This window comes from Schistosoma haematobium, chromosome 5, assembly GCF_000699445.3.
Source record: "Schistosoma haematobium chromosome 5, whole genome shotgun sequence".
NCBI lineage: Eukaryota > Metazoa > Platyhelminthes > Trematoda > Strigeidida > Schistosomatidae > Schistosoma > Schistosoma haematobium.
In genome coordinates, this window is record NC_067200.1 from 15,612,460 (window position 1) to 15,857,130 (window position 244,671).

The 244,671-nt window shown below is 36.9% G+C and overlaps 2 protein-coding genes across 4 annotated transcripts; one reads left to right on the plus strand and one right to left on the minus strand.

Moving 5' to 3' along the window:
- Positions 1-53,751: 53,751 nt before the first annotated feature.
- Positions 53,752-180,182, minus strand: RAPGEF2_2 (Rap guanine nucleotide exchange factor 2). Of its 3 annotated transcripts, XM_051217570.1 has the most exons (30): positions 180,098-180,182; positions 176,067-176,135; positions 172,473-172,702; positions 170,208-170,283; positions 168,400-168,480; positions 166,441-166,935; positions 165,358-165,456; positions 147,737-147,880; positions 146,800-147,120; positions 145,063-145,345; positions 141,122-141,375; positions 139,112-139,580; positions 137,181-137,379; positions 130,877-130,975; positions 128,033-128,336; positions 126,755-127,279; positions 119,580-119,762; positions 115,324-115,623; positions 106,061-106,204; positions 95,930-96,118; positions 90,283-90,700; positions 85,982-86,416; positions 81,576-82,471; positions 78,176-78,548; positions 74,979-75,185; positions 71,681-71,988; positions 67,652-67,883; positions 66,077-66,095; positions 59,306-61,538; positions 53,752-55,511 (listed from the first exon to the last, which is right to left on the minus strand). In XM_051217570.1, exons 2-29 carry the CDS (start codon positions 176,127-176,129, stop codon positions 61,511-61,513), a joined length of 7,374 nt encoding a protein of 2,457 aa, XP_051064986.1. In that variant the 5' UTR covers positions 176,130-176,135; positions 180,098-180,182; the 3' UTR covers positions 53,752-55,511; positions 59,306-61,510. The 3 variants fall into 3 exon arrangements, with proteins under 3 accessions (XP_051064986.1, XP_051064988.1, XP_051064987.1); XM_051217572.1 differs by lacking the exons at positions 53,752-55,511; positions 59,306-61,538; positions 74,979-75,185; ... (10 more) ...; positions 176,067-176,135; positions 180,098-180,182 and adding an exon at positions 138,491-138,593 and having other exon boundaries at positions 61,657-67,883; positions 139,112-140,941; XM_051217571.1 differs by lacking the exons at positions 53,752-55,511; positions 59,306-61,538; positions 74,979-75,185; ... (11 more) ...; positions 176,067-176,135; positions 180,098-180,182 and having other exon boundaries at positions 61,657-66,095; positions 119,580-121,464; positions 128,033-132,668.
- Positions 152,231-158,987, plus strand: ABCA3_15 (ATP-binding cassette sub- A member 3). Its single transcript, XM_051217573.1, has 2 exons — positions 152,231-153,503; positions 157,220-158,987. Exon 2 carries the CDS (start codon positions 157,771-157,773, stop codon positions 158,212-158,214), a length of 444 nt encoding a protein of 147 aa, XP_051064989.1. The 5' UTR covers positions 152,231-153,503; positions 157,220-157,770; the 3' UTR covers positions 158,215-158,987.
- Positions 180,183-244,671: the final 64,489 nt, after the last annotated feature.

Genomic DNA, 244,671 nt, shown 5'->3' on the forward strand with positions numbered 1-244,671 from the left:
AAATTCGACATTGACGTTTTCAGTTTGCAGGAGATTTGCTCGACTGCTTATACTGATTATTTGCATGCATGATTGTGTCGCTAAACCACCAATTAGACTGACAAGGTTTTGAGATATTTACTGGATGAGCAACTGAGAGAGAAACATACTGTAATCATCTGTGATGGATGAAGATACCAAGAAAACAACACAATTTAATGGTAATTATAAGTCAATTTGTTGACCGATTTTGTTAATAGTTTCATTAATTTTATCAGTCATATTACGTGATTGTCAAGTTATGACAATGCTTTATGACGATATCTTGAAACTATTAAATTTAACTAGTTATAGTGTTGATTGAGGATTAGTCAGTGGAAAAATAGGTATTGTTGCTTTAGGTGATTCGAAATTATCAGAAATTTGTAACGTTAAAGAATCCGAGACGCCTAATTTAATTACAAATTTTAATTCAGAAAGATTCGTTTAGTGTTAATTTTAGTAGGCTACGGAGTTTTGATTTTAAACGTTTGTTTAGCCAACAACTACCTGGGGATTTAGTTATTTTACTAGTGCAGTTGATAGTACCTGAATTTTTAATCTTATTATCTAAACTATGTTTGCATTTTAGGCTGCTAATATGATAAACCAATCCATAAACCCAAATACGATTAGCAACAACGACTATGATGGGTTTATTGATAAATGTTAAAGGCGATTCAGATGATTTTTAAATTTAGAAGACATGAAGATATAGTGTGACGTATGTACGGGCCAGGTTAACAAGCGGGTTGTTGACGTATATGACGATTTAAAAATAATGAACATGACCAGAAAATAATTTTAAAGTTTAGACTGCTTGTGAAACTTCAGGCAGGAATATGATGCGTTATAAACATTCCATAAGAAGTTACTGCATTTAGCCTAGGGACACTTACAAATATACAGCAAAAGGAACCGGAAAACATATACATGTTAAGTAAAAAAAATCATTAAGTAAAATAGTTGAACTCGCCTGGATTATTTTTGCGTATTAGATTATTCAGTGGACGACATATATAACGCCATTCGTGAGTTGTAATGACCCAAAAGCATCCAGAATAAAAAGGGCAGTATGGCAATCACTTCCAGGGTGCTTGATGCTGTTGAGGTTTTTGGGACTCGCTCTGATCAGAACAACTGGATGAATCCAGATAACTGTGTGTGCCATCGAATGAGCCATCTAAAATGAACTTATGATTGGAGAAAACTTATAGCTGGAACTCACCGTATTTTTTTTAAAGAAATGTCATCCTTGTTGTTTGGCAATGGAACTCGAAAATATGAAATTAGGCAGGCAGTGGTCGGAAGAAAAGATATTACAGGATAGTGCATAGTTTAAAACAGGATGGTGTTAAGCGAAGGAACACTAAGAATTAGATCCAGATAACTATTTAATCCTTGATTGCATTGTTAGTCAATGTATATTTACGCTATTTACAGGTCATATTTGTTAGAGCTTGATCTTTAAACAAGTCTATGTCGCTGAAGCAGGTAAATGCTATTAAAGCTTGTTAACGGACCATCAAAGCTAACTAGTTGATATAATGATCAACTTTTATTATCGATTGAGCTAGTAAGTTATGTGAACTAATAGATATAACATTACGATAATATATGTGACCATTAATTAAAGGACTAATAGAATACTGGGTTACCAAAAATAAAAAACCGATTGAGAAGGTTAAGGTGGAAATAAGGATTAACAATAATAGGTCGCGTTTCTTTAGTTGGGCTCACCAATGTGGAATTATGGTCTACTATGATATTAGTACTGCTCTAATAATAGACCTAATCCTAAATTTGTAGATTTGTCATGATATAACTGCCTAATCTATAAGATCTTACGTGGAAGTCACACCATCGACTACACCAACTCACTGTATCGTATCAATTACCAATACATGATGTAGAACAAGGTTAGGCTAGAGAAAGAACAATATATTTAATATGAATAGAAGATATAAGGTAACATTCAGCAGAGACCACGCCTGCATGGCCGAGCCATGCCACTCGATCAACTCCAATCCATTCAATTCATTGTTCGCGCCTTCTCATTGTTAGGTATTTCTCCGCGTTAAATATTGAATATCTATTTTCTAAGTAGTCTCGTGTTCACAGCTTTGTGGATTGTGTGGCTATTGTCCAATGCCACTACAACCTTCCAAATGTATCTTCGAACGACTTCATTTTGGACTTTTGATTGGACTGTTTTCGTATGCTTTTAATAAAAAGGTGGTGCGTGTGACATCTTTAATATTATCGGATATAATCCTTCTCATCATGCCTCTTGTTCCGCCACATACCAAGGAAGCTTCGTTAATCAAGTGGAGTAGTTTGTGTTTGTTGACTCTGAAGGAGCTCAAAAGTCAAATTCATTTCATAACAACTGTTAACGTTTTCATCTAATATTCAATTTTGCTTTGTGTTATTTTGTTACCATTTTGCTTTACTCAGAAACACTCTGTGGTTTGTAGTGTTATACTTTTTGCACATTATTAGTGATTGTGAGTATAGTTATATCTTGAGTCCACCACAAGTCTGGTGAACCCAACGTGAGCTCCTTCTGAAATAGCAACCACATATTAGTTCACTTGATCAACAAAAATTTTCCCTGTATTTGGTGGCACCAATGGTGATGAAAAGAAATAAATCCGATAGTATTATTCAGTAACATTCCTGTTCAAAACTCCAACGTAGTGTAGAAAGTCTTAAAAGGGTGATATAACACTACTATAACTTTCAATCACGGGCCATGGCCAATAAAGTAGAACAGACTACTGAGATAGCGGTTCTTTTTAATGTCAGAGGTAGTGTGTGTGTCAGTGCAGCCAAGCAAATATGTCCGTCTTTTACAGTTGATACAAAGAAATAATAGATATTGAATATACATGTGATTACATCTAAAATGTCAAGAATAAAGAAAAATGATGTCGTCATTTTATTATTACAAAAATAATTTAATATACCTGTCACTATTGATGTACTGTAAATATTCATTTTTTGTTCTATAGTGAACTTTATAAACAATCTAACGTTGTCGCTATAGTACACCGTTTGTATCAATCGTATCAGATTTCTCCCTGGAAAATTAGTAACGGTCCTCCAAAGATGTAATAGGCAAGTTATAATTTCATTGTAGCTGTAAGAATGATACATTGATAGTCACAAAAAACAATAGCGAAGTTCAGAGCTTACTAGAAACGTTCAGTAGGTTTGATGATGTAACAAGTATTCAGTGTTTGACAACGCTTCTACCAGCAACACCTAATATATTTCGTTCCCACCCAGAGAAATCAAAAGACAGAGTCGAGGAGATCGGAAGAGTATATTTGGCGATAACCAATATATCGGAATTCTCTGATCTAATCTGGCTAGCGATTGCGGTTGATGTTGAGCACGGCGTTACCACACGTGATCTGGTGCGGATGCATGACCGAGCGCCTTCAGCTAGATGAGTCCACTAAAACATATGGTCAGCATCTAATGTCGAAAACTTAGAGCTATTTATTTTGGGGATTTATTTACCGCTACAGATCACTCCCCCCCCTAGTGTGGCAGTGACGACCCTAAGACGTGGCCAGCCAGAAGTTTAAACCCAACGAGTTTGTCGTTGGTAAACACTCTTCTGATAGCTTACTAAGTTTAGCAGCGTCTGGTCGTCTTTCCTTACTATATGGGACCGAGGTACAACATAGTAACAAAAGAAAAAGTTACAACGAAAATTTCGACTCCTCGTAAACTGCATCGTTCTTTTCCAGTCGTCCTGGAAAAGAAAAAAGAAAGTGTAAGTGCATGTCGAAATACACTCGTATGTGCGTAAAAACACAATGTCGGCGAAAAAATGGAAAATATACTCAAGCACACGTAATATCGTTAAAAAAATGTTTTTTATGTTTTGTTTTGTTTTTTTAAATAAAAATATAAATATATAGGCATATTAAAATTGTTTTACTTTTAAATATTATATATCGTAAAAAGAAAAATCGAGATAATATAATATGTCGAGTAGTGCCTTACGTGCAATAGTCATTTAAATGTTCTGGAAATCTTACTCTTCTTCCAGAGCGCGTCGTTTTAGGTATATTTTCAGATAGATTCGGAGTATCATCGCTAGTGTTGGTTGTCGGTTGATGAATTATGAGTGTAGGAGTCGTGTTGTGCGATTGTACCGAAGGAAAGTCGTCGTGAATAGGATTTCCTTCTAAATACGCTGCTTTGAGGCGATCGATGCTGATGCTATCGTTTGTTCCGTTCTTGTCGACTATATAGTACTTAGATTCACGTTGAAGAACTTTGGAGAGTCCTTCGTATGCTGATTCGAATGGTCGTCGATGCGAGTCTCGACGAACGAAAACGTGTGTACTATATCGTAAGTCAGGTTGAACGAAAACATCAGTTGATTGAGGTCGAGTGGAAGCAGGTTTAACTGAACGAATTGCGTTTGTAAGCCTGTTCGTGTAGGAGGTTAGATCCATGTTCATTGAAGAGGACGAAGGATCCACGAATTCTCCTGGAAGTTGAAGTGTCGTTCCATAAACGAGTTGAGACGCAGTGTATCCAATGTCAGCTTTCACTGCATTGCGGATACCCAGTAAGACGAGTGGAAGAGCGTCGGTCCACTGTGAAACGTTTGCAGCTGATAGTGAAGCTTTTAGTTGTCGGTGAAAGCGTTCTACCAACCCGTTTGCTTGTGGGTGGTAGGCAGTCGTTCGGAAGCGAGTGGTTCCTAAAAGTGTGGTCAGACGACGGAAAAGATCAGATTCAAACTGACGTCCGCGATCTGTAGTGATGGTTGAAGGGCAGCCGAAGTTTGCTACCCATCGCTCGACGAAGGCGCGAGCCACTGTTTCAGCAGTGATGTCCTTGATATGTAATGCTTCTGGCCATCGAGTGAAACGGTCTACGCAGGTTAAGAGGTAAGGGTATCCATTTGAATCTGGTAAAGGTCCTACCAAATCCAGATGAACATGGTCGAAACGAGCATCGGGAGATTTAAATGAGCCTAAGGGACATTTATTGTGTCTGATAACCTTAGATTTTTGGCAGCTTACACAGGAGTGTGCCCACTCCCTCACGTCTTTATTCATACCAGGCCAGCAAAATCGTTCTGCTATAAGCTTCATGGTTGCACGAACACCTGGATGAGAAGGCTTGTGCAACGTATTGAGGACGCTGTCTCGATAATGTTTCGGCATGATTGGGCGAACCTAACCTGTAGATGTGTCACACAGTAAGGTTCCCTTACTCGTTCCCATCTGTTTGATTCGTAGTTTAAGGGTTGTAAACGATAACTCGTGCTGAAGATCAGTGTCTGCTTTTTGAAGCTGGGCGAGTTTAAGAAGGTCGATTCCTTGGAAACTGTTCAAGGAAGTTATTCGAGACAAGGCGTCTGCGACTACATTGTGTGCTCCAGAAATGTTCTGAATTTCTGAAGTAAACTGCGAAATGTAGTCCAGTTGTCGAGACTCACGGGGAGAGTACTTGTCTGAAGGAGAGCTTAACGAGAGTGAGCGGTTTATGGTCCGTGAAAGGAGTGAATTCACGACCTTCGATATAGAGTTGGAAATGCCGTACAGTACAATACATAGCGAGGAGTTCCCTAAAGAATGTGCTGTACCTCGATTCGGTGTCTAGCAACCTTCTAGAAAAAAATGCCAAGGGTTGCCAGGAGTTGTTAACCCATTGTTGTAAGACTCCTCCGATTGCCGAGTCGGATGCGTCTACTGCGATACTAATGGGTGCTCCGGCGTCCTGATGTGCGAGCATTGCCGCTTTAGCAATCAGTTCCTTAACTGTGGAGAATGATTTTCGTGTGGTGTCGTCCAAATTAATGGATTTCGCATTTCCACGAAGTTGGTCGGTCAGCGGTTTCATGAGTAATGCGCATTTCGGTATGAAACGTCTATAGAAACTTACGAGGCCGTTAAACGTGCGTAATTGCTTGACGGTGGTCGGTTCTGGGTAATCCAGAATGGCCGCCACTTTGGCTCTGAGGTGTCGGATACCTTGAGCATCGATAGTGTGTCCCAGAAAGTCTAATGAGTCGGTTCTAATTTGGCATTTCTGAACGTTTACAGTAATGCCATGTTTTTGTAGCCGTTCGAAAACAAGATCCAGATGCTTGAGATGTGTTTCTCTGTCCGGACTTGCGATTAGACAGTCGCCAACATACGCGTGTACGAAATTGAGACCTCGAAAAACGTCGTCTATGAATCTTTGGAATGTTTGAGCAGCATTTCTTAGACCGAAAGGCGTTCGCAAAAATTCATAGAGTCCGAAGGGAGTTATGATAGCTGTTTTCGGAATGTCGTCAGTAGCCATAGGGATTTGGTTATACGCTTTAACCAAGTCGATTTTCGAAAAGACAGTTGTACCTTCCAAGGTAGCTGTCAAATCGTGAATGTGAGGCAACGGGTAACGATCGGGAATGGTTTTCGCGTTCAATCGCCGATAGTCACCAGTTGGACGCCAATCGTTGCTGTCCTTTTTAGGGACCATGTGCAACGGAGATGCATATGGGCTACTTGACGGTCGTATGATTCCTAAGTCTATCATATGGTCGAACTCGTTTTTCGCTAACCTTAGCTTTTCGGGAGCTAGTCGTCGTGCTTTCGAGAATACAGGTGGTCCTGTAGTCGTGATGTGATGTGTAACGTTTCTGGTTACACACGGTAATCTCGGTTGCGTTTGCTGTATCCCAGGGTACTTGTCGAGAAGTGGCTGATAAAGTGGGTCTATCATATGTTTAATCGTGACTGGGGATAATTTGCAACCAGAAAAGGAAGTTACGCAAACGGACAAATTAGTGTTTCCGTCTACTAGCCTCCGTTTGCGCGTATCGGTGATCAGATTATGGTGTTGTAGAAGGTCCATACCAATAATTGGCATAGAAACATCTGCAACAACGAAGATCCAGTGGATGGGTTTGCGTAAACCCACGTTAAGGTAAACGTACCTTTTGCCATACGTAGCGATCGGTTTTCCGTTTGTCGCCTGTAAGTTTAGGGTCGATTCGTGAAGTCGGTCGTTAGGATTTGCTGGGAGAGCGCTAACTTCTGCGCCAGTGTCGACGAGGTAGCGAACTCTCGTTGTCACATCTGTGACGTATAACAGACGGCTATGTTCGCCGGCTACGGTTGCCGTTAACGCGTGCCGGCTTGGAAGTTTCTCGAATTGTTTTTCGAATCAGTCAGTTTCGTGTTGGGAAAATTGCAGGGTTTTCTGCAATTTCTGGAAAACTTTCCATACTGGTTATGATACCAGCACCGGTCGGGGTTATCTGTCTCTCGTGGTCTAGAGACAGATCGCTTACGTGAAATGCTTCTACGTGGGGTGCGCGATCTCTTACGGTCGGTACGAAGACTAAGATAACGCGTGAGTGTATGACATAACTCGGTTATGTCATTCTGAGTCGTTTGAGGTTTTTCGTTGACTGAAAATACCTCAGTAGTAGAAGGTTTCGTAATTTCTAAAATGCGGTCGGCAGATGCAGCTAGCTCGTCTAAGGCGTTGTTCTGAAACGAGACCAGAACTGCTTGCACCTGTTGGGGAAGTTTTGACAAGAGAAGTTGTTTGAATAGACCTTCGTCGAAAGTTCTTGGGCCTATTACCTCTCTCATCCGTTGCAACATGTCCGTCGCAGAACCGTGTTGCAGGTCGATGTTATTAAAGAGTTGATCTAACCTTTGTCGATCGGTTAGGTCTCCTTGTTTAAGAATCGAGCGTTTTAAGATTTCGTAAGGATCGGAAACATCACTAGTAAACATACTAGGTGTTACGTACCTGCTGAATTAGCGCGGTAGTCCCTTGACTACTGCGAGGAATTGTGCACGTGTGTCGATTACGTCGTGCTCGGAGAAGTCGGCTTCCGCGTAGCAGAACCAGGCTTCGATGTCGTCGGGCCAGAAAGGCATCAGTTGAAACGAAGGCGGGGACAAAGTCTTAAGCTTGAGTACTTTAGGTGTCTGTTCAGTCATGATGAAGTATGAAGTACGATAATGAACGAGGGGAAAATATATATATATCCAAGAAAAAACACGAAAAAAAATCACAATGTTTAAAAAAAAATAAAAAAATAAGGCAATGATATGTAAAAACCCCAAAAAGGAACAGACTCACAGTTGCAGTTAGGTGTACCAGATCACGTCGGTCTCACCAATGAGGATGTCACAGGTATTCAGTTTTTGACAACGCTTCTACCAGCAACACCTAATATATTTCGTTCCCACCCAGAGAAATCAAAAGACAGAGTCGAGGAGATCGGAAGAGTATATTTGGCGATAACCAATATATCGGAATTCTCTGATCTAATCTGGCTAGCGATTGCGGTTGATGTTGAGCACGGCGTTACCACACGTGATCTGGTGCGGATGCATGACCGAGCGCCTTCAGCTAGATGAGTCCACTAAAACATATGGTCAGCATCCAATGTCGAAAACTTAGAGCTATTTATTTTGGGGATTTATTTACCGCTACAGGTTCAACCAAGCAGTCACTTTCACAATAAAAGAAGAAAAGGACGACGCCATCTCCTTTCTAGATGTCTTGTAGACGAAGAAACTGACGGTTCAGTAAGAAGTTATGGTTATAGTAGAGCGAATACCCAAAACCAATGTACACGCTTTTCTAGTTTTGTCCCACTACAATATAGGAGAAACTTATTCAAGTCTTTGGCTCACAGAGCTAAAATTATATATTCTGAAGACCGTCTTAAACAGGAACCAAAACTCATTCAAGATTTTCCAAGTAAGCATGGATACTCATCAAAGTTTCTAACAAAACATATGTTTGCAACTTAACCTAAAGTAAAATAAGTGCCCATACTAAAACAGCCTATATTTTTGAAATTACATTTCAAAGGGGATATATACAGCCAGTCAATAATGAGTTCACGAAATAAGGAAAAACTACCTAGTTCCTCTGCCCCTATATCTATTGGCCATTCCAACTGCTCTTGCTGAGCTAATTATAATAGGAACATAACTAGACAAATGCATCATTGTATTTCTGAATATCAATCCCCATGGTTGACCAAAGGGCAAGAAAAAGTAATAATGATCTCTATTCTAGCGCATCTAGTTGATACTGCTCATCACACAGAAAAAGTCTCAGCGTTTAAAGTTATTCACAAAATCCCACTGAATTTACCGTACGGCTCCAGAAACCAACTTTTACATACAACAGAAGCCATAGGAATACATAGAAAAAAATAACATTCTCGCACAGAAAAAGTTTATATACCCTCCAAATCTACCCAGGCCTTCGACCTAGACACTATTACATGTTTACAATTTTTCTTTCCCTCCTCTTAAAATTTTTCGAGCTCTGATTATGTTAGAATTTCATTTTATAATTACAATCTTACGTAACATGTTTAGTAATCTCATTACCTAATTCTCATAGCACCCGTTCTACTGATTACTGATCATTAATTTCACAGATAACGATCCCTCTTGAATTCGTATGCCTACTCCTATATGACTGGTTTTGATAATTAACCGAATGTAGAAACTTACCTTGGTTCTAATTTAAATTTTCCAAACGTTGTTACTAAGTGATTAATACATTTTCAATTTGACTCACCACCACCCCCACAGTATCGACTTTCCTATATATTAGTGTAGAGCCCTGGTAAATAATTAATTGTAAAGAAATATTTCTTGGCTCAACTTGTCTCTTTAATATCCTAATGCAAATCTTTGGTGAAGTGGAACATCCAATACCCATAATAAAGAGGAATTTTTTATTTCTGATAAATCACTTTATCTAACTTGACTGATTATCGAGTATGGGGTAATACCATGTTCGTCTCGACCTTAGTCCTGGCTGGATTCTTTTAATCAAGTTGCAATTTGCACACTAGTCTAAGTGGCTCACTGTCGCATGTGCTGTTTTTGATAGCAGGTGGTCGAATCAGGATTCCAGGTACTTATTGCTGGTGACTATCAGCTATCATGAAACATAGATCCAGATTTTCCTCCTAATTACAACTTAATTTCTAAATAAAATCTATTTGTCTAGAGAATACTGTTAACACTGACCACCATGTTGTAATCACCTATTTGCTTTGTCCTTAATTTATTTGAGGACAGGCATACGGAGTTCACTGAACCTTCTTCACTTTCACTTTAGTAAAAATGATTGTGCAAAACCAATCCCAACACCACCTGACAGCATGAACTGCTTAACACCTTTAATTAAACCATCCAGCTTAGAGAATTAGACACTAAAAAAGCCTGTAGCGTGGTGTCGAGTCGCAGTTGACTATGAACACCGCTACAGATAAACACGTGCCAAATAAATCCATAAGATCCCCTGGAAGCGAAATATCAGAAGGCAGCTAATGGACCAAGTCGAAATATATTTGCTGGCGATCTCGTGGTATCGAAAGAATACCGAGATCGTGCCAGGATACAAGCTTGGTTACAGAACGTAACCGAATTCGCGCGAAGTCACAATCAAAGTGTATGTATAAGAATGGAAGCACAATATAGCTGTCATTAGCACAGTCAAACAAAAGCACATTAAAACAAACACTGGTACAGTTGGTTATAATAATAATTGTTTTTATTAAACCAATCGTGTTCTCGTGATAAAAGTAAATCTCTACAAGCCCATCTGAAATAAAAATATTTCTATTGCCTTTCAAAAACTTTGATTTCCTGAGATCAATCATAAATATTCAATATTCTGTTCAACAAAGATTTATTTAAAAATGACTACAGCCATATTAACAAGGTATTTTGAAAAAAATCTCCAAGATTATCGATATTATTTTAATGTAAGACAGTCATATCTTACACTACTATTAAAAGTAGAGGAATAAGAATGATTAACTAGAAATATTTACTAATAAATTTGTAACCTTCCTTTTTTACAAATATTATGTGAATTTATTAAGAGTTATCAGAAAACATATTGACACATTATAACAAAAATATAAAGTTGTCTATTTATTCACTCATATATAACAGTTATTAAAATAAATTCTTAACATTCGGTTAGTTAACTTATTAGAATATCGTGTTTGTAATAAAGTGGAACATTATTCGCGTCAGTATTTTTCATTCGGGGAGAATTTCTTAGATGAATATTAACCAAAGACTGAATCAAATGTGAAAACCTCAATAAAAAATACGATAATTGAGTAGATATACACTGATAGTTTGCAAACCCAACATTTCGGTTCGTCTGTACTTTATCCCAAGAAATAGGAAAGTAATCACAGAGTTTCATATCCACCAGAAAACAACATACATCTGTATCATATTTGAGTACTAGCGAGCAATCAAGCTAAATAAAACTCTATTATTCAGAAGTAGGGAAATTTTCAGATGTGAGTAGATTAGTAAAGATTTCCAAGCGCCATAAAACAGAAGTAGAGAGTACTAAGTATGTATATGGGCAGAACAATGAATCAATAAAACAATACGGGAAAACAAATGGAATAAAGTGTCTCACATTGCAATAATGACTAATGTATTCTTGACTACCGATTATTACCAAGTAGTATGATATAAAACGCATAAAAACGTTATGAGATGAGAAGCAAAAAACAACTGCACTATACAACACATAATCATTTTCAGTTCCGTAGATTTATTTACCCTAAAAACTTTCGTGTAAATTATCGTTCTACTGACTCTTATTGTGAATCAAAGAACTAACAATAACTAAAAGACCCGTCTTAATCGAAGGAAAACTACATTTCATGCTGAAAAGAAGCATATTTTTGTTTTGATATTCACCGATTAAATGAAAAGTACTCAATATATACCAGTTATTTCTATTGCAGGAATCAGTATGTTTGTAAATGCCTTTTTCGGAGATCGTTTTTCCCAGTGAGAGAAAACCACAGTTAGTATGTATTTATTTATTAAAAAAACTTTGAGCTTCAATCGAACAGAAAATCTTATATAACTAGCAGTTTAATTATTATTTAAATTTAATGGATTAATTTTGGGAAATTTCAAAGGTCAACTATTTTTATAAGGTAATTTAAATCAATGATTAAAATATACGTTGCTTAGAAATAAATCGGATATTTTTTAAACAAATGAACTATCTTCTTGTAAATTTGGAAGACCCAAGAAATACGACTAGAAATAGTAGGTAAGTCAATAAATGTACTGATAGCAGTAGATATTGCTTCACGATACTTTTTTCAGTTCTGTTTATACGAATATATGGTAGGACTATCAAAAAACTTTAAGAAAACAAAGTCTCATACTATTACGTTGTATTCACTTAAAAATACTCCAAACAGTTGAAATGAAATGAATGAGACAAGACAAATATAGAATACGAAAGTAGTTTCTTCAAATCCCGTTTGGTTTGTTGTAAAATGTACTAGAAATGTGTTTTAAAGTGGTTTGGAAATTCTTATTATTGCGTTTCTATGGCCTTCACATGTGATAATGATAGTTATGGATTATTTATGAATGAAGAGTCACAATTTCCATCTATATTTATACCTGCTGTTGTTCAGTTTTTAGTGATTATTTGACTGATATTACTTCATAATGAGAATTAACTCCTAATAGAACCAAAATGTGGTCTACTGTTCACCGGTTATAAATGCCAGCAAAACAAGCTACTGAAATCACCAATAACGCGAAACAAATCATTCCTACGTTAGGATAGAAATGTAATTAAATTACTATCCCCAAAAATAATAAATCATCTAGCCTGTAATGATGATCGATCAATCAATATATAAGATATTTTATATAAGATATTTTAATACAAGAACATAATACAAGGCATAACCAATTTATTGGGAAATTGGTATAATCGGTGCAATATTTTTTTCACAAGAACGAATCCACATATACTATGCATATTATCCTCGAACAGATGAATAAAAACAATGTTTCTTTCTATTTTTCTATATCACCTATATCCATTCAGCCAAAAGAAATTAAAATAAAATATTTATGCACCATGATAATTTTGACAAGTTATCCTTCTATACAAAAAGCTGGCGAATTCCAAGATACGGATTTTTTGGTAGCTTCATTAAAATTCATCTTCTGTCAAACTTTGTGCACGCTTTATTCACAGTCTGATATAAGCATACTCAAACAGTGCTAGAAAATTTCGCTACTGAAAGAGAGTTAAATAAAGCCTCACTACTTGTTTGTATCAACATATAGGCACGAAAATATATTAAAACGAATAAGTGTTTGGTAAGAAACATGGTTCGATAAACTGGTAACAAATATGAAGAAATCCACAGAAGTATAGACATAAACGAGAAGTATTAAATAAGAGAAACTACTCAGCTCTTAAGCAAGACTACTAGTATCAAACAAATTGTTAGTTAAAACAAATGAAACTAGACTATCGTCCTTCGAATCTTACCTTCAACTCTTTTCAAGAGGTCCGTCGGTCGCGGCCCCGACAGCTCAGTGGTAACATCTCTGACTGTGAAGCTGGGTGACACGGGATCGAATCCGTCAGGGAGCACCAGTTCCCTCAAGATTACACGTACACCTTGCTGACGAGTGCCAAGTAGCACGAAACCCGGGTCCAGGGTTTCCCGTTGACTACGTCCAATCACCATCTAATCTCAAAAATAACACTAATTAGACCAAAGGGAAATAGTGGTTTTATTCGCCTTCCCAAGAACATGAGTTACATTGAGAACTGACTGACGTTCAAAAAGTATGCCTCTAGACTCCAACTCAGCTATCAAAAGTAATCCACTGAAGAAAGGCTTAAAACACTTAGGTTCAGCCCCTGGTGGGATAATGGGTGTACTTCTTGTGAGGAATCGCATACTGAAAGAGCAGCTATCCGCAACTCCCTGATTTCTAAATGGGACCACATCACAAATGATGTGGACTTATAATCACGTAAACGTATGCATAATGTAGTGTAACAACAATCTCTTCTTGAATATAAGTTCAAGTTAAATATTGACAATTTAATAAAGTATAGTGTCATTATAACTCTTTTGGTCAGTAAATAACACCATTGTTTTATGCTACAAATAATGTGCTTGATTTCAAACGTAAATTATAACATGAAGGAATATGTAAATAGAATTGGAAATTGATGAAATCCCTGAAATAACTTGATCCACAAGTCACAAATATGAAATTATATAATTCGTTCAAATTGAATCCTATTTAATTCTCTTAAATATTACATTATAAGGAGTAGGTATACTAGTTCACTCTATATGCTCAGGTCCCTATTATATTATCAAAAATATCGTGAAAACATTAATTTCATGCAGTAGAAACCGTAGCTAAAAAATCCTTAGGTTGTATATAGGGCAATTGGTTAATGAAACTATAAATCTTTATCTACTATGATGACTTGATGCGCGTCATACATGCTCTAGCCACCGTATATCTCCGAATACACTGATGGCTGGAATGTGGGTTTTGGAAGAATGGTGGCGAACAAACTAACAATTCATTAACTGTTAGACTGCACCATGTTAGTATGTGTAAACTACGTATTTAGTGTGTGTAATCTAAGTATTAATAATGAGAGTTACAGGAACTAAATATGAACTCATGTAGTCGGTTGTCAGTCACAAACTAATGTTAGTGTTAATGATACCATCCGGTTTCTATAACCAGAATCAATGAAGCACTTTTCTATCTTGGGACTCGAAAGTCCACTATGTCACCACTTCGAAAAACTCCTTGCTTAAATTAGTTGAAAATGCTAAGAAGGAGTAATGAAATGTGAGTAGTGAAAAGTATTTTTTTGCGAATCTCAACAAAAGCATAAAAGTAGCCCAAAACACCACCATTCACAAAACTTATTCATAAAATCCGGAAGGATTACATAACAAACTTCTCATGACTCTGTTCGAGACATTTTTACGTCACGCATTCACATTTATTTTCAAATCTTCCAGAATGTTTTTGTAATCCAGTATAAACCCACTTGATTTGTGCACATATACTAACAGTGAACATTAAAGATCTCATTGTGGTTAGCTTACTGAAGGTTCGTAACAATTCGTAACTTTCCGCAACAATACGTTGCGGAAAGTTACGAATTGTTAGTCAGAAAGTCGGTATCATACTCAATTGTAAGTCGAGAAAAAACGACGGATTAAAGTGGAAATGTATATTATTTAATTTTTTAAAATATTTATCAGTGTTCAATGCATAAATCCAGATAAGAATTTTTACTTTTGACTAACACTCTGGTAAATGTCACCAATTAATAAATAAATAAACGATGGATTACGTAACGCATGAATCGATTATATTAGTCTGGTCGAACATCACATTAAAGTGAAAAAATGAAAAGAGAAACTGAGGGGGGAATGGAAAGATAAATAGTAAATCTTAACAATAATATGTTCAAGCACAGAAAAATTATTTCAGCAGTAAAAGAAACTAGTATCACTATTTAATTTATAAGAATGAGGTTGTCGAAAAACGGAATGAGATATCCCTTACGTTCTAGTATACGGCTTCTTCTCAAAGACTGGACATTAGAACTTCATCTGCAAAAATCGAGATGATTAGGCAAAACAATAAAAATTACGATTGCCTAGACCACTGATAAAATTAATTTCTCAACAAAAAACAGTTGACTGGTTTTAAAAATAAGTGATTCTATATGAATCTAAAGACAATCCAGTCCGCTAGCACTCCATACTGAACGGTGCCTCAGTGTACAACATATATTACATGACAAAATATTGAATAGTCATGCATCATTGAAGACTTATGTCACTGCCAACTGGTTAGTGAGATTGTCATTAGTTAACCGCGAAATAGTGAGGTTCAATCAAATTTGCATAACTAATTGGTATTCTGGAAAACGATTTAAGACTGCGTGATTCCCATATTTCTGATGAAATTTCTTAGAAATCTGAGGAAAGTATGTTGAGTGAATCAAATCAAAAACGAAAACCTGATGCAGTTTTGATAGACGCTGATTTTTCTAATGACCCATTATTCTTTGATGAAATTCTTAATAGTATTTCAGAAAAATCAAATTTTGTCGTATCAAATGTCATGTCCTTACAATGGATTTATCTCTAGTAATATCTCTAATGAATGTGACAAATATGTTCCGAATGAGTAGAGTTCCAGTCACATTCCTGATGTTAGTGTATCAGATGTTGGATATTCTCACAACCAACGTATGTTGACTAGAATCTTTAGTCAGTGGTATTATGAATAAGAGGAAATAGCAAGTTTCCTCGAAGTAGTCAGAGAACCAGTTTCTTCAGATATGCACAGGCAGAATATCCAAATCGAGCACAAGATTATCCAAATAAGTAAGAAGCAGATGCTTATTTTCCATTTGATTGTTTTGCAGATGAATCAAGCCTAGATTAATCATGTGTGAATTACACATATCGATGCATATTTATCTGTGTATTCTAATATGACAAGTAAAAAGAAATATGTATCACGTTTTATGCAAGTCGAATTCACTTGATGGAATGCCTCAAATTATATGTTAGTGTGTATCCCTAAAAACTCACATATAAAAATAGAAGCACGAGATATCAAAAGGTCAAATTGGTCATAAAATTGCAACGTAAGGACCCTGCATTACTTCGTAGGGGAGGATAGTGATGGAAAATCTAATACAAATTCTTGATAACAGTGGTTTCACTAACAACCGACATGGTGAATGTATACAATTCTAGGACCAGGTAAGTCCGTTTCCATTTCAATTAATTATAATACTAATGAGCACATTCCAAATCATACGGAGTCTTCATACAATACACAATCAAACAGACACATGATGAACCTAAGAGGTACGACTGAACGCAGAAATTTGGATTCTTATTTAAGCTGTGGTGTTCATATGAAATAATCATTACTTTGTAATTGATGATTGTTTGATTTCGAATTCCAAATACAAAACGTTGGTTCGTAATCATCTAGTACTTCTCGATTTAATTATTATTGGGATTCCTAGTTTTTACTATAATTCAAATAGTTCACACTAGCACAGGCTGGCAGTTCATAAAAAAATTAAGTTAGTATAAACAACCAATTCTCCACTTCGTTTCCATATTAAGGATATATTTCGCCAAATGGATAGTAGGATTGTTCAGATTAAACGTGATGTCTAAATTCCCGTAATTCCAGCTGCATTGGTCGAGGGGCAACACCACGAGTGCATCCCCATATTAACAGACAAAATCAGGATAGTCCAAGGATTACAATAATCAAATAACCACGAACTAATTACATACTATACTACACCAGCATTTTACTAAACTTACCGAAATGTTATCATCAGACAAGTGCGTGCAATGTAGGACGAAAACGCAGCTACTTGCATGTTATAAGCCATTACAAAAGTCGTTTACGGTTTTGACGAAGCCCTTAAGCACGGCTGTGATATGATTTTATTTTCGAACACATCACAGTCGTACAAGGGTTGCGCCAGCAACCTGGTTTGCGAAGGTTAACCAACGAAATTCGTCACCTAAGCAGGACTGTGATATTCTACTCATAAAGCTTTATTTCGGAAAATCACAATCCAATGATGACGAACTGGTCGCGGGTATATCTTAGAAGTCAAGTGCGCAACGCCGGGTATCAATATTGGCTGTGACAGGCAACAACTGTTTATCATCCTGCCGCAATCTCAGCCAGAATCAACACCAGGTATCGTGCAGCATTACAAATCTATCTCAGACGGTTAGGCCAGTGAGCCGGGAAAGACTCAGTATGAGGCGCCGAAGGGAAAACCATGCTATAAGCGTCTCACTACTCAAGTCTTTCACAGCAAACGGACTAGACACACTGCGTAACATAGCCCACTTAACTAGTCACGCCACCCTTTATTATGGCTATATACTAATCTGGTCAAAAATGATTAACCAATCCTACCTTATATTGTCAAGGTTTCTATACTTTGTATGAGTCAGGCTTCTATATAAAACCCTAGTGCAGGATTGGCCAATAGTTTCAGTGGTTTTGTCAAGGTTATAATTCCGTCCCCGTCACATTCGAGATGCAATTTAATATGTAGTAGAATTCATGTGACCATTATTTGGCCTATACGGTTTAGTAAGCGTATTAGTCTATTATTGATTTTTTTCTGATTGGTTTACAAGCTGAGGTCAAAGTAAACCACTGACATGAACTTCTATTCTTACCCATTATAGAAATTTTATAATTGACCAATAGGCTTTATCAGAACATTTTAATTGTCTTAATTCGAAATAGAAAGATGTTGATTCTGAACACAGAATAGGTAATCCGTAATCTGCCCTGGTATTTTAACCGCATATCAGTTTTGAATGAATAGTTTTGAGCAATTTAGCAGTACAACTTGTATGGACATTAAGCTAATAAAGAAGACTCGTGATTGCATAAAATGGACTTTCAAATATGCCTGTTATCAAGTGTGGAGAGCTTGTCTTCATTGTAATCATGCATGAGTTTTGCTCAGCTCGTAACTTCATACAACCGTTTCCACTAGGTTAATTAGATCTTATACCAATATTTTTTTCCTGTAGTGGTGGTCACACAACTAGAATACTTATTAACTTCGATATTTCCCTATCATAATAGTGGTTGTATGTCAGTCAGCGATCATGTGTTTGTATTGTATTACTCGTTGGTTGTTTCCCTCAAGCCATATTCAGCAGCCATTTTGTTTATGGTGCTTTTACTCCAGACTTTTAATATTTCTTTGTGCTACGAATCTCCAGGGTTATAAAGGATTTCTCTATAGAATATTAACTGACTAACAGACCATAAAATGTAAATATGTATTGAACAGTGACCGTCTACTGTATATTCGCTCAGAAATAGACATGCTACTGGTTAGCACTAATTACCGACACAGTCATCGCCGATGTGCTAACTAGCGTATATCATATTACGATCAGCTATCGTCAACGTGGTCTTGTAAAAATCTCCCGCTCCTTAAGAAGTACTTAACTGAGCTTGGGTCATTCCCTTATTTGTACTAATTTTACCTTATATTTCAGTGGCCTACAAATTCATCACCCTACACGGATCGATGTTCAGATATTTATTACAGCTTCTGCTGCAACAAGATATCAAACCGCAGTAGGTTCTAGGCTAGCTATTGACCCACCGAAAAGTGTGGATGAACATTGACTGGTTTTCGTTCTGGTCGTGAGTATATTGATTATATCTTACCTTCCGTCAAATGTTAGAACACCGTCATGCTTATTACAGGCCGACAATCGTGGTGTTTCTTGACATTAGGGCCGCCTTCGATTCGTCGAACAAGACAGTTCTCTAGGATCGTCTTCTGGAAAGTGGTGTGCCCGAAAAGTTTATTAACACCTTCAAGGCCCTATGTACAAACACTTGAGGCAGAGTGAGGGCATGCAGCCGCCTCTTCCGATTGGTCCATTCAAGAGGTGAGGTTTGACAGGGTTGCCCAGTCCCACCATTTCTTTACAACTTTGCTATCGAAACAGCTCTGATAGGTGGTGTGGATCTGTTGCCTTGGGAAAGACTTTTTGACACTGAGTATGCGGACTATGTTGTTTCACTGTGCGATGATACCCAAGCCATGTAGTCTGCACTTAATCATTTGGGAAACTGTCCGTAAGTATGGTATGTGCTTTGAACCTTCTAAGTGCAAAGTACTACTACCAGACTGGCAGGACTCTGAAATTGCACTCATTCTTTATAGTGAGTAAACAGAAGTAGTCGAGAAATCCGTGTATCTGGGTTGCAGAGTATGCGCTTGTGGTAGTGTGACTGATGAGACCATATTGCGTACATTAAAAGCCAGAGCGGCTTGTATCAACCTGAGCAATTATTGGTGCCTTTGTGATGTTAGTCTAGTTGTAAAAGGTCGGGTCTATAATGCGTCGATGAGAACAGTTTTGTTCTGTGCTTTTAAAACCTGACCACTCCGAATTGAGGATGTTAAATGGCTCTTTGTGTTTGATCATCGTTGTCTCCGAAGAATTACTGACATCCAGTGGCAACGCCCTATTATTAATTCAGAGGTTTGGCAACGTGTGTTCAGGTACGGTTATGACAATTGAACTGGTTTCACTATCCTTAAACACCAATTCGGTGGCTTGAACATATGCTTAGAATGTCGTCCCAACGAATTCCACATTGTGCATTATCTTCCGACGCTGGCACTGGTTGGAAAACACGGAGAGGTGGTCAGCGTATGACGTGGTGTCGTGACATTAAATAAAGCTGTACAGGAATTATTTCTGTTGGTCCTCCACAACTTCTTAGTTGGAGTTGTAACGATGGTGCAACTCAGTAGCTTGACACTTTATCAAACAAGACTCAAAATGGAAGCCTGTGGCAATTCCGCTGTAATTATCTTTCACTTTATTAATAAAAGTGAGGGTGACTTTCTAACTGAAATAATCTTTCTGGTTCTATTTTTCTTAACTGCATTTCTTCTCTCATTATTATTATTATTATTATTATTATTATTATTATTATTATTATTATTATCAACATATTATTTCACTCTCCTTCTCTAGTTTTTATTCATCTTTGTCATTTTCTTTGTTATACTCACTTTCCCTTCTCTATCTCCTCATAGCCTCATTTTTATTGTATGGTACAAATATCTTTTACTGCCCTATTGTACCAATGTTTGTGTTTAAATAATAATAATGATAGTCTGATCAATAAATTTCCCGACTTTCCTTAGTATTTTATCTATAACCGCACCAGTATTCAGTCGATTGTTCCACCATACCAGAACAATGCTTTTAAGGCACAAACACTTGTCGATATCTATTCTTTGATTTTAACACACCACTTGAAAACCAAACGGATATCGAAATTGTTGGATTTGTGTCAAGATTCCCAGTTCTTTAATACCTTCAGTATTTTTGATGATGAGACAAGTGAATATTTACTGCAATTAACTTATCTAATTAGTTTGTATTATACATACCACAACGCCTTTACACGTACCACCTTTATATTCAAAGCATACGAAAACAGTTAATTCAGAAATGAAGTGGTTTGAAGATATGTTTGGAAGGCTACCGATGTGTCGAAGAGCGTTTGGTTTAAGCTGGCTAACAATTGAAAAAGATGCGTGTTACTGTATACCCACTCGTGATCTAGTGTGGATGCGTGACAGAACTCCTTCAACTAGATGAGTCCAGTAAAATCAATGTGGTTAGTGTGAAATGTTGAAGACTTACAGAATCGTTTATTTTGGGGATTTATTTACTGCTACAGCTCACTCCCTACTTTGTGGAGTAATGATAACCCTAATACATGACCAGTCAGAAGTTTAAACCCAACGAGTTTGTCGTTGGTAAATACGCTTCTGATAGCTTCCTATATTCAGCAGCATCTGGTTGTCTTTCCCTTGTATTAGGGGCTATGTGGTACAATACAACAATGAAAAACAGGTACAATTAGATTTTCGATTCATCGCAATCTTCGTTGGTTTTTCATCTTTTCCAGCCGTCCTGGAAAAGAAAAATAAAGGATATGTCGAATTACACTTGTTCGTGCTTAAGGACAAAAAACGGGCGAAAAAAGTCAAATAAACTGATGTACATGAGTTTTGTAAACATGCATTAGCGTAGAAACGATTTTGCACAAAGATTTTTTGGAGAAAATTTTATATATATATTAGAAAAAATGTTCGTTTTTGGTTTTTTGACACATTAATAAAAAAAATCAAGATCAAACAAATTGATATGTAGTGTCCTATGTGCAGTAATCGTTTGTGTTCCTAAAATCTTACCTTTCTTCCAGAGTGTGTCGTTTTAGGCCTGTTATCGGATACCAGCGTAGTTCCTTTGCGATTGATGATTGTCATGTGGGGTATCGTAAGTGAGAGGCTCGTGTCCATTGATTGTATCGAAGGGAAATCAATATGATAGGGTTCCCTTCTAAATACGCAACTTTGGGAGGGTCAATACCGGTGTTACCATTAGTATCGTTTTTATCAATGATCTGTTATTTAGATTTACGATAAAGAACTTTGAAGGGTCCTTCGTATGCCATTTCGAGAGGTTGTCGTAATGAGTCGCGACGAACAAAATACGTGTACAGTGGGTAGTAAGGCTGGTTTGACTGAACGCATAGTGCTTGTAAGCCCGTTCGTGTAAGAGTTTAGATTTACGTTCACCGAAGAAATTTAAAATCCACGAATTCTCCTGGAAGTCGGAGTGTCGTTCCGTAAACAAGTTTGCTGCAGTGTACCCAATGTCACCTTTCACTATATTGCGAATACCTAGTAAAACTATTGGAAGAGTGTCGGACCACTATCAAACGTTTGCATCTGAGAGTGGAGCTTTAAGCTGTCGGTTTGCTTGTGGGCGGTCTTTCGGAATCGAGTGATTTCTAGTAGTGCAGTAAGACGACGGAAAAGTCTTGATTCAAAATGGCGTTCACTGTCTGTAGTGACAGTTGAAGGGAAGTAGAAGTTTGCCACTCATTGTTCGGCGAAGGCGCGGACCACTGCCTCAACAGTAATATCCTGGATGGATACTTCTTCTGGTCATCATGTTAAATGAAATACACACGTTAAGAAGTAAGAGTATCCATTTGAATTTAGTAAGGGTCCTACCAACTCATGATGAACATGGTCGAAACGAGCATCGGGAGATTTAAATGAACCTAAGGGACATTTATTGTGTCACCTTAGATTTCTGGCCGCTTACACAGGAGTGTGCCCACTCACTCACATCTTTATTCATACCAAGCCAGCAAAATCGTTCTGCTGTGAACTTGATGGTTGATCTAACACCTGGATGAGAAGGCTTGTGCAACGTATTGAAGACGCTGTCTCGATAATGCTTCGGCACGATTGGACGATCTCTACCTGTCGATGTGTCACATAGTAAAGTTTCTCTACCTGTTACCAACTGTTTAATGCGTAGTTTCAGGGTTGTCGAAGATAACTCCTGCTGAAGATTAGTGTCTTCTTTTCGAAGCTGAACGAGTTTGAGAAGGTCAGTCACTTAGAAACTGCTCAAGGAAGTTATATTAGACAAGGCGTCTGCAACTATATTGTTTGCCTCAGAAATGTGTTGTATATCTGAAATAAGCTGCTCTTGAGAGGAGTACTTGTCAGAAGACGAGCGAAGAGCGAAGGTGAGAGATTTTTGGCTGGTGAATAGAGTGAATTCTTGGTATCCTACAGAGCGTTAAAAGTGCCTCACAGCACATTACATAGCTAGGAGTTCCCTACCGAAAGTGTTATACCTCGATTCAGTATCTTGCAACCATCTCGAGAAAAATGCCAAAGGTTGCCAAATATGGGTTACTCATTGTTGTAAGACTTCTATTTCCCAGTCGGATGTGTCTACTGCTATACTAATGGGTGCTATACGTCCTCGTGTGTGAGCATAGATGCTTTTGCAATAATTTCCTTAACTATGGAGAATAACTGTGATTTTTTTCCTGAATCTGACGGACATCATATAACTACTAAATATAAGTTTCATATTATTTTTCAGTGTATTTGTGAAAATAGTGGATTAACATATAATCATTAGCAAAAATATTCAATTTCAAAGAAAGCTTTGATATCCTACATGTTACCATGACATTGAAATCCAATTAAACTATAATCGCGACCAAATTATCTTAATAATAGTGAAATAAATTACCAGCAACCAGTCTAACTTCATTTTCATAGAACACTACAAATTAACACCCTGAATGCGTTACTATATTTAAATAATGTTTAAGTGTTCAAGATACCGGAAGCCAATCACTTTTAAAACTATGGTTGTTGTCAACCCATTTGCAAATACTACATTCGGAGTGGAAAAAATGAATACTTAAGAAAGTAACTATGTAAGCACATATCATTAACTTTGAATGAAAAGGTGAAAACTACTCAGTAATTACAATTTATTGATTTTTTTCGGGAAAAAATGGCTCAGAACAAGGGTGGATACAATTACAAATGTTCATTATATTTTATTTACGATGGATCAATCGTAAACATAGCGTTTCATTTTGTTTCTTTATCATTACTCTGATGAGTAGCTTGTTCATTTAGAAAACAAAAAACAAACTTGGACATAAGACAGAAATATTATAAGGTTGAATATTCCCTGTATTCATAGCTGGATATTTTTGTCCTGCAAAACTCACGGCAGACTAGTTTATTTGTTAGGTCTATACAGTACAGCATTCACTTTCTCCAACTACTGGTAATTCCACAATCTAATAGCCCCAAGGACTAGGTGTTAATCTTTCAGGAAGTCATATTTCTCTGGAAACTGATGAAACGGGTTGAAGTGCATATAGGGTTACTTAAGCTCCTTAAACTGTTAATCACCATATCTTTGTGTTTATGCTTCAAACTGTTGTTAAACCAAATATTGCGATGAGGGACCGTATATTCAAGATTTGACAATACTACTGTTCGAGACTGTTTTTAATAAATGATCCCGAAGTTAGTGAGGATGATTGAATGGGTAGACATATTTAAGTGATAGTGAAAGACATCGTGTCGTGTAACTTTTAAGCTGACCAGCTATCAGAGGTGTAGTTCCACGGTGTATTGAAATGTGATGTGGTTCAGTGACTTAACGAAAAACCCCCAATAGTGGTGTATCCAGGATAACTACAATGATTAGCATCAATGTTAAATGCATACAAGCTATTTATTTTATGGACTTATTAACCGCTGCAAGTGTTACAGGATGACAGGAAAGCCTGAAATATTGTAAGCTTTGCCCTCGAAGTAAACTTTGAAATTCACTTTGAAAATAAACTAATAAAATAAGTATAGAATATAAGCAGACCGATGTAATTCCAAAGTACATGTCAGAAAAGATCTGTACAGCATTATGAATTATCGCACATCGTTCAGATCACAAAATGCCTAAAACACTATGTTGCTGTATTCATCAGTTTAAATTTAGGGTGTCGTTTCTGAGTTATTGTATAACACTAGATTAACTAAGCTAAATCGCTCCCTCACAAAGACAGGTGGATGTGAGGTTATTCAACTATAAATTCGTCTTCGACAGGTGTATATTTTTGCAGACGAGTATCTGGAACTACTAACTTGTCACTTAACCAAAAAAATTCCAGAGTAGCATAAACGACAGGTAGTTACTGTTTTAAAGTGTGATACCAGCTTCTTCTATATATATGTACGTAAAAAGTTATACCTTCATTTATAGGACTGACGACGACTCCACATGTCCTATTTGACATTGTAAATAGTTACGTGAAGTCGAATAAAATAAATGCTGAAACCAATATTGTTTGAATGTAACAAGCAGTTATCAAGAACTGTAAGTTAGATGTACTTATTATTTACACATTTAACTTGTATCAGTCATTTTTCAAATAGTCATTGAAATATCTGTGCTGCATGTAGTGTGTAGCTCAACTTCTCATTTGAAAATTATGCATTGATATTCATCGAAGTAAGTCATTCTGACTACATATTGATAATTAGCTAGTTTCTCCCTGTATTTTGATAATCTTTCCTTTATGAAACGAGAAACATGGTTACATTAACACTTTAGCAATTATCAAAATACTATAATTATGAGAATCAAGTTCATTTCAGTCAGAATATTCGACCAGACTGAAATGCAATCACGTCAGTGCTTTATGATCATGGGTTTTCGTATGAAGTATCTCTGGAGAGTCGTTTAGTAAAAGAGACACACTTCCTTGATAAGTTTTTGATGCTTTGTCAGTGAAACAAACACCTTACCTTTTTCCTTAAGTGATATCAATGAATGATTTGCAGAGAGTTATTTGACGTTTGTGTTTATCTGAATGGCTTTAACATGCCTGTTTTTCCTAAAAACTTTTGCCAAACTTATCATTACTTGAATGTGACAATCACGAATCATTGTATGAGAATCAAACGTATTAGTAAGTTTGGCCAAACTATATCATATAATTGACAGTCAATCACTAAGACGAATTAGACAAAAATATAGGTCTTATGCGGATTAACTAGAAATGTGACCTATTTGAATTGTTGTTGTTCTTGTTACTTTATGTGTTGACCTCAATGTAATCGTTGAAATGTGAACAGCTGTGTGATGATAATGATCACATCGTGTTATTTGAAAAGTAAAGCATTGAATTTATGTATTTAAGCAAACTCAGTTACAAATGCTTTAGCATGGGACTCTACAACATCTCGCATCCACGATTCCGCACGTAGAGCGTGAACCTAGAACCCTCGGTCTCGCGCCGTAACCTTCGGAGTTCAATTGTCGGGTGAGGCAGTTATCCACCGAAGTCAACGGAAGATGGTCGTACAATATCGTAAATTGTTTGGAGTTAGACATTAACATTGCCGGATGACGACTCAGTGGTCCAAAGTTTAAGCATTCATACGCGAGACCGAAAGTCATTGATCCGAATATCACATACGGGATCGTGGATACGCACTACTGAGGATTCTCATAATAGGACGAAACTGCCGTTTAGTGCTTCCAGGTTTTTAATGGTGGTTCAACATAGATCGTTCCACGATCTTAATACAAATGATCAATACTAGTTAGTCGCTAATCGGTATTTCGACACCGATACACTGAGAACTTTTGAAGTGAGACCACTTCTAGGTATGCTGATTGCAGAATTCACTACATTTTCGGCCTTCAGTCAAGGCAACACATAACTAAATTGACATATCTGAAGATTTCTATTGGCAACTGACTTAAACTCCAATAGTCGATGTGAATCAATGAACACTGAAAGATTGCTATTGATCAATGAGTGATTAGGATTTTACAGTAATTACTAAGATATGTTGTTCATTACTAGTTGGTCACTCTGAAGCTTTTGCAGCAGTCATGGTAGTTGAGTCAGTAAGTATCACCTGCTTAGCATTCAATAATTATGAAACCAATTTTGTGATATGTTTTCTCCTTCACCTGCATGGAATCAATGTCTAACATAAATATTGTGAATATGAACTCATTATATATTCATAAATGACAAATTATTCTATTTTTTCTGACTGGAATCTAAAAGAATATTCATTGAATATTGACATCTGTTTTGTTTGCCTGTATGTCTGTTTATGTACGATTCGTATGTGATTAAGAGGATAATCAATTTCCGCTTTGGATCATCATTGTCTGAGATTATTTTATCGTTCTATGTTCATTTCTATGGCCCGTAGGGGTTAGGAAAATATGGAGACTGATAATAGATTAAACTACAAAGTTCATAGTTTATTAACCTATTCAACGATCATTTTATTTAGGCTCAGTAAAAATATAAATCAATCAATAGACAGCTTCTACAACGATATATATACACACCTACATCTACAACAAGATTATACCTAAATGCATACAAATGATGAATTTAGTCAGAGTTCATTTAGTATCAGTGAGGTCAAAGGTCACAGTTGTTTTTAAATTTTACATATTAATGCATAGATTTAAAAGACTGATTTATTCAATATATAACCAAATCCCCCCCCCCCAAAAAAAATTATAAGGATTACCATCATTATTACTATTGCCGTCATTATTATTATAAGTATGATGGAGAAACTCACTTATCTAAAGTTCCCCTCCCTGCGATACAGAGTATTTAGAGATCATAATTTTATATACAACTGCTTTAGGAATATATGTTTATTTCAGCTAATTAAATTTGGAATGTTTGTGTCTGTAAATCTTCCAGTCTACTTAACTTTCCACTTATTCTCTGGCCATTATAGTAAGTACAGCGCACTCGTAATTGCTGGCAGTTTGAAATCAAACACTTAAACCGGAAGTGTTAGTTTACAAATGCTCTAAATGACCTTAATCTAACATTAGAAAGTTTAATTAAATTAGGAGTCATATTTGTGGATGGAGAGTTTAAAACTAGAACAGATGATTTCTACGGTACACTATATTTGTTCTCTAGTTATTGTTAACTGAATTTGACTATGTTGATCTAGTTTGGTTTATCCACTTCGTTTAAATAGCTTTCCGGAGATCTGCAAGGGTTTATATTATTACGTCGATTTTAAGGACTGTAATTATTCAGTTTACATAATCATAAATTCATTGACTAGATTTCAGTTTGGTCGAAAATTTAATACATTTTGATTACGACTAGTAATGGAATCCAATTAGTGCATTTCCTTTGTGACGCTTTAGTTGGCTATCTGAACTCAATTGCCTGATGAATAGTGTGCCTGCATTGTAAGCGAGAAGTAATGGAATCGAATCTCAGTGTAAATATAAGTACTTTCGAATGATGAGTCCTAAATATGATGAATTGAGCGTCCTGGATTTCACTATTAAGTATCATCTAACTTTCCTAAAACCTTCAAGGCAATTTTTTTAGAATACGTCTTTTTTTAATTGATTAACATAATGAGTCCAGTACTGAATCAATCAACACTGTGAAACGAATAATAAGCTGTCTCTTTTGTAAGAGATTTTTTGCTTGAGAATCGCTTCAACTTGTTTAGATCAAAACAACACAGATATAGTAACAACATCTTTTGATTGTTAATTCCCGGTAAAAATAACACAAATATATTCTTATTTATTGGCACGTATCCATAATCAAGTTTAAAACAGAAGCAGATAGGGTGTAATGTATCTGTTTAATGTTAAACAACACACAGATATCTTTGTGCACACACGAGCAAAAGATTTTCGTTGTAGTTGCGATTTTGGTATTAATAAAAGATAAACGATTGTTTGTATATTAGATCAGACAACAGAGTGACACTTGTTGATGGGGCTGACGAAGAAATCAACGATAATAATGAAACTAGATCATATTTCTTATCATTTGAATAAACAAAACAACTCGCTGAATTGTTGTTAAAAGACATTTATTTAGTTAAATATTTATGTACTGAGTATCTGTAGATTGATAAACAGAAAATTATTAATTCTGTGCAAACAACTGTTGTACACACCTCACGATTGGATAGAATATAATTAGTTATCGAGGTTATTTCAGTATGATAAACATGTGAAGTGCTCTGTCGTTCTGTTTTATATTACTTTACAAAAAAATATTCATTACTTTCTAGGCTCAACACAAGATCGGTATTCTTGATTGTTTGGATGGTACAAAAAACATTTTTTAGTCAGATCAAGGATCACAAACTTGCTCATCCATTTGTGACGTTATAACAGATTAATTGATGTTCTTCGTAATATAAGATTTGAGGAATTAAAAACGGCACTGCATCTTAATTTTTGTTACCACAATCATTTATTCATACTTGAAGTTATTTGAATAAATACATTCATAATCAGACTATGTGTAACAATCGGTTTATTGGTTAAAGGTTCAAGTTTAGTTGCTACCCCATAGACTAACCAATAATGGAATATGAAAAAACCATTTATTAATGTTTCAAAAAGCCTTAAGCGCCAGTGAAAAAAAGTAATTTACTAAATCCTGCGCTTGATTCCTTTTTGAGAAAGTCATATTTCGAGTTGACCTTTTCCGTATTTTTCCATATTTTCTATTTCTTGATATCATGATAAATGCCTTCTACATAATTCATACAATTGGACCGTTTGATGCAGTTACATGAAAGGCAGTCGCGCAATATGGTACATTGATTAGATTTAGACATTAACATCGCTGAATGACGACTCAGTGGTCCAAAGTTTAAGCATTCATACGCGAGACCGAAAGTCATTGATCCGAATATCACATACGGGATCGTGGATACGCACTACTGAGGATTCTCATAATAGGACGAAACTGCCGTTTAGTGCTTCCAGGTTTTTAATGGTGGTCTAACATCGATCGGCTCATGATTTCAATGAAATCTCCACAACCCCGAACTAAATATTTAAATAAAGCAAAAATGGAATAACATTTGCAAATTAAAAGGAATTCATTTTATTTCATTGGTTCTCGTCAACCACAACGACCTTAAGTTACAAGGAATGATGAATAATTACTAATATATTATTTACGTACCTTAGTAAGTGAAGTCGAAATGAATCTTCAGAACAATAACGAAAATCATAATAAGATTAATATGATACAAAATATATGGTTAGAAAATAGATATGACTGATTAGTATCCATATGTTGGAAGATAATGATGACGAGTGGAGGGGTGTTGTCATGGTTACTAGAATTCAAAATGGAGAAAAAACTAGGGCTGCAAACACTTTAATAAACTAAGAAATGACTGAGTAATTATTCAACGATATTAGGATTGAAATAAAACTTAATGTATTAACACTAACAAGGTTGTGTAAGAGTTGGAAAAGGCCAAAGCAACGAGAAAACGTTGACATTTGATTTTTAATAAGTTACCGTGATATAGAAAAGCTGGTCACCTCATCAAGAGACGAAAGAAAGATCTGAGCAAATGTGAGAACTACAGAGGCACAGCATTACTATATGTACCAGGAAAAGTTCTCAACAAAGTGTTGCTAAACCGGACGAAAGATTCAGTAGACTCCCAGCATCAAGGTCAACGGGTCGGATTCCGTAACCATCGGGCGTGCAAAGACTAAATCGCTAAAACACGGATCATCGTTGAAAAATTAAATGAATAGAACTCGTTTCCATACATCAACTCCCTTGGTTATAAGAAACCATTTAACAGTGTGGATAGAAGAACATTATAGAACCTTCTTCGACACCACGACGTACTTGGAAGGATCGTCAACGACACTCAGAATTCGTACGGTGGACTACACTGCAGAATAGTAGCACCAGACTCTGCATCAGTAGGCCTCGACATACACAAGGGATAAACCAAGGTCCTGAAGTACAACACGGAGAACACCTACCCATTCACACTTGATCGAGAATCTCTGGAAGAGGTGGAGACTTGCATGTACCTAATCAGCGTCATCAACGAACAAACAGGATCTGATTTAGACGTAAAGGCAAGGATTGGAAAAGTAAGTGCAGCAGTCCTACAACTGAAGAACATATGGAACTCAAAACAACTGTCAACCAACATCAAAGTCAGAGTCTTCAATACGGACATCAAGACAGTTGTACTGTACGGAGCTGAATTTTGAAGAACCACTACAAATATCATCAAAAAGTTCAAGTATTTATCGACAATTATCTACGCAAGATGCTCAGTGTCCGTTAGCAGGATGCCATCAGCATCAGCCTACTATGGCAGAGAACAAACCGGCTTCAGATGAAGAGGAAAATAGGGAAAGATGTTGGAGGTGGATAGGACATGCATTAAGGAAATCACCAAACTGCATCACGAGGCAAGCTCTGACTTGGAATCCTTAAGGGAAAAAGAAATGAAGAAGGCCAAATAACACACTGCGCCAAGAATTGGAAGCAGACACGAAAAGGATGAATGGCAACTGGAAACAACTGGAAATGATTACCCAAGATACAGTTGGATGGAGAATACTGGTGGGCGACCTATGCTTCTTTACGAGACGTAACATGCGTAACTAAGTAAGCATGATTGCTTACCTATCACCCCACACATGTGTGAGTTCTCAAATCTGAACTTATAAAAACACGACAATAACATTGGATTACTAAGTTGGATTTTACTTCTTTCAACTTATGGTGTAGTGGGATTATCATATATTGAGGTCATTGGCTATCTAATGAGTTTTAATGCTGTGCTAATCAATAAAGTAAAAGTTACTTATTTCAAATTCTTGTGATATTGTTGGTATTTACTACTATTGTGTTTTCGACCCTCTAATCTCACAAATCCATAATCTTTCCTTGCCTTGGTTACTAATATTCCTTCGCTGTATCTTAATATATTTTTCCTTTTTTTAAACTCTTTCTTGCATTCATTACATTATTGAGTTTTATTTCAACTGTCTTCCAAATTCATAATCTTATTTTATCAACTAAACTCTACTCATTTTATTCCTATCAATATTTATTCACTTGTTTCGAGTCCTTTGAACTGTTGTCACAATCAATGTTGTAGAATGTTCTTTCACATAAGGTATAAATTTACAATATTCAGTCTACTCAATTTATTTACACACTTGCTATACTATACGAATATGGCTTCAATATAACTTCCAACCAAACTCTTCCATGTACGTAATTTAAACCCATTATGTAATTATGATTTTAAATATCACAGGCTGTAAGCAGCTGACGAAAACCAACGAAATAAAAATGAATTCATGCTATTCTGTTAGAATGTTTGTTCTTGCTCTTTTCAAAATGATAAACGGAACTATGTGTATGAAAAATCCATAAGTTATGGTGAAATACATCTACGCATTATTTATTTCCAGGACTGTACTATTCGTTTTTAAATCTAGCCCACAGACTTGATGGAACATAGCAAACTTAATTTCCAATTAATACTAGTTTAAAGAAGCGGTCAACTTTTAACATCCTTGTTAAAATTCGTGGCCTATAATTCAAACGTATTTACATATAGTAAATAGAGTAAGTAAACCAGGACTAAAGGATTTGCCTTTGGGTAGTTTTTATTTACAGAATAGGTCACATAAAAGTACAGTTGACTTTGGTCTGACCTTAATATTTTATATAAAATGATCATAGACAGCCCACTTCAAATATATGCATCTCGGACTATGTATCAATGGGTTTGGAAATTTAGGGTAGACAATATTACTCATTCTGATATGCAATAAAAATTACTTTCTTTATACTGATTCGTTTCATTGGCCATCCATATTTGCAGAGTTTCTTCACATTCGAGTCATCTTTGTTAGCACTTTCGAATGTAATCAATAATCTAATAAATTTCTTGAAACTGATTACTGATTGATTAGGCATGTGGGGAAGTCTGTCTGAAAGAAATTAATAGGTGTTATTGAAGTAATCTAAATAGGTTAGGTGATTCGATATCGTTAGTGAATTTTACTTGATATTAGTTGATCTAAAGTAATCAGCACTGGGCAATAAATTTTCTAATCTCTATGAGATATTATTTTCATGTACGATGGCATATACACCCCACCAACGGGTACTACCTAGCTCGTAACATATATCGGAGTTTCAATTAGTGAATACTGAATGTTTAATTGGCCTATACGATAAATATGTTTAGATACCATAAAGTATCAGTTTGCATAAAGTTCTTTTTTTACTAGCCACTCAAAGCAATGGCTGTATATCGTTCAAAACATTCAGAACTATTAGTTCCCAAATTAAAGAAGCAAGAGTGATTTTATTGCTGCAACATATTATGCATTTTAAGTTTGATTGTGCTTAGGCACCAATAGGTAATCCGGTTCCAGGACTTGTCATTCACAGTGTCTTCTGCTTATGTAGTGAAAGTCAATCTATGATGTAATCTATATGATGGACACATTTGATGAGTCATTTGTTGTTCAATATAAATTCAAAGTTGAAATAAACTCTGCGACGAAGTCTTTAGTCTCAATGTCTTTCTTTCAAATCAAGACTAAATAAATGAAGTTGTTGAATTTTACTCTCCAATCAGACACGTATTCATGTAGTTGACTTTTAAATGTATCTAAGTTGTGAGAGAAACCCATGTTAAGTTGTTATTTGGACAGAAATAGATTAGAGCTTTCACTAAGCCGTTTTTCCACAATTAAACAAATAATGATTGTCGAATTTCTTTTGAACATTCATTTAATAATTTAAAATAAAGAATAGTTGATTTTGTGAAAATAAATACTTGTAATTCGTGCAATATTAAAAAATCATATCAAGTAACAACTTACCATTATAAAATCTGACAATCCAAATAGAAGCTTGTGATTGCCACTGTGTTTAGATGGTTTAGTGGTTAATTTTGAAACTAAATTATTGCATTTATTTCATAAACTCCAGAAAATCATTCATCTGAAACGTTAATGTGTAGTTCATGTCACAGATTAACATCAGTTGCTATACTAATGAAAAACAAAGGAGCACTGAGTAACTGTTTTGTTTCATTATTGGACTTATCAATAGTATGTACCAATAACTTTGACAGTGATGGAACACAAAACGTTCAGTTTTTATGGAGAGCGTTTTGGTTTTAAGCAATAGAATCACAATCAAACGATATGTATCTTCTTCATCGTTAAATCCGCGATACACTGCGTTTAATCCCTACCGTAGCTGCTACTTTGACGTGGTGGTCAGGCTAGCCTATTGTGTTGACCCAAGCGAGCTATATTGGCTGGAGCACTTGTTCCTGTAGGTTCTACCATGCCAGGCAGGTCTATTGGAGAACGGCAAAACTAAAAGCCGCAACTCAGGGTTTGAGGGCGAAGTCGTACTGCTGACTGTAGAGGGGAGTAACAGCAGTAAGGTGTTTCCCTCCAACAACCAGCATCTTCAGCGATGCTGCATTCTCACAAGGAAGGGAAGGGTTAGAAAAGGTTGACCCTAAAAATATCACACCTCACCTTACCTCACGGATTTCCGTCTCCGGCGGTAAGGCCCTTTGAAGAACGGAGCTAACACGTCAAAAACCTCCCACGAAGAGGCCGTGCACGATCAGCCTCAAGGAGTTGACCTTTGGGCCCCACGGTTACGCTGCCAGATCGTTAAGACCAACACTAATCCCATTTCCTTTTCAAGTTCCTCAAGAAATACCCTTCCACGGTGTGGGGAGCCGGGAGGTGACACCAGCCCTCATACCCGTGTAACAGCACACTGGACCAAGTTGGTCACATTCAAATACTTCTTACACCTCCTAATAACTCTCTTATCTCCACAACTAACCCTCCTCACGTCCTTTTTCACCTTGCATCGCTAGGGCAAACGATTCGAGTACGCGAAACGTTATTCCTGGTCTCCTGAAACCACGCTCTAAACTACACGTAGGAGGTTTTAACGTACGAACACTGTGCCAAATAGGACAACAGGCTTCCTTAGCTAGGACTTTATAATCTCGCGCCATCGGTGTGTGCTGCGTCTCCGAAACGCGCATGCAGGATCCGAGTAGCGTCATTCATTTGACATTACCATGTCAAAACAAAAAACCAACTCGATTCACACTTCGAGTATCTGAAAGCCCAGATGCTGCTTCTCGCGGAATCGTCGGCGTAGGCATAGCATTGAGTCCTAGGGCAGAACTAGCTCTCTTAAACTGGATCCCATTAGACAGTCGTTTGTGCACTGTCCGACTAAATGGAAGAGTAAGGACTCAGAAGGATAAGGACAATCGTCGTTGCCTCTTCGTCGTCTCTGCCTATTCTCCCACTGACTGCAGCTCAGATGATGCAAAAGATGAGTTTTACAGAAAGCTCTCCGACCTTCTCCGAAAAGCTAGGCGTTCTGATGTAGTAATAATGGCTGGTGACTTTAATGCTCAAGTAGGTAAACTAAGCGATAGGGAAAGACACCCAGGTGGATCTTATGGTGTCGTGGCTCAGAGAACAGATAATGGCGACCGTCTGTTGCACCTATGCTCAGATAACCGCCTGTTTCTTGCAAACACTAACTTTGAGTATAAGGAAAAACATCTTTTAACATGGCGACCCCCTAATTCGTCCCAACGTTGGACCCAAATAGATCACATCGTTGTCAGCCACCGATGGAGGGGCTCAATAGAAGACTGTCGCTCATTCTGGAGCACATGCTTAGATTTAGATCATGCTCTAGTGCGAGCGCGTATTTGTCTGCGTCTCACTGGACGTAGGGAACCACGATGCAAGGAAACCTCTTAGGGTCCTACTTAATGATAGCCAAGCTAAGAACATATTTCAGGAACAATTAGAAAAACAGTTAAGTAGCCATGTAAGTGATGCCCACTCCAAGGCAACATGGAATTATATCCGAAAAGCTGTGTAAACAGCATTGATATCTGCTAGTACGGTAAACCATAGGTTAGGGAGAAACACTGGATCTCAACAGCATCTACTGCACTGATAGATGCTCGAAAACTCATTCCATCTGGCTCTGAACATAATGAAGAGCGGAGTCAGCTTAAGCGCAAGCTGATAAGAAGTTTACGCAATCATCGTGAACAGTGGTGGGTGGCGAAAGCAAGAGAGATGAAAAAGGCAATAGGTAATAACAGACAATTGTTCAGACTTGTTAATGAAACCGGTATTAGGAATCCAACTGTTAGCAAAACAATTTCAGAGAAAGATGGACATATTATACATTCTCAATTCAGGAGATTGGATCGATGGGCAGAACACTTTAGGGATCAGTTCAACTGGCCTTCAGCCACACTTCGATTTCCCACGATCTCCAGTCAACCTGAATAGCAAGTTAATTTAGGTCCTCCGCCTCTTTACGAAGTTGAAAAAGCCATAGGAAATCTGAAGCGAGGGAGAGCAGCAGGCCCTGACAGGTTCACTCCTGAGATTTTTAAGGATGGTGGTTCAGTATTAGCAGTCAGATTAACTGAGGTCTTAGGTAGAATTTGGGAACTGGACGTAATCCCATCTGACTGGTCTCAATCACTGATTGTGCCAGTCTATAAGAAAGGACAAAAGTCCTCTTGTGACAATCACAGAGGAATCAGTTTGGCTTATATAGTGTCTAAAATATTAGCTTCAATAATACTTCGACGCCTAACTAAAGCTCGTGAAGATCAGACTAGAGAAAATCAGTCTGATTTTCGACCTGGACGTTGTTGTATAGACCACATATTCACACTACGTCAGGCTCTAGAACACAGACACACATTCAGACGCCCCACAATGGTAGTATTTCTCGACCTTAAGGCAGCATTCGACTCTGTCGATCGTAAGGTTCTACGGCAGTGTTTGTCATTGAAAGGAGTACCAAAGAAGTACATTAATTTTGTAAAGGCTCTCTACTCGAACACAACTGGTCGAGTGAGAGCTTATGGCGAACTGTCATCAGAATTGATTACCTCAAGTGGTGTTCGTCAGGGCTATCCACTCTCTCCATTCTTGTTTAACTTTGTCATTGACGTACTTTTAGAGATAACACTTTCCTCATCTAAATTTCCAGGGGTTGAACTTCTACCAGGAGATTCACTTGTTGACTTGGAATATGCTGATGATATAGTTCTATTTGGTGAAGACGCTGACAAAATGCAGAGTCTTCTGACCACTCTAAGCAACAATGTAAGCATGTTCGGCATGCGATTCTCCCCTTCGAAATGCAAAATGTTGCTTCAGGATTGGGTTGCATTGACACTCGAACTAATGATAGGGAGTGAAGTAATTGAGCGTGTCGATCGCTTCACTTATCTTGGAAGTCTCATCAGCCTTTGTGGTCTGGTGTGTGACGAAATCTCAGCACGGATACAGAAGGCTCGACTAGCTTTTGCCAACATGCGTCATTCATGGCGTAGGCGAGATATCCGTCTATCAACCAAAGGACGGGTTTACTGTGCAGCAGTTCGTTCTGTCCTACTCTATGGCAGTGAAACATGGCCGGTAAGAGTAGATGATATTCGTAGGTTACTAGTATTTGATCATAGATGTCTTCGAAGCATTGCTCGTATATCCTGGGACCACCGAGTAAGTAATACAGTTGTTAGGAAACGGGTACTAGGTAAGGATGGCAAATCGATTGATGACGTAGTGAAACTTCATCAGTTGAGATGGCTGGGACACGTGTTACGTATGCCCAACCATCAACTGCCCCGACATACGATATTTTATGGTGTAGTAGTAGGTTGGAAGAAATTTAGCGGCGGCCATACCAAAACACGTCACAAACCCATGAAGTCACTGACAAGTGGACTGAGTCATGTTGGTAGGTGTAGACTACCTGTTTGGGGTCCGCGAGATGATAGCAACCGATGGTTAGAGACCTTGAATGACATGTCTCAAAATCGCTTGCAATGGTGTGAGCAGGTGTATCCATTCTTTGTGTTCTCCCAAATTCTAGTCTTCTGGATTCTCGTTGTCTTTTTTTCTCTTTCCAAATTTATTTCACTGGATTATACTCTTTCGATAACATCTTCAAACCCTAATCTTTCCGATTACTGTACCTCTGTGCGAATGTGGTATGGCAACTCGAACTGATGTACGTATGTACGAAGTTCTACGTCGTTACTGACTGACTGACACTGCGTTTTCTATCTACTGTATTGCATTCAGATCTGAACTCACCTAGTGATGAATTCCCATCAGAAAACCGCAGTTCATCTAGAAGTTAATTATCATCAAGTATGTGATAAACAACAAATCAGCTAGAGAATTCATTTATATTAAGAACCCCATGAAATCATCCATTTGATAAGAGTTAAAAGTTAATTGAGAAAGAAAAGAACATCCTCACGATAAATATTCGTTACAAAGTTGAAGTTACATAATCTAATTAATATCATAGAAAAACGTTTATGTATGATGTATATAAAGAGATAAAAATCTAATCAAAACAATGGAAAAACTCATAAATTAAAGAAACATTGTGTATAGTCAAGAGATCGAAAATCATTTATCGTGATAATAGTGATGATAATCATCATCGACCAATCATTATAAGTCAGATAAAAATTTAGATCTGAAATATAATTATCATCAATAGTTAAGAAATGCTACAATGAATAGATAACTGTCTACTTTCAAATTTGCCATTTTACCAGTGTTTATTGATCTGAAAGCTTTCTTCTTATTTTGATCAATATCATCGCCAATCAATCATGGATTTCTATTTGGTCATGGTATTCAACTAGAATCTAGTTGAAAGGTTTTAGTGAGGAATGGACTTAGTCTTAGGTTTCATTAGTCACAGATTGCTTTCAGTTAGAATATTATTGAAAACTATACAGCTGTTTCGTTCTAGTCTGTGGCTTCTCAGAAGGGAGCACCTGCTTAAAGGTCCTGGTTTCGGTCGCTGAAGGGGCTAAGAGTGATCGTACTGGTGGACTCTCATTATACACTAGATATTTAATAACCTGTTCCCAATACTCTCCTGAAAAGATCTTTATTTTGGAAAACTTATTATTACTTGCCTTCAACGTTTTTTGTGTTGTAGGTTTTCATCTACAATATGAACGCAATAGGATTTACTACTGAAATCTTTTTAGTTTCGAGACATCAACAATTAATTTCGGTTGAGAAGCATTTTCGTCAAAATCTATGTTGAATTAAAGAACAATAATGTCGTCAGACTTTAAACTAAAATTTGTGCTAGTTAGTGGTTGCCATAAGGCGTATTTGAACGTATGCCGTAACGGATGTATTCAGTTTTAAGAATCGATTAGTAAAAAGTTTAGGTCCAAGATTTCTGAAAGATTGCAGCAATTAACATTATTTCATTATATAATTACTCAAGTTACGCCTCGTAAAGAAGCATAGGTCGCCCACCAGTATTCTCCATCCAACTGTATCTTGGGTAATCATTTCCAGTTGTTTCCAGTTGCCATTCATCCTTTTCGTGTCTGCTTCCAATTCTTGGCGCAGTGTGTTATTTGGCCTTCTTCATTTCTTTTTCCCTTAAGGATTCCAAGTCAGAGCTTGCCTCGTGATGCAGTTTGGTGATTTCCTTAATGCATGTCCTATCCACCTCCAACATCTTTCCCTATTTTCCTCTTCATCTGAAGCCGGTTTGTTCTCTGCCATAGTAGGCTGATGCTGATGGCATCCTGCTAACGGACACTGAGCATCTTGCGTAGATAATTGTCGATAAATACTTGAACTTTTTGATGATATTTGTAGTGGTTCTTCAAAATTCAGCTCCGTACAGTACAACTGTCTTGATGTCCGTATTGAAGACTCTGACTTTGATGTTGGTTGACAGTTGTTTTGAGTTCCATATGTTCTTCAGTTGTAGGACTGCTGCACTTACTTTTCCAATCCTTGCCTTTACGTCTAAATCAGATCCTGTTTGTTCGTTGATGACGCTGATTAGGTACATGCAAGTCTCCACCTCTTCCAGAGATTCTCGATCAAGTGTGAATGGGTAGGTGTTCTCCGTGTTGTACTTCAGGACCTTGGTTTATCCCTTGTGTATGTCGAGGCCTACTGATGCAGAGTCTGGTGCTACTATTCTGCAGTGTAGTCCACCGTACGAATTCTGAGTGTCGTTGACGATCCTTCCAAGTACGTCGTGGTGTCGAAGAAGGTTCTATAATGTTCTCCTACCACACTAAATATAACCACATCGTTCATATTTGCATAATGAAAAAATTCAAAAGGTCAAGTAGCAAGTACCAGGAAATCAGTTGACATAATTTCAGATCGCCATCTGGTGTTTGCGAATTTGAAATTGAAGCCAAAGAAACACCGGACAACTAACAAAGCAGGATTATATGTCAACATTTTGATTTCACATATCCTTTTCACAGGGATCTTGGTAGTTTGTCGAAACTTACTATTCTTTGCAAGTAGCAGTATCGTAAAAACTGAAAAAAATAAGAGTCCTGATAGCCACTTGCTTGTGCAATGGGGTGAAGTTTAATTCACTTGTTATTGTTTTACTTGAATTTTCCTATTGATGTTTTAGGACTGAAATTGATCAGTCTCTTATTGACACATGTGCATACTGTGCGTATGCCTTGATATTGCCTTAATTTACAAGCATTATAAGCAAAGATGGATAGTGGCTAGCAGTGTATTGTATTTGATTTTTGAACACTTGTTATCTTATTATTCCAGTGGTGCGGAATTTATTTTAGTCTATCTGAGGCTATTTAAAGCCTTTGTTACCTTGGGAGGATCAGATGTTTCCCAAGTAACCTGAATGAGTGTGAGTTGTGTTACATTCGGGTACCACACAACCAAGTAACTAGACCCCTGACTTTCATGTATGTCTTTTCAATATTCCCTTATACTGTTCAATGTCACGCTGTTTAGTTTAGAATTCTGATTGAGTTATACCAATCATGTTGTACTGCAATCACTAGTTTTAATGCTTGGCATTAAATAATGAAAACGAAATGCATATTAGACATTAAAGAGGAAGAATGTATTTGTAAAATCTCAGCGAATGAATTTGAAGTAAATCTAACGTTTGATTATATTTCCTTGAAAAAGATTGGACAAGATTGCCAGGCGAAACGTTAGATTTACTTCAAATTCATTCACTGAGATTTTACAAATACATTCTTCCTCTTTAATGTCTCACATTAACTCGGCGCCAAATACTGTGAAACTATTCGATCAAATTTAGACGAAAGTTCTTATTTAGATGCATATAAGTATCCTGTTAATGAAGTGTGTTTTATGTACATAGAACAAGATTTCACCCGAAATCAGTTAATGGGTTAGATGTCTGAACATTCGAGTAGTTAATAAATAATTTAGAAAGTCTGGAAAGGCCATTGAATCTAAGGTTTCTATTTTCCATATTTAAAATACTATAAAACTGAAATTACGTTTAGTTACATCTTTTTCCCACACAACTGTAAACCTCCTATTTTATAATTTGACTACTTATGAGTAACTCATAATCACTTTCAAAAGTGTTGTCAAGATCAAACATGAATAGACCCCCTAATCACTTATAGGGATATAGCAACCTATCCTCTACTTTGATTGTCAGTTATATTATCAAAACATCCTTTGCTTTTTTCAAATAATCTACCTAAATAACCTTTGAAAATGAAGATAGTGATAAAATGTAAATACAGGTATACTGACTATCAAAATCGATTTACTTTTGACTGACTAGATTTGCAATTAACTCAGTCGATAGTTTCCAAATATTAGAATGGACAGACGATCATAGGCCACTTTCTAACCAAGAGACACACTATCCTTAAGTATGTGAGACCATTAACGTGCATATGTGACTTTGGGAGAGAGAACATGAGTAAATGCCAACTATCAGCCCATTAAGACGAGCCTGCATTTATACATGAAAGTAATCCTAACAGCACGACATATCTAATACATTACATCTAAAAACCTATTATCATAGTTGTGAAATTATTTCTGGACCCTTTGAATGCTCATTCGTTTACTGTTAGAAATTCACTCTTGAAATCACTATTTTATATTTACCTTTTTATATCATCAATTAATTTTATGTTCGTTCATCTTTGAGTAACATTATCATTATCTGTGTGCTTATGCCTTTCAGTCCACCACAAGTTATCGTCCTCATAAACGGTAACTGACTTTGGATAATCATCTTTTTGTTTGGAAAATAAACCCGGGATCGTAGACTACTATATTCTGATTCGGTTTTGTAAATATATCGTACTTACCTGGGAACCCAGAGAACCTAATTTTACATTAATAAGACGTATTGCATGTGAATAGCACTCAAAACTTCAGGAAAATTCAATAAAGGTGGCAAATATAAGATTTTTTAATATGCCTCGCTGATATCAATAAACTCTAACCATTTTTATTTTGACTTGTGATGGTTTGGTATAAATGCTTATCTCAATATGACAGATGTAATGTGGCTTTTAGTAGATGTGCCTAGATCTCGTAGTTGATATCCACTCTGGAATAAAGTACTAGGTTCAAACTATCGGGTAAACATCAACTCCAGGATGCAGATACATTCAGTTGATGAGTCCTAAGTACGACGAAATGGTCTTCTTGGATTCCCATGCATTTCATCTATTCCAGAATGCTGTAACCATCTATTACAGATCCTTAGTTCACCAAAGAGTTCAAAAATAAAGTTTGAAATAGTATAAAAATAAACTTGAATAAAATTTACTTGATCAAGTGAACGGGAATTACACTGGTTGTACTTTTCCAATCAGTATGTAGCTCGGATTTTACCAGTTCACGTTTCATTATAAGTGATGTCCTATTTAATCTTCTATCATAATTTGTGCATGGGATTTCCGGCAAAGTCGATCCAGATGTTGATCCTTTACTAAAAATCAGAATGGAAAGTTGATACCTGAGCTTCAGCTCAGCGAAGTAAATTTACTTATAATAATCACAGATGAGTTAGTTTGAATAACATGGTTCAGCGATCCTGGCTTTCATGATCGTCCAATGCTTGACTTGAAACCTCGAGCAACAAATATGAGAAAATGGGACAAATTCCTTACTTGGCTATTGATTTTTTGATAAAATCCCAACATAGTTACAATTTTTGGAACATAGAAATATATACGGATATTTGTCCGTAGCCATAGGTATAGACCAGAAGGTGGTATTCAACTCTACCAATGGAGAGTTCATATAGCAAATATTGATTTATCTATGGACTGTTATAAACGTAAATGATAATACTATTCTTATTGACATGAAAAATCTCTCTGCTGATTCGCTTGACAATGATAGGACTTTCAGAATGGTTTTCATCTTCCATGGAGTCATTAACTATCATTCTGAGCTGTATCGGAAAAGGTAAGATTTTTCCACTCTTTTACCTTCTCGTTTCATAAATTTTCTCTTTCTATGCCAATATGAATGATCGTAATTCCACTTGAAATCAATTTGTGGCAGCTTTCATACTGTATATATCTGTTTATCTATAAACATAACAGTTATTTCGTACGGTTGTATTAAAAAATGCATGATGTCTTTTATGAAGGAACACCGTGGATCAGTGATTTTTATAAATGTGTTCACTGGATCTTTTCTGTAAACTCAGACATGATTTTCAAACTGAAGCTCGTATTATTTTAAAACACAAATATATGAATGAAGAATATTCGTTTCAACAAATTCACTTCAGGTTCTGCAATCATATATCCAAGTTAATAATCCCCAAAGTGGTCAGGTCTAAGGCATAATACACAATTTAAAATTCCCAGTCATATATAATTGTCTTCTTTATTTATATTCACATCTTTATTATTATTATTATTATTATTACTATTATTATTATTATTATCGTGGATGCGCACTGCCGAAGATTCTCACAGTAGGACGAAACAGCCGTCCAGCGCTTTCAGGTTTTCCATGATGGTCTAGCTTCAATTGACTCATGATCTCAACTATTAAAATTTTATTTTAATTTACTATTCTAATTTCACATGCTATGATTTTAAACGATGTATTTTGCCGGATAAATTCTCAAAAAGTTGGCAGTTGTTATAATAATAATAATAATAAAGTGTGAATAAGACTGACTTAAGCTATGAACATTAATCGAATTACGCCAATATATAATAAAAATGACTAACTAATTAGACCAGAAGCTCGCCAAGGTAAAAGGAGCGGTTAGATATATATTTCATCTGAACGAAAAGCTCCGGCTTTTTGATTTATCAGTATAGGATTGTGGAGACTGTTGAGTTTAGACTGATATGAATGGATCAATGTTGGACCACCATTTGATTTGTGTTCATTTTCACAGTTTAATCTTATTCAAATGTTATTATCATTGTTATACTTGCTAACCTTTTTGAGAAATTTATTCAGCATCCACTCAACTCATACCACGTGATTTCTGATGTGTAGTTACACTACTCTCTCTCTCTCTCTCTCACCCATTTTCACCATATTTATTCTGATTATTCATTTCACAATTTCATTTAGCTTATTCCAGTTAATACTTCATGTTAGTCATCCCAACATTATTTTATTTTATATCATAAACAATCTTAAATTTGTGGGGCCCTTTATTTCGTCGTCATTTAGATCGGACGATGTTTGTTGACGAGCCCTCCACTTTAGTGGCCCGAGATCTGACTCCAAGTTGATCGTATGAATGTTTGTTATCGCCTATCCTCGTATATAACCATCGACTTAAATCGCGTACGTCAGTAACGCAATTAAATAAGTCAAATAACGAGAATGAACTTTTGAATACATATATTTTGAATATAAAGCGAATGGAATAGAACGAAGCAAAACGACGCGCAGTGGAGATGGCGAGTAAGCCAACGCCCCTTTAACCAAACGTTAATCAATAATTATAGCTACACAAAAATAAGTTACAGACATGTGATGAACGGGATAAGAAATGTGCACACACCTACGCTCATATAAAAACAGTCAAGATTGATAAGCGAATAATTAACAAGGTCAGAATGTGACTCAAATAGAATGAATAGATTGGTTTGTCCGAAAGCTAGAATAAGGCATATGGGCTTAACATAGTTACTGACACTACATAGCCCCCTTGTAGAAAATAGCACATTTGAAAAAAATGTCTGTTTTCGAAAATAAACTGAAGTGATATGCGGACAGTGTTGACAATACGTAGAGAAAAAAAAGTACTACACCCAATAAAGTACCGTGTCACATGAGGGGTGTGTATTGTACGAAAGTGTCATACCTTTGTAAAAGAATAAATGAACATCGTAACGGCGCGGACAAAAATGGATGAGCGTACATAAAATTAACATGTACTAATGTTGTGACTATCTGAACGATAAAGTAACACGTTCCTATGAGCGATTCAAAATATCGTGAAAACAGTAATAAATCGTTTGTGGGTATGACAGAGAAATAAATCGTGAAAATAAGTAGAGTGGATGACAGAAATTGGTCTGTGATGCTGACAGAATAGTGAAATACGAACATGGTCTGATGAGCCGCAGTAGAGTAAATAGCATCGATTAACGATGAGTGGATTCGGATTTAAATGCGTAGAGTTCCCGATTGTAGGATAAGAATAGTCAAGCCGTGAAATAATAACTGCATCGACGGGTGATATTCGTTGCTGTACTGCAATTGATAATAATCATAAAATATGAAGTCAGTATACGTTGTCGTTTGCGTTATGACACATGCATTGAGTTATCGTTAAATATGTATTAATAGAATGACCAGAGGAACAGAATATTGACTGAAGAGACGAGATACGTAGAGTCGTATTCCTTTTTGGTCATGAGGCCTCGACTGGTTTGTGTGGTTTGAGGGAGATGCGCTCGACCTCGTTTGTTACAAAACCATACTAAGGCATGATGAAAATACCAATACATGTGGTTAGTGATGGAAGCGAGTGAGACTGACTTGGATGTGACGAACAAGAGTGTATCTTTGAGAGACCAGCTCTAGACTCTATGTTCTGGTATATACAGTGCGATGGGAATAGAATAGTAATTGCAGTACTCGAATAATGTTATTGGTTGATGAATGATGCAGCATGTGGTTTATGTTTAAGTTGTATTAAATCATATGTATGAATTTATTATTGCTGAATTCATTTACAATTATGATGTATTCGTTAGAGAAGAGTGAAGTTTTATAACTCAAAAATATATGAACTAATTTAACGTATATTATACTTGTATTGTTTCATAAATAATACTTTGGAAATTTTTTAAAAGTAAATAATCAACTGTGATCATATTTAACTAAAATGTTGAAATTTCTTTAAAAAAGAAGTTGGCTCGGATAAAAGAGAATAGATTACTTTAAATATAAACAAACTGAAATTGATTAATATTAAGTGACTGATCAATGAGATGTGGATATCGAATGGAAAAGCTTCGTGATGCTTATGATTGTGACACTATGTGGTACTTAGTTGAATCGCTTAGGGATCATAGATTCCATTAATACTGTAGATTACTTTGCTGATGAATACTAACCAGAATGAAACTTGCGTTAAAGGCCTCATACATATTACATCCGGTCACCCAACATAGAACAAAAAGGGCACCGCAATCTCAGATCAGTTGTGTTAGTAGTAGTATTATAAAGTGATGGGTGGAGTTTGATTAGCAGTTAGGACTAAAGTAATATACACTGCCATCTATTTAGTGATCGATCACTGTAAACATCTTACCTCCAATGGACATCATTCTCAGTCTAAATAACTCAGTAGTAAAGTCGTGAAGTGAATTGTCTCTTATTCTGAAGATGTGGAAACAATTACTAGTCGTTTAATGCAGTGGTTTATGAAGATTAGTTCAATCCGAAAACATCATCTTGTTTCAAGACTCCTCAGAAGTAGGCACTCACTATCTAACTCATGATAAAACTTGGGTTGCGTAGCAAGTATTTTACCTTCAAACCACTGAGTTAGAATATAGTGGTTAATACTTCTAACATTTTATGATCTTTTTTTCCCAAAATGCTATTGATTGCTCAAGTATGAATTCGCTTACTCGATTTGGAGTTATGATTTGAATTTATACGTGACGGTCAGTGATTCTGTCTGGTTAATGAAATCTAACCTGTAACCTATTAGCTGAAGGTCAGGTTTTTACTCTTTAGATAACCAGTAGACTTAAGTGATGTATATTTAAAAACATTTCATTATTTGGCAATCTTCGAATATTTCATTCCATTTATTCATATCTTAACTCCGCCTGTAGCTCTTCCAGAGTTACTGCCGGTCCCAAGCCCGAGTAAAGGAGGAGGGTTGGGCATGGGGTTAGCGTCCCCATCCCGTAGAAAACTAACTCGCTAAAAAACGCTTACCAGAAAAAAATAATTCAAATCATTTTAACTCTGCCCTGGGAGTTAAAAGGTCTTCATTTAGAAGAATTATGACGCTTCATGGTGAAAGCCGAATTCCTTCGGAAGCCACGAGGCCGATGCCCCTTCTAACAACCAGAGCAAAAATTTTTATAGGTACATGGAACGTTCGAACAATGTGGGAGACCGGGAAGACAAGTCAAATAGCAACGGAAATGAGGAGATACAACTTAGCAGTACTGGGAATCAGCGAAACCCACTGGACCCAAGCTGGACAACAAAGGCTAAATACGGGAGAGATGCTACTATACTCGGGTCATGAAAAGGAAAATGCTCCGCACACTCAGGGAGTTGCTCTAATGCTGTCCAAAGTAGCACGAAATGCACTTGTAGGATGAGAATCTCACGGACCAAGAATCATCAAAGCATCATTCAAAACAAAGTAGGAGGCGATCAGAATGAATATTATCCAATGTTATGCACCCACCGATGATAGCAACGACGACATTGGAGATCAATTCTACGAGCGGCTGCAGTCAATCATAGAGAAGTGCCCATTCTGATGGGAGATCTAAATGCCAATGTTGGGATAGACAACATCGGATATGAAAGTATCATGGGACGACATGGATTGGGTGAGAGAAACGAAAATGGAGAAAGATTTGCAAATCTGTGTGCATTCAACAAATCGGTCATAGGAGGCACAATATTTCCACATAAACATATACACAAAGCTACATGGATCTCACCGGACCACACTACAGAGAACCAGATAGATCATATCTGCATCAATAAAAAATTCGGAAGGACAATGGAAGATGTGAGAACCAGGAGAGGTGCTGACGTAGCTTCAGATCACCACCTAGTTGTAGCCAATTTAAAACTGAAGCTAAAGAAAAACTGGACAAACAGCACCACAAAGGTTCAATACAGCCTTCCTTCGAGATACTAAAAGACTCAACGAATTCAAGATAGCTCTCAACAACAGGTTCCAAGCCTCACAAGATCTACTGAAGGAAGAAGAAACCACTATAGAGGACAACTGGAAAGGTATCAAAGAAGCATTAACTTCAACGTGTCAGGAGGTTCTGGGCCTAAAGAAACACCATCATAAAGAATGGATTTCTATGGAAACCCTGGAAAAGATTCAAGAAAGGAAAAACAAGAAGACAGCAATTGACAACAGCCGAACACGAGCAGAGAAAGTCCAAGCACAAGCTGAATACATAGAAGCAAACAAACAAGTGAAGAGGAGCATTAGAGCCGACAAGAAGAAATACGTGGAAGAACTAGCAACGACGGCAGAAAAAGCTGCAAGGGAAGGAAATATGAAACAGCTTCACGATACAACGAAGAAACTAGCAGGGAAATACAGTAAACCAGAGAGGCCGTTCAAGGACAAAGAAGGCAGGCCAATCACTGAAATTCAACAACAGCGGAACAGATGGGTAGAATATTTCGAGGAACTCCTGAATAGGCCGGCTCCAATGAATCCACCGGACATCGAAGCAGCGCACACAGGTCTTCCTATAGATGTCAACCCATCAACGACGGAAGAAATTAGAATGGCCGTCAGACAAATCAAGAACGGGAAAGCAGCAGGACCCGACAACATACCAGCTGAAGCACTAAAATCAGATATCAAAGTAACTACAAACATGCTCCACCTTCTATTCAAAAAGATTTGGGAGGAGGAACAAGTGCCGATGGACTGGAAAGAAGGACACCTCGTCAAGATTCCAAAGAAAGGAGATCTGAGCAGATGTGAAAACTACAGAGGCATTACACTACTGTCAATACCAGGGAAAGTCGTCAACAGAGTGTTGCTGAACCGGATGAAGGATGCAGTAGACGCCCAACTTCGAGATCAACAAGCTGGATTCCGTAAGCATCGGTCGTACACAGACCGAATTGTGACACCACGGATCATCGCCGAACAATCAATTGAGTGGAACTCGTTACTGTACATCAACTTCATTGATTATGAAAAGGCATTTGACAGTGTAGATAGGAGGACATTATGGAAACTTCTTCGACACTACGGAGTTCCTGGGCAGATTTTCAATATTATACGGAACTCATACGACGGACTACAGTGCAAAGTAGTGCATGGAGGACAGCTGACAGATGCATTCCAAGTAAGGACCGGAGTCAGACAAGGCTGTTTACTCTCTCCCTTCCTCTTTCTTCTGGTGGTCGACTGGATTATGAAGACCTCGACATCTGAGGGAAAACACGAAATACAATGGACAGCTCAGAATCAATTAGACGATTTGGACTTCGCAGATGACCGGGCCCTCCTACCGCATACACATGAACAAATGCAGATAAAGACAGCCAATGTAGCAGCAGTATCTGCATCAGTAAGCCTCAGCATACCAAGGTCCTCAAATACAACGCGGAGAACAGCAATCCAACCACCCTTGATGGCGAAAATCTGGAAGATGTAGAGTCCTTCACATACCTAGGAAGCATCATCGATCAACAAGGAGGTTCAGATGCAGACGTAAAGGCGAGGATCGGCAAAGCAAGGGTCGCATTCCTACAATTGAAGAACATATGGAACTCAAAACAACTTTCAACCAATATCAAAGTGAGAATCCTCAATACGAATGTCAAGGCAGTTCTACTGTACGGAGCTGAAACTTGGAGAACTACAACAACCATCATCAAGAAGGTGCAAGTATTTATAAATAGTTGTCCATGCAAGATACTCAACATCCATTGGCCGGAGACCATCAGCAACAGCCTTTTGTAGGAGAGAACAAACCAGCTTCCAACTGAAGAGGAAATAAGGAAAAGACGATGGAAATGGATAGGACATACATTACGGAAATCGTCAAACTGCATCACGAGGCAAGCCATAACTTGGAATTCTGAAGGAAGGCGGAAAACAGGAAGGCCAAAGAACACATTACATCGGGAAATAAAAGCAGATATGGAAAGGATGAGTAAGAACTGGAAGGAGCTGGAAAGGATTGCCCAGGACAGGGTTGGATGGCAAATGCTGGTGAGCGGCCTATGTTCCTTCACGAGGAGTAACAGGCGTAAGTAAGTAAGTAATTCATATCTTACCTACTGTGTATCTAACCCCAATTTATATTTCCACAATAGGAGGTAAATAACCAGTGTTCACTGATTTAAATAGGTCATTGTGAAAAAATAATCGACAATATTATCATGATTTAACAGAGATATAGATTTACTTGACATTTAATGTTTGATCATAGAAATTGAATTATCCATAAGAACTCAGTAAAATGTTAACATTAATTTACAAGAGGACAATATCACATTGAATATATAGTCGTTTTTCTTTGTTTATCTAAAGATGCAGTAAATTTTTGTTGTTACGATTAAATTATTCATATATGGAGAGGTGATCATAATATATTACTAGTGACCAGTTTTATTGAAATAATAACAATCATTTGTTCATAGGTTTTCCAAGTACCTATAATATTTAAAAAGTTATTCCAAATTTCATATTTAATGTTTGACAGTTAAATATGGACAAGAAGCTTCAGATACCTAGATTTAATGCTTATTCAGGTTTATCTCGTTAAGAAGTGTTAGCAGTATTAAAGAAATTCATGTTAAAGTATATTAGGATTCAAGTGTTTAGGTCTAAGTCATCTGTATTCTCCTTGATTTGAGTGGACGAACACAAGGTAGTATAGTAAGTGATGCGTTAACTGACATAACCAACGCAAATAAGAGAATATTAGCAAGTTGTTTTCATTGAAGTGCACACCTATAGCAAAATAATCAGTAATATGAATAGTTGTTAGAGGACGAACGGTTTCCAAAGGACTAAGTGATAATCAGGTATTTTTAAAATTGAAAATGAATGCATAAATAACGTACCATTTAGTTAAACAGCGATTTTATATAATTATAAATAGTTAATAGTTAAATTAAATGTAAATGCATACAAATATCTTGTTTACTACTTATTAGCACGAAGTGACGAACCTTTGCAAATCAAGAAGCACTGGTTAGTTATTTCTTGTTAGTTTGACGATAGTGTATATTTACAAACTCCCTTATTTGAACGTCAGTTCATAGGACCTACATAATCCACAGCAAACACGCTAAGATTTAGTCACTTGGTCGAAAATCTGGTGGTTTACATGTTTCGATTTCAATCAATTCATGATATATAGTGTGACTATCATCCAACTTCGCTGTAGACTCTTCAAGTCACTTCTAATTAGACTGAATCCATGGACAATGAATTTTTATTGAAAAATTGTGAAATCCAGTTCGAAGTTATTCACAGGTACAGGCAGATATAATTAAGAATTATATTAGTTTGGTGTGTGAAGACTGTATAATTTGCGGTGTATTATTTTTTATGATCATGAACTGATGCTAACTAAGGAACTATTGACTACTAAGAAGCATGAGATAGTTATTTTATTCTAGTCTGTAAGTTTTAAAAAATCCAATCATTGATTCATTCATGTTTGTAATATATATATATATATATATATATATATATATATATATATATATATATATATATATATATATATATATATATATATATATATAATACTTATTTAATTGCTTATTTGAATACACAAATATTGGTACAAAGGGGCAACAAATACATATGCCACACAATAACAATGAGAATGTAAAGTGTGTATAAGAAAAAGGAGAACAATAACAAACATAAATTCGTGCATAATAGTGAAATAATAATAATAATAATAATAATAATAATAATAGTGGGAGAAGTAGATCAGTTGGCAAAGGTACGACCAGAAAGAATTCTTTCAGTTGAAGAAGTTACGTCCATTTTTCATGAAGTGAAATAAAGTTACAGCAGGATCGCCACTGGCTCCTATTCTGAGCCATATCTGATAACGCCTCTAGCCACTGTGTAGGACCATCTCTAGGATTCCAACCAGGGAGTCGTAAAGGACCAACAGAAGCCAGTCCCGTACAGCTTTATTTCATACCACGACACCATGTCATACATTGACCACCTCTCCGCTTTTTCTAAACGGTCCAAGCGTTGATGAATAATGCACAGCAAGGGATTCTTTGATATTCGTAGAACATGTTCAAGCCACCGAAGTCGATGTTTCAAAGTAGTGACACCAATTGAATTATCGTCTCGGTACTCGGACACACGATGCTGAACCTCTGCACTACTAACATGGTATTGCCACTGGATGTCAGTAATTCTTCGGAGACAACGATGGTCAAACACAAAGAATCGTCTAACATCCTCAACTTGGAGAGGCCATGTTTCGCAAGCATAAAGAAAAACTGCTCTCACCGACACGTTGTAGATCCGACCATTTACAGCCAGACTGACATCACGGAGGCGCCAAAGATGACCCAGATTGACATAAACCGCTCCAGCTTTCATTACACGTGAATAGATCTCATCACTCACGCCACCACCAGCACTTCTGAAGTGATAAATCTTGTCGATTGAAGGCTACTTGTTATATCTGGTCGTCGCTGATTGTTGTATGGGAATCACTTATCACTCATACTCAAAAAACGAGGAACCACAGCAATCCCCACGATGCGAATGTAAGAACACAAAAACTGATCCAATTGGAGATTCATAATCTTCAAAACACGACGACGACTACCCTAGTCGAAAATACACTCATTTATATATTGATTGTACATACATTTTGATTAATAATTAAGATGAAACCAAATATACGAAAAACACTTTAAATTCTAACAAATCATATGCAGAGTAAAGTTCATGTTAACTCAATACAAGAATAATGTATTTTATACAGAATAAAAGATCACACTAGAAAAGAAAACATATTACACTAAGTAATCATCACATTGAATTAAAACGGAAGTAACGTTCAGTAACAGTCATGATGAGTAAATCAATCAAATTTTGACTTTTATTCCCGTCATATAATGCAGCCACCCAGATACACGAAGTTCTCAACTACTTCTATCTGCTTACCATTCAGGGTGAGTACAGGGTTAGAATCCTGCCAGTCTTGTAGAAGTACTTTACACTTCGAAGGTACAAAGCACATACCGTACCTACGGACACTAATTGCCAACTGATTAAGTGCGGATTGCATGCCTTGGGTATTATCGCACAGTAAGACAATATCATCTGTATACTCAAGATCGAAAAGTCTTTCTCCAGGCAACAGATCCACGCCGCCATTACTTACATCCATCAGAGCTGTTTCCAGAACGCCGTCGATAGCAAAGTTGAAGAGGATTGATGAGATTGGACAACCCTGTCTAACCCCACTGCTTGAATGGAACAATGGAGAAAGGTGGTTGTGTGTCCTCACTTTGCCTAAGGCGTCTGTATATGGGGCTTTTAAGATTTTGATAAACTTCCCACGCACACACTTCTTCAACAGATAATCCCATAGAACAATCCCGTCCAACGAATCGAAGGCAGCCCTAATGTCAAGAAACATTACGATTGTTGGTCTGAGATAAGTATGACGGTGTTCTAACATTTGGTGGAGGGTGGAGATATGATCAATACATCCTCGATTAGAACGAAAGCCAGCCTGCTTCTTGTGAGTCAATCTTTCTCGGGTTTTGAACAACCTACGAAATATGACGGAACCCAATAGCTTGAATGCAATCGGAAGTAGACTTATCCCCGATAGTTGTTACAGGAACAACGTGAACCCTTTTAAAGATAGGGACAACTATCGACTCCCTCCATAATGCTGGAACACTCTCTAACTGCCAAACTTTTGTAAACAACTCAGTCAGTTCCTGAATGAGAAAGTCACCACAATCTCTAAATAGGGTCGGAGGTAAGTCATCTGGGTCTGGTGATTTGTAGCCATTCAAGAGTTGGAGTTCCTTGAGGACTTCTGCCTCGTTTGGTGGATGAGTCATCACAGCCCATGTAGGGTAGGATAGTCTGATTAATGTTGCTAGGGTACCAGACCAGTTGAACTGCCCCTCGAAAAATTTGCCCATCGTTCAAGACGTCTATAGATGCTATTGATTGGCATCCCTTCATCTTCACAGATTGTTTCGCTCAAACCAAACTTTTTGCAGCCTGTGAGTAGGAAGAGCTTACGCAGTGACCAGATGCAGCTGCTGCTTCCAACTCATCAGCACGCTCCGAACACCAGGCTTGTCGGTCCTTACACAAGCTTCGCCCAATTTCATCACGTAACAGTCTTCGTATATAGTCAAACTTACAATCACCCGGAGTAGACTAATGTGCTTCAATGAGTTATAAGGAGCCAGAAGAAACCTCGTGCTTATAAGCGGGACGTTTCGCGAAGCCGAATGCGATTTCACCCGCCATTTTCATGGCGTCATGCAATTGCAAACAATGCTCATCTATACTTTTCGGTGGAATGGTAACTAACATTGATCCTAGCGCGGTTTGATATCTAACTGTAACAGAAGCTGCAACCAATTTAATGAGGTCGATCCGTTTAGGACAATGAACTTGTTGATCACTGAAACGTAAGGTAAGATTAGCGCAAACATGGGCACGATCAGAACCCAGATAGGTACTCCAAAAGGAGCGACAGTCTTGTACACAACCACACCAGTAGTAGCTGATCACGGTGTGATCAATCTGAGTCCAGGCTTAAGATACAGAGTGAGAACGCCAGGTAACAAATAGGCGATTACTGTGCCGGTAGTTAGTGCTAGCCAGAAACACGTCGTAGTCTGCGCACAGTTGCAGTAGATGGTCCCCGTTATCTGACTGGCGACCAACAAGTCCAGATCGGCCACCTAAATAACTGTCTTCTGTGCCTAGACGCCCGAACTGAGCATTCTCCGGCTAGTACTTCAATACCTGTCGAGCGCACTTTCTGTAGAAGAACTGTCAACTGGTGGCAAAACTCACCCTTGATCGCATCCGAGCTGCAAAACATAGTGTACAATAGGCTTCCCGTCATTCCAAATGTTAAAGTAATTTCAGCATGAAATAATCGAACAAATTCAAATAACGGCAAATTTTGTAGTAATAAAACATATGATGGATTAGACGCAGGTGGTTTTCTTGATGTTATATAACGTATCTTTTTTGAAAAGCAGATGACAATTTACGCTAATTATTATGAACTCTTTATTTACATAATATATTTTTTATTACACCACGTGGTTAGTTGATATATGTTCGCCCAGATAAATCTTCCTTCCTATCCGTAAAAAGTGATGGGATGAGTTTTGATAAAAATTGGAAATATCATAAACAATAATAAACTATCAGGTAAACAGTAAAGTTTTGATGGAATGTTTTCTGACAAAAGTAATAATAAGCAACTGTTATGTTTTACTGATTAGCCGTAAAACGTAAAACGAATATCTATACTAGATTCCCTCCCAGTGTCTATTCTACAGGACTTCAACACAACTCAGATCAAGAACACGTGATTAGCCTGACTAGAACGTAAATATATTTCCACACCAAAAACCCGACACAATCCAACAACAATGAACATTCAATAATAATAATAATAATAATAATAATAATAATAATAATAATAATAATAATAATGATAATAATAATAATAATAGTGGGAGAAGTAGATCAGTTGGCAAAGGTACGACCAGAAAGAATTCTTTCAGTTGAAGAAGTTACGTCCATTTTTCATGAAGTGAAATAAAGTTACAGCAGGATCGCCACTGGCTCCTATTCTGAGCCATATCTGATAACGCCTCTAGCCACTGTGTAGGACCATCTCTAGGATTCCAACCAGGGAGTCGTAAAGGACCAACAGAAGCCAGTCCCGTACAGCTTTATTTCATACCACGACACCATGTCATACATTGACCACCTCTCCGCTTTTTCTAAACGGTCCAAGCGTTGATGAATAATGCACAGCAAGGGATTCTTTGATATTCGTAGAACATGTTCAAGCCACCGAAGTCGATGTTTCAAAGTAGTGACACCAATTGAATTATCGTCTCGGTACTCGGACACACGATGCTGAACCTCTGCACTACTAACATGGTATTGCCACTGGATGTCAGTAATTCTTCGGAGACAACGATGGTCAAACACAAAGAATCGTCTAACATCCTCAACTTGGAGAGGCCATGTTTCGCAAGCATAAAGAAAAACTGCTCTCACCGACACGTTGTAGATCCGACCATTTACAGCCAGACTGACATCACGGAGGCGCCAAAGATGACCCAGATTGACATAAACCGCTCCAGCTTTCATTACACGTGAATAGATCTCATCACTCACGCCACCACCAGCACTTCTGAAGTGATAAATCTTGTCGATTGAAGGCTACTTGTTATATCTGGTCGTCGCTGATTGTTGTATGGGAATCACTTATCACTCATACTCAAAAAACGAGGAACCACAGCAATCCCCACGATGCGAATGTAAGAACACAAAAACTGATCCAATTGGAGATTCATAATCTTCAAAACACGACGACGACTACCCTAGTCGAAAATACACTCATTTATATATTGATTGTACATACATTTTGATTAATAATTAAGATGAAACCAAATATACGAAAAACACTTTAAATTCTAACAAATCATATGCAGAGTAAAGTTCATGTTAACTCAATACAAGAATAATGTATTTTATACAGAATAAAAGATCACACTAGAAAAGAAAACATATTACACTAAGTAATCATCACATTGAATTAAAACGGAAGTAACGTTCAGTAACAGTCATGATGAGTAAATCAATCAAATTTTGACTTTTATTCCCGTCATATAATGCAGCCACCCAGATACACGAAGTTCTCAACTACTTCTATCTGCTTACCATTCAGGGTGAGTACAGGGTTAGAATCCTGCCAGTCTTGTAGAAGTACTTTACACTTCGAAGGTACAAAGCACATACCGTACCTACGGACACTAATTGCCAACTGATTAAGTGCGGATTGCATGCCTTGGGTATTATCGCACAGTAAGACAATATCATCTGTATACTCAAGATCGAAAAGTCTTTCTCCAGGCAACAGATCCACGCCGCCATTACTTACATCCATCAGAGCTGTTTCCAGAACGCCGTCGATAGCAAAGTTGAAGAGGATTGATGAGATTGGACAACCCTGTCTAACCCCACTGCTTGAATGGAACAATGGAGAAAGGTGGTTGTGTGTCCTCACTTTGCCTAAGGCGTCTGTATATGGGGCTTTTAAGATTTTGATAAACTTCCCACGCACACACTTCTTCAACAGATAATCCCATAGAACAATCCCGTCCAACGAATCGAAGGCAGCCCTAATGTCAAGAAACATTACGATTGTTGGTCTGAGATAAGTATGACGGTGTTCTAACATTTGGTGGAGGGTGGAGATATGATCAATACATCCTCGATTAGAACGAAAGCCAGCCTGCTTCTTGTGAGTCAATCTTTCTCGGGTTTTGAACAACCTACGAAATATGACGGAACCCAATAGCTTGAATGCAATCGGAAGTAGACTTATCCCCGATAGTTGTTACAGGAACAACGTGAACCCTTTTAAAGATAGGGACAACTATCGACTCCCTCCATAATGCTGGAACACTCTCTAACTGCCAAACTTTTGTAAACAACTCAGTCAGTTCCTGAATGAGAAAGTCACCACAATCTCTAAATAGGGTCGGAGGTAAGTCATCTGGGTCTGGTGATTTGTAGCCATTCAAGAGTTGGAGTTCCTTGAGGACTTCTGCCTCGTTTGGTGGATGAGTCATCACAGCCCATGTAGGGTAGGATAGTCTGATTAATGTTGCTAGGGTACCAGACCAGTTGAACTGCCCCTCGAAAAATTTGCCCATCGTTCAAGACGTCTATAGATGCTATTGATTGGCATCCCTTCATCTTCACAGATTGTTTCGCTCAAACCAAACTTTTGCAGCCTGTGAGTAGGAAGAGCTTACGCAGTGACCAGATGCAGCTGCTGCTTCCAACTCATCAGCACGCTCCGAACACCAGGCTTGTCGGTCCTTACACAAGCTTCGCCCAATTTCATCACGTAACAGTCTTCGTATATAGTCAAACTTACAATCACCCGGAGTAGACTAATGTGCTTCAATGAGTTATAAGGAGCCAGAAGAAACCTCGTGCTTATAAGCGGGACGTTTCGCGAAGCCGAATGCGATTTCACCCGCCATTTTCATGGCGTCATGCAATTGCAAACAATGCTCATCTATACTTTTCGGTGGAATGGTAACTAACATTGATCCTAGCGCGGTTTGATATCTAACTGTAACAGAAGCTGCAACCAATTTAATGAGGTCGATCCGTTTAGGACAATGAACTTGTTGATCACTGAAACGTAAGGTAAGATTAGCGCAAACATGGGCACGATCAGAACCCAGATAGGTACTCCAAAAGGAGCGACAGTCTTGTACACAACCACACCAGTAGTAGCTGATCACGGTGTGATCAATCTGAGTCCAGGCTTAAGATACAGAGTGAGAACGCCAGGTAACAAATAGGCGATTACTGTGCCGGTAGTTAGTGCTAGCCAGAAACACGTCGTAGTCTGCGCACAGTTGCAGTAGATGGTCCCCGTTATCTGACTGGCGACCAACAAGTCCAGATCGGCCACCTAAATAACTGTCTTCTGTGCCTAGACGCCCGAACTGAGCATTCTCCGGCTAGTACTTCAATACCTGTCGAGCGCACTTTCTGTAGAAGAACTGTCAACTGGTGGCAAAACTCACCCTTGATCGCATCCGAGCTGCAAAACATAGTGTACAATAGGCTTCCCGTCATTCCAAATGTTAAAGTAATTTCAGCATGAAATAATCGAACAAATTCAAATAACGGCAAATTTTGTAGTAATAAAACATATGATGGATTAGACGCAGGTGGTTTTCTTGATGTTATATAACGTATCTTTTTTGAAAAGCAGATGACAATTTACGCTAATTATTATGAACTCTTTATTTACATAATATATTTTTTATTACACCACGTGGTTAGTTGATATATGTTCGCCCAGATAAATCTTCCTTCCTATCCGTAAAAAGTGATGGGATGAGTTTTGATAAAAATTGGAAATATCATAAACAATAATAAACTATCAGGTAAACAGTAAAGTTTTGATGGAATGTTTTCTGACAAAAGTAATAATAAGCAACTGTTATGTTTTACTGATTAGCCGTAAAACGTAAAACGAATATCTATACTAGATTCCCTCCCAGTGTCTATTCTACAGGACTTCAACACAACTCAGATCAAGAACACGTGATTAGCCTGACTAGAACGTAAATATATTTCCACACCAAAAACCCGACACAATCCAACAACAATGAACATTCAATAATAATAATAATAATAATAATAATAATAATAATAATAATAATAATAATAATAATAATAATAATAATAATAATAATAAATAAATTGATTAATTAATTAATAATGATAGGGGAATATATAAGTCATCTAACACTTGTCGGACTATCTGCACATCTGACTAAGCAGACAACCGATCATTATCTTTCTCGCCCACACATCAGTAATTTAAACCGACATTAGGGGAATATAAAAGTTTATGTAAGCCAATATAATCCTTTAACTACTCAACTTCGAATGAATTGTGTGGAACTGACAACTATACATTAGCAAAATGAACAATTTGAAGACGACACTTTAAATGTTAGTGATAATACGTAACATATGCTTCAGTTTTGTGGTATTAATACTTTTGAAGAAGGTTAGATAATTTTAATAATCATACGTTTGTCCCATTGAAAATACGTACAATCGTAGGAAATACCAATCAATGAAATATGTCCAGGATTCTATCGTGAGAAAATTCACGAATAAATAGAATTGGTTTCAGAATATAGTGAAAAAATACTTCGTGATGCCCAATAACTTATCAGATTCAATAAGACACTTCATTACACTGGTATGGCGTTGAATCTCATATCATCTTCGTTAATAATTTCTAAGCGTGGTAGGATGCAGTGTTCAACGCAGAAAAACTGCCGGCACACAAATGTTTTGTAATTTCACGTTGACTACTCATGAGTAATCTGATTCAAGAGAAAAATACTGAAGTTACTGATATCTAGACTCGAAAAAGCTGGGCTAGTAAAAGCCCAAAATAATTGCATTTTCCAATATATGGTTGGGGAGATTGTTGACTTTTAATTGAGATCATGAACATTAACACCGTTGTATTCCCGCTCAGTTGTCTGGAGATTAGGCGTTCGTGGGCGAGACCGAAGGTCCTAGGTTCAATTTTCGCATGCGGGATCGTGGATGCATATTGCTGAGGGGTCCCATACTAAGACAAAACGGTCATCCAATGCTTCTAGGCTTTTGTTGGTCATTTAAAGACGATCGGTTCATGATCTTAATTGAAATTTTTTTCATGGAGAGATAAAATGAATAACTAAGTATATTCAAGTGTTTATTTATAAACAAAAATCAACCAAACACTAAGTAATTTATAGAAGTATACAAATCCGATATATATATATATAAAGGAAATACATAACTGGTAAACTAGGCACAATTACGATGAAGAAAGTTCTGAAAAACAAAAACAATACTAGTAACGAATACAAACAGTAACAAGTGAATTGTACGTATATACATAATGTGCTTCCATAATTTACAGTTAGGGTGTTTTTTACACAGATCGAAGAGTTGATCTGAAATCATTGTGAAGAAATGAACTAACACTGATTTTTCTAAATTTTTTAAAGAAGATATGCAGAACTAAATGAGAAAACAGGTGACTAAATGAAGTAGACTGAAGACAATTGTAATGGTTACAGAAGCTAATATCTTTGGGATATGGATATACAGCAACGATGAAAATAATAATAATAATCACTACAGTAATAATGAGTGGATATTTATCAGTCGGTCTTCTACAGAATTTTCAATATCATAGCAAATTAATAGGCCAGATCACATAGGTGAAACGAAAAATAACAAGATTGGATAAAACTATATAACGAACACTATCAGTTCTCTGTTGGTGTCTTCTTTTTTTGAACTCCCTGATGAAAAAAAACGGATCAACAGCAAAAATTGAGGGAGAGAGACCGGCAGGTAGATATGGCTTATCCAACGAAAATTGATGATTTCTTGACTGTTATCGAGAAACTTAACAATAACAACAACAAACAAGATAACAACAACAATAAATAATTACAAACCAATTTTCCAAACAATCAAACAGGAATTTCGTCGAATAAAAACAATAAAAAGGACTGTCAAGTGCGTGTAATGAAACCATTAATACATGGGTAATTATACTGGTAGAACTAAAGCTACACTACAAAGTAAAGATTGAAAATAATGATGTGTGTATAAGACATGAATTAACATTAAAAAACAAAACGAGTAAACTTGTGTACATTAATAAATATGTGTTTGAAAGAGAAACAGAAAAATATAAAACAGAGAGCACTATCAAACAAACAAGAGACAAACAACAGGACGAAAAAGAACGTGAACTGAATGACGATAAAATAAAGTGTGATGATGAAATAAGGATGGGTCACTTTCTTATTTGCCTGAATATATATATATATATATATATATATATTGTTTACAACCAACAACTAATGAAAGGTTGCCTTCTGGGTCGATCTGTAAAATAAAAGACAAAAAGAAGTACCATAACTGAGAAAATTGTGGAGATTAGTTACATATGAAAATGAGGGCCTTCTTCAAAAAAATCTCACCTAACGTTAGGACTCGTCATCAGTGGGAATCTATGACTTAATCAATCAGTCATCCGAAAAACAAAAGTTAGGGGACTCGAGGCGAGATCTTTACGTTTAGACTATTGGAGAGACGGAGCCGAACAGAAAACATTTCCGAATTCGGTTACTTGGTGTTATTGAGGCAACTGTCAATGTCATTGATGATTATGATAATAATAATAATAATAATAATAATAATAATAATAATAATAGGCGAAACCTATTAGATACAATATAGAGAAGAGTAACTTCGCGAGAGGTGCTGCTGTAATCTAGTCCAAAGACGAAAATAGTCCAATAGAAATTAATTATGTCTTTTCTATTACGTCTACTTTTTTTCCAACAGAGTATTATCAAGCTATTAACTCTTTAAATACGACACATACTGCTCAAACTTCGATGAGGCCGATCAGTGAAACAATAAATGCTTATCAAATTGTTGACGATGTAAAAACCACGTGAACAAATCTACACCATCATCAAACATCACATTGAATAATCACAATGGTAATAATGAAATTTGTCGACTAAAAATGCATAGTTTGTAAGTTGTGAATTTATTTATTGTATATGGTATTTTCTCCATTTACTTTTTGCTTCTTGTTACTGGTAGTTCTCTCTGAATTGTTGGGTTGGATCTATTGTATATATTAACTGTATTATGTGACAGTGGTTTCTTTCCCAAATAATTCCATTGCTACTTTTAACCACAAGCAAAATTTGTTTTATTTTGTAGACAATAAAGCAAACTTCATATTAGATTTGTAGTTCTTTAAGTTCATCTTACATATTCAAATTTAAGGATAACTTTTATTACAATGTAACTATGAGATGAAAAATTATTGGAAACCAAGAAGTTCTACATGTCTGATTTGCAATTTCGACTTTATCATCAAGTGACTGAAGTTAAAAATGTGGCTGAACCATTAAGTTTCAACCCAAAGTTTTGAAGTCAACACTTGTTACGAGACCTGAAGTTCATGTATTTTGAATCCCTATCAGAAGACTCACTTATTGACTTAAAATCTACAGGTATCAAACACGGTTGCCTACTTTGCCTTTTCGCTTTCTGCTGGTTGTAGACTCAATTATTGAGACCTCTACAACTCAGAAGCACAGAATACAGTGAACAACTTGAGTGGAGCTGGACAACTTGGACTTTGAAGATGACTTGACCCTCCTATCCCATCGACAGCAACAAATACAGGTGAAGATATTCAGTATGACAGTAACTTCCACAACAGTAGGCTTCAACATTCACAAGGGAAAAGCAAGATCCTGAAATACAACACAGCGAGCACCAATCAAATCACATTTGGTGGTAAGGCTCTGGAAGAAGCGGAAGCGTTTACGTGCCTGAACAGCATATTCGAAGAATATGGAGTATCTGATGCAGAACATGAGGGTATGAATTACCAAAACAGGTGAACGTTCCTATAATTGAATATCTGTCACACAACACCAAAGTCATAATTTCAACAACAACAACGTCTAAACAGTTCTACTGTGCGGAGTTGGATTGTGGAGAACTACTACCATCATTGCCAAAAGGTGCAGGTGACTATGCAAAATACTACAGATCCATTGGACAGAAACCGTTAGCAATAATCGACTGTGATAGAGAACAATTCGGATGTCTACTGAGAGGAAAATCAGGAAACAGTGTTGGAGGTGGGTAGGATACACATTGAGGAAACCATCAAAGGGCAAGGCTCAATATGGAATCCTCGAAGGAAAAGGAAAAGAAGCATACCAGAGGACATTTGCAGGTAGATATCAAGAGAGTGAATCGCGCTTAGGGACAACCTGAAAGAGGAGCCTGAAAAGAGTTGCTCCGAGATTCTTAGTCGGAGGCCTATAAGCTCACAACAGTAACAGGCATGAGTAAGTAAGTTATAATACACGGACGTCGAGAGGAAGGGTATTATATGCTCAGTATGGTTTGGCGACGTGTCCCTCTATTACTTCCTTTGTTCATGTGTGCATAGATCTTGTGATTTATGAACCGTATCCTCTGTTTTCTGTTGTCATCTCTCCGTTGTACTTATAGTTAGTATGTGTGTTTTTATCATTGTGAATGGCTGATGCAATGTTTAATTTTTCCATTTCTTATGAAACTTTTGACTTATGTTCTACACCTGGAAAATAGATGATTTGAAACAGAAAGAGTTGAATCATCTGATCTTCTGTGGATTGAGTGTGAATATGTCTCGTCCTTGTGTTTGTTTTAAACGTTTAGTTTGGTGCTTATTATTAAATTAATCCTTTCAGTGATGTTACACGATTTGATAAATTTACTAGAAGTTGGAAGTTGTTAATATTACATGTACCACTTTTTCACAGTACACACTTTGTGAAATACCATTGCAATCCTGTAAGTTTACCACAGTAAATAGGCATTGAAATACACGGAAAAACCATATAAATACAACTTTATTTGAATTGCGAAGGATGTTTAATGTTAATTATCGAATACGACGTTTCAATGATTTTGACCTTGGTATGCTAGATTCAACACTTAATCGACTAATGTAATGTAAAGATAAGGTCGAATAAATCATATTATTTGCCTAATTTCACAAGAGTCATGTATTTACTAATTTTGAAATGGATTACTGAATGCTCTAATGGTGGAAAGTAACCGTGGACTATGAAATCAATTATTTATAGAGAGTAAAGTAGTTACATCCGTGATGACATGGTATGATGGTCGAGAAATATCATAAATTGATTGGAAGTGAAAATAATAGTCACTGAGGTTTGTGTGGACATTATTTTTGGTGATTTATTATGACAAAATTTCTAAGTGTCATAAATAAGAAAAATGAGGGATTTCAACTCAATGACATAGCTTTCAATTTAATGGAAATATCGAAACAGATAAATGAGAATAAGTACATACACACACAAACACCATCGGTCTAATGGTGACGATAGCTGTTCAATGTGTCCATACAACAGTTTTACATTTTATTGATAAGTTGGAATTATCTTTAAATCGTGGAAATGTTTGTAAAAACATCGATGAGAAGGAGTACCCGTTAATCTGTTAGTGAAGAGGACAAAGAGAGGTCCCTATTATTGAACTTAATAGAACATCACTTGTCGCAGCAAACCAGTTTGACAAAACGGAGGAGACGCTAGTAGTTTTTGGTAATCTCTCAGTAAGGTAGTCGTGTAAGCAATTTCAGAAAGAAATCATGGATACATACAGGTCTTAATTTGTAGTGTTTCCCACTTAATCCTCTCTCTTTACGACCGACATATCTCTCTACGTACTAATTCTTTCTTCCTGTACTATATCCTTATATGCAATCTTTCTTTTATATATTACCATCATTGAATTAACTACTTCTATGAATCCGGTGTTCATCTTGTTGTGCTAATGCGGTATGGCAACTTGGACCGATGCATATATTTGCCTGGTCCTACGTTATAGCTGACTGGCTGATTTCGAGCACACAATTGGTGAATTAGTGAACAATAGGATCTCTAGTGTTGTTAGAGGTAGAATAGGGACAAACGAAGACATGGGATCAGTCCATGAAGACGTTGACTATTGAACTGAGCCATGTGGGTAGGTACAGACTACTTGATTAGCGTCCGCGTGATTATTGTAACCGATGGTTAGAGACTTTGGGTGACATGGATCAAAATGGTTTGTGATGGAACAGGCACATTCACTCTTCGTCTTCTCTTAAATTGTAACTTTCTAAATTACCTTATGAATTTTTTATCCCACTAGTCCATATTCTTTTCCCAAATCCTATCTAAAATGCTAAATCTTTTCAACCGCCGTCAATGCTGTTACTATATGTACTACTTTGGGATTTATCTTGACAATTTCGTCTCGCTGTGCTAATAGGGTGTAGCAACTTGGATCGATGTACACGTGTCAGGTTCGACATTACTTATGATTGACTGGTCGGTGAATTCGTCAACTTAGAAATTTGTTTACACAAACAATAAAACTCAGTGTCCACAAACAAAACACTATAAGAATGACAGTTAGAAGAATATTAAGCAATGAAGTCAATACCGCGGACACTTGAAATGACATGCAATTCAATTAATAAAAATTATTATTCCAAAGACTACCTCGAACATATATGGGTACAAGTGATGTGTACAGATCGTAGTTAGTAGGGGTAAGGGACAAACAAAGGAAAAAAACTTTATAACCACTGATACGTACACATATACAGGGTGAATAATTAAGTGTTGACATGAGAGTTGCCATATTATAAAAAGGAGCACAGTTACAGATAATGCTAGGTAACATACAACGCACATAAATCTATACAAGCAGAGAGAGGGAGATGATTAATGGTTAGTTTACAGGAGAGATGAGAAGAAGAAAAAATAGCCATAATGAGAACATTTATAACATTTGATTAGTTTCAAGTGGATCAATCAACTAACCTGCCAATATGTTTGCGATCTACAGAAATTTGAAAAAAATAATTTACGCAAAACAAATCAAACAAAAATGAAACTCAGTAGACCAATAAACACAAGAATATTATAAAAAATATCTATCAGATACGTGTGCTTTGATGAATACCGACCCTCTGAATACGATGATGATAACGAAAAAGATAGAGACAATGGATCATAAACTGAATATCAACTCTTTATTGGCCCAGATATTACAATGTCATGACTAATGCGGACAAATATTTGTTCCAAACCTTGTAAATTATTTGTACTCACTCAAATTTCTGTGTAATTATTGAACAGTTATCGACTGATTACAGCGATCATCATTGTAGGTCGCTTTCGATATTTTCATTAGAAATGTAATCTTACTTAATTTACGATTCATTAAATTATTTCGAGGAGAATTTAAACCAATGAAATAAATTAATAAACTATTGAAGAAAATGAGAGCGTAGTAGACAGATATTTGAGTTTTTTAAACACATTTGACACCTTTCAATGTAATCCATATCGAGAGGATTAAGTGCTTGTCTAGTTGAGTAGAATTTAAGTGGAGATCAACAAGAGATATAAATATGGGATCAGTTCAAGAAGTCAAGAAACTAGCCAAAGCTGCGTATTTAAATCACTTAACGAACTATAAACTACCACTTTTTTAGACTTCTTAACATACTAGCCATCATATTAGTTGAGGGATAGATTTAAAAAAGACAACTGATCTCACTGATTCAAACCCATTCATTCGGATTTTAAAACATTTCCTTACTTATGTGTTTCCATTGAACACATATTCTTATTATATGACTTGAAAAATTAGTCATAGTGACACATTCTTTTCAAGTATTCTAAGTAGGAACAATTATTTGGTTGAAGTTAGACATTAACACCGTTGGATGCCAACTCAGTGGTCTAGAGGTTAAGTGTTCGAGCGCGAGACCGAAGGTCCTCGGTCAGAATCCCGCGAACGGGATCGTGGATGCGCACTACTGTGGAGTCCCATACTAGGACGAAACGGCCGGCCAGTGCTTCCAGGTGGTCTAGTTTTAATCAACTCATGAATTCAACTATTGAATAATTGTTTACTAAATATTTTATTTCCCAACAATCCTTCTTATAATGCATGAGACTTAAGGCAATATCGAGGTAATCAGCACAGGATGCACATATGCCAATCAGAGATTGATTAATTGCAGTCATAAACGTCCATGGGGAGATTCAAACAACCAATACACAATGAAATAATCTTTCCTCACCACAAATTTTCTATCCTTTTTCTCACTCCTATTGGTGTTCATATTTACATTGTGTCTACCTCTCCTATCATTGTATTGTGGTATGTAACAATGTACGGTGATGTAAATTTATCGAGTTACCGACTTCTTAATTTGTGGGTCTATCGACCAAACAAACTAATGACTCATTGATTTGTTGACCCGAAACACCGGATCTGTCAATATGTGATAAATGGAGGACAAATATAGAATTTCATAACATAATGACAATTGTATTAAATGAACTAGTGTACACTGATTATAGTTTCACATAAACACAACTTACGTGGTTCAACAGTATTAAGATCATTTACGACTGGACGAACTATAGTCATACCAGGACTACATGAAGAGGCTCGATAGTTGTTATGATTACAATTAGAAGATAATGTAGCCATTGTTCGTTGTGGAGGTTGTGGGCGTCCATGTGATGAATAAATATTTGTACGTGGATGAGATTGAGCAGAGATAATTTTCAATGACCCTTGATTATTTCCTTGTCGTGACATGGATAAAACCTTGATAAAGTGATTTTGAATTATATGAAAGAAATTTACAATGAGAACAATTTTGCAATATGAATAATTAAAGACAAAACTTCAGAAACGGAAAAAAATTGTCTTGTAACGATCAATAATCTGGAAATGTTTATGATGAAGCATGTTGGCATAAATGTTTCATGACGAATAGTTATCGAATTTACACGAAAGGTGAATGGTTGCGGTTCTTTATATAGACAAGTTGAGGTCAAATGAATGACTACTTGTATCCTGGATGCACATTTCGATAGCGCGGGATTCTACAGTTCTAAATAAATAAATTTGTCCTATCTGACACAAGGTTTCAGAATTAAAAGCTCCAACATGTAGTTTAAGGAGTGGTTTCAGGAGACCAGAAATGACATTTCGTGAACTCAAATCATTAGTGTTGGTGGCGCGCAGTGATCAAGATAAGTGAGAAGGATTGGTCGTTGAAATGAAGGAATTATTAAGAGGTAAGTGAGGGATTGAATCATGAATATGATGATCTTGGGTACTGATAGAGGTGTAAGGGAGTTTGCTACTTCCCGGCTGTCCACTTTGTGGGAGGATATTTCTTTTTCAAGACCTGGAAATGAATATGAAATAGTGGTGGTCTTAGTGACCTAGGACTGTGACCACAGAGTCCCAGGGACAACTATCTGTGGCCCATCACGCATTACCTTTTTATGGGAAGTGTTCGATATGTTTGCTCTGCACTTCTATTGGCCTTACTGCCGGGACGTAAATCTGTTGTAACTTTGAGGTGCGACATTTTCATGGTACACTTTCTCGAACCCGTCCTATCAACAATGAGAAGGTAACATCGTTTCAGATGCTGGTTGTCTGAGGGAACCATTTTAACTACTTTTGATAAGATTACTATCACTACTAATTTGCTACTGGAATTATTCGTTTCGCTGTTATATAAAATATAGGAACGATACAGGCTTTACGTTGGTGATAATAACTGAATGGATTTCTAAAGGTTTAGTGAGACTTTGCACCTGGAGATGTTCAGTCATATTGGAAGAGAGTTATCCCTGAACTTAAATGGATGGATTAGCCCAAAAATCTTTAAAGAATGTGGTGCAGCTTTAGCAGTTACATTAGCTGATCGTCCCAGTTTATAAGAAAGAACCAAGGTCCTCTTGTGACAATCACAGGGCAATTAGTTTTACTACCAAAGTTTTTGGCGGAGTATGGTTCTCTGAGCTGGATGGTTTAGTCGTGGAGCTTTCACCGTTCTTCTGAACGACATCATTAGCACAAACTTCAGATAGAAGTGAAGTGTTCGAATTTCTCCATATGTGTTTCACAGCTTGTCCCGTACACCTCGATGATGATTGGTTCTTATTGATCTTAAATTTGTCATTGTTTGCTTTTTTGTTTTGGTTGTCTCCCATTGATTTGATTTTTGTTCCTATGTTTGTGCATAATTTTCCTGATTGGTTGACCAATTGGATCGATTTAAATGTGCTTGTCGAAGCCTGGCACTCAGGTCAATCAGCAATCAACGGTGAAAGCTCCACGACCAAACCATCCAGCTCCGAGAACAAAACTCCATCAAAATCATCCACCTGAACTGTAGTGAACAAGAACACGGGTGGGGACAATCGAATGTATTTAACACAACAATTACAGACCATCTCAATAAAATCTGAATACCATAAAGTCAATCGTCAATTTGCAAAATATCAATGCATCATATCAAACTGGACTGTTTCCGTTGCAAACACTAATCCACTGTCTTGAGATTTAGATGGTGGTTGGAGGTAGTCAACAGGAAACCCTGGACCCGGGTTTCGTGCTACTTGGCACTCGTCAGCAAGGTGTACCTGTAATCTTGAGGGAACTGATGCTCCCTGGCGGATTCGATCTCGTGTCACCCAGCTTCACAGTCAGAGACGTTACCACTGAGCTATCCGAGCCGTGACTAACCTCCTGTAGGACTGAGAGGTAATCACAATTGATTGATCACTGGGTGGTGATCAATGTCATGCGGGCAGTGTCGAGTCACCTAGACTGTTGGCCACATTGCAACATGATCGATAGCATTCGATCTGCACTAATAAGGACTAGACAAGCATGACATTGATCACCACCCAGTGATCAATCAATTGTGACTAATCCACTGTCTCCCATTCAATTGTGTATGCGTTTTCTTACAAATTCCATTGTGCTCTCGCTCTTCCTTTCTTAATCTTCACCTCATCTTCTGCTACCAGATATTACGTTTTAACTCGCGAAATATACTACTTATATCAATATAAGTAGCACACACCACAGAGCTACAAAACTTCACCATCTCAACTACCAAAGTGTTACAAATATTAGGTAGAGCTTGTGAAGAGAGAATCCGAGAAAATCAGACTGGTTTCATACCTGCACGTGGATGCATAGACCAAATATTCACCCTTCGGCAGGTTCCAGAACGTAGACATACTTTTTGAGGTCCGATTATAGTTGTATTCCTTGACATCAAGACAGCGTTCGGCTCTGTTGGTCGTAAGGTTCGACGGCAGTGTCAGTCATCAAAATGCATATCAAAAGAGTGTATTAACTCTGTACAGGCTCACCACTCGAACACTAGTGGACGAATCAAAACTTATAGACAACTTTCATCAGAATCGATTACTTCGAGTGTTCTTCAGGGTTGTCCGCTTTTCCCATTCTTATTTAGCTTTGTCATAGACATGCTTTTAGAGATAGCACTTTCATCGTCTAACTTTCCAGAGGTTGATTTTCTACCAGGAGATTCACTTGTTGACTTGGAATACGCAAATACACAGTTCTTTTTGGTGAAGACGCTGGCCACTTTAAGCAACAATCCAAGCATGTTCTGGATGCGGTCCTCTCAACCCAAATGCAAAATGTTACTATAGGACTGGTCTGTGTTGACGCCTGAACTAAGAATAGGGAGTGAAGTAGTTCAGCACATCGACCTCCGATTATTTTTACATCCTAATCAATCCTGACAGGTTGGTATCTGACAAAGTCTTGGCACAAATTCTAAAAGTTCAGTGGACTTCTAACTTATGACTGTGAAACCTGGCTATTAAAAGTAAAGAATATTTGTAAGTTACTACTGGTATTCAATCGTCAGTGTCTTCGAAGCATCGCTCGTGTATGTTTGACACACAGAGTAAGTGGTGCCTGGGTCAGGAATAGGGTACTAGGTAAGGATGGCAAACCGACTGATGAGGTAGTAAATCTTCATCAACCACCGCCTACCTCGATGAGAGATGTTATCTGTGTAAGACTAAGCTGGAAGAAAGCTAGAGGCGGCCAGACCAAAACATGACACCAGTCCATGAAGTTATCGACGACTGGACTGAACCACGTCAATCGAGTGTAGACTACTTGGTTGGCGTCTGCATGATTAACGTAACCAACGGTTGGAGACTTTCAGTGACATGGCTCAAAATCGTCTGCAATGGCGCAGGTGTATCTATTCTTTGTCTTCCTCCAAATTATGAGCTTCTAAATTCCTCATAACTTTTCTTGTGTTTCCATTTCAATGATTTAAATTTACTTGAATCACAATCTCCGATGCTTAACATTTTCAATCACCACTGATAATGCTACCACTTCTGTTATTCTGGGATTTGGCCTGACAATTTAATCTCGCCATTCTAATGGAGTATGGTAACTTGAGCCGATGTAAACACGTACCAGGTTCTAAGTTGTGATTGACTGACTGACTGACCTAACCAGCCATTTCACATGATGAAAAAAACTTTAGAAAGTAACACACTCAACTATACAACAAATAAATAAGATGAATTCCATCTTACCTGCTGATAAGATGGCGGAGAAGGTCGTTCTTGTATACGTTGCTGGAATGACTGACACACTGTAGAGGATTTATTCCGTTCAGATGGTCTATATTGCAGATTATTATTACTATTATTACTGTTGTTACTGAATTCTGAACGTGAAGACACAATCGTTGAAGTTGCTGTTGTCGATGTTGTTGTAGATGAGACATAATTTATAGGATTTTGTGAATTTTTATCCGGTAACTGCTTAACAGTAAACAATTGTTTATCTGACTTTGAATTTTGAATTTGTGTGTGAGTTTGTGCGAATGGAACATGACCAACTTGAAAGAGATGAGAGAAACGAACAAAAAACAAAAACCGAAAACCAGGAGAAATAACGAAGCATGCGTTACGTAATAAGCTGGATAAATCTAATCATTTATCAGAACGTGGACATATAATCCTGATCACACAGTGTAATCAAATCCAAAATAAAACATTTCACCATAAAACTAGAAGAAAAGTCATATTTACTTTGGAGTGATGCATGGTTTTTATGATTTGCAAATTATAATTTTATTGTGAGGTGTGTGTCCTGACAAAATAAGTAGATATAGGAGAGAAAGATGATAGTAAGAACGACGTAATACTGACAGTGTAGCCAGGAACCAAATGACAACTAGAACTTGGATTAAGTTTCAACCCTACATAGTATTTGGCAGGTCGTATGATTCTCAAGGTTTAATCAAATGTTCTAAAGAGCTGAATGAAAACAGTCCTATTCAGTTAGTAACAACAATATACACAAACAAAAAGCAGTTCAATGTGCCAAACTTAAAGAAGTTAAGTCATGGGAGTGCAAAGTAGAATCTTGCACATCGAAGTTATAAGGTTGGAAAAGATATGTGAATAGTTCAAAAACTCACTATGAAGATCTCAAAGTTATAGTAACCATAAAAGAGTGATTAAAGCACTAAGGGGATATTTCACTCATCTGTGACGTGTTCGAAAGAGTTAAGCTCAGAGAACTGAAACGTTCAAATTAAAAAGGTAGTGTGAATTCAGCCTTCTTTAGAAAAATTATTGATTACTGGAGTTTATAAAATACAATATATGTCAATTCCTGTTCAGTACCATTTTAGGTGTTCTTGTAGAATTATATACTTTCTACACACTAAGCTATATATATCGCCTTATTTTAAGTTACCTGAAATTATCAAGTATAAAATTATTTCAATAGCGTTACTGAAACAATAAGTCCACATTCGCCTAGTTTTGAGTCACATAGAACTGTATAACGCCCAAAGATATTTCATAGCTGCTCAGAATGAAGTAAGTGGGATAGCGTTCGGTAATTCTATTTGGTAGATTTAAAATTGAGTGTTTAATATGAAAGAATACAATAAGAAAAAAGTAAGTAAAATATCCGCATAACCAGACAAATTTGATTTTTAAGGCTTTAACTGAAAATGCTCTGAATGATGCAGAATGTCAGTAATTCACTAAGTAAAATGATATTTAAGAAAATAAATAAGGTATGATATCACATTTAAATTTATTACAGTTTGTCAAATTCAATGAATAAGACAGTTAAAGTTATTATAATAAACTAAAAATGATATAAGAAATGGGAAATAAGTGGGGCATTCAAAATTTACAGAAAGATCAAATATATTTCTATCATCCTATTATGTCACCTACAGTCAGTCAGACAGTTAAAAAAAACTATCAAATTTGAAACTATGTACATCATAGATGAAAATCCACTGTTTTTCATATGATTCCATGGTGGTCTAACTTAAATCGACTCATGAATCCAAATAGTAAATTACTACAGTCTCCACAGACCCCCCATTTTGATAATCATCATGTGCTCACTAGTGACTGCTTTCAAAATGTATTTCCTGGAGTTCTAGTGAGAAGCAGTGGCCAGTGGAGTTCAACCGGGTTTGTTGTGAGGCAATTATTCACTGGAGACAATGGTGGATGATCGCGCAATATCGTGAATTGGTTGAAGTTAGACATTAACACCGTTGGATGCCGGCTCAGTGGGTTAGAGGTTAAATGTTCGCATGCGAGGTCGAAGAGTCCCACGCTAGGATAGGACGGTCGTCTAATACTTCTAGTTTTCCATGGTGGTCTAGTTTAAATCGACTCATGAATTCAACTATTAAATTTAATCTAAGTCGTCAAAACAACAGCTAATGAGTGACTGGGTATCGTATCTGGCTATAATCAAGTTTAGAGTTGGAAGTCGAGGTAGGAGGAATAATAGGGGTACAGTGGTCTCGAGTGCTATTAGAGGTATGAGGGTGGTTATCACTTCCCGGTTGCCCACACCGTTGAAGGGTTCTTCCGGCGATGCCTGGAAAGGAAATTGGGTTAGGGGTGGTATTGGTGACCTGAGAGCATGACTGTAGTGCCTAAGGGACAACTGTTTGAGATCGGTCACACATGTCCTTTTTGTGGACAATTTTCGTGTTAGCTCCGTACTTTTTGAAACCTTACCGCCGGAGACGGAAATCCGTGAGATAAGGCGAGATGTGCACTTTTAAGGTCGACCTTTTCCAACCCCACCCCTCCTAATGGGAAGGCAGCATCGTTGCTATGCTGATTGTCTGAAGGAAACACCTTAATGCCGTCATACCTCTGTACAGTCAGCAGTAAAACTCCGCCCTCGGACCTAGGGTTTGCTGTTTTTAGTCTTACCGCTCTTCAACCGACCTGTCTGGCATGGTAGGACCTTGATCGACGTTTGTTCCAGACTGTATAGCCCGATCGGTTAAAGTAGCAGAAACTGTCGGGTACTACGTTGTAGATGACTGACTGACTCATCCAACTTACCTGAAATTGTACCCATAACAATATTTCACTCATCTGACACCATATTTATGTGTAAGGGACAAAAGATGTAGTATCTACTGAATACTTGAAGTCTCCTTTTGTCAAAAGTGACCTGTTCTGGACACCATTAAACTGAAACTCTACGATAAGTGTCATGTCGTTGATAGCCAGAGTAATGTAATCTATTAAACATTAAGTGAATTCTTTAGGTCAACGTGGAATTAATTGGATAACATCATCAATTCATTTACAAATTTTTATAAGCCGGATTTTAGTGAAGTGATCAGACACATACCAACTATGAAGATTTTTAATTTCTATAATAATCTGGCTACATATTGACGCATACATTGACCAACTAGCCAATCATCCAGTTTTAAAGCTTAACGTTGGTAATTTAAAGACAAGATAAGGAAATATGATTGGTAAGATTATCTACTTACACAAAAACTCGAAAACAATAATAATTTATAATTACAAAATTTACCTGTTCCATGTTTAATGCCAGATGATAAATTACTTGCTATGTGGTAATAATAATTATTATTAATACTATTGTTATTATTTTCATGTCGTGTATTAATCGTGTCATTTTCCAGTGATTGATATACTCGTTGTGAATTGGCATTTTGAGGATATTTTAAAGCCAAAGCTATTTCATATGGTGGTGGCCGAGTCGGCTTGCAATTTAAGTCTATTGAATTGTGAAAGAGCGATGAATGAAGGATAAGGTAATAAGGAAGAGAACAAGAAAAAAAGTAAAAACATTTTCAAATTTCTCGTCTTGAGTTACAGATATTCTCTATCGTCTTAAAAGTGTGAGCATTAGATAAAAATAAGGAAAGTATGATTTGATATTTGAAAGATTAGTTACAGAGATAATTTTTAGAGAGGACATAATTACATAGCAATCACTAATGTAAGTTACTCATCAGTAAATGATAGACTTCAGAGAAACTCGTATAATTTGGTTTGGGTAACTGGGGGTTGGTACCGTTATAGCGGTTTTATACACACATACTATTCTGACGGGACGGTTATTGCAAAAGGTAGGAATTTTGGAACTATTTTTTAGATTATTTTTCTTTTTTCTTATTGTGTAACTAGTAGGTAACTGTACCACTGTATTTCTACATTCTCCTAGTTTTAAGCTTTCAGTTAACTTATTAACTGTTGTCATACGTTTTGTTATTATTCTTCAATGATTGTTGCTTGATTATGTGCTGTTTACTTCACTCTCTGTCACTCGTGTCCTGTGCGGTTTGATGATTTATGTAAATGATGTAATGAGTGTTAGAGATAGTTGTTTGCTTTGCTTGCTCATTGGGCTGGGTGATTAGAACAGATAATAATAGATGCTTGGCTGAAAACGTCTCTTCAAATTCAAGGCTTGAGGAAAGGTGGATCAAAAAGAATGCAGCTTGCGATAGTTCAAGGTTAATTGTACCGACCAGGATGTATAATTGGTTACGCCTAGGGTGTTAGGCTTTGGGTAAGAGAGCAGACACGAAATAGAGAAATCCTAATCAGAGCTCTGAATGGCGAATTCATAAAGTGATATCAGTTATCATCTCAAGGTGCAATACACACATACACAGACACGAACAGTATATTGTTCAAATGCTAAGTGTATAAACCTGGTTAGTGATTTGCATACAGATGATCATCAAAGCAAATATTTACATTACTCTAAGAACTTTGGACTTTCTTATATAATGTGTATTAAGAGCTAAAGCTTTATGGTTTGTTACCTAATAATTAGAAAACGTAGAAAATTATAGAAAAAAATGATAGACAGTAATGTTATTGTAATCGAAGTAAACAAACAATAGTTATACATATTTTAAAAAATATAGCATCTAAACAGTTTTGTTATTTATGAAAACCAGTAATTTAGTTATCAGAACAAAAGATACAGTGACTTGTGTGTGACAAAAAGACTAAAAAGCCAAAAATTACTTGATTGGATTTAAATAATCCATCAATGTGCTTGGTTTATGATCACAGTCACGAACAAATAAACTTTAAGTTTAAATTCACTAGGTGTTGTTTGCTTGTATCTTCCCATTGTTGTCTAAGACTGCAATTGATCAGTCTATTGTTGGCATATGTGCATCCTGTGAGGATTGCAATCCTAGACAACAATGGGAAGATGTAAGCAAACAACACCTAGTGAATGTGAACTACACCCCATTGCACAAGCAGGTGGCTATTAGGACTCGATAGCTAAGTGGATAACGCGATGGCGTTTGAAGCGGACGGTAATGGGCTCGAGTCTCGGAGTGGACATCAATTCTAGGGTGCAGGCACCTTCGGCTGACGAGTCCCAAACGGGACGAAACGCGCGTCCTGAATCCCACTGCTAGCCACTATCCATCTTTGCTTATAAACTTTAAGTTTATAAAGCACGTCTTTGATATACATTCTTTTGAAACATTTTTCTGTCCCCTCCCCCCTATCTATCATAATATACGGCATTCTTCATCACTAGCAAAGTGTTTTTGCATGTTAGTAACCAACACTAACATGTACAATATACAAATTAAAAGTGAAGTGCGATTCAGACATTCAATGTGTATGTGTGCGCACATAACAACATTTAAAGTTATGCCTTATTCTTTAATTAGAACATTGTTATTATTCTCCTGCCCATAACAAATTAAACAAATTACCATTCGAAGTTGAATCTTTGTCTGAATTGTTGAAGCCATAACTATAACCTGTGAACATATGACAAACAAGTGGTAAAGAGTTAGAAGAACTTAAAAAACAGTTCAGTATTTTACAGAATTCCACACCCTAATATCACAGATATTAAATTCATCGGTAAACATTTACTGCACGACCATTTTTGTTTTTTTTCGAGTGAAATTTTTTTTTATCCCTTTTGAAAAAATTTTTCATCCCCATCTTCCAATAATTTTCATTGTTTCGTCCAATGAAATAACTAGTTTTGAGTTCGTTATAATTGGTCGTTTATTTCTTAAAATCGATATAAAATATGAGGACTTGACGACAGAGCACATTTTCTTACAATTATGGACGGTAGTAACATGCAAAGTACGAGCTCCGTCGTTCATCACGTTGTCACAGAAACCGATAACCTATTATTGAGCACATTGTATCTCGTAGTGTTCCAATCTCTTGAAGCGTTGAAGAGCGCCATTAGAACGTATGAAAGAGCCACGTACAGCCATTATGTGGTGAGGGATTCTCATTTACATAGAGATCGGAAGTCGTATATTAGATTCGTATGTTGGAGAAATGGCCGTAGAACATCTAGCGGTTCCTCACAGCCGAGTAGACGAACGAGGTAATTTGATTAGTGTTGTTATAATTTTTCATAAAGGACTTTCGTGAACACTCCATGTCCTTCCTCCATATAACGAACTCAAAACTAGTTATTTGATTGGACGAAACAGAATGAAAATTATTGGAAGATGGGGATGAAAAATTTTTTCAAAAGGGATGAAAAAAAATTTCACTCGAAAAAAAAACAAAAATGGCCGTGCAGTAAATGTTTACCATGAGCTCCAAAGACAGTGAAGCCTAGATGTAAAAATTCTAATAGCTGTTTATGACCATTTAAATGATATTTTAAACACCATTAACTGGCTCGTAATGGGACTGAATGATCTTCGTGTGAATCTGAAAACACCATCAAATCAAATATGGAAAACTTACATTGTGGAATTATTCTTTGTATTATAGACTGTCGATAATTACGAGGTATAGGCAGCATTGAACCACCAAGTGGAAGTGTATTTGCAGTAGGATATAAATAGTTCTCATCGAAATTGAATGAAACTGAATGCTGATGCTGTTGCAACGATGATTGTTCTCTAAAGCGACCTGATTGTACTGTTGCCTGTTGTTGTTGCTGATTTGAGGGATAGGCACCTCCACCAGATAAATTAGTAGACCGATGTGGGCAAGTCATCTGTTGCCGTAATGAAATACCGGGACAAGATGGATATAGCACTGTAGCAGTATTAGAATTCAGTGTTAGACGAGATCCAATGGAATTCGATAGAGACTGAGGGTTTGGCTGTTGCTGCTGTAAAACAAAATGAGATTTTATATATATATATATATATATATATATATATATATATATATATATATATATAAAGTACAAGGACTGAGGTCACAAAACGTTTAGTCTGCAAAATTTAAGGTGCACGAATCTTGCTCCTTTCAAGGTAATCCTTAATTGTGGTTATACGCTTGTCTCTTCCGTAAAAGTCATCACCGGCCTCCAGAAGTTAGACACGTCAGCTGCCTTGGCGTTTCACGTTTTATCTTTCATTTGTTGGTCTATGATTTCGAATAGATTTCGTACCTATAAAATCCTGATTCAGTTTTTGTTAGCTTTTTATTCAGGTGTCATCAGTTTCGGAACGATTTTTGCACGTGAGTAGTTTCTCAACCCCAAATGTTTTGTTAGAATTGTGTACACAAACGATTTTCAAGAACTCAGTTCATTAGTAATAATGAAGACAGTGAACTGAAGATTGGGAAGAACGAGACTGTACATGTTCAGTGTTTTCACCAATAAATAGGCGATAGCTCAGTTAGCGTGTATACTGGACAGACTATGTGTGACATAGCAGTTATGTATGTTTTATTTTAAAAAGTTAAAGATATATTTTTTTATTGTACTTAGGCTTTTACATGTTTAGTTGAATTGAGCACTCGAATGCTACTAGTACGACTTTCCAGGGTGATTGGAAACGAACTTAAATCTGAGATCTTATGATACACATATCATACAATATTAGTACTCCAACGACGGTGAGATTTGTGGTGTAACCACATTTACATGCGAAATGAAGATTATGATTGCAATGTAAACGCATGAACATTAACTACGACCTCAAATACAACAGTTTAATTCAACCTGTTGTTACTTACTTACTTACTTACTTACGCCTGTTACTCCCAATGGAGCATAGGCCGCTGACCAGCATTCTCCAACCCACTCTATCCTGGGCCTTCTTTTCTAGTTCCATCCAATTCTTGTTCATTTTTCTCATGTCTATCTCCATTTCCCGGCGTAATGTGTTCTTTGGTCTTCCTCTTTTCCTTTGACCTTGAGGATTCCATGTGAGGGCTTGTCTTGTGACGCAGTTGGGTGCTTTTCTCAATGTGTGTCCTATCCACTTCCAGCGCTTCTTCCTGATTTCCTCCTCCACTGGGATCTGGTTTGTTCTTTCCCACAGTACGTTGTTGCTAATAGTGTCCGGCCAATGGATCTGAAGTATTTTGCGTAGACAATTGTTAATAAACACCTGTATTTTCTGGATGATGGCTTTTGTAGTTCTCCAGGTTTCTGCCCCATACAGTAGAACTGTCTTGACATTTGTATTGAAAATCCTGACCTTGGTGTTGGTTGACAGTTGCTTTGAGTTCCAGATGTTCCTCAGTTGTAAATATGCTGCTCTTGCTTTGCCGATCCGCGCCTTCACATCTGCATCAGATCCACCCTGTTCATCAATGATGCTGCCCAAATACGTAAAGGTTTTTACATCTTCCAAATCTTCTCCGTCAATTTTGATTGGATTGGTGCATGCCGTGTTGTATCGGAGAACCTTGCTCTTCCCTTTGTGTATATTGAGACCTATTGCTGCTGAGGCTGCTGCCACACTGTTCGTCTTCTCCTGCATCTGTTGTTGCGTTTGGGATAGAAGGGCCAGATCGTCTGCGAAGTCTAGATCATCCAACTGCATCTTAGATGTCCATTGTATCCCGCGCTTTCCTTCGGACGTTGACGTTTTCATGATCCAGTCGATCACCAGGAGAAAGAGAAAGGGTGAGAGTAAGCAACCTTGCCTAACACCGGTCTTCACTTTGAACGACTTTGTCAACTGTCCTCCATGCACGATTTTGCAGTGTAATCCATCATATGAGTTCCGTATGATATTGACTATCTTCTGAGGCACGCCGTAGTGTCGAAGAAGTTTCCATAGTGTTGTTCTGTCCACGCTATCAAATGCCTTTTCGTAGTCAATGAAGTTGATGTAGAGTGATGAATTCCATTCAATTGATTGTTCCACAATGATCCGTAGAGTTGCGATTTGGTCTGTACACGATCTATCCTTACGGAATCCTGCCTGTTGGTCACGAAGTTGGGCGTCTACGCAGTCCTTCATCCTGTTTAACAATACCCTGTTGAAGACTTTTCCCGGTATTGAGAGAAGAGTGATGCCCCTGTAGTTATCACACTTGCTGAGATCGCCTTTCTTCGGTATTTTGATCAGTAGTCCTTCTTTCCAGTCTGTTGGTACTTGTTCCTCATCCCAAATCTTATTGAAGAGAATGTGGAGTATCCGTGCAGTTACCGCTACGTCTGCTTTTAGTGCCTTTGCTGGGATGTTGTCCGGTCCTGCTGCTTTGCCACTCTTGATTTGTCTGATGGCCATGCTGATTTCTTCAATTGTTGGTGGGCCAACATTGATTGGGAGGTCCGTGGGTGCTGCTTCGATGTTGGGTGGGTTCAGTGGAGCTGGTCGATTCAACAGTTCTTTGAAGTGTTCTACCCACCTGTTTTGTTGCTCTTCAATGTTGGTGATTACCTTGCCTTCCTTGCTTTTCACTGGTCGTTCTGGTTTGTGGCGATTTCCAGAGAGTTTCTTTGTCGTGTCATACAATTGTCTCATGTTTCCTTCTCTTGCAGCCTTTTCCACCGTCGTTGCTAAATCTTCCACATATTTACGTTTGTCGGTTCTGATGCTCCTCTTCACCTGTTTGTTTATTTCCGTGTATTCAGCTTGTGCCTTGGCTTTTTCTGCTCTTGTTCGGCTGGTATTGATCGCTGCCTTCTTGTTCCTCCTTTCTTGAATCTTATCCAGTGTACCAACAGTGATCCATTCCTTGTGGTGGTGCTTCTTGTGACCCAGGACCTCATGACATGTTGAAGTGATTGCCTCTTTGATCCCCTTCCAGTTGCTCTCCACAGTAGCAACCTGTTGTTAGCGACTAGTTAAAGTATACCTTGGCAAAATTTACTAATTGTCTTTACATGAGAATGATATAGGGATAAAACAGATAATTATGAAGGTGTAAAAACAACACTCAATCATACTTGGTATTGATAATTTGTATTCTGATGTGTTGCCTGACTAAAATATTGATGTTTCATAGTTGCTTGGCCTTGATTATGAGGTGGAGATGCTGATGCCTGTTGGTGATGAGTTAAAGAATGCTGGTGCTGATGCAAATGACAAGGATCTCTTTGATTTGGTAGCATAGCATACATTTGATTCGATGTAGAATTACTATTCCCACTATCGTTCATATTAGTAGCTATACGAGATGGTATTGGGATAAGATTATCCAACAGGAGACTTTTACTGCCTGTTGTACCGGTAGGAGTGGAATAACATCGAGTCGGTTGTGGGCATATAAGCTGAGTACTACTACTATAATGGTGATGATGGTGTAAATGATTAGAACATGTGGAAATGGTAGCATTAGAGGTGGATGATAATTTCGGTGTGCTGTTATTTGACATTTGTATGATAGTATTATTATTTACTTGATAAGATGATCCTATAGACGACGATACATTAGAATTGTTATAATGTTGCGATTTCAGGTGTCCAAATCCAATACCAGCATATGGTCGAACTGGTGATGTAATGAACAAAGACTGAGCGACATTATGAGTATTGTTGTAATGAAAGTGATTCGGGAAAGTGAACACTGGTAAACGTCTCTGGGAAGAACGTTTACCACCTACACTTAGGGCTAATAGTTTGCGAGCATCTTCAACAGATTGTGCGCCTAGTAATGGTCGGGTAAACATATCTTTTGGATCCGTAGACGTTGGATGAGATGTGATTGATGCTGCTACTGTTGCTGATGGTACATATGGAGATTCTGTCGATACGTTGATAACTTTAAGTGGAGACTTTTTGTTTGTATTCGACTCGACTATAACAGACTCTGCAGAAGTTTTTGTGAGAGACAGCTTTATGCCTACAATAAAAGAGTATAAAAAGTCCCAATAAATAAAAAGTTTACTAGAAAAGAAAAATAGACTGACTTTATTTTAGATGGTTCCTACTATGATAGTGGACAGCTAAAGAACCTCGAATTAAGATAATGGAACAGGTATCCAGTACTTATTTGTTTTCTTTTTAGTCACTTTTTGAAAATAAGATCTATCGGTGAAATTTCAGATATTTCTAGGGATATTCTTTTGGTGATAATTTAGTTGATGCCAGTCCACTACTAAAACTATGTTCGAACTAAACATTGTAAGTTTGTTTGTAAATGTTTGCATCTCCCACTTGTTGATATTAGGAGCTAAAATTGGTAAGTCACTGTAGGGATACATCCAACCTAAGAGGATGACTAGATATTCTCTTTTAATCACATGTTTTCTAGCATACCAGTATTATATCAGGCAGTGGAACACAAAACGTGCAAATTATCCTATCTGAGATGTGCCGCATCTCAGTGTTGGCGTTCCACGCTGAAACTTGAATCCAGATACTTATCAACTGAAACCCCAACGCGCTATCCACTAACCTACAAATCATTCATGCTTTTTTCTATCCATGTGAAACATTGAAGTTTTCACGGGGAACAACGACTGTACTTGAAATAAGATCTAAGTTACTCTTAGAACCATTGGGTTTTCACTCAAATCAACTAAGAAACCTAATTAGTAAGTGAGAAAATTGGATCTGGCGATCGCTTAACTGATAACCACAACAATCTAAGACGTAGTGAAATCGGACTTGAATACAATGTATAGTGCTTAAGTTAGGGATATTATTCAATTTTCCTAACCGAAATAGGTGGGGTGTGGTTGGAAACCGATGAAAGAGTAAGTCAAATATTTGACCATCAAATTTTCCATACAACTGGTGTGTGCAAACCTGGTGACCATGGAAACAACTGTTTGTTATGTTTTGTAAATACATACTAAATTTCACTCAGTTTTAGTCACTTATCTAATGTAATAACAATTTAGTTTACTTAATCAAGACTAATCTATACATAAGCCTGATTTGTTCGCATAAAAGTTTTATGTTGCTTGATAACTGATCCGGATAACAACAAAACCACATACAAAACATATCACAGGACGAAATTTCATCATTACAATACATATAGACTACATAAAATATGTTAATTACAGATTTGTCCATAGCTCGAAACTCATCAAAACACTCATGTTGTAGCTGAGTAGACATATTTGAGCAACAACTAATAGATATTCACATGATAAGTTAACCAACTGGATTGGACATTCAATGTATCGGAATCCAGAAGTTGAAGGGAATTTTTTACATAGCTTGTGTATAGTCAACAGTGGTCTTGAGTGCTGTTGGACCACGACGCGCAATGCTGACTAGTGTTAGGGATGGTTGGAAGAAAGTTAGGGGCGGCCAAACCAAAACGTGGCATCAGTGCTTGAAGTCACTAACTTCTGATCTGAGCCATGTTGGTAGATGCAGAATCAGTCAGTCAGTAACAACGTAGAACTTCGTACGTACGTACATCAGTTCGAGTTGCCATACCACATTAGCACAGAGATGCAGCTGTCGATTCCAATTCCGTAGTGGAAGAGGTAGTAAGAGTATAAGCAGTAATCAGAAAGATTAGGGTTTGATGCACACTACTTGGTTGGGGTCCGTGTGACTATCGTAACCAGTGATTGGAGACTGTGAGTGACATAGCTCAGAATCGATCATAATGGCTTCGGTGTATACACTCTTTGTCTTCCCTTAAACTATGAGATTAAAATCGCTTCATATTTTTCTTTCTTCCTGTACTATGTCCTTATATGCGATCTTTCTTTTATATATTACCAACACTGAATTAACTACTTCTATGAATCCAGTGTTTATCTTGTTGTGCTAATGAGGTATGTCAACTTGGACCGATGCACATATGTGCCTGGTCTTACGTTGTAGCTGACTGACTGTATATAGTCAACAAAAGGAAGGAAGGAGAAGAATGTAATAAACGATGATTTATAACTCATTCGAAAAAAACGACATGAACTTTAAGTTCTAGATTCAGTGTTATCCACCGACAACTGGATAGAATTTATTTCCTACTGTCCACACTGACTCAAGTATAATATTAAAAAAAGATGTGTTTATTTACACACACACTCCCATATATCATTTATTCACTTCACATACAAGTGATAAATGCGAAAAATGCCATTTCTATATAGTAAATAAATACGTAGCATATTTTTTGTGAAGATGATTATCAATTGCACGTATACATGGATAGAATAGAATCATAGTTAACAAATATGTGTTTGTGAAATCCATGTTCGAAAACTGGTGTTATTTGAAAAACACATAAATTGTCACAAGTCAATCAACTAGCTATCATCAACACAGGATTTAGTACAAATGTCTATCAGTTCAAATGACCAAATTAATAATGTAGCAATTCATTTACTGAATATACTGGTTAAAGTGTTAGTCACTACCTTTGACGGCCGCTTACCATTGTGAAAGAGCTGGTGATATTATTCGATTGGATAAATCAAGGTAGAAAGAGAATAGTTTTAATCTGCAATCTAATGATTAAGAGTCGGATGACCTAATCAACAAGCTACGATTGTTTTGCACTATCCTAGACAGCGGTGCTTGGAAATGCATATTCAAAAAATCTCTAGTTTGTGGGTGATATTCACAGTCGATTGATCACACTTAGGGTAATTTTTAAAACCAAGGAGCACTGAACAAATGTATCGCTCTATCACGAGACTTTTTGTAAGTGAGCACCCACAACCACATCAGAGATCAAACTCAGTACTTTTGGGTATCGTAGCAAAAAATAACTGTTCAGTGCTCTCTAGTTTTCAATGGTACGTTAAGTGATATTAATCCGTGACAGAAATCATCTAGAAATTAGAACAGTCTCGACAAAAGCCTTGGATCATCGGTTACAGATTTAGAGTGAACGGTTGATATTTCCGAATTTGGTTAACTTTTGACATGTTTTTTTTGGGGGGCAATTTAATGAACACCGATACTAGCGAAGGGTGCTGTCCATTTTTTAGAACTGAATTTTGGCTTGTTTATATGTAGAGTTCACACGTTTCGAGGTTTTGTGTCTCAACTGATAACTGAGTTTAATTTTGAGGTGAGGGCGTGTTTCATATATCACATTATTTCAATCTGATATCAATATAATTAAATATGCAGGTAGTTCAGTTCATTTTGGTCCAGCTTCATTCACTTTATTTCGAGAAGCCAGGTACTTTCAATAGCTCACACTCAAAAATTCTAACTCAAAGTCAACTATACGAAACAGTATTTGATACATTAATCACACTGCAGAATTTTCATAAAATCCTATACTTTCCCAAGTAAATTGTTCAGTAACCGTCACAAATATATTTTTTAAATACACAGGTTGCGAGAGAACAGGTAATCCATGAATTGAAAAGGACACAAAATAACAAATATTCACTAATACTTATCCATAGTTTTTCAAAAGAATCGCTACCTTTTAATTTTGTATTATTGTTGGAGGATGGGAGATTGGATGTATATAACTGCTGTGGATCATTTCCTTCATTAGCAGAACTGTTATTATTGTTGGTAGTAGTGGTACCAGCATTGCCTACTGAAGATACAACAGCGGGTTGGACAGTTCTTGAATCTTTACCACTAGGTTCAATGCGTGAGGATAATTGAGACAATAATTCCGGATCTTGGACAACTCTTAAATTAGCGAAATACGTACGAATCCGTAAAGTCATCAGCCAACTTTCATAAATCTTTTTTGGATTAATTGATGAAGAAATTAGACCAAGATTTGATCGCCGTCGAATACCACCACCGGGGACAATGAACGAGTTAGCTGTAGACAATTCCACATTGAAACTTCCACTGGAAGGAGTTGTAGGATTCCCATGTTGATGTAGACGCTTGTGTCCAACTAAACAAGAAATTTAATCAAGTTTACATGTAATAATAATAATGAATGCAACAGGATGACGAATTTTTACTTTTTAAATCCTGAAGTACCTATTGCAATGAAAATTAGATTTATCAAAATTTTTACTGACTTATACATCAAACAGTTAAACATTTAATCATATAGGTATTTAGCTTAACATATTACAAATTTTAATGTAAAATAAAATATACGAAGGAGTTGGTTGAAACAAAATCGAGCGAGATAGAGTATAAGCTGAAAGGAGATATCATTTCATGAAGTAATTGATTGTTAGTCCCAGCCATGGTGGTAGTTATAGAGTACCTGCTTGAGATCTGTGTGATAATCGAGACTAATAGTTGGAGGCTTTAAGTTATAATTTGAAATCGGTCTCATTGGCTTCAAAGCATTGATGCTTGTTTGTTCTGACCATTACTTTTGTAAAAGGTGTTCTGTATGCACAGTCTTTTCTTCTTTAAAAAATACTGTTGGTACTACAATTATTACGACGCATTAGCTATTCATACTATTATTTCAACTCGTTGTGCAAATTTGATATGGTGGGTTGGGTTGATGCATATTTGTGCTCCATTTTACATTGATTGTGGTTAACTGTCGAATAAGAACAATTCTGCGAAGTAATATAAAACAAATTAATTTTAATGATGAAATTAGTAAAGACTTCAAATAAAAGAAAGGACCATCGATATAACGGATAGTTTAAAATATTTTTCTCTCTCAGGTACACATCGATAATACGTCAATACAATAATAAGACTAGTCACGTAACATCAGAACCAGGATTAACAACCCGGAATAGGGAATGAGATTAACACTAGATGTTAATTGATTCAGTATAATCAGTCACATACAGTGAGTTAGGAGAGGTACGAAAATCAGTCAGTCAGTCAATAACAACGTAGAACTTCGTACGTACGTACATCAGTTCGAGTTGCCACACCACATTAGCACACAGATGCAGTGGTCGATTCAAATCCCGTAGTTGTAGAAATAGTAAGACTATAAGCAGTAATCGGGAAGATTAGTGCTTGGAAATGTTATTTAAAGAGTATAATACAGTGGAATAAATTTGGAAAGAGAAAAAAAGACAACGAGAATCCAGAAGATTAGAATTTGGGAGAACACAAAGAATGGATGCTCACACCATTGCAAGCGATTTTGAGCCATGCCATTCAGGGTCTCTAACCATCGGTTGCTATCATCTCGCGGACCCCAAACAGGTAGTCTACACCTACCAACATGACTCAGTCCACTTGTCAGTGACTTCATGGGTTTGTAACGTGTTTTGGTATGGCCGCCCCTAAATTTCTTCCAACCTACTACTACACCATAAAATATTGCATGTCGGGGCAGTTGGTGGTTGGGCATACGTAACACGTGTCCCAGCCATCTCAACTGACGAAGTTTCACTACGTCATCAATCGATTTGCCATCCTTACCTAGTACCCGTTTCCTAACAACTGTATTACTTACTCGGTGGTCCCAGGATATACGAGCAATGCTTCGAAGACATCTATGATCAAATACTAGTAACCTACGAATATCATCTACTCTTACCGGCCATGTTTCACTGCCATAAAGTAGGACGGAACAAACTGCTGCACAGTAAACCCGTCCTTTGGTTGATAGACGGATATCTCGCCTACGCCATGAATGACGCATGTTGGCAAAAGCTAGTCGAGCCTTCTGTATCCGTGCTGAGATTTCGTCACACACCAGACCACAAAGGCTGATGAGATTTCCAAGATAAGTGAAGCGATCGACACGCTCAATTACTTCACTCCCTATCATTAGTTCGAGTGTCGATGCAACCCAATCCTGAAGCAACATTTTGCATTTCGAGGGGGAGAATCGCATGCCGAACATGCTTGCATTGTTGCTTAGAGTGGTCAGAAGACTCTGCATTTTGTCAGCGTCTTCACCAAATAATCACATATTTAATAGCTGGTAAGCCAAGTGCTTGTTCGTCCACGCTCAGTTGCCAATCATATTTCAGTTTCACTATCACATATTAATTTCAATAGTTGAGATCATGAGTCAATTGAAGCTAGACCATCATGGAAAACCTAGAAGCACTGGACGGCCGTTTCGCCCTACGATGAGACTCTTCGGCAGTGCGCATCCACGATCCCGCCTCGTGAGATTCGAACCCAGAACCTATCAGTCTCGCGCGCGAGCGCTTAACCACTAGACCACTGAGCCGGTATCCAATTGTGTTAATGTCTAACTTCAACAAATCCACACGGTTGAGCGACGCATACACCATTGTCTCCAGAGCTCGAAGCGCAAAACTGATGGGTCCTGGGTTCGAATCCCGAGAGGCGAGATCGTGGATGCACACTGTTGAGGAGTCCCACAATAGGACGAAACGGCCGTCCAGTGCTTCCAGGTTTTCCATGGGGGTCTAGCTTCAATTGGCTCATGACCTCAACTATTGGAATTACTATAATATCCACAAAACCCCTTATCACATATTACTGAGAAAATCTATATTCAGATTGCAGGTGACCGTAGAATGTAGGACGAGAGTTTTATTTTGATTGAAACTCATCAACTAGATGTAAATTCCAGGGTTAATGTTCACGTTGAGATAACAACGCAGTACATTACTTTAAACACTATCAATATACTGAATAGTTGTAACTAAAAGGGAATATCGAGATAATCCACAAATGATGCATATATCCCAATAAGAACTGATCGATTGTAGTTCCTAGTATCAACAAGTATGGATGTGTCTAGACTAATTTGACTGATGTTTTGTAACATATCATAAAAACGTTGGATTTATTATATTTTGCAGATACTAACAAATAGCTTGCATTTCCCTACACAATCTAGAAAAAAAATCAATAAATTCTTGCCATATTCTGTGTCATCACACAGTAAATTTTCCAAAACTGTTTATGATTAATGTATTTTAAGGTAGGATGATGTATAGACTTGTGCAACACACACAGAAAAGGCGTAAACCGATAAAGGTTCAAAATCTTGCCTTCATTACGTAGAACACTTAGCAAGAACATTAGTCACTAGATCGTTTTATAATATGAAAACGATATCTCGAAGACAGTGATGGCTGAATATATGTGATTTTTAATGGTTACACTAAATCGGTTGTACAAGGGTAAGGCAAAGATAAACAAACCAAAAGATTCATTTTGATAGGTTACCGCGTAATAAACTTGAACGGAGGGAGAAGAACGTTTTTGGTTAGCTAAGGTTATCATATAAAATTAGAGAATTTTCCAATCATAACTTTTACAAACTCAGAACAAATTTTGAAAACTATTGAATAAGCTATAATTCCTCGAGAACTTTTCAAGTTTTGAGAAAGATAGAGGAAATGCTTACAGTATCCTGACTTGATGTGCATTAGTCTAAAGGTAATAATGGGATCTGACTGAAGAAAAGTTAAAATGTCAAATTCAACGACTATATATATACCACTCAATTCCATGGGAAAATATGAACAGGAAGTTAATAAGATTACATACGAGCTATACAAAAATAATCGATGTGAACAGAAGCTAATAAATTCTTGCTGAGGAGTCCCACAAAAGAACGAAACAGCCGTCCACTGATTCCAGGTTTTCCATGGTGGTCTAGCTTCAACTGACTCATGATCTTAACCATTTAAATTCTTAGTTGTTTAAACCTTCAAAAGTATTATAAAATAGATCTTGTATAAAGTTGGAGAGCAACTTTTTTTCTAAAATATTGTTATTTCTCAAAAGACTGGGGTAGATCAGCATTCACATCATTTTAGTTTTTGCTAACAAACCACTCACAAGCCTCTTAAGTAAAAATCATAGGAAGGAAAGAAAAGTAAAAACACTGCCCACCGTTAAAACCACTCGAAACATTAGTCGGATTCATAGGATTCGCATCAAAGTTAAGTGTGCTTTCACGTTGTTGTTGTTGTTCACTATCGTCAAGAGAATTTGAATGACTGAATTTCACTTCAACCATATCGTGTTCTGACCAATTAGAATCTGCACTAGCACTATTATTATTATTATTATTATTATTATTATTATTATTATTATTATTATTATTATGGTTTGTTTGATTGGAGTTATTCATCGATGTAAGATTTGAAAAGTACGATTTTGGATTTATAGATGAAACAGAAGCGACTGCTTTAAGCGCGCTTAAATTGGCACCAGCACGTGCACGTCCGACAGCACCACCAGTACGACCGCGATATGGAGTAGTGCATAAATCATAATCAACATTACACATCCGACAAATGGCACGAACCTAGGAAGTAAGAATAAAAGATGTTCGAAAACAACATGAGCAACAGCAGCCACAATGACAACGTAGGAATGAGAAATAGTTACATTTAAGGGAAAATTTCATGTAAACATAACTGTGAAACAGCAAAAACACTTAAGCAGAGAGAACTTATGAAGAATTTTCATGGTGACAAGTACAACGCAGATTTTTCAAATACACAAGATTCTCAAAGACAAGGTCCTGTTACATAGTCACACGATGATTTTTAGTGTTTTAGTTTGAGTTCGATAATTCTGCCGTAGAATTTATGCACAGAATCGGACTCAATGTAGTTGCATCTCGAAATGATATCAACTGAAAATTATCTTACCTTTAATAAACACCTGTATATTGACGTAAATGTAAACACTGAAAGTCAGTGCATGGGAGAATATGTCCGTGCAACATACAAAAACAAATATGCTGATTAATTGAAATAAAACAGCACGGAAGACATACTACAGCTTATGAAGTAGGTTCATTGAAAGTTGAAAGAAAACAATAAAATCTGAGAAAAATAATTCAGTCATTGTATTTAATTATGTCAGTATCTTTTTTTCTGTTTCCTTAAATACGCCATAATACAAGTCAGTCAGTCAGTCAATAACAACGTAGAACTTCGTACGTACGTACATCAGTTCGAGTTGCCACACCACATTAGCACACAGATGCAGTGGTCGATTCAAATCCCGTAGTTGTAGAAATAGTAAGACTATAAGCAGTAATCGGGAAGATTAGTGCTTGGAAATGTTATTTAAAGAGTATAATACAGTGGAATAAATTTGGAAAGAGAAAAAAAGACAACGAGAATCCAGAAGATTAGAATTTGGGAGAACACAAAGAATGGATGCACCTGCTCACACCATTGCAAGCGATTTTGAGCCATGCCATTCAGGGTCTCTAACCATCGGTTGCTATCATCTCGCGGACCCCAAACAGGTAGTCTACACCTACCAACATGACTCAGTCCACTTGTCAGTGACTTCATGGGTTTGTAACGTGTTTTGGTATGGCCGCCCCTAAATTTCTTCCAACCTACTACTACACCATAAAATATTGCATGTCGGGGCAGTTGGTGGTTGGGCATACGTAACACGTGTCCCAGCCATCTCAACTGATGAAGTTTCACTACGTCATCAATCGATTTGCCATCCTTACCTAGTACCCGTTTCCTAACAACTGTATTACTTACTCGGTGGTCCCAGGATATACGAGCAATGCTTCGAAGACATCTATGATCAAATACTAGTAACCTACGAATATCATCTACTCTTACCGGCCATGTTTCACTGCCATAAAGTAGGACGGAACAAACTGCTGCACAGTAAACCCGTCCTTTGGTTGATAGACGGATATCTCGCCTACGCCATGAATGACGCATGTTGGCAAAAGCTAGTCGAGCCTTCTGTATCCGTGCTGAGATTTCGTCACACACCAGACCACAAAGGCTGATGAGATTTCCAAGATAAGTGAAGCGATCGACACGCTCAATTACTTCACTCCCTATCATTAGTTCGAGTGTCGATGCAACCCAATCCTGAAGCAACATTTTGCATTTCGAGGGGGAGAATCGCATGCCGAACATGCTTGCATTGTTGCTTAGAGTGGTCAGAAGACTCTGCATTTTGTCAGCGTCTTCACCAAATAGAACTATATCATCAGCATATTCCAAGTCAACAAGTGAATCTCCTGGTAGAAGTTCAACCCTTGGAAATTTAGATGAGGAAAGTGTTATCTCTAAAAGTACGTCAATGACAAAGTTAAACAAGAATGGAGAGAGTGGATAGCCCTGACGAACACCACTTGAGGTAATCAATTCTGATGACAGTTCGCCATAAGCTCTCATTCGACCAGTTGTGTTCGAGTAGAGAGCCTTTACAAAATTAATGTACTTCTTTGGTACTCCTTTCAATGACAAACACTGCCGTAGAACCTTACGATCGACAGAGTCGAATGCTGCCTTAAGGTCGAGAAATACTACCATTGTGGGGCGTCTGAATGTGTGTCTGTGTTCTAGAGCCTGACGTAGTGTGAATATGTGGTCTATACAACAACGTCCAGGTCGAAAATCAGACTGATTTTCTCTAGTCTGATCTTCACGAGCTTTAGTTAGGCGTCGAAGTATTATTGAAGCTAATATTTTAGACACTATATAAGCCAAACTGATTCCCCTGTGATTGTCACAAGAGGACTTTTGTCCTTTCTTATAGACTGGCACAATCAGCGATTGGGACCAGTCAGTTGGGATTATGTCCAGTTCCCAGGTTATACCTAAGACCTCGGTCAATCTCACTGCTAATACTGAACCACCATCCTTAAAAATCTCAGGAGTGAACCTGTCAGAGTTGGTTTTTTGTTTTGACATGGTAATGTCAAATGAATGACGCTACTCGGATCCTGTATGCGCGTTTCGGAGACGCAGCCCACATCGATGGCGCGAGATTGTAAAGTCCTAGCTAAGGAAGGCTGTTGTCCTATTTGGCACAATGTTCGTACGTTAAAACCTCCTACGTGTAGTTTAGAGCGTGGTTTCAGGAGACCAGGAATAACGTTTCGCGTACTCGAATCGTTTGCCCTAGCGATGCAAGGTGAAAAAAGGACGTGAGGAGGGTTAGTTGTGGAGATAAGAGAGTTATTAGGAGGTGTAAGAAGTATTTGAATGTGACCAACTTGGTCCAGTGTGCTGTTACACGGGTATGAGGGCTGGTGTCACCTCCCGGCTGCCCACACCGTGGAAGGGTATTTCTTGAGGAACTTGAAAAGGAAATGGGATTAGTGTTGGTCTTAACGATCTGGCAGCGTAACCGTGGGGCCCAAAGGTCAACTCCTTGAGGCTGATCGTGCACGGCCTCTTCGTGGGAGGTTTTTGACGTGTTAGCTCCGTTCTTCAAAGGGCCTTACCGCCGGAGACGGAAATCCGTGAGGTAAGGTGAGGTGTGATATTTTTAGGGTCAACCTTTTCTAACCCTTCCCTTCCTTGTGAGAATGCAGCATCGCTGAAGATGCTGGTTGTTGGAGGGAAACACCTTACTGCTGTTACTCCCCTCTACAGTCAGCAGTACGACTTCGCCCTCAAACCTTGAGTTGCGGCTTTTAGTTTTGCCGTTCTCCAATAGACCTGCCTGGCATGGTAGAACCTACAGGAACAAGTGCTCCAGCCAACATAGCTCGGTTGGGTCATCACGATAGGCAAGCCTGACCACCACGTCAGCAGCTACGGTCGGGCCATAATACAAGTAGCTTAATAGCATTTTAGGAATAGAAAAAAACTGAACAAGCTTATTAATACGAAAAGTGGTTCTTTCTAGTAACAAATATGGAAAGAAATCAAGATTGGATAGAGATAAAGATAGGTGAATTGACACATGTCCACAATTGTTATATGTTTTTAAATAAGACACCATGTGTGGCTGGGACATAAACTGGTTCTAAAAACGACAAAGTATGAGTGGTCTGAAAATTAAGCATTCGCCGTGAGGCTTGAAGTTCGAGGGTTTTATTGCTGATGTGGTCGTGAATGCCCACTGTTGATAAGTCGTGTATTAGGATGAAACAACAGTCCAATGCTTTTTGGGTTTTATTAGTTGTTTACATAAAATCAGTTTGCGATATAAAAGTACAGATTTAACGATTTCCACAACCCGCTTATACTATGAAAGAATTGGGACAGTTGTTCCATTCCAATATGGAATTTCTCAATAATTTAGGTCTAGAAATCTAAATGAAATCAAAAACTTGAAATTTAGTGACTTATAGACTTTCAAACTTTGGTAAATTCATTATTATAACAAGACTATTTATTATCCAATGTAATTAATGTGTAGTTGTCTTATTTCTGATTCTGGTCGATTTTGTAGATCAATTGAAATTTGAGCCAGACTAATAAATACGTACAAAGATTTTTAAATGACCAAAAAGATTCCATTTTTCAACTAATAACACCAAGATGATTGTTCACTTGACTCTCAATATTTTACCAAATAAATTAAGTCAATCATCATATATATTAAAAATTGTTGTTGTTGTCTTGACTAAGATTCGTGCTTTGACTTTTCTAAATTCTTAAATTTATTCAACGGAATTAAATATCAATCTCTTGACTTTGTTCTGTTAAACGGGTCTGACAGTAAATTATAAGTTAATGTTTTATGGTACAATGATGGAAGTGACACTGGTATACAGTGATAGCTCGCAGGGAGTAGAAGTAAGGAATAATCAACAACCTTCTGAGAAGAAAATAGTTAAAGATATCATATATACATGGTTGTGAAAAGATACAAATTGACTTTGTAGAGTTGAAAGTGGATGGATAAAATGTGTAATCAGTCTAAATTTAAATGATAGGGGCAATGAAACAATTACGGTATTTATTGATCAATGGAAAAAACATTTCTGTGTTTATGAATATCGTGTTTTAATAAACAGTCATAATTTTACGCTTGAAAAATAACCATTGTAACCTGTCAAGTAGATTTGGTAGTTGTGGCAATAATACTAATGTTAATTATGTCAATAACAAATAACTTAACTTGCGCAACAAACTAAAATTGACTAGCTTATGCGACGTGACGTTGGTTTCGTTCAACTCGTTTCTTTATTTTATGTTATTTCAAGTGTATTTATTGTTTTCTTGGATATAAAATATACAGACATACACACACACAGACATTTAGAAGCACTATTTAAGTAAATACTTCACTTTTCTTTTTGTCAATACAGATATGCGATCGCAAACATACACACAAACGTATACCAACGCACAGCACTTACATTTCATTTGCGTTACGTATATATATTCATTTATAGTTAATCTTATTAAATCTTCTGTAATTTAAACAAAACTCAATCAACTTGTCAAGAGTGAAGTTTATTTTTAAACAGAAACATTTTGATCGTAGTTGAACAATGTTTTGTTGTTTAAAATATTTGTTCTTTTGATGTAAAACACAAAAGAGAGTACGTGTGAAACACATTTTGTTAAGATAAATCAATAGCTGACTAGTTGTTTATAAGAACACACATTTCAACAATAATTGATTTGTTATTAACAAGTTTCTAATCAAATAATTGTAATACAGAGAATACATTCCTGGTTAAATAAATACAACACATTAAAATAGCTGAAACTTATCACGATCAATCTCATAAGAGGTTGACTGTAGTGGTATAGGTGCTAAATTTTTAATTTAAAATAATAACTATTTAACTAACCTCTTTAGCAAGCATTCGTAATTTGACAAAATTTATCAATCCATCTGGAGTACAAGAAGGATTACCCAAATGGATAAATGTTAAATCTTTCAATACCAATGGTAGATAGGGTAACACTGGAACCGATACATTATTAGCTGATAGGAGAGTACGATAATGATGAAAATTTCTAGATGTATCCAATACCATCTGCAAATATGAAGCGATATGGATGGGAGGGTAATGTTGATAAAAACGTTTTTTAAAATACTATTTAGTAGAAAGATACAAAATATTATGTGCTATAAGCTACTGATTTATTCCGTATACAAATCACTGGGTAAATTTGATTTCGGATTACAAAATCACAATATCTCAACCTGAAATCAATTTTGTTCATTGATTAGCACCATACGAACGAATCTTTGACTGTTATTTCATTGTTGTGTAATAAACAGTAATTGGCACTTTGACATAATGATTAGACTTATCAATTACAACTGTAGGACTACATCGGTTTCAGTACTTCAGCCTCAATGTCTTAAGATATCAGGAAGGTCGGTTAGATAGCGTTAATATCAAAAGTAACTACTTTAGCTGATAGGTTGTACTACCAACTGTATTGAGATACCGTGCCGTTATAGTATTTTCGGCGATCCTGCTTTTGGTAAATAGAATTTAAAGGGTTAGAAAATATTGAAGCTACGAATTTCTGGTGCCAATAATAGGGTTGAAAATTTTCGGTAGTAATACTATAGAAACGATTCATAAAAATGATTATCTGCAACTGGGTTCAAACAGTTGTCGCTTAGGCACTGCCCCTATCCTCCTAGGTCCATCAGACAGTCAATCATTTTTAGGTTTCTCAAGAGGAAATAACATTCCTCGATGTAGGTAGTTGGGTAATGTTAACCACCAGTATACCTTGAACAGTACCCCTATACTATCTGCCGCAATTATAGATGTTTGACGATAAGCATCCAAACTATTTTTACATAAACTACAACAATGGCAAATAAATTAATTCTAGTCCTATGCCAATTACTTGAAGATAATATACACACATACACACACAGAATAAATGCTAATTGATATAATCAAATGACAGTTACTCAAGAAAAACTTAACATGCTTGAAACAAGAACATTGATCACACATTTGATATTGCTAGGTTAACGACTTCCAGATTTGAAGTTGTGAATTGTAAAACGGTAGTGATTATGCAAACCTGTGTCACATACTGCTTTCCCCTAAGACAAACAAAATCTCGTTCAAAAGTACGTTAGTCCATGCTGTCACACTTTGTTACATATCATGGAAACTAAGAAAAACCAGTAGAACACTCGGACGTTTTTTCACATCTAATTTTGTTTTGTTTTTCTGTACACATTTCTTTGATAATGAGATATGATCGAAAAACAACAGACAGAGGGAAAAGTATTAAAATATGCGTGGGGGATTACTGAAGATGTTTGAATATGAAAAGCGGTTCCAATGTAAATTAACTTCATTTAGACAACAGAATAAAAAGGCAAAATCACAATTGACTTGTGATTTTTGGTCAACATTACTTTCGTTATGTTGGGGACGTTAGATCCCCAGAACTCACTTGGGAAAGGACCGAATTTCGCGATTTTATTTAGAAAATTTAGATTTCTTTGTTTCCGCGCCAAAGGAGCTCTTGTCACCTTCATGTCGTATTTCCCACTGGGAAATATCGTAAACGCTATTGGTCCGTTGCGTCTTTCAGTATGCTATTTGGTAACTCTCCCCAAGGACGGTTTTACACTGTATATATACGTTTTGAATTATGTTTGTTGTTATCGCTCGTTTCTCGCTGTTTTGCGGAATATACTTCCCATTCCGAACTTGGACTTCTCCCTCTAGTTAGCGAGGCTGGGACGCGTCAAAAAGCTAGCTTACTGGTCTTCGGTCACTGAGTCTTTGTTCTCGTTCGCAGATTAAGTGAACTCGTGATAGTTTCAAACCTAGCACATTATTAATTCAATGTGATGACTGCTTAGTATAGTATTCTTGTTTTCCAGTATGATATTTTATTCGGTATAATATTAATTTATTTGATTGTGACGCTTATTCAAGATACGATATTCTTGTATTAAATTAACGTGAACTATGTTTAGCATGTGATTTTGTTATAATTTTGGATGTTTTCCATATATGTGATTTAATTATAATTAATAATCAAAATGGGTTTACAATCAATATATGAGTACATTTTCGGCTGTGTCGTCGTGATTTTGGGGTTAATAAATCTTCATTTGCATCAGTCTTGGTGTTCTTACTTCGCGTCGTGGAAATTATAGTGCTTTTTCGTTTTATCAAGTACAAGTAATAAGCAACGCAGATATAGCACAATCATTAGAAACCAGCAGGGATTTAATAGCTGTTTTGCCTTAGTATAAGGGTATTCTCAACAACGCACATATGATCTTTCCAAGGATTAAATAAAAAACTTTGAAGCCTTCAAGTGAGCATCTAACCTTTGAAGCAATGAGGTATGGCCAACGATTCATACTTCTAACGTCAGTATAATTTCAATATTGACTGACTATATATATGTAATCAACTTGTTCAATACAATGTCGTAATGAAGTATGAGGTCATGATGCTGTCTATCTCCTATACGATACTACTGATATCAATTAGAATCCGCAGAAATAATAAAACATCTCTTTGAAGTTTATTGCACATACGAGGGCTATGAAAATACAGTGAAAAAAATTAACCGAATAAAAACATAGCATCAATATTGGTGGGGCGTGACGTATAATCATGTTATTGTTTATTACGATTACTATGTTACGTAAGAATTCAGTCAAAACAAATAAACTAAAGAGGATTTCAGTTGGAATTTAGCACGTAAACTTATATGACTGATTTATGTTGGAAACAGTAGTTTTTCTCAGGGATTTTGAAGAAACAAAAAAAGTAGTTAACATCGCCAAATAATATTTTTTTTAGATTTAGTATATGAGAAGCAGGTAGTTAGTCACCTAAGTATGCGAATTCTGAAACCACATATGAACTTTAAGATAAAGAGCATTAATAAAAAGGAGCGGAAACAGTAAGTGATAGGAAACAAAGCTAAACAAAGAATATAGTTTACACGAAAAGGATTTTGCGGAAACTTTTGTTCTATGGACGATATATGTCACGGATTGATTTCAGTTCGGGTACCATGGAAAACCAGGGAACACTGGTAAATTTCGTCCTAAAACAGAACGCCTAGGTGGTGCACATTCATGACCCAAACAGGGCTTAAGTCTAGGAACTTTAAATGGGTGTGCATTGCTGAAGAGTCCCATAACAGGACAAAGCAGTCTAGTGCTTTCTGGTTTTCAATAACAAATAACTTCTACAAATAGAGAACATATTCAGAAATAAGTGAAACTGAGGAATCTAAGCAGATTCAAGAAAATACAACGATTTAAGTTCAACTGGGAGAGAAAGTTAAATAAATAAATATGAACCGCTACGAACAATTTAAAGTCATCTAAGATTTTTAATAGGTGATTACGATTATTCTGTAGGCTCCAAACCAAGAAGTTTGTAGCTTCTGTTGATTTACCATTTGTGTAATTTTAGAGAAAACTTTAAGCTGTCATGATATAATCAATAGATTTAACTTTTTTAGGTAGTTGCACATCAACTCAACCTGATATACGTTATTTTATTTAATACTGTGGAAAAATTGACGAAAAATTTTCAATCTGGATCACACTATCTCAATACTATTTTCTTAAAAATAAAAAAACTACAAGTAGAATCCTGCCGTGTGCAGGTGAACATCTAACTGATCGATGGAGAATTAGGAAGAAACAAACTATTCGCTATCATTCATTATGAGTTGAAGAATCATTGAAACTTAAGGTAAATACATGTGAGGTAAATTGTAGATGCTTTGGTGAATTATGACCGGTAGAGTTCAGACATTTCAGGAGTACGATAGATCTTATCGATGAGACTGGGTGATGGTCGTGAAGTCGTAAATACAAACCAGTGAATCCTAATACTGGTACAAAAATACCAATGTTTTCTGAAAGATCTGAACGAACTAGATTCAATGGCGAGACTATAATTTATACGGGAATCAATGAAATCAAAGATAGTGTAATAAACAGGAACTCAAGTGAGGGACAACCAATTTATTATTTAATACAAAATTATGAAATATCTTCGCAAAACATGAGAACTAAACATCAAATAGTTCATTTGTAAATCTTTCACCCATTGTCCTTCACATTTTGTATGATTCTTCCAGTTCACAGTTCCTTTCTATTAACCTTTCTGTTTACTTCAACTCGATCTTCTTAGATTTCGGCAGCCAGATTTTCCACACACGATTGGTGTTACATACTACTTACTTATGTCTGTCGATGCGAAGTTTTTTCATCTATATGGTAAGACAGCGTTTTTGCATTATATCTGATGTCAATTCGTGATGAAAACTCCAAATCTAATCCTAATTTATCACCCTCTTTTTATGCTAGTATGTAGTTGAGTTTCTTGAAGGTTGTCCATAAGTTATAGTCTCGCCGACTTGAACTTTTACAGTATTTGTAGCCGGCTCTATAAGACAGAGATTACTTAGTCTTAGAGAAATTGATTTGGTTATATACATATATAAAGACCAGATTCAGTCAAATATTTAGTGTAAATTGTTGTTCAAATGAATACAAGAAAACTTCTTTTGTCGCATGATATTTCATTCTGTATAATATAAGATAATCTTGTATTCCATCGACATGAACTATACTCAGTCTGTGATTTGTTATAACTGAGTATGTGATTTAATCCTAATTATTAATCAAAATGGGTGTAAAATCAATATATAAATCGGTGTATTTTAAACTATTTTGATGATCGTCGTTGTCGTGTTTTGAGGCTAATAAATCACCACTTATACCAGTCTTGTGTTCTTACTTTCGCATCGTGGGAATTGCCGAGGTCCCTCGTTCCGAGTATAAGTGATCAGAGCATTTTCCGGCACAACAATTGCAACGACCCAATATAACAACAACAAACTTGATGTGCTGAAGACATATTTTTTAGATATTGTACATATAAACAGTGGAAGAGGAGTAGATCTAAATATAGAATTTCAACTAAATGTTTCTAGAAGATAAGATAACACACAAGTGGTGGTTACTAGAATATTTATGCATAATATCACTAACTGGCCTTATTTAGTCAATCGTTAAAAAAAGCTGGAGAACTGTTTTGTTCAAATATAGGGACTGTTCAGTATTGCACATCCATCACCACGCCTATGCAGAGATTCTAGGATAACTAATCATTAGACACGCTAACTAACACAGTCAATAATGAGAAAAAATCCAATCCCTTATTTTGATTGCTTACTATCAAACAATTTATATTATACAAGAAATTCGATTATCGCATGAGGGAAATTTTTCGACGGAAATATCAAACTTAGTTGTTTCATGTTCACACACACTTCCAGTCATAAACGAAGTCACAACAACCGTTCAAATTAGTATCTAATATATAGAGGGATCAATGATTTACACAGTACTAAAAAAGTTAGGAAATTAACAGATAGCATAAACTAATCATGATATGAGGTGAGAGATAGGGTAGGAGCAGACTAGGGGACAAATAACACACAATCTTTTGGGAGAAACATCTTATCTACAACACAGAATACATGAGGTTTTATTACAGCCTCGTAAGAAAATTCTAGACATTTATTTGATGGCTTGTTCAACAGTAATAACAACACCAAAACCAACACCATCATTCTTTCTGTGAGCTAACAAGTTGTGAATGATTGTAAGCCATGATAATAGAACAACATAATTCAGGAGAAAACAGACACCGTTCAATAAATATACTTGAAATATTTTATGGCTGTGAAAAGTGATCTATGAAAATAATAGACATATGTAGGCTACAATTATTTGATCATAGATGTCTTTGAAGCATTGGATGCATATGATGCAAAGATAAGGTTAGACGTAAGGTAGTAGATGAATAAAACCAAGTTGATGTATGAGAGAAAATAAACTGAAAAATCGTTGAAGTCATAGTACATAAATAGAGTGGAGACATTGTAGTATCACAAGATGTTAAATTTAACAGATTGGATACTGAAGCCGGAATTTACGAATTCAATAGTTTTATCATTTACATATTGATATTAACTCAGGAAGATAGGTAGCACTAGGGATGTTTTGTCAGTTTGAAACTCGTCGCCAGTGTGTAACCACTCATGAGCCTCGTGTGTGGGACCGAGTTCAGGAGCTATTTCAGTCTTCAGATCAGTATTATAACTAACTAGTTGGAATCTAACGGTTCATATATCCAACTTCAGTCAATTCACTATAGTATGCAAAAATCACATTCAATGTTGTCAACGATATCTATAACATTATCAACAAGGGTGAATTTCACAAGTTGCGAATTACCTACTAGAACTTTGGGAATATTTAATGTAGTCAATAATATTGAGAGCTCCCTGGTTTTCAATGGTTTTTCAACTGAATAACACATGTAGTATTTTACATGAACAAAAACATCAAAACCAACATTCATGTGAAAGGATACAGTCATCACAAAGTGAGTTAGCTGATGCTGAATAGCGTCGAGAGCTTGTAAACCAAGTTCGTCAAACAAAAAGTACTTTGGATACACGTCAAAAAGGTGAACAATAACTCAATAAACAACTTCGAACGTTTTTAAAGGAAAAACAAGGACTATTTGACAGGGTATCGTGTTTACAGAGCAGTTTAACAGATGAAAATATGCGTCCTCATTTGATGAGGTCAAGTACTCATCTAGAAAAAGATAGGCATAATCTTAAACGACACTTAAAAAAGACCGAAAGAGAAGAATAACGAAAACAAAATAATCGTGAATAAGAATAATCTTAATCGTACAGAGCTAGAAATAATATTACGACGTCTGGAGGAAGAGAATTCAAATAGAAGAAAGCAAATTCAGTTCATACAATCCAAATTAGTTGATATGGAACAAGCTCATGCTAAACACTTTAATAAACTAGCAAGTCAACATCGAGCAGAAAGTGAATTGGAATTAGAAAGACTGGGCCGTGGCAAAGCTTAAGCTGAACGTGGACTTGAAGCACGAGAACGCGCCCATAAACAGCTCAAAAATATCTACAACCCCAAACTAAGAATTATTAAGTGCTAACTAGTGGCTAGCTTCGAGAGGTCATTCTCGGAGTTCTAGTGAGACACCGTGACCAGTGGAACTAATCCGTGTCGGGTAGATACAGGTATCTACCTCACACAATGGAAGATGGCCGCGCAATATCGTGGATTGGTTGAAGTTAGACATTAACATCATTGGATTCCTGCTCAGTGGTCTAGTGGTTAAGTGTTCACGCGCAAGACCGAAGGTCATGGGTTCGGACCCAGTGAGTGGGATTGCGTATGCGCACTGTTGTAAGTCCCATACCAGGACGAAACGGCCGTCCAGTGCTCCGAGGTTTTCAGTGGTGGTCTAACATTGGTCGGTTCATGATTACAATTAAAAACTCAACAATCTCCATAACACCATACTGATAAAATGAAACAATTGTTCAATAGTGTTGTCTCAATTTTCAGTTGTTTATCAGTTAATTTTAACACAAAAATTATGAACTATCTGATAAAATTGGAAATATTTTTCGCAGTTTAAGAATAAATTTGATCATCAATTAATGTCAAATGAAGAACTAGAAGAGAACATTTTGTTTAGTCTACTGCGAATCAATTAATTAATGCATATAACATTAAGATAAGAAGCCGAAGGTAAGGGGGTGTTGAGACGGCAACTCAATAATAGTAGTTGAACAGTGCCAAACTTACAAATCTCTAAAGAAAAATAACTAAGTATGTAAATTTCGAATTTAAATAATCCAGAAAATGTAATACTAAAAGAGGTGGGAAGATTATCAACTCCTACTTATTTAATCGACAGATGATAAACACATCGTCAGTAAAGATTCAACTGTAAAATGTGCTAACATCAATCGTTACTTAAGAAGAGTTCAAGTATGCAATGAAAAAGACTTACAAACTAAGAAAATATAAATGGATTTGTCACTGAAAACATTTCTTCCGTTTACTAATTACTTCAATTAATGAAAAGAAGTTTTCTTAAAATGAATTGTTTTCATGTGAAGAAAACACTAAGAAATATTTACAAGAATCTTTCTTCTTATAGTGAAAATAGATTTGAAGTGAATAAAAGAATAGAACTTTTTCTTCATTCCCGTCCGAATACAGATAAAACCAGAAACAAAGACGAAACCAAACAAAACATGAGTACATTGGTTTCAATAGTTAGTAAATAAGAGAAAACAAAATACGCACGTATATCGATCCAGGTGCTTAACGTATAAACAACATATCAAGAACGAGAGATAGAAGAAAAGCAGTCAAGATAATATTAACCACAGTAGAAAGCTTATACATAAAGAATATCATTCAAAAAAGAACGAATGAGATGGAATAATGCAAAACACGAAATGACTATAGGCTTAGAAGGTAAGAGAATTTAAAGAATAAATGTAACTGCGCCTAATACGAATGTTTTTAAGTGATGTCATCTAATATCACCAATTATAGAATACGATTATTTCGCTCATTACAACCAGTATGTACCTGTCGATATGGCTCAGGACAACAGTCAGTTACATTATGAAGTGATGCAATATCTCCATTTAATCGATTTTTACTTTCTTCCAATCCAGCTAGTTAGTTAGATATGGTTAACACTGATATAACATAATCAGAATTGGATCGATTGTCATTTTAAACGACTAAGCTCCTAGTTTATTCGTAAGGACGAGATACTTTTGGATAATAAAACGAACTGCAAAATTGTGAAACATAAATTAATTATTACTAAAATAGCCGTATCATACTGTCAAGTTATTCATTAATTACACTGAAAGGTATTCAATAATATGCATAGTTCTTATTCAAACTCTGGATACATTACTTATTCAGACATTTTTGACTGGTAGACGTGATGATGAAGGTTGGGATAAACACCATATTCACTTTGACTTCATGACTTTACATAGATTAGTGCAATCAGATGTTACAGGAGATTCAGTCAATCAGTCAGCTATAACGTAGGACCAAGCACACATATGCATCGGTCCAAGTTGCCATACCGCATTAGTACAGCAAGATGAACACCGGATTCGTAGAAGTGGTTAACTCAATGATGGTAATATATAAAAGAAAAATTAGATATAAGGATATTGTGCAGGAAGAATTAGTCTGTAGAAAAGAAGATATTAAGCGATTTTAATCTCATAGTTTAAGGAAAGACATGAAATTATTCAACCACTAATCGAATATCTTTACTCTTCTTCTTAATATGTACATCCAAGTAAATTTTACAAGAATATACGTAAATAAATTATCAATACCGACGATATATAAAAGTTTATATTTGTGAATACATGATAGACGTTGATACTTTAGAAAAACGTTTTTCCTAGTTAAATCAACACTTAAATCTTGTAAACAAGAAAGAGAAAATAAAACACCAGGTGAAATTTACTAGTTGTTATTTTATTTCGTGCACTGTTAAAGAAAGTCTATGCTCAAATCAACTATTGTCTATAAAACCAAAGTAGAATTAAGGGATTTTATAAATTAAATTCAGTTCATTTTTACTCATACTGTCTTGATTAACTCAACTACATAACTTAATGTGCCGGACTATTTATTTAAAATACCACAGTACATCTTCAAATAACATAACAACAAAAAAGACCAAGTGCGTGAGTGTGTATGCATAGCTGAAGAGTTCTATTTGAAGACAAATTAACTGCCTAGTGTATATGTTGATTTTCAACAGTTATTTAGATAGTGACATTTTATATTAAAATATGCTATTTGTACACCGCCATAAACTGACAGTCATAATAGCACGAATTATTATTATGATTTAAAAATACCACAAGTATTCTTCGGCGATCACATGAGACTTAATTATTTCATATGGAATATGAGAGTAGAAAATATCGACAGTTCGTTGTCTTTACAAAAGACAACATATAAGTACATATATATATATATATATATATATATATATATATATATATATATATATATATATATATATAATTTAGGAGAAAAAACTAACACTTAAATCTCGATAGATTTTTTGGTATTTATTTGGTAAGCGATCCCAAGTTTGTTTTAATCGTTCGACAGGTGTTTGATGTAATCCAACTAGTAGACAGAACATTGTGTTAAAATTGCGCAGTTCACGGCATAATTTGGCAAGCTAATAGATAGAGTGGAGAAGAGAGAAAAAAAGATGTAAATTACGTAGTAGTTATTATTTTAGATTAATAATATCACCTCTTACTTACATGAGCAGAAAAAAGCATAGTAACTCAATTCTACCATATACAGATTTATGCTTACAGCGCTTTGGGTCATACTGTTTTGAAAATGAATTCGCTAAAAAGAGAACTCTTCGCTGAACTAATCTTTTTTATTTAATGTCTTAATGGATGTATTCCATTTACTAAATATATATATATATCAAATTACATTCTATATTATATTTTTTACACCTCATCGTAATGAAATTAAAATACGTAAAGGGTATAAGGGTTCTGAGTTTTTGATGATGAGTGGCTCTACATCCTCAGAAAAGAGAAAAATGGTAGTAACAAGATGATTTGGAGGTGTGCGAAGCATCGTACGGAGAACTGTAGATCTAGCTGTCATACGAAATATGAAGTTATTACAAGACAGTCAATCAAACATAATTATGGTAAAACTATTAATATACATGTAATATTCCAATGAGAAGAAATTAAATTTCTAACGTTTCGCGTCTTAGTGTAAGTTACTTATTTCAGATAAAGTAACTTTTAAATAGTGATCGGAAGAATAAAAGATCGAACAGTCTCATAAACGTAAACGAAACATCAAACCTTAGATAAAGTATCTGTCTGTCTATTGTATTCAGTATCAACTGTGATTCAGATGAAACAGACAATTACGCACGTACATGACCATCAGGGGGCCGCTACTAAATCTGAGTTTACTGCATGCATTGAACTTAACATCCAAATACAAAACAACTGTGAAAGAAGAGGATTTCCTTTTGAATGATAATGAACCAGGTGACAAACGAATTACAATCTTTTTTCATAATTCAGAAGCTGGAATTGATGATGAGGTAGTGTACTCATTGGTATACCGAGAGTACATCCAAGACCCAGTTGCGTTTACTGATTTATATATACATAACTCATTCAATTCAATACGATATCTCCTTGGTTTACATTACCCGACCGTTGTTGCTACCTTGACGTGGTGGTCGGGCTTGCCTATCGTGATGAAGCAACCGAGCTATACTGGCTGGAACAACCGTTCCTCAAGGTCCTACCATGTCAGACAGCTCGGTTGAAGAGCGGTAAGACTAAAACCAGCAAACCCTAGGTCCGAAGGCAAAGTCGTACTGCTGACTGTACAGAGGTGTGATCGCAGTAAGGTGTTTCCTTCAGACAACCAGCATGACAGCGATGCTGCCTTCCCACAAGGAGGGGTGGGGTTAGAAAAGGTCGACCCTAAAAATGCACACCTCGCCTTATCCCACGGATATACGTCTCCGGCGGTAAGGTCTCAATAAGTACGGAGCTAACACAAAAATTACCTATAACAAGGTCGTGTGTGACCGACATCAAGCAGTTGTCCCTTGGGCACTGCGGTCACGCTCTCAGTTCACTAAGACCACCTTTAATCCAATTTCCTTTTCAGGTACCTCCAGAACAACCCTTCCACGGTGTGGGCAACCGGGAAGTGATAACCGCCCTCATACCTCTAACAGCACCCAAGACCACTGTATTCATAATCAACCTCCCTCTTCAATTCCTGTTATCCCTCCTACATCGACTTTCAACTCTAAACTTCCTCTCTCGGCTTCCACCTCAAGTGTCACCGTAGCCAACGATTCTAGTGTTCAAAACTCTGTCCCAGGTCTACTGAAACCTCGCTCCAAACTACACATTGGAACCTTCAACGTACGCACCCTATGTCAAATCGGTCAGCAGGCTTCCTTGGCTAAAACCCTAGACTCTCTTTCCATTGATGTATGCTGTGTCTCCGAAACACGCATACAGGATTCCAGTGTGGTCATTCACTTGACCTCACCTCGGCAAGACGGAGAGCCAACGAGATACACCCTTCGTGTGTCTGGTGACCCGATGGAAAGTTCTCGTGGACTGGCAGGTGTAGGCATAGCACTAAGCATGAGGGCCGAACAAGCACTGCTACAGTGGATCCCCGTCAACAGTCGTCTATGTGCTGTTCGGCTGAACGGCTACGTAAGAACTCGGAAGGATAGGGACACACGTCGTTGCCTTTTTGTCGTTTCTGCCTACGCTCCCACTGACTGCAGCTCAGATGAAGTGAAAGATGAATTTTACAGAAAGCTTTCTGAACTTCTTCAGAAAGCTAAACGCTCAGACATAGTACTCGTAGCAGGTGATTTTAATACTCAGATAGGCAGTCTAAACCAAACAGAAAGGCATTTAGGTGGATATTTTAGTATTCCGACACAGCGAACAGATAATGGTAATCGTCTGCTGCAACTGTGCTCAGACAATCGTTTATTTTTGGCAAACACAAATTTTAAGCATAAGGAGAGACATCGTCTAACATGGAGACCCCATGCACCAAACCAACGATGGACTCAAATAGACCACATTGCCATCAGTCATCGTTGGAGAGGGTCGGTAGAAGATTGTCGCTCATTCTGGAGTACCTGCTTGGACTCCGACCATGCCCTAATACGGGCACGCATCTGCTTGCGCCTCACTGGACGCAAAAAGCCACATTAAAAAGACCCGTTAGAACTGAGTTGAGTAACGAGAAAACCAAAAGTAGGTTCCAGGAACAACTGAGGTCACAATTAGGTAGTTGTGAAGACGAGGCTGACCCAGATGTTGCTTGGAAGGGCATACAATCAGCTGTGGAAACAGCAGTGACATCTATTAGTGACTTAAACCACAGAGTTACAAGGAACCAGTGGATTTCTTCAAGGTCTGTCACACTGATGGATTCTCGCAAACTCGTCCCATCAGGTTCTGAACATGATGAAGAGCGTAAACAAATCAGATCTAGGTTAAGAAAAAGTCTAAGGAACGACCGTGAGCAGTGGTGGGTAACGAAAGCAAAAGAGATGGAAAAGGCGGCGACTATAGGGAACACAAGACAGCTTTACAGACTAATAAAAGAAACTGGAATTAATAAGTCAAGTGTAAGTGAGATTATTTCGGAAAAAGATGATACTCTCATCTGCTCCCAGTCCAGACGTTTAGAACGATGGGCGGAACATTTTAGAGAACAGTTCAGCTGGCCTTCAGCTACTCTACAACTACCCTCCATTCCCAGACAAAGTGAATGGAACATTGAAGTAGGTCCCCCAACCCTTGCTGAAGTTCAAAAGGCTATAGTTAATCTGAAACGAGGAAGGGCAGCTGGTCCAGATGGATTGGCTCCAGAGGTCTTTAAGGATTGGGGTACCATTTTAGTGATTAGGTTGACTAATATTTTAGCCATGATCTGGGAGTTAGACGTTATCCCATCTGACTGGTCGCAATCACTTATCGTCCCAATATATAAGAGTGGGTCAAAATCATCCTGTGACAACCACAGAGGGATTAGTTTAACAAACATAGTATCTAAAATACTGGCCTCGATAATTATCAAACGCCTAACTAAGACACGTGAACTACAAACACGAGAGAACCAAGCTGGCTTTAGACCTGGTCGTGGCTGCATCGACCACATATTCACCATTCGTCAGGTTCTAGAACACAGGCATACCTATCGGCGTCCGACGATGGTGGTCTTTCTTGACTTAAAAGCAGCATTTGACTCGGTAGACCGCGAGATTCTGTGGCAGTGTCTGTCATTGAAAGGCGTACCTCAGAAGTACATAAACCTTATAAAGGCTCTTTACTCGAGCACTACTAGTCGAGTCAGGGCTTATGGCGAACTGTCATCTACTTTTGCAACCTCAAGTGGTGTCCGTCAAGGCTGCCCACTTTCTCCATTTTTGTTTAACTTCATCATAGACCTATTGATAGAAATAACATTCTCGTCGACTGAATTTTCGGGTATTGATCTCCTACCAGGAGGTCCACTTATCGACTTAGAATACGCAGATGACATAGTCCTGTTTGGTGAAGACGCTGATAAAATGCAAAGTCTTCTGGTAGCACTAAGCAACAACGCCAGAATGTTTGGAATGCGCTTCTCTCCCTCTAAATGCAAGTTGTTGCTTCAGGACTGGTCTGCGTCAACACCTGAACTAAGGATAGGGAGTGAAGTAGTCGAACGCGTTGACAACTTCACTTATCTTGGAAGTCTGATCAGCCCTAATGGGTTGGTGTCTGACGAAATCTCAGCACGGATTCGTAAAGCTCGTTTGGCTTTTGCCAACTTACGTCACCTTTGGCGGAGGCGAGATATCCGTCTATCAATAAAAGGACGAGTATACTGCTCGGCAGTCCGTTCTGTTTTAATTTACGGCAGCGAAACATGGCCCTTAAGAGTAGAACACACCCGTAAGCTACTAGTATTTGAGCACAGATGCCTTAGAAATATTTCCAACATCTGCTGGGATCATCACGTAAGTAATAGTGAGGTTAGACGCAGGGTATTAGGAAATGATGGTAAATCAGTTGATGAGGTTATGAATCTTCACCGACTGAGATGGTTGGGCCACGTATTACGTATGCCTGAACACCGATTACCGCGACGTGCAATGCTAACCGGTGTAGGGGATGGTTGGAAGAAAGTTAGGGGCGACCAAACCAAAGCGTGGCATCAATGCTTGATTTCACGAACTTCTAGTCTTAGCCATGTTGGTAGATACAGACTACTTGGTTGGGGTCCGCGTGACTATCGTAACCAATGGTTGGAGACCCTTGGTGACATGGCTCAGAATCGATCACAATGGCGTCGGTGTATACACTCTCTGTCTTCTCTTAAACTAAGAGATTAAGATCACTTCACATCTTTCTTTCTACGAACTAATTCTTTCTTCCTATACTATATCCTTATTGCAATCTTTCTCCTATATATTACCACCTTTGACCTAACCACTGCTATGAATCCGGTGTTTGTCTTGCTGTGCTAATGAGGTATGGCAACCTGGGCCGATGCATACATGTGCCTGGTCCTACGTTGTAGCTGACTGACTGGTTTACATTATAATGAACGATGAAAGTATGAATTCATACGTGTAGGTTTAAAACAAATCGAACGAATGGGGTTTGACTATAAGTCCATTAATTATCAAGAGTGATTACGAATACAGAACTTTCATCAGCATTTCGACAAGTATATAGTGGAGACTACGGTAATCAACAACTCCGTCTGGAGTCCCTCCGAGGGCTACTGCCGGTCCCAAGCCCGGATAAAGGAGGAGGGTTGGGTATGGGGTTAGCGACCCCATCCCGTAGAAAACTAACTCGCTAAAAAACGCTAACCAGAAAGAATTATTCAAACCTTTAAACTCTGCCTTGGGAGTCAGAAGGTCTTCATTTAGAAGAACTATGACGCTTCATGATGAAAGCCGAATTCCTTCTGAAGTTACGAGGCCGATGCCCCTTCTGATAACCAGAGCAACCATTTATTAAGGTACATGGAATGTTCGTACAATGTGGGAGACCGGGAGAGCCTTCCAAATTGCTGCAGAAATGAGCAGTTACAACCTAGAGGTGCTTGAGATCAGTGAAACACACTGCACACAAGTTGGACAACAACGAATAACTTCAGGAGAGCTTCTGTTATACTCCGGCCATGAAGAAGAAAATGCTCCACATACACAAGGAGTTGCATTAATGTTGCCCAAACAAGCACAAAATGCGCTTATAGGATGGGAATCTCATGGATCAAGGATCATCAAAGCCTCCTTCAAAACAAAGAAAGAAGGCATTTCAATGAACATCATCCAATGCTATGCGCCTACCAACGACTACAATGAAGACGCTAAAGATCAATTCTACAATAAGCTGCAGTCAATCATCGACAAGTGCCTAACAAAGGACCTGACCATTCTGATGGGAGATTTCAATGCCAAGGTTGGAGTGGACAACACCGGATATGAAGACATCATGGGACGACACGGACTGAGAGAAAGGGAGGAAGATGGTGAGAGATTTGCAAACCTATATGCCTTCAATAAACTGGTAATAGGCGGCACTATATTCCCATATAAACCCATTCACAAAATCACATGGACTTCACCGGATCACACTACGCAAAACCAAATCGACCATATCTTCATCAACAATAAGTTCAGGAGGACAATGGAGGATGTGAGAACTAAGAGAGGAGCTGATATAGCATCAGATCATCACTTGCTGGTCGCCAAGATGAAATTGAAACTCAAGAAGCACCGGACGATGGAGAGGACAACAGCATAAAAGTTTAATACGGCCTTTCTTCGGGATACTGACAAACTCAGTGAATTCAAGATAGCCCTCAGTAATAGGTTCCAGGCCTTTCACGATCTACTCAATGGAGAGGGAACTACTATGAAGAGCAACTGGAGGGGGATCAAAGAGGCAATCACTTCAGCATGTCATGAGGTTCTGGGCCACAAGAAGCACCACCACAAGGAATGGATCACTGTTGATACACTGGATAGGATTTAAGGAAGGAGGAACAAGAAAGCAGCAATCAATAACAGCCGAACAAGAGCAGAAAAAGCCAAGGCACAATCTGGATACACAGAAGTAAACAAGCCAGTGAAAAGGAGCATCAGAACTGATCTCAGCAACTGTGATAACTACAGGGGCATCACTCTTCTCTCAATACCGGGAAAAGTCTTCAACAGGGTATTGTTAAACAGGATGAAGGACTGCGTAGACGCCCAACTTCGTGACCAACAGGCAGGATTCCGTAAGGATAGATCGTGTACAGACCAAATCGCAACTCTACGGATCATTGTGGAACAATCAATTGAATGGAATTCATCGCTCTACATCAACTTCATTGACTACGAAAAGGCATTTGATAGCGTGGACAGAACAACACTACGGAAACTTCTTCGACACTACGGCGTGCCTCAGAAGATAGTCAATATCATACGGAATTCCTATGATGGATTAAACTGCAAAACTGTGCATGGAAGACAGTTGACAAAGTCGTTCGAAGTAAAGACCGGTGTCAGGCAAGGTTGCTTACTCTCATCCTTCCTCTTTCTTTTGGTGATCGACTGGATCATGAAAACGTCAACTTCTGAAGGGAAGCACGGGATACAGTGGACTTCTAAGATGCAGTTGGACGATCTAGACTTCGCAGATGATCAAGCCCTTCTATCCCAAACGCAACAACAGATGCAGGAGAAAACGACAGTGTAGCAGCAGTAGGTCTCAATATACACAAAGGGAAGAGCAAGGTTCTCCGATACAACACAGCATGCACCAATCCGATCACAATTGACGGAGAAGATTTGGAAGATGTAAAAACCTTTACATATTTGGGCAGCATCATTGATGAACAGGGTGGATCTGATGCAGATGTGAAGGCGCGGATCGGCAAAGCAAGAGCAGCATATTTACAACTGAAGAACATCTGGAACTCAAAGCAACTGTCAACCAACACCAAGGTCAGGATTTTCAATACAAATGTCAAGACAGTTCTACTGTATGGGGCAGAAACCTGGAGAACTACGAAAGCCATCATGCAGAAAATACAGGTGTTTATTAACAGTTGTCTACGCAAAATACTTCGGATCCGTTGGCCAGACACTATTAGCAACAACGTACTGTGGGAAAGAACAAACCAGATCCCAGTGGAGGAGGAAATTAGGAAGAAGCGCTGGAAGTGGATAGGACACACATTGAGGAAAGCACCCAACTGAGTCACAAGACAAGCCCTCACATGGAATCCTCAAGGCCAAAGGAAAAGAGGAAGACCAAAGAACACATTACGCCGAGAAATGGAAATAGACATGAAAAAAATGAACAAGAATTGGATGGAACTAGAAAAGAAGGCCCAGGACAGAGTGGGTTGGAGAATGCTGGTCGGCGGCCTATGCTCCATTAGGAGTAACAGGCGAAAGTAAGTAAGTAAAGTAACGGTAATGAACAAACCTTCAAAGGCGTTAGATGATACGCGAATTCGGTTTAGCAGATCCATTAGATGGTAGATTTAGCTTTCCAGCCGGCTATAGACATAACTTCATTTGACGGTCTGATGGAGTCATTAATCCACGTAGAGAATCAAGAAATCAATGTACTAACAAATTGTTTTGAAGAAACCTGGTCTGAAAGGCTGTAGCAATCTAATTTTTAAAACTGTACTCTGGAATGTTCAGTTCTTTTTAGGAACGCCTTTTTAAAACGAACAACTCGACAGAGGAAAGAGATAGAGGTCTTAGCTAATTCACTGATTTTGCTCATCCAGTCATACGGGAACTCATGAATGTTATAAAAAAGGAACAGTCCAAGTGATTTAGAAATCGAGCAGTTTATAGCAGGGATCCAGCAACAGCCCGTAAAAGGAGGTAACAGATGTATTCAACTGATCGTAGAATATTTTGAAAACAGATAGATACCAGGATATTTATGCAGTTTGATATTGCGTAATTTGGTGTTGAATACTTAGCCACTAAACTGTTACAGAAGTTCATCATATTATTAAATCACCCTTATTGGAGGGTAATGAGTGGTCAATGATTTTATCTGGCCGTACAAGGGAGATGTAAAGAACAGGAAGCGAAATTTGATCTACTACTCAAAACAATGTGGTTAAGAGAAAAACACATGATGAAATGATTGAATTAAACTTTTAGGTGTTTTGTCCTGATGTTTATTTGTTAATCTAACAACGTATTGTCAGAACTCAAAACAAGCGACACCATTTTTTCTTTACGCTATGCCTTATTTAAATGAAGACAGATTGGCGAATGATTCCGACCGATTTTTCAAATTAAAATAGATGGGATCTATTTAATAAAAAGACTAATTTTTAGTAACAAAGGAAACACTTTAGATATAATGATAACGTGGCCAATAAAACTACTGAAAAATGCACTCATTACATACACAATTAACAGATACTCGCTCCATTATTACTAGTTTTTTAACCACTCAAAGTATAATAGTTATAAAAATATCACGGAAATGATTGAGATTGCAACCTCGATTTTTTCACGTGAAAAAGACAGTAACTTGATAGTAACAAAATAAACTGACATTAATTATTTGATGTCCACATAAGAGATATTTTTCACATCTTATAGTCTATATAAAGAATGAAAATTTAATACCCATAAATAGTTTGAAATTCAAGAGATCAACTCGAAATACTCCATCTTCAAAATTTTCGATTAGAAGTAAAATATAGTCATAAGCAAAAATAAAATACCTTGATAAAACGTTTCAACAAATCAACACGTCGATTCAAGTTAGTTTCATTGCAAATTTCAGTGGGAGCCCAATACGCTTCACGGTTGACAAGATCGGTGAATCGATCCAAATTTTCATGACCTGTTGCATATCCAGTATTACTACTGTTACTATTATTGCCAACCACACATGAAGAGATATTATTAACATGTGCATTACTGAGTCCAAATATCTCATCAATATATTCAGTGGATTGAACAGATCGAAATATTTCATAATCATCAATAGTTAACCGAGCAGCTAATTCATTTGGTGGAAGCTAAAAGCAATTATTCAATAAAAAGATCACAATTGATCAGATCATCAGATATTAGGAGTGACAAATAAACTGAGTATTATCGGAATGATGGGTTTTGTGGAGGTAGTATTTATCATAAATTTAACACAATTGGAGTACTCATTGAGAATTAGGCTGAATTGAACAGGTATTTCAAACTAGCGCGGAACAACTCAGCAGAGCACACCCTTGTCAAGCAAGGATTTAACAAAGTTATACATACGTCTACTATGCTAAAAAAAGGTTGTATCCAGTCAGTTTTTAGGGAAGATTTAGAAGTAATTTTTTTACATTTACAATTTTTCGTGATCGAAAAAAATCAAAAATGCGTATATTTTGGAATTTATTTGATGATTTTTGTATATTTAAAGGTTGTATAATTATGCGATTAAATGTCTAATGTTTAAGTAATTAGCAGTTCGCTTTAGGAATAACACTTCAAAGTCATTGACATTTAATGTTCAAGGCGCAAAGTCAGGATGCTTTGAATATCACGTGTCATACACTTGAAATATTATATCACTTGAGTGACACCAATCTGCTTATTTCTTTAAAGTAAGGCGAATTTGGCACGTTTGAAGTCAAACTTAATTGAACATCTGGTCTCTATGTTTTAGGTAAGTCATAAGGTTTATTCATAAACTGGTCGATTCAGTAACGTAAGTCACTTGATCACAAAATTACCCGATTAATTCGGTTTTGTCTTATATTTTCGCAGTCAGTCAGTAACAACGTAGAACTTCGTACGTACGTACATCAGTTCGAGTTGCCACACCACATTAGCACACAGATGCAGTGGTCGATTCAAATCCCGTAGTGGTAGAGGTAGCAAGAGTATAAGCAGTAATCGGGAAGATTAGGGTTTGGAGATGTTATTTAAAGAGTATAATACAGTGAAACAAATTTGGAAATAGGAAAAAAACGGACATGAAGAATTCAGAAGATTAGAATTTGGGAGAACACAAAGAGTGGATGCACCTGCGCCATTGCAAACGATTTTGAGCCATGTCGTTCAGGGTCTCTAACCATCGGTTGCTATCATCTCGCGGTCCCCAACCAGGTAGTCTGCACCTACCAACATGACTCAGTCCACTTGTCAGTGACTTCATGGACTTGTGCCATGTTTTGGTTTGGCCGCCCCTAGCTTTCTTCCAACCTACTCCTATACCACTGAACATAGCACGTCAAGGTAGTCGGTGGTTGGGCATACGTAACACATGTTCCAGCCATCTCAACTGATGAAGTTTCACTACTTCATCAATTGATTTGCCATCCTTACTTAGTACCCGTTTCCTAACAACTGTGTCTTTCCTACGTCCAGTAAGACGCAAGCAAATACGCGCTCGTACGAGAGCATGATCTGAATCTAGGCATGTGCTCCAGAATGAGCGACAGTCTTCTATTGAGCCCCTCCATCGGTGGCTGACAACGATGTGATCTATTTGGGTCCAACGTTGGGATGAATTAGGGGGTCGCCATGTTAAAAGATGTTTTTCCTTATACTCAAAGTTAGTGTTTGCAAGAAACAGGCGGTTATCTGAGCATAGGTGCAACAGACGGTCGCCATTATCTGTTCTCTGAGCCACGACACCATAAGATCCACCTAGGTGTCTTTCCCTATCGCTTAGTTTACCTACTTGAGCATTAAAGTCACCGGCCACTATTACTACATCCGAGCGCTTAGCTTTTCGGAGAAGGTCCGAAAGCTTTCTGTAAAACTCATCTTTTACATCATCTGAGCTGCAGTCAGTGGGAGAACAGGCAGAGACGACGAAGAGGCAACGACGAGTGTCCCTATCTTTCCGGATTCTTACTGTTCCGTTTAGTCGGACAGCGCACAAACGACTGTCTACTGGGATCCAGTTTAAGAGAGCTAGTTCTGCCCTAGGACTCAATGCTATACCTACGCCGGCGAGGCCACGGGAAGCAGAATCTGGGCTTCCAGATACACGAAGTGTAAATCGAGTCGGTTCTTTATTTTGACATGGTAATGTCAAATGAATGACGCTACTCGGATCCTGTATGCGCGTTTCGGAGACGCAGCCCACATCGATGGCGCGAGATTGTAAAGTCCTAGCTAAGGAAGCCTGTTGTCCTATTTGGCACAGTGTTCGTACGTTAAAACCTCCTACGTGTAGTTTAGAGCGTGGTTTCAGGAGACCAGGAATAACGTTTCGCGTACTCGAATCGTTTGCCCTAGCGATGCAAGGTGAAAAAAGGACGTGAGGAGGGTTAGTTGTGGAGATAAGAGAGTTATTAGGAGGTGTAAGAAGTATTTGAATGTGACCAACTTGGTCCAGTGTGCTGTTACACGGGTATGAGGGCTGGTGTCACCTCCCGGCTGCCCACACCGTGGAAGGGTATTTCTTGAGGAACCTGAAAAGGAAATTGGATTAGTGTTGGTCTTGACGACCTGGGAGCGTGACCGCAGAGCCCAACGGACAACTGCTTGAGGCCGGTCGCGCACGGCCTTTTCGTGGGAGGTTTTTAACGTGTTAGCTCCGTTCTTCAAAGGGCCTTACCGCCGGAGACGGAAATCTGTGAGGTAAGGTGTGATATTTTTAGGGTCGACCTTTTCTAACCCCACCCCTCCTTGTGGGAAGGCAGCATCTCTGTCATGCTGGTTGTCCGAGGGAAACACCTTACTGCGGTCACACCTCTCTACAGTCAGCAGTACGACTTCGCCCTCAAACCTTGAGTTGCGGCTTTTAGTTTTACCGTTCTCCAATCGACCTGCCTGGCATGGTAGAACCTACAGGAACATATGTTCCAGCCAATACAGCTCGGTTGGGTCATCACGATAGGCAAGCCCGACCACTGCGTCAAGGTAGCAGCTTCGGTCGGACTTATATTTTCGCAGTCTAAATTAATCTGGCTTAATCAATTACTTTACCCTGACACATTCGAGAAATTTATTTAGCACTCGCCTCACACTTATTGTATCTTAATTAGTCAGTATAACTGCATGCAATACGTATAACCTAGTCAAACACTTAATCTTTTGAATTATATAATTATTTCTCTTATTCTAAATTGTCTGACATTTATTTCCATGATTATTGTCATCCCAATTTTATTTGACGTTAAATCTAATTAAATTGAATAATGAACGTTGACTATTTCAACATTTTCCTAGTTTACATCACAGGACGATATTAGCTAGACGACCACTTAAAACCGGAAAGCATGAAACAGTTGTTTCGCCATGATAATGGGACTCCTAAGCGGTGGATATCCGCGAAAACCACAGGTGACCAAACTATCAGATTACTGAGTCGGGGATCCAATGGTGATATATTTCTGACCTCAGTCAATTCGTGATAATAAGCGACCATCTTTCATTTCTCCAGATGGATATTTGTCTCTCAGATCCGACGTTGGTGAACTCTATTAATAACAACTCAACAGAAATCGTAGAATTAATTCTAGACGTTAGTCACTAGTGAAGATACGATCATCATTTCAAGATTTTCAAATAGTTCAAAATTAGAAGATTCTACTATTAAAGTTGCATTCTCTATAAGACTGGCTACACTACCGATTATTAATTTTAACTTATAATTGACAATCCTTGAATAAAATTTATTGAAAAGAATATTATTTGTTTCAAGAAAATTGAAATTTTTTTAACAATCTCGTATTAGTTTGTGGCGAGAGTTTTCCTAAACTGTGAAGTCTACAAAAAAGAAGTTTCAATGAATATAAATGTAATGAATAGGCTATGCAATTAAACTGAAGGTATATACGTGGAGCAAAGCTTCAAGTGACTGTGAATTGCACTTATCGTCTTATGGTAATACGAAATACTAAGGATATTCTCCGCAATGAAAATATTTTCATAGTGCATGGTATCCACGTTTTCCTACGACAAATTCGAAAGATTACTTTGTTGCATTATTTAAAAGCCTATATTATTAATAAGAGATGAAAAAAATTACCTGTGTAAACGTAACACGACTTTCAGCTAGAATTGATTTTGCAACATCATCCGCAATAAGGGGATCATGATTATGCAAACTTTTTAAGTAATATCTTGAATTCAAAGTTAAACGTCCAGATAAATCATCCAGTACATTAGACAAGCGACTTTGTTTCACAATTGGCCCAGATTCAACAGTCACCTTAACAAGATAAGAAAACAACCATGTAGTAGGTTGGACTGTATGGAGGGGAGTGAATTTGCAAAGATTATTTATTTCGAAACTAGTGCCTACTATAAATTAAAATCATTTGATGAGTCATTTATATACTATTATGTGTTGAATAGCTGTTTCATTTTAGATTGCAATAGAGCACAAAAGGATTGAAATTGGATGTGCACAATCGAGATTTAAACTAGGATGAAATAGCACCATAATGTCCTCTACTTTCAAGTTGTCAAAAATTTATTAATTATACTTAAAAACTATCAGTTCAACCAGAGAACTTATTTTTAACGAGTTCACTTTCAATTTTGTGAAATTGTATATTATGATCACTATTATGAAACAGAATAATCTGTATGGTTGTTAAGATGCAATCAATTACGAAGAAGATGGAAGATAGTTAATCGAATGAAATACTTGATAATTAAGGTGAATAGGATAATCATGAGCGAAAATTAATCAAACGTATTAAAATGAATAACATAAAAAATAAATGATAATCAAGTGTACTTGAGGCAGTAAAAACCACAATAAGAATAATATTTAGTAGTACAGGGAGTTAAAACAATTGTATCAACACCGTGTGACAGCGAAATATGATTAAATTAAAGGCATGATAAACAAAATCAAATTTAAAAAGAAAGATCTCATTTCTATACAAAACTTTAGTTTCAACATTAAGCATAACGAACGCTTCTTCTTCTCCAAAGAATATGAAATGTGTTTGAGAGTAAAGGTTTATGAATGATTAATTAGAGCGTATAAATCATATTAAAAGCAGAACATGAAGTTAAGTCTACCATACATTGCAAAATAAAAAATATATAACTGGTCAACATTGTCAATAGATATGCTACGCTGGAAGCTGTTGTGAAACGCTAAGAATGAGACAGATTTTGATTAACAAACTTTGTGCTTCATACCATAAAAACAGATAAGTTGGCATATGAACACTGATGATCATAAATTATCTTATCTATTTCAAAAATAGGATGTAGATAGCTCAAAATCAAATGCTAGTCTAAAATTATCTACAATACAACCAACTACCAAAGAAAATACATACAAATGAAATGTAACATTGAATGATCCTCTACAACATAAAAGACTTCAGGATTCTGATTTCTTTCTAAAAAGTACAATTATAATCGCAAAAATTGACATTTTAATACTCATCTGAAATTGCAACGAATTCATACACTTTATTTATCCAAAATTTGTTATTATCAGCTTACAATGAGTGGAATAAGTGTTAGTGTGAATAATGAAGGTGGTAGAAATAACACCTACGTAACTTGCTTTTTGTGTTGCATGGATTGTGAAGAAAAGTTCAATATGAAGGGATACTTTTCTAAATACGGGTTGATATAAGCTACAAAACCATTCAGAAACCAAGAAGGACTGGGCAGCTGTTTCGTTCTGATTTAGAATTCATCGGCAATCCTACTGGCCATTCGAACAAGAATCAAACCATGGGATCCCGGGTTTCGCGGTGGGAGCACTTTCTTAATATTGTTGTATTAAAATACCTTTGGTTGTCCCCACTTGTGTTCTCGTCCACTACAATATCAGTGACCCGGAATTTGTTGGTTTATATCTCCAACTAGTCAATACGTGGTATAGTGCCAACGTGATCCAAAAATGGTCAGTGATAATTATGTGGTTAGCGATGAATAACCTGTAGATAGATTGTGAAAGTAGTTCTTTACTGAAAATGTCGATGTCAGTAACTGTTCCTCACCCACCTGATTCAAAACTACTGCTAATAATATCATGTGATAGCTTTGTCGTCCTGAAATTGCAACTGTCCTTAGGGTTGACCAAACTAAAACTTGCTATAAGTCTGTAAAACCATTGCATGTTCGCGCAAACCGGACTCACAGGTACAGTCTGTAGAGTCAAAAACTTCAAGGTACTCGAAATCAATACACTGAAATAAATGCTGAAATCGACCAGAATAAGTTACAGCGTTACAGTCGGATTCGTTCATTTATCCTCCCAAAACTTTTAGGTTAAAATATGAATCCACATTTTTATTCAGATGATTCAGCCCATTTTTTCCTAACCATATACTCTATGTTTAGTCAATTTAACTTTGATAAGATTACTATCACCACTAAGTTGCTACTGAAATCTTAGCTGATACCAATCGATTGGTCTAGATCGCTGTTCGAACCACACAATAAGAAAGAACCAAGGTCCTTTTCTGACAATCACAGGGCTATCACTTTTTCTACCAAAGTGTTACAAATATTAGGTAGAGCTTGTGAAGAGAGAATCCGAGAAAATCAGACTGGTTTCATACCTGCACGTGGATGCATAGACCAAATATTCACCCTTCGGCAGGTTCCAGAACGTAGACATACTTTTTGAGGTCCGATTATAGTTGTATTCCTTGACATCAAGACAGCGTTCGGCTCTGTTGGTCGTAAGGTTCGACGGCAGTGTCAGTCATCAAAATGCATATCAAAAGAGTGTATTAACTCTGTACAGGCTCACCACTCGAACACTAGTGGACGAATCAAAACTTATAGACAACTTTCATCAGAATCGATTACTTCGAGTGTTCTTCAGGGTTGTCCGCTTTTCCCATTCTTATTTAGCTTTGTCATAGACATGCTTTTAGAGATAGCACTTTCATCGTCTAACTTTCCAGAGGTTGATTTTCTACCAGGAGATTCACTTGTTGACTTGGAATACGCAAATACACAGTTCTTTTTGGTGAAGACGCTGGCCACTTTAAGCAACAATCCAAGCATGTTCTGGATGCGGTCCTCTCAACCCAAATGCAAAATGTTACTATAGGACTGGTCTGTGTTGACGCCTGAACTAAGAATAGGGAGTGAAGTAGTTCAGCACATCGACCTCCGATTATTTTTACATCCTAATCAATCCTGACAGGTTGGTATCTGACAAAGTCTTGGCACAAATTCTAAAAGTTCAGTGGACTTCTAACTTATGACTGTGAAACCTGGCTATTAAAAGTAAAGAATATTTGTAAGTTACTACTGGTATTCAATCGTCAGTGTCTTCGAAGCATCGCTCGTGTATGTTTGACACACAGAGTAAGTGGTGCCTGGGTCAGGAATAGGGTACTAGGTAAGGATGGCAAACCGACTGATGAGGTAGTAAATCTTCATCAACCACCGCCTACCTCGATGAGAGATGTTATCTGTGTAAGACTAAGCTGGAAGAAAGCTAGAGGCGGCCAGACCAAAACATGACACCAGTCCATGAAGTTATCGACGACTGGACTGAACCACGTCAATCGAGTGTAGACTACTTGGTTGGCGTCTGCATGATTAACGTAACCAACGGTTGGAGACTTTCAGTGACATGGCTCAAAATCGTCTGCAATGGCGCAGGTGTATCTATTCTTTGTCTTCCTCCAAATTATGAGCTTCTAAATTCCTCATAAGAAGACGAACAATGTGGCAGCAGCCTCAGCAGCAGTAGGTCTCAATATACACAAAGGGAAGAGCAAGGTTCTCCGATACAACACAGCATGCACCAATCCGATCACAATTGACGGAGAAGATTTGGAAGATGTAAAAACCTTTACATATTTGGGCAGCATCATTGATGAACAGGGTGGATCTGATGCAGATGTGAAGGCGCGGATCGGCAAAGCAAGAGCAGCATATTTACAACTGAAGAACATCTGGAACTCAAAGCAACTGTCAACCAACACCAAGGTCAGGATTTTCAATACAAATGTCAAGACAGTTCTACTGTATGGGGCAGAAACCTGGAGAACTACGAAAGCCATCATGCAGAAAATACAGGTGTTTATTAACAGTTGTCTACGCAAAATACTTCGGATCCGTTGGCCAGACACTATTAGCAACAACGTACTGTGGGAAAGAACAAACCAGATCCCAGTGGAGGAGGAAATTAGGAAGAAGCGCTGGAAGTGGATAGGACACACATTGAGGAAAGCACCCAACTGAGTCACAAGACAAGCCCTCACATGGAATCCTCAAGGCCAAAGGAAAAGAGGAAGACCAAAGAACACATTACGCCGAGAAATGGAAATAGACATGAAAAAAATGAACAAGAATTGGATGGAACTAGAAAAGAAGGCCCAGGACAGAGTGGGTTGGAGAATGCTGGTCGGCGGCCTATGCTCCATTAGGAGTAACAGGCGTAAGTAGGTAAATTACTCATAACTTTTCTTGTTTCCATTTCAATAATTTAAATTTACTTGAATCACATCACCGATGCTTAACATTTTCAATCACCATTGATAATGTTACCACTTCTGTTATTCTGCAATTTGGCCTGACAATTTAATCTCGCCATTCTAATGGAGTATGGAAACTTGAGCCATTGTAATGACGCACCATGAACTAAGTGACCTCTGATTGACTGACTAATGGAAATTAGATGAAAGACGTTTTGTAACGCGCAATAGACTTTACGAGTTCCTTAGTTGCCTAATTGATTTTTCCATAAATATTAACAGCAAGTGTATGTTTAAGGAGAAAAAAACTATATTTGTATCTAGTCTCTTCAAAGAATTTCAAGTCGAGAAACAATGAATGAATTTTGCAATCTTCAGATGTTTGAAATCACTGGAAGCTCGTGCCTGACCGTTTCTGCTACCCTGGCGTGGTAGTCGGGCTTCCCTATCGTGATCTTAGTATGGTTCTTCACTTAACCTCAACTCGAGAAAACCGAGAGTGGACGAGATACATCCTCCATGTATCTGCCGACCTGATTTCTAGTCCTCGTGAACTGAAAGGTGTAGGCATAGCACTAGGTACGAAGGCAGAACAAGCACTATTAGAGTGGATCCCCGTCAACAGTCGTCTATGTACTGTTCGGCTAAACGGCTCCGTAAGAACTCAGAAGGATACAGACACACTTCGTTGCCTTTTCGTCGTTCCTGCCTACGCTCCCACTGACTGCAGCTCGAATAAAGTGAAAGATGAATTTTACAGAAAGCTTTCTGAACTTCTTCAGAAAGCTAAACGCTCAGACATAGTACTCGTAGGGGGTGACTTTAATACCCAAGTAGGTAGCTTAAACCAAGCAGAAAGACATTTTGGTGGATATTTTAGTATTCCGGCTCAGTGAACAGAAAATGGTGATCGTCTGCTGCAACTGTGCTCAGATGATCGTTTATTTTTGGCAAACACAAATTTTAAGCATAAGGAGAGACATCGTCTAACATGGAGACCCCATGCACCAAACCAACGATGGACTCAAATAGACCACATTGCCATCAGTCATCGTTGGAGAGGGTCGGTAGGAGATTGTCGCTCATTCTGGAGTACCTGCTTGGACTCCGACCATGCCCTAATACGGGCACGCATCTGCTTGCGCCTCACTGGACGCAAAAAAGCCACATTAAAAAGACCCATTAGAACTGAGCTGAGTAACGAGAAAACAAAAATAGGTTCCAAGAACAACTGAGTTCACAATTAGGTAGTTGTGAAGACGAGGCTGACCCAGATGTTGCTTGGAAGGGCATACAATCAGCTGTGGAAACAGCAGTGATATCTGTTAATGATTTAAATCAATGGATTTCTTCTAGGTCTGTTGCAATGATGGATTCTCGTAAACTCATCCCATCAGGCTCTGAAAATGATGAAGAGCGAAAGCAAATCAGATCTAGGTTAACCAAACGTCCAACGAACGACCGTAAGCAGTGGTGGGCAACGAAAGCAAAAGAGATGGAAAAGGCGGTAGCGGATGTAGGTAACACAAGACAGCTCTTCAGATTCATAAAAGAAACAGGAACTAAAAAGTCAAGTGTAAGTGAGACTATCTCAGAAAAAACGACACTCTTATCTGCTCCCAGTCCAGACGTTTAGAACGATGGGTGGAACATTTTAGAGAGTAACTCTGCTGGCCTTCAGCTACCCTACAAATACCCACCATTCCCAGACCGAGTGAATGGAATATTGAAGTAGGTCTCCCGACTCCAGCTGAAGTTCAAAATTCTGTAGCTAATCTGAAAAGAGTAAGGGCAGCTGGTCCAGATGGATTGGCTCCAGAGGTCATTAGGTATGGTGGTCTATTTTTAGCGATTAACTTAACTTTACAGCTGAGAAACGTGGCCATTCAGAGTAGAAAATACTTGTAAGTTACTAATATTTGATCACAGATGCCTTAGAAATATTGCCAACATCTGCTGGGATCATCACGTAAGTAATAGTGAGGTTAGACGCAGGGTATTAGGAAATGATGGTAAATCAGTTGATGAGGTTATGAATCTTCACCGACTGAGATGGTTGAGCCACATGTTACGTATGCCTGAACACCGATTACCAAGACGCGCAATGCTAACCAGTGTTCGGAATGGTTGGAAGAAAGTTAGGGGCGACCAAACCAAAGCGTGGCATCAATGCTTGATTTCACGAACTTCTAGTCTTAGCCATGTTGGTAGATACAGACTACTTGGTTGGGGTCCGCGTGACTATCGTAACCAAATGGTTGGAGAATTTTGGTGACATGGCTCAGAATCGATCACAATGGCGTCGGTGTATACACTCTCTGTCTTCCCTTAAACTAAGAGATTAAGATCGCTTCATATCTTTCTTTCTACGAACCAATTCTTTCTTCTTGTACTATATCTCTATATGCAATCTTTCTCTTATATATTACCACCTTTGACCTAACCACTGCTATGAATCCGGTGTTTGTCTTGCTGTGCTAATGAGGTGTGGCAACTTGGACTGATTCATTTATGTGCTTGGTCCAACATTGTGGCTGACTGCCGACTGACTGTTTATTTGGACAACAGCGAGTTGCAGATACCTGTTTAGAACTGGAAATTCATTAGCCCCATGGCAATTTTTTTCAAATCGTTTGATAGCTATAAATTCTTTATTCATTTTGCGTGAGTGGTTTTTTCTAATCTCAATAACATAACAAACGTCTACGCAATAACAAATAATGTGATGAAGATTTATGATTATTATTATTAATCACTATGAAAGAAAAATAAACATTAAACATACATGGTATAAGCGATAAGAATGTTGATCTTCTACCGGTATACTGAATTCCTCCATGCATAAACGTGTCGCTTCGTATGCATTAGTGTGTCTACTTGGTAATATAATCAGCTTACTAGAATGATCTTTTCCATTATCATTTGATCGCCATACACGTATCACTGACAAATGGTCCGTATGAGTATTATTATTACTACCAGAATTTAAGCCTGAATATTTGACACTATCAGATAAATTATGTTGATTTTGGTGAAGAACGGTAATATAGTCACTGACTGTAGCAGCAACATTACTACCAGATATTAATGATTTGTCCAGCATTATTAAATCCGGCTGTGATGACGATCTTTGCAGTGGTGGTGTTGGTGGGAAGTAATTATGATTGGCTGTTTTTGCACTACTGCTGAATGTGTTATTGGATGGATGTTGTTCGTACGGTCGACATAAATCATTGCTATTATTACTTCGATTATCGATGGTGGTAGGATCTTTAAGTGAATGTGACCAACGTGACTGGGAAATGGATGACTAGATGGTTGAAACATTAAAGAATAAGACAACAACAACTAAGAACAAACCATTTATCACGGTATTGCTAGATTACGATAATGTAATACCAAGTTATCCATGTGAAGTGAATTAAAATAATATACACACATATTTAAAAACATACATAAAATGTTTTGAAGCAAAAAATGCCACTCAAACACATGTTCATACTTTCAACTTGAAGCCATATTTCATTTTCATTAAGTCCAATTCATGGTATTAAAACCTCTGTTTAAGCCAAAGTAACTGGAGTAGGGTTTAAACCTGTGACCTAATGGTTAAGGGTTGAGTTCTCAGAGCATTTCACAACAGTGGATAAAGTGCAGACAAACATACTGATTATGTAAATACATATTCACTTACAAAAACACATTACGAACCACCATGATTTTCAAACTTGACATTCGTAATTAACTAACGTCTCTATATGAATCATTCATGTTCTGTTGAAACCTCTTCTAGCCCTTTTTAGCATGTGTAAACTCCATCATGCTTTGATGTTTCGAAACATTCAATGAATAAATCTAGACTTATGAGGAAAATTTAATTATCTTTAAGTCTGTTCACTGAGAGTAATGATTCAGCTTTAAAAGTTTAAGATAGGGATTGCTCTATTTGCTTCTTAGTCATTAGTACAGAAAAATCTTAAACGTTAAGAAAAGTAGTTATAACTTCAATACACAGTGAGTAATAGATTTTCAAAACTGAAGATTATTTTCAAAAATAATTTACCTGTTTACTACTGTCAGTTATTGATGTCTTATAAAACACTTGACTATCTTCATGAGGATGTGATAATCGAGTCGGTGATGTATCTGCACTGTGAGAAGAACGACCCGATGTAACATGTGAAGGTTGAAAGTTTCGACCACGTCTTCCAATTGAATTGTTACCCGGATAAGTAGAGAGAGTACTGACCGTAGAAAGGGAGCATGGTGTTGGCATTTTCGGTAGTGTTACAGTTGAAGAAGACTGTTGTTGTTGAGGGTAATTTGACTTCTTAAGAAGATCATCAGGTATGCTTATACTAGTTGGTCTATACATGAATACAAAAAATATCTTGGTTGTCATCGTTATGGTCCAAAAATGTACGACAAATCATTAGGCTATACAATCTTAAAGAATGACACTTTATAATTCAGAAATAATCGTTTATAACGTGTATATATATACTAAATTATAGTTAATACAATACATAAAGGATATAATTACCCTTCGGTCTAAGCGGTTGGCAAAATAGAGAAACCAATGGTGAAAGATAACTGTGAAGAGAATCCTACTACTATTATTACTCCTAATACTGATACTTATCACATCATTCAAATTAGTCGGTGGTTTTGGGACTTTAACTCATCTCACTATTACTCAAACTTCAAATTGATGAACACCACCACTTGTTTCTTACATACAAAACGATGGACCTTAATAATTAAAACCAATCAATTTAAGCAGTTAGATCTTTTTCTACTTATTTCGGGTTTTGCAATTAAATAGTATCATGCACACGAATAAGCACGTAATGTATGACTTGAAGCTGGATATACAAGATTGTAAATGGTAGGGGTTTAGTGATTAAAGCACTAACGCTTCAACTAAAAGTATGTAGGTTCGTAACCCAACCTCGATTATTACGATTGAAAGGTCGAGTAGTAAGTATCACTAGCTCTGACACAAATAATGTGTCTGAAATTCAAATAAATAAATTGATATTTGGTGGACAAGTAACACTATTACTGTTATTCATTCATTCTTAGTAGTTTTATAATGACATTACAAAAACAAATGTACTAATTGCTTTTCTTTGAAGTATATACACATCGCAGTTAATGTAGTGAAAGATTATATGCTGTTGAAATATCCTCGGTTAACTAATTCACTGAACTACATTTTTATCATGTGTATAAACATTATTGCTAACTAATAACTTTTGTTGACATTGTTGTTTTATTATTTTCTTCATTAAACTCGTACATCCTATTATTCACATGAATCACGGAAATTCAGTAAGCTTTGTGTCTCTTGGTTTAATGGTTGATTTTTCATTAGATCAGTTCGATTACTTGGTAGGTTTATTACTATGCATAAGTTCCTAAAGACCAACACATACCAAGCTTTTAGGCTAAAAACGTTGATCATCCACTAATTATCAAACATAATCAACGCAATCCAGTATTCGATGTTTGTCTGGAAAAGTAGAATGAATGCACATAAATCAATAAATATTTTATGTGAACATAAAACTATTTTGTTTGAATAGATACTTGACATATAGTAAGTATGTAGTGTAAATGAATGTACGTGAGTGATCGAATCAAACTTCATTTAACTAGGTCATTATAATGATAGACGATATTGGCATAACGCAGGTTAATAACTCCATAGTATGTCAGATATGGCTGGTGGTTTTAAGTCGTTACCGCGTGTAGACTGTTGTTGACTACGGAAGTAGATGAAAAAAGGGTAGAAGTGATCGGTTTAGGATATGAGGAGTTATGTAATGAAAGATAAGACTACTATACCTTTTGATTCATCATGCCTAAGTAGTTAATGATTGAGAGATTATGCAATCTAATAACTGGAAATGTTATCGAATATCCACCCAAATAGTAACCGCTATCAATCTTGTACTAGCTTTCTAAGATGTTTTTTACAAAAGTTATAATGAACATTTTTAATTGAACGAAATTCATATCGGTTTCCTTTCCTAATTGAATTATATCATACAATAAATATTATTTTGGTCCACTTATTTATCGATTATATGACAATATTCTTGTTTTTTCATATTATCATTTCATGTTTCAATGGCCTATTGTAACGAAATATCTAGGCGTTTGAGATAAAAGTTATACACATTGATTTCGCCTTCACTAGTACAAGCATTAGTCTAGTAGTTTCATTATTTGGAGAACTACGAAAGCCATCATCCAGAAGATACAAGTGTTTATTATTAATAGCTATCTACGCAAAATACTTCGGATCCGTTGGCCAGACACTATCAGCAACAACCTACTGTAGGAGAGAACAATCCAGATCCCAGCGGAGGAAGAAGCGCTGGAAGTGGATAGGAAACACATTGAGGAAAGCACCCAACTGGATCACAAGACAAGCCTTCACATGGAATCCTCAAGGCCAAAGGACAAGAGGAAGACTAAAGAACACATTACGCCGGGAAATGGAGACAGATATGAGAAAAATGAACAAAAGTTGGATAGAATTGGAAAGGAAGGCCCAGGACAGAGTGAGTTGGAGAATGCTGGTCGGTGGCCTACGCTACATTGGGAGTAACGGGCGTAAGTAAGTAAGTTACGAACAGTAACCAACTTACAAAACTGTGTTAACATGCATTTGAAGAATTAATCTCACTTAAATGACAACTATTGTGAAAAAATGTGATGTATAAAATAGTAAATGCATGCAAAAATGATGGTAGTTAAATTTGAAAAAAGTAGATGCAACAAACATCGGAAGGTAATAAAGCAGATCTCAGAATACGTTGAATTCAACAGTATTCTCCGAATACTGTATAGATGCATGCAATATTTCGTTTAAATATTTATCTGAATATATACGTACGTGGATAGTTCCAATGACTGGAGATTTTTTGGATGACGAAAATATTCCGGTTCATTGGTAGAAGTATACGGTAATAGCGCACAGATAGTTACAAGAGGCCTGATTACATTCATTAAAATTGATGAACACCAAATTGTTAGAGAGATAAAACCCAGTGAAAAACAAGTAGATGATATCCAAAATTTTTGAAAAGTATAATAAAACAGATAATCCTATACATTTTTAGCTAGGAATGTTGACGATGTTTAGGACCTGATGGTATCCCAAACATCCTTTTTAAAAAGTGTGATGACGTTCTATGTTATCCGTTCACGACTATATTTAACAGATCTTTCTCATCTAATCTCATACCGAAAATATGGAGAAAGATAAATATAATTCCTGTACCCAAGAAAGCATCTGGTGATAAGAGTGTAAAATTTAGACTTATTGCAATAACTTCACCCTTCCTCAAAACAATGGAAAAATTATTAATACTTCCACTTCAGCCTGAGATAAAAGAGCATATTGACCCATATCAGTTTGCTTACAGACGCAGAAGCACTTTAGATGTTGTTGCTGTTCTGCATCACACCATACTGTTCAACTTAGAAAAGGGTAAGAAGTATGTTCGATGTGCTTTTCTGGACTATACTCCAACTTTTGATTCTATACCAAGACAACGTTTACTTAACAAGTTGATCAGCATCAACACTGACAGCTGGATAACCAACTGGCTATGTTGCTACCTCTCTGGAAGGGAACAGTACATTGTGTTTGGAGGAAAGTGTTCAGAGTCTCTACTGTCTCATGAAGGTGTACCACAAGGAGCTGCTCTGTCACCTCTTCTCTTTTTTTCTGCATGATCTGCCATCTTCCACAGAAAACACTTTTGTGAAATATGCGGATGACCCCCCTGTATGTATGCCTATCTCTTCCTCTTTACATCCCATAGAAATGAATGAGTTTTTGTCTCGTATTGATTATTGGTCTATTGGTAATGGTCTCATACCTAATCCGTCTAAATACCAAGCTGTTAACTTTAGCATGAGACATGAACGGAATCTAAACACCATTTTGAGATTCCATAATGTTTGTACCATCCGAGACTCTTTGATAAACACAATGTCGAAGGTCAATTATCTTGGTGTCACCTTTTCCACTGATCTGTCTTGGTCTTCCCACGTTTTATTGTTATCGAAGAAGGTTTTCCGTCTGACCTACTACATAGAGATTGCATGCTCTAGCGATTACTCGTCATTTACTCTTACAATTTGTCAATTCTTGCATATTACCTATTATACTTTACTGTTCTCCATTATTCTTTCCCGGGCTTTTGAGAAAAGACTTTGCTGTATTGCGGAGAGTGATGAAGGCAGTTAGCAAGATGTGTGGTGAATCTTTCGAGGTCATAATTAATATGGTTGTGGATAGAAATTTAAAATCATGCAAACTCCTGGCAGGTGTTATTTTATCAGATACTAGCCATCCCCCTCACTCTTATCTTTCTCCTTGTATATCTTCTAGTAGAACGAGACGTAATTACATTAAAATCCATGCACGCAAGCAAAAGTATAAAAGTTCTATAATACCTTACCTAGCAAATATACTCTGTGACGAACAGGTTGTTAGAGTTAACCTAGTCAATAACCTGCATTCTTAACATGTCCTTAATTTTAAAAGTTGTACAGTTATTCGGCTTTTTTTTAAAAAACTTTTTTATTTTTTTGTATTTGTTACTGTTTTTGTTGTTGTTGCGTAAGTAACTTGTTGAAATACCCTGTGCTGAGAATTATATATTGTACCAAAATATAATATTGAATAAAGCCATTAATAATAATAATAATAATAATAATAATAATAATAATAATAATAATAATAATAATGATAATAATAATAATAATAATAATAATATGAACACAACTCAAAACCTAATCACTCTGGATAATACGTCAATATTACCAGGGTAGGTTTAAGGTAAGAACAAACTGTTTTTGAACACACAAAGGGGATTTGAATTTTCGTATGGTTAAGGCTTCAATAAATCTTAGTATGCGCCTTTTTACACCTTTATACAACACCACAAAAGCCGAGTTTAGATAAATCTTATGACCTGTTTCAATTATATGTATAGCAATATAGGATGATGGATGTTTATCCTCTGCTCTTATTGGGTCACCTGATTGTATTTGTTTCTGCAGCCATTTGGATACATGTTCACTCACCCTGATGTTGAGATCACGATGTGTGACCACACACACGTTTAAATTGGTAAACACAGTGGTATGTGACACAATCGTTTTCATGTCTTTTAGGTTTTGAATGAAGCATGCACCTTGTTCTTTCTTTGATAATGAGCTTTACTGTGCAATACGTTTTACTGATGACTGATTTAAGTCTTTGTTTCAATAAAGGGCTATTTGAATCACCTCTGAACAGCAATGTGATAATATATCGAGGAAGGTCCAACAATTTCAACAAATAAGTGTAAAATATAGGTTTAATTTGATCGTGAAGAAAATTGAGTACTACATAACTAACTTGTGTTATCCTACACGCTAAAGACATCTCAATATGATTGTATAAGCACAGAATAGATTTGATTGCTAAATATAATATATTCTTTGATAATTTCGGTTTGATTATTATGCTGCAGAAGTCGAGATAAGTTTGCTGAGCGAAACAGTGGTCATAAAGTATTTTTCTTTTGTTTGTCCCTTACCCCTACTAACTACGATCTGTACACATCACTTGTACCCATATATGTTCGAGGTAGTCTTTGGAATAATAATTTTTATTAATTGAATTGCATGTCATTTCAAGTGTCCGCGGTATTGACTTCATTGCTTAATATTCTTCTAACTGTCATTCTTATAGTGTTTTGTTTGTGGACACTGAGTTTTATTGTTTGTGTAAACAAATTTCTAAGTTGACGAATTCACCGACCAGTCAATCATAAGTAATGTCGAACCTGACACGTGTACATCGATCCAAGTTGCTACACCCTATTAGCACAGCGAGACGAAATTGTCAAGATAAATCCCAAAGTAGTACATATAGTAACAGCATTGACGGCGGTTGAAAAGATTTAGCATTTTAGATAGGATTTGGGAAAAGAATATGGACTAGTGGGATAAAAAATTCATAAGGTAATTTAGAAAGTTACAATTTAAGAGAAGACGAAGAGTGAATGTGCCTGTTCCATCACAAACCATTTTGATCCATGTCACCCAAAGTCTCTAACCATCGGTTACAATAATCACGCGGACGCTAATCAAGTAGTCTGTACCTACCCACATGGCTCAGTTCAATAGTCAACGTCTTCATGGACTGATCCCATGTCTTCGTTTGTCCCTATTCTACCTCTAACAACACTAGAGATCCTATTGTTCACTAATTCACCAATTGTGTGCTCGAAATCAGCCAGTCAGCTATAACGTAGGACCAGGCAAATATATGCATCGGTCCAAGTTGCCATACCGCATTAGCACAACAAGATGAACACCGGATTCATAGAAGTAGTTAATTCAATGATGGTAATATATAAAAGAAAGATTGCATATAAGGATATAGTACAGGAAGAAAGAATTAGTACGTAGAGAGATATGTCGGTCGTAAAGAGAGAGGATTAAGTGGGAAACACTACAAATTAAGACCTGTATGTATCCATGATTTCTTTCTGAAATTGCTTACACGACTACCTTACTGAGAGATTACCAAAAACTACTAGCGTCTCCTCCGTTTTGTCAAACTGGTTTGCTGCGACAAGTGATGTTCTATTAAGTTCAATAATAGGGACCTCTCTTTGTCCTCTTCACTAACAGATTAACGGGTACTCCTTCTCATCGATGTTTTTACAAACATTTCCACGATTTAAAGATAATTCCAACTTATCAATAAAATGTAAAACTGTTGTATGGACACATTGAACAGCTATCGTCACCATTAGACCGATGGTGTTTGTGTGTGTATGTACTTATTCTCATTTATCTGTTTCGATATTTCCATTAAATTGAAAGCTATGTCATTGAGTTGAAATCCCTCATTTTTCTTATTTATGACACTTAGAAATTTTGTCATAATAAATCACCAAAAATAATGTCCACACAAACCTCAGTGACTATTATTTTCACTTCCAATCAATTTATGATATTTCTCGACCATCATACCATGTCATCACGGATGTAACTACTTTACTCTCTATAAATAATTGATTTCATAGTCCACGGTTACTTTCCACCATTAGAGCATTCAGTAATCCATTTCAAAATTAGTAAATACATGACTCTTGTGAAATTAGGCAAATAATATGATTTATTCGACCTTATCTTTACATTACATTAGTCGATTAAGTGTTGAATCTAGCATACCAAGGTCAAAATCATTGAAACGTCGTATTCGATAATTAACATTAAACATCCTTCGCAATTCAAATAAAGTTGTATTTATATGGTTTTCCGTGTATTTCAATGCCTATTTACTGTGGTAAACTTACAGGATTGCAATGGTATTTCACAAAGTGTGTACTGTGAAAAAGTGGTACATGTAATATTAACAACTTCCAACTTCTAGTAAATTTATCAAATCGTGTAACATCACTGAAAGGATTAATTTAATAATAAGCACCAAACTAAACGTTTAAAACAAACACAAGGACGAGACATATTCACACTCAATCCACAGAAGATCAGATGATTCAACTCTTTCTGTTTCAAATCATCTATTTTCCAGGTGTAGAACATAAGTCAAAAGTTTCATAAGAAATGGAAAAATTAAACATTGCATCAGCCATTCACAATGATAAAAACACACATACTAACTATAAGTACAACGGAGAGATGACAACAGAAAACAGAGGATACGGTTCATAAATCACAAGATCTATGCACACATGAACAAAGGAAGTAATAGAGGGACACGTCGCCAAACCATACTGAGCATATAATACCCTTCCTCTCGACGTCCGTGTATTATAACTTACTTACTCATGCCTGTTACTGTTGTGAGCTTATAGGCCTCCGACTAAGAATCTCGGAGCAACTCTTTTCAGGCTCCTCTTTCAGGTTGTCCCTAAGCGCGATTCACTCTCTTGATATCTACCTGCAAATGTCCTCTGGTATGCTTCTTTTCCTTTTCCTTCGAGGATTCCATATTGAGCCTTGCCCTTTGATGGTTTCCTCAATGTGTATCCTACCCACCTCCAACACTGTTTCCTGATTTTCCTCTCAGTAGACATCCGAATTGTTCTCTATCACAGTCGATTATTGCTAACGGTTTCTGTCCAATGGATCTGTAGTATTTTGCATAGTCACCTGCACCTTTTGGCAATGATGGTAGTAGTTCTCCACAATCCAACTCCGCACAGTAGAACTGTTTAGACGTTGTTGTTGTTGAAATTATGACTTTGGTGTTGTGTGACAGATATTCAATTATAGGAACGTTCACCTGTTTTGGTAATTCATACCCTCATGTTCTGCATCAGATACTCCATATTCTTCGAATATGCTGTTCAGGCACGTAAACGCTTCCGCTTCTTCCAGAGCCTTACCACCAAATGTGATTTGATTGGTGCTCGCTGTGTTGTATTTCAGGATCTTGCTTTTCCCTTGTGAATGTTGAAGCCTACTGTTGTGGAAGTTACTGTCATACTGAATATCTTCACCTGTATTTGTTGCTGTCGATGGGATAGGAGGGTCAAGTCATCTTCAAAGTCCAAGTTGTCCAGCTCCACTCAAGTTGTTCACTGTATTCTGTGCTTCTGAGTTGTAGAGGTCTCAATAATTGAGTCTACAACCAGCAGAAAGCGAAAAGGCAAAGTAGGCAACCGTGTTTGATACCTGTAGATTTTAAGTCAATAAGTGAGTCTTCTGATAGGGATTCAAAATACATGAACTTCAGGTCTCGTAACAAGTGTTGACTTCAAAACTTTGGGTTGAAACTTAATGGTTCAGCCACATTTTTAACTTCAGTCACTTGATGATAAAGTCGAAATTGCAAATCAGACATGTAGAACTTCTTGGTTTCCAATAATTTTTCATCTCATAGTTACATTGTAATAAAAGTTATCCTTAAATTTGAATATGTAAGATGAACTTAAAGAACTACAAATCTAATATGAAGTTTGCTTTATTGTCTACAAAATAAAACAAATTTTGCTTGTGGTTAAAAGTAGCAATGGAATTATTTGGGAAAGAAACCACCGTCACATAATACAGTTAATATATACAATAGATCCAACCCAACAATTCAGAGAGAACTACTAGTAACAAGAAGCAAAAAGTAAATGGAGAAAATACCATATACAATAAATAAATTCACAACTTACAAACTATGCATTTTTAGTCGACAAATTTCATTATTACCATTGTGATTATTCAATGTGATGTTTGATGATGGTGTAGATTTGTTCACGTGGTTTTTTACATCGTCAACAATTTGATAAGCATTTATTGTTTCACTGATCGGCCTCATCGAAGTTTGAGCAGTATGTGTCGTATTTAAAGAGTTAATAGCTTGATAATACTCTGTTGGAAAAAAGTATACATAATAGGAGAAACATATAATTAAGTCCTACATCAAATGTGTTCCTTACAAGTTATGACCAGTTATTGATACATATGCGAAATGTCAATTTCAAATAAGTCAACAGATTGAACTAATTATTGTGATTTACCCACACACACAAACACATACATAAACAGTGACATAAAAACCATTTTAGTAGACCATCAAATCATACTTAATAATAACATTTTGATTGTTAGGCATTTTGCTGAAGAGATTTGTTTCACTATGTTTTGAATTCGGTGGCCTCCTGTAGCTGGAATGTCAAGTGATGACTTTTCCAACGGAACTCGGGTGAAATACCTAGCGATTAAAAATGTGGAGTAACATATTATCGGATACAACGTATAGAAAATCAAAATCCACTGATAAGAACTACGTTTCACGACAATACTCAGTATGACTGCTACGACTTCGACGAAGCCGACAACAACAAATTCTGTTACTAGCTTAACAAAATTTTGTGACGTATGAAAAAATTAATATGGAATCTTAAATTTATCCAGCTATTCATAAAATGAATGGGAACATTTCACAGATTAATTTTTTATTTGATATGAATTTTTGTTCAAATTTAACAGCAATTTTTCGAGTTTAGGAAAGATATTAAACCCATAAATTTAAATAAACGTATAGGAAAATAACCATAATATTGGGAAACATGAGTATATAACTTTACATTTATTAACATACACAAATGTGTTTGCTACTGAGAACGTTTTAAAAATATCAGGAAAAATACTCAGTTAATTTTTTTACTTAACAGTACTTTAACGCAGATATATTTTGGAACAGTTTGGAAATCAAAGCCATATTAAATGTTTATAAACTTAGTGTTTCGCCATATTATCAAATGAAGACTTTACAAACTAGCAAATTTGTAGTTTGTATCTGAAAGTCTGAATTTCTAATTACGTTTGCTAGAAGCCGAAAAATCTGACGATAATGAGCTACCAAACATTATTTCAAGCACAAAAGATCGTTAACCTGGTTATTGAAAGCTGTCAGACAGGTCGACAATTTTATGAATTTCGATTATTAATTCGCACACACTTCTAAATATTAACATACCAGCATGAAGTGAGTCAACCAACGACAATATACTGAATTTTGTATTTGGAACAGAACTTTGCATTTCATCGGAGAAAGAAAATATTCTCAAACTAGTGAGACTCTAAAAAGTTATCATAAATACGTTAGCTGTTAAGAACTATAAGTTGAGCAAACATGAAGCAGTATGGTTTAAAAGGCATAAAGCGATATACAACCACAACAACAAGTATCACATCTTTGTCTGTCTCGCAATGGATATCTAACTTATTCTCATGTTAAATGTCAACGCGCGTCTCCGTAAATAGGTGTTTAAAATTTTGTAGCATGGAAGCTAATATCAGTTCATTATCCATCAAGTGATTAGCGACGACTGTGGCTTAATGGTCAGAGCTTCCGACTTTAAACCGTTGAGACGTAGGTTCGTAGCCAGCCATATCTTCTTCGATTAGGAAGATTGAATATTGTCACTAGTCTATACACCCGAAAAAGGAATTCGAAAGTCGATGAGATGAAAAAAACCTATTGCCATACATCTACAACAATTCAACAGAAAGGTAGAGATTTACTTGGTTTCTAGTTTACGCATTTATTGAAAAGTAATGCATGGAAAATTGAACTGTAACAGGTGATTTTACTTACGAACTGGATTAAAAATAACTAACAAACGGAGGTTGAAAGTAACACTGATGACTGACGATAATGTAGATGATTTGGAATGATCTAGCATAGTATCATTGTCTATACCGGTTGAATAATGTGTAGTCGAAGGAGACAATGATCCACTGGTACCAGATACTAGTTTGGTATTTGATCTAGTCTTAATATCCACTGGACAACATGCGCTTATCATTGAATTAATTAATTGTATGACATCAGATGGTTTTAAATGTTCTACTGAACGACCATTCACTGATAATAATTGGTCAGCCCGACGTATTTGATTATGTACAAATGAAAAATTAGGAAGTACACATGTTGTTGATGATGGTGGATAGCTTGAGTCGCATGGTGATGATAACAATAATGAAGATGGATTAGTGGGATATTTTTGGTTTGTGTGCTCATCACAGCTTGCTTCAGAATTATTGTTTGAGACTAAACTATATACCTTGAGTGCGCAATCAGAAAATAAACGGTAAAAATATTTAACGATAAAAACGTACAGAAGTGTTGATTATATACTGCTTAAAATAAACGGTGGGTAACACATATTGAGAAATAGTTTGAGGATGTACTGATGCATTTACTTAGAAGACACAGATGCTGTCATTTAACAATAGACATGAAAAACACTATTATTTTTCCTATCTGTACATTGGATGAAAGATGTACACAATAAGATTATACCCTAACAAATAAATACAGACCAAATAACTTTCAGTAAGCAAGAAAATCTCTCCATCAAGCACAATCACGATGGGCACAACAGAAAAAAACTTGTCAAAATGCAATTTGTATTTAGTCTGAAATCCAATGTTCACTAATGAACTGAGAGAACAGTGAAGGTGAAAATCTAAATATCAATGTACAGCTTTGGACTATTTAGTTGCTACCGTATTAAACAAACCGTTGATAAAGCTTATGCTATTGCGCTTTACCCTAATCACCAGAAATTTTTCAGTCTTAAATACCAAAAAGAACAAAGCGAAAGGCGAAGAGTATAGAAGGATTACTTCGAAGGTTAAGTCTCCGGCGGTAAGACCCTTTGAAGAACGGAGCTAACACATTAAAAACCTCCCATGTAAAGGTCGTGCACGACCGACCTCGAGCAGTTGTCCCTTGGGCTCTGCGGTCACGCTTCCAGCACGTTAAGGCCAACATTAATCCAATTTCCTTTTCAGGTTCCTCAGTAAATATCCTTCCACGGTGTGGGTAGCCGGGAAGTGATATCAGCCCTCATACCCGTAACAGCACACGAGACCAAGTTGGTCACATTCAAATCCTTCCTACACCTCCTAATACCTTTCTTATCTCCATGACTAACTGAAGTTTCCCACAGGATCATGGGCGAACTTGAGATTCTAAAAACCTAAGGAAAAGAATATAAAGATTAGCAGAAATTTTGGGAGTTTTGCAATAAGGTTGGAAAAGTATGGTCGAACGTATAATATATTCTTACAGTTTTACAAAGAGAGTTGATTGTCGAAGTATTTTCCGTATTTTGCCCTGATGATAGGGAATTCCTAAAGGAATTATAAGGAACTCGAAGAAATTTTGAAGATGAATATTACACCCGTTTTATTATTAAGTTAACCAGAAATGTGATCAAGTAACTTTCGGATGTCAAGTTGAGTTTCATTTCTTTTTCATACCTTCGGTTCGTCGATTTTGTCCTAAACTTACACTCTATAACATGTATTTCTTATAATGTTGCGAACTGAAACAACAATTCTGATCTATACAAATAAGTACCCAGTCCAACATTTTGCTATGATTGACTAAGTTTGTAGGACGTTTAAACGTTTTACTCTCTTTCTCTCTCTCTCTCTCTCTCTCTCTCTCTCTATATATATATATATATATATATATATATATATATATATATATATATATATATATAACTTTACAATTAAATAGGTAATCAAATGATCCATTGGTAAATGCGTAACAGAAAACTTCATAGGAACAGATGAAACCCAAATCACTCACTTGATGTATAAACACTCCAAAACCATCCTCACCACCAATCATTGTGAATGGTAGATCAATGAGAGAATTTATTGTATTACAATTATTGTCCAAGTGTTGTCCATTTGATGACAAAAACTCAGTACCATCATCAACTCCGAACGATTTATTATCTGGATTTGGATGACATGAATTTTTTAACGGAATTATAAGTTCGACTTGACGTGGACGAGCTTTGGTGCTGCAGGCTAAACGAAATAGACGACGCTCACCAGCTGTAAGGATAATAAAAACGAAGGAAATTTTTTTCTGGAAATAAGTAGACATTCAACTGCAATATGAATACGACGGTATTCTACTTCGCGAAATTTTATCATTTTTCGCACGATTTTTCAGTCAATGTCTTTTTCGAAATCCTACAACCTTGTGAGAAAAGTTAGTGGCGCATATCAAAAACATACTGAGCATTAATACGCTTTCTATAAGATTGGTAAACAAAGTGCATAATATTGAATGCTGCTGTCCCAGATATCAAAAGTGGTCGTACTGTTTCAAACTCCACCTCTGTTAACCTGCGCATCCAAGAAGTAGTTTGGTAGCTTAAGGAATTGCACTCGTAACCTTCAATAAACTTACAAAAGATGAAGGAAGGACATCGAGTGTTCACGGAAGTCCTTTATGATAAATTATAATAGCACTAATCAAATTACCTCTCTCGTCTACTCGGCTGTGAGGAACCGCTAGATGTTCTACGGCCATTTCTCCAACATACGAATCTAATATACGGCTTCCGATCTCTATGAAAATGAGAATCTCTCACAACATAATGGCATTACGTAGCTTTTTCATAAGTTTAAATGGCGCTCTTCAACGCTTCAAGAGATTGGAACACTACGAGATAGAATGTGCTCAAAAATAGGTTGTCGGTTTCTGTGATAACGTGATGAACGACGGAGCTCGTACTTTGCATGTTACTACCGTCCATAATTGTAAGAAAATGTGCTCTGTCGTCAAGTCCTCATATTTTATATCGATTTTAAGAAATAAACAACCAACTATAACGAACTTAAAACTGGCTATTTTTGATTGGACGAAACAGAATGAAAATTATTGGGAGATGGGGACGAAAAACAATGTTCATTCGAAATTGTTATAAAAAAAAACTAACAAGTGAAACTGATGTTTTCTTATAAGCTAGTATTAACTACCCAAAAGTTATCTATGCAAATCTAAACCAACACGAAGTGATACATGATAGTATTTTACAAAAAACCTACATAACTTATTCGATGTGACAATGATTACTGTAATTCTGATTGCTAATTTCATATAATTATCTGTTATATTTGTGACCGCCGATTAAAGAGCAGTGACTTATCGATCGGATCAGTGAAGCGCAAACCCGTATGAGCAGCCTAGAATTCTGACTGGCCCTGCTTTCCGCCTAGCCCAGCCAGTCAAGCCCAGAACACAAGTCCCAGCCTTTGCGATATGAATCATTTATTTCAAACATACTCAGTTTATAAATCAACCAGACAGACCACATCGTACCACAAAATAGAAAAAATAACATTTGTACAATATTTGGCCAACAGGAAAATGACACGTGAAATAAATATTGACCAGTAGGGAAACGACACGTGAAATAAAAATTGACCAATAGGAAAATGACACCATTTCACGTTCAAGGATAGCATTAAGCTTAACAGGATAATTTTTAGGATATTTTTCTGAATATCCCAACATTATCATACTTCAATGTGATATTTTCTCTAACAAATATGAATCGTACAAAATTAAGCAAAAATATAAAACAGCTCAGGTTGACACAGTTCATATTAGCACAACAAGACGAAGTCAATAGGAAGGCAAATGTGAACAAATAAAAGTACTAAGTCTAACACTTGCAATGAAATAAAGAATGGACAAATCTGTATTACTGCAACGTATTTTTAACCACATTATTTAAAGTTCCTAAGCTCATACATTTCAACCTATAAGTCCGAAACATCCTATGTGAATGAGACCAATATTCAATAACATGAAATGATGCTGTCTTGATCACATACCTCTTCTCTCTCATAATCTCTATATCCAATCACTAAAGTTGAAACGAATTGATTTAGAATTTAATTGTTTAACAAAAGTGATTACATTGCTAAACAGCAATCAGATCTAATCTGTGTACATCAAGACGACTACTAGTTTATTTTTGTAATGATTTTATTCTGTTTTAAGTATTTCATGCACATTACGTATGGTAAAGATGTATATCAAAATAGTTCTGCATACAAGTAATGGATCATCATGCAAATTTACATGAATTACGTGAATTCTCTTCTCTAATATGAACATTAGTCGGGTATCTCAACGCACATTATGTAGATAATTAAAGGTGAAGAATTTATTTAATCATTAATGATTAATCAAAATAGTTTGATACTTCAATACTATAAAAAATGATGGGTAAATGTGTAGTGTCAGTCATTATTTTAAGCCCATAATATACCTTATTCTAGTTTATGGACAAACCAATCTACTCATTCTACTTGAGTCATATTTTGACCTTGTCAATTATTCGCTTATCAGTCTTGACTGTTTTTATATGACCGTATATGTGTGTACACTTCATATCCCATGTCTCATCACATGTCTGTAGTTCATCTTGTCTGCCTATAAATATTGCGTAACGCCTGGCTAAAAATGAGTTGGCTCACCAGCCATCTCCACTGCGCGCCATTTCGCTTTGTTCTATCGTATTCACTTTACATACAAAATATATGTATTCAAATGACATTCTCGTTAATTGACTTATCTAAATTCCGTTATTGACTAACGTGATTTAAGTCGATAGATGTATACGGGAATAGGTGATAACGAACATTCGTACGATCTAAATGTAGTCGGATCCACGGGCCACTAAAAATGTACTAAATACATAGTTTGGAAGTTTAACCTTTTTCTAATGTGAATGGTCTGATTCAAAGGTGATAGTTCATTGGTCCGAATCAAAACAACATAATATCCTGACCAGTAAATCACAAATCAACATTATCAGTCTGTATATCCCATAGTTGGAACTTCGCGACACCAACGTTAGTGTTAGGAAAAAGGACATATCACTTGAATTCACCCAGAAGTAATGTGACTCAAAGACCAGTACACAACCATGTACTTATTAAATGAGTGTAAATAAGAAACGAAAACCACAAAACCAACAGTTTGTTGAGATAGATTTATGAACAACGCACTAAAAGTTGTCCGTTGAAAGATCAAGGTTATGATGTTCTTTATATCCACTAGTTTGTAGTACGCCAGATGAATTGATAGATACACTCAACATCATACGAATTGAATCGATAGTCTAGTTAATTTGAACTAAGTAGGTGATAACTGGAGATGAGCTATGTTGTACGGCAGTAGATGTAAAGTTCATATAAACCTTAAGACCACTACCAACAACAACATCCATCCAATAGTTTACATAATCAAATACTCCCAACATTATACCCGACTCTGAGTAGTGTTCCTGATAGTCCCAGAACAAATTGAGGTCAAAGTTCAGAACACGATATTAAGATTTATCATCAGTATAACGATCTAAATGAATGGTTTGAAACGACTAGACATTTGACTAATCAAATAATTGTCAGAAACATTAACATGGAAAGATAACAAGAATGATAATTGATATAATTCATCTATCAACTAAAGGTTTGCGTAGTCGACCTTAATATTTGTGTGACAGCCGGTGATATCCTGTTGGTCATGAGGAAGTAGGTGGTGTGTTATGTCATATCAGAGTGGAAATCAAACCTGTGAAATCACTTGATGCTTAAAATCGCTAGGTTAAAGATACTACATACTAGTAATAAAACTATCCGGTAAGATTATCTGAACAATGTCCTATTGACTGAATATAAAACAAATGATCATCCACATAGACGTATACACTCGCTTACCCGTGCCGTCGGATGATAACATATTATCAAATTTTTCAATGCACTTCATCATATCATGATTATCCTCAAAATCATTAAAATGATTATGAACCCATAATAAAATTATACGATTAACACGTGTACGTAACTTTGGATTATGCAAATGCCATGATAATAAACGATCAACTATTGGTCGGGGTGAATCTAAAAATGTACGATATGTAAGTAGAAAATCTTCTGGATACGATATATCCCCATTGGACAGATCAGCAATCAAATGTTCAATTAGTTTCTCCGGTGTGCCCTAAAATGATTTGAACAAAAAAAGCAATGAAATATTGGTTCGAAAACAATATCAGAAGAGATTGAATAATTGATGTTTGTATGAATGCGAATTTACAATTAAAATAGTTTACTAATGACAGTGCATATTTTGTGAAAGATAGTGACTTAACTAAAGTTAAAAAATACTGATTTACAACCATCATGACTCATTACAAGTTGGATGTATTCAAGTATTTACATTAAACAAGTAATTTCGTGGGGAGTATACGTGATTATTTAACGAGAGCTCCTTCATAACTGAAAGGATATTATGAACATATCCTTTAAAAAATGTGATAAACATTTTTACGACATTCTGAAAAAGTAATAACGTACTAACATATCGCTTCAAGAATAGCATAAACAATGTCTGATAAGTATACTCTTTGTACACAGGAAATCATCAGCAAGTACATGGTTTCAAACTGACACCAGCGTCGTCATCAACAGTGAACAGTTAAGACGAATGTTTGTTAGACCTACTCACGTTAACATGTAACAATAATCTTTAAAGTGAGTTGACGGTTGATAACTAAAAATGTTTATCACCCCAACACTACAATAAATTTAAATGTGGGATGCTTGGATCAGTTTGGTACAAAATTGTGGTTGATCAAACACATCATGAAAAAAACAGACACTAACTCAGTAAGTTTTCCATAGTGATACAGTGAAGATGGAGAATTTTTGGGATGACTGGTTTTGGTTAACAGTGTTCTTTTCATGCAAACTGATTACTAAACATCAATACAACTGGTTCAACACAAGCTCCGACGTAATATAAACGATCATATCATATCCCAGACATACATACTTCTATAGATACACATGGTAATTGAACAATACAACTAAAGGATAAGGAATTATTTCCCTAACTGAATAAGAAAAGTTTTATCATTACTTACATCTACGAAACAGATTTCGAAGTCTTATAACAAAAACTTTAGAAGTAATATGACATAACAATCTACAGAATTTCTGATTTCATGTAGGTTAGTAAATACAGAAAGCTGAAGTCTGCCACCAACAGAATGATAACATGTAAAGATTTATAGACAACTGGGAAGTGTTGCAGAACTGTTTTATTCACATTTTCTACTACGGAGTAGCGTGAACTCATGGCCTGATAAAGAGTTGATTTTATGACATTTATGTCTCCCAGCTAACATAATACATATGGACGGTTGAGTAAAGAATCAATCCATTATTTCAGAGTTAAATTTCGTGTAGCTATCCACATCCATGTATGGTTATGGATGCAGACTTTTAAGGAGTTAAACTAAGGTAAAAGAGCTGCCCAATACCCTAATCGTTTTCAGATCATTGTTCACTAGTTAATTAATTTAAAATGTAACCATAGATTCTAGTTAAAAGTAACGTTAACGATTTTTCTGAATTCATTGACCTTTTTAAACAAAAATCTTCAAAACAAACCTTTGTGACCAGTCGACATTTTTTCAACAACACAGAACTATTGTCATTGGATGATTTATTTGAATCGATGTTAAGAGTTGTGTCTAAATTTATTGATTCATAGACAAGGACAACACGTCCACCTTCACCCATCTCTGGTATTTCAGCTTCTCCTTCACGACTCATAATATTTACATAATCGGTTTGTGGTACACATAAAAAGTGACAGTCTTCAGTGACTGTACGCATTACACCATGATGAATACAATCTGTTTTACCAAGACGAACACCGAATGCATCACCACGAGTTAATTCCCGAATTGTATCGTCTGGTCCAATAACCTGAGGAAAACAATTTTCAAAACAGGAGACAATGAATAGTTAACAAGAGAATGGGCAACGTTAAACACAGACAAGAAAATACATTGTGATTTTAACTTTTATTGGTAAACACAATGTGAAACGACCCAAATAAACAAATTGTTAATACTGAAAGAAATTATATAGATAGATAGATAAATGGTCAGTATCGGTAGTGTTTTTCCAAAAATTGGCGAATTCACTCATTTTTGTGTAACTCAGTAAAAAAAGTACAGGAGTCGTGTACTCAGGTTTGAACCACACCTCCATTTTGTGAGAACTAATGGTGTCCGGCTGCCTAAACTGCAGTAGGTGTGGAGATCTTTGAACTGGTAATAATAAGCTATAAATAATGAAAACACAACAATTAAATGTAATTGTTTGTTATTACAAAGCAATCATGATTACTCAGGATACGCAGTTTTGGGCAAAGGGTCGACAATTTCTGATGATAATTTTTTGGTTGATATTTTTTTGTTTCATGTGTTAAGCCTAGAAATATTGTGGTAACTATCGTATCGAACGGTATATACAAAAACCATGTACGTGTGTGCTCGCACAACATAATACAAAAGAATATGAGAAATTATTAACTAACCTCGACAGTCCCATTCAGCACAACAGACCAAGTGTCCAATACTTCATTATCATGCAATACGATTTGACCAGCTTCACGAACAATGGCTAGCACCATGACTGAGCATAGGGAACGACATGTAGCCTTAGTTAGACTAGAGAAAGCCTAAAATGTATATACACGAAAAATAACGAAACAACAAACAATTTCACTGAAAAAGATGTACATTTACAAAGATAGAACCAATGGGAACGCAATGTGGAGGCAACTAATATGTATGTAACGAGAGATTATGAATAATAGCTGACATAAATATTGAGAAAATCTGTGGCCCTTCCCCTATGAACTATAGACTAACACTCTGTATATAAATTCTGATAATGGAAAGATAATATACCATGAAAATCCCTATTAATTTATTTAATAACCCAGTTGCTAGTTAGGAGCATAGACTGTTGACCAGAAATGCCTAACTAACTCTGTCTTGAGCTCCCCTTTTCGGTGCTCCCAGGTGTAACTCACTCTCTTGATATCTGACTCCGATTTTTGGCACCATGTGTTCTCTAATCTGCCTCTTATAATTTATCTTTGAGGATTTCAAGTAACGAATTATTTTGTGATGTAGTTTGATGGTTTTCGCATAATGTACTATCCACTTGCAGCGTCTTTTTTATTTTTTCCTCAGTAGGCATCTGGTCTCTTATCAATGGATGTGGAGTATTTTACGTAAACACATGTTTATAAATACCTTTACCTTCTTGGCGATGGTAGTTTTCTAAGTTTCAGCTCCAAAGAATAAGACTGTTTTAACGGCGGTGTTGGAAATTCTGACAGTGATTTTGGGTGACAGTTTTTTTGGAATGTCAGTTATTCTTAAACTGTAGAAATGTTGCCCATGTTTTACCAAATAGTTCCCTTGACATCTGCATACGATTCTCCTTGTTTATCAATAACATAACCCAGATATGAAAAGGCTTCCACCACATTTAAAACTTTATTATCAAGTATGATTTGGTTGGTACTTGCTGTTTTAATTCAGGATTCTGTTTTGCGCCTTTTGAATGTTTAGACCGATTGCTGAGAAGGCCGCTATCTTTGTCTGCAATTGTTGCAGAAGGATCAAGTCATATTCAAAGTTCAAATCGTACAGCTCCATCCAATGTTTTTACTGTATTCTATGCTTCTGAGGTGTGTAGGTCCTAATAGTTCAATCAACAACCAAAAGAAAGACGAAAAAGGAGAGCGAGCTACCAATAATCTTTGGAGCTGAAAAATATTCCACGTTTCTCTGCATAAAATGTCGGATGTTTCCTCATAGTCAAGAAATTTGATGTGTGGTAATGAGTTCTATAAAATTGATTGTTCGACAAAAATCCGCAGTTATAATTTGGTCGGTAAGTGGTCGATCCATACGAAAGTCAGAATGTTGATCTCGAAGTTGGATGTCTGCTGAACCATTCATTCAGTTCAGCAACACTGCTGAAAACTTCATCTGGTACTGACAGTAGTGTTGATGCCTCTGTAGTTCTCATGTCTATTAAGACCTCTCTTCGATATCTTGATGATTATTTCACATTCCAGTCTGTTGGTACTTGTACTTCATCTGACATCTTTCTGGAAAGAAGGTGGAACATCTTTGCAGTGACCTCTGTATCTGACCTTAATAATTCATATGGAATGCTGTCTTGTCTTAGTGCATCGCCACCCTATTTTTCTCATGACCTTGTTGATTTCTTCGATTGTTGATGTGGCATAACCAATAAGGAGGTTTGTGTACTGGTCCGAAGTGCGGTCAGTTCGGTGGGGTGGGCCTATTTAAGCGTTATTCAAAATGTTCTACGCATCCGTCCCGCTGCTCATGAGTCTCAGTGATTGGTTTTTCCTTTGTTCCTGACTGGTCGCTCTGGTTTACTAAAGTTCCCTACAAACTCCTTGGTCGCATCATAATGATTTCTACTTCTCTTGTAGCATTTACTGGGTCTTAGGTGTGCACTCTCGAGGATTTTCATGCTAACACAAGAAAGCTATCCATTGCTTTTTAATTTCCAATCACTGTTTCACTTAGCTCAAGTTATGATTTGAAAAAATAGATTATGGAGAGCTGTAATTTATAAATTATATTAAATTGAATATCGTGAATATAACTAGTTTTTTTTTAAAGTTTAACATAGAAAGTTTCTTGAGAATTCCCAATGACAATTACGTCTAGGAGGCCAACATTTTCCAAACCAAAACTGAAGCTGAGATAGTGATAACAACATACGCGGGTTTGGGGACTTAAAAATAAATAGAAGTTTTTTTCGACATGATTCAACTACGAAAACCAAGACCGAGTGGACTATATGTATCAATAAAAGAAACAGACTAATTACTAAATACTTCTTAAAGTTGGTTGATGTTCCAACTTGTAATGAACTTAAGGCAGAAGGAACACGCTTACCTTTCATGTATGATCTTTCTAAACTCCACAAATCAAATGCCTCCATACGACCGGTAATGTTAATGACAAATTCACCAGAGCATAGGCCATAAACTGTGCCGTAACCAGTGCACAGGGGTCGACACTAAACCTACTTGTTGTATGAGCATATCATTTATGATAACTTATTTTATGTACTGATTTGATTACTGTATATTCATTCAGTGATTGAAGCCGTTGAGATAGGGCATGGGGTGGTTGCATCTATGCCTATAAGTATTCTATGGAGTGTATGGGACTCTGCCTATGAGTTATATAGGTCTACGTAGCGCGGAAACTTGAATGCCTGTAAGTACTGGTGGGGTGAGTGGACTGCGAATTCTATGGTTGTATGTAAAGCATATTAGCAACCACGTCCATCTATGCCTGTATTTGTGTCACTAGGATGTTGATATCACTGATATGTACATTTGAATATACGACAAATTTAGAAAATTCCAGTCTCAGCTAGTGAACTCATCAGTAACCTATCAGCGCTTTAGGCTTCCATAAAAGCTTTCGGAATTGGTGGGAAACTGCAGTGTAGGTCAAAATGTGCCCGTCTGCACTACATATGTGGGCAAAGTGGATCCACCATACTAGTGGTACCATAATCCCTAAATACACATAAAGACTGCGAAGTGAACCAAAATGAATGCGTTTACTTTTATTTCTGCAGAGCCCAGTAGAAACCTATTTGGAAGGCTCTTCTCTTTTCCCGAACGACCACTAAGCTTCTCTTGTTGTGTTGGGTGGGAATAACTAACTAAACAACCATGGAAGCAAGTACGCAGGAAAGATTGAAAAAAGGATATATGAGAGGTGTTCCGAATATACTCACCATAAATAATGTCTGAAATCAAAGTATTCACAGCTGCGATCAATAAACACTTAATGGATAGTAGATACAGAGTGAATATCTCATAAGCATTTTAAATAATTAACAGGCAACATACACTCAGTCAAATACAACGTAGGACCAGGCACATATGTGCATCGGTCCAAGTTGCCACACCTCATTAGCACAGCAAGACAAACACCGGATTCATAGCAGTGGTTAGGTCAAAGGTGGTAATATATAAGAGAAAGATTGCATATAGAGATATAGTACAAGAAGAAAGAATTGGTTCGTAGAAAGAAAGATATGAAGCGATCTTAATCTCTTAGTTTAAGGGAAGACAGAGAGTGTATACACCGACGCCATTGTGATCGATTCTGAGCCATGTCACCAAAATTCTCCAACCATTTGGTTACGATAGTCACGCGGACCCCAACCAAGTAGTCTGTATCTACCAACATGGCTAAGACTAGAAGTTCGTGAAATCAAGCATTGATGCCACGCTTTGGTTTGGTCGCCCCTAACTTTCTTCCAACCATTCCGAACACTGGTTAGCATTGCGCGTCTTGGTAATCGGTGTTCAGGCATACGTAACATGTGGCTCAACCATCTCAGTCGGTGAAGATTCATAACCTCATCAACTGATTTACCATCATTTCCTAATACCCTGCGTCTAACCTCACTATTACTTACGTGATGATCCCAGCAGATGTGGGCAATATTTCTAAGGCATCTGTGCTCAAATACTAGTAGCTTACGAGTATCTTCAACTCTTAGTGGCCATGTTTCGCTGCCGTAAAGTAAAACAGAACGAAATACCGCGCAGTATACTCGTCCTTTTATTGATAGACGGATATCTCGCCTTCGCCACAGGTGACGTAAGTTGGCAAAAGCCAAACGAGCTTTTCGAATCTGTTTGGCATTGTTGCTCAGTGCTACCAAAAGACTGAATTTTATTAGCGTCTTCACCAAACATGACAACATCATCTGCGTATTCTAAGTCCATAAGTGGACCTCGAGATAGGAGATCAATGCTTTTACATAGAGATGATAACAAGTGTTTAACCAACAACGACCATATACGATATGGATAGACGACATACATTAGTAAACAAAATATGAATTGAATTATTCAATGTGATTCATTAAGTGGGACCATATATCACTAGAAAGTGATACCCTCCTGTGGGTTGATACAGAATAGTGGATTATTTTCTGACACACATATATATATATATATATATATATATATATATATATATATATATATATATCCCGACCGTTGTTGCTACGTTGACGTGGTGGTCGGGCTTGCTTATCGTGATGAAGCAACCGAGCTATACTGGCTGGAACAACCGTTCCTCAAAGTCCTACCATGTCAGACAGCTCGGTTGAAGAGCGGTAAGACTAAAACCAGCAAACCCTAGGTCCGAAGGCAAAGTCGTACTGCTGATTGTACAGAGGTGTGATCGCAGTAAGGTGTTTCCTTCAGACAACCAGCATGACAGCGATGCTGCCTTCCCACAAGGAGGGGTGGGGTTAGAAAAGGTCGACCCTAAAAATGCACACCTCGCCTTATCCCACGGATATACGTCTCCGGCGGTAAGGTCTCAATAAGTACGGAGCTAACACAAAAATTACCTATAACAAGGTCGTGTGTGACCGACATCAAGCAGTTGTCCCTTGGGCACTGCGGTCACGCTCTCAGTTCACTAAGACCACCTTTAATCCAACTTCCTTTTCAGGTACCTCCAGAACAACCCTTCCTCGGTGTGGGCAACCGGGAAGTGATAACCGCCCTCATACCTCTAACAGCACCCAAGACCACTGTATTCATAATCAACCTCCGTCTTCAATTCCTATTATTCCTCCTACATCGACTTTCAACTCTAAACTTCCTCTTTCGGCTTCCTCCTCAAGTGTCACCATAGCCAACGATTCTAGTGTTCAAAACTCTGTCCCAGGTCTACTGAAACCTCGCTCCAAACTACACATTGGAACCTTCAACGTACGCACCCTATGTCAAATCGGTCAGCAGGCTTCCTTGGCTAAAACCCTAGACTCTCTTTCCATTGATGTATGCTGTGTCTCCGAAACACGCATACAGGATTCCAGTGTGGTCATTCACTTGACCTCAACTCGAGAAAACCGAGAGTGGACGAGATACATCCTCCATGTATCTGCCGACCTGATTTCTAGTCCTCGTGAACTGAAAGGTGTAGGCATAGCACTAGGTACGAAGGCAGAACAAGCACTATTAGAGTGGATCCCCGTCAACAGTCGTCTATGTACTGTTCGGCTAAACGGCTCCGTAAGAACTCAGAAGGATACAGACACACTTCGTTGCCTTTTCGTCGTTCCTGCCTACGCTCCCACTGACTGCAGCTCGAATAAAGTGAAAGATGAATTTTACAGAAAGCTTTCTGAACTTCTTCAGAAAGCTAAACGCTCAGACATAGTACTCGTAGGGGGTGACTTTAATACCCAAGTAGGTAGCTTAAACCAAGCAGAAAGACATTTTGGTGGATATTTTAGTATTCCGGCTCAGTGAACAGAAAATGGTGATCGTCTGCTGCAACTGTGCTCAGATGATCGTTTATTTTTGGCAAACACAAATTTTAAGCATAAGGAGAGACATCGTCTAACATGGAGACCCCATGCACCAAACCAACGATGGACTCAAATAGACCACATTGCCATCAGTCATCGTTGGAGAGGGTCGGTAGAAGATTGTCGCTCATTCTGGAGTACCTGCTTGGACTCCGACCATGCCCTAATACGGGCACGCATCTGCTTGCGCCTCACTGGACGCAAAAAGCCACATTAAAAAGACCCATTAGAACTGAGTTGAGTAACGAGAAAACCAAAAGTAGGTTCCAGGAACAACTGAGGTCACAATTAGGTAGTTGTGAAGACGAGGCTGACCCAGATGTTGCTTGGAAGGGCATACAATCAGCTGTGGAAACAGCAGTGACATCTATTAGTGACTTAAACCACAGAGTTACAAGGAACCAGTGGATTTCTTCAAGGTCTGTCACACTGATGGATTCTCGCAAACTCGTCCCATCAGGTTCTGAACATGATGAAGAGCGTAAACAAATCAGATCTAGGTTAAGAAAAGTCTAAGGAACGACCGTGAGCAGTGGTGGGTAACGAAAGCAAAAGAGATGGAAAAGGCGGCGACTATAGGGAACACAAGACAGCTTTACAGACTAATAAAAGAAACTGGAATTAATAAGTCAAGTGTAAGTGAGATTATTTCGGAAAAAGATGATACTCTCATCTGCTCCCAGTCCAGACGTTTAGAACGATGGGCGGAACATTTTAGAGAACAGTTCAGCTGGCCTTCAGCTACTCTACAACTACCCTCCATTCCCAGACAAAGTGAATGGAACATTGAAGTAGGTCCCCCAACCCTTGCTGAAGTTCAAAAGGCTATAGTTAATCTGTCTCCGGCGGTAAGGCCCTTTGAAGAACGGAGCTAACACGTCAAAAACCTCCCACGAAGAGGCCGTGCGCGACCGGCCTCAAGCAGTTGTCCCTTGGGCACTGCGGTCAGCTCTTAGGTCACTGAGACCGCCTCTAATCCAACTTCCTTTTCAGGTACCTCCAGAACAACCCTTCCTCGGTGTGGGCAACCGGGAAGTGATAACCGCCCTCATACCTCTAACAGCACCCAAGACCACTGTATTCATAATCAACCTCCGTCTTCAATTCCTATTATTCCTCCTACATCGACTTTCAACTCTAAACTTCCTCTTTCGGCTTCCTCCTCAAGTGTCACCATAGCCAACGATTCTAGTGTTCAAAACTCTGTCCCAGGTCTACTGAAACCTCGCTCCAAACTACACATTGGAACCTTCAACGTACGCACCCTATGTCAAATCGGTCAGCAGGCTTCCTTGGCTAAAACCCTAGACTCTCTTTCCATTGATGTATGCTGTGTCTCCGAAACACGCATACAGGATTCCAGTGTGGTCATTCACTTGACCTCAACTCGAGAAAACCGAGAGTGGACGAGATACATCCTCCATGTATCTGCCGACCTGATTTCTAGTCCTCGTGAACTGAAAGGTGTAGGCATAGCACTAGGTACGAAGGCAGAACAAGCACTATTAGAGTGGATCCCCGTCAACAGTCGTCTATGTACTGTTCGGCTAAACGGCTCCGTAAGAACTCAGAAGGATACAGACACACTTCGTTGCCTTTTCGTCGTTCCTGCCTACGCTCCCACTGACTGCAGCTCGAATAAAGTGAAAGATGAATTTTACAGAAAGCTTTCTGAACTTCTTCAGAAAGCTAAACGCTCAGACATAGTACTCGTAGGGGGTGACTTTAATACCCAAGTAGGTAGCTTAAACCAAGCAGAAAGACATTTTGGTGGATATTTTAGTATTCCGGCTCAGTGAACAGAAAATGGTGATCGTCTGCTGCAACTGTGCTCAGATGATCGTTTATTTTTGGCAAACACAAATTTTAAGCATAAGGAGAGACATCGTCTAACATGGAGACCCCATGCACCAAACCAACGATGGACTCAAATAGACCACATTGCCATCAGTCATCGTTGGAGAGGGTCGGTAGAAGATTGTCGCTCATTCTGGAGTACCTGCTTGGACTCCGACCATGCCCTAATACGGGCACGCATCTGCTTGCGCCTCACTGGACGCAAAAAGCCACATTAAAAAGACCCATTAGAACTGAGTTGAGTAACGAGAAAACCAAAAGTAGGTTCCAGGAACAACTGAGGTCACACTTAGGTAGTTGTGAAGACGAGGCTGACCCAGATGTTGCTTGGAAGGGCATACAATCAGCTGTGGAAACAGCAGTGACATCTATTAGTGACTTAAACCACAGAGTTACAAGGAACCAGTGGATTTCTTCAAGGTCTGTCACACTGATGGATTCTCGCAAACTCGTCCCATCAGGTTCTGAACATGATGAAGAGCGTAAACAAATCAGATCTAGGTTAAGAAAAAGTCTAAGGAACGACCGTGAGCAGTGGTGGGTAACGAAAGCAAAAGAGATGGAAAAGGCGGCGACTATAGGGAACACAAGACAGCTTTACAGACTAATAAAAGAAACTGGAATTAATAAGTCAAGTGTAAGTGAGATTATTTCGGAAAAAGATGATACTCTCATCTGCTCCCAGTCCAGACGTTTAGAACGATGGGCGGAACATTTTAGAGAACAGTTCAGCTGGCCTTCAGCTACTCTACAACTACCCTCCATTCCCAGACAAAGTGAATGGAACATTGAAGTAGGTCCCCCAACCCTTGCTGAAGTTCAAAAGGCTATAGTTAATCTGTCTCCGGCGGTAAGGCCCTTTGAAGAACGGAGCTAACACGTCAAAAACCTCCCACGAAGAGGCCGTGCGCGACCGGCCTCAAGCAGTTGTCCCTTGGGCACTGCGGTCAGCTCTTAGGTCACTGAGACCGCCTCTAATCCAACTTCCTTTTCAGGTACCTCCAGAACAACCCTTCCTCGGTGTGGGCAACCGGGAAGTGATAACCGCCCTCATACCTCTAACAGCACCCAAGACCACTGTATTCATAATCAACCTCCGTCTTCAATTCCTATTATTCCTCCTACATCGACTTTCAACTCTAAACTTCCTCTTTCGGCTTCCTCCTCAAGTGTCACCATAGCCAACGATTCTAGTGTTCAAAACTCTGTCCCAGGTCTACTGAAACCTCGCTCCAAACTACACATTGGAACCTTCAACGTACGCACCCTATGTCAAATCGGTCAGCAGGCTTCCTTGGCTAAAACCCTAGACTCTCTTTCCATTGATGTATGCTGTGTCTCCGAAACACGCATACAGGATTCCAGTGTGGTCATTCACTTGACCTCAACTCGAGAAAACCGAGAGTGGACGAGATACATCCTCCATGTATCTGCCGACCTGATTTCTAGTCCTCGTGAACTGAAAGGTGTAGGCATAGCACTAGGTACGAAGGCAGAACAAGCACTATTAGAGTGGATCCCCGTCAACAGTCGTCTATGTACTGTTCGGCTAAACGGCTCCGTAAGAACTCAGAAGGATACAGACACACTTCGTTGCCTTTTCGTCGTTCCTGCCTACGCTCCCACTGACTGCAGCTCGAATAAAGTGAAAGATGAATTTTACAGAAAGCTTTCTGAACTTCTTCAGAAAGCTAAACGCTCAGACATAGTACTCGTAGGGGTGACTTTAATACCCAAGTAGGTAGCTTAAACCAAGCAGAAAGACATTTTGGTGGATATTTTAGTATTCCGGCTCAGTGAACAGAAAATGGTGATCGTCTGCTGCAACTGTGCTCAGATGATCGTTTATTTTTGGCAAACACAAATTTTAAGCATAAGGAGAGACATCGTCTAACATGGAGACCCCATGCACCAAACCAACGATGGACTCAAATAGACCACATTGCCATCAGTCATCGTTGGAGAGGGTCGGTAGAAGATTGTCGCTCATTCTGGAGTACCTGCTTGGACTCCGACCATGCCCTAATACGGGCACGCATCTGCTTGCGCCTCACTGGACGCAAAAAAGCCACATTAAAAAGACCCATTAGAACTGAGTTGAGTAACGAGAAAACCAAAAGTAGGTTCCAGGAACAACTGAGGTCACACTTAGGTAGTTGTGAAGACGAGGCTGACCCAGATGTTGCTTGGAAGGGCATACAATCAGCTGTGGAAACAGCAGTGACATCTATTAGTGACTTAAACCACAGAGTTACAAGGAACCAGTGGATTTCTTCAAGGTCTGTCACACTGATGGATTCTCGCAAACTCGTCCCATCAGGTTCTGAACATGATGAAGAGCGTAAACAAATCAGATCTAGGTTAAGAAAAAGTCTAAGGAACGACCGTGAGCAGTGGTGGGTAACGAAAGCAAAAGAGATGGAAAAGGCGGCGACTATAGGGAACACAAGACAGCTTTACAGACTAATAAAAGAAACTGGAATTAATAAGTCAAGTGTAAGTGAGATTATTTCGGAAAAAGATGATACTCTCATCTGCTCCCAGTCCAGACGTTTAGAACGATGGGCGGAACATTTTAGAGAACAGTTCAGCTGGCCTTCAGCTACTCTACAACTACCCTCCATTCCCAGACAAAGTGAATGGAACATTGAAGTAGGTCCCCCAACCCTTGCTGAAGTTCAAAAGGCTATAGTTAATCTGTCTCCGGCGGTAAGGCCCTTTGAAGAACGGAGCTAACACGTCAAAAACCTCCCACGAAGAGGCCGTGCGCGACCGGCCTCAAGCAGTTGTCCCTTGGGCACTGCGGTCAGCTCTTAGGTCACTGAGACCGCCTCTAATCCAACTTCCTTTTCAGGTACCTCCAGAACAACCCTTCCTCGGTGTGGGCAACCGGGAAGTGATAACCGCCCTCATACCTCTAACAGCACCCAAGACCACTGTATTCATAATCAACCTCCGTCTTCAATTCCTATTATTCCTCCTACATCGACTTTCAACTCTAAACTTCCTCTTTCGGCTTCCTCCTCAAGTGTCACCATAGCCAACGATTCTAGTGTTCAAAACTCTGTCCCAGGTCTACTGAAACCTCGCTCCAAACTACACATTGGAACCTTCAACGTACGCACCCTATGTCAAATCGGTCAGCAGGCTTCCTTGGCTAAAACCCTAGACTCTCTTTCCATTGATGTATGCTGTGTCTCCGAAACACGCATACAGGATTCCAGTGTGGTCATTCACTTGACCTCAACTCGAGAAAACCGAGAGTGGACGAGATACATCCTCCATGTATCTGCCGACCTGATTTCTAGTCCTCGTGAACTGAAAGGTGTAGGCATAGCACTAGGTACGAAGGCAGAACAAGCACTATTAGAGTGGATCCCCGTCAACAGTCGTCTATGTACTGTTCGGCTAAACGGCTCCGTAAGAACTCAGAAGGATACAGACACACTTCGTTGCCTTTTCGTCGTTCCTGCCTACGCTCCCACTGACTGCAGCTCGAATAAAGTGAAAGATGAATTTACAGAAAGCTTTCTGAACTTCTTCAGAAAGCTAAACGCTCAGACATAGTACTCGTAGGGGTGACTTTAATACCCAAGTAGGTAGCTTAAACCAAGCAGAAAGACATTTTGGTGGATATTTTAGTATTCCGGCTCAGTGAACAGAAAATGGTGATCGTCTGCTGCAACTGTGCTCAGATGATCGTTTATTTTTGGCAAACACAAATTTTAAGCATAAGGAGAGACATCGTCTAACATGGAGACCCCATGCACCAAACCAACGATGGACTCAAATAGACCACATTGCCATCAGTCATCGTTGGAGAGGGTCGGTAGAAGATTGTCGCTCATTCTGGAGTACCTGCTTGGACTCCGACCATGCCCTAATACGGGCACGCATCTGCTTGCGCCTCACTGGACGCAAAAAAGCCACATTAAAAAGACCCGTTAGAACTGAGTTGAGTAACGAGAAAACCAAAAGTAGGTTCCAGGAACAACTGAGGTCACACTTAGGTAGTTGTGAAGACGAGGCTGACCCAGATGTTGCTTGGAAGGGCATACAATCAGCTGTGGAAACAGCAGTGACATCTGTTAGCGACTTAAATCACAGAGCTATAAAGAACCAGTGGATTTCTTCAAAGTCTATTACACTGATGGATTCTCGCAAACTCGTCCCATCAGGTTCCGAACATGATTTCGGAAAAAGACGACACCCTCATCTGCTCTCAGTCAAGAAGTTTAGAACGATGGGCGGAACATTTCAGAGAACAGTTCGACTGGCCTTCAGCTAGTCTACAACTACCCTCCATTCCCAGACAAAGTGAATGGAACATTGAAGTAGGTCCCCCAACTCTTGCTGAAGTTCAAAAGGCTATAGTTAATCTGAAACGAGGAAGGGCAGCTGGTCCAGATGGATTGGCTCCAGAGGTCTTTAAGGATTGGGGTACCATTTTAGTGATTAGGTTGACTAATATTTTAGCTAAGATCTGGGAGTTAGACGTTATCCCATCTGACTGGTCGCAATCACTTATCGTCCCAATATATAAGAAAGGGTCAAAATCATCCTGTGACAACCACAGAGGGATTAGTTTAACTAATATAATATCTAAAATACTAGCCTCGATAATTATCAGACGCCTAACTAAGACACGTGAACTGCAAACACGAGAGAACCGAGCTGGCTTCAGCCTCGTCGTGGCTGCATCGACCACATATTCACCATTCGTCAGGTTCTAGAACACAGGCATACTTATTGGCGTCCGACAATGGTGGTCTTTCTTGACTTAAAAGCAGCATTTGACTCTGTAGACCGCGAGATTCTGTGGTAGTGTCTGTCATTGAAAGGCGTACCACAGAAGTACATAAACCTTATAAAGGCTCTTTACTCGAACACTACTAGTCGAGTCAGGGCTTATGGCGAACTGTCATCAAGTGGTGTCCGTCAAGGCTGTCCACTTTCTCCATTTTTGTTTAACTTCATCATAGATCTACTGCTGGAAATAACTTTCTCGTTGACTGAGTTCTCGGGTATTGATCTCCATCCAGGTGGTCCACTTATCGACTTAGAATACGCAGATGATATAGTCCTGTTTGGTGAAGACGCTGATAAAATGCAGTCTTCTGGTAGCACTGAGCAACAACGCCAGAATGTTTGGAATGCGCTTCTCTCCCTCTAAATGCAAGTTGTTGCTTCAGGACTGGTCTGGGTCAACACCTGAACTAAGGATAGGGAGTGAAGTAGTCGAACGCGTTGACAACTTCACTTATCTTGGAAGTCTGATCAGCCCTAATGGGTTGGTGTCTGACGAAATCTCAGCACGGATTCGAAAAGCTCGTTTGGCTTTTGCCAACTTACGTCACCTGTGGCGAAGGCGAGATATCCGTCTATCAATAAAAGGACGAGTATACTGCGCGGTATTTCGTTCTGTTTTACTTTACGGCAGCGAAACATGGCCACTAAGAGTTGAAGATACTCGTAAGCTACTAGTATTTGAGCACAGATGCCTTAGAAATATTGCCCACATCTGCTGGGATCATCACGTAAGTAATAGTGAGGTTAGACGCAGGGTATTAGGAAATGATGGTAAATCAGTTGATGAGGTTATGAATCTTCACCGACTGAGATGGTTGAGCCACATGTTACGTATGCCTGAACACCGATTACCAAGACGCGCAATGCTAACCAGTGTTCGGAATGGTTGGAAGAAAGTTAGGGGCGACCAAACCAAAGCGTGGCATCAATGCTTGATTTCACGAACTTCTAGTCTTAGCCATGTTGGTAGATACAGACTACTTGGTTGGGGTCCGCGTGACTATCGTAACCAAATGGTTGGAGAATTTTGGTGACATGGCTCAGAATCGATCACAATGGCGTCGGTGTATACACTCTCTGTCTTCCCTTAAACTAAGAGATTAAGATCGCTTCATATATATATATATATATATATATATATATATATATATATATATATATATATATATATATTTTGTAGGTAGATGCAATCGGTGAAACAGTATTTACAACAATTGGCTCACAACCCTTAGGTCGCGAGCCGAAATGCCGAAACATTTGCTTCTGTATGGGTAGCTGCGTAGTATTGCAAGATCACTCAAGGAAAACCGCGGCTCGAATTACAGTACATGGACCTATAATGCGTTAAAAGTTCTATTATTTAATTCTTTTGAATAACAATTCGATATCAATACTTTAACTGTCTAACCAAAGGTACCTGATAATAATAATGATAACTAAAATGAACATTTTTGAGTAGTAATAAACAATAACATATATTATGAGATCCCAGTGAGTAGAAATTCGAATTTTTGACGCTCTGTGAAATTCAAATTCACTGGGATATCATATATATACAAATATTTTACCACTAAAATTTTACCCAATGATCAATTTGTTTAATATCATCATGTCGAACATTGGAATTTATACCTATTTCTTTGGATAGATTCATATTTCTCTGATTCATTTATGATTTTATCAGTTATAGCGTGACTCTTGACCTATATCATCAGTGATAAACTGTCTTAATCGTAATTATGTTGACTCCATAAGTCACATAGTATTTTAAGATAACAGTTCTGAAGACATTCACTGGAAACTACATGATTATGAAATTGTTACTTTGACGATTTTGTTGTTTATTTTATAGATATTTTGTAGATAAATATTGCTTCATGGCGGGACTGAGTCAACATCTAAACTAATGATAGGCCATAAAATAGTTGAGCGCCTTGACCGCTTCACTTATGTTGGAAGTTTCATCAGACTTGTTCTATTGACGTGTGACGAAATATCAGTATGGAATCAGAAGGCTCGGTTAACTTTTGCTAATTTATATTACCTATAGTGTATGGAAGATAATCATCTGTCAACCAATGCGTCAGTAGGGTGCGCACAAGTCTGATCTTTTACCAGTTATGACTGCGAAACGAAACCTTAAAAAGTAAATGACAATCGAAGTTTTCTAGTATTTGATGGCAGATCTCTTCAAAACACTGCTCAACTTTGGTAGGACCACCGAGTGAGCAATATTGAAATTAGAGGCAAGGTTGAGGGTAAGAGCCCGCTTGATAGGACTGTACCTTTATTCACTAGCGTTACTTAAACATGTTATTCATGTCCAACTACCGCCTATCTAACGCACAATGTTGGGTGGCGTAAAAGTGGACTGGAAGAAGGCTAGTGGTGGTCAAACTAAGATTTGGTATTAATTCGTAAATTTATTGACTACTGAACTGACTCATCTTCGTAGGTGTAGACTACCTGGTTGAGGTCAGAACGACTAACAAGTCCAATGATTGGAGACAGTGGGTGACAGCTCATAATCGGTCACAAATGCATTCCTTGTCTACCATTAGATACTGGGTTTTGAAAATATTTGGTGCTTTTCAATCCGCAAATTCATTCTTTCTTCTTCCATTATATTCTGTGTAGTATTATTTTGCTTTTACTGATACTTTAAGATTTATCTTGCTAATTTGAGTAGATGCACATTCGTAGCAGGATTTTACGTTGCTTATGACTGACTGGAAAGGAAGTTACAAATAACTGATGATACCATCGCATTGAACGTGGTAACCTAGTGCACCAACAATGAAATTATATGTGAGCCTTGATGATTAATGCGGACATATTAGTTTTTGGAGCATCGGAAATCAATATTTGAAGATAATATAAAAAATTAATTGCAGTGCTGTATTTTCATCGTGGATATGATCTATTTTGCACTTTACAGTAATTTATTTCGAAGTGTGCTTATATGCTTTTCTAAAATTCGGCAACTTTACAGTTTGATTATCATGCTTCAATCCCTAGAGTGAATCTAACGACAAGCATTTTCGTTATTCAAAAGGCGGAAACCACTTGTATTTATTCCTCACTTGGACCAACAATTAGTATTGAACAGATAAGGTTGAAACGAAAATTAGGTGACATATGAATATTGGAGTAAACTCAATAGTGACAGATAACATAATACGTATTCAACGAATAAAGATTCGTATATTCAGCACTATACATACTTAAAGTGTCAGGGTTAGCGTTATCGGTGGGCCATCAGAATCAAAAGAGCCACCTCTTTTGAGTTGAGTTCAAACACGAGACACAGTGTATGAAGGTCAAATGTTGTGACTACTGGGATATTGCCCCGATTACGATAGAATTACCAAAGTCAATAGCATTTCTAGTAGACAGATGATTGAATTTGGAATAATCAGAGCGTTATATAGATAAATAAGGCAAAAAGAAATATACAACAATGAAAGTCGTAACACTTCTCCCAAGATGACTTCAGTAATACTGAAACAGTGAGGATTTACGAAATTTGCGTGTCGAAAATCGTTTTTATCCTTAGTCAACATAAGCCTGAACTACAAAGTTGTGCAATTACTTGCCTTCGACGTTTGCAATTAAAATTGACATTTTAGTTAAATTTATTCAAGTATCGATTCAGAATGCCAAGCATACTGGTGCAAATTTCATCCTTCGATCATAAGTTTATCTGTGCACAATAAAGGACGAAGGCATTGCAATAGCAACAATACTGTCGAAGCTTTAAGAATCCTGTAGTGACCGACAACACAAGTGGGGGCAATCGAATACATATGAACATAAAATTACAGAACATCTCGGTAAATTCTGAGAACCATACAGTAAATTCTTCATTTTTAAAATGTCAATCGTCTCAGACCTTGTTGTTCTTGCATTTCTATACCGATTGCTTTCTGTTCCCATTCTTTCCTCCTCGGTCATCTCAACCTTCTGCTGACAGACTTTAGTGTCAGTTATTGTGTTAAGCCTATATACCTTATTCTAGCTTTCGGATATCCCATTCTATTCATTCTACTTGAGTCATATTTTGACCTTGTCAATTATTCGCTTATCAGTCTTGACTGTTTTTATATGACCGTATATGTGTGTACACTTCATATCCCATGTCTCATCACATGTCTGTGGTTCATCTTGTCTGCCTATAAATATTGCGTAACGCCTGGCTAAAAATGAGTTGGCTCACCAGCCATCTCCACTGCGCGTCATTTCGCTTTGTTCTATCGTATTCACTTTACATACAAAATATATGTATTCAAATGCCATTCTCGTTAATTGACTTATCTAAATTCCGTTATTGACTAACGTGATTTAAGTCGATGAATGTATACGGGGATAGGTGATAACGAACATTCGTACGATCTAAATGTAGTCGGATCCACGGGCCACTAAAAGACATTCTATTCCTGTCTAGTGTTATATACTACTTATATCGACATAAGTAGTACACATGGCAAGACAATATTAATAGTGCATACACAGTAGAAATAAAAATTTCAATTCTTTCGAAATATAGCATTCCAATCGACCCATTCCTTCATTACTTTAGCTGACAGAATCCAGTAATTCCCTACAACGTCTTAAAACATGAATATCGTAACTTAAAGGTATTTTAGTAGCACAATATTAAGTGGTTGAAATAAAAAGCTACCGATGATCTGAATGATAACGTAGACGTTGAGTAGTGAGAAAACAGGTTGGTGGATCTTTGAAAGTTGGCAATAATTATCATTAAAAAATCCCAAATGAACAACTGAGCATCGATAATAAGCTAGAATGTTGGATAGAACTCTATTTTCAACCATCCTTCAGACTAATCGCTTCTGAATTACAGGTCAAACAGGTGTAAGTAAAGTTTTTTCCGTAAAATCAGTTTGATGTGCTCTTGTTATACATACACAGTAAACCATTTAAGATGGATATAGTTACATTATGTTGTACGAGACAATAATAATAATGAAGAAAAGCGATGAGATATGATTTGGCAAGCGTGGAAAATGCATTATAATAAAAAAGGCAGTACTACTTTCTTATACTCACAGGCAATTGTTCAACATTTCCCAACAATAAATCGACATCTTCTTGTGTACGATCTGATGGGAGTTTAAGAATAGATTCCCAAAATGCATCGCGAATAGACTATTTTATAAAAAATGAAGTTTCGAAACAAAAGAAGTAAAATTATGTAATACATGAATAAAAAGTTATGTCAAAAATTGAGATTCTATTATCTAAAACTTGCGAGTTGTACGCGACTACTGGACGAGTAATATATATATATATCATGGAACAACACCAATGAGATAAATACAAAACACCAAAAAGCACAGGACAGATGTTTTGTTTTGGTACGCGATTATCGAACAATGTGCACCTACAACCCTGGCAGAAATCAAACTCAAAACCTTCAGACGTCGTAGTCAAGGTGTTGATGTTGGGCCATTGAATTGATACTTGGATTTTCACAGATACTAATTTAAATTAGTTGTCTAACCAAAGTGACTTCAGCAAATAATGTACTCTCTGCCTTCTCGTGGGGGGGGTTGTTTACGGAATTGAGGGGACGAAAAGCGAATGTCCGGCGATTTAACCGGGTTGGTGGACATGGAGAGTCCATCTAGGGGAGTTGGGAAACCCTTATTCCAAACCAATGGTGCACATAGGCTCAAGTATCCTGAAGGAACAAATGGCGTATGAACCAATCGTTGGTCACCGGCTACTATGGGACTGAATCTCCTTACGATGCTCCACTGGAATGTGGATCAGACCTTCAGGTCGAAGGCTCCGGGTGTGGCCCCCTAAGAAAATCACCTACTTCGGTTTGGGCACCCGGGGAGTGTCCCAGTCCTCACACAAATCGAATAATTTATGTGGCGCATATCTATTTGGTGCCTCCTTGTACTAATGTTTATGTGTTTAAATAAACAAATAAATCCGTACATGTAAAGAAATCTAAAATCAAGATGTATCTAAGGAAATATATATATATATATATATATATATATATATATATATATATATATATCACGGACTAAGCGGGTTACAAGTAGTTGGAATATATGCTAGAGGAAATCCAGAAACAAAGCAGGATAAGTACACTTTGAAATTAAATACACTACAAACCTCATGACTACTTGACCCAAGCTCTTCATCTTCATCCTCCTCCTCCTCCTCCTCCTCCTCATCATCATCATCATCATCATCATCATCATCATCATAATCATCACCTTCAGAATCCATACAATGGCTATTGTCTGACCCAGTCTTATGCCATTTAGGATAGTTATAACCTATCTTTTTGTTGCGTTTTTCTGGAGATTTTAAAACGCACGAAAGAGTTGAACGTCCATGACTTGAACTATTTTGAACGCCTTCAGAACTAAAAGAATGTGTAGATGATGTGTCACTTAAATATAATGATTTCAATGAATTAATAGCATCAGCCTGTGTACTCCTGGTAGGTCGTCTTTGGAGCTTGCTTTGGTCAGAATTAAGCAAAGATGGGATTTTTAATGACGAGCTGATACTATGAGACGATTCCGAATAACGATCATTTGATAAAATTTCACATGAAGCATCATTATCATTGAATGAGACCAGTGCACGATCTAAAGAACGCTAATAAAAAAGTTATTAAAATGATTAAATAAATGTTGAGTTCATTTCGAGTAGGAAATACTAGATAAATATTACAAAATAGCTATAAGCTGTATGGACAATAAATAATAACTAAGTATTCATAATATATGCATCTTCAACGATACTTCAGAGTTATGTCAAAGTTTAGTCATTAGAAATCAGTGAAAATAATTTTCAAATGCAATGTAACTCATTTAACCAAGTACAGGTTATTTAAAATTTGAATGAACCATAAAATTCATAATAATAACAACTGTGACGGAATCAATCTAAAAAATTAGCACGCTGTAAAATCTAATGTGATTCAGAAAAAAGCATTACCTTTTGCTGGTAATACATTCTTAAATTATGAAGTTACAAGTAAAATTTGAACTGTCAAAAGAATTAATCACAGAGAGAAGTCGTCATCGCTTTAGCTTATAAACAGTGTGTGATGTTACACAAGTGGCTAAGTTAAGTCGAGATAGGCCAAGTACCTAAAATGACAAGTCATGTAAATTATCCAGAAAGAACATAAGATGAAATAAAAAATGCAAGATGAATGTAATCTATCAAAATTTATCACGGTTATTAACATTGCCATGCTAATCAACGTAATCAACATATGATTAACCACCGTATGTGAGTCAAGCAGAAGTGATATGACTAGTGATACTACTGAGTTACCCAAACTGAAGTAGGTGGAGTGGGGTTCGAGAAGACGGTCTATTGGGTGAAAGCTGGGAGAATTAACTATCAAATCACTTCTTAAGAGCACTAAGATATATCGTTCTCAGTATGGGGTTGTAGGGATTGCTGAATTTTCTATTGAGATCATGAACCGATCGATGTTAGACCACCACTGAAAACCTGGGAGCAGTGGACGGCTGTTTCTTCCTAGTATGGGACTCCACAGCAGTGTGCATCCACGGTTTTGATGGCAGGGTCCGAATCCATGACCTTCGGTCTTGCGCGCGAACGCTTGACCTCTAAACCGCCGAGCCGGCATCCAATAGTGTTAGTGTCTAACTTCAACCAATCCACGAAATTGTGCGGCCATCTTCCATTGTCTGAGGTAAACAACTGTCTCTACCTGACATGGATTAGCGCCACTGGTCATAGCTTCTCATTAGAACTTCGAGAATGACCTCTCGAAGCTAGTCACTAGTGAGCACATGGTAATTATCAGTATGGGGTTGTGGAGCTTGTTGGTCTAACATCAATCGGTTCATGGTCTCAATCAAAAAATATGTCGTTTTGGTGTTGTAGACGATCATAACACATCAAACTGGGAAAATTGTAAAAACCTGGTAACATACGAACACAAAATTTGTCTAGGAACTTTCAAACACGATAGTAAAACTAAAGTGCGTGAACACGTTCGAGAGAGATGATATAAATTTGACAATCTGTATCATTCAAAGTAAATGATCCATGAAAAGCGCAAAACTTGATGAAACTTACCCTATGTTTGGACGGAGCCACTGCCAGACGATGCGTATTAGTAAATGATATGGGTAAACTATGATTGTCCAAATAATCGATCTTTAATAAAACAAAAATATAAAACAATTTTCAAACACTGAATGAGAATGCATATGATGAAAGCAATTATGTAGTTAGGCCATTAAATTTTTAGACAGAACATACGACTTATTCTTACAAACACTTTGATCCCACCATAAAGTATGAAGAAGAAACTTATGCTTAGCTACTTATTGGCTTATGATTATTCAAACCAATGTAGCACAGTTTTTCCCTAACGAGATCATTCTTAGAAACCTAGAAACAGATCATTTGGTTATATGTGAACAACAATGAAAAAATCATTCTTAAGATTTAGAAATGATTTTACTATTATCTACAAACCAATACAAAGATTCGATTCCATTTGAAGCAGAAGACGTGACAACAGAATAAGATCAGTTTAATTTAGTTGGTACAATAAATTTTATTAACTGAAGGGAGCACTATTTATTATTATTTTTTTATTTATTTAAACACATAAAAATTGGTACAGGGATGCACCAAATAAATATGTGTCACATAAATCATTCGATTTGTGTGAGGGCTGGATACTGCCCAGGTGCCCAAAGCGAAGCAGGGAGCACTATACAAAGGAAAAAATAGATTAGTAGATTGACAGTATGATAACTGAGAACAAAAAACTGGCAGAAATAGCAGTACCAAAGCCAGAGTATTTCTAGAAACTTGCTACCTAAGTCAATTTGCAATTAGGAGACATGTCGATCATTTGAACAAATATGAACCAATCAAATAGTCATCAAACAACAAGTCAATCGAACTGCAGATACAGTAGAAAATGATAAATATCTAGAAGCAAACAAATAAGGTCGCTAGAGTGGAATGTCGTCAAATATCAAGCATTTTTCTATCAGAAACGTTTTTTTCCTGTTGAAAGAGCATTAACTGTACATCATTTCAGGTGAATCTACATCACTGAAAGTACAGAGAAATGTAATAATATGTTCGCTTATTAATATGAAAGAAATTTTTATTATTATTATTAAAAAAGCACATCCATAGGTGACAAATTAGAAATAAGTAGAAACTAACATACCAAAAATGAAAATGAACTTATGTCAACGACCAGTTAACAAAATATATCGTATATGATGACTTATTAAAAATTAAATGGATAGTTATGATAAATTTATATAAACGATGAATCCAGAACTACTGAGAAATGCTGTAATTTCCAAAACATTGATCAGAGTTAGGTAAAAAAGAATTTTTCAAACAGCCATTTAGAAATTTTTAAACCTCATGTCTGAAGTTGGGTTTGATTCCCTGTAAATCGCATCCTCAATGGCTAATTCTCAAAGACAATAGTTTTTCTATAACCATTCATTCGTTTCATACTGAAATGTTTTCGGCAAGAATTACAATAAACCTTCTGAATTATCTTTTGATTTGACAAGGTTGGAAGTTTGTTGTGGATAGTGGTAACTTGTGTTGCGTTACTGTGTCAGGCATTCAAACTGAGTAGCAGTTAGACTAGCTGTGACGGTAATTCGTACGTACAAATTATCATATATGACTGTAAGGGCGCTGACATAAATTATCCAACTACACAAACTTTGCCAAAATTAATGAATTCGAGAAATGGACTGACTAATTGAAAGTTGACTGTATTGATTGATGATTCAATTTCGATAGCTAGATTTAGAGACCATTTAAAATGGAGTTACAGATGAAATTTGAGGTGATAAGCTGACAAAAATACAGAAAAAGAAAACATAATAGCTCACCACAACAAGATCAGATGGTTCGAGGACGAGACAGTCATTACGGCGATAAAAATTTCCATTTTTACGGGTTCCAAAACTGTGAATAAAGAACACCAAAAGCTAACTATATATATAATGGTCGTAAAATTAAGGTTTTTAAAGCTGATCTCATTGGAGAGTGGTTATTTCATTGAAAAAAATTCAAAAACCTAGCCCCCTGAAAATAATTTGGGATGTGATGAGATCATTACCATATACTCAAATTATTTCGAGAATTTGAATATCTCATCCGTCATCAAAACGGTGTAACTTTCTATACAACCTTAACTAAGCCTGACATAAGCCTGATGTCCTAGTACTGAGCACGACATACGCGCCAAAAATTTTCGAATCTTGAGAATTGCTTTGTTTGAATGAATCATACGATCACCTAAATCTGCGAACGGAACGAAGACACAATGACTATATAAGCTAACTATTCAGATGCATCCCAGCCCCGCTAACTAAAGAGAGAAGTCCAGGTTCAGAAGAGGGAAAGTGTATTCCACAATCCGCCAGAAACTCGAACAACAACAAGCACAAATCAAGCATATATATACAGCACAAAAATGTTCTTGGGAAACGTTACAAAATAGCATATTAAAAGAGGCAACGGACCAATAGCATTTAAGGTCTTCTCAAGTGGGAAATATGATATGAAGATGAAAATGGAGGCTTTCGATGAGAAAACAAGAAATTCAATTTTTTAAAATATAATTACAAAAATAAAGCATTTACTAATTGAGCTCTGGGGATTTATCATCCGAAACATGACTTAGGATGTTATGATAATTAAACCAATTAATAAAAGATTATTATATGAAAATTTCTGTCATTTAGTTCAAGTCAAAATGTTCATTCCTAATGACGTTGGGGAGAACTGTGTGATATGTATATCTTAACTAATGCTTCAGTTATTGGAACCCCATTAAATATTACAACACTCGTTAAGATTATATGATATTTTCTTATTCGGTTTTACAGTAGTTTTATAGTTACGAATAGAGTTGGGACACTGATGTCATAATCCACCTAAAGGTATCGTCAATGTTGGGGTAACTTGGAAGCCCAGTAAACTGTCCCAGCATTGTCTTATGAATCTATCATTATTGCCTCCTTATCGAAAATAGACTTGACAAGTCATCGGTTAATCTCTTCAATAAGCACAAAACAATATCTAGTTCTTATATACTACATATCTTAATCCCCTGATTTTTTTACTACTCACCTCTGATTTTCATCATTTACAAAGCTTATGTTCAATTTGCATCTCATTCATATTTATCCTCTTTAGAGTTAGCCAACATAGATTTTCGGAAAGTCTATTAGGTTGAGCAATACTGGTGATATCTAGTAACTATTTTTTACATATTTCATATGAAGACAAGTTTAATTATAAAATTTTAGCGATTTAATCAATTTTTCTGTAAATAACATTTAAGAAAACGATGAAAATATATCGAGAATTAAATACAATAATACTTGAGAATACACCAAGAAGCCACTTAAATATTTTTTGTAAATACTGATTAAAATAATGCTATTTCAAGACCAAATTATGAAAATGGCTACGATAAATGGGAATTAACTTCAACGGCAATCTTACAAATCATAAATCATGATGTACACATGAAACAGATTTGATTAAAGCCTAATTTGAATTGATCACATTTACACTGGATGTTATGAACTACACATGAATATATTTGGGGCAGGGGTCATCAGAGGTTTTCTTATCAGCGGATGATGAGTAATCAGGTGGCTGAACACAAGTTATGATACTGAATTCATGCTTATGCTAACTGACCACTTGATAGTAGTAACAAATCGTAGTATTTAGTTCGGAGTACTGACTGAATCCTATCAATCAAATTACGGGATGACCACAAGTCTATGCGACTGGGAATTTCGGTGTACTTTACCTAATATTGATTTGTTATAACTTTATGATCAATAAGTGCATACACAATTCAGTCCCGTAGATCAGTCGCAAACAAACTCAAAGGTAACGGCTCTGATTGCTAAATAGGTTTAAATCTCACGAGGAGTACATCATTTTCCTCAATATTGCAGATGAACTAACTAGCATGAGACCTGTGTACGGTTTTTTCAGTCGATCACCACTAAATTCATAAAAAAGGCAATAAGAACAGTGACATAATACAATAGAAGACCATGATACCAACAACGAATTACATAACATTAAAGAAGTCAAATTAAATGTTGAATTTTTTTAGAATTACTCACTATGATCGAGGCAAGAACATGGAACTTTCAATTAATACTGATCCGCTTATCAAAATAAACCAAGAATCACACCATTCACCAGTGTGATACAACAACATATCGCCTGGAACACGACGATAACGTGCGTAACGACTGATTGCGCGTAGTTCATCATCTCGATATGCTGATGATGGGCCAGAAAGATTCAACCCTTCAATTGTACGAAGATAACCAAATATGAAGGCATTCTCCTGAAATTGTTTCAGAACACAGGTTTGAAGGGGATTACTTACGATTCCAGATGAACATAATTGCAAATTTGTGATGACGTAATTACAATTTAATTAACTAAGAGTCTATCAACTTTCAATTAAAAAAAAACTGAATTAAGTAATTTTTATTAATGTCTTTACTTGGTTTTAAAGTTGGAATTGAAGATAACCTATTTGTTACAGTACGAAATGGCATGAAAATGCAGGTAAGTGTAACAGAAACAAACTAAGACTTACAATGAAAATAACGGTCACGAATATTACTAGTTTCTTACAATTGTCAAAAAAACGCGAATTCTCATAGACATTAACACATTTACTAGGATATTTTGAAAAGCACCAGTGCCATAAGTGTAGTGTGCTGCGATAATATTTGGCTTTCCAATTTTCGGAGAAATTACGATAAAGTCAGTTCATAAATTTGATACAGATTCATAAAGAGAAAGCTACTTTTTCCTGACACATACTACAGACAAAATCAACTTCCAGTAATCTAACCATCATACTGAATATAAAGTTGATTTCTCCCATATATGATCTTTTCTTAAAAGTTTAAAACATATTTTCTGGATGTAAACAATGAATGAGAGTACCACCAAAACTGATGAAATCGGATTAGCAATGTAGTTCACACTACTTTTAACATACTGAACAAGTTCCGCATTTTCACTAGGAGAAATATCTGATTAGTCCTTTTACAACCAACCAGTGTGACCAGACGATTCCAAAAAATACTAAGTTTCCCACGCAATATATATATATATAATTCTTTTGTCTAGACCGTTATGGGCTTTCATTCAGTTAAACCATGACGTATAGCTATTAAGGGCTATAAAAAGGAAACAGTAGTAAATAAAACACAATACCATATTTAAATCCTGAAAAGACATGCTCAGAATGATACCGGAAAATCGTATTTGTTGGTGCGCAAGCTTCAGGAAAGACAGGAAAATTTTGTGGTGACCATATTCTACCGAAACTATTTCGAGAACTCAGTTTTGAAGAAAACGGTAACACAACTTTCTGTCGTTCTGGAGAATCAATTGAATAATTATGGCACTTAAATATTGTAACCTACGAGTTTAAACACTAATTTGCTCTTATTGAAATACAATCAGTCTACGTAACTTGTGTTTACTGAAGCTTTCCAACCTCTCCATAGGGTTGAAGTTCGAACATGTCTCCTGGAGAAACTTCATGGAAATTTTGAACACCATAAACGCCGATAGACGAATGCAAGTGATCCCATAACATGAGGCATGATAACACATCAATAAAACGGGTAATTTCGATTCTATCATCCAGAAATGTAAACGGCACTACCAGGTTTAAATTTCTGAATCCTATAGCGTCAAAGTCGATCCAGAAAAAGTTATCGTTTGTTGGTTATGCAATGAATGACACTACATACGTCCTTGGAACGAACTATTATACTCAGAAAGAGTATGCTACGGTTTCGATTGCCAACGTTCGAATATGTTCTTAGATTGACATAGTGACAAATATTACTGTTATTTTCAAAGGCGTATATAATTGGTTGAATGTCAATAACGTAATTAAATAGGACTGCTCAAAATGCATCCACTGATCCTTTGAAAATTTTCTGCAAACCGATATGTGAATTCTTTCAACTAATTACCCAAAATTGTTAATCTGAAATAAATAAATGCACAGAGAAGATCCCACATTTGTGTTGGAACCGTTGGCAAGATTGCGACCTAATTATTTGGCTTCACAAGAAGTGGGAAGAGCAGAGACAGTAATAGAAATGTCCACATCAATACCCAACTCTGTACTGAGGAAAGTGCTAAGCATGTACAGAGACAAATAGCTGAAAAGAAAATTGGTGACGCTAAGCCCAAGGTTTCTAAGCCGAAAACTGAAGCACCATCTGCTAATAAACTCAAAGCCCAAGGAAAAGAAGGTCACCCAGCCAAAAAAGCCAGGGGTCACTGTAACAAAGAAGCCAGTAACTACAGACCCGAAGAAGCAGGCAGCACATATTCGCTATGATATCGTACATGGTGTTGAGAAAGGAGCCTTGGTACAAGTTGGGAATAAAAGTAAGGCTGCATCTGGTAGCTTTAAAGAAGCCAATGCTAGTTTTAAACAGATTATGTATAGTTGGGACCAGGATAAGATAGCAAATACTCTTCTGGAAGGAGGTTGTGAATGGCGCTTTAACCTTCAAGGAGCTAGTCATCGAGGTGATGCATGGAGAGGCATTATAAAGTCAATAAGAAGAATTCTGCGATTATTAGTGTTACATAAGCTATTGACGTACGAGTCTTTGAAGAAGTTTTTAATAGAGGCTGAAGGAACACTGAACAGTCAGCCACTCATGAAGCTAGTTAGTGATTGTCAAATAAGTCATTGTTAGTTCATAGAGGTGCATCATTCGACGAAGCGCAGATAAGCAAAACGTGCTTATATAACAGGATATAGAAGGAAACGCAACAACTAGCCAACCTATTCTGGAACAGATGGTTACGAGAGTACCTACCAACCCTTCAGGCGAAATCCAAGTGGTTGGACATGAGAAATATACAACTGAAAGACTTAGTGTTATTGAACAATATGTGGTCGAAGGCTATAGTTAGACAGGTCAATTATGGTCCAGATGAATGAGTCAGAAGAGTTTGACTGAAGACAGTAACCGAAGAGATCAGCCGGGATATACGGACATGTGCCTATTGGAAGAGGCCGATTATTTGAGCGCGACAGTAGCGAAGCCTGGACTAGCCAATCAAATCGTTGCTTAAGCTCCCATCACGTCAATCTGGTCTGGTGTGTCTGTAAACTATCCCTGTTGCATGTGACCTGCCAATTGAAGGACACTATTATCCTGTTATATTAGTGTAACTCGTAATTTTTATTCATTTCGATAAAACATGCGTTCCAATTGACTATAGTTCCTCTAATTATTATCCTAATCAAATTTTTACGTTTAGAAACAGATAAAGTTTGATATCGAGTTGTCCTTGTTCTGACTATAACTTTCATACAGACTATCGGGTCGCCAGTATCGCGTTTACAGTTCTAGTAGAATATCTATAGGGCAAATTAAACCCTACAATAACCAAGAGTAATCATGGAATATAGGCAACTCTGTGCAACACAATCATACCAATAAACTGGACAACAAACCAACAAAGTCGATCAGTATTTTTTTAAAATTAATGCCCACATTATTTGCAAGCCTGTGGCATAACTGGACATGACGAGTTAATGAAAAAGAAATAGCACTGCAATTTTTCTAGCTATTTTCTGTTATCATACTAATTGATATCAAAATCAGACGAAGTGTTCTCAGTGAAATGAATGAGTGGGACACGAATGATACCTGGGGCGATCTATGAGCTGGTACAATAGCCAACATACGAATGAAAGTCGAATCTTCATCCATAATCACCTACAGAGAAAAATAACGTAAATAACAAAGAAACTGATTGAAGAAAGAAGAAAGTACATGCAACTAACGATGTTGCCTAAAAACAATCATATTCAACTAGGTTTTATGACTATTGAATGAAACAGTAAGAATGTTAAACTTCTAAATAAATAAGCCACAAAAACTGAACTGTAACCAATTTCATACACAAATAGTGGTACCACTAGGCGCCAAACCAAATATGCACCACACAAATAAGATGAAACTGTGAAGAGGAACAGAAAAGGAGTAAAATCAAAAACAGATAAATGGACAAAAATGAGTGAATGGGTTCAGTATATACTCACCATTCGTCAGGTTCTAGAACACAGGCATACTTATTGGCGTCCGACAATGGTGGTCTTTCTTGACTTAAAAGCAGCATTTGACTCTGTAGACCGCGAGATTCTGTGGTAGTGTCTGTCATTGAAAGGCGTACCACAGAAGTACATAAACCTTATAAAGGCTCTTTACTCGAACACTACTAGTCGAGTCAGGGCTTATGGCGAACTGTCATCAAGTGGTGTCCGTCAAGGCTGTCCACTTTCTCCATTTTTGTTTAACTTCATCATAGATCTACTGCTGGAAATAACTTTCTCGTTGACTGAGTTCTCGGGTATTGATCTCCATCCAGGTGGTCCACTTATCGACTTAGAATACGCAGATGATATAGTCCTGTTTGGTGAAGACGCTGATAAAATGCAGTCTTCTGGTAGCACTGAGCAACAACGCCAGAATGTTTGGAATGCGCTTCTCTCCCTCTAAATGCAAGTTGTTGCTTCAGGACTGGTCTGCGTCAACACCTGAACTAAGGATAGGGAGTGAAGTAGTCGAACGCGTTGACAACTTCACTTATCTTGGAAGTCTGATCAGCCCTAATGGGTTGGTGTCTGACGAAATCTCAGCACGGATTCGAAAAGCTCGTTTGGCTTTTGCCAACTTACGTCACCTGTGGCGAAGGCGAGATATCCGTCTATCAATAAAAGGACGAGTATACTGCGCGGTATTTCGTTCTGTTTTACTTTACGGCAGCGAAACATGGCCACTAAGAGTTGAAGATACTCGTAAGCTACTAGTATTTGAGCACAGATGCCTTAGAAATATTGCCCACATCTGCTGGGATCATCACGTAAGTAATAGTGAGGTTAGACGCAGGGTATTAGGAAATGATGGTAAATCAGTTGATGAGGTTATGAATCTTCACCGACTGAGATGGTTGAGCCACATGTTACGTATGCCTGAACACCGATTACCAAGACGCGCAATGCTAACCAGTGTTCGGAATGGTTGGAAGAAAGTTAGGGGCGACCAAACCAAAGCGTGGCATCAGTGCTTGATTTCACGAACTTCTAGTCTTAGCTATGTTGGTAGATACAGACTACTTGGTTGGGGTCCGCGTGACTATCGTAACCAAATGGTTGGAGAATCTTGGTGACATGGCTCAGAATCGATCACAATGGCGTCGGTGTATACACTCTCTGTCTTCCCTTAAACTAAGAGATTAAGATCGCTTCATATCTTTCTTTCTACGAACCAATTCTTTCTTCTTGTACTATATCTCTATATGCAATCTTTCTCTTATATATTACCACCTCTGAATTAACTGCTTTTATGAATCCGGTGTCCATATTGTTGTGTTAATGAGGTATGGCAACTTGGACCGATGCACATATGTGCCTGGTCCTACGTTGTAGCTGACTGACTGACTGACTGACTGTATATAATAGGAAACAGTTCAGTAAAAAGTACAAACAGAAGAATCCTTCTATTTAGGGAAGTCCCTCTTGTTACTTTGAGAATCTAAAAGAAAACTACAGTAGAATAATCATTGGCTTCTATTGAGTCATCTCTGATAGTCTCAAGCAACTGAGTTGCTTCATCTCTCGGGCCCCGAACATGATGGACCGACAAACGTCTACCTTAAACAGTTTTCTACCATGCCACGGCAATATCATAAACTAACCGCCTCACTTTTCCCGTTTCATCCTAATATCGGCAGAATTCTCTGGGATGACATTTATGACGCTGAAACTGGTGTTTTAAGGTGGCAGCACTAACTGAAATATTACCATTGACCAAGAACAAACCCTGCCAAATATCCGCATTACTAACATAACTATTCTATCGGATGTCGGCAATCCTCCGGAGACAACGATGATTAAACAGAGTTGCCCGATATCACCACCTAGAAGAGGTCAGTACTCACAAGCCTAGAACAAAACTGCTCTTGCCGATGCATTGTAGACCCGACCTTTAACAGCCAGATGCATTATAACGGTGCCCAAGATGTCCCAGATCGGTATAAGCCGCTCGGGCCTCCAGTATAAGTAGATTATTTTCATCACTCACGCCATCATTAATACTCACACAACTAACCAGATACGAAAACTTTCGGCTAATTTGAACAGCTCACTATCAAGAGTGCATGAATAGGCTCCTGCCAATCTTGTATTTATTTATTTGAACATAAATATTGGTACAAAGGGATACCGAATACATATGTGCCACACAAGTATCTCGATTTGTGTGTGGGCTGTGATACTGCGCAGATGCTTCGACCGAAGCAGGTGGTTTTCTTAGGGGGCGACGCCCGGAGCCTTCGATCTAGAGGTCTGATCCACAAGGCAATGGAGCAACGTCAGTAGGTGCAGGCCCATGGTACCCTGTGACAAAGGATTGGTTCGTACGCCATTTTTCCATTCGGGGTTCCATGTGCACCATTGGTTTGGAATCAGGGTTTTCCAAGTCCCTTAGGTGGACCCTACATATCCACTGACCCGCTTTCGTCCTCTCAATTTCGTAAACAACACCCCCACTGAGAGAAGGCAGTGAGGAATGTATCGTGGATAAATCTTTCAGTTGCCAAACAGAATAAGGCTGAGGTTGAATGTAAAAAATAATTGTACTTATTTCTGCACTTTAACTGATAAGTTCTGCGTTAACATTTAGGAGCCTAACCTGCTAAATTTGCTACTGTCCATTTTTATAGTCTCAAGGTCGAGTGTGGAAAGGGGATGTACTTCAGCTGTCATATGAAGGACATTTAACTGTGATGTGGATACTAGAGCACGTTTTAATCAAAATCACATCTTCCTACTAGAAACAAGACGTGTGACCTAACGGGACTGGACTAATCTGAGAGGGAATGCTTCGAAACAAAGGTAAAATCAAAGAAACGAAATTGGGAAAGGCTATCAACGGTGACTAGACCGGCGGATAGAAACTAGTGCCGTAAAAAGATAACTGCTAATCACAGTAAGACAGAGAACACGTGCTTCTGTCAAACTGCTATTAACTTTGACTTACATGACAAGGTGCTACCAACCACACGTTTTAAATTCCAACGCGATGCCACTCATGAATCCTACACTTTACTGGAGAATTCAATGCAGTTTTACAAGAAACCATATATAAACAAATTTTATGAGATGCAAATTATGGATAGTTGTGGAGATGTGATGATAAGTATTGCAATACTAAGCCACAAAGTTTGAATGACATCAGTAAAGCCTAACTAACTTCCGTACAATATATAATCAAAAGTCAGGTGTAAAGCCGGTTAACTAGCAATGTATAATAATATGGAGAAAATAGACCATTTAAACCAATGTTCTAGTAAATTACTTAGAACTGAGGTGATGCCGGTGAGAATAAAGACTATACGAAAAAACTACATTGAGTATGGGGATTTTTGACACATCTTTACCAAAACCAAACATAAACTACGAAACGTGGATGTGATGTAACAATCTTCAAAACTCAGAAGCAATTTAAGCGAGACTATAGTTTGTGGATGAACCAATAGGATATAAGATAATAGTTCTAGGACTATATAGTCCTAGTTAGTTTCTAGACATCATCATGATCACTTTAGCGCCGCTCAAAGGTCGTCTATAAACTATAGTCTCACAGCAACTTATTTTTATTATGTAATTATTACCCACCTTTTGTTAGCTAACATAGTAAGATCGCAAAACCTCAGACAAACGGCATAATAACACATCCAAATCAATGGGAGCGCGGCTTTATTTTCGACAATAGATGCACATATTCAAACTTCAAAGTTTTCTGGCTAGAAGTACTAAACTATTTGTTCCTTAGGGCCTAAACTTGGGTAGCATAGGTAGGTTCTTTACATACAGATTTTTGACCTTTGTTATGTCCGTTATGAGTCTAAATCGTAAAAACACTGGTTAATAATGAGAAGGTTAGTCGAAATATAACATTTAAATTAATCTCCATAAGTGCTTATAGAACTCAAGTGGGGATTTAGAAGATGATACCACTTCCACTACAGGCAGTGAATTGCTTAATTTGCAGATCCTAGCTAGAAGAAATCTTGGAATGGAATTTGATGGTAGTTGCTAGCTCCACAATAACGAAACAATAGTGACAGTTATAAAGCATAGATCCTGCTTGAACTTGCGCAGATTTTGTCGCTGTGACACATTTATAGCAATTGCATGTGAAAAGTCGAAATATGAACATTTCACCTGAGTATGTTTCATGCATTCGATTCGACAGACAGACGAAAAGAAATAGGTGTGAATTAGTTGTTGAAAAGCTAAGTAGATAAGTTGTAGATCAGGAGGTCCATATGTCGGTTTAAAAATGCATAAATTACAGCAAACTAACTAGAAATTAGATGGAAGATGAACACAAGACATACAAATACCGAACGCTAGGTCACACAAAATAGTAAGATTGAAGGTCATATAATGGCTTACCAGGTTATAGTGATGAGTTTAATGAACAAATTAAAATAGACTGCGCAGTCTTGTGATACGATTTGCTTTGTGATATGCCCTTAGGTGTATTAAATAATAAAAGTGACCTGTTCTAGTCGAGAGTACTATCAGTGATTTAGTGTACTATGATGATATCTCCACCCCACAAACCTTCTATACTGTGAAGTCTGACACTTTAAACCTGACGGGCTTGTTTAGTAAGGTTTGGATTCTAGTCCGGTTACAGTATCCATTCGTATTTTTTGAACTCGTTTCCAGAGAGTAATACCCTTGTCAAGGTTATAAAAATGAGACAGGTATATCCCAACAGATGAGTCCACAGTTAGATAATGAAAAGGATTTTGGACGATTCGGCAAACGGATAACTTTAATAACCCCATCCTGATCACCCGTAGAATCTGTCGGATAAATCAACCAAGTAAAATGCAGTAGAGCTGCACAATACGTTCATACAAACCTATGACTGTATGAGTTTTTGAAGTACCAAATAATCATGGCGCAAACAAATGTATTAATTTATTTAGTTGTTCGAAATAAACTCACATCTATGCGACTGATTGCATGTCCGCCTGAATAACTCCTCACAATAAAAATACGAAATATAATTAATTTGGTGGCGCTAAAGAAATATTCATTGTAATTTTCCCCATCGCTTCCCAGGCTAGATCTACACGGCGACGTGTACACGAGAAAAAAGGCGCGAAATATGGAAGAAACACTCTACTCCAAAGATTCGTTTATGTACAGAAAACCCAGGATTTTCATAGTTTTTTAGATGTCCTCGGGTTTCCCGAAAATTCTGGAATGCTACATAACATGGTAGCAATCAGGAACTCGTCATGTGACTTTTCACTTTCTAGACGTTTCTGGTGAAACTTCTAGTGAACGCTGACTGAATAAGATGCTTCACAGTGTTTACAGAGCATTTCTCGGCTTTTTTCGAGAAGTTTTCTGAATCCCTCCCTCAAGAAGGCCTAATATTGTATAACGCTCTGAAGAAGTCGTAGAATTATGGTCTAGTTCGTTATTAGTACCATTATAATAATAGACCCAATCCTAAAACTTCAGATTTGTCATGACGTGAAAATCTAATCTGAAAGATCCTACGCAGAATTCACATCATTGTCTATTCTGACTCGAAGTGCCACAAGAATCGATTTATAGTGTTTGGTGTTCCATATAACACATTTGGGCTGGAAATAGAACAATACACTTATTGTGAATAAAAGAGATAAGTTACACAAGAATGACCACGCCTACAAGGCTGGGCCATGCCATACAATGTAATGAATATCCCTGCGTTCTCCGTTGTTGACCTTCTCCTGTTGTTGAATGTTGAATATCTACTTCCCCATTTATCTCATGTTCATCTTTGAGGCATGTGTTGCTAAGACCGGTACCACTATAAGTCAATTTTATCGGACATCTTCGGAAGAAGTTCAGTGTGTGGGTTAGGAAAGTTACTGTTGATTATGCGTAAGGAAATACCAGTTAAATGTAGACTAATTATTGTTTTTGCATTATGTTTGGCGTTTGTTGTTCTTAACTTGTATGATCACCGCGAAAAACGATTGCCAAATTTAGATACGCAGATTTATACGACTTACTATTGATGCATTCACCTGAACGAACAACCTAGAATCGTGATTGGTCTTTTTCCGGCATAGTCCTGCCTGTTTAGTACAGAGCGATAATTTCAGCCTGCGCTACATGAATCATATTTCAAACACATAGGGTTTACATGAAAAAAATCAGACCGCATCACACCATAAAATAGAACATTTGTACAAGATGTGGTCAAAATTAGCTGTGATTGTGAGAAACTGTTACTAATAATTTGGGAATATTTAAGAATGATAAATAGTATGATAATATTCAGTAGGTCAAAGCAAAGCTTATAATGAAAGGAAAATAAATATACGAATAATAGTCTCTTAATAATGGTACAGTAAGAATATACGGATAATATTAGTCCATTGATAGATTCCAACAATCACCTTTCATTGTTGTCGTTGGGAAAAAACACTGCCGGCTTCTTTTGAGCATTAGAAATAACAAATGTCACTAGGATTTGTTTTTATTCGATTTGGTCTCGGTTTGATGCGCTGAAACTGCCTTCGGAATGTTGTATACGTTCTCCTGCTATTCGGGTCCTTTTTAGTCTCATCACACGATTCATTTAATATATCTAATAGCATATCCGGCCTTATGTTATTTCCTGTCCTCTACGTTGGCTTTACTACTTGGAAATCTCTATATATTACCGCTTGTCCCACAATGAACCCTCTGGATAATGCACTATGTCGACTACGGTGTTAGAATATCCTTTTATAAACTGGATATCTGTTGTCAGTTGAGAGATGTAATCCAGTTGTCGTGCATCATATGACGAATGTCGGTCGGATGACGTGTTAAGAGAATGACATAAAGGTTTATGATCAGTCATGGTAGTAAATTCATGTCCTTGTAATAGAAAGGTGAAATGCTTTACTGCTAAATAGATAGCTAGTAGATCGCATCCAAATGTGCTATAAAGCTCTTGGGTTGGTGATAGTCACTAAGAGAAGGTGTTATCGTGTCGTTTACTCGCTGTTGTAAAACTGCCCCTACATCATTCTGGGATGCATTGATATAGAGAATTAGGTGAGTTGTAGGGTCATAATTTAGATGTTGTAACATAGTTGCGTATTTATCATAGATTTTACTTTATCGAAATCCGATTTAGGGTCAGGAAGTAATGTGAAGAATTCACCTTCCTCCGAATTTGTTTCTTTTTTATCTAGTTTCAGAAGATCTTTTGGGGGTTGTAATGTGGCTGAGCAATTAGGTAGGAAACGACTGTAAAAGTTGCATATGCCGAGAAATCGACGCAATAGTAATAATAGTTTATTCTCAATTGACAGTTTGTTACATGAGGCATGCCAGTTTACAGGTAAGATCAAATTGTCAAAAAAAACACAATTTTCACTGTAGTAAATTACTCAGCTGGGTTGATATTTTATAAGATATGAATGTAGATGGTTGGTGCACTTTATGAGGGTTGTGTTGCGACGTACAACTGATGGTCGAGAATAGATATATGTGAGGTTGAGGGCCCTCAGAAACGCAATCTTATATTCTTCTGGAATATCTGAGGCTTTATTGATGGTGAAGAACTGTTGAGTTGACCTTCCGAGAACTGCAACGGAGCCTCCAGAGGCCCTAAAGTAGCCGAAGAGTCCTAGCCAATCAGAGCATGATGGAGTTTCTAGAATATCAACGTGGCGTGCTACTATTGGTCAGTCGCATAATATGTCTTTTAGCGGATTGGCCAAAATATGATGTTGATTTAACAAATATTAACACCTATAAATACCTGTACAAAAATGAACCATTGGAGTAAAGCGTTTTTTGCTCATTTTGAACCTTTTCTATCGAGTTCAGGTTGCTGCGTAGTTCAAGCTTGCAGAGTACCAGAATAGCTTAGGAACCGAATAAAACGTTCAAATTAACAAGATTTATCAGGAACGAAGTCACTCGTTCCATATCTGTCTTCAGTGGCACATCTCAAGGGGGCTGAAAAAGGGTGCAAGAAAAAGAAAGGTCGCGAAGCAGCGCAGACAACGTTCATAAAGGAATAGTTAAGATATGACTGCCCAGTCTAATTCTCTTTAATTAAAGTATTTATCAGGCAAGAGCATTCTAGTAGGTTAATGAAAATAAGTGTAAACAAGGTGTAAGTGGATAAACAACTGACAAATGGAGGTGGTTCAGAAAGGAGGTGAGAGTATGGGATTATGTGATGTTAGGCTCTCCTACGTTTGTGTTATGATTATTGATTTAATCAAAGCCTATAGTTGAAACACACTGGCTCTACTAGTTCCATGTTACAAGCAAACCCGATAGTTAGAGCAATGATTTTGATGAATTCGGCTCAGGGTTATTGACGATAGCTTCCACTTTTTCCTGTCGTAGTTTAACTCCTTGTTAGTCGATGTGATGTCCCAGAAACTCTAAAGTTGTGGCGCCGAATATGCACTTTGAAGGATTTTTCGCAACAGCCTAACTAATAAAACGATTGAAAACGATGTGTAAATGCTGTTTATGCTCTACTGTGGATGAGCTAGCGGTCGAAACACCGTCGATATAAATAAATACGAATTCTAAACTTCTTATAACCTCGTCTATGAATCGTTGAAATATCTGAGCAGCATTTTTTATTACCGATGACATTCTCAAGAATACAACAAACCAAAAGGTGCTTACGACTGTTTTTTCAATGTCTTCAGGTGGTATGCTCTCACAAGGTATAGTTTCGAAAAAGTCTGCTTCGCCGTGTAGATTCAGAAGAAAGTCATGTAGATGACAAATAGGGTACCTGTTCGGAGCGGTTTCATTATTTAGACGACGATCATCTCCACATGGGCGCCAGTCCTGATGTTCCTTCGGAACCATATGCAAAGGCAAAGCGCATGGGCTACTAGACTGTTGAATGATGCTTAGGTGCATCATGTGTTCAAATTCCTTCTTTGCAATCTTTAACTTGAGTGGAGGTAGCCCTCGCGATTTAGCGCACATCGGTGAATCTGTAGTAGTTATGTGGTGTCGGACGTGGTGCAAATCGGATTCGTTTTGGTAATCCACTCTGGTGATGCATTCGTACTTCGACAGGACATCAGTGAAAACTTTATTCTTTGGTTTTGCTACACGAACACAATCAATCTCACATTCAGTGTTGATTGTACCACTCATATGTTGACGGGTATTCTTGTCGGCTAGCTTCTCATCGATGTCCACTAACATGTATAAAGCGCTGAGAAAGTGGGCTCCAAGAATGGGTTGTTTTACCTGCACAACTGTAAAAATCCAGGTGAATCGTCGTCAGAGTCCAATGTCTAAAACCAAAGATCGCTCTCCACATATCTTATTGATTGTTTCGTCGGCCGCCCGGAATGACAACTTGTTGCTTGCGGTGTGCCATTGTCGTGAAAGTCCAATCGGGATTATGCTGATTTAGGCTCCTGTACCGACTAGAACGTCTGAGTCAGAAATACGGTCCATGATATGGAAAGGACGGCTCGTAATTTAGCCGGAATCAGGCGCCTTCATTACTGTATGTTTGGCACGTCTCCCGAATTTTCGTTATTAGTTAGTGTAAACGCGCACGATCGTATGCAACACCGTGCTTTTGTGCCATATTTTTGCTGATACCAACAGGCTCGCTTAGGTAATCGAGAACGCTGCCTCGAAAATGATCTTTACCCGGACGGTCATCTAAGTCGCCTGGTTTGTACTGTGGCTATCTTCGCTTGTAATGATGCTAGCTGATTTGCCTGTTCCGTTAGCTGTTGTCGGAACATGACTGTGTGTTAAGTCAATCGAAGCGTCCAAGTGACCTGATTGAGATACGCGCAAAATCGTAGTTCCAAAACAACGATTTGTCTACAAAAACGGTTCTTTATTAAACAATACACAAAATTTAGTTACAAACGTCAACTTGTGCGGTGTCTAGGCGTCTAAACGCGTCCATCAAGAATGGAAATAACAAAGGCTTCCTGTAAGAGTAACATAAAGAATAATTATAATATGCGATAGTACAAAGGAGAGCTGATAACTATGCCTAAATTTGATAACAGTTTACGAATAACCGAAACCCGAACCAAGAGCAAACAATATAGAAACTGTTGCGTTTAAACAAATGCACAAAACTGTGGATAACGGCTACAGCGATTAAGATCCAGTAATTATAATTATAAATACAATGATAAGTACAATAAACGTTATAAGTATTTGTGAACATTTCAGAAAAATTCAGTACAGCTTGCGTTACAACATAAGGGTGAACATTGTTGGCAATACAACTGTTTACTGAATGTAAATAAGTACTATAAGACAATATACAGAAGAGTAGAACGTGAACAAGTAGAAACAATGTAAGACAAACTTAACACTGTGCTACATGTACCTTCAATGTCGCGAATGTTATTAAGAGAGTGCATTTGTACAATTATGGTCTACTTTGATATTAGTACTGCTCTAATAATAGACCTAATCCTAAATTTGTAGATTTGTCATGATATAACTGCCTAATCTATAAGATCTTACGTGGAAGTCACACCATCGACTACACCAACTCACTGTATTGTATCAATTACCAATACATGATGTAGAACAAGGTTAGCCCAGAGAAGGAACAATATATTTAATATGAGTGGAAGATATAAGGTAACATTCAGAGGGACCACGCCTGCATGGCCGAGCCATGCCATCCGATCAACTCAGTCCATTCAATTCATTGTTCGCGCCTTCTCCATTGTTAGGTATTTCTCCGCGTTAAATATTGAATATCTATTTTCTGAGTAGTCTCGTGTTCACAGCTTTGTGGATTGTGTGGCTATTGTCCAATGCCACTACACATTATATGAAACATCAACTAACAAGTCAGGTAAAGTAGATAATATAGCAAATAGTATAAACAATGTGTTCACTAGATAATTGTAGTGGACCAAATATTATACTAACTCAAAAACGACAATAAAGTTATAATGTCCAAATGTTAACGTTATAATATATCAATTATAATTCATAAACATAAGTAAAAGTTACGGTACAGTACTCAGATTGGCAGGCTTTGGCATGTTTGAGCTGCACTTGCTACCACAATGCATAATTATACTTACTTACTTACGCCTGTTACTCATTGTGGAGAAACATAGGCCGTCCACGGGGACTCTCCATCCAACCCTGTCCTGGAAGGAATTAAAAGCTCTCTCCAGTTCCTATTCATCCTTTTCATATATGTTTCTATTTCCCGACATATTGTGTTCTTTGGCCTTCCTGTTTTCCATTTCCCTTCAGGATTCCATGTTAGGCTTGCCTCGTGATGCAGTTTGACGATTTGCGTAATGTATGTCCTATCCATTTCCATCGTCTTTTCCTTATTTCCTCTCCAGTTGGAAGCTGGTTTGTTCTCTCCTACAAAAGGCTGTTGCTGATGGTCTCCGGCCAATGGATGTTGAGTATCTTGCATGGACAACTATTTATAAATACTTGCACCTTCTTGATGATGGTTGTTGTAGTTCTCCAAGTTTCAGCTCCGTACAGTAGAACTGCCTTGACATTCGTATTGAGGATTCTCACTTTGATATTGGTTGAAAGTTGTTTTGAGTTCCATATGTTCTTCAATTGTAGGAATGCGACCCTTGCTTTGCCGATCCTCGCCTTTACGTCTGCATCTGAACCTCCTTGTTGATCGATGATGCTTCCTAGGTATGTGAAGGACTCTACATCTTCCAGATTTTCGCCATCAAGGGTGGTTGGATTGCTGTTCTCCGCGTTGTATTTGAGGACCTTGGTATGCTGAGGCTTACTGATGCAGATACTGCTGCTACATTGGCTGTCTTTATCTGCATTTGTTCATGTGTATGCGGTAGGAGGGCCCGGTCATCTGCGAAGTCCAAATCGTCTAATTGATTCTGAGCTGTCCATTGTATTTCGTGTTTTCCTTCAGATGTCGAGGTCTTCATAATCCAGTCGACCACCAGAAGAAAGAGGAAGGGAGAGAGTAGACAGCCTTGTTTGACTCCTGTCCTTATTTGGAATGCATCTGTCAGCTGTCTTCCATGCACGACTTTGCATTGCAATATGTCGTATGAATTCCGGATAATGTTGACAATCTTCTCAGAAACTCCGTAGTGTCGAAGAGGTTTCCATAACGTTCTACTATCTACACTGTCAAACGCCTTTTCATAATCAATGAAATTGATGTACAGTGACGAGTTCCACTCGATTGATTTTTCGACGATGATCCGTAGTGTCGCAATTTTATCTGTGCATGACCGATCCTTATGGGATCCAGCTTGTTGATCTCGAGGTTGGGCGTCTACTGCAGTTCCTCGAAGTGCTCTACACATCTGTTCCGCTGTTGTTGGCGTGTTTGAGCTGCATTTGGTACCATAATGCACAATTATATGTAATTATTGATTCCAATAAGGTAGTTGTAATCCCAGTGATACAGCACAGGTGTAGTATATAATGGAAATATGGCTGTAGTTTATAAATGTAGATAATAGATATTTTAGAGGTCAGTTATCATAACAACAGGCAATTGAGAATGAGACGTGTGCGTAGCAGTGTATTTACGAGCGGTCAACAGCGTGTGTTATGCTTTGAGGAATTCAAAAAGACAGTTCAAGGTCATGCAATTTTAAACAACTTTTGCACTCGTTTGTGTTAAATGTGTATAATTGTGGTCTACTATGATATTTATACGGGTGATCTTATCCGCAACGCAACCATGTAAACTTAATGTATCGCACACTGTCGTTTGTGCGTTCAAGTAACCACAGATTTTGTCATTTCATAATGTATTTTTAATTAAACAACTAGATTATGTAGTTAATTTTGCTCTGTTTTTAATTTTTATTCGCCACGTCCGGCTGCGTTACACTGTACGTCCATTGCACAATGGGATGATAACTCAAGTCATAGTGAGTTTATTCACATAGTTGATTGTTTCCAGATAGACTGTCAGTGCATGATTTTACTGAAGAAAGGTTTGTTGTACTGTAAACTATGTTTCTATGAACAACTGCCTGTTGTCTTCAGTATGAAAGCAGTATATATGTATCCTTTTTTTCTTAGGTAAGTTCAACTGCTCTAATAATAGACCTAATCCTAACTAATAAACTATGAGAATTAACAAAATAAATGCAGATGATGTCAAAAACTATCTACAAAATAAGTTTTTCGTGCCTATCTCCACAAAGTTACCAAATCATTATATTCCTGCAAACAAATCATACATCTATGCGGAAAGTACATTTATGTGCCTTTATACTTTTACCAAAGACTAAGCAAAGACAGTGCCACTTTTTGTGCGGCTCTTCAGTTTTTAGGTTGCCGAAACTCTTGCAAAGATAACCAGTAGCAGAAATAAGTATTATTATAAAGCGACTCAGTGAACTCATTGAAATGTATGATTTTTAAGTAAAATAACCAAGTGCATTTGCATTGATGCTTGAAAAGAATTAAATAAGGCTGATTACCGCCTTCTCTATAATGCAAAGAGTTACAAAGTATAGAACAGTCATGGAAACAAGAATGGTGTACATTAAAATACATTTGTCCAGTTTCACATCTATGTCCATTTTAGTGATCTGCTAACTGTTTATTTATTTCTCCAGTACACTCTTGGTTCTTTTTATTAGTTAATCAAAAATACGTGTAATGTATGACAGTGCCGCATTTCACATAGTAGTTGAATACATCAAGTCCGAGGTTGTGGTATTTGATTAACGGTCTAGATGACTAATTGCGTGTCCACCAACCTGGTTATCAATACACAAAAACGCGAGCCAGCACCCCTATGTTTCACAGCCACACGGTAACACAGTACTGCACAATACACTCTCCCTATCTCAACGCTATAAGAACAAGTAAATGGCCACATAACTGAATTTATGTAGAACTGAAAAATTGCAATATTAAACGTCTTGTTATCAAAAAGCATAGCTATGGCCAGTGAGAACAATGGTTACTGACCATGTAGCTTCATTATTACCACTGATTGAACCCATAACATGTGCACAAATGTCTTCAGATACTTCAAAGCATGAACGGATAAGTTGACTGACCAGATGTTAGTTAAGAGCATGGAACGAGTGATAGTCATTAATGAACTCTTCAAGCACATCGTCGCTCCTCGTAGAGTGTTACGGGAGAACTGAAGACATTTGGCGGATTAAAACCTTTTATTGTACATTATTAATTTACTGTTTTTGGATGTAATTGTTTCACTTAACTTTTGAACTTGTTTGTTGGTATCATTATTTCGGACATTTTGGTTTGTCTTTGGTTTGGTATTTGGGAGTTTTGCTCCGGGAACCTACAAAATTGAAGAACGACATTTGGTCGATTATTTGTGAATTACGAATAAATTTGGTATCTAAATTGGAGCTTGTTTCTGTTGTTAATTTGAGTTCGTAATTTGCAAGTAGATCGATAGTCCGTACTTCAGTAACTGGAACGAGCGAAACTTGGACGTAACATAGAGCTTGACATGTTGTCTAATGCACGGAGAGGCCAATCTTTTATGTAGTTCCTTGTCTACTGGCTGCTATGTTGAAATAAATCTATGATGTCTATAGAGACAGTGGAACACACGTTTACCTCCATTAATTGGATCTTTGGAATGTACATACAAAATACGATCATAGGGCGGCATGTATTCATTGAAACTCTCGAAAGAACATCGTGTACGGGAAGTATCAACAACATGCATCATGCCCTTGTCGCAGCAAGAGACATATTCTCCTATCTTTAATTTGTGTCTCAGATTCCCAACACATTTATAATTTACAGCTACAATTTTAGCTGCTAAAGCAATGAGCTCATTTTAAAGTTTGGAATGACCTTGGAGCCTGGAATTAATGACACATCTAACTTTATTTCTTACCTCAAGCCCTAAAAGGCTTTGAAGACTCTTTAAAGCTCCATATGAACGCAAACGTAGGTCAGTATTTGTCTTAATACAGATTTTCCAGAACGCCATTAGAAGGGAATCACCCCTTCTGAGACATTCTTTTAAGTGTTTATGGGCACTTTCCGCACGACTGATTGTGTGGTTGCCCAGACTTAGTACATGCTGCTGGTAACAACGAGCCACATTGCCTTATAGCAATCCAGTGATCTCTTATGTGATCATTGGCCCGCGGAAAATGGGTTCTGAGGTGTTCGTGTTTCTGATTAAATCTGAATATGATGCGTTACGAAAAGCAAAACTGACTTGTCAGCATTTGCGAACATCGGGATTACTGAACTACAACAAATATTTGTACGGCTGGCACTTACCTTCCTGAAAAATGCTCTTAAGACATGAGACGAACATATTATTACTTCGGTATGACTGTGTATAGACTGTATCGCTGGAATTTCGGTCGCTGCCGAATCCATAACGAAAGTGCATGTATCATAAATGCCCCACATTATGTCTTTGGAGTATTCCAGCAGTCTTATGACGTTTTTTGAGTAGTTCTTACCTTCAAAGGGCATGCGTAACAGTGTTTCCAGGACTATTCGTAACCGCCATCGAAAACAGTAGAAAACTTTAAGACGAAGTCGATATTATTCGTTACTCAACCAACTTTGTTAGTCTGATAAGTCGAGTCAATACATACTACCTCTAAAAACGCGTGATAAATAACTATTCGCTTCTGTGACTGAAGCAAATCATAGATACGTTCCCATTTTAATTGAATACCTCTACCTCAGTGTTCGGCTGGATGCACTGTAAATTCATGCTGACATTTTTAGTGTCTGAACTAATTTAATTAGGATGTAACTTCAATTACCTGGGTGCAACTGTGTAGCATCCCAAATAATGTTTGAACTGATGAACAGCTGTCTAGGTAGTTTAGATATGTGCTATTGCCCAGTTGAAACCAAAACAAAGTGATTGGGTAAATGACGGTAATAGATTTCATTATAAATATAAGTGTTCATCATTACTTGAAGAAATGTTACCACTCAGTTATTCGACTGATAATTGTTCAATTAATAAAACGTAAATTACAGTGAATAAAAAGGCTGACAACAGATGTAAGAAGATAATCAATCGCAACAAATAAATGTTATTCTATCCTGTCTGGATGGACCACGCACAGATTCGTTCAAAACATAATAATTGGTTGCTTATAACAAAGAGTGTTTCCAATTCTGGAAGAGTGCTTCAATCCACAATCAAAAAAATGTAAAATTCCAGTCAATACAAGCAACACAACCAAAAGGAGGAATAAACCAACCTGGCTGTTGCCAAGACTAAGTATTGTAGCGGTAAATAAATTTCCAAAATAAATAGCTCTGTAAGTTTTCGACATTGGATGCTGACCACATTAGTTTTAATGGACTCACCTAGCTGAAGGCGCTCGGTCATGCATCCGCACCAGATCACGAGTGGGAACGCCGTGCTCAACAACCCCTGCAAACGCTAGCCAGATTACATCAGATGATTTCTCGACATATTGATAGCATGTCAAGTATATCTTCGAACCTCCTCGCTTCTGTCTTTTGATTTCACTTGGTGGGTACGATTCCTAGTAGGTGTTACTGGTTTCATTCTCCGTAATTTCTATCAAAATGAATCTAAAATCCTTCTTTACAAAGTTTGTGTAAGACCTATCGTTGAATACTGCTCGTTCTTATTTTCAAACCTACGTCTATCTGATATACTAAAGGTGGAAGGAATACAACGAGACTTCACCCGCAAAGTACTTAAGACTGACTCGGTCATTGACTACAGTTCTCGATGCCAAATCTTAGGAATAGCACCCCTTTGGGAGAGAAGGCTTGGGTCTAATTTGATTCTCTACTTCAAACTACTCAAAAACCTTACTTACTCAACATGTCAGATAATTCTTGCCCGAGATTCACATGAATACGAACTTCGAAACAAAGTATCTACGGTCAAAGTTGAGAAATACAGATCAAAAACTCGGGAAAACTTCTTCCTCACCAAGTATGCAATAATATGGAACAGTCTTCCTTCCGAGACTCGCATGGCAGATGAACTACATACGTTTGTGAAACTGCTTGATCAAGTCCTCACTCGCACTGATCTTGCACGTACGAACACATCTGCACCCCACTCAGACATCATAGGCTCTCTCCATGTCTAGACCAAAATGGACTTCAAGTTCAGTTTGCCTTATTTTTCCTACTTTGCAGTTGTATTAATTACTTTTTCCACCCCATTTCTTCACTTGAAGTAGACAGGTAACTCACTGGACCTATTATTACTGTTAAACTAAACTCGGTCGATAAGGGACTCTCATTACCACCCTAAAAAGTCAAGAGGACCCCACAATCGGCTGCCTACTACCAGTGGTCTTGCATCTATGAAACCTGTTACCAATCAACTGGTTAAGACAACAGAAAATAACATCAGCACCAAGTTACTGTGAGTTCCTTCCTGTTTATCCTATATTAACTTTTTACTCTTCTGTACACTATGTTGACTAGCAATTAATATTATTTCTCCACTCGTTCCCTTATCCACAACTCATACTTCTATACATTTTCCGCCTGCTTAAATAAACAACTATCCTACAATATACCCTTCTTAACGCTTATACTCTGTTTGGCAAACTATACTTTATACTATAGTCAACAGAGGCACTGCATCGATGCTTTACCCACAGTCCACAGCTTGTAACTGCCTGATAAGCTTGTAAAATGGTACTTATAGAAATAGTGCTTTCCAACAAGTTGTGAAACAGAGGATTGTGTGAGGTATGACGTATATACAAAAATAAGCTTAAATGAGCCTAACATCACAAAAGGAGGGAGGGTGGAGTTACTGACCAGCAAGCATTGATGGTGAGGGCGATAACTTCAATCCACCCGTGTTTGTGGGGACAGAACATTTTGTATGTATCAGGCTCTTTATAATTGAGAATAAGACAGTCAATCTAAGATATAGATTGTCTTCCTACGCTCACCACTCAGACTCATGTTTCCAATAATATGCTGGATTAGCTATTCTACTAAGACAACCTATAACATGCTAACTCGGACTCTTACACTAGGATTGCGTGGCTGACATCGGATGGACAAAAAAAGAAAAGAAAAAAGACAAAAAAAGATATAGTCACTAGTATTCTTAACACTTCACCCTCTATATACACACCCTTCTAATAAATCGCCTCCCTTGTACCAACCTTGACTTCCCTTCCTTCATGTGAGCTTACTCCAACTTGTTAAACATCACAACTCGTTGTTCTTTATTAGTACATTCTCTAATATGGAGCCTCTGACTTCACTTCACTCTAACAAGACATAATATGAATTTATTCTAATTTATTATACTTCTGTCCGTTCTACTACACAATGTTAAGCAACCTTTGGCGTTCATATCCAAGTGCCTTGCTGCTCCTCTGTTTCTTTTTCTTTTTTTTTTTCTCCTTCAGAATCTTGCTCTGAGAGCACAGCTATGAAACTTCTGACGTTTGGAGCAAACTTAACGTACGCGTCCTCTCAAGGTCATAGTTTACAGCAAGCGCTCTACGATATCACTTTATAACAAATATAAACTTAATAAGTTGGGAAGCATTTTGCGAACCAACAAATGTTGTAATTTATAGATCATGCCTGTAAAAACGGTGTGTACCTGCACATGCAGAAATATATATATTATTATTATTACCTGTGGCATCTTCATTGGCGAGCCCGACGTGATATGGTACACCAAATTGCAAACTCTGGGTCTGTTCCTTTTCGGGATTCTATACATCATTGCCTTATTTTATTTTTTTGTACATTGTGATGTTTTTCCCCTCGTTCATTCTCGCACTTCATATTTCACCATGACTGGACAGACACCCAAATTATTTAAGCTTAGGACTATATCCCCACCTTCGTTCCAACTGATGCCCTTCTGGCCAGACAACATCGAAGCCTGGTTTTTCTAAGCAGAAGCCGACTTCTCCGAGCACGGAGTGATCGACACACATGCACACTTCCTCGCAGTAGTCAAGGCACTACCACGCGAATTCAACAGGTACGTAACCCCTAGTGTGTTTACTAGTGATGTTTCTGAACCTTACGAAGCACTGAAACGTTCTATCCTTAAACGCGGAAACCTGACCGATAACAAAAGTTAGACCAACTCTTTAATAGCAATAACCTGCAACACGGTTCGGCGACGGACATGTCGCAACGAATGAGAGAGGTTATTAGCCAAAGAACTTTCGATGATGGCCTATTTAAACAATTTTTCTTGTCCAGACTTCCTCAACAGGTGCAAGCTGTACTTGTCTCTTTCCACAACAACACCTTAGACGAGCTAGCTGCATCTGCCGACCGTATCATAGAAATCACGAAATCTTTTAGTGCCGAGGTTATTTCAGCCAAAGAAAAGCTTCAAACGACCCAGAATGACATTACAGAGTTATTTCATACACTTACACGTTATCTTAAGTTTCGTGACGACCGTAAACGGTCACACACCCCTCGAAGAAGCACTTCACGTAAGCAGTCTGTCTCTAAACCACTAGAGACGGATAACCCCGACTGATGCTGGTATCATAACCACTATGGAAAGTCTTCCAGAAATTGCAGAAAACCCTGCAATTTTCCCAACCCAAAATCGACCGACACGAAAAACAATTCGGGAAACTTCCAAGCCGGCACGCGTTAACGGCAGCCGTAGCCGGTGAACATAGCCGTCTGTTATACCTCACAAATGTGACAACGAGAGTTTGCTACCTCGTCGACACTGGCGCAGAAGTTAGCGTTCTCCCAGCGAATCTCAACGACCGGCTTCATGAATCGGCTTTAAAATTACAGGTGGCAAACGGAAAACCTATTGCTATGTATGGCAAAAGGTACGTTTACCTTAACGTGTGTTTACGCAAACCCATTCACTGGATTTTCGTTGTTGCAGATGTTTCTATGCCAATCATTGGTATGAACCATAATCTACTCATCGGTGCGCGCAAACGGAGGCTAGTAGACTGAAGCACTAACTTATCTGTTTCCGTAACTTCTTTTTCTGCTTGCGGATTATCCGCAGTCACAATTAAGTATACGATAGACCCACCTTATCAACCACTACTTGATAAGTATCCTGGGATACAACAAACGCAACCGAAACTACCGTGTGTAACCAGCAACTTTACACATCACAGCACGACTACAGGATCACATGTATTCTCGAAAGCACGACGACTAGCCCCCGAAAAGCTAGGGTTGGCGAAAAACGAGTTCGGCTGCATGATAGACTTAGGAATCATACGACCGTCAAGTAGCTCATATACATCTCCGTTGCACATGGTCCCTAAAAAGGACAGCGACGATTGGCTTCCAACTGGTGACTATCGGCGATTGAATGCGAAAACCATTCCCTATCGTTGCCCGTTTTCTCACATTCACGATTTGACAGCTACCTTGAAAGATACAACTGTCTTTTCGAAAATCGACTTGGTTAAAGCGTATAACCAAATCCCTATGGCTACAGACGATATACCGAAAACAGCTATCATTACTCCCTTTGGACTCTGAATTTTTGCGAATGCCTTTCGGTCTAAGAAACGCTGTCTAAACATTCCAAAGATTCATAGACGACGTTTTTCGAGGTCTCAACTTCGTACACGCGTATGTTGGCGACTGTCTAATCGCAAGTCCGGACAGAGAAACACATCTCAAGCATCTGGATCTTGTTTTCGACCGACTACAAGAACATGGTATTACTGTCAACATTCAGAAATGACAAATCAGAATTGGGTCCTTAGACTTCCTAGGACACACTATAAATGCTCAAGGCATTCGACCCCTCAGAGCCAAAGTGGTGGCAATTCTGGATTACCCAGAACCGACCACCATCAAGCAATTACGCACGTTTAACGGCCTTGTAAGTTTCTATAGATGGTTCGTACCGAAATGCGCGTTATTTATGAAATCTCTTACCGACCAACTTCGTGGAACTGCAAAATCCGTCAAATCCATCACCACAATTAAGGAACTTGTCGCTCAAGAAACAGTGCTTGCTCATCAGAACACTGAAGCACCCATTAGTATCGCAGTAGACACATCCGACTCAGCAATCGGAGGAGTCTTATAACAGTGGGTTAACTACTCCTAGCAACCTTTGGCATTTTTCTCTAGACAGTTGCTAGACACTGAATCGACGTACAGCACATTCGGTAGGGAACTCCTAGCTATGTATTGTACTGTACGGCGTTTCCAACACTATATCGAAGGCCGCGAATCCACCTTTTTCACTGACCATAAACTGCTTACCTTCTCTTTCAGCTCTTCTTCAGACAAGTACTCTCCCCGTGAGTCTCGACAACTGGACTACATTTCGCAGTTTACTTCAGAAATTCAGAACATTTCTGGAGCACACAATGTAGTCGCAGACGCCTTGTCTCGAATAACTTCCTTGAACAGTTTCCAAGGAATCGACCTTCTTAAACTCGCCCAGCTTCAAAAAGCAGACACTGATCTTCAGCACGAGTTATCGTTTACAACCCTTGAACTACGCATCAAACAGATGGGAACGAGTAGGGGAACCTTACTGTGTGACACATCTACAGGTTAGGATCGCCCAATCATGCCGAAACATTATCGAGACAGCGTCCTCAATACGTTGCACAAGCCTTCTCATCCAGGTGTTCGTGCAACCATGAAGCTTATAGCAGAACGATTTTGCTGGCCTGGTATGAATAAAGACGTGAGGGAGTGGGCACACTCCTGTGTAAGCAGCCGAAAATCTAAGGTTATCAGACACAATAAATGTCCCTTAGGCTCATTTAAATCTCCCAACGCTCGTTTCGACCATGTTCATCTGGATTTGCTAGGACCCTTACCAGATTCAAATGGTCACTCTTATCTCTTAACCTGCGTAGACCGTTTGACTCGATGGTCAGAAGCAGTACCCATCAAAGACACCACTGCTGAAACAGTGGCCCACGCCTTCGTCGAACAGTGGGTAGAAAACTTCGTCTGCCCTTCAACCATCACTACAGACCGCGGAAGTCAGTTCGAATCTGAACTTTCCCATTGTCTGACCAAACTTTTAGGAATCACTCGTTTCCGAACGACCGCCTGCCGCCCACATGCAAACGGGTTAGTAGAACGTTTCTACCGATAACTAAGAGTTTCACCATCAGCTGCGAACGATTCACAATGGACTGACGCTCTTCCTCTCGTTTTACTAGGTATCTGCAACGCAGTGAAAGCTGACATTGGATACATTGCGGCTCAAATCGTCTATGGAACGACACTTCGACTTCCGGGATAATTCGTGGATCATTCAACCTCTTCAATGAACATGGATCTAACCTCCTACACGAACAGGCTTACAAACGCAATTCGTTCAGTTAAACCTGCTTCCACTCGACCGCAATCAACTGATGTTTTCGTCCAACCTGACTTACGATATAGTACACAAGTCTTCGTACGTCGAGACTCGCGTCGACGACCATTCGAATCAGCATACGAAGGACTTTTCAAAATTCTTCAACGCGAACCTAAGTACTATATAATCGATAAGAACGGAACAAACGGTAGCATCAGTATCAATCGCCTCAAAGCAGCATATTTAGAAGGAAATCCTACCTACGTTGATTTTCCTTCGGTACAATCGAACGACACGACTCTGAAACTTATAATACCTCATCCGACAAGCAACACGCACGATGATACCTCGACAGTATCTGAAAACAAACTTAAAACGACGCGTTCTGGAAGAAGAGTAAGATTTCCAGAACATTTAAACGACTATTGCACGTAAGACATCAGTCAACATTTTGTTTCATCTCGATTTTCCATGACATTATATATAATATTTAAAAAATCAATTTTATATGCTTATATTTATATATATTTATTATGTTGTAAAAGTCGCTTTTACGCCATTTTCCTTTTTTCGCCCACTTTGTATCTTAAAGCGCGTACGAGTGTGACTCAACATGCACTTACATATTTCTTTTTCTTTTCCAGGACGGCTAGAAAAGACAGAAAAACAACGACGAAGTTTACGACAAACCGGAATTTTTATTTCATCTATTTCTTTATTATTATATTGTACTGCATGATCCCTTATAGTAAGGAAGGACGACCAGACGCTGCTTAACCTAGCAAGCTATCAGAAGTGTTTACCAACGACAAACTCGTTGGGTTTAAACTTCTGGCTGGCCACGTCTTAGAGTCATTACTACCCCACAAGGGGGGAGTGATTTTCAGCGGTAAATAAATTTCCAAAATAAATAGCTCTGTAAGTTTTCGACATTGGATGCTGACCACATTAGTTTTAATGGACTCACCTAGCTGAAGGCGCTCGGTCATGCATCCGCACCAGATCACGAGTGGGAACGCCGTGCTCAACAACCCCTGCAAACGCTAGCCAGATTACATCAGATGATTTCTCGACATATTGATAGCATGTCAAGTATATCTTCGAACCTCCTCGCTTCTGTCTTTTGATTTCACTTGGTGGGTACGATTCCTAGTAGGTGTTACTGGTTAAAACGTTGTCAAACTCCAAATACCTGTGGCATCTTCAGTGTCACGTAAAACAACATTAATGCCGTTCAGGACGAGGCATGGAAACTTAGTGAAGGCGTAAGAAAAATAGAAACTGTAATAAAACAAAAATATTACCATCTCAAATGGAATCAAAAAGAGTGACAAAGTGTGCAACTGGAGGAATCAATAGGAATAAATTACAAGTGTATACATGAAGCGATTTTCCTTGCATCTCCCACCTAAAAAAACCTTGCATGCCCACGAAATCCCTTCATAGAACACAAAGCCACTTCGATGCCATTATTCATGGTTCATTCTATAGATGATGGTCTATGTCGAAATGATTGGAGGCCTACTCGAGTTAGACGTGAATGGTGTGAAAAACTAGCTAACGTCGAAGTCAAACCTCGTGGTCAGCACCTTACGTGGACTACCCCATCGACGTATCAAGGTACCATAGATGCTTCGAAGACTGTACAACACAGAGGACGTTATTACGGAAATATATTAGTTGAAGTAGATACAAGCGAAAGTAAGACCACTGCCGCATGGGCCAGTCCATGGCATACGAATAACCGATGCGCGTTGGTTGTCCTTGACCTTGAGAGGATCGATGATTTGTTCGATATTCAACGACCAAGCTGCCGGATGATTTGGCCAGGGCCTAGTGACAGCACACTTTTCCATCCTTATAGCTAGGCTTGATAACTGGTCCGCGTCATTAAAATCAAAATTTACAGTATTGGATAATTCTGATTAAAGTTGCAAGCATTTATGTGACACGCTTATAATTCTGTGGAGTACTTTCCATCACGACCCAGAGTGGTTTGGGAACCAATTTTAGTTCTACTTCTGCAGCTTGTCTCTTGATAAGGCCAACCAGTCCGAGGTTCTCATGGACACAATTGATTGATCACTGGGTGGTGATCAATGTCATGCGTGTCAAGTGCTTCTAAGTGCAGCTCGAAAGCTATCGACCAAGTTGAAATGTGGCCACTAGTCTAGGTGACTTGATATTGAGTGCACTATGTTGAGATAAGATGGGGTTAGATGTAGTCAACGGCAATCCCTGGATCTCTGTTTCTTGCTAATTAACACTCGTCAGCAAGGTGTACCTGTAATCTTGAGGGAACTGTTGCTCCCTGGCGGATTCGTCCTCGTGTCACCCAGCTTCACAGTCAGAGATGTTGCCACTGGGCTCTTGATCACATCCTCTACACCGCTCAGACTTGGCTCCCCATAGTTTTCTTTTGCTTTGATATATGAATCCAGATCCGGAACTGTAGATTCACACACCTTAGTGCTACCTAAAATTTGTTTCTTCTCAATGTGCTTTTTCTTTTTCCTTGTAACAATGCCTACATCTGTATGCTTGTTAACAAGCGGATAATTATCCGCTTTTCTAGTAGGGTTCATTCAAATCTAAAGCTGGGCTGATGATATATTGTAAATTCTATGGTATTGATCATTACATTACGCATCAAGACCACTGTTTTTGCCTTAATTGAATTTATACCAGTTAAACACCACTGTCCTTTTTGAAAAACTAGTTCTTTGAAGATTCGTCATATATCACGCATCATCACGATGGCATCGTTTTTGTTGCTTGAAGGATAAACGTTTTCAGAAATAGTGTGGCTGAACTCAATTTGACCGCTTCTGCAAAACCTTACGAATAGTTGGGGTGACGCACAAATCGTTTTGTGACGGTTTGACCTTCAGGTGCTCAGCAACCTCCATCAGTGGACGATAGCCTTGCAACACTGCCTATTTCTCTTATCAGTATATTTTATGGTATTGGTCGTTTAATTACACATTAAGACTGTTGTTTTTGCCTTAATTAACGTAATCTACGAAAGTATCGCGTCTTTCTAGGGAAGTTTACCATCTGTACTTTACGAGTACAGATAGCTATCTGTATACAGATAGCTAGAAAAAGAGGGCACTGGTATTTTTCGTTTTTAGTATATATTTTACTATTGTTTGTATCCAAAGGTGTTGAGGTCTTTTTGTAAGTACAGAAGTCGGATTTTTTCATTGTTTTTAGGTACAGTAATATACAAACCTGTTTTTGTTTGTGTTCTATGTCTGTCACCTATCAAGCCTTAAAAGGCATTTTTCTAGATATCCGTTTTCGCTGTTGTTCTTCCTGCGAAATCACGGAAATTTATGGCGCAAGTAAAACATCGTGGTAGACCTTCATGCTATGTCCCTGTTGATGATGGAACGCAGTGAGAAAAGTGGTTAACAAGCATACAGATGTAGGCATTGTTACAAGGAAAAGAAAAAGCACATTGAGAAGAAACAAATTTTAGGTAGCACTAAGGTGTGTGAATCTACAGTTCCGGATCTGGATTCATATATCAAAGCAAAAGAAAACTATGGGGAGCCAAGTCTGAGCGGTGTAGAGGATGTTATCAAGCGACAAAATAGGGCAAACAAGTGGCTCAAAGTCACAACTAGAAAAAAAGTAAGAAAACAGGATGTGTCCTCTGCGTTTGACGCTAAATTGGGATCGGATTGCAGGAAAGAGACGATTTCAGTAATTAAAATTTCACAGCGTGGTAAGCAGGGCCTCGCTGAGAGGTCAGTCATTTTTCATGAGATAATCTTCCGAAAAGGGATCAAAGGCTAGATTCGAGAACGATTTCAGCCACACTAAGTCTTTAATAAGTAAGCTACTCCCAGGAACAGTGCCATGATTTCTCATCTGTAAGCTTTATAGAATAGGACAAAAAGTGAATTATGGAAGTACTCAGAAAAGCCGCCTATTGAAGGTTACCTTTGCTACGAATGAAGAAAGCAACCTGATACTAGGAGACTCACACAAATTGATTGCATCCGAAATGTACATCCTTGAGGATCTCAGACAAGTTGACCGAAATAACAGACAGGGTGCAGAAGTAGAATTAAAGACGCTGCCCAAACCACTGGGTCGTGATGGAAAGTTCCCCACAGAATTATAAGTGTGTCACACAAATGCTTGCAGCCTAAAAAATAAGATGGCGGAGTTCAAGACAATGGTGAATATAAGGAACCCGGATGTTTACGTCAAGTGTTCGATAATTAAATTTAAATGACTGGTGATGTGTACACTGGGGCCGATAGACTGAGCCATGGATGAGATGATTTATGGGTATCTACTGCGCAAAAGCATTCGTAAGGCCAAGTGTGGGGAGTCGGCTGTCCTCTGGAAAGGCTCTTAAATGTCCACGAATGGAACTTTAACTGCGTATAGTAGACTACAGAAGAATCAGTGTGGATTAACTTCATTGTAATTGAAGAGAGTACTGTTTGTTGCAGTACGTGAGTGTTGATAGTTGTGATATGAATGTTAGTTGCGTCTTATAATAAATGATGATGACTACAAGTTGTTCATAGAAGTCGTTAATTGGACTTTGATGAATGAGTGAATGAATGAATTGGTCCTTCTGAATTGAGTAGTTTTGCACTGTTATTGTATTTCGATAGTGAGCACCTATTACTTGTGTATGGATGTGTACTTGCGTTTGTTTATTTTCCATGTTGTGGCGAAGAAGGAGATTGGTGTATTGAGTATGGTTGTATTTAAGATTTTGAGGATGGTGGTATATCTGAGTAAGTGAATAATAGTAGTGTAATTTGATTTGTTGTTGTTGTTGTTGTTGTTTAGACTAGTGACGTATGTGTATACATAAGTGTATATTTGATAATATGTAAATGAATAAACATTTCTTTATCTGTTTGTCTATGCAGCGGTATATATATATATATAGATATAGATATATATGTATATGTATATGTATATGGAAGTGTAGTTGTATATGTAAATATACATGGATTTGTGTGTAATGGAGTGTATATAGATGAGTGTTATTGTTGTGTGTGTGTGTGTGTGCGAGCTTGTTGATCTAGCATAAGTTATGTTGTGAATATGTATTTGTGTGGTAACTGTGGGAGTATCATGTAATGATGCCCTTGCTGGGCAAAACACAGTAAATGTATTGGACGGTGTTAAATCAGCTGGGCTAAATAGATAGTGAGCTGTTTAGTTAACCGCAGGTTGGTGTATATTACAATCTGTTTCATGTGCAGCTGAAATGTTATTAGTGATGTTACATGTGTATGTGGTTGATGTTGAATGTTGTATTTGGTGTGATTGAGTATGTTATTATGTTTTGTAGAGTGTGTTGTGTATTGGTGTTTATGTTTGGTTGATTGATGTGTATTTGAGTGAAGTGGAGTCTGCATGAATTGATAGTTTGTTGTTTTTATTGTAAATTGTAATTGGAGAGAGTTGTGTTTGTTGTTGTAGGTGAGTGTTGATAGTTGTGATATGAATGTTAGTTGCGTCTTATAATAAATGATGATGACTACAAGTTGTTCATAGAAGTCGTTAATTGGACTTTGATGAATGAGTGAATGAATGAATTGGTCCTTCTGAATTGAGTAGTTTTGCACTGTTATTGTATTTCGATAGTGAGCACCTATTACTTGTGTATGGATGTGTACTTGCGTTTGTTTATTTTCCATGTTGTGGCGAAGAAGGAGATTGGTGTATTGAGTATGGTTGTATTTAAGATTTTGAGGATGGTGGTATATCTGAGTAAGTGAATAATAGTAGTGTAATTTGATTTGTTGTTGTTGTTGTTGTTGTTGTTGTTTAGACTAGTGACGTATGTGTATACATAAGTGTATATTTGATAATATGTAAATGAATAAACATTTCTTTATCTGTTTGTCTATGCAGCGGTATATATATAGATATAGATATAGATATATATGTATATGTATATGTATATGTATATGGAAGTGTAGTTGTATATGTAAATATACATGGATTTGTGTGTAATGGAGTGTATATAGATGAGTGTTATTGTTGTGTGTGTGTGCGTGCGTGTGTGTGCGAGCTTGTTGATCTAGCATAAGTTATGTTGTGAATATGTATTTGTGTGGTAACTGTGGGAGTATCATGTAATGATGCCCTTGCTGGGCAAAACACAGTAAATGTATTGGACGGTGTTAAATCAGCTGGGCTAAATAGATAGTGAGCTGTTTAGTTAATCGCAGGTTGGTGTATATTACAATCTGTTTCATGTGCAGCTGAAATGTTATTAGTGATGTTACATGTGTATGTGGTTGATGTTGAATGTTGTATTTGGTGTGATTGAGTATGTTATTATGTTTTGTAGAGTGTGTTGTGTATTGGTGTTTATGTTTGGTTGATTGATGTGTATTTGAGTGAAGTGGAGTCTGCATGAATTGATAGTTTGTTGTTTTTATTGTAAATTGTAATTGGAGAGAGTTGTGTTTGTTGTTGTAGGTGAGTGTTGATAGTTGTGATATGAATGTTAGTTGCGTCTTATAATAAATGATGATGACTACAAGTTGTTCATAGAAGTCGTTAATTGGACTTTGATGAATGAGTGAATGAATGAATTGGTCCTTCTGAATTGAGTAGTTTTGCACTGTTATTGTATTTCGATAGTGAGCACCTATTACTTGTGTATGGATGTGTACTTGCGTTTGTTTATTTTCCATGTTGTGGCGAAGAAGGAGATTGGTGTATTGAGTATGGTTGTATTTAAGATTTTGAGGATGGTTGTATATCTGAGTAAGTGAATAATAGTAGTGTAATTTGATTTGTTGTTGTTGTTGTTGTTGTTTAGACTAGTGACGTATGTGTATACATAAGTGTATATTTGATAATATGTAAATGAATAAACATTTCTTTATCTGTTTGTCTATGCAGCGGTATATATATATATATAGATATAGATATAGATATATATGTATATGTATATGTATATGTATATGGAAGTGTAGTTGTATATGTAAATATACATGGATTTGTGTGTAATGGAGTGTATATAGATGAGTGTTATTGTTGTGTGTGTGTGTGCGTGCGTGTGTGTGCGAGCTTGTTGATCTAGCATAAGTTATGTTGTGAATATGTATTTGTGTGGTAACTGTGGGAGTATCATGTAATGATGCCCTTGCTGGGCAAAACACAGTAAATGTATTGGACGGTGTTAAATCAGCTGGGCTAAATAGATAGTGAGCTGTTTAGTTAATCGCAGGTTGGTGTATATTACAATCTGTTTCATGTGCAGCTGAAATGTTATTAGTGATGTTACATGTGTATGTGGTTGATGTTGAATGTTGTATTTGGTGTGATTGAGTATGTTATTATGTTTTGTAGAGTGTGTTGTGTATTGGTGTTTATGTTTGGTTGATTGATGTGTATTTGAGTGAAGTGGAGTCTGCATGAATTGATAGTTTGTTGTTTTTATTGTAAATTGTAATTGGAGAGAGTTGTGTTTGTTGTTGTAGGTGAGTGTTGATAGTTGTGATATGAATGTTAGTTGCGTCTTATAATAAATGATGATGACTACAAGTTGTTCATAGAAGTCGTTAATTGGACTTTGATGAATGAGTGAATGAATGAATTGGTCCTTCTGAATTGAGTAGTTTTGCACTGTTATTGTATTTCGATAGTGAGCACCTATTACTTGTGTATGGATGTGTACTTGCGTTTGTTTATTTTCCATGTTGTGGCGAAGAAGGAGATTGGTGTATTGAGTATGGTTGTATTTAAGATTTTGAGGATGGTGGTATATCTGAGTAAGTGAATAATAGTAGTGTAATTTGATTTGTTGTTGTTGTTGTTGTTGTTGTTTAGACTAGTGACGTATGTGTATACATAAGTGTATATTTGATAATATGTAAATGAATAAACATTTCTTTATCTGTTTGTCTATGCAGCGGTATATATATATATATAGATATAGATATAGATATATATGTATATGTATATGTATATGTATATGGAAGTGTAGTTGTATATGTAAATATACATGGATTTGTGTGTAATGGAGTGTATATAGATGAGTGTTATTGTTGTGTGTGTGTGTGTGCGTGTGTGTGCGAGCTTGTTGATCTAGCATAAGTTATGTTGTGAATATGTATTTGTGTGGTAACTGTGGGAGTATCATGTAATGATGCCCTTGCTGGGCAAAACACAGTAAATGTATTGGACGGTGTTAAATCAGCTGGGCTAAATAGATAGTGAGCTGTTTAGTTAATCGCAGGTTGGTGTATATTACAATCTGTTTCATGTGCAGCTGAAATGTTATTAGTGATGTTACATGTGTATGTGGTTGATGTTGAATGTTGTATTTGGTGTGATTGAGTATGTTATTATGTTTTGTAGAGTGTGTTGTGTATTGGTGTTTATGTTTGGTTGATTGATGTGTATTTGAGTGAAGTGGAGTCTGCATGAATTGATAGTTTGTTGTTTTTATTGTAAATTGTAATTGGAGAGAGTTGTGTTTGTTGTTGTAGGTGAGTGTTGATAGTTGTGATATGAATGTTAGTTGCGTCTTATAATAAATGATGATGACTACAAGTTGTTCATAGAAGTCGTTAATTGGACTTTGATGAATGAGTGAATGAATGAATTGGTCCTTCTGAATTGAGTAGTTTTGCACTGTTATTGTATTTCGATAGTGAGCACCTATTACTTGTGTATGGATGTGTACTTGCGTTTGTTTATTTTCCATGTTGTGGCGAAGAAGGAGATTGGTGTATTGAGTATGGTTGTATTTAAGATTTTGAGGATGGTGGTATATCTGAGTAAGTGAATAATAGTAGTGTAATTTGATTTGTTGTTGTTGTTGTTGTTGTTGTTTAGACTAGTGACGTATGTGTATACATAAGTGTATATTTGATAATATGTAAATGAATAAACATTTCTTTATCTGTTTGTCTATGCAGCGGTATATATATAGATATAGATATAGATATATATGTATATGTATATGTATATGTATATGGAAGTGTAGTTGTATATGTAAATATACATGGATTTGTGTGTAATGGAGTGTATATAGATGAGTGTTATTGTGTGTGTGTGTGTGTGTGTGTGCGAGCTTGTTGATCTAGCATAAGTTATGTTGTGAATATGTATTTGTGTGGTAACTGTGGGAGTATCATGTAATGATGCCCTTGCTGGGCAAAACACAGTAAATGTATTGGACGGTGTTAAATCAGCTGGGCTAAATAGATAGTGAGCTGTTTAGTTAATCGCAGGTTGGTGTATATTACAATCTGTTTCATGTGCAGCTGAAATGTTATTAGTGATGTTACATGTGTATGTGGTTGATGTTGAATGTTGTATTTGGTGTGATTGAGTATGTTATTATGTTTTGTAGAGTGTGTTGTGTATTGGTGTTTATGTTTGGTTGATTGATGTGTATTTGAGTGAAGTGGAGTCTGCATGAATTGATAGTTTGTTGTTTTTATTGTAAATTGTAATTGGAGAGAGTTGTGTTTGTTGTTGTAGGTGAGTGTTGATAGTTGTGATATGAATGTTAGTTGCGTCTTATAATAAATGATGATGACTACAAGTTGTTCATAGAAGTCGTTAATTGGACTTTGATGAATGAGTGAATGAATGAATTGGTCCTTCTGAATTGAGTAGTTTTGCACTGTTATTGTATTTCGATAGTGAGCACCTATTACTTGTGTATGGATGTGTACTTGCGTTTGTTTATTTTCCATGTTGTGGCGAAGAAGGAGATTGGTGTATTGAGTATGGTTGTATTTAAGATTTTGAGGATGGTGGTATATCTGAGTAAGTGAATAATAGTAGTGTAATTTGATTTGTTGTTGTTGTTGTTGTTGTTTAGACTAGTGACGTATGTGTATACATAAGTGTATATTTGATAATATGTAAATGAATAAACATTTCTTTATCTGTTTGTCTATGCAGCGGTATATATATATATATAGATATAGATATAGATATATATGTATATGTATATGTATATGTATATGGAAGTGTAGTTGTATATGTAAATATACATGGATTTGTGTGTAATGGAGTGTATATAGATGAGTGTTATTGTGTGTGTGTGTGTGTGTGCGTGTGTGTGCGAGCTTGTTGATCTAGCATAAGTTATGTTGTGAATATGTATTTGTGTGGTAACTGTGGGAGTATCATGTAATGATGCCCTTGCTGGGCAAAACACAGTAAATGTATTGGACGGTGTTAAATCAGCTGGGCTAAATAGATAGTGAGCTGTTTAGTTAATCGCAGGTTGGTGTATATTACAATCTGTTTCATGTGCAGCTGAAATGTTATTAGTGATGTTACATGTGTATGTGGTTGATGTTGAATGTTGTATTTGGTGTGATTGAGTATGTTATTATGTTTTGTAGAGTGTGTTGTGTATTGGTGTTTATGTTTGGTTGATTGATGTGTATTTGAGTGAAGTGGAGTCTGCATGAATTGATAGTTTGTTGTTTTTATTGTAAATTGTAATTGGAGAGAGTTGTGTTTGTTGTTGTAGGTGAGTGTTGATAGTTGTGATATGAATGTTAGTTGCGTCTTATAATAAATGATGATGACTACAAGTTGTTCATAGAAGTCGTTAATTGGACTTTGATGAATGAGTGAATGAATGAATTGGTCCTTCTGAATTGAGTAGTTTTGCACTGTTATTGTATTTCGATAGTGAGCACCTATTACTTGTGTATGGATGTGTACTTGCGTTTGTTTATTTTCCATGTTGTGGCGAAGAAGGAGATTGGTGTATTGAGTATGGTTGTATTTAAGATTTTGAGGATGGTGGTATATCTGAGTAAGTGAATAATAGTAGTGTAATTTGATTTGTTGTTGTTGTTGTTGTTGTTTAGACTAGTGACGTATGTGTATACATAAGTGTATATTTGATAATATGTAAATGAATAAACATTTCTTTATCTGTTTGTCTATGCAGCGGTATATATATAGATATAGATATAGATATATATGTATATGTATATGTATATGTATATGGAAGTGTAGTTGTATATGTAAATATACATGGATTTGTGTGTAATGGAGTGTATATAGATGAGTGTTATTGTTGTGTGTGTGTGTGTGTGTGTGCGAGCTTGTTGATCTAGCATAAGTTATGTTGTGAATATGTATTTGTGTGGTAACTGTGGGAGTATCATGTAATGATGCCCTTGCTGGGCAAAACACAGTAAATGTATTGGACGGTGTTAAATCAGCTGGGCTAAATAGATAGTGAGCTGTTTAGTTAATCGCAGGTTGGTGTATATTACAATCTGTTTCATGTGCAGCTGAAATGTTATTAGTGATGTTACATGTGTATGTGGTTGATGTTGAATGTTGTATTTGGTGTGATTGAGTATGTTATTATGTTTTGTAGAGTGTGTTGTGTATTGGTGTTTATGTTTGGTTGATTGATGTGTATTTGAGTGAAGTGGAGTCTGCATGAATTGATAGTTTGTTGTTTTTATTGTAAATTGTAATTGGAGAGAGTTGTGTTTGTTGTTGTAGGTGAGTGTTGATAGTTGTGATATGAATGTTAGTTGCGTCTTATAATAAATGATGATGACTACAAGTTGTTCATAGAAGTCGTTAATTGGACTTTGATGAATGAGTGAATGAATGAATTGGTCCTTCTGAATTGAGTAGTTTTGCACTGTTATTGTATTTCGATAGTGAGCACCTATTACTTGTGTATGGATGTGTACTTGCGTTTGTTTATTTTCCATGTTGTGGCGAAGAAGGAGATTGGTGTATTGAGTATGGTTGTATTTAAGATTTTGAGGATGGTGGTATATCTGAGTAAGTGAATAATAGTAGTGTAATTTGATTTGTTGTTGTTGTTGTTGTTGTTTAGACTAGTGACGTATGTGTATACATAAGTGTATATTTGATAATATGTAAATGAATAAACATTTCTTTATCTGTTTGTCTATGCAGCGGTATATATATAATATAGATATAGATATAGATATATATGTATATGTATATGTATATGTATATGGAAGTGTAGTTGTATATGTAAATATACATGGATTTGTGTGTAATGGAGTGTATATAGATGAGTGTTATTGTTTGTGTGTGTGTGTGTGCGTGTGTGTGCGAGCTTGTTGATCTAGCATAAGTTATGTTGTGAATATGTATTTGTGTGGTAACTGTGGGAGTATCATGTAATGATGCCCTTGCTGGGCAAAACACAGTAAATGTATTGGACGGTGTTAAATCAGCTGGGCTAAATAGATAGTGAGCTGTTTAGTTAATCGCAGGTTGGTGTATATTACAATCTGTTTCATGTGCAGCTGAAATGTTATTAGTGATGTTACATGTGTATGTGGTTGATGTTGAATGTTGTATTTGGTGTGATTGAGTATGTTATTATGTTTTGTAGAGTGTGTTGTGTATTGGTGTTTATGTTTGGTTGATTGATGTGTATTTGAGTGAAGTGGAGTCTGCATGAATTGATAGTTTGTTGTTTTTATTGTAAATTGTAATTGGAGAGAGTTGTGTTTGTTGTTGTAGGTGAGTGTTGATAGTTGTGATATGAATGTTAGTTGCGTCTTATAATAAATGATGATGACTACAAGTTGTTCATAGAAGTCGTTAATTGGACTTTGATGAATGAGTGAATGAATGAATTGGTCCTTCTGAATTGAGTAGTTTTGCACTGTTATTGTATTTCGATAGTGAGCACCTATTACTTGTGTATGGATGTGTACTTGCGTTTGTTTATTTTCCATGTTGTGGCGAAGAAGGAGATTGGTGTATTGAGTATGGTTGTATTTAAGATTTTGAGGATGGTTGTATATCTGAGTAAGTGAATAATAGTAGTGTAATTTGATTTGTTGTTGTTGTTGTTGTTGTTGTTTAGACTAGTGACGTATGTGTATACATAAGTGTATATTTGATAATATGTAAATGAATAAACATTTCTTTATCTGTTTGTCTATGCAGCGGTATATATATATATATAGATATAGATATAGATATATATGTATATGTATATGTATATGTATATGGAAGTGTAGTTGTATATGTAAATATACATGGATTTGTGTGTAATGGAGTGTATATAGATGAGTGTTATTGTTGTGTGTGTGTGTGTGTGCGAGCTTGTTGATCTAGCATAAGTTATGTTGTGAATATGTATTTGTGTGGTAACTGTGGGAGTATCATGTAATGATGCCCTTGCTGGGCAAAACACAGTAAATGTATTGGACGGTGTTAAATCAGCTGGGCTAAATAGATAGTGAGCTGTTTAGTTAATCGCAGGTTGGTGTATATTACAATCTGTTTCATGTGCAGCTGAAATGTTATTAGTGATGTTACATGTGTATGTGGTTGATGTTGAATGTTGTATTTGGTGTGATTGAGTATGTTATTATGTTTTGTAGAGTGTGTTGTGTATTGGTGTTTATGTTTGGTTGATTGATGTGTATTTGAGTGAAGTGGAGTCTGCATGAATTGATAGTTTGTTGTTTTTATTGTAAATTGTAATTGGAGAGAGTTGTGTTTGTTGTTGTAGGTGAGTGTTGATAGTTGTGATATGAATGTTAGTTGCGTCTTATAATAAATGATGATGACTACAAGTTGTTCATAGAAGTCGTTAATTGGACTTTGATGAATGAGTGAATGAATGAATTGGTCCTTCTGAATTGAGTAGTTTTGCACTGTTATTGTATTTCGATAGTGAGCACCTATTACTTGTGTATGGATGTGTACTTGCGTTTGTTTATTTTCCATGTTGTGGCGAAGAAGGAGATTGGTGTATTGAGTATGGTTGTATTTAAGATTTTGAGGATGGTGGTATATCTGAGTAAGTGAATAATAGTAGTGTAATTTGATTTGTTGTTGTTGTTGTTTAGACTAGTGACGTATGTGTATACATAAGTGTATATTTGATAATATGTAAATGAATAAACATTTCTTTATCTGTTTGTCTATGCAGCGGTATATATATAGATATAGATATAGATATGTATATGTATATGTATATGTATATGGAAGTGTAGTTGTATATGTAAATATACATGGATTTGTGTGTAATGGAGTGTATATAGATGAGTGTTATTGTTGTGTGTGTGTGTGTGTGTGCGAGCTTGTTGATCTAGCATAAGTTATGTTGTGAATATGTATTTGTGTGGTAACTGTGGGAGTATCATGTAATGATGCCCTTGCTGGGCAAAACACAGTAAATGTATTGGACGGTGTTAAATCAGCTGGGCTAAATAGATAGTGAGCTGTTTAGTTAATCGCAGGTTGGTGTATATTACAATCTGTTTCATGTGCAGCTGAAATGTTATTAGTGATGTTACATGTGTATGTGGTTGATGTTGAATGTTGTATTTGGTGTGATTGAGTATGTTATTATGTTTTGTAGAGTGTGTTGTGTATTGGTGTTTATGTTTGGTTGATTGATGTGTATTTGAGTGAAGTGGAGTCTGCATGAATTGATAGTTTGTTGTTTTTATTGTAAATTGTAATTGGAGAGAGTTGTGTTTGTTGTTGTAGGTGAGTGTTGATAGTTGTGATATGAATGTTAGTTGCGTCTTATAATAAATGATGATGACTACAAGTTGTTCATAGAAGTCGTTAATTGGACTTTGATGAATGAGTGAATGAATGAATTGGTCCTTCTGAATTGAGTAGTTTTGCACTGTTATTGTATTTCGATAGTGAGCACCTATTACTTGTGTATGGATGTGTACTTGCGTTTGTTTATTTTCCATGTTGTGGCGAAGAAGGAGATTGGTGTATTGAGTATGGTTGTATTTAAGATTTTGAGGATGGTGGTATATCTGAGTAAGTGAATAATAGTAGTGTAATTTGATTTGTTGTTGTTGTTGTTGTTGTTTAGACTAGTGACGTATGTGTATACATAAGTGTATATTTGATAATATGTAAATGAATAAACATTTCTTTATCTGTTTGTCTATGCAGCGGTATATATATATATATAGATATAGATATAGATATATATGTATATGTATATGTATATGTATATGGAAGTGTAGTTGTATATGTAAATATACATGGATTTGTGTGTAATGGAGTGTATATAGATGAGTGTTATTGTTGTGTGTGTGTGCGTGCGTGTGTGTGCGAGCTTGTTGATCTAGCATAAGTTATGTTGTGAATATGTATTTGTGTGGTAACTGTGGGAGTATCATGTAATGATGCCCTTGCTGGGCAAAACACAGTAAATGTATTGGACGGTGTTAAATCAGCTGGGCTAAATAGATAGTGAGCTGTTTAGTTAATCGCAGGTTGGTGTATATTACAATCTGTTTCATGTGCAGCTGAAATGTTATTAGTGATGTTACATGTGTATGTGGTTGATGTTGAATGTTGTATTTGGTGTGATTGAGTATGTTATTATGTTTTGTAGAGTGTGTTGTGTATTGGTGTTTATGTTTGGTTGATTGATGTGTATTTGAGTGAAGTGGAGTCTGCATGAATTGATAGTTTGTTGTTTTTATTGTAAATTGTAATTGGAGAGAGTTGTGTTTGTTGTTGTAGGTGAGTGTTGATAGTTGTGATATGAATGTTAGTTGCGTCTTATAATAAATGATGATGACTACAAGTTGTTCATAGAAGTCGTTAATTGGACTTTGATGAATGAGTGAATGAATGAATTGGTCCTTCTGAATTGAGTAGTTTTGCACTGTTATTGTATTTCGATAGTGAGCACCTATTACTTGTGTATGGATGTGTACTTGCGTTTGTTTATTTTCCATGTTGTGGCGAAGAAGGAGATTGGTGTATTGAGTATGGTTGTATTTAAGATTTTGAGGATGGTGGTATATCTGAGTAAGTGAATAATAGTAGTGTAATTTGATTTGTTGTTGTTGTTGTTGTTGTTGTTTAGACTAGTGACGTATGTGTATACATAAGTGTATATTTGATAATATGTAAATGAATAAACATTTCTTTATCTGTTTGTCTATGCAGCGGTATATATATATAGATATAGATATAGATATATATGTATATGTATATGTATATGTATATGGAAGTGTAGTTGTATATGTAAATATACATGGATTTGTGTGTAATGGAGTGTATATAGATGAGTGTTATTGTTGTGTGTGTGTGTGCGTGTGTGTGCGAGCTTGTTGATCTAGCATAAGTTATGTTGTGAATATGTATTTGTGTGGTAACTGTGGGAGTATCATGTAATGATGCCCTTGCTGGGCAAAACACAGTAAATGTATTGGACGGTGTTAAATCAGCTGGGCTAAATAGATAGTGAGCTGTTTAGTTAATCGCAGGTTGGTGTATATTACAATCTGTTTCATGTGCAGCTGAAATGTTATTAGTGATGTTACATGTGTATGTGGTTGATGTTGAATGTTGTATTTGGTGTGATTGAGTATGTTATTATGTTTTGTAGAGTGTGTTGTGTATTGGTGTTTATGTTTGGTTGATTGATGTGTATTTGAGTGAAGTGGAGTCTGCATGAATTGATAGTTTGTTGTTTTTATTGTAAATTGTAATTGGAGAGAGTTGTGTTTGTTGTTGTAGGTGAGTGTTGATAGTTGTGATATGAATGTTAGTTGCGTCTTATAATAAATGATGATGACTACAAGTTGTTCATAGAAGTCGTTAATTGGACTTTGATGAATGAGTGAATGAATGAATTGGTCCTTCTGAATTGAGTAGTTTTGCACTGTTATTGTATTTCGATAGTGAGCACCTATTACTTGTGTATGGATGTGTACTTGCGTTTGTTTATTTTCCATGTTGTGGCGAAGAAGGAGATTGGTGTATTGAGTATGGTTGTATTTAAGATTTTGAGGATGGTGGTATATCTGAGTAAGTGAATAATAGTAGTGTAATTTGATTTGTTGTTGTTGTTGTTGTTGTTGTTTAGACTAGTGACGTATGTGTATACATAAGTGTATATTTGATAATATGTAAATGAATAAACATTTCTTTATCTGTTTGTCTATGCAGCGGTATATATATATATAGATATAGATATAGATATATATGTATATGTATATGTATATGTATATGGAAGTGTAGTTGTATATGTAAATATACATGGATTTGTGTGTAATGGAGTGTATATAGATGAGTGTTATTGTGTGTGTGTGTGTGTGTGCGTGTGTGCGAGCTTGTTGATCTAGCATAAGTTATGTTGTGAATATGTATTTGTGTGGTAACTGTGGGAGTATCATGTAATGATGCCCTTGCTGGGCAAAACACAGTAAATGTATTGGACGGTGTTAAATCAGCTGGGCTAAATAGATAGTGAGCTGTTTAGTTAATCGCAGGTTGGTGTATATTACAATCTGTTTCATGTGCAGCTGAAATGTTATTAGTGATGTTACATGTGTATGTGGTTGATGTTGAATGTTGTATTTGGTGTGATTGAGTATGTTATTATGTTTTGTAGAGTGTGTTGTGTATTGGTGTTTATGTTTGGTTGATTGATGTGTATTTGAGTGAAGTGGAGTCTGCATGAATTGATAGTTTGTTGTTTTTATTGTAAATTGTAATTGGAGAGAGTTGTGTTTGTTGTTGTAGGTGAGTGTTGATAGTTGTGATATGAATGTTAGTTGCGTCTTATAATAAATGATGATGACTACAAGTTGTTCATAGAAGTCGTTAATTGGACTTTGATGAATGAGTGAATGAATGAATTGGTCCTTCTGAATTGAGTAGTTTTGCACTGTTATTGTATTTCGATAGTGAGCACCTATTACTTGTGTATGGATGTGTACTTGCGTTTGTTTATTTTCCATGTTGTGGCGAAGAAGGAGATTGGTGTATTGAGTATGGTTGTATTTAAGATTTTGAGGATGGTGGTATATCTGAGTAAGTGAATAATAGTAGTGTAATTTGATTTGTTGTTGTTGTTGTTGTTGTTGTTTAGACTAGTGACGTATGTGTATACATAAGTGTATATTTGATAATATGTAAATGAATAAACATTTCTTTATCTGTTTGTCTATGCAGCGGTATATAGATATAGATATAGATATAGATATATATGTATATGTATATGTATATGTATATGGAAGTGTAGTTGTATATGTAAATATACATGGATTTGTGTGTAATGGAGTGTATATAGATGAGTGTTATTGTTGTGTGTGTGTGTGTGCGTGTGTGTGCGAGCTTGTTGATCTAGCATAAGTTATGTTGTGAATATGTATTTGTGTGGTAACTGTGGGAGTATCATGTAATGATGCCCTTGCTGGGCAAAACACAGTAAATGTATTGGACGGTGTTAAATCAGCTGGGCTAAATAGATAGTGAGCTGTTTAGTTAATCGCAGGTTGGTGTATATTACAATCTGTTTCATGTGCAGCTGAAATGTTATTAGTGATGTTACATGTGTATGTGGTTGATGTTGAATGTTGTATTTGGTGTGATTGAGTATGTTATTATGTTTTGTAGAGTGTGTTGTGTATTGGTGTTTATGTTTGGTTGATTGATGTGTATTTGAGTGAAGTGGAGTCTGCATGAATTGATAGTTTGTTGTTTTTATTGTAAATTGTAATTGGAGAGAGTTGTGTTTGTTGTTGTAGGTGAGTGTTGATAGTTGTGATATGAATGTTAGTTGCGTCTTATAATAAATGATGATGACTACAAGTTGTTCATAGAAGTCGTTAATTGGACTTTGATGAATGAGTGAATGAATGAATTGGTCCTTCTGAATTGAGTAGTTTTGCACTGTTATTGTATTTCGATAGTGAGCACCTATTACTTGTGTATGGATGTGTACTTGCGTTTGTTTATTTTCCATGTTGTGGCGAAGAAGGAGATTGGTGTATTGAGTATGGTTGTATTTAAGATTTTGAGGATGGTGGTATATCTGAGTAAGTGAATAATAGTAGTGTAATTTGATTTGTTGTTGTTGTTGTTGTTGTTTAGACTAGTGACGTATGTGTATACATAAGTGTATATTTGATAATATGTAAATGAATAAACATTTCTTTATCTGTTTGTCTATGCAGCGGTATATATATAGATATAGATATAGATATATATGTATATGTATATGTATATGTATATGGAAGTGTAGTTGTATATGTAAATATACATGGATTTGTGTGTAATGGAGTGTATATAGATGAGTGTTATTGTTGTGTGTGTGTGTGTGTGTGTGTGCGAGCTTGTTGATCTAGCATAAGTTATGTTGTGAATATGTATTTGTGTGGTAACTGTGGGAGTATCATGTAATGATGCCCTTGCTGGGCAAAACACAGTAAATGTATTGGACGGTGTTAAATCAGCTGGGCTAAATAGATAGTGAGCTGTTTAGTTAATCGCAGGTTGGTGTATATTACAATCTGTTTCATGTGCAGCTGAAATGTTATTAGTGATGTTACATGTGTATGTGGTTGATGTTGAATGTTGTATTTGGTGTGATTGAGTATGTTATTATGTTTTGTAGAGTGTGTTGTGTATTGGTGTTTATGTTTGGTTGATTGATGTGTATTTGAGTGAAGTGGAGTCTGCATGAATTGATAGTTTGTTGTTTTTATTGTAAATTGTAATTGGAGAGAGTTGTGTTTGTTGTTGTAGGTGAGTGTTGATAGTTGTGATATGAATGTTAGTTGCGTCTTATAATAAATGATGATGACTACAAGTTGTTCATAGAAGTCGTTAATTGGACTTTGATGAATGAGTGAATGAATGAATTGGTCCTTCTGAATTGAGTAGTTTTGCACTGTTATTGTATTTCGATAGTGAGCACCTATTACTTGTGTATGGATGTGTACTTGCGTTTGTTTATTTTCCATGTTGTGGCGAAGAAGGAGATTGGTGTATTGAGTATGGTTGTATTTAAGATTTTGAGGATGGTGGTATATCTGAGTAAGTGAATAATAGTAGTGTAATTTGATTTGTTGTTGTTGTTGTTGTTGTTTAGACTAGTGACGTATGTGTATACATAAGTGTATATTTGATAATATGTAAATGAATAAACATTTCTTTATCTGTTTGTCTATGCAGCGGTATATATATATATAGATATAGATATATATGTATATGTATATGTATATGTATATGGAAGTGTAGTTGTATATGTAAATATACATGGATTTGTGTGTAATGGAGTGTATATAGATGAGTGTTATTGTTGTGTGTGTGTGTGTGTGTGTGTGTGCGAGCTTGTTGATCTAGCATAAGTTATGTTGTGAATATGTATTTGTGTGGTAACTGTGGGAGTATCATGTAATGATGCCCTTGCTGGGCAAAACACAGTAAATGTATTGGACGGTGTTAAATCAGCTGGGCTAAATAGATAGTGAGCTGTTTAGTTAATCGCAGGTTGGTGTATATTACAATCTGTTTCATGTGCAGCTGAAATGTTATTAGTGATGTTACATGTGTATGTGGTTGATGTTGAATGTTGTATTTGGTGTGATTGAGTATGTTATTATGTTTTGTAGAGTGTGTTGTGTATTGGTGTTTATGTTTGGTTGATTGATGTGTATTTGAGTGAAGTGGAGTCTGCATGAATTGATAGTTTGTTGTTTTTATTGTAAATTGTAATTGGAGAGAGTTGTGTTTGTTGTTGTAGGTGAGTGTTGATAGTTGTGATATGAATGTTAGTTGCGTCTTATAATAAATGATGATGACTACAAGTTGTTCATAGAAGTCGTTAATTGGACTTTGATGAATGAGTGAATGAATGAATTGGTCCTTCTGAATTGAGTAGTTTTGCACTGTTATTGTATTTCGATAGTGAGCACCTATTACTTGTGTATGGATGTGTACTTGCGTTTGTTTATTTTCCATGTTGTGGCGAAGAAGGAGATTGGTGTATTGAGTATGGTTGTATTTAAGATTTTGAGGATGGTGGTATATCTGAGTAAGTGAATAATAGTAGTGTAATTTGATTTGTTGTTGTTGTTGTTGTTGTTTAGACTAGTGACGTATGTGTATACATAAGTGTATATTTGATAATATGTAAATGAATAAACATTTCTTTATCTGTTTGTCTATGCAGCGGTATATATATAGATATAGATATAGATATATATGTATATGTATATGTATATGTATATGGAAGTGTAGTTGTATATGTAAATATACATGGATTTGTGTGTAATGGAGTGTATATAGATGAGTGTTATTGTTGTGTGTGTGTGTGTGCGTGTGTGTGCGAGCTTGTTGATCTAGCATAAGTTATGTTGTGAATATGTATTTGTGTGGTAACTGTGGGAGTATCATGTAATGATGCCCTTGCTGGGCAAAACACAGTAAATGTATTGGACGGTGTTAAATCAGCTGGGCTAAATAGATAGTGAGCTGTTTAGTTAATCGCAGGTTGGTGTATATTACAATCTGTTTCATGTGCAGCTGAAATGTTATTAGTGATGTTACATGTGTATGTGGTTGATGTTGAATGTTGTATTTGGTGTGATTGAGTATGTTATTATGTTTTGTAGAGTGTGTTGTGTATTGGTGTTTATGTTTGGTTGATTGATGTGTATTTGAGTGAAGTGGAGTCTGCATGAATTGATAGTTTGTTGTTTTTATTGTAAATTGTAATTGGAGAGAGTTGTGTTTGTTGTTGTAGGTGAGTGTTGATAGTTGTGATATGAATGTTAGTTGCGTCTTATAATAAATGATGATGACTACAAGTTGTTCATAGAAGTCGTTAATTGGACTTTGATGAATGAGTGAATGAATGAATTGGTCCTTCTGAATTGAGTAGTTTTGCACTGTTATTGTATTTCGATAGTGAGCACCTATTACTTGTGTATGGATGTGTACTTGCGTTTGTTTATTTTCCATGTTGTGGCGAAGAAGGAGATTGGTGTATTGAGTATGGTTGTATTTAAGATTTTGAGGATGGTGGTATATCTGAGTAAGTGAATAATAGTAGTGTAATTTGATGTTGTTGTTGTTGTTGTTGTTGTTTAGACTAGTGACGTATGTGTATACATAAGTGTATATTTGATAATATGTAAATGAATAAACATTTCTTTATCTGTTTGTCTATGCAGCGGTATATATATAGATATAGATATAGATATATATGTATATGTATATGTATATGTATATGGAAGTGTAGTTGTATATGTAAATATACATGGATTTGTGTGTAATGGAGTGTATATAGATGAGTGTTATTGTGTGTGTGTGTGTGCGTGTGTGTGCGAGCTTGTTGATCTAGCATAAGTTATGTTGTGAATATGTATTTGTGTGGTAACTGTGGGAGTATCATGTAATGATGCCCTTGCTGGGCAAAACACAGTAAATGTATTGGACGGTGTTAAATCAGCTGGGCTAAATAGATAGTGAGCTGTTTAGTTAATCGCAGGTTGGTGTATATTACAATCTGTTTCATGTGCAGCTGAAATGTTATTAGTGATGTTACATGTGTATGTGGTTGATGTTGAATGTTGTATTTGGTGTGATTGAGTATGTTATTATGTTTTGTAGAGTGTGTTGTGTATTGGTGTTTATGTTTGGTTGATTGATGTGTATTTGAGTGAAGTGGAGTCTGCATGAATTGATAGTTTGTTGTTTTTATTGTAAATTGTAATTGGAGAGAGTTGTGTTTGTTGTTGTAGGTGAGTGTTGATAGTTGTGATATGAATGTTAGTTGCGTCTTATAATAAATGATGATGACTACAAGTTGTTCATAGAAGTCGTTAATTGACTTTGATGAATGAGTGAATGAATGAATTGGTCCTTCTGAATTGAGTAGTTTTGCACTGTTATTGTATTTCGATAGTGAGCACCTATTACTTGTGTATGGATGTGTACTTGCGTTTGTTTATTTTCCATGTTGTGGCGAAGAAGGAGATTGGTGTATTGAGTATGGTTGTATTTAAGATTTTGAGGATGGTGGTATATCTGAGTAAGTGAATAATAGTAGTGTAATTTGATTTGTTGTTGTTGTTGTTGTTGTTGTTTAGACTAGTGACGTATGTGTATACATAAGTGTATATTTGATAATATGTAAATGAATAAACATTTCTTTATCTGTTTGTCTATGCAGCGGTATATATATATATAGATATAGATATATATATATATGTATATGTATATGTATATGGAAGTGTAGTTGTATATGTAAATATACATGGATTTGTGTGTAATGGAGTGTATATAGATGAGTGTTATTGTTGTGTGTGTGTGTGTGTGTGTGTGCGAGCTTGTTGATCTAGCATAAGTTATGTTGTGAATATGTATTTGTGTGGTAACTGTGGGAGTATCATGTAATGATGCCCTTGCTGGGCAAAACACAGTAAATGTATTGGACGGTGTTAAATCAGCTGGGCTAAATAGATAGTGAGCTGTTTAGTTAATCGCAGGTTGGTGTATATTACAATCTGTTTCATGTGCAGCTGAAATGTTATTAGTGATGTTACATGTGTATGTGGTTGATGTTGAATGTTGTATTTGGTGTGATTGAGTATGTTATTATGTTTTGTAGAGTGTGTTGTGTATTGGTGTTTATGTTTGGTTGATTGATGTGTATTTGAGTGAAGTGGAGTCTGCATGAATTGATAGTTTGTTGTTTTTATTGTAAATTGTAATTGGAGAGAGTTGTGTTTGTTGTTGTAGGTGAGTGTTGATAGTTGTGATATGAATGTTAGTTGCGTCTTATAATAAATGATGATGACTACAAGTTGTTCATAGAAGTCGTTAATTGGACTTTGATGAATGAGTGAATGAATGAATTGGTCCTTCTGAATTGAGTAGTTTTGCACTGTTATTGTATTTCGATAGTGAGCACCTATTACTTGTGTATGGATGTGTACTTGCGTTTGTTTATTTTCCATGTTGTGGCGAAGAAGGAGATTGGTGTATTGAGTATGGTTGTATTTAAGATTTTGAGGATGGTGGTATATCTGAGTAAGTGAATAATAGTAGTGTAATTTGATTTGTTGTTGTTGTTGTTGTTGTTTAGACTAGTGACGTATGTGTATACATAAGTGTATATTTGATAATATGTAAATGAATAAACATTTCTTTATCTGTTTGTCTATGCAGCGGTATATATATAGATATAGATATAGATATATATGTATATGTATATGTATATGTATATGGAAGTGTAGTTGTATATGTAAATATACATGGATTTGTGTGTAATGGAGTGTATATAGATGAGTGTTATTGTTGTGTGTGTGTGTGCGTGTGTGTGCGAGCTTGTTGATCTAGCATAAGTTATGTTGTGAATATGTATTTGTGTGGTAACTGTGGGAGTATCATGTAATGATGCCCTTGCTGGGCAAAACACAGTAAATGTATTGGACGGTGTTAAATCAGCTGGGCTAAATAGATAGTGAGCTGTTTAGTTAATCGCAGGTTGGTGTATATTACAATCTGTTTCATGTGCAGCTGAAATGTTATTAGTGATGTTACATGTGTATGTGGTTGATGTTGAATGTTGTATTTGGTGTGATTGAGTATGTTATTATGTTTTGTAGAGTGTGTTGTGTATTGGTGTTTATGTTTGGTTGATTGATGTGTATTTGAGTGAAGTGGAGTCTGCATGAATTGATAGTTTGTTGTTTTTATTGTAAATTGTAATTGGAGAGAGTTGTGTTTGTTGTTGTAGGTGAGTGTTGATAGTTGTGATATGAATGTTAGTTGCGTCTTATAATAAATGATGATGACTACAAGTTGTTCATAGAAGTCGTTAATTGACTTTGATGAATGAGTGAATGAATGAATTGGTCCTTCTGAATTGAGTAGTTTTGCACTGTTATTGTATTTCGATAGTGAGCACCTATTACTTGTGTATGGATGTGTACTTGCGTTTGTTTATTTTCCATGTTGTGGCGAAGAAGGAGATTGGTGTATTGAGTATGGTTGTATTTAAGATTTTGAGGATGGTGGTATATCTGAGTAAGTGAATAATAGTAGTGTAATTTGATTTTTGTTGTTGTTGTTGTTGTTGTTTAGACTAGTGACGTATGTGTATACATAAGTGTATATTTGATAATATGTAAATGAATAAACATTTCTTTATCTGTTTGTCTATGCAGCGGTATATATATAGATATAGATATAGATATATATGTATATGTATATGTATATGTATATGGAAGTGTAGTTGTATATGTAAATATACATGGATTTGTGTGTAATGGAGTGTATATAGATGAGTGTTATTGTTGTTGTGTGTGTGTGTGTGTGTGTGCGAGCTTGTTGATCTAGCATAAGTTATGTTGTGAATATGTATTTGTGTGGTAACTGTGGGAGTATCATGTAATGATGCCCTTGCTGGGCAAAACACAGTAAATGTATTGGACGGTGTTAAATCAGCTGGGCTAAATAGATAGTGAGCTGTTTAGTTAATCGCAGGTTGGTGTATATTACAATCTGTTTCATGTGCAGCTGAAATGTTATTAGTGATGTTACATGTGTATGTGGTTGATGTTGAATGTTGTATTTGGTGTGATTGAGTATGTTATTATGTTTTGTAGAGTGTGTTGTGTATTGGTGTTTATGTTTGGTTGATTGATGTGTATTTGAGTGAAGTGGAGTCTGCATGAATTGATAGTTTGTTGTTTTTATTGTAAATTGTAATTGGAGAGAGTTGTGTTTGTTGTTGTAGGTGAGTGTTGATAGTTGTGATATGAATGTTAGTTGCGTCTTATAATAAATGATGATGACTACAAGTTGTTCATAGAAGTCGTTAATTGACTTTGATGAATGAGTGAATGAATGAATTGGTCCTTCTGAATTGAGTAGTTTTGCACTGTTATTGTATTTCGATAGTGAGCACCTATTACTTGTGTATGGATGTGTACTTGCGTTTGTTTATTTTCCATGTTGTGGCGAAGAAGGAGATTGGTGTATTGAGTATGGTTGTATTTAAGATTTTGAGGATGGTGGTATATCTGAGTAAGTGAATAATAGTAGTGTAATTTGATTTGTTGTTGTTGTTGTTGTTGTTGTTTAGACTAGTGACGTATGTGTATACATAAGTGTATATTTGATAATATGTAAATGAATAAACATTTCTTTATCTGTTTGTCTATGCAGCGGTATATATATAGATATAGATATAGATATATATGTATATGTATATGTATATGTATATGGAAGTGTAGTTGTATATGTAAATATACATGGATTTGTGTGTAATGGAGTGTATATAGATGAGTGTTATTGTTGTGTGTGTGTGTGTGTGTGTGTGCGAGCTTGTTGATCTAGCATAAGTTATGTTGTGAATATGTATTTGTGTGGTAACTGTGGGAGTATCATGTAATGATGCCCTTGCTGGGCAAAACACAGTAAATGTATTGGACGGTGTTAAATCAGCTGGGCTAAATAGATAGTGAGCTGTTTAGTTAATCGCAGGTTGGTGTATATTACAATCTGTTTCATGTGCAGCTGAAATGTTATTAGTGATGTTACATGTGTATGTGGTTGATGTTGAATGTTGTATTTGGTGTGATTGAGTATGTTATTATGTTTTGTAGAGTGTGTTGTGTATTGGTGTTTATGTTTGGTTGATTGATGTGTATTTGAGTGAAGTGGAGTCTGCATGAATTGATAGTTTGTTGTTTTTATTGTAAATTGTAATTGGAGAGAGTTGTGTTTGTTGTTGTAGGTGAGTGTTGATAGTTGTGATATGAATGTTAGTTGCGTCTTATAATAAATGATGATGACTACAAGTTGTTCATAGAAGTCGTTAATTGGACTTTGATGAATGAGTGAATGAATGAATTGGTCCTTCTGAATTGAGTAGTTTTGCACTGTTATTGTATTTCGATAGTGAGCACCTATTACTTGTGTATGGATGTGTACTTGCGTTTGTTTATTTTCCATGTTGTGGCGAAGAAGGAGATTGGTGTATTGAGTATGGTTGTATTTAAGATTTTGAGGATGGTGGTATATCTGAGTAAGTGAATAATAGTAGTGTAATTTGATTTGTTGTTGTTGTTGTTGTTGTTGTTTAGACTAGTGACGTATGTGTATACATAAGTGTATATTTGATAATATGTAAATGAATAAACATTTCTTTATCTGTTTGTCTATGCAGCGGTATATATATATATAGATATAGATATATATGTATATGTATATGTATATGTATATGGAAGTGTAGTTGTATATGTAAATATACATGGATTTGTGTGTAATGGAGTGTATATAGATGAGTGTTATTGTGTGTGTGTGTGTGTGCGTGTGTGTGCGAGCTTGTTGATCTAGCATAAGTTATGTTGTGAATATGTATTTGTGTGGTAACTGTGGGAGTATCATGTAATGATGCCCTTGCTGGGCAAAACACAGTAAATGTATTGGACGGTGTTAAATCAGCTGGGCTAAATAGATAGTGAGCTGTTTAGTTAATCGCAGGTTGGTGTATATTACAATCTGTTTCATGTGCAGCTGAAATGTTATTAGTGATGTTACATGTGTATGTGGTTGATGTTGAATGTTGTATTTGGTGTGATTGAGTATGTTATTATGTTTTGTAGAGTGTGTTGTGTATTGGTGTTTATGTTTGGTTGATTGATGTGTATTTGAGTGAAGTGGAGTCTGCATGAATTGATAGTTTGTTGTTTTTATTGTAAATTGTAATTGGAGAGAGTTGTGTTTGTTGTTGTAGGTGAGTGTTGATAGTTGTGATATGAATGTTAGTTGCGTCTTATAATAAATGATGATGACTACAAGTTGTTCATAGAAGTCGTTAATTGACTTTGATGAATGAGTGAATGAATGAATTGGTCCTTCTGAATTGAGTAGTTTTGCACTGTTATTGTATTTCGATAGTGAGCACCTATTACTTGTGTATGGATGTGTACTTGCGTTTGTTTATTTTCCATGTTGTGGCGAAGAAGGAGATTGGTGTATTGAGTATGGTTGTATTTAAGATTTTGAGGATGGTGGTATATCTGAGTAAGTGAATAATAGTAGTGTAATTTGATTTGTTGTTGTTGTTGTTGTTGTTTAGACTAGTGACGTATGTGTATACATAAGTGTATATTTGATAATATGTAAATGAATAAACATTTCTTTATCTGTTTGTCTATGCAGCGGTATATATATAGATATAGATATAGATATATATGTATATGTATATGTATATGTATATGGAAGTGTAGTTGTATATGTAAATATACATGGATTTGTGTGTAATGGAGTGTATATAGATGAGTGTTATTGTGTGTGTGTGTGTGCGTGTGTGTGCGAGCTTGTTGATCTAGCATAAGTTATGTTGTGAATATGTATTTGTGTGGTAACTGTGGGAGTATCATGTAATGATGCCCTTGCTGGGCAAAACACAGTAAATGTATTGGACGGTGTTAAATCAGCTGGGCTAAATAGATAGTGAGCTGTTTAGTTAATCGCAGGTTGGTGTATATTACAATCTGTTTCATGTGCAGCTGAAATGTTATTAGTGATGTTACATGTGTATGTGGTTGATGTTGAATGTTGTATTTGGTGTGATTGAGTATGTTATTATGTTTTGTAGAGTGTGTTGTGTATTGGTGTTTATGTTTGGTTGATTGATGTGTATTTGAGTGAAGTGGAGTCTGCATGAATTGATAGTTTGTTGTTTTTATTGTAAATTGTAATTGGAGAGAGTTGTGTTTGTTGTTGTAGGTGAGTGTTGATAGTTGTGATATGAATGTTAGTTGCGTCTTATAATAAATGATGATGACTACAAGTTGTTCATAGAAGTCGTTAATTGACTTTGATGAATGAGTGAATGAATGAATTGGTCCTTCTGAATTGAGTAGTTTTGCACTGTTATTGTATTTCGATAGTGAGCACCTATTACTTGTGTATGGATGTGTACTTGCGTTTGTTTATTTTCCATGTTGTGGCGAAGAAGGAGATTGGTGTATTGAGTATGGTTGTATTTAAGATTTTGAGGATGGTGGTATATCTGAGTAAGTGAATAATAGTAGTGTAATTTGATTTGTTGTTGTTGTTGTTGTTGTTTAGACTAGTGACGTATGTGTATACATAAGTGTATATTTGATAATATGTAAATGAATAAACATTTCTTTATCTGTTTGTCTATGCAGCGGTATATATATAGATATAGATATAGATATATATGTATATGTATATGTATATGTATATGGAAGTGTAGTTGTATATGTAAATATACATGGATTTGTGTGTAATGGAGTGTATATAGATGAGTGTTATTGTTGTGTGTGTGTGTGTGCGTGTGTGTGCGAGCTTGTTGATCTAGCATAAGTTATGTTGTGAATATGTATTTGTGTGGTAACTGTGGGAGTATCATGTAATGATGCCCTTGCTGGGCAAAACACAGTAAATGTATTGGACGGTGTTAAATCAGCTGGGCTAAATAGATAGTGAGCTGTTTAGTTAATCGCAGGTTGGTGTATATTACAATCTGTTTCATGTGCAGCTGAAATGTTATTAGTGATGTTACATGTGTATGTGGTTGATGTTGAATGTTGTATTTGGTGTGATTGAGTATGTTATTATGTTTTGTAGAGTGTGTTGTGTATTGGTGTTTATGTTTGGTTGATTGATGTGTATTTGAGTGAAGTGGAGTCTGCATGAATTGATAGTTTGTTGTTTTTATTGTAAATTGTAATTGGAGAGAGTTGTGTTTGTTGTTGTAGGTGAGTGTTGATAGTTGTGATATGAATGTTAGTTGCGTCTTATAATAAATGATGATGACTACAAGTTGTTCATAGAAGTCGTTAATTCGACTTTGATGAATGAGTGAATGAATGAATTGGTCCTTCTGAATTGAGTAGTTTTGCACTGTTATTGTATTTCGATAGTGAGCACCTATTACTTGTGTATGGATGTGTACTTGCGTTTGTTTATTTTCCATGTTGTGGCGAAGAAGGAGATTGGTGTATTGAGTATGGTTGTATTTAAGATTTTGAGGATGGTTGTATATCTGAGTAAGTGAATAATAGTAGTGTAATTTGATTTGTTGTTGTTGTTGTTGTTGTTTAGACTAGTGACGTATGTGTATACATAAGTGTATATTTGATAATATGTAAATGAATAAACATTTCTTTATCTGTTTGTCTATGCAGCGGTATATATATAGATATAGATATAGATATATATGTATATGTATATGTATATGTATATGGAAGTGTAGTTGTATATGTAAATATACATGGATTTGTGTGTAATGGAGTGTATATAGATGAGTGTTATTGTTGTGTGTGTGTGTGTGTGTGTGTGCGAGCTTGTTGATCTAGCATAAGTTATGTTGTGAATATGTATTTGTGTGGTAACTGTGGGAGTATCATGTAATGATGCCCTTGCTGGGCAAAACACAGTAAATGTATTGGACGGTGTTAAATCAGCTGGGCTAAATAGATAGTGAGCTGTTTAGTTAATCGCAGGTTGGTGTATATTACAATCTGTTTCATGTGCAGCTGAAATGTTATTAGTGATGTTACATGTGTATGTGGTTGATGTTGAATGTTGTATTTGGTGTGATTGAGTATGTTATTATGTTTTGTAGAGTGTGTTGTGTATTGGTGTTTATGTTTGGTTGATTGATGTGTATTTGAGTGAAGTGGAGTCTGCATGAATTGATAGTTTGTTGTTTTTATTGTAAATTGTAATTGGAGAGAGTTGTGTTTGTTGTTGTAGGTGAGTGTTGATAGTTGTGATATGAATGTTAGTTGCGTCTTATAATAAATGATGATGACTACAAGTTGTTCATAGAAGTCGTTAATTCGACTTTGATGAATGAGTGAATGAATGAATTGGTCCTTCTGAATTGAGTAGTTTTGCACTGTTATTGTATTTCGATAGTGAGCACCTATTACTTGTGTATGGATGTGTACTTGCGTTTGTTTATTTTCCATGTTGTGGCGAAGAAGGAGATTGGTGTATTGAGTATGGTTGTATTTAAGATTTTGAGGATGGTGGTATATCTGAGTAAGTGAATAATAGTAGTGTAATTTGATTTGTTGTTGTTGTTGTTGTTGTTTAGACTAGTGACGTATGTGTATACATAAGTGTATATTTGATAATATGTAAATGAATAAACATTTCTTTATCTGTTTGTCTATGCAGCGGTATATATATAGATATAGATATAGATATATATGTATATGTATATGTATATGTATATGGAAGTGTAGTTGTATATGTAAATATACATGGATTTGTGTGTAATGGAGTGTATATAGATGAGTGTTATTGTGTGTGTGTGTGTGTGCGTGTGTGTGCGAGCTTGTTGATCTAGCATAAGTTATGTTGTGAATATGTATTTGTGTGGTAACTGTGGGAGTATCATGTAATGATGCCCTTGCTGGGCAAAACACAGTAAATGTATTGGACGGTGTTAAATCAGCTGGGCTAAATAGATAGTGAGCTGTTTAGTTAATCGCAGGTTGGTGTATATTACAATCTGTTTCATGTGCAGCTGAAATGTTATTAGTGATGTTACATGTGTATGTGGTTGATGTTGAATGTTGTATTTGGTGTGATTGAGTATGTTATTATGTTTTGTAGAGTGTGTTGTGTATTGGTGTTTATGTTTGGTTGATTGATGTGTATTTGAGTGAAGTGGAGTCTGCATGAATTGATAGTTTGTTGTTTTTATTGTAAATTGTAATTGGAGAGAGTTGTGTTTGTTGTTGTAGGTGAGTGTTGATATTTGTGATATGAATGTTAGTTGCGTCTTATAATAAATGATGATGACTACAAGTTGTTCATAGAAGTCGTTAATTCGACTTTGATGAATGAGTGAATGAATGAATTGGTCCTTCTGAATTGAGTAGTTTTGCACTGTTATTGTATTTCGATAGTGAGCACCTATTACTTGTGTATGGATGTGTACTTGCGTTTGTTTATTTTCCATGTTGTGGCGAAGAAGGAGATTGGTGTATTGAGTATGGTTGTATTTAAGATTTTGAGGATGGTGGTATATCTGAGTAAGTGAATAATAGTAGTGTAATTTGATTTGTTGTTGTTGTTGTTGTTGTTTAGACTAGTGACGTATGTGTATACATAAGTGTATATTTGATAATATGTAAATGAATAAACATTTCTTTATCTGTTTGTCTATGCAGCGGTATATATATAGATATAGATATAGATATATATATATATGTATATGTATATGTATATGGAAGTGTAGTTGTATATGTAAATATACATGGATTTGTGTGTAATGGAGTGTATATAGATGAGTGTTATTGTTGTGTGTGTGTGTGTGTGTGTGTGCGAGCTTGTTGATCTAGCATAAGTTATGTTGTGAATATGTATTTGTGTGGTAACTGTGGGAGTATCATGTAATGATGCCCTTGCTGGGCAAAACACAGTAAATGTATTGGACGGTGTTAAATCAGCTGGGCTAAATAGATAGTGAGCTGTTTAGTTAATCGCAGGTTGGTGTATATTACAATCTGTTTCATGTGCAGCTGAAATGTTATTAGTGATGTTACATGTGTATGTGGTTGATGTTGAATGTTGTATTTGGTGTGATTGAGTATGTTATTATGTTTTGTAGAGTGTGTTGTGTATTGGTGTTTATGTTTGGTTGATTGATGTGTATTTGAGTGAAGTGGAGTCTGCATGAATTGATAGTTTGTTGTTTTTATTGTAAATTGTAATTGGAGAGAGTTGTGTTTGTTGTTGTAGGTGAGTGTTGATAGTTGTGATATGAATGTTAGTTGCGTCTTATAATAAATGATGATGACTACAAGTTGTTCATAGAAGTCGTTAATTGACTTTGATGAATGAGTGAATGAATGAATTGGTCCTTCTGAATTGAGTAGTTTTGCACTGTTATTGTATTTCGATAGTGAGCACCTATTACTTGTGTATGGATGTGTACTTGCGTTTGTTTATTTTCCATGTTGTGGCGAAGAAGGAGATTGGTGTATTGAGTATGGTTGTATTTAAGATTTTGAGGATGGTTGTATATCTGAGTAAGTGAATAATAGTAGTGTAATTTGATTTGTTGTTGTTGTTGTTGTTTAGACTAGTGACGTATGTGTATACATAAGTGTATATTTGATAATATATAAATGAATAAACATTTCTTTATCTGTTTGTCTATGCAGCGGTATATATATAGATATAGATATAGATATATATATGTATATGTATATGTATATGGAAGTGTAGTTGTATATGTAAATATACATGGATTTGTGTGTAATGGAGTGTATATAGATGAGTGTTATTGTGTGTGTGTGTGTGTGTGTGTGCGAGCTTGTTGATCTAGCATAAGTTATGTTGTGAATATGTATTTGTGTGGTAACTGTGGGAGTATCATGTAATGATGCCCTTGCTGGGCAAAACACAGTAAATGTATTGGACGGTGTTAAATCAGCTGGGCTAAATAGATAGTGAGCTGTTTAGTTAATCGCAGGTTGGTGTATATTACAATCTGTTTCATGTGCAGCTGAAATGTTATTAGTGATGTTACATGTGTATGTGGTTGATGTTGAATGTTGTATTTGGTGTGATTGAGTATGTTATTATGTTTTGTAGAGTGTGTTGTGTATTGGTGTTTATGTTTGGTTGATTGATGTGTATTTGAGTGAAGTGGAGTCTGCATGAATTGATAGTTTGTTGTTTTTATTGTAAATTGTAATTGGAGAGAGTTGTGTTTGTTGTTGTAGGTGAGTGTTGATAGTTGTGATATGAATGTTAGTTGCGTCTTATAATAAATGATGATGACTACAAGTTGTTCATAGAAGTCGTTAATTCGACTTTGATGAATGAGTGAATGAATGAATTGGTCCTTCTGAATTGAGTAGTTTTGCACTGTTATTGTATTTCGATAGTGAGCACCTATTACTTGTGTATGGATGTGTACTTGCGTTTGTTTATTTTCCATGTTGTGGCGAAGAAGGAGATTGGTGTATTGAGTATGGTTGTATTTAAGATTTTGAGGATGGTTGTATATCTGAGTAAGTGAATAATAGTAGTGTAATTTGATTTGTTGTTGTTGTTGTTGTTTAGACTAGTGACGTATGTGTATACATAAGTGTATATTTGATAATATGTAAATGAATAAACATTTCTTTATCTGTTTGTCTATGCAGCGGTATATATATATATATAGATATAGATATAGATATATATGTATATGTATATGTATATGGAAGTGTAGTTGTATATGTAAATATACATGGATTTGTGTGTAATGGAGTGTATATAGATGAGTGTTATTGTTGTGTGTGTGTGTGTGTGTGTGCGAGCTTGTTGATCTAGCATAAGTTATGTTGTGAATATGTATTTGTGTGGTAACTGTGGGAGTATCATGTAATGATGCCCTTGCTGGGCAAAACACAGTAAATGTATTGGACGGTGTTAAATCAGCTGGGCTAAATAGATAGTGAGCTGTTTAGTTAATCGCAGGTTGGTGTATATTACAATCTGTTTCATGTGCAGCTGAAATGTTATTAGTGATGTTACATGTGTATGTGGTTGATGTTGAATGTTGTATTTGGTGTGATTGAGTATGTTATTATGTTTTGTAGAGTGTGTTGTGTATTGGTGTTTATGTTTGGTTGATTGATGTGTATTTGAGTGAAGTGGAGTCTGCATGAATTGATAGTTTGTTGTTTTTATTGTAAATTGTAATTGGAGAGAGTTGTGTTTGTTGTTGTAGGTGAGTGTTGATAGTTGTGATATGAATGTTAGTTGCGTCTTATAATAAATGATGATGACTACAAGTTGTTCATAGAAGTCGTTAATTCGACTTTGATGAATGAGTGAATGAATGAATTGGTCCTTCTGAATTGAGTAGTTTTGCACTGTTATTGTATTTCGATAGTGAGCACCTATTACTTGTGTATGGATGTGTACTTGCGTTTGTTTATTTTCCATGTTGTGGCGAAGAAGGAGATTGGTGTATTGAGTATGGTTGTATTTAAGATTTTGAGGATGGTGGTATATCTGAGTAAGTGAATAATAGTAGTGTAATTTGATTTGTTGTTGTTGTTGTTGTTGTTGTTGTTTAGACTAGTGACGTATGTGTATACATAAGTGTATATTTGATAATATGTAAATGAATAAACATTTCTTTATCTGTTTGTCTATGCAGCGGTATATATATATAGATATAGATATAGATATATATGTATATGTATATGTATATGGAAGTGTAGTTGTACATGTAAATATACATGGATTAGTGTGTAATGGAGTGTATATAGATGAGTGTTATTGTTGTGTGTGTGTGTGCGAGCTTGTTGATCTAGCATAAGTTATGTTGTGAATATGTATTTGTGTGGTAACTGTGGGAGTATCATGTAATGATGCCCTTGCTGGGCAAAACACAGTAAATGTATTGGACGGTGTTAAATCAGCTGGGCTAAATAGATAGTGAGCTGTTTAGTTAATCGCAGGTTGGTGTATATTACAATCTGTTTCATGTGCAGCTGAAATGTTATTAGTGATGTTACATGTGTATGTGGTTGATGTTGAATGTTGTATTTGGTGTGATTGAGTATGTTATTATGTTTTGTAGAGTGTGTTGTGTATTGGTGTTTATGTTTGGTTGATTGATGTGTATTTGAGTGAAGTGGAGTCTGCATGAATTGATAGTTTGTTGTTTTTATTGTAAATTGTAATTGGAGAGAGTTGTGTTTGTTGTTGTAGGTGAGTGTTGATAGTTGTGATATGAATGTTAGTTGCGTCTTATAATAAATGATGATGACTACAAGTTGTTCATAGAAGTCGTTAATTCGACTTTGATGAATGAGTGAATGAATGAATTGGTCCTTCTGAATTGAGTAGTTTTGCACTGTTATTGTATTTCGATAGTGAGCACCTATTACTTGTGTATGGATGTGTACTTGCGTTTGTTTATTTTCCATGTTGTGGCGAAGAAGGAGATTGGTGTATTGAGTATGGTTGTATTTAAGATTTTGAGGATGGTGGTATATCTGAGTAAGTGAATAATAGTAGTGTAATTTGATTTGTTGTTGTTGTTGTTGGTTGATGCGTGGAATAATGGATGCTCTTGGTGTTTTTTTGTGTGGCGCTTCTCACGTGATTATAAAAGTAATGAAAGTTGTTGAGATAATAATTTCTATGGTTTTGAAACAGGTTTTGTCTGTCTTAAATACTTAGTCGTTGCAACTTGATAGTCAAAATGAGTTTGATTATTTTAATTCATGGTATGACTGGTACGAAATCGGTAGCAACGGTATACTTATACATAATACCCATCTGACTTGTAATATAGAATATTATTTCATGCTTAACGAAAAATAGGTTTTTATACTCAACAAAATAATACACTTGAGTTTCACTAATAATACTAGAATCTTAGAAGCAACTGTTTATTTGAACAGAAAAATTTGTACAAAGTGACACTGAATACATATGCGCCACACAGGTCATTTGATTTGTGTGTATGGACTGTCATACTGCCCGGTTGCTCAGATCGAAGCAGGTGGTTTTCTTAATGCGACACGCCCGGTGCCTTCGACCTGAAGATCTGATTCACATGGCAGTGGAGCAACGTCAGGAGATGCAGTTCCATAGTAGCCGGTGGTCAACAATAAGTTCATTTGCCAATTGTTCCTTCAGGATACTACTGCCCATATGCACCGTTGGTTTAAAGTCAAGGTTTTCCAACTCCCTTATGTATATCCTTCGTATCCAGCATCCCGGTCAAAGTGCCGGACATTCGCTTTTTGTCCTCTCAATTTCGTAAACAGCAACCCCGCCACGAAAAGGCAATCAATAGGACTTCTCTGACAGTGGCTGTATACGCGTGACCGTATGAGAGCATTTTGAGAAGGAGAGCGGACTTTCCCCTCCCTCGGCCGTACCAGGGCATTTGGGGGCAATTAAGATTCTAATTAACGTGTATGCATATGTATAAATCATAAATTCTTACAGGTAATATTATTGGCCAGAACATCTTTTTCCAATAAAGGAAATATGTAAGGTCCTACAAATAAAGTTAACTTACTTGAATAAATTTAGCTGTGACATCAGAGCCGAATAAATAGCCAGAATCTCTAGGGATCACTCTGTATCCAGCAGCCCGTCGCGGATCTGGTCACAAAAAGCCACACATTAAACCATTACGAAGGTTTTCCTGTTTACGGTAAGTGGTAGAGACTTGATCACATGTATTTGTACAAATAAAAATAATATATTTGTAATATCCCAATGAGTAGAAAATTGGATTTTCTGACGTTTCGTGACTTAGTGTAAGTCACTTCTTCAGAGATAAAATAACCAAATTAAAATTAATCCAAGTTTAAATAGTACAACGGAACAATGCAATAATAATATTGGATCAATCAAAAACAGGTCTGAACAAGTTGATGTCTTGTCATTTCTGTCAGGGTGATTCATAAGTGATATGTATGTAAATTTGTGTGTGTATGTATACGTGCATTGTTTAAGAATGAAAACTTGTGTGACCTTTATGGTAAGAAAGGATAGAGTTTAAATTTGTAATATGATAGTGTGAAATTGTGAATACGATCAGACTGAATGGTTAGGATAGATGGTCCAAGTAGGATGTATAGTAAGACCTTCCTTTCTATTGAGAGAAGTAGGATTAAGCATTATATGGAACGCCTCAGCTATCCTCCTTTCTTTGTAGTTGGAAAAGCCTTTTTGCAATATTTTGATATTTTTAAAATCGATTTGGTGGTTGTTGAAAATGGCATGAACTGCTATTGCCGATTTAATTTGAAGTTGGTTCAATTCTACAGGATTGTTAGGAGGTTTCTTTGTGTACCTAATATGTTCTTTGGCTCTAGTCACGATTTCGCGGGATGACTCTCGAATATAATAGGCATCACAATCAATACAACCTAATTTGTAGACGCAGTTCTGTGTGGACATGAACGGAATTTTGTCTTTCAGACGAACTAAAGTATTACGTAGTGTGTCCGTTGTTTTGTAATACACTTTGATTCTGTGATGTTTTAAGATTCTTTGGATTTCTTCTGTTGTGCCATGACGGTATGGTAGAACTACAGTACCAATCCATGGCATTTCATTCGACTAATTGGAAAAAGCGGAGAGGTGGTCAGTGTACGACATGGTGTTGTGGTATGAAAGAAGGCTGTACAGGACTGGCTTCTGTCAATCATTCATAACTCTCTTATGGGGTCCTAGAGATGGTGCAATACAGTGTCTAGAGACGTTATCAGACATAACTCAGAATAGAAGTCAGTGGCGATTATGCTGTAACTTTCTCCATAAATGAACTCAACTTCTTTAACTGAAGTTCTTTCTGGTTGTACTTTTGCTAACTGTACTGCCTCTCCCATACACTAATTTCTGTTCGTTGTTCTCCTTTTTGTTGTACGCACTTTACATTCTCGATCTCTTTACAGCCCTATTGTTCTTGTATGGCGCATATGTATTTGGTGCCCCTTTGTGACAATATTTGTGTTCAAACCGAATAAATAAATGTCTTTTGATCTGCGAAGTGGAGAACATCATCTGTCTTTTTCTGTAATGTAGTATAAGTAGCTTCGCAGTCGGACGCCTTCTAAACACAGGTTTTTGCTAAGGAAATATCTCGAGCGTTCGAAATCTTCTACAAGGTAAGTCAGAAAGCTTCTGAGGTCAGTGACTTTCCGTCTTTGCTTCACTGAAGTATTCGCAGTACGTTTAGAAAGTTCGAGTCTCATATGCAAAAGGAAATTAACCAACCTTTTTTTCACAAAGGTATCACATTCCTTTCTATCTCGTTTTACTTTTTTTCTCTACAACCAACTTATTTCTGTCTGCGTGCCATTTATGGCTAAAACTTCAACATCCTATCATATTAAGACAACATTTTCCTATGATGAATTTCTGATATCTTAACAAATAAATCCTGATTTCCTATTCAAAATAACATTTTCAGGTTTCTGTTTTTTTTAAACTGTCTGTTATCATTTCTTATCCTGGTGCTTCGTGAGCTGCAGCAGCTAATATGTTGGGCTTATTTTTTGATAAAACCCTTCTAAGATGCCGTCGTGGTGGACATTTTAGTGGATCTTATAGGACTCGGAGCTTGTTTTTGATCTATATTGAACTCATTGAGTCAAACTGGATATTTAAGTGGATAAGAAAGACATGGGAAGGTATTGTATTTAATGATGGTTGAAAATACACTAATTATTAAACATATAAATCGATTGCGGGATAGAAAAAATAGAAGTTATTCATCTGAAGCTAGAATTTCGCCAACATAATTATGTGATACGTTTGATATTGCACAATCATCATCATCATCATTAAGTTCGAACCGGAAGCTAGTAGTAGGTCATCAAGAGAACGGAAACAAACGAATGAGCCTAAAGACAAAGTCTCACGAATACATTTCGCAAGAGGGATGATGTGTGGGGGAGTCAGAATAGTAGATAGGTATATATGTTCCCACTCTTATTTTTATTGTTGTCGTGGCAATATACTCACGTTCTAGTCAGATCAGTCACGTGTTCTTGGTCCGAGTCGTGTTGAAGTCCCGTAGAATGGATACTGTCAGGATATCTTGTGTAGACATTCGTCGAAGGCAAATATCTGTCCCATTGGTGTAAGGGAGCAAACCGAGCGTTATTTCAACAAGAATATATAATCGACCTGAATTTTTTCGTAATGTAGTCTGATGAAACTGAAATATGCAATGTACCTATAAAAGTTTGCTCTGGTTGTCACGAGTGATTCCACCTGTTCGTCTGTGTATTAGTGCACAGTACTTTTGGTTTGGAGAATGCAAAATCAAACGAATTGTTGAATATCGTAGGGCATCCCAGTGCTCTCATTTGCTCTGTATGAAAATATAGCGTTTTTTTCAGGACGGAATACTTGGGAATTTAATTATGACCTGTTTATGTTAAGTGTTGCGTGATAGCGGATAATTATGGATTGAAAACGTTCTTCAACGCGATTTTCAGGAAGTGTTTGACTAAACTTTCTAAAATGAATCATCTGAATTTAAGAAAAATACGTAAGGAACTTGAAAATCCTCCGAAGTATTTTCAATGTTCAGTCATCAATCAGAATACCCTGAAATATATTCTGACAACAGTACACTAAACTAATGAATATTTTGCCGTTACTTTGTCCAATGCTATTCAAGGTCACCGAATAAAAAAATGTTTAACGCTGACCATAGAAATGACTTATTGCGATGGACGGTCCCCATAGTCCTCACTTAAATGCCGACATTGTAGGCTTATTTCCCAAAATGAATGCAATCCAAACTAAGGTTGGTTATAAATGTAAATTCAATAGTAATTTAACAGATTTGAAAACTGTGACCGTTTGTAATGATCTCTTGTAATTTCTTCGAGTTTCTCGGTACGTTTCTAAAAACATTTATATATAGACTCCTTTTCTGTCATATAACAGTAGTTATTTTTTTAAATCTGTCAAGTAGCAATATTAATACTGAGTCGTTAATTGATAGGCGTTATACTTAAATGAAAAATTTCAACTCTCAAGATTTAGTTACATGTATTAAATTCTACCCAAAATTCATTAGATTAAGGTTTTTGAAGACAAGTCGTAGAAGGTCATCAGTTATAGTATTTGACTGGTCCAGATAGGAATGTATGTCTATCGATCTTAGTGACACGCATAATGAATTCATTTACATTAGCCCCTCTACGGTTCCATTAAATCCCTCCGACTATACAGTGATACGTGATCTGTACGGCCTTTCTTGACATATTAGTGGAGGAAAGTTTAATTTTGCAGTCTGCTTTAAATCCTACAATAACCTCTAGAGTAGGGGTATATGAAGTAGATAGTGGAATAAATAAATGTTTTCTAAACTAGTAAGGTCAATAAGTAACCAATTCAAGTAGTCGTACATAGCATAGAATCTGGCTCGGTGTCGTCCCAATTTGTCACAAAGTGATAGCACTTCAAACAATAGTAAACTGATCATCAAGAATATGGTTCGAAAGATATTCAGAGTGCAAAATTGTGAGATAAGTAAAACTCGACAATTTATATACAGGTTACGAATTAGTACATCGTTCAAATGTAACCAGTCTTCAGCCATATTTCCAGCTATGAATTACGGTTACCATACAAACCTTAATTAGGTTTCATCTGGTGACACGTTTGAGAAAAATGGTCAATGAATTTTAACGAGTAGTGGTGAACTGGTTTGGCTGTAGCCAACTTTATTTTAATCTGCTTCAGTGTGCTAACAAACGGCCCTATTAAGTGGTATGTGTTGATAAACATTTGTAAATAAGTAAATCAATAATAACAAATGCATTCATGTATTTCAAATTAGTGCGTACCAATATATATATATATATATATATATATATAATGGTTGTATATATTTTTAAACCGAAACAAAAAACTGACAGAGAAGAAATAAACATTGATAAAAAATTGAAGCAAAACATTGCAATTTGCCTTATTTACATTTCACTCGTTCATTATTTATTTCATTGTTTTCTAAAACAACTCTTCTCTATGTCGTTTACAACAAGTGTAATTGCGAACGGAGATTCACGTTTGACAAGAATAATAACACACTGATAAAACAAGAAGAATTGTGTTAAATGGAAATATATAAAGGAGAGAAGGATGTTAGTAATAATAATTTTAAAAACAACAACGATAGCAGTATTACTAGTAGTAGTAGTAGTGATAATAATAATCAGAATTAAAGCTGAATCGTATATATCTTCATCGTATGTGCATACATTTTATGATTTTAAACTGTTTGCGTATTTCCTTTACCCAAATCTATGAATTAAAATGAACAGAAATTAGTGAAAAACGGCAAAATAGTAAAAACTAATCTTATTTAACGATATAGTACGTTAAAAGGAAATGATGTGAAATAATGTGACATCTATTTTTATACCATTTACATGTTGATTTTGCATGTGAGGATAAGGAACAATGATACTGCTTGGTTGTCTAAACCGAAGTTCTGAAGATTCGAATGCTCCTCAGCCACTAAAACAGTGCTAACTATATTTCTTAAACAATCAGTAACTCAATCAAAAGTGATAATTAATCAGTTTGGACAGTGAGTTGGAATGGAGCATTCAAATGTACAAAATATAATATTTATCCCTTTACAAGTGATCAGCAATATTTGGATTAAAGCATAAGCCGATAACGCGATTGACTATATCGACTGGTTCAATAATTTTATTAAAAAAAGTTAATTTTATGAAATTAGTGCTCGATTGATAAGTAATAACTCGTTGACCAAGTGAATATTTATTGTACTCGGCCTTCAGTCACAGTATGTGCATAACGGACTAATGATACTATTTGGTTGTTGAAACTGGGAATAGGGTGGGATAGGATTCGAACATTCAATCTATTGAATAAAACGTAAATTATCACGGCTGTGGGTAATAAATTCACGAATACATCTATGTATTGTTGAGAGGTATCAACTGAAGATAAATTTGATAGCAGTAACAGTGACAGAGTTCTCAGTGGTAACTTTCATCACTTGCACTTAACAGTTCGTTGGGATTAAGACTTAGTTGTAAAGGTACAATGTATTCGTCATCAAAGCTATCAGATATCATATATGATGAATTGTGTGTACGTGTGTTATAGGTGTATAATAATGCGTCTTTAAATCTGATTAGAAAAAGCTGTTTGATATCTCTCCCTCGCCCTTAAATTATTCTCTTTAGTTTCTAATGCTAATTCTTAATGTAACATTTTCATTGTAAAAGAAAGTTTTATTCACACAAAAATTTGGTCGAAAATTTTTCACTTACTAGCATGAACTCGTTTTACATGACCTTCTAAGTATTTTTCAAACGAAAAGTCTTGGGACAATGTGGACATTGGAATTTATGATCTGAAATTGGAATATATATGAAGGATAGGCTAATAATTTGTTTTTGTTTAAACGTAAAACACTCAAAATGTAATAAGATAATGACTTTTCAGCAACAAAATAAACAGCCATCCATTATCAAGTGAAAATTAAGACAGTTTACTGAGGAAAATAATTTTGTTGATTTTTGAGAAGCTTTTATTATTTCTGATTATGCTGTAAAAGTTTGGAGTTAATCATTGAGAAGGTATCCATGGGGAACTTGAGTAATATTTAACCAAAGTTAATTTTGATATGATAATCAGTTTTATGCTTAAAAACGGTGGTGAATTTTCCAAAATATAAATTAGTCAATATTGTAATTGTTGATATTTCAGAATATTTTCGCCAATACTCTGAACGAATTGGCTTCTTGTTTAACAATGACTTCAAGGTCCATGATAAACTGTGTCTATTCTCTATATCTTTTAAGTATTTATTTTAATCTTTATCAAAATTCATTGGTGGCTACAGTTTATTCATGCAGGATAACATGAAAACGGTTTGAATATGACAACTAATCGTTTGATCTACAAGTATTTATTTATATAGGCGCTTTACAAAATTGATAGCCTTTTTAAAACTATCCCACCTATGCGTATAAATTGATGCAATGCCCAAAGCAGTTTGCCGTACGTCAAATATAAAATATATGATCTTGTGATTCTATTAACATAAGCGACTTACATATTGTTACAGAGTCGAACAAAACTTAATTGGTATATGACGCCTAATGTTGCCAGCATAACAAATATACTATGATACATTAGTATGCTCAATATACAAATGTGTTAAGAAATACCATTTATTAGGGAATCATTGTAATTCATGGATTCCAGGATTTATTTTCTTGTCTAATCTTATTTAACAAAAGGGAAGATCGTAGCTGAATTGGACGACTTTTCTTAAGATTCCAGGACGATTATTAAAATAAATGTTTAGCGACATAACCACCTTAATACATATTCTACAGTCAACCGCTCTAAAATGCTAAGGGTTGAAATAGGCAAAGTGGAAGTTAATATCATGGTTTGTTTGAAAAATTCTCCAGAAACCGGGAAAAATGCAGAAACCATTCCGACTAATCGGTTTCTCGAAACTAGAAAGCAACTTTTGATAGTGTAATAAGACAAAGATTATCAGAACAATGTATATATAATCTAGACAAATTCAAGGCAAGAAAAAACAAAGATATTCAAGAAAATAATATGAAAATGTGGAACTCATCATTCTGGATAACAAACTAATATGTTTTGGAAAACAATTGACATTTTCGTCGTTGACCTGAATAATTATCGAACATAATGGTAATTTGACTGTAATTTTGTTATTCATTTGAACATATAAATACTTGCATAAAAGTACATCAAATATATATGCACCACACAAGAACAATAAGGCTGTGAAGGTTTTGATTGAGATCATAGTGGTCTAACATCGATCGGTTCACGATCTCAATTAAAATAATAATTAGTGTATGGGAGTGAAATAATAGTAATGGGAGAGGTAGTACAGTTGACATATAAATATTGTCACAAAGGGGCACCAAATACATATGCGCCATACAAGAACAATAAGGCTGTAAAGAGATCGAGAATGTAAAGTGCGTACAACAAAAAGGAGAACAACGAACAGAAATTAGTGTATGGGAGAGGCAGTACAGTTAGCAAAAGTACAACCAGAAAGAACTTCAGTTAAAGAAGTTGAGTTCATTTATGGAGAAAGTTACAGCATAATCGCCACTGACTTCTATTCTGAGTTATGTCTGATAACGTCTCTAGACACTGTATTGCACCATCTCTAGGACCCCATAAGAGAGTTATGAATGATTGACAGAAGCCAGTCCTGTACAGCCTTCTTTCATACCACAACACCATGTCGTACACTGACCACCTCTCCGCTTTTTCCAATTAGTCCCAGTGTCGGCAAATAATGCACGTGGGATTCTCTGGAACGACATGCGCAGAACATGTCCAAGCCACCGAAGTCGATGTTTCGAGGTAGTGATACTAACTGAATTATCGTCGCTGTGCCCGAACACATGATGTCGAGCCTCTGCATTACTAACATGGTGTTGCCACTGGATGTCAGTAATTCTTCGGAGACAACGACGACCAAACACAGGGAATCGTCTAACATCCTCAACTCAGAGAGGCCAGGCTTCACAAGCATAGAGCAAAACTACTCTCACCGATACGTTGTAGATCCGGCCTTTTACAGCCGGACTAACATCGCGAAGGCGCCAGAGATAGCCCCGATTAACATAAACCGCTCTGGATTTTACTATACGTGAATTGATCTGATCACTCACGCCACCACCAGCACTTATGCAGCTACCCAGATACACGAACTTCTCGACTACTATCTGTTCACTACCCCGGGTGAGTGCAGGATCAGGGTCCTTTCAGTTCAGATTGCATGGCTTGAGTATCATCGCACAGTAAGGCAATATCATCCGCATCCTCAAGGTCGAAAAGTCATTCTCCACGCAACATATATCCACACCACCATCATTTACATCCATCAGAGCTGTATCCAGGACTTCATCCACAGCAAAGTTGAAGAGGAATGGTAAGATTGGGCAACCCTGTCTAACCGCACTGCTTGAATGAAACAACGGAGAAAGGTCGTTGTATGCCCTCACTCTACCTTATGTATTTGTATATAGGCCTTTTGTGATGTTAATAAACTTCTCAGGCACACCCTTCTTCAATAGACACATTCGATTAGGACGAAAACTTGCTTGTTGCTCGCGAATCAATCTTCCTCGGGTTTTGAACAATCTACGAAGTATGACGGAAGACAGTAGTTTGGACGCAATCGAAAGCAGGCTTATCCCACAATAGTTGTTCAGAAACGATGTGAACCCTTTTTAAAGACAGGGAGAATTATCGACTCATCCCGTGATGCTGGAACACTCTCTAACTGCCAAACTTTTGTAAACAACTCAGTCAGTTTAATAAAAGAAAGTCCCAACCATCTTTGAAAAGGACTGGACGTAAATCATCTGGGCCTGGTAATTTGTAGCCTTTCAAGAGTTAGAATTCCTTGCAGACTTCCGTCTCGTTTCGTGGATCAGTCATCACAGCCCATGTAGGGTAGGACAGTCTGATTAATGTTGCTAGGGTACCAAACCAGTTGAACTGGTCCTCGAAAAACTTTGCCCATCGTTCAAGACGTCTATAGATGCTATTGACTGGCATCCCGTCATCCTCACAGATTGTTTCGCTCAAAACAAACTTT

Coding starts and splice junctions, on each gene's coding strand:
- ABCA3_15 (XM_051217573.1), top strand. CDS start 157,771: ATGGATTCTCGCAAACTCGTCCCATCAGGTTCTGAACATGATGAAGAG.
- RAPGEF2_2 (XM_051217570.1), bottom strand. CDS start 176,129: ATGGATGAAGATTCGACTTTCATTCGTATGTTGGCTATTGTACCAGCT. Junction 170,284..172,472: donor ATGTTCTTGCCTCGATCATA/GTGAGTAATTCT, acceptor CTTTATTCACAG/TTTTGGAACCCGTAAAAATG. Junction 86,417..90,282: donor TGTTTCGAGTGGTTTTAACG/GTGGGCAGTGTT, acceptor TTTCTTGTTTAG/TTGGACACAAGCGTCTACAT.